Source organism: Microcebus murinus, chromosome 3, assembly GCF_040939455.1.
Source record: "Microcebus murinus isolate Inina chromosome 3, M.murinus_Inina_mat1.0, whole genome shotgun sequence".
NCBI classification, from domain to species: domain Eukaryota; kingdom Metazoa; phylum Chordata; class Mammalia; order Primates; family Cheirogaleidae; genus Microcebus; species Microcebus murinus.
The window spans coordinates 8,655,938-8,943,514 of record NC_134106.1 but is presented as its reverse complement, the minus strand read 5'-3'; the positions used below and the strand labels follow the sequence as shown (position 1 = coordinate 8,943,514).

General features: G+C 50.4%; 3 protein-coding genes, 1 long non-coding RNA gene and 1 pseudogene across 7 annotated transcripts; 3 read left to right on the top strand and 2 right to left on the bottom strand.

Moving 5' to 3' along the window:
* Positions 1-68,296: 68,296 nt before the first annotated feature.
* On the bottom strand, positions 68,297-191,842 carry LPIN1 (lipin 1). Of its 4 annotated transcripts, none has more exons than XM_076000555.1 (22): positions 191,743-191,842; positions 163,360-163,416; positions 123,747-123,947; positions 122,400-122,495; positions 118,449-118,756; positions 115,843-115,968; positions 113,519-113,626; positions 109,985-110,114; positions 107,407-107,713; positions 106,215-106,308; positions 105,446-105,636; positions 103,580-103,673; positions 102,753-102,822; positions 99,228-99,320; positions 95,979-96,058; positions 89,733-89,859; positions 88,199-88,347; positions 87,693-87,779; positions 81,669-81,821; positions 76,081-76,195; positions 75,117-75,220; positions 68,297-71,752 (listed from the first exon to the last, which is right to left on the bottom strand). In XM_076000555.1, the coding sequence occupies exons 1-22, from the start codon at positions 191,821-191,823 to the stop codon at positions 71,593-71,595; spliced, it is 2,931 nt and encodes a 976-aa protein (XP_075856670.1). In that variant the 5' UTR covers positions 191,824-191,842; the 3' UTR covers positions 68,297-71,592. The 4 variants fall into 4 exon arrangements, with proteins under 4 accessions (XP_075856670.1, XP_075856674.1, XP_075856671.1 ...); XM_076000559.1 differs by lacking the exons at positions 163,360-163,416; positions 191,743-191,842 and adding exons at positions 99,470-99,547; positions 142,491-142,579; XM_076000556.1 differs by lacking the exons at positions 163,360-163,416; positions 191,743-191,842 and adding exons at positions 99,470-99,547; positions 140,432-140,506.
* On the top strand, positions 150,728-156,903 carry LOC142870012 (uncharacterized). The gene is made up of 3 exons (XR_012918530.1): positions 150,728-151,775; positions 155,044-155,191; positions 156,773-156,903. It is a non-coding gene; the product is annotated as an uncharacterized LOC142870012 (long non-coding RNA).
* On the top strand, positions 151,266-151,378 carry LOC142870382 (uncharacterized; annotated as a pseudogene).
* Positions 191,843-195,644: 3,802 nt separating the features above from the next.
* NTSR2 (neurotensin receptor 2) lies at positions 195,645-206,151 on the top strand. Its single transcript, XM_012781061.3, is given in 5 exon segments — positions 195,645-196,302; positions 202,573-202,846; positions 204,572-204,662; positions 205,615-205,768; positions 205,770-206,151. Coding segments are annotated over 5 exon segments (1,365 nt in total). The 5' UTR covers positions 195,645-195,687; the 3' UTR covers positions 206,001-206,151.
* Positions 206,152-212,276: 6,125 nt separating this feature from the next.
* GREB1 (growth regulating estrogen receptor binding 1) lies at positions 212,277-282,615 on the bottom strand. Its single transcript, XM_076000554.1, has 32 exons — positions 282,312-282,615; positions 278,537-278,656; positions 275,250-275,426; positions 265,776-265,958; positions 264,294-264,434; positions 262,561-262,689; positions 258,931-259,044; positions 258,323-258,454; positions 255,675-255,860; positions 252,127-252,474; positions 250,549-250,677; positions 249,739-249,864; positions 248,484-248,681; positions 247,578-247,758; positions 245,753-245,948; positions 244,168-244,304; positions 235,364-235,703; positions 234,476-234,591; positions 232,481-232,680; positions 231,071-231,160; positions 229,035-229,666; positions 228,066-228,168; positions 226,284-226,442; positions 225,173-225,315; positions 222,361-222,522; positions 220,382-220,586; positions 219,824-219,998; positions 218,840-219,058; positions 217,885-218,020; positions 215,750-215,950; positions 215,182-215,320; positions 212,277-214,107 (listed from the first exon to the last, which is right to left on the bottom strand). The coding sequence occupies exons 1-32, from the start codon at positions 282,466-282,468 to the stop codon at positions 213,944-213,946; spliced, it is 5,838 nt and encodes a 1,945-aa protein (XP_075856669.1). The 5' UTR covers positions 282,469-282,615; the 3' UTR covers positions 212,277-213,943.
* Positions 282,616-287,577: the final 4,962 nt, after the last annotated feature.

Genomic DNA, 287,577 nt, shown 5'->3' with positions numbered 1-287,577 from the left:
AGCAAAGGGATGAAGCAGAGACTCCATAGGGTTTGCCGTCTTGGAGACTGCTGCCATGGTGCAAGGAACCCAGACTATCCTCCCACCGAGGGACCCACTGAGACCTCTTGGCTGACAGCCCTGGCTGCCAGAAATGAGGAGGAAGTCACCTTGAATCATCCATGCCAGGATAGCAGCTAAACGACACGAGTGACCCCAGACCACCCAGGCCAAATGACAGCATGTGAACAAGGAAATGGTTGTTACTCAAAACTACTCAGATAAAAGGATTTGTCAGGCAGCAATAGATAACTATGACATCACACTTCTAATTGAAAGAGCCTGCAACAATTCAGAGAAAATGAAACACATTATAAAATCCAACACTCATGCATATTTAAAACTCATCAAGAGGTAGGACTAAAGAATCTTCTTAATCTGATTGAGTATTTGGCAAATACCCACAGCAGGTAAAAATATAACAGTGGAATACCAGAGGCATCACCATTATAGTAGGAGCACATGCCTGCTATTGCCACCTCCATTGAACATTATATTAGAAGCCCTGGATAACCCAATAAGCAAAAAAAAAAAAAAAAAAGAGAGAGAGAGAGAGAAATAAAAAGTATGAGAATTAAAATTGAAGCAAAAAAGAAAAACCTAGTTACAATGTGATTGTCTGTGGTCGGCTGAAAAATGATCCCCCAAGACATCCGGGTCTTTATCCCCTAAACCTGCAGATGTTGCCTTTCATGGCAAAAGAGTTTTGCCAATATGATTAATTAAAGGGTTTTGAGTTGGGGACGTTATCCTGGATTATCTGGTTAGAAGCAATGTCATCATAGGGCACTTATGAGAGGTTGGCAGCAGATCAGAGAAAGAGGAAGAGATGTCACGCCAGAGGCAGGAGGGTAGAGTGGTGAGAGGAACAGACACGAGCCAAGGAATGCAGGCAGCGTCCAGAAGCCAGAAAAAGCAAGGAAAAGTTCTCACCCAGAGCACCAGGGAACGCCACCCCGGCTGACACTTTGACTTTAGCCCAGAAGAATTATTTCAAATGGCCACCAAAATGGTAAGACAATAAATTTGTATTGTTTTAAGCCACCAAGTTTGTAGTTTGTAATTTGTTATAGCCACCCTAGGAAACTAATACATTATCTAAATACAGAATCCAAAAATAATTTATAGAAAATGAAACTAAAAAGGAAGATTCCCAAGTGTGCTGGATCCAAGCTCAGCCTACAAAAATCAGCAGCACCCGATACCTCCAAATATCATCTAGGACATACAAACAACAGCAGCAAAAGAGCTCATGTGCAAAAGCAACCAATCCATGGAAGAGCTCAGAATAACCCCCAACAAAAGATGTACAAGACCTTTATTAAGAAAATTATAAAATATTTTGAAGGATATTAAAGAAAACCTTCATAAATGGAGAACTATCTCATGCTTACTATGAAGATCATGTTCATAAAGAAGGCATTTTTCCCTAAATTAATCTATGTTCAATGCCTAAATGCCAACAAGGTTTTTTGTGAAACTTGAGAAGCTGGTCCTGAAATCCAAAAGAAAGAGTGAGCAGGAAAGAGTTAATTCAGCTCAGACCCTGTATATTCCAAAGATAGTTCCTGTCTTCAGGAATGGCCTTTGACCAACTTTTGGGAGATAACTCCTAAGTCCTTGGAATATTCTCCTGAAGAGGAGTGTTTTTGTATGCCTGAGGCCTTGGGTCATGCTGCAGCAGTTTGACCAGATAAGTTTATCCAGATACTGTGATTTATGGTCCATGCCCCCATGCCTGCTTTTCCTTATTTGGTAGGGATGGGGAAAGGTCTAGAATCTGAGGAGCTGAGGTCAGTCACACCGGTTCTTCATGACTATGTAACTGAATGACTGTGTCCTGACCCCCAGTAAAAACCCTGGACGCCAGCTGAGCGTCCCTGGTTGGCCACATTCCATTCATGTGGCCACACACTGTGGCTGAGAAGTTAAATGTCCCCATGTAACCACACTGCAAGGGGACACCTGGATGCTGCTGCCTGGTCTCTCCTAGACTTTGCCCCATACCCCTTTTCCCTTTGCTGATTTTTATCTTTATCTGTGGTTTATTTCCTTGTAATAAATTATAACTGAATATAATAGCTCCTGAGTCCTGCAAGTCCTTCTGGCAAATCATCAAGCCTAGGTGTGGTCTTGGCAGCCCCTGACCCAAAGACCAAACAAGGTGGGAATAGTGGACCACTGCCCTTACCAGATTAAGGTTTATTATAAAACTACAATAGGTTAGTTTTATTGGAACAAATGAGCAAATGCAATGGAAAAGAGACATTGGAACAAATGAGCAAATCAATGGAAAAGAGACCATAAGATCACTCTTCTCCCATGTCGTATGCATTTTCAAGCCTCAACATTTCTTTCAGGTTGATCCTTCATTTTGCAATGCACTACTCCTGCTGGTGAGCTTCCACTAATGCCTTTTCAAGTAGCATTTGTTTTCTGAAACGTTCCCCAACATCCCAAGGAAAAGTAATTGCTCCCAGCTCAATGTTCTTGCCCCAGCCCTGATCACAATGCAACACTGTGTGGACCGTGTTCATCTCCCCGCCTCTCCCTCTAGTCTGAAGGGCACGGTCAGTACCCGACTGACTCAGACCTGCCTCCCCAGCACACCCTGCAAGACAGAGGTCCTCTGGAGATAGTAAATACATGTACAGTCAATGAATGAAATATTAATAATGATGAAAACCCAAGTGTCAGGAAGTAAACTGTAGTGTTCAATAGGGACTATGGGAAAAGATAATAAAACCCAAGATTTACACTTGGCATAAAACAATGTGCCATCTAATGAGTAACTTCAGGATCTGTAAGATACCACACACACACACACACACACACACAAAATAAAGGCATCATAAAGACCAGACTAATGACTAGAGTAGAAGGTGTGTGCAGAGTTTGCCAGCTGGACATATTTGTCGGAAGAGTGTCTCCAAATAAACACATTTTTGGGGGGTAGATGCTTCATGGTGAACTGCAAGCATGCCTTGAGACTTAAACTGTATAAAAATTCCGTGGTTTTATTGAGTCACGGTCTTATATGAGACTTCTCTGCATGATGGAATTTATCCCTCTGCCTCTAGAAACAGTCTTGTACTTAATAATTTCAAAAACTCCTGCATCAAATATAAGCATTCTAAAGCCACATCAGTTCGTGCACACTGATTAGAACAGTCTTTTAAAAGAAAGAGACTAAGGGAGAGTCTCTCCTTTGCAGTATTGCTAGATAATATATTTGCTGATCAAATTAATAGTGGTAATGCTATTAGAAGAACTTAAAATTTTCAAGTAATCTCCCAGTTTCTTTCTCAGGCTGAGTATATTCTGCTTACACTGTGCAATATGGTAGCGGCATATGGCTAGCAATTGCTTGACATGTGGATAGCACAACTAAGGGATTACGTTTTCAATTTCACTTAATTTTAATTAATTAAAAATTAAATTTAAATAGCCACCTTTAAATATAGCTAGTGGCTACCATGTTAGATAATACTGACATTAAAAATTCCTATCATCTCATGGAAGATACACTGGATAGTGCTGGCTTACACTCTAGGTGACCAAAACTCAATGAGCATCAGTGAAATTAACTGATGTGCATTGAATCTTATCAACATATAAACTCTGACACTGAGGTATAAAGAGATGAAGAGCCATCCTTGTCTTCAAGAAGACAGAGGTATAAATAGTTGGAACAGTGGCCATTCCTAATGCAGGTGGGCAGAGAAGTCACATGAAGGAGCAACGACCGATAACTAACTAGTATTATAGATGACAAAAATGCTTCAACAGAGAGGGGATATTTGAACGAATTCATATGGGAAATAAAATTGGAACAAGGAATGGGGTGGGGGTAAAGGACCCTTAAGGGGAAAATGATGGCCCATCGGGGAGGAACGACAGTCCCGTGAACATGTCAGGAAGCTTAGAACTGTCCTTGGGACAGCAGGGCATTGTATTGGGTTTCAAATAGAATGACATGGTGGGATCCGTGTTCTACAAAGGTCACTCTGGCTGCTGAGGGGGAAATGGCGCAGATATTAATAGATCAGAGTTGGGAGACCCAGGAGGAGAGCGAGGCCGAAGAGCAGAAGTGAGGTGACCACGCTGAGCCAGGACAGCGGAAGTGAGGCGTGAGAGGAAGCAGGTGATACCAGAGTTGTTTATTCAAAATGGATTAATATTTGTTTTTTAAAAGCCTCTTTTTTGAAAATATGGCAAGTGCGAGACATGTGATCATTCCAACACCCCGATAGCATATGTTGTGAGAGAGGTGTTGCTGCCGTTTCTATGGCGGGCGCTCGGAGATCTCTGGAAACCACTCGCAGACGCCGAGAGAGCGCGGCCACCTGAGAAAGCCGTTCCGCCCCCCGAAGTCGCCCAGGAAGTGCAGAGAAGTGAGACGCACCTGAACCGTGGCGTTTGCCCCTCTGCCGGCACTCCCGCTTGGGCGTCCCGAGGAGGATGCAGCCCACACTGAGGCTCTGAAACAAGCAGTGGCCACACTGCACTGGAGTTTGGCCCGATGATGCAGCCCAGGCTGAGAAATGGCACCAGGGGCCGGATCCACCCTCCCTTTATCCAAGGTGTGGCAGAGGAGTGCTGATAAGATGCTGATCTGTCCCACAAGGCAGAGAAAATACACTGAAAGGTTGAGATCACATTTTGCCAGAGCTTAGGGGCTACGTGTGACCAAACAGAGAGTGGCACGAATTTTTTTTGAGCCACTGGTTTATAGCCATGGCTTTCTCATCTTTAGGAAGTAGGTCCCACTGGGGTCCCTCTCTCAGCGCTACCCAGATACCCACCGTATGGTGGATACCATGTTTAACAGCTCACTGCCAAGAGTGAAGTGTTGGATTTCTTAATTCCTCAAGGTCCTTACTGGCATCCAGCTTGGGCCCACAGCTGCATTTCTGGTTTTCTGCACAAGGACCTGTCTCTTCCTCAAGCAACTGACACTCTTTAGAGGACATCTCTCATCTCCCTAGGGCAGTATAGCCTTGTCCAGATATCCTGCCACAATCCCAATTCCAGTCAATAAATATACCCCTACAGTAATCGAGGGAAGTCTATTCTTTGCTGGAAAACTTTGAAGGGTACAACTGAGATAAAGAGCATAATGGAAACTCCTCGCACCTACAGTCTAAACTGAACTTTTGCAAACTGTTCACATCTTATGTAAAGTTAATAAGGTCCTGTGGGGTTTTTATTAAAAAGAATTAAAATGCCTGTCGCTTTTTCTGGAGCAGTTTCTATGTGGTCCTTTTCAGGTAGCTAATCCTCACAATGCCCCATGTAGCAGGCTGTTAAGGACTGAATCGTGCCCCCCACTTGAAGTTCATATGCTGCAACCCCAGCCCCAAGCACAGCAGAATGTGATTGTATTTGGACATAAGGACTTCACAGAGATAATTAAATTAAAATGAGACCTTTAGAGTAGACCTTAATCCAGTCTGACTGGTAAGAAGAGAAGATTAGGGCACACAGAGAGACACCAGGGGCAACAGCCACATGAAAAGACAAGAGGACAGCCATCTCAAGAGATGGCCTCAGAGGACACCAACCCTTCCTACACTTGCATCTTGGGCTTCCAGCCTCCAGAACTGTAAAAAAATAAATGTCTGTTGTTTCAGCCACCCAGTCTGTGCTATTTTGTTATGGCAGTCCCAGCAAACTAATACACAGAGTCTCTGGAAAAAAAAAAAAAATCCCAATTTTTCAGATGAGAAAATGGCCTGAATTTATGCAGCTAACATTTGAATTTGAATATAGAATTGCTGTGGAAACTCATGTTCTTGACATTTCCCTGTACTATGGTTTGACTGTGTCCCCCAAATTTCATGTGTTGGAAACTTAATTCCTAAATTCATATGATAGTTGAAGGTGGGGCCTTTGGGAGGTGATGAAGATTAGATAAAGTCATGGGAGTTAGGCCTCCATGATGGCACTGGTAGCTTTATAAGAAGACAAGAGGAAGGGGCCGGCACGGTAGCTCAGGCCTGTAATCCTAACACTCTGGGAGGCTGAGGCAGGGGGATTGCTCGAGGTAAGGAGTTCGAAACCAGCCTGAGCAAGAGCGAGACCCCGTCTCTACTATAAATAGAAAGAAATTAATTGGCCAACTAATATATATAGAAAAGATTAGCCGGCCATGGTGGCGCATGCCTGTAGTCCCAGCTACTTGGGAGGCTGAGGCAGTAGGATTGCTTGAGCCTAGGAGTTTGAGGTTGCTGTGAGCTAGGCTGACGCCACGGCACTCACTCTCTAGCCTGGGCAGCAAAGTGAAACTATTTCTCAAAAAAAAAAAAAAAAAAAAGATTAAAAGAAGACAAGAGAGACCTGAACTGACACGCACACATGCATTAACCCCCTTGCCATATGATGCCTTCTACCATGCAAGAAAGCCCTCACCACGTGCCAGTGCCATGCCTTTGGACCGCCCAGCCTTCAGAGCCATGAGCTAAATAACTTCTTTCCTTTATAAGCTACACAGTCTCGGGTACTCAGTTATAGCAACAGAAAAGACACCCAGCATCATTTTGCAAAGCAAGTTAGGTTTTGCACATATTTTATGAAGGTATTTTTTTAAAGTAAGTTTGCATGAAGATATTATGTCTGAAGTCAGTTCCAGTTTCGTCTTCCATCTCCAAATGGTTCCCTAATTTCCACTCTAAATTGGTACTTGTTTCCAAACACAATAATCACCAGCCACACCATGACTAAACTGCAGCTGTAGTGGCAAAGCTACTAAATTTGCTCTCCTATGCCCAAGATACAGAAGAATAAAAAGTAAAGAAGACTTGAAACCCTTATACCTACCATCACCAATCTACTACATTAACAATAACTTTTTCCCATTTATCCAGAAGGAAATCTGAAGATTATGCGTAGGAAGAGATATTAAGGAAGTGGGTTGATGGAGGAAGGAACACAGAGTTGGATCAGGCCAAATTTGTATTGATAGAGAAATACTGAGCAGAGTTTCTGGCTTCAGTGTTGTAATGCAGGGGCTTAGAAAGGGCTCTAACTGTTTGGTTGGCTGAAACATGGACCAAATGTGGCCTATATTAAACGAAGCTGAAATGCCATGACTACTTTGGTATACTACTACTGAGGCTATCCAAAGGCTTAGAAATTGAAATATTAGAATAGATTTATCATGTACCTGCTCACCCACCCCAGAAGGGTCAAAATGACACACCTTTCACCAAGACTGAGAAGTAAACTTATGTAGGGACCCCCAGGCATCCTTGAAGCATTCTGTGGTTGCTCTTCTCTGTAACTCAAAAATGACAGCAGGCACTGTGGCCTCTGAACTAGGATCTTCAAATGCAATGGGGAAAATTGGATCCAAGGTGACAGGGGCATGGGGAGGCACATAATCACCAAAGACCAAGTAGACGTGGCTACTGTAGTGGACAGCAGGGTCCAAGCAGTAATCTGAATGGACTGACTCTCATGGGCAGTCTACAAAGTCCTTACTTGATCTGTGTAAGTGGAAGACTTCTAGGAGGAATGAAGAGAAATCTATCATGAATCGCCAAAAACAGAATCACATCCCTTAATCAAGTCCCAGACTTGAGCCAGTTTATAGACCTTGAATGCCCTGAATGAAGGGGAGGCCAGTTTCCTTGAGGAAGGGCCCTGCCAAGAATTTGCACTGTTCATCTTTCTCCCGGCCTTCCCCAAAGGGACCTGTGGCCTTTTGCCAGAGTGACTGTGCATTGGAGGAAAGGAAATAATCAGACTTTGGGGGGACTACTAGGCACTGAGTCTGAACTGGCACAAACTCCAAGCCACCTGAAATGTCACTGTGCTCCACCAGACAGAGCAGGGGCTATGGAGGTCAGGGCATTGATGGGGCTTTCCTCGGGTCCCTCTCACAGCAGGTTCAGTGGATCCCTGCCCCCACCCCACGGTTATTTCCCCAGTTCCCAAAGCAGAATCCCCACATGCCAATTTCAAATGTTTCCTCCAACCTGCCTACAAATTATTAATAATACAAATTTTGTCTCTTGCCTTAAGATCATTTGAATCTTTCTTTTTGTCCTTCTTTCTTTTTGAAACTATAGAGAATCTGTGATCTCAAAATTTTTAAAACACTAGGCTTAGGAAAAAACAACTTACATAGAATAGTTTTAAAATGATCACGAAAGTGAAGACTTACTGGTGCAGTTTGGTAAACTCTTTAAGAGAAGCTCCCTGCTCCCAACTGGTACTGATCAAGCCAGTCATTTTCCAGTTCTAACAAGTGCACTAATTTTATCAGGCAATTCCGGCTCTTCTGGGCACTCCCAGACGCATTAGACATCAGCAAAGTATCAGACAGAAATTATCCTCCATTTCCTTCCATTCCAGGTCCTGCCAAGTTCCTCCTCTTCTCTGAACTCTGCCTCATTTGAAAGGACCAAGACCATCCACTCGTGTCTCTGTCTTTCGTGCTCAAGTCCCCCTGCACTGCCCCTATGACCACAGCCAGCCGGGGGCCATCCACAATCACTGTGGCCATGTTGCTGCCATCGATCCCTGCCCGATCTTCAACATCTCCTGCACATTTGAGGCAGGGAACAAGTCTCCCCTGGGAACATCCTATTTTAACATCATGACTCAGTTTTCTCTCTTCTCTGCCTTGTTGCCCGTGGCTGTGTGGTGGCCACAGCCTGCTTGGAAACCAAGGACCAAACCTTGTGTTAGGCCCCACACATACCACTCCTCATGGTCCAGACCAAGCCTATGCATGGATGGATGAGGGGACAGAAGTTCCCGGAGGCTAGAGAGCTGCCAAGACCACCCCACTTCCAGCTGAAGAGCCCCCGCCCATCCTCCAAGGGGAAGCCCCAGGGAGCAGGGAGGCGGCGGTGCCATCCTCTGGGTTTCGTTCTTGGGACAAGAGCAGGGATGGGAGGGGAGGAAAGGACGTCTACTTCCAGGAAATGTGTTTTGAGACTGTCTTCTCTTCTCCCTGCTCTGTCCCAGGGCCCTTTCTAGGCCCTTGGTGCTTCTCACACCCTCAGTTTCTTCTCAGGCTTCGACACCACCCACAGCGTTCCCTGAGGAATGTCTCCTCCCAGGGGCCCACCCGGCCCAGCTGCAAAGCGGTGAAGGTCTTCCCAGGCACCTCATTGCCTCTGAAAAGCATCTTCCTTACCACTGCTGCCAGTGAGGATGCAGGCTAGGCAAGTCCCAGCCGGGACAGCCTGGGATCTCATGGCTCTCAGGGTTGCAGGCCTGGTGTCTCCGGGCCCCAGCTCCCTGCTGATACAGAAGGCCACGGGGCATAGCTTTAAGCACCATCTGTTTGCTCCTCTTCCTAGAAGGGGTTTACCAGCCCTCCTTTCGCCCTGCCACAGAGGACCTCAGAGGTAGCATGTGGCAGGACCAATCGAGGGGACCCCTGGAGTGCAGAGAGCAGGCAGCCCCCTGGAGTTCTGGGGGCATGAGGTGGACCCAGGTGGAGACACTGCATGCTGACAGCTTACCCAGGCAGAGACTCCAGCGCACGGGAGAGTTCAGAGACTCAGCCACCGGACAGGAAGCAGGAGGGGGCCTTAGTCACAGAGAATGAAGGCAGAGCCCTGGTGGCAGACACTCTTTGACTCACGCGCTCACTCAGCACACGTTCCCTGAGTGCCTTCTCTATGCTGGCTCAGTCTGAGGACCCAAAGAGGGACTGGATTTAGTCTTTGACTTCCAGGGACTGTCATTCCAGAGGGGCACACAACTTATCACAAAACAAAGTGTAGAGCAAAAGGCGCCCCACCCACACTAATCCCATCCCTCACTGTTGAAATGTTGGCACAGGCTCATTTAAAACTTTTTCTGTGACCACGACAGAAACCAAAAACCCAACCCTCAAACACTAGAAGCTCACTTGCACACTGCAATACACACATGGCGCGACGTGCACAGCAGTCACCACGTACCCTGGGACCAGCACCACGTGAGTCCCAGGGATGCAGTGGAGGGAGAACCCCACTCCGAGCGGGTGAGCGGGTGAGCGGGTGAGCGGGTGGTCAGGAGTGCTGACACAGGGGCTTTTCTCTGTGGCCGCCCAGCCCCAGCCTAGAAGGTGGTCTGTGGCAGGATTCTGTCTGCAGGTGGGCCCTGGCTGGAAACAGGGGACAGGACAGTAGGACACGATGCACATCCTGTGTTCTGAGTCCAGGGCAAACCTGTAGGGAAGGCAGTGAAGATGCAAACCCCATTACAGACAACGGGACATGGCTATAGACATGGGGCTCTGGGTCCCAGAGGAGCCAGGGGCTGCGTGGATGGGAGCTCTGTGCAGGACTCTTTCCTCCAGGGACGGACACTCTGCAATTCACACCGCCCCCCACACACTTCCTCCGAGGCCTCCTATAGAGGGAGACAGGACGGATCAGCTGATGGAAAGCAGCCTCCTGAGCAGGGCCTTGCAGAGCCAATGCCACCACGGGCCACCAGTCCACCCAGGGCAGAGAGAAGGAGAACCAGCTGGGACCACAGGGAGGTGGCCTGGGGCACAAGGCTGGCCTCTGGACTTTGTCCTGTTTACTCACCACTTTTGTAGCTGGGTGGTCTGGAGTATTATCTCCTCCACCCTCGATTTCCTCTTCAATAAAACAGAGATAATATGCTCTCTCTCCTGCGCTTTTGTGAGAATGAAGAAAAATCATGCATTTGAAATGCTTAGTCCAGGGCCTGCCACCTGAGGACAATGACAATAATAATGGTAGTATTTACGAGCACTGCGTATGGGTCACTCACTGCTTTAAGCACCTAGGTGTCCGTCACCTGATTCAATCCTCACAGCAGCTCAATGAGATAGATGTTATTATTGTCCCATTTTATATACAAGGAAATTAAAGGACAGAGAGGTGAAGTATACCGTCTCTGTCGCCCAAGGTCACAAACAGTAGAGGGTGTGCAGTAGAGATTTGCCCTAGGCTGACCTGACTCCAGTGTGTGAGCCCACACCCACTGGCAGATACAGCTCGATAAGTATTAATAGCAAAAATGGGAGTGATCATTGTCGTTTTGCCAACCTTGGAAGCTTATTGTGAGTATTAGAAATGAAACATGGAAAGTGCCTAAATGGTGCCTGGTGCAGTCTGCAGGTATTCAATAAATAGTAATTAATGATTAGCATTACTAGCACTCTCACTGGGGCCGATAGAAGGAATGTATATAAACATGGAAGCTTCCCATACTGGTTCTCTGTTGCCGCAATAATGCTGTGTGCTGTGTGACAAATACCCACTGAACTTCAGGACATGCAGTGACAAGTGTGTGTTTAGCTCACAAGTCAAAGGGATTTGAGGACTCAGGCTGGGCTCGAAAATGCCCCCTGGCCTCTCTCACGTGTCAGGGGTGGCCAGCTGTCAGCTGACCTAGGATGGCTTCTGTTGGAACATCTGAGGCAGCTCAGCTCTACTTATTTGTGGTCCTTAGTAAACTAGCCCAGGCACGTTGCTCTTGGTGACAACTGAGCACAAGGGCAGTAAGACAGCTGAGCAAGGACTTTTCACGTCCCTATTTGCATCCTGTTTGCTAATTTCCCATTGTCCAAAGCCAGCCACGTGGCCAAGCCAAAAGCCAGAGTGGGAAGACCCCACACAGTTACACGGAAAAGAGTTCAGATGGGGCAAGGTGAGAAATCTATCACAATTACACCAGTAGCTTGTCTCCTAGTGGCCACCAGTGCAATTATCAGAACACTACACAGTCCTCCTGCAGGGGAACTTCCCTTATTCACTTTTATGTCAAGCTTCCTGAACTCTGTGTACTTGGTCAGCACCATTAGCCCCTCTGAAGTTGGCTTGTTTGGTCAGTACATGCTAGAAACCATAGTGGGAGCTGGGAACAGACCTGTGAACAACACAAACAAGGTCCCTGCCCTACAGAATCCAAAGTTCTAGTGGAGAAAGCATGCACATAAATACATAATACAATTTCAGATAATGAAAACTTCTATGAAAAAAATTAACCAGAATTATTTGAAAGAGAGCCTGGGGGTAGTTCTAGAGGACACTGATCTTTGAGATTCATGTCTAAAGCTTCAGCCCTAAGTTTAATGCCTAACACTGAATAGGCTTCAATAAAAGCTGAAAGGAAGATGGTTGGATGGATGCATGGATGGACAGGTATATGGATAGATAGATAGATGGATGGATTGATGGATGGACAGGTAGATAAATGGATGGATGAATGGATGGACAGGATATGGACAAATGGATGAATGGATGGATGGATGGATGGATGGATGGATGGATGGATGGATGGATGGATGGATGGACAGGTATGTGGATGGATGAACAGGTAGATGAATGGATAGATGGATGGATAGGATAGGATATGGATAAATGGATAGATGGATGGATGGACAATTGGGCACTGGGACCTACCTGGCAGCTCCAGCCCTTGTCTCCTCACCACCTTTCATCTCTGTGGCCCACAGGGGCCAGGAAATATCCCAGAGAGCAGGGCCAGCCCCTCTCCACATGTGGAGAACCAGCCCAGGGGCTGAGCCATCTCAGCTCCCCAGGATTAGCAAAAGGCTTGCCTTCCCTTTGACCCTTCCTCTCAGTGTTGGAAAAGTGTCCTCAGAGCGAAAGCTGTCCCCATCCCTTTGGGGCAGTCCAGACCTGCCCTTCACCCTCCTGTGATGCTCTGGTGTTGGATGTAAGGGACATGAAAAGCAGAGGGAGGTGCCAGCCTGGATCCTGCCCCTCCCAGAGCTCCCTGATCATCCCAACGTTTTGGCCTCTCACCACCATTTACCAGCTGTGACTTGATGCTATATGTGTATTTATTCTTCACAACAATCCACTGATGCTGGTTTTATTGTCCCACTTTACTGAGAAGTTGAGTGACTTGCATACAGTCACTGCGACAGAATGGCAGAGCTGTCACTCAGAGCCAAGTTTTCTGAAGCAACGTGGTGAAATGGAAACAAAAAGTTCTTCTAGTCCACCAAACATGGATTTCAATCCACATTCAGCCACTTGCTTAGCCTGCAACCAGGGCATGCCCAAGCAGAGCCGAGTGTGACAGAAACAGCAGGGACGGTGATACCCACAGCTTTTCCAGCACGTTCCGGCAGAGCATGGCTCATGAAAGCGCAGATATTGGTTGCTTATATTTTTCTTTTTAAAAATGCTTATAGAAGTGACTGACAGAGCAGACTTTAAATCTGAACAAAGTAATAAAAATGACCAATCTTCCCAACTATATGTGCCTACAAATAAAATGTCATCTTAAATGACATCTTCTCCATGGCAGCATGTCCACAAAGCCTCCAGATGTGGGTCCAGGTGTTTCTAGGGGACACTGTTCACTGGAGTGTCTCAGACTGGGGGTGCTGAAGTCTGAGGCAGCCGTGGAGAAGTGCGAGGGCGTAGACAGGAGGAAGGGTCCCTGAGCTGTTCTTGGGGCAGTTCAGACTGTGGAAAGTTATTTTTAATTTGTTCCATATGAATCATGAAAAACACGAAACATTCAGGGGTTTATCATAATTTTCAATGAGATAAATACCGTGTGCTCGGGCAACTTTTAAAAAATGGAAAATATGTATTTAGTCCAAAAACTGCATTTAAAAAAAGTTAACATAAGGAAATCATTTCCTAAAGGGCCTTGCTGTCTGAGACGGAAGATCGACTCAGCCATCTGAAGGATACAGATCAGATTATCCCTTTAATTATGTCCCTTCACTAGGAAAAGGCTTAAGCATGAGTTACCCAAGCAGGAGATTAAACTCTACGGAACCCAAGCGTGTGCTCTACTGTGCCGTGTCCTTCAGGCTGTGCTCAGTACGGGTCCTGCAGTCCCACCTATGCTGCTTCAACTGCCCAGCTGTGCAACCCTGGGCAAGTTGCTGAGCCTCTCTGAACTTCTCCCATCACCACAATCACTAACTTCCCAGGGAGAGTGAGAAGATCAAATAAAATAATAGACCCTGTTTGGTAAACTATGACCTGTTCACAGATGTTAAGCATCATTGCTTTTGCAGAGCGAGAAGCAAACATAAACTATGTCCAGGACCCAGCCTGAGCTCAGCAATGTGCAAAATACTAAGAAAAGAAACACAGGAAAAGCAGAAGACATAGATCCTACCTCAAAGGAGCTTGTAAGCAAGTTTTCAGACATAAAGAGGAAACAAAGAGGGAATCATAAGATATTTGTAAGATAACAGATAAGCAAATTAGCATTTTTATGGGACAGGTTACAAACGGCTAGAAGGTTCTAGCGTGAGTCAGCCACACGCGTGTGGCTAGAGGAAAACACAGCGGGAGCGAGGACAGGTCCCCAGGAGACATGAGCAAGGCCAAGAAGACTCCTGTCTCGGACATCAATTTGACAAAGTCAACCAGCTCTAATTTAAGATTTGGTCCTGGTCACCTCCTTGTCACCACACACCTCTGCAATCGTGGCCCCGATCCAGGTGGGAAAGAAATGAAAAGGAAGACTTGAAGAAAGCCCAGTCTCCCAGACTTGGATAACTCGTGGTCTGGGGGAGTCGCCTCTGTGCACCCCGGTTCATTGCTTGCAGCACAGGCCACCGATGGCCCTTGCCCCACCCTGCACATGGGCCTCCACGGGAGAGGGGTCACGCACACGTCGGGAAGGGAACTAAGCGCCACCTCCAGGGAGGACAACTGGCGCAACAGTGGCGTCATAGACAAAATGAGATGGAAGGGAGACGGGGAAGGAGAGGCACATGGACTGGAGCCTGCTATGTACCAGGCACTGAGCCGGGTCAGCCCGATTCCAACTAACTCTCTCAACTGGAGTTGAAATTAATATTCCCATTTTACCAATGAGGAAACTGAGGCTCAGGGCAGTTGTAAGGCCGGCACAAGATCCTCTACCTAATAAGTGGAGGTAAAATTTGAACTTGGGTTCAGACACCTAAGCCCGAGTTCTTTGCGGTTCGCAGAGGAGAACGCTAAGCTGGGACAGCCGTGGCCGGGAGCTCTGGCCTCTGCCTTTTCCTCAGCTGGGAGAGAAAGTGGCTGGAGCTAGAGACACTCTTTAGCCCTTTCAAACGGTCTTGGGGACTCGAAGAAAAGGAGCCAGAGGACAGCAGCTTCAGGGGGGTTCCCCCAAGACCATCTCAGGGGTCCAGTGACAGTGACCTCAGTGGGGAAGGACTCTGCCCAGGGATGAAGAGGGGCGTCTGACAGGATGCTTCTTGGGGGTGTGTCTGGCGCTGCCTCAGTGGCCAGGACAAGGGAGACTGAGGGACTAACCTTGGGACCACTGAGGCAGAGGGGGACCAGGAGCTGGGGGGCCGGAAGGGCACTGCCTGTGAACGTGCCCAGCCACACCAAAAACGGGAAGAGAACCAAAGTCACAAGCCACCAACTACAAAGAGGAGAAAGTGCAGACACTCAGCTGCTCAAGCTCAGGCGTGCGTGGGCCTGGCAGGGGCACGGTGACCACAGGATAAGCAGGCCCCGTCTCCCTGCAAGATCAATGCTAAGTGGTTTCGAATAATATTTTTACATTAGCCCAAACTTGGAAAAATGGAATAGAGTTCAAAAATCTGCATGGATTTTTAAAATCCAACAAGAGACTTCAAAGAAATTTCTCACTTTAGACAACCACTGGAACCTTCCCCCCAAAATCCAGCCATTATTAGGCTTTGCAACGGGAATTTTCCGAAGTGAAATCCAAGGAGACTAAGACAGCGGCACAAAGGGAGGGCAGCCAGGCCGGACCTCAGGGGAGGACGGGGCTGTGGAGTTAGATCCCAGTGGATATGGGAGAGGATCCAGGAAGCCAAACCAACGAGCTCAGAACCGGGCCCTGAGGGTCCATTTACACAAATTTGGAAGGTGTCACCATGCAAAAAGATATCTCCTGCCCATCCAGGGCTTTAATACCAAAAGAAAGTGTCAACTTGGGACAGCGTGAACTGTAAATGGCTCCAAGACAGAAGGAACCGATGTCATCTTTGACGGATAGCAGTAACCTGGGTGGCCCTGTCTGTGCCCTGATTGGTCCGCTCCTCCCCGACCACGCCCACTTAGAGTAGCTCCACCCCACTGTCGCCCAAGGCCCCCAGCCCCGTGTCTCAGCTCTGCCCCTGGGTTCCCTCTCCCACGGCTCCTTGTGCGCGGGTCACAGATGAGAGCTTTGCTGATACTGGCTCCCTGCGCCCTGTTTCTTGGGCCGTGGTTGGCCCCACGGCCCAGACACGTGGACAGCTCCTCCCCACTCTTTGTTCTGGCTGAACAGAAGGAGCCCCGGGGTAGGGGGAGGAGGGAGGGTATCTGTTATGGGCTGAATTGTGTCCTTCCAAAATATATATGTTCAAATCCTAAACCACCCCCCTCTGAACCTCAGCACATGCCCTGGTTTAGAAATCGGGTGGTACGTGGTTGAGAGGAGGGTCCCTCACCCGGCATGACTGGTGTCCTTCTAAAAGGGCAAGTTTGGAAACAGGGACATGGCACGCCGGGAGAAGCCATGTGAAGGCGAGAGCAGAGATTAGAGCGATGTCTCTACAAGCCAAGGAACACCAACGATCAATTCGAAACCACCAGAAGCTGGGAGAAGGGCCTGGAAGAGCCTCCCTCGCAGCCCCCAGAAGGAGCCAGCCCTGCCAGCACCTGGAAGTCTGCCTCCCGCCTTCCAGGGCCGGGAGATGTCCGATTTCTGCTGTGTAAGTGCCCCGGTGTCTGGCACTTTGTCACTGCTGCCCCACAGACTAATACAGAATCCGCCCTCTCACCCCAGGGTCAAAGACGGCTCCTGAAAGTAACAAGGTGGCCTTAGCCAAGTCTTACAGAAGGAAAAAGGATCCCAGCTGGGGGAGGGCGAGAAAGTTGCTCCAGGCGGAGAAGAGAAGCTGCAGGGATGGTTTTCCCAATTAACCGCTTCCTGCTGCGAAAGTCCCCGACTACCAGAGAGAAAGTGGGAGCTGGCAGTTCCGGCTGGTACCTGGCAGGAGCTCGAGTTGGAGAGGGCCTCGGAGACAGAGTCCAAATCTTTCACTTTACAAATAGGAGCTGGAGGGAAGGGAGGGAAATTCAGCCGCCCAGGATCACGCGGAGGTCACAGCCGGGAGAACCAGAATCAGCTCTCCGGGTCCGCGGGGCTGCTGCCCCCACGCCGACTTCTGCTTGGGACAGGACTCGTGTAAAATGAACGATGATTGAAAGCAGATTTCTGCTTTGAACAAAAAAAAAAAAATTTTTTTTTAAACAAGCCTCATTTACCCCCATTGCTTTTGTTGGTATCTGTACAAAATATTTTGTTTTCCGATGTAATCAGCGTAACATAAACTTGGCCCGCGTCAAGGTCCACGTGGAGACGCTGCTGCCCTGGTGCAGGCTTCAGTCTGAGGACGTTGTCACCTGAGTGAAGCGGTGGTTTCTCTATCAGGGTTCTCACCAGCAAAGCCGTTCTTGCCTTTCCAGGACATTCTGTCCCGGCCCAGGCGAGGAGCGTTCAGCACTCCCAGCCCACGTGCCTAATGACTTTAACACGTTCGCTCTTCTGCTCAGACGGAGGCTGCCCGAGTGACTCACTCTTCCCTTAGTCAGAAACTCTAACCAGACTGAAGGAGAAATTTAGCTGTAAAAGTCATCACTGTGGTTAGAACCCACTGTGGGTTCACTGGGCTCCCTCGTTGGGAGGTTATATCATGAAATTCAGCTTACCTCCCTCGCTTGGGTGAAGACAGAGCAGGGGCAGATGAACTTGAGATATCTGCCACCCTAAAATGCTGTGCTCAATTAGAAATGCAAATATCAGGATTAGCAATCTAAATGGGCTTGAGTTTGGAAGCCACTGGCGTAAACTCCCTTGATCCCCTCCTCTCTGCCCCTCTCCTTTGTGACCCTCCCTCTCTCTTCCTTTGCTTCAAAACCACCCCCCCTTCAGAAAAGGGAGGAGGACAGACCAATGTCCCGCCTTCCCTGGCCCTGGCCTTGGCCCTGGCCCTGGCTCATGGCTCTAGCCTAACCCCTCTTTGCAATGTACACCACCTCGTTTAACCTCAGAACTCTGGGAGGGGCTGTGATTGTACCCATTTCACATATTTGGCAACCAAAGCTCATAGAGGTGATTTGGGCCCTGTGTCTTGATCCCCAAACATGCCCATCTTCTTCCTATTTGATACCACATAGTAGCACCAAGCTGTACCTCAGGCTCCCAAATAAATCTATGCACTCTGCTTCCCAACGGTCAGGCTCCAGCCTCCATCCCTGCTCTCTTCCCCTTCAGCTCCTTTCCCCCACCTCCTGTGGCCTCCATTCCCCAGCACTCATGTCCTCCTCGACACTGGCCCTCCAACCTCCCTGCCCCTGCCAGCCCCCGGCGTCCTGATGTCCCGAGGCATTGCTTACCCAATGCTTTTTCCCCTGCCCTTCCGATCACTCCTCCTCTGCCTCTTTTATTCTGCAATATAATGGGTAGTAAGGGGGAGACAGGACTTCAGGGTTCTAGGCTTATCCCCCAATCAGCTACTTCCAAATCTCACTAATTATTTTTTTCTCTTAATTTCTCTGCTTCTGCCTATTCCCTGCCAGAACAGTTCATATTTTCCCACAAGCTGCCGTCCCATTGGAAATAACAGCACTGTGTAAGCCATGCACCAGACGTGGGGGGGGGGCACAATTATTTTGCGGATTCATCACAACATGCTTACAAGGAAAAATAAAAACCAGGTCATCTCGCTTTCTTAAGAATGCTGATCTGAACACAAAATTCAGATGCCACAAAATCATACTGTTTATTCAGATAGATGCCAAAGGAAAAGCTTAACCCTTCCTAATTCGGGTTAAATTTCCCTTGGCTAGAAACGGTTCTCTTTTCAGTGGTCTGGAATCTTTACGGTATTTTACAATGGGTAAGTTAGCATCTTGGAATAGGAGAGATATGAGGGGGGAATTTGGGCTTTTGATTTTAAATGTGGTGTTAGCACAATAGCCTGACATTTTGAAAAGAAAAGATTCTCTATTCTAAAGTGTTAAGAATAGGATAAGATCCACCTTCTGGTTCTGGCTGCTCCAGACTTTAAAAATACCCACTCTTCCTTCTCAAGTCCTCCTAAATAAACTAATTTTTTAAAAACTTAGCCAGGAATACTATTTGAACTTAGAGTGTGTCACAGCCAGAGTCCAAATAGCTAATAATAAAGAAGAGGGAAGGAGAGAGGCCACAGGATGGTGCTCATCTTCTATCACAATGGAAGGACAAACCAAAGGGTTATGTCCGGAAAAATCTGAGTCCAATTAACAAAGGGAGAAATAACTCCTAATGAAAATTCACAGTCCTGAATATTACCTCTAAAGATACACTTTTCACACAGTGTCACAAAAGTGTTGTCCACAATGTGAAGAGCTCCAACCATTTCCTTAGCACGTGTTTCACTGTGTCTAATATGAGATTGATAAGGGTGTCCCCGGGTTGTTGAAAGAACTAAAAGATGTGGTGTTTATACAAGGTCTGCCGTAGTGCTTGGAGCCTAGTTAGCACCGCATCGTCTCGTCCTTATTGTTCATCTGATTGAGGGAGCAGAGCTGTTCATTGAGGGCCCTTGTGCATCCAGTGCCATACAAGGTGCCGCATAAATGAGGGTGGGTGTGTGCAACCCATGCCGATATTCCACATGAAATGGTTGAAAAGCAATACCCCTCCTAACCCCCAACTGTCACAGCCAGGGCTGACTTTTAATAGTGTGATACAGAAAATGTCATAGTGTCTACATTTCTACTGATAGTGGAATGTGTTTGCAGCTCCGACGCCATTAAAGAAGTGAGTCTCCTTGCTGAAAGGCACAACGACACCCCTCTTTCTCCACAGAGCAGTAGGATTCGACACTGAAAAAGAAGAGGTGGAAGCTAAGAACAGAAAGAGAAACTATGCAGATTTGCAAGAAGAGCCAGTAGCTGGTGCTGCCAAGAGAGTGTTGAAGGCAGCAGCCCTGCTCAGTGACACAGTAGAACCGCTGCACTTAAAGACGGTGGAGCAGGTGCACACACTGACAAGAAAGACGTGGGTTCCGATACAGAAAGACTCCCCACTAGCCAGGGCAGCTGGGGTGGCATTTGCAGATGATGGGCAGGGGGGCTGGCTCACTAGGTCACACTGGTCAACAGCAATTCCTTAGCAGGGAGGCTTCCAGCCCTGGGTGCACTGCACCATCATCTGTGAAAGATGTTCTTATTTTTAAATCATATTCTTGGTTGCACCCCAGCCCTACCTAAGTAGGATCTCTGGGGACTGTGCCCTGCCATTTCATAAATATTAAACTCCATTATCCTGCCTTTTGACTACTGCCACCATACCTTTCCTGCCCTCATTCATCCTTGTTCAGGTTTTGACTTTGAAGAGACCTCCAAGTTCTGGAACCTTCCACTTTTCCACAGCCTTAGTGAGGGTTCTCTAGAGAAACAGAACCAACAACATACACACACACACACACACACACATATATAGGATATATATATCTCATATATTAATATATATCCTATATGTAGGATATATGTGAGAGAGACATACATATAAGATATATATTAATATATGAGATATATATAAGAGGTATATATGGGAGATATATATAGGAGAAATAGGATGTATATATAGGAGATACATATTAATATATAGGAGATATATGTATATGAGTATGAGATAGATATATATAGGAGATAAATATATCCTAAGACATATATATCTCCAATAGATAGATAGATTAGATGATAGATAGACACATATATATATAAAAAAATTTATTATGAGGAACTGGCTCACACAATTATGGAGCCTGGGAAGTCCCAATATGGGCAGTCAGCAAGCTGGAAACCCAGAGAAGCCAGTGGCATCGTTCCAGTCCAAGCCCAAAGACCTAAGAACCAGGAGAGCTGACAGTGTAGGTTCCAGTCCAAAGGCAGGGAAAAGCCAGTGTCCCAGCTGGAGCAGTCAGGGAGGTGAAGTTCCCTCCTGCACAGCCTTTTTTGTTCCATCCAGGACTCCAGTGGCTCGGGTGAGGCCCACTCACGTTAGGGGACCATCTGCTTTGCTGTAGATTCAGATGTGGTCTCACCCAGAACTCCCTCACAGACACGCCCAGAATAGAGTCTGGGCACCCTGCAGCCCGGTCAAGTTGAAACATAAAATTAGCCATCACGGACCATGTGGCTGATCCTCTGAACCACAATGATGGCTTCTGCCATCCCCTTTCCCAAAGAGCCCAGCACCTTCCACATCTCTGCACTCAAGTGCTCACACTCGAAGACATAGATACACTTGAGCTGAACAACTACAAACTCATCTCCCCAATCCAGCTTCAAAATCCTTCACTTACCCTTCCTCGCCTCCACCCCAGGTGCCAATTATCCCACACCTTTACCGCTTTTCTCAAGATTGGACTGAACTCTCTCATGGCCCTGTGCCCTCATGTCTCCGTAACTGTGAGTCCAACATGATCCTCCAATCACTCTTGTCCCATTTCTAACCCTTCCTCCACCTGTGCCCTTCATAGCACTATCATCATTTCTTCCCTCTTCCTCACTCTCCCGCCCACCTCCACCCTCAAACTTCAAACGTGACATGCTCAACCCTCTCCCCTCCTGGGCCGGACAGAATAATGCCCCCACCACAGATGGCCATGCCCTAATTCCCAGAGCACGTGCATCTGCTACCTCACCTGGATAAGGGACTTTGCAGATGGGACTGAGTTAAGGGCCTGGAGATGGGGAGGTTTACTGGGATTATCCGGGTGGGCCCAGCACGACCACAGCACCCTCACAAGAGGGGAGCAGGAGGGTCAGAGTCACAGAAGACGTGAGGACAAAAGCAAAGGTCAGAGGGACGCAAGGAAGGGACCACGAGCTGAGAAATGCAGGTGTGCTCTGGAAGCTCCTGAGATTCTTCCCTGAGAGCTTCCACAAGGAAGGCAGCTGTGCCAACGCCTTGATTTTAGGGTCTGTCCCCTCCATGTGTAGGAGAATAGATGTGTGTTGTTTCAGGTCACTAGGTTTGTTTGTAATTTGTTAAAGCAGCCGTAGGAAATTAACATCTTAAGATCATTTCCAGATTCCTCTCTAGCCCACCATCTTCTTATTTAAATTCCAAAAATTAATTGTCTGATCTTATTTACAATTCCCCCACCTGCCATTTACTCACCCGACTGCTTCCTGTCCCAGCCCCACTGACACGGATTTTATGAGCCTGAGTTAGGCTCCGGCCTCCAGGCTCCCAGAATGCTTTGCCAGCACTTGGCACAGTGCCCAGTGCATAGTAGGCAGTCCCACTGCGGTTTGTTGAGTGAATAAATGAGCACACAGACTGTCAATTATAGCTGATGGGGCAATAACAGAGTTGGGCAAAGGATGCCACAGGAGCACAGTGGACGGGCACCTCGCCCTCCTGGCGAGCCGCAGAAGGCTCTGGGAGAAAGAGGCAGAAGAGCCAAGCATGGGAAGTGACCCGGAGAGAGGGTAGAAGTTGAGTGGCAGGCACACAAGCACAGTCAGCTTTGTGACTGTGTCACCTGTGAGTCACACAGGGCCCCTTGGCTACTTTAGGGTTTTGCCGTCACCATCTTGAAATTGTTCGTTCTGAACAGGAGACCTGCATTGTCACTTTGCACTAGCGTCCCCAGCTTAGGTAGCCCCTCTGCAGTTAGGGCCAGCTCGCCCAGAGCGGCAGGGACATGGAGAACAGCTCGGTGGGAGACCTGAAAGTAGCTCCAGGCTGGCTCTGTCCCCCAGCCAGACTCCTAACCACAGTGAGAATGCTTGTCTTCATTCCCCCCAGGCATCTTGATCTATTTATAAATGTTTAGAGTTTAGGAGGAAAACACCAAATCCACATTTCCAAGCCTTTTTCTGCTCAATACTTACACATGCGTATCACAGGGCAAATCAAACCCATCTGCTCCAGCTTCATTTACACTTTGTTCATCAGAATGGCCTCCTCCTCCCTGTCCACGAGAGTCCTCCCAGCTCTCTTGGAGATTCGGGGTTTAAAGAAAAGCGTTTTGCAAAATTTTCATTTGACTCAAGAAAACTGTATTTAAACCTCAAAAAGTCCGATTATATTTTGCAACTCTAAACCCCCAGCTTCAGGTGGGAGCTCAGCTTGGCTCAGTCACACGCCACCCCAGTACCCTCGTGTGGCAGGCACAGTCCCCCAACGAGGGACACTCCTCCCAAGGAGGAGACAGGGCCTTGGTTGTGCATTCAGAACTGGAAGCTGTGAGGAAACCTATCTGCCGCTTGAAGAAAGAAAAAAAAAAAACATGGGGTTGGGGGAGCTCACACTACTGTTTTTAGAATCACAAATCTTTAGGACTGAGAGGGATAATTGAGATCATCTACAATAATAACTACCATCTGCACAGCACTTTACACTTGATAAATCACTTTCACACTCATTTTCTTATCTAATCCCTGCAGCTATGTTGGAAGAGAGGTACTGTTATCGCGCCCGCCCTAGCTGAAGCAGGAGGCTCAGGAAAGCTCTGCGCATTGCCCACGCTCACCCCGCCCTGGCCGCGATGCCAGGACTCGGCTGGGGGCCTGGATGCCCCCCTGGGAGTCTGACCGCACTCACCCTTCCCCAGGAGCAGCCAGGCCGGCGACGCCCAAGCCCTCGCTGGCCTGACCAATGGTCACATACAGGACAGGGTGGCAGCCTCACGCCCCCCGCCCTGCCTGGCATCCTTTCTACTCCGCCCCCTGCCCCTTGTCTCCCTTTATCGGAAGACATCAGGGAAGAGGATTATCTCTTCTCATCCTATTCTCAAAGAAATGATTTCATTGTTTCCGACATGGCATCACCCACCGCTTTGAAGCAGACCAAGAACAGAGCTACCCGCTTTAATGTACGCTATTCTTGGAATTCTTACAGAACTTTGGTAACGTAGATATTAGGCAACCCATTTTCCTCAGAGGGGAAACTGAGGCTCTGGGAAGATAAATCATAGGTCCCTGTGACATAGGTCCCTGTGACAAGCTAACAGTGTCAAGACTTCAAACTAAGCTTTTTGGCACCAAAAAGATCCTTCCACTAATTCACACCGATGGCATCTGGCTCTGGTCCCATGAGGACAAACAGTGGCAGAAAATGGGACTAATATGGGGAAACGGGAGAGAGAAAAGATATCTCCAAAGGCCTGCACTGGGACAGATTACTATGCCACTTGCCTAAATGGTCAAGATCACTAAAAACTGCAGGAAAATCTTATGCATGAGAAACAAGACAGCCTGGGACAAGAGCTACGGCTGGCTTAGAGTGAAATCTGGGGAGTATGTATATATATACACGTATGCATACAGAATACACACAGTTTCATCTCCTTCAAGTATGTGCAAACTAAGCTATAAATTAGTACTAATCAGTACCCGTGAGGTGAATTAATTAAAAAGTTACAATTCACAAGAGGCCTACATTGCTTGATAAAGTATCACCAAAGCTTATGAATATGAGAATTAATTGCTTGGCCCAGATGTTGAAGGAACACTTAATTTCTTGAGCTCTTGGTTTGAAGCACCCACAGATTTTATACAGCATTGAAATGAAGCTAGCATTGTTGTGCGTTTGCTAAATTACTATTTTAACAAACAACGACCATTTATTCAATATTCAGTGCTTTTATGGGCTAGGCATTTTATACACATCATTTCATTGAACCCTCACAACAACTATTTAAGACAGACATAATTATCATCATTTCATATGTGCTAAAAAAAAAGAAAAAGTAGGCTCAGTAATCTAAAAAGCCAAGGACACAAAAATTAACTGAAGAATCGAATATGCAAACTGTGTCTCCCTCATTCTGCCCATAGCAATGACTCTTATGTCAAATGAAGCCTTTAGTAATTCTGATTTACTAAAATCTCAACAACTGAGAATTCGTTTCATTCGTAAACCATTTAGCTTTGCCTGTTTTTTATTGAAAGCTAGGGGATATACTTGAATCTTGAGTCTGCAGGCACATAGCCCATTCTGTTCCTTGCTATGTATTTATTCCTAACTTGCTTCTCAATTCTATTTTAACCAAAACCAAAATCAAATGTTTCTGCCTCGTGGGTAGTACAAATATAGAGCCAAATTCCAGTCATTGCTTTTAGGTTGGGGGAGCAGAGTGACATAAATCCACACACTCCCTAAACCTCACAATAGGCAGCTGCAGGAAAAAGGAAGCACTGGAGAAATTAGAATTTTAAAAATCTGGGTTCCATGGATTTTCAATTTTTAAGATGTTTTAAATTTTTAACAGCATGCTTTTATTTCTTACAATAAACATGTTTTTCTTTTGTAGTCATTATCAAAATTATAAAGGACAGTTTGGCTGGGTATAAATTTTTGAATGACAACCCTTCTTCTCCCAAACTTTATGTTGTTCTGTTGACTGCCTTTATCCAATGTTATAGAAAGAAGTCTGAGGCCTCCGTGATTTGTTTCCACTATACCTGATTTTGTTTTGGTTTTTTCTAAGTATTTAAGGATTCATTTTCTATCTTTGGAATTCAATCTTTTTATCAGAGAATGTCAAGATAAGTTTGTCAGTTTTAATTAAATTTTTCTGATGAGGTTCACATGATAGGTTCACAACTTATTTCAGTTTCAGAAAATTTTATTCTGTACTATTTTGAATATCATTTCTGATTTGCACTTTAGATCCAGTGATTATTTATTTTCTAGTCCATGTTTATATCATCTTTTCTTTTATCTTTTATCTCTTTTTCATTCTTTTCTCCATCCAAGTTTCACTTACTGATTCAGTTCTCTATCATTCAGTATGATTCTGAATTTCTACTCTGCTGTTATTTGTTTCCTTATATTATTTTCTATAGCCTCCTTTATCCCATTAAAGGTAAAGCAATTTCAATCAAAATATAATGGAAGATCTTGGGAGACTTAAAAAAAAACTAAAGTTTACCTATAGAAATAAATCTACAAGACCAAAATGGGACTTCATGGGAGCAAGGGACAGTGGAAATAAAAGGAGCAGAGTCATGCAATAAACAAAATAAAACAAAGAGTGTTAGTTGTTGCCAAGATAGGCAGGCAAATCAATGAAGCAGTGTAATTTTGTCTATTCTTCAGAAATTATTTCAACTAGGATGGAAAAGGATTCTACCAATGGCAATGAAACTCCTAACCATTTAGGGAAAAAGTGCCACACTGGAACCCTGACTTACATTTAATAAACTAAACTCTAGATGATTTAAAGATTTAATTTTTTAAAAAACATAAAAATATTCAAGTAGAAATGATGAATATTTACATAATGTTCATAAATAAGAGGTGCTCCCTTTCCCCAAAGTAGTTCACCAAAGACAGAAAGCATAAAGCAAAAATTTGAGGAATTTAACTTTACGTAACTCAATTAGAAAAATAAGTACCCTAGACAATGGGAAAAGATACAAATAAAAAATTCATCAAAAAAAAAAAAACCATACACAAGTAAAATAAAAAGGAATACAGTGGCCAACTAATTTATGGAAAACATTTAACCTCATTATAATCAAAGATATAAATTGAATGAAACTCTTAACACGTTCTCAACTTTTATGTCTTGCTTTATGGTCTCGATTTTGACACATTTGTGAGATGAAAAGGAGGTTTCATGGAGAGACTTGCAAGACTGAAGTTAGCAGAACTTGCTAGAGGTAGGAGCAAGGAGAAAGGACATAGTATGAACTAGAATAACATAACTGTACCCAGCAATAAAGGCCCAGCAGGAAAACCAGACCCTTGAACATGACCTTGAGAAAAGGGAAAACCAGTACAATAGACCCAGACACACTCCAATCTTGGCAAACTGCCTCAAGATGGCTGACCAAGATGGCTAGGAATTCACAAAAGGTTACTGGGCAGAAAGAAATTAACTCAGTCTAGATTGCAGGAGAGTGTAATTGTGTGTCATGCTTTATAATTCAAAAAAGTTGTTTTGTACATTATGTTCACATTACTTTCCAATAACTGTTAGTTTAGGCAACAAAAAAGGTCATTATCCTCATTTTAAAAAGAGTAAACTGAGGCCTAGAGAGGTGGAATAATCTACCTGTGGTGGTACTACTATATTTTCTTGGAAGAGATACTCTGAGATCCACCTTATAGGGGAACCCTGCCTTCTTCACCAGCCGTTGCCATGTGGAATAAAAATAACCAGCTCCATGCTTCACAGTTGAACTGCATTCAAAGAGTGGATTCTCATCCAAATTTCAAGTGGTTGTGCTAAGGAACAACAACTGTTGTTGGGTATAAAACGTTACCAGACAAGAATTTTCTAGAAGAATCCAGATGCTCTTATAAGCCCCCCACCACCACCCAATAAAAACCCTTTGCTGCAATCTGGATCCTTTTCTAGTGGGAGTAGAAACACTGTAATGAAAGTATAAAAGTTGCTGCTGCCAAAAGAGCATCAGAGCTGTGGCCACGTATCAGGACACGCTTCCTGGAGGACATGCCCTGGACTACGCGGGACTCGTTGTGTCAATATTCCGCGCATTGGGCCTCGGTGTCCCCAGGCAGAAAAACTACACCAAAGGAGTAGGTAGGATAGTCTCTAAATTCCCTTCCGGTTCTGATCTCCGTGGGCAGCAGTTCAAGAAGGAAGGAGACACGGTCGGAAAAGAACAAACAGGGTGAGGCGGCTGAAACCCACACAACAGTAAGGAGTGGCCAGAGGAGCCAGGACACTGCAGGACATGAGTGACGTCTGCTTTCAGTCTGCAGGGCTGTCTCAAGGAAGACGAACGCAGTCCAGCCCATGTGGCCACAGAAAGGGACACTGAGACCAATGGGTGAAAGCCCCAGGGAGCCAGAACTTGCTAAAAAATGGAGCCACCCAAAGACAAAACGAGCAGCTTCTGGGGGGAGGAAAGGGAAAGAAGCGAAAAGAAAATACGTTTACTAAGCTCCTGTCTCGAGGCAGGTAGGACAGCTGGGCCCCGACACCCGTGACTGCCAACTCCCACCACAATCCTGCCACTGCACATCAACTCCATTTTCCAGGTTACAAAACTGTAGCCCAGAGAGAAACCATTGGATCAACACCAGAGGTAGTGAGTTAGTGAATGCTCCATCGGGAGGAGGGTGAAGCAAAGGCTGAAATGCCGATTTAAATGTATTGGAGCAGCACCTGCACAAGGCTGAACAAAAGGCTTCTCATGATCCCTTCCAGCCGGGAAATCGCGCGATGCTCTTGTGTTTGGGTGCTGCTTCCCAATCACAGGGAGGAAGCACAGGCCTCAAAATGCGGAACGGAAAGAAAAAGTCCCATTGATACTATAGCCCCCGTTGCCATGGTGACCATCATTATCATGACACCACCACCATTGTCGCTGGGCACTAGCACAGCTATTTTATACTTAGAGATACTGAGTGCCATTAAATACAATAGCCCTCAAGGCAAACGTCTTTGTCATCATTTCGCAGGTGAGGAAACTGAGGCTCAGTGAAGGAAACTATTTGTAGAAGGGCATCCAGCAAGTACATGGCAGAGCTCTGGCTCGAACCCAGTCTATCTGACCCTTTAGAACAACCCCCACCACCCCCCCCCATTCTCCCTGCATACTGCTGTGCCAATGTTGCACCTGAGCATAGAACATTCCACATTAGGAGCAGGTGTTGGAGCAGTGTCTGCTCTCATGGTTAAAAAAAAAAGTGCTCTCTTGCATGACGAATCCCAAGTATTATTTCAGTGGCTACTGCCCTCCTTGAGGACATAAAGGACTTGATGGCATGATGAGAATCCACCTGGCTCCTCAGCTCACGGTGGCCCTGGCATTTGGCCCCAGGACACGGGCCCTGCCATCTGACAGCCCTGCCCACAGAACCTCAGGAAGGCAGGACGCGACCTTGCAGACACAGTGCAGCTCATTTGGAAGATCCATTCCCCCAGGGCCACGCCCCCGAGTCTGGGACACTGACTTGGCTCGTCTTCCTTGCAAGGCACGAAGACCATCAGTAACTTTCCCCGCGCGCTCAGCACTTTCTCCGACCCTCCGGCTCTTTCAGCTGAGGCTGCAGTGTTAAACGTGTAGTTTTGTAAATTAATTCTCTGAAGATTCACTCTTGTCAGCTAACTTTTCGCACTGCAAGAAGCCAAGGAAGTCACTTACTAGCAACTGAATTTTCCGTTTTCATGTACTCCCGAGCCTTTTTAATTTAAGACAGTGTTCCGAAACCTCTATTCAGCAAAACTCACCAGTTAGGTACGAGGAATCTCAAAAATGTTCACTTCAAATTAATGCTGAAAGTGATAATCCCCGTGTTGGCCCTGGGTAAGAACAGTGTCTGGGTGTGTCATCCGAGGGAGAAAGGAGGCAGAAGATAAATAAGCCTCCAGCTAGCATTTGACCACAGCCCACCCCGGTTTCATTCTTCTTCCCAGCTCCAGTTTTGCAGTCATTTCTGTCACGACCACACTTGCACCAGGCTCGGGATAGGATTGCTACAGGGGAGAACTTAGAAAAGGGAGACACAGCCTCTGCCCTCCAAGAGCTCACAGTTTAACAGAGAAAGAACATGCAGGCCACCGCGGGACGGGGTAGCCCATCGTCAGAGATGCAAGGACATCCCAGCAGCCCGCCCAGAGGCTGGGAGGGCTGAGTGCTTACGCTGGGTTCTGACTGTATCCCTATTTGCTCAGTAAATTTGGACAAGTTACTTCCCCTCTCTAAAATTCAAATTACTTGTCTATTTAAAAAAAAATTTTTTTAAGTAGAACCAGATTTTAACTAAGATGCCTTCTACCTCCAGCTTTCTAAGAGTTGAGAGTAGCAAAATGTTCCAGGAGAAAAACAAATGCTCCAGCAGGAACGAGGAGAGCGGTTCTCACGGGGCGGACCGGGAGGGGCTGGGAGGGTGGCGATCGTGACGAGGTGGGGGGCGGGGGCGGGGGTCAGGGGCGAAGTTGGGAAGCAAATCGCCACCACGCTGCCAGAGGAGGGGGGAATGGATGGGTAGAGAGGCAGTAGGAGGGAAAGAAAAGGGGAGAAAAAGCAAGAAGAAGAAAAACAGGAAACCAGAAGAAGAAGAATAGGGGAGCAAACCCAACACGACCTCAGAATAATAATAATGGATATCCACGGAGCCCTCTGCGGCTTGCAGAGCAGTTCCACACACAGCATGTAACTCTCAGAACCAAACTCGAGCGGGGTCAACGTTTTTCCAGACGCAGAGCCGACGGCACACTTAGGCCTGGGCGCAGCCAGGACGGGAGTGGAGGTCTGGCTGGCGGCGAGCCTCACGCCACACAGCCGTGACCAGGCTCAGTGCTCCGGCTCTGCTCTGACCACCCGCCCCCCACAAAGCGTCTCCCCTGACCCACGTCCAGCACGGCACCTAGAGCCCTTTCTCCATGAGGCCTCAGCCTGGGCCTCTAGAGACTGGAACAAACACAAATTTAGTTTCTAAAGACCCAAAGCCACATGGTTAGGATGGCTCTAGCCCTGTTAAAACCATCAAGGCTGAGAGAACTCTAGGCCACCAAAAGAGTTTGCAGTTTGTCCTAGCCTACACCTGAGCATAGGGCCCCGCCTCCCAGCCACAGCCGAACCCAGGACAGCGCCAGTTAGCACGCCCAGAGGGGCCTCACTAGGACAGACCAAAGCCCCTTGATGTTCTTCCTAATTTTCACTTCCCTGACTCCGCTGGGCTCATCCACCACCTCCAGCCACGGCCGCCTCCCTCTCTTTAGAGCGCCCAGTCACCTCTGCACAAAGCAAAAGTGAGTTCAGCTCCTGCTAGACTCTCTGCTGCAATGGGACATTGCTGATCAAAATCTGTCCCTACCACTTTAGCAGGCGTCCTGCTTTGTGCATCTCTGCCACACCTGAGGACCGCTGCTGTTAGTTCTTCTGGGTCCCGCACTTCATGAGGGAAATGGCCTAACGGGAGCACTTCAGAGGACAACAAGCGTTCTTAGAGCCACGTCGTACTGAGCACAACTGAGTAATCCTGGGTCATTCTCGTGGCAAAGGGAGGCTGGCCTGGGTGCACAGAGCTGTTCCGGAATTATCTAAAGAGCTACTGTATCAGCCAGGGTCCCAACTGGAAACAGGTGGCTTTAGAGAATTGGGTTAATTAGAGGAAGGTTTGTTCACAAAGGGACTATGTGCAATGGTTCAGGGGTAAGGAGCCAACAGGATAAGGTGGAAGCCTGGAACTGGGAGCACAGAAGGATGGAAAGGAAGTAGTTACAAAATCAGAAGACAGTCATGTAGTCTCCTTGAAAGACACAGTGGTAATCAGTGGAAGGACAAAGCCACCCAGGGCACACGTACACAGGTGGACTCGCTCTCCTCCCTCCCTCCAATCTCCTGCTGGGACAGCCCCTTTGGCCAAGTCCGGCTGGAAGTCAGGGCACGCGGGACCCCAGGGATGAAGAATTCCACACAGGTCAGCTTCCCAGGGCAGACAGCAGAGTGACGAGGGGGAAGGAGAGCAGGGGGGACAAAGGGAAGTGATCAGATACAGCTGTCACATGGAAGGATGAGACATCGACGTGAGACCCGTGGGGAGAATGGGAGGGGACCAGTCAGGACCAAGGAGAACGTATAGGAAAGGAAAGGAGGGAGGTGAGAGAGAAAGACAAGGACAGAGACAGCTGAGCTGGGAAGGATGGGTTTCCATACAGAGTACTGCTCCCACCACTGAACTTGACGAGTCAGGAATGCTCTAGAGGAAGCCCAAGGTTAGGGAGCATTAAATGGCTTATAAAGTTGCTTCTAACTGTGCCCTCCCAACATTTTCTAAAAAGGAGATTAAAAAGTAAAATACCAGAAGAAGGGCTTGTCATCTTTTCCTTAATTAATGGTGATTTCCTCCAATCTTCCTTCTCAATCTCTTCCCAAATTAAGTATCTGTACTCAGCATGCCTGGAAGAGAATAGAAAATGCTTATTGATTAAGGATGGTACCAGAGTTAAACTTCTGATTAGGCAGAATTTTGAAGTCACTTGAGTGTTTTTTTTTTGTGTTTTTTTTTTTAACAAATTTTTGCCTTGTTTATTGTGACAATAGAATGATGTTAACAAGGAAAGAGGATGTTATTTTCTAGCCCAGACAATGTCAGAAGACAACATTCTTCTTCACCTCAAGAAGTATCACATTTGCTCACAAAATTTGGATTCATAATTTCCCCACAATCTCTCTAAAATGGAGTCGCAAATTACAAATAAGGGAGCATCTAAGAGCTAACTGCAAACTTGGTTAACTTTTAAGGTTTTTTTCCTCCTTTTTACCAAATAATAATAATGTTTTCCCTCTCCTATTTACCAAAAGAAGTTACAGTCAAGGTTAATTAAAATCTAAGTTTGCTGATGCTTTCATTTCCTGAATTTCCAAACAAATGCCTCAGAGAAGTTTAGCAATTGCATAACTATCCATAGTGTATTTTATATACCGGAGGCATCTCATGTGGGCTTTGTATTAAGTGAATAATAGCAATGTTGTTTTGAGTGAATAATACTTCAGTTAACTCCATTGTTCCTAAGTAATTTACATTAGTTGGAAAACCAAGAAGATCATTTGGAAATGTGTGCATTGAAATATGACATACCTTGGTTACACAATATGCTTTTCATTATTGCACAATGTCTTTAAGAATGGAACTAATAAAGCTGATATTTCATGGGGTAGGGTGCAGACTAGCAGTTTGATGTAATGTTTCAGCTCGCAGTTTCTTGTGTACAAGGAACAGATTAATCTATTCAACTAGAGAAAAGGACCACCCAAGGTTTCACTGTGCAGGTGAGGTGCAAAAAAAAAAAAAAAAAAACTGGCTCGTAACATTTTCTCCCAGAATGAATGGAAAGAATTGACATATCTCCAAAACAAGCATGATGAAGCCATAAATTGATGGATTCAATTCCTGTTCTGGGAAAATCATGAATTAATTCAGTTATGTTCGGCAAGCCAAAATGTTGTAGTCATTAGGGAATTTTTCTAAGAGCAATGGTTTTGATTTCTTTGTTCCTACATTGTCAGTGGTTAAGTGGAAGGCTTGGACTTGCGATAGGTCCAGGGTGCATTAGCAGAGAGCTGAGCGTGCACAGGCATGCCCCATGAGACGGGCAAAATGAACCCTGTGTGCCCAGCATAATCATCAAAATGTGACTCTTGATGCCAGGATATCACCTGATCACCAAGAAATCCTTGCCACCTATGTAACCTGTCCTACCCAGCGTGAGCCTAGGGTGTGCTTTTAAAGTCCTAAACTGAATGGAGACCGTCTGCCTCTTCTCTGCACCCATTCAGCAAAACCCACCTTCATTCGGACATTTGTTCAGAAATCATTTACACACCATGCAGGAGGTTTCACAGACCAAATCCCATCTCATTCGCACATGCATGGCTGTCATTCCTGCTTTTATGATTATGCATCTTATTTTCACTCCCAGCACGTTGGTCTGTGTGCTCGCTAATGCACACAGCACATCTTTCAGAGGAGGCAAGCAAACGCCAAGCAAGAGGCTTGCCCGGATCACCTGCTTAATGAGTCCCCACTCAGGGACCCAGGCTGAGGGAAGCTCCAGTGCCTCTCCTCATGATGGCTGAAGCAAAATGGCACATCAAACGCCAGCTCTGGTGGCTTCTGCTCAGACATGACACATATGACTTCTGCCCACATGCTAAAGTCCCTAACACGTCACATGGCCACACCTAATTTCAAGGGGGTGGGGAAATGCAACCTCGTCGAGTGCCTAGGACAGGGGTCCTCAAACTTTTTAAACAGGGGGCCAGTTCACTGTCCCTCAGACCATTGGAGAGTGCGCACTGTGGTCCCAGGATGAGTCGACTGCTAAGCAGGACAGGCAGCGGCTGCAAAAACACCCAGTGGGCTGGATAAATGTCCTAGGCAGGTGGCATGTGGCCCGCAGGCCATAGTTTGAGGACACCTGGCCTAGAAAAACAAGAAATGATCTGAAAACAGCACCAGCGACTACACAAGGAATCTATAAAGACGCAGTGAGCTACAGACATGGTGCCTGAGCTAAAGACATCGTGCCCGTGCTGAGCTAGCAAGGAGAGATCCCGCTCAGGGAGGAGACTGCCCTCTGAGCCATGTCGTGCAGCTGCCCGGTGGCTTCTCTCTCCACTTTGGGGAAGGTCCTCACGTTACCCAGAGCTTCTCAAAATTTCCCCCAAAGTAGCACTAGCAGTAAAGAGCGTAGAACTCAGACCTCTGGGCATTTCAGCTTCAATGAGACCGTCCACGGGGTGCAAAAGCCTATGTGTTGCCCTATATGTTCATGTGGATTTTGCCTTCTACTCTGTCGTGTATCAAGTGTGTTTTAATGTCAATGCTGATAGAAGGTGTGCGAGCTTATCTCGTGTTTTTCCCTCACCACTAACCCATCACTTCACGTTCCTCGAAAAGCTCAGTAACAGATTCCTTACGTGCCAAAATGCTATTCCTGAAATTTTCACAAATTGTCACCATCTCTAATACCATCACTTTCTTACTTAGATCACTTTTCTTTTTCTAGATAAAAATGCTATCGATATCTACCATTCACTGAGAACCGAGTCCGGGTCAACCAGGTGGCCTGCACTGTCTCGTTCCGAACTCGCCACCGTTCCCCGGGAGAGGGACACCATCACCGCGGTCTCGCCTAATGGTTAGGAAGTGGCAGCTCAGGGAGGTTAAACGACTTGTCTAAAGCCACACGGAAAGTGGCAGAGAAGGATGTGAACCCAGTTCTGAATGGCTCCGAATTCCGCCGTGGTCCTGTTCTCTCTTCGCTTCGGCTACGAATCAAACTCAGATCCCCATCGGCGCAGAGGGGAAGCCCGACACCGGCTGTGGCGCCGTCCTCAGTGCGAGACAGTGGTGCCTTTCAGGGGCAAGCTTCATCGTGGAGCAAAGCCCTGTTGCCCCACCAGGAGTGTCACAAACACTGCTTCAGTGCAGGGGCCGCACGGTGATGCCACGAAGCGGCTCACTGTCACACGCCAGCCTCACACGTTGGGAAGGCGCAGACCACTACACGGCATGGGCCTTTCAGGTGCCTGGTGATGGATCAAACCAGATTGCAAAATACACAAAAATGAGCTCAGGGTCAGAATGGTGAGAGGAAAGGGCCCACAGTGAGAAGTCACGGGCACAAATGTGGCGCAGTTTTCCTGATGGGCTCACGGCGACGCCACCAGGCTCCCCGGCGGGGCCTTTGCTGATCACCCTTGTGCCAGTTAAACAGGGACCCGTGGGCAGTGTACCCAGGCTCAGCTGGGGGGGAAAGCCTCACACAGCAGAATCTGCTCCACCTGTCAGTCCTGCTTCCAAAGACAGACAGCCTTTCCCAGCATCATCCTGCTAAGTGGCAACGCCACTACATTTTATATATATATATTTTTTTTTTTTAAGGGATGGATCAAGAATGACATTGTAAGTATAGAAGCAATGGATGTTACCAAAAAAAAGAAAAGAAAAATAAACTTCATAATGGAAAATTTTAAATGTCAAAGAAATCCTAAAACAAAATTATAAGACTAGTGAAAACCTAACAGGGAAAATATTTGTAATTTATATGATAAGGTGTCAATGACATTAACACAGTGATACATACAAATTGGTTTAAAATGCCTCTCTTTTCTCTAAGGAAAAAGACATTCACAGAAGAAGTATAGGTGGTCAAGAAGCATTTCTAAAATGTTTATCCTTACTGGTAACCAGGAACACAAATTAAATAAAGATACCACTTTTTACCTAATTGTTTCTTTTTTTATATGATAATACTTAGCGCCCCAGGGAGCTCCATAATGCAGGCCCTTTCTCTCAGTGCTCTGAGAGAGTAAATTCCAGGAAAGCAATTTAGCAATATGTATCAAAAGCCCTACTCATGTTATCTCCTTTGATCCTGTAATTCACTTATGGGAATCTGTCCTAAGAAAAATCATCAGAAATGTAGAGAAAGATTTTTATTCCAGAATATTCACTATAATTTTACTTATAATAACCAAATGAAAGGGAAAAAAAAAAGAAATGGAACCAACCTAAACAGTAAAGAAATAAATTAAAAGGGAGGGTAGGGTTAAATAAAATATAGTGGAGAGATATGATTGAGTGCTAAAAAGTATCATATTTCCAAGAATTATTTGACGATGTGGGGATATTACATCAATCAAAAAAAGTTGGCTCTGATACCACTCTTTTTAAAAATAGTATTACTCAAACATATATATGCACACAGTTATTCATTCACTCATATTCTTTAAGACATATAAGGAGGAAATAAACTAAAATGTTAACAGTGATGATCTCTGAATGGTGCATAACAGGTGATTTTTTTCCTCCTTTAGATTTTTCTGTATTTTCCAAATTTTCTAAACATAGATACATATTGTTTATAACCAAGAAAATATATTTTTGAAAATAGAATATGGTAACCTGAAAAATTTGCCACAGATTATTTCCCTCTCCTTATCCACACCTCTTTGGGTGCTTGGGTGTTGATGAACCACAGTGCTTCTGATCTTGGCCTCTTGATCTGTTTTGGCCAGTGGGATGTGACCAATTGTGATACAAACAGAGGCTTGATGGCTCTTACACATGGAAGCTTGTCTTGACTTACCGCTCTTGGAAACCTGTGACAGCTCTCATATGAAAGAGCCTGGGTTAGTCTGTTGAATGACAGGAGACACATGGCCCAGTTATCCTCCTTTGTCCCAGCCCTAAGCCAGCTGACAGAGCTGCCTCACCAACCAGTGGCTGACCACAGATGCACAGATAAGCCCAGCCACAGTTGGCAAAAAACCACCCAGCTGAGCCCAGCCCAAACTGCCAACCCACAGAATCCTAAAATGAATAAATAAATTCCTGTTGCTTTAATCTACTAGGTTTTGGGGTGGTTTGTTATGCAAGAAAAACTAAATGATAGGGGGGGAAATGAACTGTAGTGGTATAGTGGAAAAACCCTGGATTTCTCCATTATTGAACCTTTCTGTGACTTCATTTTCTTATCTGTAAAATGGGAATACCAGAGGCTTCACTGGGTAGTTGTGAAAATCGAATGACCTACCATATATGAAAGCAGCTGGTACATAATAATGCCAAATAAGTAAATATGAGATGAATCTGAAATACTATTAATTGTCAGTAACTCTTAGGAAGAAAGAAGCATTTGGGAACAAGGGGAATTAAACCATTTATGAAGAGATGAATCAGGACACATCTATTTCTACAGCTTAGGAGTTAAAAATATTTAATATTATTTTAGTATTCAAAGAATTTTATTATTATGAACAATGGATAAAGGATAAAGCCTTGGTGTAGAATTTGGGGGCTTGACTTTTATACGCAGTTATGGACTAAGTGTTGTGTCTCCCCTTCAAATTCATATGTTGAAATCTAATCCCTAATGTGATAGTATTTGGGGTGTAGCCTTTGGGAGGTAATTAGGTCATGAGGGTGGAGCCTTCGTGAACAGGATTTGTGCCCTCATAGGAAGAGGACAGAGAGCTAACTCACTCTCTTCTCACCACATAAGGATACAACAAGAAGTTAGAAGTCTACAGCCCAAAATAGGGCCCTCACCAGAACCCTACCATGCTGGCACCTTGATTTCAGACTTCCATCCTCTAGAACTGTGAGGAATAAATTTCTGTTGTTTAGAAGTTGATGGTGCTTTGTTATAGCAGCCTAACTCTGCCATTGATTTGGAATATGACATAGGATACTTTTCACATCCTAACCTATGCCTAACTGGTGGCCCCTCGGTTCTGAGCTAACTGCAGCAGAACCAGAGAAGAGCTCGAGGCAGGGTTATTTTAGACTTAAGCTTAATGTCCAGTCTCCTCACCTGGACCTTCACAAACTGGTGCTGACCTACTTCTTCTGCCACTCATAGCCCACCCCAGCCCCATATGCTTAGCACTCCAGCCAAATAAAAGGGCTTGCTGTTGCTAAGGCAGGTTACATGACAGTTGTACCTTGTTTATGCTGTTTTCTCTGCTGGAAATGTCCTTTCCCACAGTTAAATTGCCATTCAAAGCTTCAATATGTACCCCGGAAGACTCCTGAGCCATAGACAAAATAAGTATCTCTCCACCCCACCCCACCTCCCACTTCCCCACCCCCCACCTCCCCTAACCCCCCCCATACCAAGCCATGGACAAATTGTCTTCCATGAAACCAGTCCCTGGTGCCAAAAAAGTTGGGGACTGCTACTCTAGAGGCTAAGACTAATACAGGGATTCTTGTGCAAGTGAGTCACTGAGGCAGTGCTCCCAGGAGGACTCGTAAGGAGGAGAGGGAAGCAGGCGGGGTAGTGGGAAAAGCCAAGCAAAGACGTGGGCTCAGAGAGGTCTCTGTGGAGCGTGAACTAAACCATAGAGCTGGCTCACCTGAGTCACCCACAGATGGAAGCCGCCCCCCACCCAGGAGGAAGACAAAACCTTCCAAGCGCTTCCAAAGCAGCACCTGTTACCCCAGACAATTCTAAGGGGAGGGAGCAGCTGAGCCAAGAATGAGCCATCAGGTGAGGGGAGCCCAGGGCGCCCTGACGCTGTCCACTACAGCCCGCCCCGTCCACCACTGCAGCGCCTGATTCTCCCATTAAATCCACGACATTTAAGCACAGCTTCTTCAGGATTCTGGATTCTGGTTGCCCACAGTTTCTGGAGAAATGTAAGAGAGGAGAGTAGGATGGACTGCGGGCATCTGGAACTCACCATCCCCCTCTCCCACCACCCAGGCTAAATTCCCCTCCCTGCAGCCGCCTGGTCTGCTGTTCTCCACGGATGTTCCAGAGGGGGACTCAGATCTCCACCTGAGGGGTCTGAGTCCCTGGTTCCCAGCCATGGCTGTGGATCCGGCCCATTCTGGTAGACTTGAGTGTGGGACTGCCAAGGGATCACCTTGATGCTGCACACATTCCTCCCTGCCCTGTTGTGGGGTTTTATGAAGCGCAGCGCCCTCTCTCTTCACGCGGAGCAGGATTAATCACTCCCTCCCGCGGTAACGTCCTTCTCTGCCTGGTGACCTACTGGCACCGCAGCCCAAAATGAACTGGCTGCAGCTGCAGCTTTGAGTTGAGCGAGCTCTTGCTGGGTCCCCTGATGGTGACAACTCCCCTCCAGGAGCCAAGAACTCCAGGTCCTCAGAGCCTGAAGTCTCCGGGACAGGCACAAATCCCCAGGTGCCCACCAGGGGTGACGGGAAGAGGAGCCCCCGTTACTTCCCAGTGCCTGGGCCCAGGCCATTCCACATCAGGGGCACTCCAGGGACTGCACCTGTGTCTGTCACCTGTGTCTCTCGTCTCACCCCCAGCCCCTGCCAGGGACTCCCTGAGGGCAGGGTCCATTTTTATTGATCTCTGTGCATTAAATAACTCTCCTTGCTCCACCCACAGTGAGGATGACAGGCATAGGACAAAGATGCTTCCTCACAGCACCTGTATCCATCGTACCTCTGGATGGCTGGACTCACATTCCTCAAACGGAATTTTAAATACCTAATAATACCTAATACCGGGACAAAGAGGCAGAATGTTAAATTGCAACTGTCTCAGGAGACCTGCAAAAACAAAATGGCTACCCAATTTGGGTCCTTAAAGAGCTGGCGACGTTAACGATACCAAGAGCAATATGCATGTGGGCAGAAGAGGGAGAGGGTGCCGGAGACCAGGATTTGCAAAGCCCCTGACCCTGGGGAAACCCAGCTCTGAAGATAAGCCCAGTTTCCCTGCCAGGCAAGGCTCTCCCTCTCTGGAAATCAGGGCAGAGAGACGGTCCCCTGGGGGTCACAGCAGTGCACCAGGTCTCTGCCCCACCATCTGTTCGGGCTCTGGGAGTCGGGGAGAGGGTGGGCAGAGGGAGTGTCTACGGAGCGTGCTGGACAGCGGCCAGCACCCTGGCCGCAGCTAACCCTGAATATCCTGTCTTGGCCAGAAAGGGCCTGGAGAGGAAGCAGACACAGAACAATTGGGAAAGGTCGAAAAACCACAGGAGTCTGATGAATAAAGCCAAGAGGCTGCCCAGTGATGCAATTCATGGGAGACAAAAAAAAAGGAAAAAAAGAAAAGAAGGAAATAAAAAAAAAAGAAAATAGAAAAAAGAACCCTCCAATCCTACCCAGGAGCATTCATCATTCAGCGTGACCTTCCAGGAATCTGCTGACAGACACAAAGTGTTTGTGTGACTTTCTGCCTGGGACCTGGGATGACTGCCGCCTCCCAGAGCAGGGAGGAAGGCGGCTGGGGCGGGGAGCCGGGCGCGGGCGGCCTCGGCCCCCGGCAGGGGTGTTGCTTGCCGCCATCTGCTGGTGGCACGGGGAACCACACCCCTCTCGGACCCAGCAGAATTAGACAGTGTGTCTGTGAGAAGTCTGTGCAGAAGAGGAACACAAACGTATTTCTCACCTTCTATGAGCCAGGTGCTTCCACGTACCTTTCGTCTCGTTTGAACGTTACATTCCCAAGTAAGAATTGCTATGCATGTTTTACAGATGGGAAACTGAGGTTCAGGGCGATGATTCATTTCACCAACGACAAGAATGGACGGATTTGTTGTCATTGAATAACCATCCCTTGTTCCGAACTCCTAGGGGCTGGAACAGTTCCTGGAACATAAACGCTTGCTGAGTGAATGGCTGAATACGGCTTGAGTAGTGACTTGTCTTTCTGTAAATATGTGCTCAACAGAATAGGAAAAAGTAAACGCCAGAATGAGAACGGTAGCTGTGACTGCAGATGGCTCCCGGGAACTGCCCAGTGCACGACACCCTCCCAGCCTCCCTTTTCATCCTGCAAGATTACAAACTACTTCAAAGCCTGGGGCCGGTTTTACTCCTTGTCGACCTCAACCCAGCACTTAGCTGTCCTGGAGGGGCCACATAAGGAAGAAAGAGGAGATCAAGCTGCCTAGGCAGTCACTGGATTTCAAAGAGACTCAAAGCAGTCCAAGGTGACAGGTGACAGGCGACCACTGAGGTTCTGAAGAACCCTTTGCTATTGTGACAGCTTCACGCAGCCAGCCGTTGTTTCCTGTCTCAGACTAGGACCCTGTCCTCTCACAGGTCCAGAGACATTCAGATACATCCAGCCCTTTCATGCTGGACTCTACCTCCTCCTCCAGGCATCCCCTCCTGGCCCCAGCCCCCTCATGTACCCCTGTCCCCAAAACACAGAAACACACCTACATATGAATACTCCCACACACAGGCAAAATTGCACTGGTCATTTACTTTATCACAGTAAACATTAATATCCCTAAACACTGAGAACAGTTACATCTTTGAATCTTTGCAACGCATTTATTCCCCCCTTCTCTCTGGCTGGAATGACTATCCCCCTTGGGCAAACTCCTATTCAACCTTCAAGGACCATCTCCCTTATCACCCCCTCTTTGAAACCTTGCCCTACCCCATCATCATTTAGTTGTTGCCTTCTCTAACTACCCAGGGCCTGTGTTCAAATTTTACAATAACACATAAAGCATTGTTTTCATGTGTGCATGCTCTCGATATAAGTAGAAAGAATTCATGAATGAGTGAGAGAGAATGAATGAACACAGCTTATAAAGTCCTCTAAGGAAAAGAAAAGAAGTCAACGCCAACTGGAAAAGGAACCTGAATATCACCAGCACTACCATCCCAGATTCAGACATGGGCAGCTCTCAACCCATGGGTCTGGTCTGGCACCTTTCAACAGGTGTGACTGCCCTTGTGGCTGTAGAATTGAAGTGGGAGGCCCCTAACTAACAGGGAAATGCACAGCTAGTCAGAGAGAAAAGCAACGTTCACACGACAGCAGGTCAGAAGTTGTTAGATCTGGAAGCTTCCACCTCCAGCAAAGCTCCCCAGATGTTTTGGGGGTACCCATTTCTTGTGCTCAGGCTCTGACCTCTCTTAGTATTTACCTGGAAAAGGTGACTTCCAGACTGCCTGGGAGTGATGCACCATAAGAGTTTATTAAGTGACTTAAAAATGAGAGGATAAAAATGACCAAAACCAGCAGTAAATCCACTCACCCGAGATCTTTATCCCTGTCCCAAGACCCTAAATCCTGGCTTGCAGTGACCCCTCCAAGAAGGGAGGAGGATGGCAACATTTACTGAGCATCTGCTATGCACCTGCCACTTTGCCTGCAAAGCTTGGCCGCAGGGTAGATGTTATCCTTTTGTGACAGATGAAGACAGAGGCACAGAGAGGTGAAGTACTTTGCCCAAGGACAACCTATCAGTGGCACAGCAGGGCTCCCTCCAAGGGCAATTGACTCTGGCGCCTGCCCCTGCCTCTGTCCCAGACAGGCCCCCAATGCACACCGGGGGGCCGGAGACCTGGTCGCAGAGACTGCACAGTTCCTTGGGTTCTTGTTCTCTAAATGACCCCTTTCAACTCCTTATCCCACGTGCAGTATCAACACTAAAAAGGGTTTGAGGGAAAGCACCGTCTACTGAGAGGGAAACAGCATAGAAGGCAGCGGCACTTGAACCCATTGTTATTCACTCAGCAAGCACGTGCACCGTGAGGCCACCGCTGCCCGACTGTGGCTGGCCGAAGCATGCCAGGCCTGCCGGTGATGGGCTCTGCCTGTGCCATCCTTGGCGCAGCGCAGGACAACTGCTGCCCACATCTTCCCTGAAGGGCAATCCCTGAGGCCCTGGGAAATATAATGCTAAGGTCACAAACAGGTGTGCTGCTGGTTTCAACTAGAATTTTCCGGCTAGCAAACCCTCGATCAGCCTTTCTGAACAGTATTGCCATGGAGCTTTTAGAAATGCTCATCATATAAGCTCCAAACCACCCAATTTTGGGGAATACAGAAGCAAGCAAAACACGGAGGTGTGGGCCTTACACAGACAATAAATGGCATGTCCAATTGCAGGACATTCCTTCTAGGCCAGCACAATTCCCAGCAGTGGCAGCGATATTTGCACCATTATTTCTCATTTATCTATTCATTAACAAAAATGCATAGCATGACTACTGGCTCCCAGGCCTGTCCCAGACACTGGACATGCCACAGGGACAAAATGGACCAAATTGCCCAGCCACACGCAGCTGACACACAGGCGGTAAAACAGCCAAAGCCAGCAAGTAAATCATAATATAAGAAGATGGTGAGTCCCGCAGGAAAGACCTAGCACACCCGGCAAAGGGATGAGACATGCAGGCAGCGCTGGGCAAAGCTCGGAGGACACGATGTGAATGAAACGCGTTTCTGGTCCCCTCTGAGGAGCTGCTGAACAGTGCTCAGAGCCATTTACAAAGGCAGCAGATGAGAGGCATCTTCAGAGAAGCCTGCTCAAGGGTGGGGGCCGGAGAAGGGGGTCCTGTGTTCTTCCTGGGTGGACAACGGCCAGCTTCCCGAGGGGGTGGCCCTTGAGCCAGTGTTGGTGGCAGACCAGATGGGCCAGGTCATTTGCACCAGCAGTCAAAGGCACAGGTGCACCTGAGCGGACGCCAGTCCTCAGGGGTGTTGACTAGCCTGCTGTATTAGTTTTCTGGGGCTTCTGTAACAAAATACCCCCATCTGGGTGGCTTCAACAACAGAGATTCATTTTCTCAGTTCATGTCTAATGAACATCAAGGGGTCGGCAGGGTCGGTTTCCTCTGAGGCCTCTCGCCGTGGCTTGCGGACGGCCGCCTTCCCGCCGGTCCTCGTGTGGTCTCCCTCTCGCTCCCAGCCCTGGTCTCTCGGTGTGTCCAAGTTTCCTCTCCTTTTAAGGTCGCCAGTCAGGTTACATTAGGACCCACCCTGAGACGTCCTGTGAATTTAATTACCTTTGTAAAGGCCCCAACCCCAAAGACATGCACATCCTGAGATACTGGGGTTTAGGGCTTCAACATGTATTTTTTGAGGGGACACAGCCCAGCCTGTAATAGCTCACTCACCAGGAGATAACTGCCACCGTGGATCCCCGGCTCCCCGCAGAGAGGTGCACGAGTGCGAATCCCCCATGTCCCACAGCCAAGCTTCTCCGTGGTCACCTTCCTCTCTGCACGGACAGCCACCCCCACCCCACAGTCTTGGCCCAAAAGGGATGCAGGGAAAGGGGATGCCCACCAGCCTGCTCCTCTCTGTCTTTCCCTTCCCGAGGCCTCTGGACCACAGGGCGGGGCGTTCAGCTCCCTCCCGCCTCTGGGATGAACATCCTCTGAGCATGTCCTCCTCCTGCCCAGGGCGTGACACCGCCCCTCTGCGCTGTGCAGACCCTGTCTGAGCTGGCCACGGAGACCTTTGTCACAGCACCATGGGACGGCTGGATCTGGGGTTACCAAGGATGAAAGCAGGATGGAGTAACATCCCAAAAATGTTATTCCTTTTATAAAAATAATAGCTACTATCTAGCGATCACTTATATGCGCCAGGCAGAGGGCACAGAGCTTTTCCATCTGAACTCCTTTAATCAAAACCACTTCAAGGTGAGGAAATCCAGCCACTGGGAGGCAACGAGCCGGGCCCAGGACCACACGTCTAACAAGTGGCAGAGAAACTGGCACGCTGCGGCTGCAGTGCCCGCGGCGTGTGGCTCACACGTTCTCTGCGGTGAGACACGGCACAATAGTCTGCACTGACCGTACTCACTCCTCTCAGAAGCTGCAAGGAGGAAGAATGTCACACGCACATCATGGAAGTCCCCGCCTCCCAGGCCAGCCCTCGCTCCGGAGCCCCCCGGGTGCGCACACGCTCTAGGTGGATCCGAGCTCCTCACCAGCCTCCACGGTCTCACCGTCACCTTCTAGCCTCCAGTCCCGCACCCTGGCCCCCTGGAGCAGCTGGGTCCTGGCCCACTGCACTCCTGTCCAACTCTGTGATGATGACGTCAACGTCCCCAGGGATGACCCGCCCATAGTGCCCTCTATGCCAGCGTCCATCCTGCTCACCGTGAACCCTCTGCCCCGCCGACCTCGGCCACCCCCACCCGTGCCCCAGGCCCTGCATGTGACGAGGACGGCGCCAGCTCTGAACCCTCAACTTCAAATGGCCCTAACTGTCCGCCACTTCCTCTTCCCCCACATCCCGCCCCGGCGTCCCTCACCCTGCAGTGCGCCAGGCCTGGGGCCTCCCGGGCTCCCAGAGCCATCGCCTCCTGTCCTTCTGCGCCTGGAAGCCCACCTCTGCTTCGCTGGGCCTTCGCACGGTCACCCACAGCCCTGCCTCTATCGTCCTGTCCTGGACGAACCCCAATCCTAGCTCAACACGGCCATTCACCCCCTCCCCGCCTACCCACGTCACCCGATATTACTGAAGAAAATCCACACAGCAAAGCGTATCAGTTCGTTCCAACGTCGTGACCAAAACTCTCAAATGGGAGTTGGCGCTGCCCAGGGTCCTGCCGCATCGGACCCCCAATACAACCGGCCGATCCTCTTCCTCTCGCCTCGAACGTCCCGCAACCTGCAACTGTCATCCGGAAGCTGCAGACAGAAATGCTTCCATCTTCCCTTGTCTTCCCTGCGCACGGCCAAGTGTCCCTGTCCTTACCCAAGGTGGCCCCTCACCTTTGTCCTGAAAATTATCCCCCATTCTTCTCAGGGACGCCCCCTTCCTCCTGGCCCTTACCTCCCCCAAACCACAAGCCGTGGCGCCCCCTGTCTGCGGAGAGGGGCAGCGCGGGGGAATCTGGGCAGAGATGCTCAGGCTGCACCTGCGTGATTCTGCCAACTGTTCTACGACCTTCAATTTTTCAAAATAGGAAGGGGAAACAAATAACAACAATGGAAAGAATGTTGTGAAATTTTGTTGTTGGTTTCAGACTGGATCCTCTTTGACATGTAGGAGCAACCCCGGTCAAAAATGAAAATGCTTTACTCAAAAACTCCCTTCATCTCCTGTGTGCATCTTTACTCTTCTCGTGGTGGAATCCCTCACACGGCCGGCCGCATCGCCTGCATCCTGCGGGACTGTCCTCCCGGAGACCCTAACGACCCCCACACTCCAAGCCTAATAGACTCATCCCCCCAGCTGCCCACCGGATACCTTCAACATCACCCTCCCAAAACGGGGTTCGACCGGCTCTCCTCTTGGTCTCCCCTAATTCTGCTTCTCTTCTGCCACCATCTGGCTAGTTCAGCCCAAAGATGCAGGAGACATCCCTGATTTCTCCTTTTCCTTTATACCTCACATAGAAACAATCAAAAACTCTTCTCTTCCCGGTCGTACCACCACGATATTTTTTAAATCCACCCATTGATCACAGTCTCCACCAGAGTACTCCTGGGGCAAGGAGCCACCCTCTTTCCTGGACTTTGCAACAGCCGTCCAGCCGGCCTGCCCGCTCCTGCCACCACCCTCTGCCGTCCATCCTTCCTGCATCTCCCCCTCCTTAAAACACGTCGGTGGCTTCCCTGTGCTCTTAAAATAAAATCCACCTGTGCTGGTCACCATGGCAGACCCTGGGAGAGCTGCGCCATGCCTCCTTCTTCACCTGGGGCCACACACCCTCCTGCCACTGGCCCGCTAGCCGCCCTCCACCACTCCGGACACACCCGGCCCTGTCCATCTCCCAGGGCTCATCCCCGATGCCCAGCTCAGGTGCAGACCATCCCCATCACCTGTCTACACCTACAGCCACCCTCCTCCCCCGCCTAGGCCCTCAGTAACTCTGCCTCTCGCCCCCGTTCGCTTCTTCCAGAGCAGTCACCCGCTGGCGTTGTCACTGCCTGTACTTCCAGCCGCAAGGGAAGCGCCCAGGTGACAGAGACAGGGAGACGGACAAATGAGCCGCAGCCGAGCAGAGGCCAAGGAAGCTGGGCCTGAGCGCTTACCGGGCGGTGTCAGGGCCAACGCACCGGCCAGCCCTTGGAAGGCTTCACCTGGGAACAGCTGCGGCCATTCCGAGCAGGGGGCGGGGGAGGGAGAAGGGCTTCTCTGTCCTGTCCCAACTGCAGCTACCTGAGGTGTGTCCCCAACTGAGCACTGCCCCCTGCCCAGGAAGCACTTCCGTCTTGGCATTCAGGTCAGATGGTGAGATAAAGGCCTCTGTCTCGAGGTGTGCCCCCACCCCCACAAACAGGACAAGGATTTTCTTCATTTGTTTGGTTTTGTTTTCCTTAAAACCCTCTGGTAAACCCGACCACTAGCAGGGGCTCCAGGACCTGCACTTGACCCCGTCGCCCGCTCTGGCTTCTTCTCCCACCATCGCTGGCACCTGCTCTGTAGGCCCACAAACCCGGGGCACCTGTGTGCCACAACGTCAGCCTTGCACATAGATTCATCCCCAACCAGGGTCATCACCCTTGTCTCTCCCGCCACTCTAGCACTAAGCCCGTCCTCCGCAGAGCCAAGGCTACACCTTCCTGTTTCCCTTCAAGCCCCCTAGAGTCCAGCTTACCCCACGGGTGGTTTTGTAGGAGCCTAACACTGAAGCTGACGTGTGTTAGCAGCGCATCACTTGCTCTGTGTCACTGCATGGAAAGGCCGTGGCCAGGGACAGGACGGCTGGGTCAAATGCCACAGGAAGATGGTATGTGGAAGTGGGGAGAGAATAGAGTTTGGAGTCAGGCAGACCCGAGCTCACACCGCCCCGCTGCTTCCTAACGAGGCAGCCTGGAGCAAGCCCCCTCCCTCACCCCAAAGCACGATCAGGATCCCGTGTTACAGTTCATGTGAGTAAAGTGAGATCATGTGTGTAAAGTACTTGGCACACAGTCCAGGTTCCATAATGGTTCATTTCCTCTTCCTCTCCCCCTCCCTGGCCTCCCTAAGACTGTGCCGTGAGATGGCCCTGCCCGGGTCCCTCCCTGAAATCCCTGTTCTCCTGTCCCTCCCCTAAATACAGCTTTGAAAGCCACTCGTTCCAGTTGAGAAGATCCTTTGTCAGCTTTCCTGCCTCTGTCTCCTGCTTTCAGCTCTGATCTGCAGCTCAAACTGCCGGGGTCGCCTTTTGGAATAAGATCACCCCAGCCTCCCCGGACTATGCCCTCGCACCTGTCAGGATAAATGGCTGTCCCTGTTCCTGCTCTGGCCTAGCTCACCTCACTCGCCAGAACCACCGGAGATACCTGGGTTCGAGTCCAGCTCTGCCAGGCACAGGCTGTGTGATCTCAGACACACCTGTGAAATGCACCTTCACAGGTAGCGTTCATCCATTCGCTGAACTCGGACTCAAAGGCTGATGGGTAAATGTGCTTTACAACCTGCAGACCAACCACATGGTAACTCTGTTCTGAAAACAGGAAGGTGTTTTCTCCATGGGTTTTCTTATTTCTATGAAAATTAGAGTTCTTGGCCAAAATCACAGACCTCGTCCTATTGCATTATGCCCTGTGGTTTATCTACATGGTGGTGTGTCTTTGCCACTCGACTGTGGGTTTCTAGAGGGCAGAGATGGATTCCATCTCTATCTTCCCTGGTGTAAGCACAGTCCCTGGCACAGAGAAGGTGCTCAGAATCCACCTGTCGTTGGAGTCAGTGGCTGACTGAACGGATGACTCCAGCGTGACCCAATCACTCGCCCGCCCCCTCCGGGCCCCATTGTTCATCTGCGCTATGGACCATAGCACACAACCTCATGAGCTGAGTGGGGTTCTCTTCATCGGCCTCCACTACACTTTCTTTCTGGAATCCTCCCCCAGTTAGCTGCCCCACCTCCTGCCCAAGGCCCAGTGGATTTCATAATGCATAAGGCACCTCTATCCCAGGTATAGTCCATACGATGAACTCTAGTCTCAGGCATGCACCTGTCATCATGTCAAAGCCCAACCAGGTGTTTCGTCATGTAAATTCATGTGATTGCCCAGTGGCTCACCTGTCCAGGAATGGCCACACTCCGAGAAAACTCATCACTTGGGAGTGGGGTGCCAAGGGGGGCAGGATGCTAAAAATTGGGGGTGGTGACAGTGCAGACACTATGACCCCTGGCAGGTGCAGGGTTCTTCCAAGCCACCCTCAAATCTTCCCCTGGCCCCTCCAGAGAAAGTGATGGAGAACAGGCTTTGGTGTCACCGATCCACCCAACATCCAAGTCCCACCCTTGTCTTGCCACCGAGTGACAGCATGAAAGTTAATTTACCCCCTTGGGCCTCGGTTTCCTCTTCTGTATAATGGTGACAATAATTCCCATCTTAAGGCATTACTGTAAGGATTCGAATAATTAGATGAATTAGAACAATTAGGTGGAACAACTGGATAAATAGAATAGTTAGAAATAGAAACCCATCATACCATGAGTGTGTCATTTAGCTGCATGGCTAAGTACTCAGTAAATGAGACTAAGCTCGGAAGCCTGACACGACAGCACCCGGTGTCATTGTGGTCAGGGGATCTATTTTCTGGGCCCTGGACCTTTCATCTGGAGTTAGAATCGGCTCCTCCTAGCAACCCTGCCGTGCGTGTGATTCAGAACCACAGATGTGAGGCCGTCTCACTGGCCACCTGGCACTCCCCGGCCCCATGGCGTTTCCTGCTGCCTCACGCCACGAGTCAGGAGCTGGGAGGGCCGGAGTCCATGCCCCTCCTGGCAGCACGTGGGAGCCAAGGGGCCACCCAGAACTGACGCTGGGATTCCACAGGAGCCCCAAAGTGATTTTAAGAAATGACCCAACAAACCTCAAGTTGCCATCGGCTGGTGTTGACCGCACCTACTGTGCGCTGCGTGCTGGGCCTGCGATACGCGTTTCCTGGCCCCGTCGTGGGCCGGCCCCGGAAAGCAGCCCTTCCCATGGGTGAGGTGCAAACCTGTCAACAGGGGCCGGCACGCCTCCCACGGAAACAGAGCGCCCCTTCTCGGGCTGCAGGCACGCTTCCAGGGAGAGCTGGGCACGCAGCCGCAGCTGGAGGCCCGCCGGGCCGCGCACACTGCCCGATTGTGTGCGGAACCGGGAGAAACAGTGCCCGCTCTGAGGCGCAAAGCCGCCGTCAGCCTCCCTCCCCAGGTGCCGCGGCAGGGCGCCTTTCCAGGGGCCTTTCGGGGACAGCCGGGAACTGTTCCTAACCAGCCACCGCAGGGGCCATCGGGACCTTCCCACGGGTCTCCTTTCACTTTCCCTGAAATAAATTAGCAAATGGAACCCGGGTAACATGATAATAGGTGATGCTTGAAAGGAGCTTCTATAACCCTGTATCTGAGTTTCATTCTCCTTGTGGGAACCCCCTCACGCATTGTCATCCCAGATGTCATCAGTAATAGGCACAATCTGTCCTCCTCCTAGATCAGAGCAGAGAATCACAGACTTAAAATTCACTTTAACCAGTGGTTCTCAAACTTTAGGTGCCATTGGGACACCGTCCCCTCCCTCCTCAGCTGGGTAAAACACGTTTGCTGTTCCCACGTCCTGAATGTCCCACCCCATAGGTGTGAGCGGGGCCTGAGAAACACAGGTCTAAAGAGTTCCCAGGGGGTGGCCCAGAGAGCATCTGGGAGAACCACTGACCAGTCCAGTCTTTTGCGTAATGGCGAGAAATAGCAGCCCAGAGAGGGGAAAGGACTTCCCGCGGTGACACTGGGCGTGAGAGGCTGGTCTCCTGACACTCAAGGTGGTCTCAGCCCATCGAGCCGGAGATCTTCCAGCTTGTCTGCACTGTGACCCCACCAGGGTGGTGCTGGTGTCTCTGCACACTCCCCGAGGAAACAGTAACCGAAGCCAAGTGAACGAGCCCCGAAGCAGGGCAGGGTCACCTGGAGCCTGTGCCGGTGCTCTCAGAAACGGTTCCTGAATGCCTAGGTGCAGAGAGCAGAGCCGCACGGACCGAGCCTGGGAGTCAGGGGGGCCTCGTGGCTCAGTGTGGCTGCCAGGGAGGAACCCACGGGGCCTGGGGCAAGACACAGTTTGAGACCCGTGCGTTACCGTGTGGAAAACAGGGAATGACCAACGGGGAGGGAGAGCGTGAGGAAGACCACCTCAAGGGCACTGGGGAGAAGACTGCAGGGCCGGGGACTGGAAGCCCAGAGCCAAGGAAGGGGCTGTTCTACTGACCCAGCAGGAGACACTCCGAGCCAGAGCAGGGGGAACAGGGCAGGCTACAGGGAGGGGCTAGATACATAAGCACCTGTCACGTGATAGCGCCCGACAAGTGCGTTATAGATGCTCCGCAAACCCCAAATCAGGACTTGCCAAAGCCCTCACACCGCCCTCATCACACCCGGTATGGAAACCGCTTCCATGCTGTCTGCAGAGTGCTTCTGGCTGTGAGAGGGAGGCCACCCTGCTCACATGTGGCTCTTCCCAGTGAGTTCACATTGTCATCTCAGAAACGTGGGCACCTGCTCCAGCGGCTGCAGCACTTGCCATGGCATCACTAGCACCCTGGTCAGTTACACCCACGGCCTTTTAAGTGATAATAAATAACATAGCGTAAAGCACCTGTCACCATGCCTGACACAGAATAGATGCTCCATAAACCGTATCAAAACAGCGGTCATTCCCCCAGCCTGGTCCAAGGATGGCACTTCTCCCCTGCAGTTGTAATCCTGGGCCAGATGCATTTGGCATCTTTTATTGTATATTGCAGAGCATGGCGCAAACAAAAAGCCAGCAGCAACTTCTGTAATCAGATGAAGACTCCTGAAAATGCCTTCTGAGCTTCTTCTATACACCTGATAGGGGCAGAGGTGTTCAGGTAGAGGACAGGTTGTAGTTGGCACTTAACTCTTCCTCCACGCAGCTGAGTGTTTGCAGGAGCCTTTTAAATGAAGTCAAACCTGGAGGGTCGTGTATCTGCTGCATTCAGACCTGGCCACCACTGAGCCCCCGAGGCTCGTTCTGCCCTCACAGTTACCGTCAGGATGAAGGAACCTGTATAGGTGTTGGGGCCCCCACTGGGTACAAAAGAGTTTAAAATGTCTAAAATGAGAGTAAAAGAAATTTCTCTCTGAAAACACAGGGGTTAATGAATGGGATTCAACCTTCATCTTAAGGGCCATTTCCTAACAGTGAGAAGGTAGTGAACAGGTAAGACCAGGAGAAACTTAGTAGACAAGACAGGTAGACAGTTAGCTCCTAAAATGTCTCCGGGTGGGCTAGCCTGGGGAAGAGACATCTCTGAGCTGAGAATGTGCTGAGATAACCCGTTGGAGAGGACACAATAGCACGGTAAAATCAAGTTCATGTATAAGCATAGTCTGTAGTAAAAACTATTCCTTGTTCAATTTATGCACATTATATTCATTAAATAATAATGGCATATACTTAGATGGTACTTAGTAGGTGCCAGGTACTTTTCCAAGTGTTCGTAAATAGTAAATCATTTAATCTACACCACAGTCCACCAGTATCCTCTCCATTCTAAAGATGAAGGACCTGAGACACAAAGAGGTTAGGTCACTTGCCCAAGGACACAGGTAATTGGCCCAGGCAGTCTGGCTCCTGAGTCTTCTTGCTCTCAACCCTCCTTACACTCCCTGGGGCTTCCCTCCTGGGACTCAAGCCATGGCAGCCACACTAAAGCATCATGACTGATTGACTACTGGCCTGCCTCCTCCACTACCCCCACTACCTACTGGTCTACAAGCTCCTTGAAGTCTATGACTTGCTCACTGTGTGGTCATTAGCTGTGCGTTAGCTTAGCACACTAGCTTAACAGGCTTTCAGCAAATATCGAATAGACAAATGCATGAATGAAGAGACTTGTTGGGAACAAGTCCACATAAAAGTTTAAAAAAATACAAAGGAAGGAGATCCACTATCGATAGAATATGTACTCTGTGTCAGGAAGTGTATATATACAGTCAAGCATCACTTAACAACAGGGATAGGCTCTAACAAATGCATCATTATGTCATTTTGTCATAGTGCAAACATCATATAGTGTACTTACACAGACCTAGATGGTATAGCCTACTACACCCTCGGCTGTACGGTGTAGCCTATTGCTCCCAGGCTACAAACTTGTGCACTAGGTTACTATACTCAATACTGTAGGCAACTGTAACACAATGGTAAGTATTTGTGTATCTAAACATACCTAAACATAGAAAAGATACAGTAAAAACACCTTTTTGTAATCTTATGGGAGCACCATCGTACATGCAGTCCGTCATTGATCAAGATGTCATTATGTGGCGCATAACTACATTATAATTTTTAATCTGCAAAACAGCCAAGTGAAAAAAAATATCAGCCCTAGGAAACTAACTCAGACAGGTTGAATAATATGCCTAAAGCCATTATCCAGTATGCAGCAATGTCAGAAAAAAATAGTGAAAGACTTTGAAATGGGAAAAAATAGATTAGTGGGTATTTTTCTAGAGCATCTTTCCAGGCTATCTGCACTTTCTGAACAACTTTGTGCTATTTTACTATTATATACGTTATAGAAAACCGATAGTAATGCAAATAATTCTTGCCCATGGAAATGCAAATGAATTTTTGTCCTAGGAGATACAGTTGATTATTGCCTTGTGGACAACAATTTGATTTGCAGTTCTTTGCCAATTCATTTCTAACACCTGATTGCCTGCATTTGTGTGTTCTTTGAATTCTCCATTGAACCTGTTTTTACATTTTACTCGTCTCCTCATTAATTAATGAGTTAAACAATATCCTTGGCATGTATTCATTATATAGTTTCACGAAGTCATTATTTTACCTTTATTTTAATTTTAACACCAATTAGAATTCAAACCCAAGTTTGTTGGTTCTTTCCAATTAATTAAACACACACACAGACATCCCACTGCTGATCCTAAGTTCTCTTATCATTAAGCTCTCTGTCAAAAGCAAAATAACCTTGTTTAAAACTTAAAAGTTACCCAAACTTAAATAGGTCATTTAAAAATTGTATTTTTCAATATTGTCTAATAAGGACTGAATGAGTAAGGCTCGACTTGAGGAGCATGGGTCAGCCACCAGGGACTCCCTGGATTCTATGACAGCATGTACCCTGGTCTTCTTTGTTCGGAATGTCCTCTGTGCTTGCCTGCCTCCATCTCCACCAGATGCGACGGGCATGAGCCACGTCTTTCCATCTGTTTCTCCAAAACTACACTGCGGCCCAGAGCAAACTGACACATGGTCAGGGCTACGTAATGTAGGTTAGACTGAATTGAGATGAACTGAATTGAACCTGCGCTCAGCCTCCTACATCTAGCCAGAAATACTTGCCTTCCCACACTGCCAGGCCCCCGTGAATGGTCTTCCAGAGATACTATACTGAGAAATCTGGAGAAATCCCAGAGATTTTTCCCTATAAGGTGAACAGAAGCTGTTTAAAGTGGGAAGAACGGCTGCTGCAGTCAGTAGGCCTTGGGCTAACACCACACTCACACGTATACACACGTACACATAAACTAAATTCCGTGCTATGGCTTACTGGGACAAGCTCTAAAGTCAGATCCCAACTTAAGTCCTAGCTACATCATTCAATACCGTTCTGAGTTTCAGCTTTATCGCCTGTGATGATTAATTTTATGCATCAACTTGGCAAGACTGTGGCGCCCAGAGGTTTGGTTGAAAGTCTAGATGTTGCTGCAAAGGTATTTTTTAGATGTGATTAACAAGTAAATTGGGAGATTTGGAGAAAAGCAGTCACCCTCTGTAATGCCAGTGAGCCTCATTCAGTGAGTTGAAGGCCTTAAGAGGACCCTTGAGGGAGAAGGAATTCTGCCTCCAGGCCATCTTTGGACTTGGGCTGCAACACCAGCTCCCGGGCCTCCACCTGCCTCCTGCCTGGATGTCTCAGCCTTGCCCCCCACAACTGCATGAACCAATTCCTTAAAACCTCTCTCCCTCTCCAGATACAAGAGTATTAAATGAGAGTCCAGAGACAGTGAACTGTACAGAACTGGGCTCTCTGGGATGTTGTGAAGCAAAAAGAAATTTACTTTCTTAGACCCAGTGAGAACTACCTTGCCTGGCTAGTGCCCTGTGAACAAATGAAGGGCCAGAAGACACCATAATGAAACATGAGGTGCCTTTACCTGCTCTCTGCTCTGTGTAACCATCTCACTTCCAAAAGGTGTCTACATCTTTGGTTAAATAAATAGGAAACTTAAAGCTTCGAGTGGTTATTTGTCTGAGATGACAGGGAGTACATCTATAATTCATCTGGAATGTTGTTCAGTAAAAAAAAAAAAAATTAAAGATGACTTACTAAATTTCATATCTTTTGAAGACTACTTTAGCAACCCAGAAAGGTCAGCTTAGTTAAGTCGGTTGTTGGAACAGCATTTGGATGTTTAATGTCACCCATAGGCATGTCCCCAGACTATTCTATTGGATCAAATGCAGACCCAAACCAACAGGGTGGCTGCTAGCCCCACCATCTAGAATGCACTGCCTGGACTTTATTTAATTGCATCAGTGTGTCTATGAATTTAGCTGTCCCCTGAGGGTGGGGATACCAGCTGTGAAACCACTCCCTCAACTTCTACTGCTATTTCATGTGTATCCCCAAAGGCTCTGAATTGAGCAAGAATGGGATATTTAATTAAATTAACTCTAAGGTCACAGTGCCCCCTATTCTGAAAACTCACCCCTATTCTATTTCACACTGCAATAAGTTCAGCCACATGATTTAATATAGCCCGGGAGAGATCATGCAGTGCACCCAAATACATTAATACATTGAAGAAAGATCCCAAATACAGACGCTGTAAATTCTTTCCCATTTCTTAATTTCCACATAGGAATTAAACTTCAAATAAATTGGAGCCTAAAATAATTCTCTTTCCCAGTTTCTCATTCTGCTTGGTGTTAGTTCCCTGGTGGAAGTAGACTTCAGGCGGATTTCTTGTGAAGCTCTGCTTCCCAAGCTACTTTCCAATAGAAGGGATGTAAGTCTTTTTTAGCACCTGGGAAGGATCAGAAATCTAATCCCAAGTCTCTCATGGGATCCCTTTTTCCAAAAAGCCAGTAAGAACCACAAGGTCTCTCACTACCACCCCGTCGCCCACAAAAGTGAGAAAACCTAAGCCAATCCCAAGCCCCTAGAAAAGTTCCCACAAAGGAAAATTATGGCTGCAGGACCAATAGTACAGTTCAGATACCGTAACAGACATTTTGGGGATTTGGGGGAAAAGGAAAATAAGTGGAAAATATATGAAAAAGTGAAATGTTTATGATCTCAAACTCACCAAAATACCAGCACATCTGACCAGCTGCTTGGTGCATTCTTCCTATAAATAGAAATTTAACAGACAGACTTCGTCTTCAAGGTTTATGGCAATAGCTGTAAATTGACAAGACAGCCCTCCAGACACTGGCTGCAAACTTGAGAAATCTGAAGTCTCTGCATCTTATTAGAAGCTTCCTTCTGCCTCTTAAAATCTCCTCATTTCTGGTTTCCCAGGTGTTCCTGGCAGCCCAGTCCTGAATCCAGTCAGGGAACCGTCTCCACTCCCTCCTGCCCGTGGAGCACACGCCACGTTTATTTTTAGCTTTCTGTTTCCTGATAATTCCGTTTCGGTTTTTCCTCTCCATGACTCAAGAAGATGGAATATCCCTTGTAAAACAACCTCTTCCCTCAGGCCCACAAAGGTCTTTATCTTTTTATAGATAAAATCCACCATTACGCTGCTGTGGTTGAAGCCACAATGACAATCAAGCGTCATTATAAACACTTCCGAGCCAAGCTGACCCCCACGTGGAGGGTGTAGATTTAGGCTCAGATTCAGCTCATCTGGGTTGGCACTCAGGCACCAGTAATTTTTGAAATCCACCCTCCTTCCCCAATTAATCTAACATGCCAAGGTGGAGAATCCCTGCTGTGAGACCCAGAAGGTTCTCTGTTCTTAACAGCTCGCTCCCAGGTCAGCCGCAGCGGTTGTTCTGATGGGGGACACAAGTGCCGCACCCCACACGGGGTGCGTGAGACTCGCCGACCCCCAGAGAGGGGTCCATTAAGGCTCCGCCCCCACCCCAAGATTCTCCTTCCCTTCATGTAAAACTCACAAGGTGTATTCCCAAAGATTCCCAGCCAGAATGTGCCAGAAATAACAATGACTCCTCCATTCCTCAGTTGTGAACCGTACAAACATAAAGAACCAACAGCCATGGATGCATGATGCATACACTGCAGAAGGATCGGATCAAGTTCATTAACACACCCTTCACCACACATACCAGTTTTTGTGGTGAGCACATTTAAAACCTACTCTCTTGGCAATTTTGCAGTATACAATACGTTATGACATTCCGCAAAGTGTACAGATATCAAAGCGTCATGTGGTACAAAGTAAATATATACAATTTTTCATGTGTTAACTAAAAATAAGTAAATAAATGTTTAAAAACAACTAGCAGGGATATGAGAACCAAATATCAGTTTTATTCATCTGGACAAGTTGTCCACAGCCCCTGCCCTCCCTGGAAAAACACAAGCAGAGCCGGGCTAGAGACCATGCTTGGTGCTGAGGCCGAACCAGGCTCGGCGCCTACTTCTCCGAGGGTGTGAAGACGACCAGGTGGCCCCTCTGCGCTCAGCCAGGCGTGGGCTGGGACGCCAGGAGAGGGTAAGGTCCGAAACCCACCGGGCCCCCACGTGCGTTGAGAGCTGCGCTTGGGGGCCCCGGGGGGCCGGAGACTTGCTCCTCAGCAGCTGGCACGGGTGGGGCCGTGGTGACCCTGGAGCGTCCCACCAAGTGGATGCGCCCCTCCTCTCCCCGCGGCCACTGACCGACCACTGTACAAAGGCAGCAAAGGCCGGGCCACCAGGGAAGGGGCAGGGCGGGAAGCAGCCTGGAGGGACTGCTGCCATTCTGGAACTCTCCGGAGTGGGGCTCCTCCAGCAGCATCTCTAGCTGGGTCTGAACCTCGCCAGTCCCCCTTGTTTGTGACAATAAAGCACGTCCAAACTGGACACATACCCACCGCTCGCTGGCCATCGGGGTGCTCCTCAGGGCCAACCGCTCCACCCGTCTCAGGCTGAGTCCTGGTCTTCCCACCACGCCCTTGGCCGGCGCTGCTTCTCGGCTCCGCAGTGTGTCCTCTGTGCATGTGACTGTGTCGTAGACACGGATGTGACCCCGGACTCCTCCTGCAGCCTCCTCAGTTCCCCTCCTTCACACCCACGTGGCTGCCTCAGTTTGGACCTTCAGCCTCTCCAGTCTCAGCCACCGGCCCACCCCCCGAGACCCACCCACTGCGTCCGGAGGGATCCCTCCAACACGCCGCCCAGTGCTCAGTTCCCCTCCTCCCTCTTTCCAGGCCACCAAGTGTGAGGAGATGGCGCTAGACCACGTGGCTGGCCCGCGCTGCGGTGTGGCCCTGCCCCTCTCCACAGGGTCCTGCTCACTTCACAGCCCATCCTGCGCCCACATCGCTGCTCCCCTGTCACCCCCTGTGCCCACGCCCCCGAGGAGGCCTTCCCCACCCTGACAACACCCACCGCCTGACCCCCCAACCCCTGCTGCCCCCGCTCTGTGCACAATCTAACGTCTGCCTCCTACAGGACACTAGCGCCCAGGTCCCCAGGACATGGCATTGCACTGGCCACACAGGAGCCTCCGGTGTGTTTTTTCCTCCAAATGCTTTCCTTATTGTCAGGTGCAACTCCAGGGTACAGAACGCCCTTCAGACAGACACATGGTGATTGCGTCATCTACACTTACTCCAGGCACTCTCCAAATGGGCCACCAGATGCAATACAAGGGACTGTCCTGGGAGAACTGGATGAGTGAGGAACACACACCCGTCTGAAGAGGTTAGAGTGGAACAGAGAACAGGCAGGACCGTGTCCATTCCTCTTCCTCCTGTCCCTCTTCTTCTCCACCCCCACCCCCAGATTTTTTTGCTCCTTTTCCCCCTTTTCCCTTGATTTTGGGGGCTTGCCTTTTACAGTTTTTAATCTATTGGTTTTTGGAAACCAAAATAATATATTCGCACAACCCTAAAAGCTCAGGAGACACGGAACAAGTCCACACGGTCCAGCCCTGCCTTGCCCTCCACACACAGCCCTGCTCCCTGGAGACAACCTTTTGTCTGTTTATTCTGATATTTACTTTTATATTTCTAAATAATATGAACAGACTGTAGTATTTTGATTAACTAAATTTAGACTTCACTTATTGACTTCTTATGCAGATGAAATTTTATCTTTCATATACACTCTTTTCCCATCCCCGAGCTCGCTGGTATAGAAATATAACAGTTTTTCTTTCTATAACTTTTGGCTTTTCCTGGAGTTAAAATGCTCCATGTTTTTATGGCTCATTATTTTTCTCAAATTACTTCTAACTCCTCTCGTGTCCCCCCAACAAAAAAATGCCATGGGAGAAAAAAATCTTCTCCGTAGACTTTTCCACATTGCTACTTAGTATGTCTCTCCTGTTTTTCCCCTGGAAATCCTTCTACTGAAGTTCTCTCTCCTCGTGTCCCCGTCTGCATGGAGCCTGCTCTGACCCCCTGACAAGCCGTCATTCTGGAAGTTTTCTCCTTGATTGGAGGCTCCATGTCCCAGACCCCAATGGGTGCAATATTCTGCCCTTCTGAAGATGATAGTTGTGGTATCTGTGAAATTTTCTTCTTTTTTCTGAATTATCTCGATAATAACAATAATAATCCCCCTGATACTGCTTGTTTGCTTTGGTTTCTATTGGGAACTTCCCTCAAATGTCTGGTAATGCTTCCTGTTTATGTGTAAGAGAGCCGCACTGAAAGTTTGTGTGGGGGGCAGTGGGGGGGGGGCATGAGTATATGGGTGTGCGTCTGTGTCTCAGTGTGTATGGGGTGGGGGAGGGTGGGGGGCAGGCGTGTGCAGCAGCGTGTGCACCAGTGGGCTTGGCTGCAGGCCGTCTGCATGCTCTGCAAACACCAGCTCCTGCGGTCTCCTCTCCGGGTAGCTCCATCTCCACAGGGAGGGCTGGTGGGGGGCCTGGCTGCTGCCATCCTGCATGTAGACAAAGGAAGATGTCAAGGATCCCCCCTGTCCTCGTGCAGGTGTCTCCAACACCTAGCCTGACTCTGGCACCTCACCCTGTCTCTCCTCTCCCACTCGAGGACAATGCTCCTGTACTCAGCCACTCCACCTGCCTCTCAATTTACAAATATGCCCCATCAAAGTAAAGCCAGCCTCAACCCATAACCCTCTCCATCAAAACCCATTTCTCTGCTTCCCTTTTGGCCAAACTCCTTGGTGGAGGTGCCCATGCAGTGCACCCTCCATATCTGCGGGTCCTGAATCCATGGATTCAACCAACCACTGGTGGAGGATATTGAAAAAAAAAAAATAATGCATGTGTACTGAACATGTATAGACAATTTTTCCTGTCATTATTCCATAAACAATACATTATAACAACTTTACAGAGCTTTGGACATTGTATTAGGTATTATAAGTAATCTAGAGGTGAGTTAAAGTATGCAGGAGGTGTGCACAGGTCATGTGCAAATACCGCACCACTTCGCACCAGGGACTTGAGCATGAATGCATTTTGGTACCTCGGGAGGTCCAGGAATGAATCCCCCTCTGACACCGAGGGACCACCAGACTTGCCTTCCCTTCTGCTTCCCTTTCCTTCCCTCTTGCACCCACCCCACGCAGACCTCGGCCCCCGCTCCCGTGCACCCCATCAATGAGGCAGTGCCTTCAGTGACCTGCAGGTGACAGAGCCAAGGAGCTTAGTCTCCATCTCACTTAATCCGACAGTCGGGGAAGGACTTGTGTGACTACCGCTGGTCCCTCCCTCACTTCAGACATCTGCTTCACTCTCCTTGGGGTCTCCCCTCCCTCGGGTTCCCAAGCCCCGTCAGAGTCACTCTGCTACCCAGAACAGCTTGAGAACCACTGGGCTCAGTCCTCAGTCCTCAGACCCAAGCTCCTTCCTCTCCTTTTCACTCTCTCCCTGGACTCATCCAGCCACCTGGCTTTACTCACCATCTACATATGATGACCCCCAAATGTTACCTTCAGTCCTCACTTCTCCCTGAAATTTAGATTTGTATATCTAATCACCCACTCGACGTCTGTTCTTGGATGTCTAATAATTCTCCAAATGTAACATGTCCAAAGACAACTCTTGATTTTCTCCCTGAATCCTGCTCCTCTCACAGTTTTCCCATTGCAGTGGTCTCTAAGGCCCTGCATAGTCGGCCCCTGCTGCCTCTGCCACATCCTGGCCACACCCGCCCCTCCCCCCACCCCCACTCCCAGCTCAAATGTCACCTAGCAGAGGTCGACCCTGTCACTCTATGGAAAATGGTGCCCTTCCTTCTCCACTCTCCTCTTTCTCCTGCTTGCTTCATACGTGCAGCCCCTGTGACCACTTCCATGTTATGTATTTACTGCCTGTGTCCCTCATGTAGAATACAAGCACCTCAAGGACAGGGATTCTATTTGTTTCATTGACTGCTTCATTCACGAATCCCCAGCACCCCAGAACTGTTCTTAGCATGCAGAAAGTACCTGAAGATAATTGTCGAATAAGTGAATGAAAGTCATACAAGATGTTTGTTGGATTCGTGACTTTTTACACCTAAAGTAAGGCTTACCAAGTGCAAATGGCAAGGGAATTATGCTTTGCACCTTTTTGTATGCCCAGGTTCCAGCAAAAACACACGCACACATACGCACAGTCAACGAGTTATTATCCGTTAATGGCAGAGGGAAAAGTGATTTCTGATGATTAAATATATTCCAAAGGAAGACATAAGACCCCACCTCCCATAGCTCATGGCTGTGCCTCTCTTAAGACACAGACTTCTGTCCATCCCAGACGGCAGTTGTGCCTGCCTGACCTCACCCCAGCTTGGGCTATGAGCTCCAGGGCAACAGAAACACTCTTCGGTTTGTTCCATTGCCTCATCAGTGCCTTGTATGGAGCTACTGCAGAGCAAACACTCCACAAGTACCATCAACTGAAAGCCTACACGCCAATTAACACAACTCCAGCCAACTGAGAAACAGAATTCTACCGAGTGCCGTGGTGAGACAGGTGTCTCAGACAGAAAACAAAGCTTGTGCCTGAGAGTGGAAGAGCAAAGAGGTAGAGGAGGGGGGTGGAGGGGCTGGGACCTGGCAGCTCCCTGCTCACACCCTGTGCTCCGTCAACCCCCTGCCCCAGCACCTGGAAGGGAAAGATGTGAAGTAAGTAATTAAAAATTCTTCCGAATCCAAACAACTAGCAAACCCAATTAAGAGATGATTTCTGGAGCCCCATAGAGTAACTAAAAAATCAGTGTAATTGAATCAAAGGAAATAAAAACTCTTAATCAGTGTTCTTTTGTATAAATCCCAACTGTATGAAAATAACAATCTATGTATAATCTGTGTGCTGCCATAAGTCTCCAACCTGCTGGGAACACCCTTCCCTCGAATCCAAGACACCATTATCTACACCCCTGTCACATGAAGTCAGGAGTTTCCGTTTCCTCCCTATTATTTATAGTGTTCTAGGATGGTGGTGGCATGTCCCAGTGAATGTGTCCCCTCCAGATCTGGCCTGCTGCCCAGACCAATCCTGTTGGCCATCTCCAGCCACCACGTCACCACTCCTGAAGCTGGCTGTCCTCACCACATGCCCACCCTCCTCACCTCAACCAGGGTCAGCTTCTCCCTCTGTGCCCCCAAAACTCTAACACAACTCCAACTCTAACTGAATATGGAACACAGTTGTTAACAAACTTTACTAATGATTTTAGAATATAGTAAAGAAACAGAAAAATATAAAACTTGGAATGAATAGTACCTCTCCTAAAGCACACTGGCTGCAGACATCACAGAAGGCCTGGGTGGCTGCCTCATGAACTCTCCAATCTCGATCTCCTTCCTCCTCTGTCCTCCCACTCCCTGTATCAGTTAGGTAACGCTAGCCGTTGTCACAAATAAACCTCTAGATCTCGGAGGTTCACCGCCCTGGAAGTCTATTTCTCACCCACACCAAGTGCATTCTGGTCTTTGGCAGGCTCCCTTCCACACAGTGATGCAGGGACCCAGGTTCCTTCCATCTTGTGGCTCTGCCCTTAGAGACCTTTGCTTCCAGTTGGTGCAGGGGTCCCCGACCTATGGTGAGTTGTATAATTATTTCATTATGTATTACAATGGAATAATAATAATAGAAATTAGAGTGCACAATAAATGTAAGGTGCTTGAATCACCCCAAAACCATCCCCCTCTCACTGGTCTGTGGAAAAAATTGTCTTCAATGATAATAGTCCCTGGTGCCAAAAAGGGTGGGGACCACTGAGTTTATGGATAGAGATGAGGAATGTGAAAAAGGTACACCTGCTTTTTAACTATTTTGGCCCAGAAGTGATACAGGTCACTGCTGCTCATATTCCCATTGGCAAGAGTTAGTGTCACGGCCCCACTTAATACGGGATAGGGGCTGGGAAACACAGTCCCGGTGGGAAGCTGCTCTTCAGCAACTACTCTACAATGGAGAAGGAAAGCAGAGCTCTTTAGAGGTCAATCAGCCACCTCTGCCACACACCCTGAGGCTCAGGGTCTCCCAACTCCTCCCTGTCCCCCACATACACTAAAAGCCCCGAACCAATGAACACCTCCACCACGACGTCATGCATCAGGAATTCAGCGGCTGGAGGTGAGTGGCACTCCTTTGTTGTAACACATCAGTGAAGAAGGTGAGTTACTCGGTCCTGTGCCCCAGATGCTCGCAGTCTGGTGGGCCCAGTCTCATGGTGCCCTGGCAAATCTTCCGGTTCAACCAGGAGATGGGGTATTCTGTGGGAACTTCAGTTGCACGCGCTGCATTTCCCCAGCCCGAGCACAGCTGCGTCCTTGCAGATATTTCCGAATCGAGAGGGCAAGCTCTGCATGCTGAGAGGAGCAGGGTCTGGTTTGCATTTGTTCTTGGTCAAAACAGGAAGTGCTCACCCCATTTTTCGAAATGTGTTAGCTTTTTAAAAAAGCAAATGCACTGTGGTGCACACAGTGATTCAACCCTGAGGAACACGTGGAAGCTGCTTCATGTCTTTGTCTCGGCTTCTCCCCGGCTCCGTGTCCTCTTCGCTGGGCTGGATGTCGGCGCCTCTCTGGTGAGCCTTGTCCTGCAGGCTGGCGTGCGCGGTGGGCACGCGAGGCGGCCTTCGCTCCAGAACTTCCCCACGTGACCCAGTCATCCCACTGCATGGCTGCCGCTCTCGGGGGTGCAGGACTCCATTGCAGGGAACCAGATGGAGCCTGGCGACCCCCACATCAGGCTGGGTTTGGAGACCTGAGTCCTAACTCCACCTTTTACTACTTGAAGGACCTCAGACAAACCTCTCTGAATTTCAGTTTACTTCTCAATAAAATGAAGTTAATGACTATAAAAAGTGACTTGAAAAACAACACAACATACGATTGTGTTGTACAGTTTCCAGAGCACAGAGGGCTTCACATGGGCCCATTTGAGAGAGACCACAGGCGAGGGGAGGCTGAAGCTGGGCCCCGAGACACGCACGAGGCTTGTACCAGGGCGACCAGGGCGACCAGTGAGCGGGAGAGCGTGAGAACGCTGTAAGCTGAGGGGACGTCCACAGGTGCATTACTGGGAAGGCAGGTGCGCCCGTGGGGAGACGCTTTAATGCACCTATGAACAGGCATGTCAACTAGTTCCAAGTGCCTCGGAAAAGCCATGGTTGATCCACAAGCAGGGTGAGATGCTCCCATGGGCTCAGGACATCCTCGGTTTTAATGTTTGCCCACTTCATAGCTCCCATTTTCATACATCAACACGCCCGAACTGTACTGTGTGTCTGAATTTCAGTTCTTATCCATTGCTGAAGGTTTCATGCTGCTGTGCAATGATGCTGGCAGGCAGCTGCCACAGGAAAAAGCAGCCAAGGCCCCCTCGGATAAAGGCCATTGTCCACCGTGGGTATCAAGGGTGTCTCAAAAGCCCCCAAGGTCTGGAGCTTTCCCATCTGCCTGCTGTCACAGGGGTGGGGAGGGAGGTGCCCAGGGGAGACAGAGGCCACCCCGGGTCCCACCCATCTCAAGGCGTCATGCTAAGATCCCCTCTCCTATCTTTTCCCCAGGCATTTAGTGACTTGGGACAGACATTAAGGATTTTGAGGCTGCTCAGATGCACCACCCCCTACCTCTGGCTCCTGGGAATGAGAGACACCCAGGCCAGTGTCCCCCATCCCAAGAGAAAGCTGCCTGCCATCCCAGGGCACCTCAAAACCAAGCAAAGATTCTCACCTGAACATTGACCAGCCTGCTCCTAAGGAAAACAGAACCACAGTGAGACGTTTTAAAACAGCTGTGGCTCTCTGGAGATAGAAATGCCCACCCACCTCCTTTAGACCCTGGGACCCTCCACATGGTGTCGGAGGGTGACGGCGCGTGGGCAGGCTTGGCAGCCACTCCCTGCAGCAGGTCTTTCCGGCAGTTTCTCTCGCCTCCCCACGGAAGGGGCAGCTTTCTCCTCGGTGGGACCACCGAGCCTTTGCCCCAGTGCAGCGCCGCTACAGCGCCGGCTGCTTTTGTTCCAGCGTGGCGTCCACCTGGGAAGCCCCCACCTTCATGGAGTTGCAGAGGGGAGGAATTCTCCAGCTTTGGACGTGAAAGGAGATATTAAGAAGCTCTAACCAGGCTTCAGGCGAAAGCTGCATCCTGCGAATTTGCCAGGGAGCCCGCTCCTTGGGGTGCTAGGTCTGAGTGAGCTCTAAGGACCCACGAGTGCCCGTCTGACTCAGGCGACGCTCCATCAGTCAGAGTCCTGGAGGAGAGGCAGGTGACAGCATCCCGACCCCTGTCCCGGGATGTATTGCAGCTCCTGGCAAGCTAAATGATCACGTAACATCCAAACCCAGGTTTCACGACACTTCAGAAAGAGAAAATCAGGACGATGAAGTGCACGGGCCCTGGCTGCACTCCAAAGTCCCGCTGTCCAAGTCGGTGGCACATTCGTCCTCTGGGACGACTGACTGAGGGGACCCCAACCTTGGTGCAAAACTGTGCAACAGTTCGTCAGCCGTCAGTGTAGACGTAAACATGGAATAAGAACTTTTTCACTGCTGTATTTCATAGAAGTCAGTGTTCATGATGATGACTTAAATGGTGGTCCACTGTGCTCAAAAATCAAAAGAATCAAGTTGACAAATGAAGCAAAACATGACTACATCTATTATAAACCCAAATCCAACATCATCCCACTAGCTTCAAAACATCAATGTTTTCTTACCACATATCATTAATGCTAGTATGAATTCTGTTAGCCCTATAGTTTTAGCTGCACTTAACTTTAAATGCATTTTGATTTTATGATTGTTTTAAAAGCTATGGTTTAATATTTGTACGTACGCAAATAAATTATATAAAAGTAAATTAGGTCACCACTATAACGTTCTGAAGACGATGATGCCCTAGATTATTTAAATTTGAGGGGAAAAAATGGTCTATAATATTTTTCCACTTTACACAAACTCGCTAATCCTGAGAAATTCATCTGTTCAGGTACCAGAAACTGCTTTCTGTGGAAGGTACAGATGAAAAACATTTTATTGTACAAGAAATTATCCCTGTCACCATCAGCCTTTGTGAGCCATGTGAAGGCAAGGACACAACTTTGGTCCAGAACCAAGTCTCTTTCAATAAATCAGAGGTTAGCCCGCCTCCCTCGACCAGCAAACTCCGATTATTTTTTAGGATCTCCCTGAAATATGAATCAAGACAAAGAACAAAAGCAAAAACCATCGAGCCACGTTGGAAGGAAAAATATGAGGTTCCCAAATGAACGTGTTACTTGGAAATACAAACCATTTCTTCTTAGCTTGGCTCTGTCAACCATCTCGGAAAAGGATGTTTTTACAATCAGAGCAGAAATATGACTGGCGGGCTCCTACATTTACATTTCTTTGTTGCAAAATGAATGCGACTTGTTCAGATTCCAGCAGAGGAGAAAGCAGCAGCAGTAGTGGTTACTTTCCAAAGTGAAACTTAAAACCACAATCTCCGGTGCACAAAAGGCAGAATGAGTCACAGGAAGAGGCCACTTGCTTGCAAAACTCATTAAAAGCAATGCAGGGCTAAATGGACTTCCTGCACCAATGAAAAGAGGCCTGGCACCGGGACAGGCACCTCGAGGCTCTGATGATTTGGGGGAGGAAGGGAGCCATTAGCAATCTGAGCACAGCCCAGGTCTGCTCCCTCACATGCACCCCACCCCCAAACACACACACCCCAGACTGCGGGGCCTGGAATCCCCTCCCCGCCTGGACCGGCTCACATCGGAGATCCCTGGGAAGGTGGCCCAGGCCCGCAGCTGTGTACTAAAGGATCACAACGACACCTTGTGACTGAAGTGAGCACCTGGATTTGGGTTTCCAGGCTCCTTTTCAGCAGAGTGGCTGAAGCAACAGGATCTTTCCAGGGGCTTCCCTCCTGCGGCAGGTCTGCGTGAGCTCTAAGGCCAGATGAAGGTCAGCCGTGAGCTGCAGCCACACAGAAGAGGCTACCAGGGAGCAGGATCGGGGGCTCCTTCTATCATCTAAAACGTGCTCCTGGGACTCAAGCGTGCATCAGAATCCAGACTGCTGGGCCCCACGCCCGGTGTGGCTCCGAGGGCCCAGGGGCTGCAAGGCCGGGAGGCCACACTTTGAGAACCACAGATCCATATGTTTTTCAGATCTGGACAAATAGCCACACACTGCTCCCTCTTCCAAGCCAGTCATTGGTGTTTGACCTCGGGCTGTGCCAGCTGGAAGCACTTTGGTACCAAAACTGTGGCCCCTTAAGGAACTCCCCCCTCGACCCACAAGTCCACTCCACAACCTGGCTGGCCTCCAGGCCCTGCACTGCAGGGACGGGGAACCTTTGTCAAAGCAGAGGCTTTTTTATTAAAGGCTGTGCTGCCAAACCCAAACCGATTGTGCCCCCAGGTGGCCATTTGGGCCTGTTGACATCCAGGGTCAGCTTCTGTCTGCTCAGAGGCTGGTTTCTTTCGGGCACCAAGCCCCCCGCCTGGCTTGCAAAAGAAGTGACACTGATCAACTCCTTTGATGCAGCAGGAGTTGAAAAAGGGGTCAGAGACAGAAAGGCGGAAAACCTACTGGCATTTTAACCACCTTCTCTTAGATTAAGGCAGGGGCGGGCACAGCGTGGCTCCCCGGGTCTGAAGATGTGCAGAGGGAGGCGGAGAGGTGAGGGGCGGGTCTGCTGAGCCTCCTGCTAGCAAGCACTCACTGGTCCTGCTAGGATGAGGAAATTGAGATTCAGGCAGCTTGCTTTGAACTCTTTAAATGGGGCCAACTTAGCTCTCCTCCTCGGCAGTTCTCCTGTTCTTGGACTGTACTAGGGCCACGTGCATTACCTTGTCTTGGAAAGGGCACTTGGAGGCCCAAAGCTGATGGCCCATGGCCCCGTCGTCAACGTTCCTCAGCCTCCAATGCAATAGTTTTGGGTGGCAGTGTTTGAAAACCAAGCTACAAAGCATTTTAAATAGTCAAGTGATTGAAGCCGTGACACTGGGGAGATCCCAGCCACCGAACTCGCCTCCCCTGCACACTCAAGGGCCACGACAGCAGGTGGGAGTCAACAGGCCACAGATCAGACGAATTTTTATTTTACAGATTAAAAAAGCCAACGCACTCAAGTCAGAGTTGGAACAAATCGACACAATGAAAGGGTTTGTTTTGTTAAGATGCACAAGCATTAATTCTGCAGGCGCCCAGAGATGGACTGTTTGGATTTGGGCTTCGTGAGGAACTCAGGTGGGTATCTTTGACAGCTATGTTTTAAGGATTTAGGAACCAACACTCTTCCATTTATTCCAGAAACACTTAGGCTGCACCTGTCGACAGTGTGCAAAATCAGTAGGAATTATGACAGTTTTCAGCTTACGTGATTGAGCTAGTCAAGGATTTTGATTGATTTGCTCAAAATAAAAAACAAATCTGGGGTAACCACAGAGGAGAAGTTGAGGGTCCAAAAAATGAGGACAGCAGATGTGAGGCAAGAATCGTTCAACCTGGATTCCTTCAGGGCCAGGCCCTGGGAGGCAGTTTCTGGACACCCTCGGACTGAAACCTCCCCGCTCAGAGATCACCCCTGCCAGGGCAGGGAAGAGCCCAGCGCACCCTTCTCCTCTCTTTGTCCATCTTTCCCTTCCCTTCCAAGTGCGTAGAGAGGGGTGGTATCTACCCACTCGAATCTAAAACATCAGAAAAGATGTTTTCTCAAAAGAGTGAACAGTTTATAGCTAGAAGGATTTTTTTTTGAGAACATGCTTGATAACACACACGAGAAAATCAACAACTTAATAACTTATCAAAAACTACTTAAAATTCACATGCCTGATTTTCACAGAAGTCTTTCATCAGTCTCATTTATTATGGTATTTTCTAGCTTTGCTTCCACTACAACATAATGAAGCAGTACAGTGATTTTTATCATTGCACCAGCATATGCAAATACAGATCAAACATTGTAAATAAAATATACTCAAAGTGGTGATCCAAACCTAAAACTGAAAAGGGAATTCACTTTGAAGGTGTAATCATTTTTCTCCAATGTACCAGGTATATTATTTTTCTCTATGCCAAGAATATATATTTTTCTTTACCACATATGATGAACGTCTGATGACTTGTCACTATGGTGTGATTCATTTCCAAAGGGCAACTGTGAAACATGTGGTCCAAATACAGCATTCTAGCAGGTGAACTCAGCATCACTGGGGTATAGCTGTGTACACGCAGGTAAACCAACTCACATATGCAGCAGCCCACATACAAATCTCATTTTCAGATGCCAAAAGGCAGGTTAGTCAACATTATAGCCTTGCCATGACTCACTCGGAATCCGACCCAGATCTGAGAGCACGACTTTCTGGAAGGCAAGCTTCTGTTTCAGGGTGCAGTGATGTAGAAGTTTAAGATACATCAAAATGAGGGGTCCAAAACTGCATGCTCTCTCCCCTCCACCCGGAGAGCATGAGGCTCGTCCCGATGACAGGCGAATGGCACGAAGGAAGCGCCACCAACTCCCGCGGCCAAAGTTCCTCCCGGGTGCAAGGAAGAAACTGCGTGAACCTTTGTAGGCCCATGAGCTTACACTTAGTTCACAATAGCTAAGATTCATTCAAAAATACCCTCATGAAAGACAGAATTAATGTAGCCTCCAATGATTCTAGTGAACAAGCCCAGAGGAGTTATTACTAGTTAAGGCAGGGCTATTTTTATAATTATTTCTAATACTTCTGAAAGGGAATCTGCACAGCCATGTCTGTGATTCTATGTAAATCTGTGATCCAAGACACGTATGTTTGCCTTTCTCTGTGCGCCCACAGGAAGCGGTCGGCAAGGGCATCGCTGCCAGCAGAGGCCACCAACTACAACGAAGGCAACAGCTCTGTGGATTTTCTTTCACAGAAAGAGTAAAATCTCATTCAACTGTTTCGGTTTTTTTGCCTCCTAGGACTCTAACAACGAACTTTAAATAGGAAAGTGCTTCAATCACCGGAGTAGAACATTCTTTAAAAAAATAAGACGTCAAGAAGTAAAGCAAAATCTTTTACCAAAATAATTCTTTCACTTTTCAAATCGTTTTCTCCACAAGCCAGTTCAATAAGCAAGTAAAAGAATCTTCCTCTATTGGCTTAAAAGACTGTCACACTCAAATCACTGCTTTTTTTTTCACTTGCCCTTAATTCGAAGTGGAAAAAGTCAAGGAAAATAAATTGCTTAGAAATGCCGAAGGAAGGTCAGTCTATGACATACACAGAATAAGGCTCTTTGGATAGTCTAACATATAATCCTTTTAATATATTAATGACAGCTGTATAGAAAGAATACGACTAAAATGTTTATAACAGTAATCTATTCAGAGTAAAGCAATAAATAATATCTACAAATAATATAATTTAACTTCTCGAAACTATTTTCTTAAAACCAAGGAGTTTCTTTTGAGACCTCGCAATAAAAGTGACATCATTGTCATTTGGCATAAGCTCGTTCAAGTCCCCGTCACCAGCACCACCTTGCTGGAGGAGAGGGAGCTGGCCGAGTGTTGAACTCATTCAAAATACTGCCTTAGGAATAGTCACTATCGGTTTAATTTTAAGGCATTGCAAAAGTTACCAAGAGCTAGACACAGCGCATTCTAAATAAAATGTCTGCCGCAGATGCATTAAGGCATAAAGATTCCAGCCTCGAGCCACAAAAAAAAAAAAAAAAAAATGGGGAAAATATGCCACGTATATAGGCTACCTTTAGCCAAAGGAGTTAAAGAAGAATTTATCACCTAAAAATGAGACTAGTCAGCAAATACTGCAAGGGACCATCACAAGGCCAAGGCCAAGGGACCAAACCCAGTGAGGTTTGGAATTCCCTTCTGAAACCTCGGATTCAGGTCTCGTGACCCTTGACGGCCCTCCCCGCCGCGTGCAGAAGCCGGCGGGGCGCACACTGCTACGGTGGGAACGTGCCCCCCACGCTGCCAAGAACCGTGCGCCCCTCCACTGACGCTGCCACCTGCAGGGACGGCCCCCCAACCCCAGCTCCTCTGCTCGGGTTCTGCAGGCCTGGATTGCACGTGAACCGACAGCTAGTTGCCGGGGCGGGCCGGCGGTGTGACTGGCGTGGAGCCACAAGCGAGGACCGCCATCCACGCCGCGAACCGGCGACTCCTGGCCTAGCAAGCACACCCTTCGCAGTTCCCTTAGCAGTGTCGCCCCCCGGTCGGGGCGGGGGAGAGATGCGCCTCAATGCCTTCTGCTCGGAAGCAAATGACCGCACGTCGGGCCGGCTGCGGCCACGCGGCGCCCAGAACCTGTCCTTCCCCGGCGACGCCCGCGCCAGGGCCGCGCCGCTGTCGAGAGGCTGCGCTGCCCGGCCGCTCTACGTGGAGGCGGAATGGGCGTCCGGGTTCTCAAAGGGCGGCAGCGGCTCTCTCCAAAAGGTGAAATTACTGAAGGTGTCCGCACAGGGGAAGTCTGAAGAATGGCTTCTTTTCAGCAGCGGGAAAACGTGGTCAACCACCTCACAGAGCCGCACGTACCTGCAAGGGAAACAGGCACGTCACTGTCACTGAACGCCGGCCTGCTTAACTCGGCGGAGGCAGCCCTAGGTAGTGTCTTAATTCATCGGAAATCAGGGCCGGGAGTGAAGAGCGTGCAAAGGAGGGCCGGAGGGGGCTGCGTGCAAGGGGAAGGCGGGGCTCGACCTCACTTGGAGGGCAGGGGAAGGGGGCAGAGGACGGACAGCAGGAGGAAGTCAGCGTGGCCAAGGGACAGCGCCTGCTGCAGGCGTCACTTATGGGGCCTCGGGGAGGGGAGAGTGGCAGACAGGGCACATCTCTGGGGCACCAGACAGAGACCACTTCATTGTACGCCGAGAGACGCTGGGCCCCGGGGTTAAGGAGACACAGATTTGACCGTCAGCTCTACCATTTAATAGCTGTGTGACTTAACCTCTCTAAGCCACAATTTCCTCCACTGCAAAGGTAGGAAAATGAAAACTGTGCCACAAGGTTAATACGAGAATTAAATAAAATAATGCACACAACCATAAAATAATGTATACTGAATACTCAATACATGTATTTGACAACAAATTATTAACATGTCTTAGAAAAAAAAAAAAAAAAAGCCCTGGTTGTAATGAGGGTCCAGAGACGTAGAATCTACTCCTGTCTTACTTGCTGTGCAAACTTGGGCAAGTGTGTTGCCCTCTCTGGGCTCAGGTCCTTCATCGTTATAGTGTGTGGTGATGGACTAGAGCAGGGTTTCTCAATTCTCCCTACAACATTCTCCCACTCTATTATCTACACACTCCTGAGAATATGTTGCGTGATAGTTTCTGTGGCCTGTACTCTAAAAGCTAAGCTGCTATATTGAATATGCATGTTCAGACTTCCAGGCACCTCCAAACGGAGACCCTGGCACACGCAGCTTTCTCTAGATTCCTTCTTGACCGTCCCTGGGTCCCTCTCCAGTTCCAATTTGCTAAGAACTTAAAGGGGCTTTCAAAACCCAAACTCCAGGAATTAGCATGTTCTGAGGCATAAAATAACTCACTAAATAAGGACGAGTGTGTGTATTTAATCAGGGACCTCCAAAGGACTTATGAGAAACAGCGTGCTTGCACAAAATGAGAAAAATGTCTTTTAATATAAAACCAAGAATTATGTCTTTCCTGGGGATTAAAACAAACAAACCAATTTTTAAAATACCTCCCGGCTTTAAGGCCTATTTATCTGCGGTTTGTGGCCGTGGCGGGAGGCAGCCGGCAGTTCCCTGCCAGGCCGCGGTGGCTGCTAGAACCAAACCCGCTCCCACGTGCCGTGAGCGGCGGGCCAGGCTCCATCCGCACGGCTCCCTCGGAGTGGGCAGAGCTTGGCACGGACGCGCACGAACTCCAGGGACAGAGCTCTGAGCGCCTCCCCCTGCCTGCACAGCCCCTCCATCTGAAGACATTTCAGACAACTGTCCTGGGTTCCGAGTGACAAGCACCTACTGGGCTTAGAAATAGTTGTACCAGCCGGGCACGGTGGCTCACGCCTGTCATCCTAGCACTCTGGGAGGCCGAGGCGGGCAGATCCCTCAAGGTCAGGAGTTTGAAACCAGCCTGAGCAAGAGCGACACCCCGTCTCTACTAGAAATAGAAAGAAATTAGCCGGACAACTAAAAATATATAGAAAAAATTAGCCGGACATGGTGGCGTATGCCTGTAGACCCAGCTACTCGGGAGGCTGAGGCAGGAGGATCGCTTGAGCCCAGGAGTTGGAGGTTGCTGGGAGCTAGGCTGATGCCACGGCACTCTAGCCCAGGCGACAGAGTGAGACTCTGTCTCAAAAAAAAAAAAAGAAAAGAAATAGTTGTACCAAGTTCAGAGTCAGAGCAATGTGTGCTTCCCAGGGGAGGAGAGTTTCTCTCTCGCAGGAACAAACCCAGCCCCAGTCCAGGTGTAAGGTGACAATATTCTTTGGCAACATGCAGATGTGCTGCCAGGCGGAGGTCTGCCCTGGAACCCCGGGGCCTCTGCAAACAGTGACCTAGAGGCCTCTTAGGCAAGGCCTCTTAGGTGCTGGAACCCTCTTTCCACCTAAGTCGTGGCAAGACCTCCCACTTCGCCACTTCTGAGCAGTGTCCCATTGGTTGAAAGGCCTTTTTGACCCTAAAAAGAAATCCACTGGATGCTCTTCAGAGTAAGGACAGCCTTGCACATGGGAACGCACCGCACGGAAACGAGGGAGGCGGGAGAACGAGGACAGCGTCGGGCGGCCGTGCAGAACAAGGGAGGAGGCAGAAACTGCAAGGAAAGGGCCAGAGAGGGAAGGGAGTCCTGCTGCTTTCCTGCCGGTCAGGACCCGGCCTGACCCTGACTCGCCTCCCGCAGGACGGCGGGATGGTCCCCGTCTCTCCCCACACACCTTGAGGACCACTGGGCCGCTGGCAGGGCTGTGGGGTGAGGAGGCTTGTGGGGCAGCCCCGGGCTCCCATCAGCCCACAGCTGCCCTACGCATGCTGGCTGAGAATCTCACTGGATAAGCCTCATCTTGAAAATGAAAATATTCCCCGGAGGAACTTAGATCTCTAATCTGTCTAAAACCACAGGAGGTTCCTGGAAGAGACCAAGCCTCAGGAACCCACTAGATCCAAACTCCCCCAGGCTAACTCCTCCAGCTAAACAGGATCCCAGCAGGCTCCCTGGGGTCACTCAGGCCCAGCGACTCGTTCCAGGCCTTCACAGACCAGGCCGGAAGAACTGCAGCCCCCGAAATGGATGAGGCAAAGAGACAACGGTCCGCCTGGGCTGACGTCGTCACCCAGTGCCAAGCCACCCAGCACGTGGAACAAGGAAGTGCTCTCTATGCTAGGACGTTGAGCACCCAAAAAGTAGGACGTGATGAAGAGTGGATCTACAGCAACCCAGGATGCCTCGTTAAAAAGCAATAAATCCAGTGTTGCCACTGACTCAGGAACACTGGGCTCTGACCAAAAAAAATGAGGGGGAATTCGTAACAATTACACAGCAACGTTTCTGGTAAGAAACACTCAGTATGTGAAGAGATATATATTCCTCATCTTTAAATATAGCTTCGCAAGTTTCAACTTGGTTACATTTCTAATTCACATTCTAGGCTTTCAAACCTAACTTGGCAAATCTAAACTACGAGTTTTCGAATTCATTCCATTCCATTCTGTAGCAGCATCTAACCACTAGTTTAAATTTTAAACCCAGCGGGGATCTGATTTAATTCCAATTCTCTAAAAATTAAGTTCTGGACAAAATACAAGGCGTTAAAATATATTTTTCCTTATAGGAATCAAAGATTCAACAGCAGAAGATTAAAAAAATGGTATATTGTAAACTGTAAAGCACCATTTCAAGGTAGCACATAAAATGTGCACAATACTCACGATGAGATGTTGGTCTTAGCATGTTCTTGCACTAGTTCTCCTTTAGGGTTGACGGTAAATATTCTATTCAAAGACACTCCTACTTGCTTGTATGAATACACATCCTGTATTTGGTAAAGATGATTTAAAGTTTTAATTAGAAAGAAGAGTTAATTGTAAAAACAAGTACATGATATTTCTGATTCGATGTAATATTATCAAATTTTCATGAACCAGAGCTACACCCCAAAGTAGCATAGCGAAAGAGTATCCTTGGCTGGGAACTACTCAATGAGCTTTCCTCTCCGGGCCTCAGTTCCCTCATCTGTTCAGGGACTGGGTTAAGGAGTAGGCAACCTACCCAGTCCCCTGCAATTCTAACTTTCATTAAGGTTATTCTCGGACCTATTTTCCCATATAATGAAAATCTGCCATGACTTTCAAAAGCAGGAGGATTTTCTGAGTGAGCAGTTAGTACCCAACTATATTCTCTGGGATACCGAACTTTCCAGTAAATTTGGGTAGTGCCTGCAAAATCTCAAAGCATTTCTTCCACCATACGAGACAATGTTGTAATCTTAAAACTTGAGAGGCAATATTTCTACCCCCATAATATGATGAAATAAAAGGAGGGGAAAAAAAAACCTGAGAGGCTAAATTCCCTGCCGTGGTTAGGACTGGCTTTGTGGTTCCCTTCTGGTAGCAAGGATCCAATCCTATGAAGTGTTCTTGTTTTACTCATTTAATAAGTCATGTGGAGTTTGGAGTTTCAATTCCCACATTTCAAGCTTCCTCCCACTGGCCAACCCTCAAAGGACAGCAGAGGCTACAAAATAACTTTCAGTCTCCTTGTCTTTAGCTGTGAGCAAGTGGCCATTTACCAGACTACTCCTCGCAGGACAAGCATCTGGCTTTCCATGCAGTTCTAGGCCAGGGCTTTCAGAAAAGGCAGCGACTTCACCTATATTCCCAACCTACTACTTACAGCTGGTCGGTTTCCAAAAGCAGCATAAAAGGGCTCCGTATTTGGGAAAAACAGGTTCTTGATGTCTGTCAAACACTGGACTTTAAACTTTTCCGGTTTCTTTTCAATCACTTCTCTGTTAAAACAAATAAATTACAGATTAGCACGATAAGCTTCATTAGCACCAGATTATTTTTAACTGTCAAAGCTGCGTGACACCAAGAACACTTCCATATCTTCAAAAGTTAAATACGCTGAGGTCAGGTGAGCCCTCCCAGAAAAGCTCTAGACACAGAGAGTCTGTACTTGCAGGTTTCCCCACAAAGACAGCACACTAAGGACAAATCATTTCACCAGAGTTCTGCCAGTCCCCCACGGAGCCAAGAGGGAACATCTCCAAACTCACTTTATGAGGTTAGCGTAACCTCAAAAATAGAACCTAAAGAAGAAAAGTAGGAGCCAAGTGTGGCCAATCTCATTTGTGAATATAAGTGCAAAAATTCTAAATATATACACATATGCAAACTGCAGCAATGTGTAAAAGCTGGGTTTTTATTCCAGGAATGCAAGAGTAACTTCATATTTTAAGTCAATTAATGTAATATAACACATTATCAGTTTAAAAGAAAAAAAAAAGACCAAGATCATCTCAATAGATACAAAAAGGGTATTTGATACAATTCAACATCCAATCAGGATGAAAACTCTTACAGCATGAATAGAAGTGAACACTCAAAAACCCAGAGTGAACATCCTATGAACAGTGAAACAACAGTGGTTTTTCTCATTGTTTCAATTCCACACTGCACTTGCTGGTCCAAGCCAATGAAATCAAGTAAGAAAAACATATAAAAGTTGTAAGGATTAGAAAAAAAGGATTATGGGAGAAATCGTCATTATTCACACACACAAAAAAAACTATCCACATTAAAAAAAAAAGAACCTGTAGATAAGTTATCAGAATTAATAAGAATTTAATAAGGTTAATAAGTCAATGTATAAAAAAATATATCAATGTACAAGAATCAATTGCATTTTCATGTATCAAAAACAGAAAAGGTAATGGTGTTAATACTATTTTTAAATAGAATTTTACAGTAACAAATGTCTAGGAATAAACCCAACAGAAGATGTGACAGACCGTTATGGCTAAAATTATATAACTTTATTGAAATATATTAGGGAAGACCTAGATAAATGAAGAAAAAGAATATTCTTGAATTGGAAGATTTGTTATTATCTTGAGATGTTTATTCTCCCTAAATGGATCTGCAAATTTAAGCAAACTCACAACAGATTTTTGCACGTTTTTGGGGAAGCTGACTCTAGCCGGGACACTCCTGACGGGAAGGCAAGGAGCCTGAAGCTCGGGTAGCTGAGCCACCACGGTGCTGGCCACTTTGTCTAGCCCTTTGCCCGGGGAACAAAACAGCCCAGAAATAGAACCACACGCTTGATTTACAACCATCATGAGGTCTCAAAGCAGCAAGACAAGGACCGTCTTTTCAGTCAATGGTGCTAGGACACATAATGTCCATGTAGGAAAAACACAGAATTAATGTGGAGCCCGACTTCACTCTACCTGAATGCATCGATTCCTGGTAGGTTATATAATAGACCTAGATGTGAATGGCAACACCTTCAGATAAAATACAGGACACTGTCTTTACGCCCACAGGTCAGGGAAGACTTTGTTAAGGCACAAAAAGCACAAACTACAGAGGAAATGATTTGTTCAACTACATGAAACTAAATTTATGGTCATCAAAAGCTATAAGCTTAGAAAAAGTATTTACAGCACTCATAACAAAGGCTAAGTATACAGAATATACGACACGCTCTTCCAGATCTAAAAGAAAATGGGGGGAAAGACTTGAACAGGCAATAATGGCCAATAAACATATGGAAAGAGGCATTTCACACCCATTGGACTAGCAAAAATGTGAAACTCTCACATGTTGGGAAAAAAGTAAACGGAACACTTATAAACTGTGGCTGGGTGCACAAACCGGTTCAACGACTGGAAAACAGTTTGGAGCGGCCTATTAATAATGAAGCTGAGCATGTGCATACCCCACTACCCAGCAATTCCACTCCCAAGGAATCGCCTTAGAGCAACTGCTGCACTTGTGCCCTAGACAACACCAGCAGGAAGTGCTGCCTTTAAGAGCAACACACTGTGAATGGCTCGAGCATTCATTAACAGTAGAATGGATAAACTGTGGTAGAGTCACACAGCCAGATACTGCCCCAAAACAAAGATGAGTGAATTACAGCCACACCCAACAATCTGGGCAACTTCCAGAGTGAGCGGAAAAAGCAAGCCCCAGAAGAAAACAAGATCCCATCTTACACAAAGTTCACAAGTGCGCACAATTAAACATACGGGCTGAGACTGCAAAGGTGTGATGAAACTATTAAGAAAAGCAAGGAAGGAAGGGAATACCTCTAACCCTTCTTAGGGAGAGGCAAAGATATACAATGTAACCAAAAGGTCAAAACAAACAAACAAACAAAAAAACCACCTGGGGGTTGGACCCGCTTGATGTTTTGGCACAGCAGGGGGGCGGGGGGGGGGAGGAATGGCAGGGGCAATATATGGAACCCTAACAGTATTTGTACCCCCATAATATGACAAATAAAAGGAAAAGCAACGAACGATTAACACGGAATTCAGGAACTCAGGGACGGTGGTCACTCCGGGGGGTGGGGAGTGAGCACAGCAGGGACTTCAGATGTGACAGTGAGTCCGTGTTGCTCTAACCGGGTGGCAGGAACCCTGGTGCCCACTGCTGCATTAGCCTGTATACCCTGCATAGACTTCACAGATACTCTTCTGTACCTACTCAGAAGTATCATTTAGATGATGATGATGACGATGGAGCACCAAACTGAGTGTCAGACCCAAGGGTTGGTCCTGGCTCTGCACTGCCTTCTGTGGGTTCCAGGGTCCCCACTGACACTAACTGACGGCCTTGCATTCTACGTCTCAGTACTTTATAGACGGATACGTGAATGACTGCATGATGTGTCTCACACTTCCGTCCACTGGGGGAAACCACCCCAATTCAACTTCCACCTTCAATCTTTCAATCTCTTTCTTCTCTCTGTCTCTCTTTCTCTCTCACACAGTCTTTGAAGGATGTCCACATGTATATTTACGGGGGTAAGAAATGATCTCCTTGCCCAATGCCACCCAACGCTCTGAAGGTGCGTGCCTCCTTGCTGGGAAGTGTGGGCAGCCAGAGAGCAAGTAGTGAGGGCTGCTGAGAACTGCTCTGGTGACCTGTATACACTGTGCCTGTGCGAATCCTCTCTCTCTCTCTCTCATGATCTGAATTTGCAAACAGTTACTAGTCACTCACCTCACCTAGAAGTAATTTTACTCCAGCAAACAAGTGTCATTTGTCCAATTTTCACAGCAGCTCAGAAACCCCAAAGAACACGGCAAGGTTACTTGTAGAATAATTCCTTCTTTCCCAGAGCGAGAGGCAGCCTCCGTCGTTGCCTACCTCACTCCGGCAGTCCAACTCTGCCCAGCAACCCGGAGGCAAGGGAATTAGCAAAGGCTGTGTGTCCGGCCTCACCCCCCAGCCCAGCTCACCAGCAGGGCACCCCGCAGCAGACTGGAGCCGGACTTATTAAGAAAGCACATCGTACTGAGAGAGGGTTCATGACAACGATCTGAGTAGCTCTGTCTCCACAGCCAAACAGGGTGGGGAATACAAGAATCACATGACTCAACTCCAATTTCTACCTGAACAGGAGCAGCCGGCTCCTCCTGAACCGGGAGCAGGTGTGTGAAACGGATCCCCTCAACTCCTCCTTTCAGACGTATTTCCTAGAATCACGGCACTGCGGAGCTGAAAAGGACCCTCGAGACCATCGGATCCATCCTCCTCGTTTGGCAGTCGAGGACAGAGCCTCAGAGAGGAGGGGCACCGACTCTCTGGTCACGAGCGGGCTCGGTAGCCGCCAGACAGCACCAGAGCTCAGGCGCCCGTTCCCACTTCAGGGCTCCCTGCCCTCCCATGCTGAGAGCTTATTTTTGCCGACTGTGCGACATGCACATACCCACCCACTCTACCTCCCTTTTCCTTCGTTTTAATTTAAACCCAGGCAGCATAGCCAGACCTGCACCCAGTTAAAGAGTCTTGCTAGGGAAGGTCATCCGTGCTCACGGCCCGCTTAGCCATTAATTCTAGAGAGTCCGCAGGGCCGCCCACACACGGATGGCCTTGCCTTGGCGGTAGCTGTGGAAAGGGCCGGGCTGGTGGCTACATGCCACAGAAGCACCTCCATCTCCCAAGAGGACACACAAATTATGAGGTTTCGTTTTTTTAAAAAAAATTCCTCATAGTGAAAAAGTAACATATCTTGGACAATGATCTTTAAAGAAGGAAATGAAAAAGATCGCTTTAAGCTTATTTTTAGTGGTAGGATGTCAGAGTAATGACATCAACTTTTTACTTAGCCTAGGCAAGGCCTTAGTACCTACTGAGTAGCCTATTGCAGATCGTCACTATGGCTTACAGTCACAGTTCCATTAAACTATCAGGACTTCTACTGCGATCTATGTTGCCATGAAAGCTCTTAGGACTTGAAATACACTAGGTTTTGCCTGAATTTTCTCCCTAGAATGTGCAAGTTTCAATTCAAGATCTTTTACTACAGGAATAAAAGTACTGCTCACTCAAAACAGAGCTGTGATCGGAAAGGTATCCATACAGCTAAAGAGAAACACTCAAGAATCAACATGGCATCTGGGGTTCCTCTAGATTTTTCCACTGTTTGCACGGTTAGCAGCCGCAAGCAGCTAATCTGGTCCCCAGATGCAGGCAAAATGATGCCACAGCCTCTCCTCAGGTCTCAAAGGACCAAGCATGGGACAGTTAGTTGCCACCAGCATTTAGCAGGGACCAGCGTCCTGTGTCTGACCGCAATGGATCACGCTTTGAGAGAAGTCTGGCAAACTGCCCTCCGCAAACTACAGAAGTCCAGAGTTTTCCTTCCCCGATACCATGGGGCCAGAGTTAGTCTGGCTTAGCTGCCTTAAATACAGTCCAGAAGGTGAAAGAAAGGAGGGTGAGCAGAAACTGGCCAGTGGGCTGTGAGAGGGCCCTTAAAGAGAGACAGAAAACCACACGTGTGACAGGTGGACGGTGGAGGTTAGCCGAGGGGCCACTTAGCCCAGATTAGTTTCCCCAATGAGAGGAGATATAAGCTGCTTCTCCAAAGGCCGCTGAGACTCGGCCACACCACCCAGGGAGAGGGGAGCAGGAGAGCCACCCCAACACAGGGGAACAGCATGTGCAAAGGCTCCAGGTAGAGAACAGCACCTGGGCGGCGGAGACTGAGCTGTAGGAACTGGGGAGAGACAGGACTAGAGACAGGGAGGGGCAGGGCTTGGGGAGCCTGCAAGTGCCCCGAGTGCCCCTCATGAATCTGGACTTCATCCCCGGGGTGCAAGAGCCAGTGGAGGGTCCTGCCGGGGTAACAGATGAGGCCTGCACCTTGGCATGACTGTTCTGGTGCCGGCTACAGGCGTGGGTGATGGGTGGAGAAGGCCATCAAGGTGGCCCTTTGGGCCTGAGCGGCAGGGGCGGTACCTGTGCAGGGCGGAGAACAGGCTGCTGGGGCTGAGCAGCAGCGGGCCCTGCGGCAGCACCGTGCCCCGCTCGTTGACCCAGTGCAGGTAGCCCCGCGTCATGTCCGCCATGCCGATGGCGCGGGCAGAGCAGTAGAGAAACTTGTAGCCGTTTCTGGAAAAGAGACAAAACGTCCACGGTTAGTGGCGCCACAAGACAGAAGCGTTTTGCATTCGCAAACCCCGACCCCCAACTGTTCCATGCAGAATGGCAGCGTGGCAAGTTCCCCCACGTGTGAAAGTCCGCAGGCCACAAAATTTAATTTGCAATTGAGAAACGAGCCCAAGTGCATTTCACTGTGGTTCACGAAGTGCTTTCGCACTTTAATCCTCGCGAGGACATGGTTGGGGGGGTGCTTTCCCCTGGTTTTGCTGCTAGAGAAACTGAGGCTGAGAAGCATCAAACTGGCAACTCCGTTCCTGCTCCCAGGTAGGGCCACCCACCCCCTGTGACAGGTCCACAGCTGCCTGCAATTCATACCCTGCTCCAGCGCTGAGCCCATCCTCCCCTCAAACTCCCTCCCCCACCTCTCCCCCCACCAAATCCCCTCTCTTCTGGATAATTCCCACCAGCACATAAATATGCCATAATCTTGCTCATCTCATCCTATCAACAAACCAAACAAAAACAACCACAAAAAACACCCTCAATCTCCCTCCAAGCCCCCCTTCCCTGGCACCTTGTGCAGGGAAGTTCCTCCGCAGAGCTGTGCACGGGCACTGGCCCCACTGCTCACCCCCTTCCTCCCGGCCCTCCCCGTGAAGGTCACCCGGATGCCCATCTTGCCAAATCCTGGCACCACCTCTCTCAATCCTTGCAGGAAAAGACTTGCCAGTGGCATTGGCCTCGGGGCTCATTCCTCCCTCCAGAGTGACCTTTGTCACTCAGCACCCAGGCGCCCAGGTGCCCCGTCTCCAGGCTGGCTCCCCTTGGCGGCCATCCCCGGGCAGACGCGTCGTCACCTTGGCCGCTTCCGTCTGCTCCACCCAGTCTCAAAACACACAAGCACCCCGGGGTCTCGGCCCTCATTCCTTCCCACCTCACTGCCCAGGCCGTCCCCCGGCGCCACCCACCCTACTACCCTGCCCGCACCGCCACAGCCTCTTGGCCTCCACGGGGCAATAGCCTTAAATCATCTCCCTGCTTCTATCCCATCTCCACACGGCACCCTAAGAAAACAAAACTCAATCTGTTCACGCTCAACGCCCCACAAGGTTTGCCATCTCTTGCAGGCGTAATCCACACCCTCCTTTGCCACGGCCTGCAAGGCCAAGAGCACATGGCCCTGCCCCTGCCTCCCTCTGCAACCCCACCTGCCAGGGATGTCCAACCCCTCATTCCCGGCAGGCCGCCGAGACGCCCCAGCTTGCCTGCACCCTCCACGCTCACCCCTGCGCTGGCACCTGCCGGGGCTGTTCCCCCTGCTGGAACACCGTTCCCCTCGTCTGCAGGGCCCGCTGGCTCACCTCATCTAGGTCTCTGCTCAGAGCCCCCCTCCCCAGAGGTGGCCCCACCCATGTCACGAAACACCCACCCTCACTCCTCGGCCCGGCCTTCTTTCTCCTCGTGGCACTTATCACCGATACCTCGTCACGGTCCCTGTGTCCGTGTGGCTCGTTCATCCATCAACCCCACGAGAAAGGAACTCTGCTGCACGCCTTGCTCTGACCCCAGTGCCAAAACAGTGCGGGGCACACAGTGGACACTTAGCAACCGCCTGCTGGGTGAGCAAACAACCACCCACTCCTTAGCCGACTTACTGTTCTACCATGGATATTTTATGGTGGCCAAAGGACTTGTGTCTAGAATTGCTTAATAATATGGTCTTCAAAACCAAGAAACAGGAAAGTTTTAAGAAAAAAGGCATCTGGAAATGTCAGCTTGTTTGGAACACAAGAATCTACCTTTGTATTTCAGCTGTCTAATTAATGCAATCTTTAAAAAAAAAAAAAACTCTATTTCTATGTATAGCTCTTCACATCAAAGTCCTAAATGCTATCACCTGCAGGGGTCTGAGAGGCTAAATTTACTCGAAACTTGATTTTCAAATACATCGCGTAGCTTGATCATGACACTGGGCGGCTGTCAGCGTGTGAGCATTCCGCTGCAAGGGCTGTTGCTAGACTTAGCTGGAAAACCAGCTTGAGGATGTCCTAATGGGAGAAGTGCTTGTTGGTGGCAGCAGGAATTACCCCTCCCGCCTGCGATGAAAGCTGTCTGAAATGCCAACAAGTGTCCCACCAAAGGCTCAGGTGGCACCAAGTCTCGATGGTGCCCTTGCGGGTAGTACCCCTCACTCAGAAGGGCAACCAGTGGCAGGACACGCCCTACAGGCCAAGTCGCTACTCAGTCTGTAGGTTCCCGCCATCATCCTTTCGGTGCTCGCTCGCTGAGCACTCCCGTGCCAGGCCGCACTCGGGGCTGGGGGTGCCCATGGGCACAGCACGGCCCTGCCCTGCAGGGACAGACAGTACTGTGGGGAAAGCCCACAATCACCAAGCAGGACAGGTGACAGAGCAGAGGTGGGACTCGGGTAGGAAGGGCAGGTGAACAGAGGTGTGATACACACACGGGGATGGCCCTGTTCCTGCGACATTCCCGCCAACTGCAGCAGCGCTCTGGGGACAAAGCAGAGCAAGACAGAAAGAGCCAGCCATGCCCAGACTCCACGAACGCAGTTTTCTCCCCCGCTCCCTCCCAGTCTCCACATCTCTCCCAAAACACTGACCTAGGGAGATTTAGATAGTTCAGAAAGATCGCCTTTGGGATCATTTTGCAGCATAAGTTTCTAGACTGGAGTTTCTCAACACCAACATCTTAGAACAGACAAGGGTTTGTTGGGGAAAGAGGTCCCTATGACGCTGCATTGTAGGAGATAAGCAATGTCCCTGCCTCCACGCGCTAAGTGCCAACAGCATGCCCTGTCATCACAGAACTGTCCTCAGACTGGCACATGCTCCATGGGGACAAAATCACTTTCCGTTGAGAGCCACTGTTGTAGAGAAAAGAGACTCTGTGGTCCCACTTGCAAGTCCTCAGAGGAAAGATGGTCACCAGCCACCTTAAGGAGGGAAGGCTCTGTGCCAAACCCGCGTCTCAGCCTGGCCTCCAGGGCCCTCTGCAACCGGCTCCTGCCGACTGTCTCTTTCCCCACCCCACCCTGGGCACCGGGGCCTCCCCGCTCCCTGAGCTCTCCACACACGTGCCCACCTCCGGCCTCTCCTCTCCTTCCAAACCCAATCACCCACTGAGACCTAGCTCAACAGCCAGCTCGACAGACCTAGCTTGTGAGAGGTTCCAGGACAGTCAGCCACAACAACAGCCTGCCATCGAGTCCAGCTTGGCCCTCCACGATGGGGACCGAGGCCAGAAGGCCAGGCCCGGCCCTTGGGTGCCCACACAGAGCCCGGCAAGTCCAGGGAGGGGAGGTGGCGAGAGCTGACCGGGTCGCGGATCCCGGCCTGGAGAGGCTTCCTGAGCTGGGCAACAAAGGCGGAACACACGCTGAGACACAAATCAGAGGTAAAGGCGGGTGGGGCAGAGGCCGACACGGGAGCGAAGGCAGGAAGAGGGGAACGAGCATGGGTGGGCACGTGGTCGGCGCCATTACAGCAGGCCTGGGAAGCAGCAGTGGAAAATAAGAAGCCGGCAGAGGCTGGAACCGAAACTGCTGGGCTTCGAATGCCACACAGAGGAACTGGCACTTGGCACTCTGAGTCCCGAGCGGCAAGGCCCCAGGGCAGTGGCCAAGCTGCGTTGGAGATGGCGCTTCCGCAGCCCTGGCCATCCCCGCCAGGTGCACTGGCCTGACTGGGTGCCGCCACCGCCGACACATGTCAACAAGCACACATGTGTCATGTGTCCAGGTCACGCACTGCCCCCACCTCCCAACCACAATGATAATACAGAAACAATTCTGTCACAGTCTCAGAGCCCAACTGACAGGTCTCACTCATTCTAGACCAATCAATCAAAGAAAAGAATGATCAGGTGCTCTGGGGTAAGCTACGCAAGTTCATTTCTCAAGAAAATCTCTCTTCTGGGAAAATCCGAGAGAGACACAAATCGAGACCAAAAAAATAAAAATGAGAAAAAAATAAAAAGCAACTGTGCTTTCTAAATGTTACAGTAAGGACAGGAATAGATTTATGTTCCAAAAACCAAATGAATCAGGCTGTGAACTACTCAATATCCTGACCCATGAGGGCTCCTTTCCTTCAACTAAAAATAGACGCAATTTTCAGTGTCATGCAAGTCAGGCCAGCTCATGAGCAGATTAATCCTGCTAAGTGTGAGGTCTGCCCGTGGCGCGGCGGCGGGGGAAGGGGCGTGCGCGTGCACTGCCCACGGGAGCCCAGACTGGGAGAGCCTTTTTAGAAGGCAACTCGGTAATATTGATCAAATCTTTAATGTGTTCGTCCTTTGACTCGGCAATTCTTCTTCTGGGAATCTACTTTACGGCAGCACTTCCCTAAGTGTGTGTATTTCATTATTTATTCATGTGTAGTTACATATTATAAATATTCTATGTAACTGCTTATTGCACCACTGTTGGAAACAGTGAAAAAACTGGAAACTACCTACAGGTGCATCAGTAGAGGACTAGTTAAATAAAGTGTATATATATATATATCCATAGAACAGAATTCCATGCAGGAGCTGCAAAGAATAAGGTAACCCTGCATGTAACAGGACAGACATGGTATCAAATTAAATAATCTGAGTACATGTCAGAGGGAAGGGTACGTACACAAACTTCTAAATACAGCAAGACAGACCCAAACTGTTCATGGTATTTCCGCTTCAAGGGATGGATCGGCTTCAGGCTGGGCACTAAGAGGTGCTCGGTGAATGAGGGAGGGAGGGAGGGAGGGAGGGAGGGAGGGAGGGAGGGAGGGAGGGAGGGAGGGAGGGAGGGATGGATGGATGGATGGATGGATGAGGACAGAGAAGTGTATTTCATTCATCTGTGTTCACAGAGTTCCAGAAACAGCCCTGGCTGGTTGTCCGTTTCCTATCATCACCAAGGCGGCCAGAGGAGACATGTGTTGGGAATGGCGGCCCTCAGTTTCCACCCTGATGCTCACCAAGCGTGTGACTTCCTCGCCACCCTTGCCCACGGGAAGATGGGGCTGTCCTGATTCAGGCAGAGCCACCTTCCAGCTCCCGGAATGCACTGGGGGAGCGGTTTCACACGCATACGGGAGACTCCAGCCCACAGAAAGCTGGACAAGCGTGACTAAGCGGGTCAGAGACTTGGACTAGGACGGGGGTGTGTGGTGGGGAGGCTGGGTGTGGAGAATCCCTGCCGGGTTCGGAATGCCAGAGGCAGACTAGGACTATGGGAATTTGGACAAATAACTCTGACTCTCTGAGTTAATTTCACTTGTCTAAACACAGAAATGACGTTGCAAGCCTTTTAAAGTTACCGTAAGATTTAAGCGAAGGAATACCAGTGCCTGACCCAGGCCGGCAGTTTGAGGACCCCTCTCCCACCCGACGGTGGTCCCAAGAGGGGACGCTGTTCTGTCTTGGCCGCCCACGGGAAGCAGGGACCAAGTGGACAAGACGCGCGCTGCCGGCTTGGCTCTGGAGACCTGAACCGCAGCCAAAGCTTGCTCGGAATCTGCAAGGTTTCAGCCCACAGGAAATGGCTTGGCATATACAAGCCTGCCGCTTCTTCATCTGGTTATTTTTGACATTGCTCGGTAAGAACCGAACCTCGATCCCGCCCCTAACACTGCCACCCTCTGCTTCCTCTGAGCAATTTCTGATTCACCTGTATGTCTCTCCTCGTTTCTTGGTACCGAATTCAGTCTGAAGTTGCCTGAAGTTCACAGCGTACACTGGACTCCTCACCGCCATGTCGCCCTCCCCCCAGCCCCTGCCTGGCCCGCGTGCAGCCCACTCCACTCTGCAAGTCACCCAGCGCCCTGGCAGGAAAGACTCCGCATGCACAGATACGGGAACACACTCTGTACTTACTGGCTCACTTTATGGTACAGTTTAGCAATGCCCTGGTGGGTCCAATCCTTCCCAAGGGTGGGCAAAATGTGGCCGAGTGTATCTGATCTACACAAAGATAGAAAAGAAAAAAAGAAAAGAAAAATCCCATTCAGGTTCGTTGCACCATTCAGGACTCGCAAAAAATGCTAACGAGCCCCATGACTTCCTTCCTGGATAGAAACTCAAGGCCCACGTGATCACGTGAGAGCGCTCAGGGTGGACCGTGCTAATCCACCTCCTGTCTAATCACATGCCGGGGCCAAGGCTTGTCAAATCAAAGTGAAATGAAAAGGCCGCTCGGAAGAGGCAGAGTGGAGGCACCCACCAGAGCAGCAGTCGGGGACATGGTACCCAGGAAACAACTACACCCTGAACACAGCTGTCGGATGCAAGGAACTGAAACTACAGAGGCAGCTCCAACTGCACGAGAAGTTGCACCACACGAGTCCCACGAGGTTCCCGAGGGCCCCGTCAGCCACACCTACCTGGTGATGGTTCCGTCGATGTCAGAAATGATGACCTTATCGTCCCAGTTCCACAGATAGATGGTGCCTTCGCAGCGGCAGGTGCCTTGGTACTGCGTGGTGACGCTGAAAACCACGTCGTTGGGGCCATTCTTCAACTTCAAGCTTTTCTGAAAAACATGAACCACTCATCTGCTTGCCCAGACTGAGGGGTGTTTGGCTTCTGTTCCGTAAGAAGCAGGATTTAGCTTTAAGAAAATGAACCATGACCCTGAGCCATTGTACGATCTTTCTTTCCCCCCTTCCTTGTTCTAGCTCTTCCCGGGGCTGGCCGGGCAACCCTGCACCTCGGTCCCGGGCCCACCGCACTGCCCGCCGTCTGCCCACCTCCTCCACGGGGCTCCCCTGCCGAGCGCAGTGCCAACTCCAGCCAGCACTTGCGGATGACAATCATTAGACGGGGTTTAAACAAGAGGCTGTACGGCTCAGCAGAAGAACTCGCCATTTCTGAATAGGACGGACTTACCACTCCATGACTAAACAGGAAGGGCTATGATTTGAGGAGACAAATTCAAGCCAAGTGTGAAAGTATGTTTCCCTAAATAACCATGCTACAATTATTATTAGACTGACAAAAACTGGGGAAAAAAGAAGTCTCAGGTTATCAGTCATGCCTCAAATCCAGAAGAATATAGTCTAGGCCCGAGGAAACTGCACCAAGTTCAGAAAGCAAATTTACCTTTTGGCAGTTCCGGGCCTCTCTGCCAGGCCCCTGTGACGCGGGCCAGCTCACTGCACAGCCCGCAGGCCGCTGACGCCCGGGTCCCCCGAGTCACTGGCAGGAGCCATGTGTCACACAGACTCCCAGGGTGCAGGGTCCCGCACGTCGCCTAAGTGGGTGCCTGGGCCTGTTCCTTACCTTTTCCCGTTAAACACCATCACAACTGAGTCAGGCTCCTCACTGACTTTTAGAATACGATGCAAAAGACTTTATTCACCAAAAAAAAAGCAAGGATATTTGCTCACTGACTGGTCGTGGAAACTGTGGAAAATAGTTCCACGGGAAGGAAGGGGCTTTTGATTCAAACTGGTCTTGTACACACACACACAAAGGACACTGTAACCAGACCGATGCCCCTTGCTACCTGAAATTCTCTAAATTCCACCGCAACTGCTTGATTTCCACCAACCTAAAGAGATGCGTTTGAGTTAGCAAACACTCCTCTTAAAGCGAAATCCCCCTTGAGTGATTTTAGAGTCCGTGGGTCATTGACAGCTCAGGATCAAGGCGCTCAATCGGGCTCCCTTGCTCCCCACACTTGAGAACAGCGGCCTCCAGGGCTGGGTTAGAAAAGGGGGAAGACAGGAGAGAAAGTGGTACTGCCAGGCAGGGTGCTGGAGACAGCTAGAAACACGGGGCAGGCTGCGGGGCCGCGGGCAGGCTGGGACGAAAGTGCCGGGAACGCCCAGCCCACAACGTGCGCCCCCGGGGCTCCGCAGGGCCCCCGAATGCCGAGGACTGACAAGCGCAGCCGCGTAAGAACGCGAGGCTCACCAGCTGCTCCGAGGTGAGCCGCAGAGTCTTTTTGTAGCTGACGTTAGACAAAAGAGAGAGGTGGCTTGCGCTGGACGGCTTGGCAGCTACCCGCTCCTCGTCGCTGGAGGATGACTCATGCTTTATCCTGGAACACAGCGATGTCACCGCCAATTAGGACACGCATCTGCGCGGCCATTAAACATGCATTAGCCCTGAATCAACGGCTGAGTCGATCAGGCATCTCCTGGGCGCTGTCTCCTGGGTGGTCACTTACCATACGGCCTTAGATTTATCAGTGAACTCCCGCTGCAACCCCCTCCATGCGCCTCCTGCGTTATTCACGCGGGGCTGCCTCTCCTCATCCACCCGCCCAGTTACCAGCCACCGTCGCTCTGCTTTAAGCCCCCGTAGGTCCCCATTCATGACAATTAGAGTTAAACTCCCTCCTGGCCTAGGAAGATGCTAATGCTCTCTTCTCTGCTTCTCTTCTCTGCCCCTCTGAGACTGCAGGCCACGCTCATCGGCCCGCCCCCCCGCACACATCTCCAGATACACAGCTCCCGGCCATGAGGGCACTGGAGGACCTGAACAGGTACGAGTGACAACAAGGAAGACTCACCACTTCCCTGCTCCGGAATCCCTACTAAGGTTATCACACGAGCAATGAAAACATCTTATTTGCCCGTGCAGAATCCATAGGCCCATGCCCCTAACTCTTCTAGATTTTTCTGTTTGGTGTGGTGGGGCTGGGAGGGCAGAGGGTGGGAACCAGGCTCCTTTTCCTTAAAAGGCTCATAGAAAGCATCCCAGTAATTAGCAGTTCCCTGGAGGAAAATCCTGCCATCCCCACCCTGATAGTATTAGCTCTGCTTTCTGCAATCATCACCTTTGGAGATGCCTTAATGCTACAGGAAGTGCTTAATACCCGTCTCTGACTCAGCGGAAAGGCCAAGTGGCCCCCAAAGCAGGTGCGCCCCAAGCCCTCAGGGGCTTCACCTTCCTGTGAAGCCTCAGGCTCAGCACATCCTGCTCAGCAACATTAGCACATAACGGAGCTCCATCTCATCTTTTTTTTTTAACTATCTTTTCAAAAATGCTTATTGCTACAGACTCTGGTAACCACAATTCTAATCTCTGCCTCCATCAGATCAACTTCTTTAGCTCCTACCTAAGAGTGAGAACATGCAGTGTTTGTCTTTCTGTGCCTGGCTTGTTTCACTGAACATAATGGCCTCCAGTTCCATCCATGCTGCTACAAACGACAGGATTTCATTTGTTTTTATGGCTAAATAATATTCCATTGTGTATATGTGCCCCACATTTTCTTTATCCATTCATCCACCGATGGACACTTAGCCACATCTTGGCTACTGTGAACAGTGCCGCGACAAACACAGGAGTGCAGGCATCGCTTTCATACACTGATTTCCTTTCCTTTGGACAAATACCCAGTAGTGGGATTGCTGGGCTGTATGGTAGTTCTATATTTAGCTCTTTGAGAAATCACCATACTGATTTCCACTGTTGCTGTAGTATTCCCACCAAGAGTGTGTAAGAGTTCCCTTTTCTCCGCATCCTTGCCAGCATTTGTTATTTTTTGTCTTTTTGGTAGTAGCCGTTCTAACTGGAGTGAGACAATATCTCACTGTAGTTTCGATTTGCATTTCCCTGATGATTAGTGATGTTCAGCAAAAGAAACTATAGCAAACTAAAAAGCTTCTGCACAGCAAAGGAAACAATCGACAGAGTGAAGAGACAACCTGTTGGATGGGAGAATATATCTGCAAAGTATTCATCCGACAAGCCACTCATAATCCAGAATGCACAAGGAACTCAAACAACTCAACAGCAGAAAAACAAGCAACCCCATTAAAGGTAGGCAAAGGATCCAAATAGACATTTCTCCAGAGAAGCCGCAGCAATGTGCGTCTCATCTCAGAGAGCTCTCGCCTCTCAGTGCTGATGTCCTCTCCTCCTCCCGCCTCCTGCTGCCCCCCTTCCCCTAAGAGCTCCTGTGCAACCTGCTGCCTTTTTGACCCCATACACGTTCATTCAAGAAGTGATCCCTACACCACTAACACGTTACTGCCAAGCACTGGGGAGGACACCGTCACATGCACCCCCACGTCCGTGTCATTTCTACTACATCTCGTGTGGAGACCTGGCCCCTTCCAGTCCGGAAAGGTCAGCCCTCCCCTAAGCACCTGCTCCCCGGGCCCCAGGAGAAGGGCTTCGGGCTAATGGCCTGGGGCTCATTCAACCAACACTGCCGTTCAGTGCCAGGCACTGATGACATAGCAAACAACCTGGTCCCTACCCTCACGGGGCTTTGGTCTAAACCATCACAACACAGCAACCTGGGCTGGAGACGCGGAGGTGGAGACGCCAGGACACAGCCCTGGTGAACAAGCCACGGGAACAGGAGACTGTGTTGAAGGAGAAGGGCAGGTGGTAGGGCTAAGCTAGGCACAGATGGAACAAAAGCACGATGTGAGGGGCTCGTTCTACCTAGAGTGGAGATGGCACAGCGGGTAGAATCTAAAAAATCCAGGTTTCAGGCCCGTAGTGACTTTACGCCGTATTACCTTGGACAAATCACTTCTTTGTCTTCCAGCCCTGGCTTCCTCATCAGAAAACGCAAAGGAACAAATTGCTTCCTGCCCACCAGAAACTCCAGGCTGCAGGCAGGTAACCATCTGGAAAGACCTGGATCAGGCGTGGGGCATGAATCTCAGGAAAGGCCCCAAACCAGGTAATTCCTCTCTCGACCTCTGGCAGCTCATCTGTAAAATTTTGACACGTTCCAAGAGAAGGCCCTTCCGGTTCCAACACCTGCAGATTCCATGAACAATGCTGGTTCTTCTGAACCAACGACACAGAGGTTTCCAGACAGAGCAGACGCGGTCCTGGAGCTGCCAGAGCCGGGGTTGGGGGGTGGGGGGGCGGGATCTCCTTGTCGGGCAGAAGGAGAACGAGGGTACGGGCCCCCCATTGCACAGGAAAATGTTTACATTCCAACCAAACGGTTTGGAGCGAAATGAGAGCCAAATGTGAACCCAAGCTCTTGGTGACAACAGATTGATGTGTACCTCTGCCGGCAGGATAAGGACGCAAGGCAGAATAGCTGTTATTTCCATCTGTTGCTTTAAGGGGAAAAAAAAAAAACAACTAAATTCGTGCAGCATGCAACGTTTGAAGGAACACAGAAAGGAAAACACAGAGACCAAGGCTGAAACGGGAGTTGTGCAGGTGGCTGTCGGTGGTTTCACTTAGGGCCAGTAAATGGTCATCTGCGGCTGCCACCTCCCAGATCTTGCCACCCTGCGTGGGACAGAGTGCCTCCCACTCTCAGGCCCCGCCTGCCCCACCATGGCTCATTGCATGTGCTTGCTTTACAGTGTCTGCAAGAAGCAGCAAAACAAAGGGCGCGTGTCATTTGAAAATCTGCGTTCCAACGAGTAGCTGTGAACAACACTGAAGTCAGCACTTGTCACAGTGTGCATTTTTCAAAGGGTATTTTAATTATTTGTATGGTGACAAGCTGTTTGCTCAATTATGGGACTTTCGGGGACTGTGCTGCCAATCAAGTCTGTCAATTAGCAAAAACATTCTGACACCTTGTTTTCAAGTCAACTGCATGACTCTAATAAAGAGACTAAAAGTCTGAGATGCCAGCCTAAATTAAAAGATCTACATTTTTCAAGAGGACTTTATTATAGTTCTTTCGAAATCTCAATACCTTTTCACAAAGAATTGGGCCTTTTCACAATTCTTAATTTTTGGGGTTTGATAAGGAAGCGTGGTATGACTAATTCAGAACGGCCAATAGTCCAGCTGTTTCTATGTAACTGGGAAAAGCATTTTTTGTCCATATTGGAATATGACAGTATCAGACAGTAGGAAGAAGGTCCATAACGCTTCAAGTAAGCGGCAGGGGCTGATGATCCAACTGGGGAAGAGCTCACAGCAGTTCTCCCTCCACTCTCCCGGGCCCTCCCAGCCACCACTCGGGGGGGTAAGAATAAAGTCACGGGACGCCAGTGACGGCACCAGGCCTGCACGTGCGACCCTCTCCAGTGCTGTCGTCCTGCACCCCTCGTGAGCCTGGCTCTCTGGCCCATCTCCCCTGGGTCAAAGACTGGCACATGGCAAGATGGATTTGGCAGACACCCTGCAGTTAGCCCATGGAGCATATTTTAAAATTTCTAAAACTGCATGGCTTAGGACTAAACGCGCCCTCCAGGTGGCTACCTTGACAGGCCACCCTCCTGACTGTTCCCCTACAGCCGCCTGCGGGCACTGATCTCCAGCGTGGCTGGGTGGGTCTTCGCACTCTGAATCGCCTTGCTCGTGAAGCTGCCCTGAGGATTAAACGAGATGCAATCTACGGTGTCGGTGTTGCTCTCGCCCCCACTGCACAGATGGGGACACTGACAGCTGGACTAATTTGCCAAAGATCACACATAGGGCTGTCTGACAGAGTGCCTGCTCTTAAGTCCTGCACTGTGCTACCTCGTGTGTTTAGAAATTACTGCTAAAACAGGGAAATTTCTGAAAATGCATTCAGGAAATCAGGGCGTTCCTAATGCAGCTTAAATTGGTTGAAATTGCTTAGGCCGCAGGGTTTTGCGGCTTTGCTCTCGTGCCCTGCCTTGGGCCGAGCACCTCCTGCACGGCCTCCGGGAACAGCCCTCCTGGCCTGTCTGGGCATTCACCTCGCGCTGGGACTTTGCTCAGATGTGTCAGGCGGTTTGCCCGAGGCCGAATGATTACCAAGTGGCAGAGCAGGGATTCCAAACCAGACCTGCCTGACTCCGGTGTCTGCTGTTTCCGCTACAGCTCGCTGCCTCCCGCCAACGGGAGTGAAGAGCCGCTCATTCAGAAACCACCGGCTTCTGTGCTGGCTGCTTCGTACATCCCTTCAAACGCTCCCAGCCCGTGCCCCCTCGGAACACACCTGCCTCCTCCCCTCCAAGCTCACTCGCAGCCAAGCTCTAAATTCCCTGCTGGGAAAGTAGCCAAGTCACCGTGCCCGAGTGCCCGTCCCGGAGAAGGAAGCAGAGACGGGCGAGGAACGGAATGGGAACACGGCGCCTGCAGCACCGGCGCCTGCCCGTCCTGGCGCGGCTGTGAGCTCAGAGAGCAAACGCAGCCCCGGGAAGCCAGCAGCACCGCCTACAGTGTCGCCGAGGACAAGAGCAAGGTTTCCCTTCCGGAACCTCCCAGCCGGGAACGACCTAGTCCACTCAGGGTCACTTTCAAAAACCATCACAGCAAGGCCTGCACACTCGTCCCCAGAGAAGAGCAGAGAAAGCAGACTGTTTCCTGCTTGGCACCTACGTGTCTATTCCCAACAAAGAATTCTAGAAACAAAATAATTTAGGACGCAGAGCCATGGCCAGGAGTCAGAGGTCTGGAAGTCTACCCCTGCCCCGCCTATAAATCAACAACAGATGAGGGCCATCTCAGCAGTTCAGCAATAGTTCAGCAACATTCATGAGACGCCTACTCTGGGTTGGGCACTGGCCCGGCCTCCAAGGAACAAAAATGACTAAGATGTGGGTCTGGCCCTCAGTGAATCTGCTGGCATTTTCTATCTGCTAAGTAAGAAATGCAATCCTGGGTTTCTTAAGCACAGGAACACTGGAAAAGTGAGGTTACGTGTGAAAGATGTTTCCGGCACACGAATTGTTCAGTGCCGACGTGTAGTGTAATAATCAGTGGGGAATGGTACTATCCTCAGAGCAGAGTCCCCCGCTAATCCCGTACAAAGAGATTAACCTGAAGACAAATACTGACCAGTGTTATCAAACCTAACCTCTCCAGCGCCAAGTTCCATGAATCCATGTCAGCATTTAGAAAAGTACCAACGTAAAGCCCTGCCCAGTATTTGAACTGTAGAGAAAGGCAAGTTTCTTGAGAATGAAACTTATTTTCAAGTTATTGTTAATGCTGTTGTTTATTATGATGATCTTCATCCTCATCATCCTCCTCTGTGCATGGAGGGCTGGCATAGGCCAGGCCCAGGAGACCTGCTCTAGGTACAGCACCTTACTTAAGGCTCACGTTTACCTTGCACGTTAGCTACAGAAGAGAGCGACTCCTTCCACTTTGCTGATGGGAAAACCAAGCTAAATAAATTGCTCCAGGTCACCGAGTGAACCCCAGGGCCAGAGCTGGAACCCTGCCAGCATCCAACCGGCAGGTGCCACGACCCTGGACGCGGAGAGGGGCTGCAGCATCCCGAGAAGACTCCTGCCGTACCTGGTGGCCATGCCTAGCTGGGACGGCTGCTCTCCAGTGCTGAGGCCCTTGCCCGCCAAGCACTGGTCCGGCTTGCTTTCCTGGAGAGGGAGAAAAGAAGAGAGTCGAGGACGCACCCCAGAGAAGGGGCTGGCACCACAGCTCCCGTGCTCCCGTGGGCTCCCCTAAACCCAGGCCAGGTGCCCCGAAGGTGGACCCTTCCCCGGTGACACGCAACCCGAGAGCGCCTGGGAGGCCCTGGGTGTGTCTGTCTCATCAGGTCCTGGATGTTCCTTCCCTTAGGGACACACAATTAAGCCAGGAAAGACACTTGACAGCGACGAGTCTGTGATCCACAAGCGTCTGTGGCACCAAAGCAAATGCCATCACCACCCCAGCGTATGTTGACGCTTTATCAGGGGCTGCCCGCACTCCTGGGGGCTTTCAAAATATTTTCTAGTAATTGCTGATACAGACGCTGGACAATATCTTCACACCGTATTTTTTTTGGCTTGGGGAAAATGTGGACGCATTTTTTCTCTTTTTCGATACCGCGTACTCTTAGTAGAAGACGCGTCTCTGACGTACTGCAGAGAGTCTTGCACCTCTAAGAGAAGACCTGGGCCCGGTCCCACTTCGCGCGAGTCGTTTATGTGTTTGGAATTTCACGTCCTCGCCGGTGAGGTGGGTCGGGGTGGGGGGACGTTCTCCACCTCCCGATGCCGCTGTGGGGACCGAAGGCGACGCTGTGTCCGGAAGGCAGAGCCCGCACACGGCGGGCCAGGCGAGGAGACGGGCACTGACCCCACAGACGCAGGGAGGACGCGGGAGGACAGACAGATGCCAAGGGCACAAGGTGGACAACAAACTCTCTCATCTGTGGTCACCTGGTCATTGCCCTAATGCGGCGCTCACCGGCCGCGACGCCTCGCCCACAGCCGGCGCCCACAGTGGGCACGGCGGCCTGCGCCGCGCGCGGACGGGGAGGCTTTGAAGCGCTGAGAGCTTGTTTTCCTGTACAGCCGGCTTTACTCGTAATGTGAATCAGAATAGGCAACGTATACATGTATGTTTTCATGACGTTATTTTTAAACGTTCACGTTTTTATTTTGATAAATGAAAAATTAGAAAAGTCACATCGGGGCCGTCTGCTAACGTCGCTGTGCGTTCACCTGTGGCTGTCGACTACAGTCGACGCTCGCACCGAAGCGGTTAATAAAGAAAATGAACAACATGCTCGACGTAACAGGGCGACTGTCTTAACGCGGGAGTAGCACAAACTGGCTTCAAATAGTGTTTTCATGAGCACATACGCGTTTGATATGACACCCAGTTATTTTTAATCTACTTATTGAGTCACATGGCTGAGCCACCGCTGCTAGCAAATTCTAATTTGGCTAGTTCAAAAATGTGCATCTATCTGAAATAAATATGTTTTAGATTTTTTGAGAAATATTTAACTTCATAAATGTTCCTTACTTTATACTGGCATTCCCTTTAATTTGAACTGATGAGAATTTGAATACTCTACAAGGAAGTCTTTGAAGTATATTTCTACCTTAAATTCTACAACATTCTGCTCTTTATTAAGAAAACTAGAAAGATCCTTTACGCTTTAAGCTCCCTAAAAGTAGAGCATATATATTTGCTTTAACTTATTTATACCCCTTAAAGATCAATAAAACAGATTAATAAAACTCAGATATGCTAACAGAAAATGACAAAGAACAATTACACCTTGATTAAAATCTTCCAAGCAAACTTTTCCCCATAACTGGGGTTTCTTTTACTATTAAAATAACCAACTTGACTTTTTTCCTTGTGGTTTCTTCATACTATATTCCAAAAATAATCACTGTTCCCTCAACAGATATTTGCCAAACCCCAACTCTGGGTCCGATATGGGCAACAAGAACATCAAAAGAATCCAAGCCATATATGGCCTCTGCCTTCATAGAGTTTAAGGTCTGGAGGGGAAGAGCGTTGTTAATCATATAGTCACACTAATAAGTATATAATCATAAACTCTGACAAGACTTATGAAGGAAAAGTTTACAAGCAGAGAACAGCAGACCAGGCTAATCTGCGGTGAAAGGGCTGAGCTGCTAGTTAACTAAGTGAAGGCAGGAAGAGGAGTCCTAAGAACACAAGGCAAAGAAATAGCATGTGCAAAGGCCCTGGGGCAGAATGTGCTTATAGCCAGCCAAGCAAAAGCATAGAGGACAGGAGGAGGGTGGCAAAGATGAGGTTAAAGAGGCAGGCAGGGGTGAGAACACACGAGTGCCGTAGACCATGGTAAGGGCACTCCCTGGTCTTCGCTGTAAGAGGTGGCACCCTAAAGAGACCATCCAACAACAGTGCATCGAATGCGCAAGACAAGGCAAGGATGGGCACGCACAGACCATGTGGGAGCAGCTCTGGCAGAGATGACCGTAGCTTAGAGCTGTGGAGCGGAGCTGGAGAGAAACGGATACATGTGAGAAACATTTAGGTGGGAAACAGGACTCGGAGTGAGAGTGAGGAGGAAGGAAGTATGTGCGCTATGGACGGCCAGGGATGCCACTTTCCGACTATGGGTCCGGTGATGGAAGAGCTCTCAGGAACACCGTGCGTCCGGTTTTAGAAACGAGGAGTTTGGGACGCTTGAAGCAGCCACAAGGAGACGTCCACTTAGTTGGCTATTTAGAAAGGGTGTGGAGCAGAAAGGAATGTCTGGTTTGGAAATGAAAACGGACTCATCCTCCGGGCCGAAGGGAAGAGCAAGGAGTAAACGCAGAAGAGAAGCCCCGCCTTGAGGACGCCCTGACAGGGGCTAGGCCAGGGGGCAGCCAGCGCGGAGCAGGGAGGGGGGAGCCGGGCAGACGCAGCGACCCGACGGCAGGCGGAGGGGTCACCTGACATCTGAGCTGGAAGGTGCAGCCACGCACACTGAGGCTCGCGTCTCCGTAAAGGACACCTCGCTAGCACTGCCCTCACAAGCAGAAGGAAGGTATTTCATGTTTAAATGACCGGGTTGAACCCCATCTTTTTACAGAGGAAGATATGCAACGGAGCGGGGTGACCTGACCAAGAGGGGTGCCCCCGGCTCCGCACACGCCTCTGCTCTCCTCTCTGCCCACCCCGCGTCCCGCGAGGGCGCGCCCCGCTTTGCGGCAGAGCTGATTCGCAGGAACTCGTGCCTGCTTCTCGGACACAAATGCACGGAAGTTAGCTTCACTACTCGATACCCAGCCCGCCGAGCCGAGCGCAGGCTTCGTTTCCCGTGCTTACCTCTTTGATCGTGGTGTTTCTTCCCCTCCACGAAAACCACCATCTTCCTCCCTTTTTGGGCATCTTATCCCTCATGATAGATTCCACAGTGGCCTGTTTTAAATGGATGGTAACATAAATAATGGAACCAAAAAAAGATCAACTTAGCACATTCAAACCAAAAGAAACATACATGCAAATTAAAGTAACATTAACATAAAAAAAAAACAAAAAGAAAAAAAATCAGAGAAAACAGAACATACTATTTGTGGATTAAAAATTTTAGAGAAGCAAAACCTAATGGCGTCCAAAATTACATTAAGGTAACTTAAGCACGAAGACTTGAGAAGGTGTTAAAGGAATAAACAAACAACAAATAAAATACAACACAATGACAACAACAAAAAAAAAGAAAGCATTAAAAATCATTAGTGATTAGTAAGACCAGAAGTTTCCAAATTAAAGTGGCTTACTGGTTAAGATATACTGTTATCCTCAGTATGATGATTATAAAATAAAATATGAAATGATTAATATGAGGCATAGGATACAACAGTTGTCAACAAAAGGTAAAATACACAGAAATTTTTAGTAAGTGTAAATTCCAAATTTTGACATTAATAGATGCATTTCACTTAAAATCTCAAGTATTATAAAGAAAATTCATGCTTTTATCCTAGATGAATGAAAGTTTGATGGGGGAGATTAAATATGAATTAATTTGCTAAGTATTTCCAAAGAATAAAATGTCTACCTTGAGGCTAATTCTAGGACCAAGGTAAATGTTACCTAATGTCCCTTTATCAGTTTACAGAACTTTCAAGTAGCTGACACCCCAGCTACTAATGAAAGAAAGAGTTAAGTCCTTTAACTCAGCAAGGTACAGGTAAGTGGATAGATGAATAATTCACTATCTAGCTTAAGAGACCCCTCTCTGACAGAAAAGAACCTGAGTACACTAAAATGCAAGCCACTCATGCCCTGTTCATGAATAGGACAATTCACAAAGACATCCATTACCCTATTTCCCCTAAATCCACTTATAAATGCAATAAAACCCTGATTTAAAGAGAAAAGAGAGAAAAGGAAGAAAGGAAAAAAACTAAGAAGATTATTTTCAGACCTGGACAAACTCTAAAGTTCATTTGAATAACAAACAAACAAAAATCGCCAAGAAAATTCTCGGGCAGAATAGTAGTTAAGTCCCCACAAGCTCTGCCAGATATTAAAATAGACGTAAAAGCTACAGTAACTAAACGAAAGCAGTCCTGGTACACGTGAGTAAACGTGCGCAGGAACAGAAGACAAAAGTTCAGACATAATAAACCTAAATTCACAGAGAAATTTAACAGAGGCCAAAGTTGTAATTGGCCACCCGTAGGAAAAGGGTTCTTTAATAAATGGTGTTGGGATAATTAAGCAGCGAAGCCGATCCTGTTAAGTTGCCCACCTGCCACCGTCTTTCTTGCCAACAGATTCCAACTCTGCTCGAGAATCAGGCTGCAGTACGTTCGAGAAAGACAGGTGCAACTCCAGAGGGTGAACCTCGACTGGTCTGAGCCATTCACAGTCACTGTTTTGCCAACAGTGAGTTCAGAGGTGATCACGTGACCAGCTTTCCACCAACGACATACGGGGAATCTGCCCCCACCCCTTCCTGCGTTGGATGTGGTCGTACAAGGAAATGATGGGCAGGCACCTTGTGACCATAAAGAGAAAGCCACAAAATTCACAGAGAAGGTAGCCCTAATTAATCACCAACCTCTACGGTTATTGTCAGCTGAGACCATACACCCTGTATTATTCAAGCTATTTTCAGTCATTTTTTTGTTTCCTAAAACCAAAAGCATCCTAACAAACTCAATAACTAGCTGCGAAAAAAAAAGCTATGTTTCCTGACACCTCCCTTATTACTGCCAAAGTAAAATCTAGACAGACCAAATGTTTAAAACGAAAGAAAGCACAAGAAGAAAACGCAGGACGTATTTTCACAAGTTTTGAAAACAGAGAAGCAGGGCCACCCAAAGTGTGATACAAAACCCAGCAGTCATAAAAGAAAAGACTGACAAATTCTACATATAAAAATTATTTCTTTATTAGAGAAATGCCAGAGTCAAAAATGACTGACTAAACCTGGGAAAAGATTTGGCATGCATATCACGAGAACTAGTTTCTTCTAAGTTTCACAGCTTTGTGTATTTCTTTTTCTGCAATTAAAACCTTTAACTCTATTGCTACTGCATTGGTCTTTTTTTTTTAACCGATGTGTAAAAGGTGAAAAATATAACCCAAAAATTTGTCCTGAGCCACGGATACCAGGGCAGGGACAGAATAAAAACCACTCTGGAGAACACGCCCTCAGCCCAGTTCACAAAGAATACCAGCAGACATGAGATCACAGCCCCCAAATCACAACACACACACACACACACACACACACACACAACCAAGAAGGAGCAAGTGGAGACTCAACAAAGTGAGATTAAACCTTCAAGAATCTCAGACACTAGGCCGGGCCCGGTGGCTCCCACCTGTCATCCTAGCACTCTGGGAGGCCAAGGTGGGCAGATCGTTTGAGCTCAGGAGTTGGAGACCAGCCTGAGCAAGAACAAGACCCCATCTCTACTAAAAATAAAAGAATCAGCTGCACACGGCAGTGGGTCCCTGTAATCCCAGCCACTTGGGAAACTGAGGCAGGAGGATCACTTGAGCCTAGGAGTTAGACGTTGCAGTGAGCTACGATGACGCCACTGCACTCTAGCTGGGGTGACAGAGCGAGACTCTGTCTCCAACAAAAAAGAATCCCAGACGTTAGAACTGTCTGAGCAACAACAACAACACACTGAGCAGTATAAAGCACTTGCTAAGTGTGCAAAGGAAACTAACGAGTCTAAGACAGGGTCTCTGCAGCAAAAAGAATATATAATCCGGTAGGAAGATACAACAGTAAAACAATTAACAATTCCTGGCCGACTGTCCCGTGAACTGTTCGGGAGAAGATGACACACTGTGGGCTGGCAGGTTGCCCACCTGCCCTCCTAACTCTTCCCTGCAGCCACTCACCTACTCTCCCCTGCAGACAACGCTGCCCAGGCCCTGTCGTGGCTCCTGCCTCAGAGGATCAGGCACGGGGCCGGCTTCTTGGCTGAGCAGTGCCCGACGCTGGCACCTGGTGTGTGCCGCGCCTCCCTGCACCCAGCCCCAGCGCCTGCTCCAGCCCTTCAACGGCAATGCTCTCCCCTTCATCCTCTGACACCCTGGCACCCATCTGCTCTGTCCCCACCTGTGTCCCTAGCACAGCAGGTGCTGGGAAGGGGATCCTTGATCTGCGCTGCCGAGATTTTGCCTCGATACGGAGGAGAGGGAAGGCTGTTCGAGGTGTGAGAGAGACAGATCTCACACTCCTAGCATGTCTCCCCATGAACTTCAAAAGAGTATGATGCAATTGACTCTGCAGTTTCTAAAATCAAAGTTAAATTCCAACCACCCAGCTTAACCTACCCATCATGCCTAGGGTCCCCTCTGCTTCCTCATGTTAAAGCTCACCTTTGGCAGAGGTTTCTGGAAGGCCTGCATTGCCAGGAGCAGAGGTGCTGCAGTTGTCCAGTTATAATATCTTAACACAAAACAATGAAACAGATGTCAGAAGACCAAATCTCGGACCAAAAACCTTTGTAATATCATACAAAACAGTCATGGAAAGCTCTGGAACCCCAGCAAGGTCCTTAAAGAGCTCAGTACTATTGCTACACGCCCCCCACCGACCTCCACCTACGCCCAGTGGCCACAGTGAGGGGCCCAGCAGCAGCCGTGCCAGTAGGACGGACAGCTGGACATGCCGGGAGACTCCGGCCGCCAGCTTTGCACAAACCACAGCGTGCTTGTGGCATGTCCCGCCACATTTCGAGGACAAGGCAACCCGAGTTAATACGTAAAGCATCCACAACTCCCACTTAGGGAGAAAAGCTTGTTAACAGTCTGCAAGGAGACCTGACACATCTCTTGACCTCAGATAATAAAGTTTTTTAAAGGGGTGGAAAGGTAGGTTACGCTGTCACATCCACGCACTGTGCAGGGTGTAAGCCTCACAGACCAAGCACTGCGGCCTCACACGTTCAGTTATCGAATCTAGAGCCGATGAAATATTCAAACCCCACAAGACTGACGGTTGCACCCCAGCCTGCCAGCCGTGCTGCCATTCTACTGGCACAGGATTCTGCCAGCAGTTTCACCACTGGACGAAGTAACGAAGTTTTAGCAAAGATTTTACTTTATACATTTCTAAAGCCTGATGTCTGGGTCTCTACATTTAAAAAAAATGAAACTGAAACAGTACGGTGCTACTGCCAAATTGACTTTCGAGACGTACTTACTTATTCCCAATCTTCACCACGAGATTGGGGTCATCGATGATAGCGGGGTTGTCCACAAACTGTTGATAAGACACGGCCTGCTCCAGAAACGCGTCTGTGATGGCAATCGCAGGGAACAAGGGAAAAAGATAAAGAAAATTCAGTTCACGATTAGGCCTATTTTTCTTTTCTTTTTTTTCCTTTTTTTGTCATTTATTTTATTTTTTTATCTCAATAGATTTAGGGGGTATGAGTGGTTTCTGTTACATGGGTGTACTGTATAGGCCTATTTTTCATTCAGTCACTCACAAGTGTTTTCTGAGAGCTCGTGCATTCCAGCTGTGTGGACAATCCTACCAAAAGTGCGAAATGCATTCATACAGGGAGCCTCATTTTGCTTGGAGGGCAGCGTCTGTGCAGAAATGGAGGGAGGCTGCGGGGGAGACTGCGGCCCAGGGAGGGGTGCACCTTCGGTGGGGAGGGGGCATTGGGGGCAGGGTGTGCAAAACACAGCGCACGCCCCTCTGCGGAGGCACAGCAATGGTTATGGGGCTCAGAAGCCAGGCCACCTCGGGTTAAGTCGCAGTTATCAACGTGACCGTGGTCAAGTGATTTATCTCCCCCAGTCTCAGCCCCTCCTCCCCCGTAGCACGGGGACAAATAACCGCATCCACCTCCCAGGGTGGCCGTTAGGACTGACCGGTCATGAATTGAAATGATCAGGGTCAGCCGGACCCAGGGAGCGCCCTGTTCCAGCCCACGATGGAGGGAAGGTCGGGCTGGTGCAGGCGCCAGAAAACAGAGGCCCCAGCCTTACGTGGGAAAAAACGTCACAAAGCCCTGAAGGGACTGCAGGACGGAGACAGGAGTGTAGCGTGGCAACCCTGGCTGGGAAGGGGACATGGAGGAGAAGCCCCTCACAGGCAGAGGGGAGAAGCACACGGCCTTGGCCCTGTTCCCTGCCGAGCACACAGACCATGGGGGACGGAAAAGAGAAAGTGGTGGGAGACAAAGGTGGGGCCGGGCAGCTAGGTCCGTCCCCGAGTTCAGCAGCTGATCACGTCTGATGCGTCAACTGGGGTCTTGGGCACACCTCACCACGGAACTGTCCTGAGACACTGGAAACGCTCTGAATGAATCACCTGCACCACCCTGACAGCAGCCTTCCGATCCGGGGAAGCCTTCCCGGAATTCCTCGGACAAACTCAGCCCCGCCCCCTCCCCCCAGACCGGAGCAGCCCCCCACACCTCTGCACACTCTGCTCTAACCACTTCAGTACGAGTGTCGACTATAGCCGACAGCCACAGATGAACGTGCACAGCGACTTTAGCCGACAGCTGTGATACGACTTTTCTAATTTTTTATTTATCAAAATAAAATTGTGAACATTTAAAAATAACGTAATGAAAACATACATGTATATGTTACCTATTCTGATTCACATTACAAGTAAAGCTGCCTGTGAAGCTCTCAGTTCTTTAAAGCTTCCCTCATCACGCAAGAGCAAAACAGATTTGTGGTCAATGCCCAGCACAGACTACCGTGCGGACTGTGGGTGCCGGCTGTGGGCGAGGTTTTGCGGCCAGTGAGGCCGCTCCGAAGTGGTTAACAAGACTGACATGCCCGCTAGACCACAGGCTCCTGGAGGTCACCTCCGCAGTGCTGGCCTGGGGCACAGGAGACACACAGGGTGCTCTGCAAACACGCCTGGCCAACGGCCACGTGCACCCCACAGAGCCCTGAGCTCAGCTAAGCGCAGGCCAGCAAGTCCTGAGTGCTACCGGGAACCACGCCCGGGAAAAGCCACAAACACGGGACCTCATCTCAGAGCCTGGGCCCTGCGCCTTCCCACGGCGGCCACCAGGGGGCGTGCGCGGCCGCGGTACCTTTCGTGATCTCCCGGTTGTCGTTGAGGCCCCCGCACAGAGAGATGGCGATGGAGGGCAGGTCCCGCAGGCCGTCCGACGTGCTCTCCACGCCGCTGTCAATGCCCGAGCTGCCCACCGACTGCGGGGACTGGTTGGCCGACCGGGCCCCGTTGTCGCTGCCGTGTTTTGTGAGCCCGGGGGGGTCTCCGCTGCCAGGGGGGAAAGAGAAGGTGTTCCCACGGGCATGCCGGGCGGCGGCCACCCCGCAGCCAGTTTCATCTCGGGCAGGTTCGTCACGCAGACAGCACGACAAAGAAAGAAGTGCACTGACTTGCCTTAGGGGAGGAAACCACTAGGCTTTGGCCCCTTCCGTCTCCCTGTCTCCCCTCCCTGCATCCCCCCACATAAACTCAAGAGGAAGGACATGCCCCCCGGGCCTCGCCCCTGCCACTGCCCCCCACGGTGCTAACACCCAGTGTGGTCCCCAGGGACCACGGGAGACTCTCCCGGGGTTGGGGAGGGCAGCGCAGCCGTGGCCACTCGTGCGGGCTGTCGGGCCACCGAGGCTCGTGCCTGCGTCCTGCCTGCAAGGGGGAGCACAGGCAGGGCCCGCACACGCGTGGCTACGCAGAGAGCCCGGAGTGCCTGGCTGCTTCCCACAGTGGACGGGAGCCTCCCGCTGCCCTTTTCTCGCACACTCCCCAGTCAGACACACGTGACAACCGGGCTCACGCACATTAACGTGCAGACCATAGAACACGGGATGAGGGATTAAAAGAAAGGTTACTTTTTGGGAAAATACAGGGCTGCCACTTCAGGATCCATATCCGTGAGGTCGTCCAAGTAGACGCCGTCGGCCCCGAGATGCCTGCTTCGTTTATCTAAAAACGGAAACGGCTCGAGTCAGAAAACCGCTCTTCGGTCAGAAACGGCCGCGTGGGCTTGTGTCTACAGACACGGCACTTAAGCACCACGTGCGCATCTGCTCCCAAGCGCCCCAACCGGCCCAGAAGCTCCGGTGAGAAGCGGGCGGTGCGGCGTTGCCGCGGGGCCAGGCTGCCCGGGTCTGCGGGCCGGCGGGCTCTGCCCTTCACCACCTTCACCACCGTGTGGCCGGATCAAGGGCTGTGGCTTCACTGAGCCTTGGTTCCATGTCTGTAAAGTGACTGAAGTGTCCTAAACACTCAAAACACTGGCACTATTACCATTATTATTATTGTTAAGTGATATTAATAAAAGCTTTCATTAAGCACTTCCCCATCAATACACCAAGGCACGACATCCTCAACTGTGCACAGTCAGACACTGCACACCACGATTTCAAACTTCCCCTCTGCTGCGGGCAGAGAATGGTGTAATTGGTTTGCACAGCTCTGGAAAACTGCACAAAGCTGCCCGGCTAAGAGATTGGCACATCACTACTGACTGCAGCCAGGCGCGCATTCAGCTAGCACTCTCGGAGCACCTACTATGTGCCAACCACTACTTTAAGCACTGAGGATCAGAAGGAAAACCAGACAAAAAACACTCTTCATCTCAGAGAGCATATATTCTAGTAGGGGGAGTTGGACAAAAAACTAATGATAATGTGAAATAGTGGTCAATGGTATTTAAATGGGGTTATGGGCAAGAGAGAAACTTGGGCCAAGGGGAGAGGCAGACACGTTTAGCCTGATAATCAACCTTATAACAGTCACACTCGTGGGGTGCCACGCTATCTCCTGGACCTGGCATCCCCCGTCTGTAAGATGAGGTTCGGCACGTGATCCCCGAGGCCTCCTTTTACGTCTGATTTTCCGACTGAACTCTGACGACTGACACATTCAGCGAAAGAGCACAGACCGAACGCTGACAGTCCTCATGGTTCTGTCTCTGCCTTGATTTTCCTGGATGCTGTCTGTGTAAGAAGGACGTGTAATTTGCAGAGCGAGGGCCAAGTCTGAACAGAAAGAAGAGCCGGGAAGCGCCAGCCTTCGTACCTTTTTTCCTAGAAGGAGAATCCATCTTGCTGGCCGCCTGGACCACGCCGGCGCAGGGGGGTTTGAGCTCCTCGGCCACAGGGCAGAGCGGCGCTGCCGCGCCCAAGGCCCCGATGTCTTCCTCGCTCACAAACTGCATCTCGGTCGGAGGCTGGCTCTGCCCCAGAAGGGGCCCTTTGCCCAGTGTCGGCGACTGGTCGCTGTAAGTGTCTGAGGATTCGCTGTGAATGGCCTGAAAGTGACTTTTGTCACAGATTTTCCTACTGCTCAACGGGCTGGATTCTTTCATCTTGTGTGGAGAAGACGACTAGACCAAAGGCAGAGGGGGGAGAGAGAGAGAGAGAGAGAGAGAGAGAGGGTCAGAGCACAGGCAACAGAAAGCCTGGGTGAACAGAGGAGAATGAGCAGGCAGTTAACAGTCTGTGGCAGAGACTTTCAAACCTCAAGAATCATCCGGTGGTTTCCACACCTGCCGAAGGGTCCAGAAACCAAGAATAGTAGTTCCAAAGCAAATGAACTTTCACACGAAACATCAACTGGCAAGCAGAAGGGAGTGACTCTAGCAATGCGACAGTGGGATCTCCAGATCCCCCCTCCGTCCGTCAGGACCCCCCCCCCGTCCGTCAGGAGGACGGAAAGCACGCTCCACAGTGAGACACTCTACAGTGACAAGAAGAAGTGAATTACAACGGCACGCAACAACATGGGTGAGTCTTGCAGAACTCATCTCTGCTGTTACAGGAGTCAAGGTCATTTTTATTAGTGACTGGCCAAGCATGGGAGCTTCCAAGTTGCCGGTCGTGTTCTGCTTCTCGATCTGGGCGCAAGGTGCCTGGGTCTGTTCGCGCTGCGGGAATGTACTGAGCTATGCACTTACGATCTGTGTATTTCTCTGTATATGTGTTACATTTCAATAAAGTTTACACCCAAATGGAGAGTGTGTTAAGTAAAGATTTGATGGTGGCTGGTTCACATTGAGTGGGAAATTAACATTCCTGATTCTGCCCCCAGAGGGATTTCCAGTTATGGAACGGATGTATTCAAACAAAAACCTAAATACAACCTATGGCCTAGAAAGGGGGCACAGAGTATTTATGCTCTTTTCCATCTGACCTCACAGCTTCTATCACAAATGAAAATAATGCTACAGCAGATCTGTGGTTAGAACTGTTTTGCCACAAGAAGTGATGGGTTTGCACTTTCACACCGTTTCTCCAGCAACGAATGACGTGAATTTGTAAAGATAGTTGGCTGGGTCAGCACTACAGCTGTGGGCAGAGAAATCAGCATTTTCCACGAAAGCTAACTATAACCTAGAGAGGAAATGGATCCACGACTTGAGCCTCAACAGACCAACTCTCCAAAAAGTTGCCCATCTTGACTCTTAACAGTAATGCTTTCGATCTTCACTCACTCACTCATTCATTCATTCATTCATTCATATCACATTTATTGGGCATGTAAGAAGCTGTAGCATCTTCTTTGGACCTTACAATGTTAAAAAAGAAAGTCTGCAAGATAATAATTCAAGATACTTGTAGCACATTGGAATGTGAAATAAAATTTCTTGAAAGAATAAGATTTCACATTTTCAAAAAGCTGTGTGTTATACCGACTATGTACCTGCACGTGAACTTGCTGCACTTTGGAGATGGACAAACCAAGGTTCAGTGTGTATGTGGGGTAGCCAAGGAGAAAGGACACAAATATTTAGAGGGCTGGATGTGCCACACACGTTATCTCTTTCAACCTCCCAACCACTCTGAGCAGTATCAACTGTTTTCTCACATTGTATAGATGAAGATACTGAGGTTCAAGGAGGTCCACTGACTGGCCCAAGGTCACTCTGCTAGCAAGTGGTGGAATGGGGATTCAATCCCAGAACGGTCTTGCCTCCCAGGCCCTCATTCTCTCCGCTATGCTCAGCTGCTTCTCTGTTCTTCTGGAGATCCCACAGGGTCAAATTCAGGGTCTCACCAATAATGACGGTCCCAAAGATATTAATACTTGCTACTTGATTAAGCGAAGCCTTAAAATTTCCTGACTTTATCTATTAGGCTCACATCTTCCATTCTTGCTCTACTAGCCTTTCCCTCTGCCAGAAGTTTCTCTCTGTAAGGGACACCCCAAAGGGGGATTCCAGCTGTCACAACTCCCTCGGCCCCTCATTCCACAGACCCAGCTTCCAAGTCTCCGTCCCCATGACTTCTCTGCAGTCACCTCTGACCTCCAAGAAGAAGTAAGCACTGGGAAGTACTTTTGTTTACAGCTTGAAGGCAGCAGGATTCGTGTATAAGTTGTACTTTTTAAAATCTGTTTTGCATTTAGTTGTGATAGAAAATTAGATCCTGAGAATAGTCCTGTATGTTTAAAATACATAAATGCAATGAGATCTCTTTATAATGTTGGTAATGTGGGAAAATGCGATTCTGGTGTTCAGGTTAATCCTCAACACTGTTTCATTTACCTCCAGCTCCTGGTAGCTATGCTTCTTGGCTGTGACAGAACACTAATTCCATATAATTTAAGCTAAGTTAGAAATCTTCAGTATGTGGCAGAACTAAGAAAAAGGGCCTACCTTTGCAGCTTGTGGCAGTTCTCCCCAAAGCCAGAGCATTTCTAGGTTGCTCTTCTGCACCGTCCTGTCCACAGACTTACTAACCAACTCGGAATCACTTTTAGGTGTCGAAGGCCGGGAAGCTGAAGGACTGAAGAAAACACAAAGCCACGATTAAAGTGGGAAAAGAAACTGTTTCAAATGTTGCTGGCCCGGATCCATGCTCAAATAACCCAGAAAATGCACCCAAGCTGTCACTGCCTTATGAGCAGGGCTCTGTGACATATCCCTCCTTTGGCCACCAGGGGGTCCAGGCAACCTGCGACCAGGTGGAAGGTGCTCCCACTCCGGGTAACCTGCCCCAGCATGCGGCCAAACCCTAAGTAGAGAAGAAGAGAAAAAGAAGTAGCCTAGGAAAGAAAGTAGCCTAGGAAAGAATATCAAAAAGGAAAAGAGAGAAAGATAAATAGAGAAAGGAAAAAGAGAGTTAGTTCTTACTTCAAAACCACCATCCTTCCACCCCACCCTGAGCTCACCTCTCCTGCACTCTCGATTTCCAAATCAAGTGTTTCAACTCTCAACCGCCTGCAAAAGGGCCCTGGCCAGCCCTGACATGCACCCGTTATATTCTACACTTAAAGATATTTATACATCTGCACTAGCTTTGAAAACAGGAAGATCGTCTCACATGCAGAATGCCACAAATGAACTCCAAGTCAAGATTTTATAAGACCTTATAAAGGAATACTTCAAAGGACCCACCACCAATTTGCTCAGGCTCGTTCCCTAACAATCAATGTATCATGGCGTTCAATTCTCAGGCCAGCTCCTAAGCGGCTGTAACATGCTCTCTCACCCCCACGTTTTCTCTGTTTTAACTCTTAAGACCCAAGCAAAGCCTTACTTCGGGCCAAAGGCACCATCCAGAAGTCATCAAACTTATCCACGAGATTCTTGGTATTCTAAGTATTAATTATTTACAGCAGTAATCATTGTACTTATTTATTACAATATACCAACATTTAATTACTGCTTGTCTTCATTCTCCCGCACCATTTCCTCTAGAGGAAGATAGCAGAGTTTTCAAACAGAGCAGGAAACAGAGCTACCACAATTTCACTTGACATCCTCTTTCACAGACCTTATCTACGTCTGTGACCCATCACAGACCTATCTATGTGGCTCTTCGGGGACCTCTCACTGATGTGCTTGGTCTCTTTTATCTGTTAAGAGTTATATTTTTACTCCAGCTGAATACACCTCTCCGGTCAGTACAAGGTGAGCTCACGATGACACGGCACTTGCATGCTACAGACAGGTGCCCCTGCTGGGCAGACTGCTCCTAAATCTCTCTTGCCAAGCTGTGTGGCACAAACAGACCAAGCACTGTCCCTCCCCCATTTCACACCGAGGTGCACGCAGGCTGGTCCCTTCTCCCCTGGCGCCCGCCCGGCGCCGATGCCCCCACGGCAGCCCTCACGCTCCAGTTCACCTGTCTATAGAGAGGAGGCTCCCCAAGTCCCGGGCTGTGAGAGCGTGTACACCAGGACACCCCGCAACCAACACACACACGTACATTTTTCTGCCCTGTAGGAAGCAGTCCTGTGACAAGGGACACTGGTCCCACACACGTCTGCATGGGAAAGCACTCGTTGCCTTTCAACAACCCTTCCTTGCGAGAGTTCTACAATCAGACTGTTCTCCAAAGGAGCAATGCTTTTCTGGCACTGAAGCTTCCACGATCTCGTGTTCGATGTCAGAGTAATGGGTGACCCAAGCGCTGTGACCTCCGGTGAGGGGCCCTTGTGCATAAGCTGCGACCCAAATCCACTCTTTCTCCAGAGGCACCACGGAAGAAGTCCACCCTACCTCCCCTTGATGGTGCTGCCCCCGAACCTCAAAGCATCTGTTTAGAAAGTTCTTGCCATTATATTCTATCACATAAAATATAACTTACATTTTGTTGTAAGTTCTTTGGAACAACAAATTATCTTACCCACTAAAGCCCTTTAGACTGAGCAGGGGCCTGCAAACTTTTTCTGTAAAAGGCCCAGTGGCGTGTATCTTGGGCTTTGTGGGTTATATGATCTCCGCTGCAGTTACTCAACTCTGCTTGGTGGTGTGGAACCCGCCACGGGCCAATATGTAAACCAACTGGCTGTGCTCCCGCAGAGCTTGACAAAAGCAGGTGGTAGGCGGGATGTGGCCCACAGCCCCGAAAGAATGGAAGTGCTGAGCAGGGTTCTCCTGCAGCACCTCCCAGCTCCAGGATTCCTAACATTCTGGTCCTTTCCTAAAAGCCACAAGCCACCAGGGTTCTGTAGAGGCATTCATGTTTGCAAGCTCACGTTATTAAAGAGGCAAGTCCCGCACCAAACTCATAAGCTAGAGGTCCCACCTCCCACGTTAACTATGCCACCATAAATGCCGCCCACTAAGGCCCCAGCAGCCTCTCCCAGAAGGATTCTGCACATAGACACACATGTACTTTCCGCCACTGGTCACTGGGGGAATTCAGAAAGACTGAAGATGACCTAAGAAAAGGGAGTCCCAATGCTGACTGTCCCTTATCAGAAAGTTGGTTCCAAAATGCCCTATTATCAAATATGACACTTTTAAAATCAAGGGTTGTTCAGAGAGTAAGCTTATACAAGATCACTGACTAATTTTCATAAATAAGGCAATTATTAGCCTCATAACAGTTTTCAGTATTTTTTTTCCAGTCCCTTAATAAGGAAAACTAGCTATAACTGTTCATCACTTTGTTTTCCTCATTTTAAAATGAACTTTCTTCTGCTTATATAACATCTGAATGAAGTAAAAGCTGAGGTTTGGTTCTCTAATCAAAAGGAAAACAGTTTTCCATGTACAAATTAATCACAGCTTCATGTGCTAAGGTTTTATAGAGTAAGCCATTTAAGTCTACAATGTAAGGAGGTCAAAATCTAAGGCAGAAACCTAAGACAACTGCACCAGGTGAAAATATAAACCTGTGATCCTAAACCTGAGATCCAACCTACTATTCTCCAAAATTCTGTTCTGTAAATTCTGTGGAAAATGTCTGACTCCATTATTCAGACAGCCTCATAAGCTATTTAAATATCCATAATAAATGACTTCTACTGAAGTGGCATCCCAAAAATATCTTGCAAACTTATTTGTCAAACAACCCTAGACACAAAAGGTCATATTCCCAATCCATATTTCATCATTCTATTTTTCAAAGCACTCCACAAAATTAGGTAGAATGATATACCTAACCATAATTTCCAGAGAGTCAAATTCAGGACTTAAAAAAAAAAAACAAAAAACTAATCATCTACAAATGCTTAAAAATGAAAGGAAAATAATACTCTGTATGTACTGTCTTCATAAGTAATTTGGTTAGTTGGTGAAGCAGATTGTAAGAGAGTTAGATCAAAATTTTCACTCTATAAAATCTATAGGTATTTTCTCCATAAGTAATTTGGTTAATGATAAAAATAGACTTAGAAGAGTTAGATCAAAACGTTCACTACTGAATATATATTCAGGTGGGGAAAATAACCGCTCTACCTTTCCGAAGGGCGGAAGTGGGAGGAATGTGGAGGGCAAGAGCTGGACAGGCCTCCCTCGGCGGCGACTGCAAGATGAGGGGGTGCCCTCGTGCAATCTACCGGGTGACTGGACACCACCACGTGATACATTAAAGGAAAGAAAAAAAATCACAGGTCAATTAAATTAAATGGAATTTCATATAAATTATTTGACGACTCTCAACAATGGCATCTGTAAGAAAATGAAACTACTTAGGCGTCTGACAACAGCGGAGAACTGTATGTTGAAATCACTTAAGAAACCAACGTGAATTTTCTGAACCACAAAAATAGGAAACTGCCAGAGAAGACCTCTATTTCACTTTCTGTTTCACCCATGTGTCCATAAACCATTGTCTGTCTTTGGTCACACTTTAGTGCTTATTCAAACTACATGATCCGAGGATTTGAGGATCCGTGCTACCAACTCTCTTTAAAGAAAATACATGATTCCAAGTATGGAGATGTGTCTATTTATCCTAATTTGTAATTCCATTTGACAGTAGTCAGATCTAAATAATCTAACTCAGTTATTGTTCTGGATTCATAAAGAAAAACATTAAAGACAGACAAACACGCTCAGGGTTGTGTTTAAAATGTTTCTTTTAAATTCTTAAAATTAATATATAGCATTTGTACAGATTTTTCAACCTATTCATAGTTTCTAAATATTCTACATTGTTTTGTTCCTAAATTACTGCTTTTCCCCTTAGGATTTTATCTCCACAGACCTAGGGAAAGAATATATGAGGTTCTAGAAAGGTTATTTTATCTTCACTGTCTAATATAATAAGCCACTAGCTACATGTGGCTATTGAGCACTTGAAATGTGGCCGGTACAAATGGAGATGTTCCATACATACAAAATACACAACAGATCTCAAAGATTTGCTATGAAAACGGGAATGTGAAACACCTCATTGACAATTTTTTTAAAATCGATTACTTGTTGAAATGATAATATTTTGGATAAAATGGGTCAAATGAAATATATTTTTAAAATTAATTTCTTCTGCTTTTTTTTTTACTTTTTTAAATAGGACTACTAGAAAACTTAAAATGACATACATAGCTAAATCATTATGTTTCTACCGGACAGGGCTGGTTTCTGACACAGACAGAGTCGGCCGAGGGGGCTTCAGAACCGGCCCGGCCTCGCCCTGCGGACTCACATTCGATATCAGTCTTGGCTGGAAACCCGGCTCAGGACAGAGCTACTCTTTCTCCAGCCTCAGCTTAAAAGAGCCCTCCGATCAGACTGGCCCCAGCAGCAGTGTTTTGATGAGACTGGCTTTAGGTAGGAACCCACTGCAGCACCCGCCAGAGCTTCTAGGGACACATATACTTCCATTTTGCACCGGAAGTAAATCTAAGGTCTCAGGTGTAAGAACAATCCAAGGATGTCACTGTCATTCAGATCCGTGTTTCCCTTTCCCCATTAGCACCACACACTGTGAGATACTAACAGCCCAGCCTGCACCACCATGACATTTTAATGCTATGGCCCTTTAGGGACCACAAATCATTACGCTGTCTAAGGTTTTGCTACCACCCAAGAACCAGTTTTCACGCCAATTTTATCACCAGTGCTGAGAATTCACTATTTTTCCTTTGGGAAACGACTCAGAGGGGCTCACATGTTCTCAGAGGTTTCATTTATTTACAGGCCTCTGGAGTCTTGAGGCTGGCGGCAACGAGCACGCTGAGCAGCGCTAGGTCCTCAAGTTCATACGGGACCTCTAAGGCAACTCGCAAGTGCATCCCGGGGAGATAAATTCAGAGGAACGAACTAAGCATGTGGGAGGCAGCATTCTAACAGCCCTGAATGACCCCACTGGCCACTACAGCAACACACCTCGGTCTCTGAATCTCACTTTAGGGCTCAGTATCGAGAAGAGCTCTGCCCCTGTGTTCTCCCATTAACGACTAGCATTGTGGAATTTACGTGCTTTTCCTTTCGGTTTCACATCCGGGCAGCTGCCAGCCATGTCTGCAGATGTCCGCAGGCACCGCCTCCGTCTGGCCCGCCCACAGCTGCGGTGTCCGGGGAGGACCCGGCGCAGGTGGATTCTGACATTAGACACAAGTTTGTGATCTGCTCACGTTCTGTTTTTAATCCTAATCTGTATGTCCCACTCCATACAGCATTTTTATCTGGTCCTAATTATTTTCATTTTTTACTTCTATTTCACTGTTTTCTTAGATGTGCTTCCTACAAGCGACTTTGGATCCTCTGGACTGGGACAATTGAACACACTTAGACACATACATACACACACGTGTGTACGCAAACATGTGACTTACCTGGGGTTGGGCGACCACTCTCTGTCTGAATTAGGGTATGAAGCTGACTGAGGGTAAGTCGAGACCGGGGAAAGGTTCTCCTTAGAAATATCATCTTGGAATGGAGGTATATCGCTAGCCAGAGTTCTGGAGGAAAAAAAATTAAAGTCAAAAAATTAATTAGTGATACATTCATAATAAAGTCGACTTCCAATTTTTTTCTTGATTACCTCTAAGTGCTTTGTGTATTAACATGGCCTCTTTTTTTTTTTGAAACAGAGTCTCACTCTGTTGCCCGGGCTAGAGTGCCGTGGCGTCAGCCTAGCTCACAGCAATCTCAAACTCCTGGGCTCAAGTGATCCTGCTGCCTCAGCCTGGAGTAGCTGGGACTACAGGCATGCGCCACCATGCCCGGCTAATTTTTTCTATGTATTTTTAGTTGGCCAATTAATTTCTTTCTATTTTTAGTAGAGACGGGGGTCTCACTCTTGCGCAGGCGGGTTTCAAACTCCTGACCTTGAGCGCTCTGCCTGCCTCGGCCTCCCAGAGTGCTAGGATTACAGGCATGAGCCCAGACAACATGGCCTCTTTTTGAACTTCCAGGCATATTCCAGGCAATGAGGAGGGGAAAACTGAGAAACAGGCAAATATAAATGTGTTCGTGTGCTTATGCTTGGGCTGAATTATAATTTGAAATGATTTGGTTTCGGCAGTGGTCTTAGACGCGCACACAGCGCTTGCACTGCTGGCCACGCCCCTGGCAGCACCTCACCGTTGCCCTGCGGATTTCATATTCCAAAAGTCTGGGAGGTAGATCCGCCCAGAACTGAACCCAGGGTGGCATAAAACTCTCACCAGGCCAAATAACTCAATGACCACCATACACATATCATCTAGTAAAGCAATCAATGACGACATCAACCAAAGTACCTTCTGACCACAAAATGATCACAAAGCTACCTTGTTTCAGGTATGTGCAGACTCACTACAAATATGGTGCACTATTTCACTCACGCAGAGGTCACCTGTCTCTCTGTATTTTTGATGTTACCTGAAATACCTATCACTAAATTCTAGAATTAAAAGACATGCAGGAAAGGCAATTATAAGAAATACCCAAATACCCAGTTTCAGAGCCTACAGCAGATCAGAGGCTGCAGTTAGGGAAAACAACGTTGCCAACTAACCTTTATTTTTAGCCAGAAAAAATATATACATATATTCTATTCTGAAAAGTGAAGCAAGAGATACTCCTGATGTTCCTTATACCTTATGTTAAAAAGATGTTAAAAAAAAAAGACTTATCAAAAATTAGTGAATTAGGCCGGGCGCCGTGGCTCACGCCTGTAATCCTAGCACTTGGGAGGCCCAGGCGGGCGGATTGCTCGAGGTCAGGAGTTCAAAACCAGCCTGAGCAAGAGCAAGACCCCGTCTCTACTACAAATAGAAAGAAAATTAATTGGCCAACTAATATATATAGAAAAAATTAGCCGGGCATGGTGGCGCATGCCTGTAGTCCCAGCTACTTGGGAGGCTGAGGCAGAAGGATTGCTTTAGCCCAGGTGTTTGAGGTTGCTGTGAGCTAGGCTGACGCCACGGCACTCACTTTAGCCTGGGCAACAAAGCGAGACTCTGTCTCAAAGAAAGAAAAAAAATTTAGTGAATTACATGAAAATCTGAAATATCAACTATCCTTTAAAAATTAGTTTTATTTTTTAAAACTGGCATTTCTCCACCAAAATAGTCATACATAACAAACAGAATTTCACTATACTGTTAAAAGTAAAGGAGAACAGAACAAAATGTCCATTAAACTTTGGGCCTAATCAAAATTAAAAAGGAAAAAGTTAGCTTGCAGAGAAAATTGAGCACGTTCTACATTCCTTTTTTTCCCCCAGCATACTGTTGGGGTAAAATTTTTAAGGTTACGTATATTGCCCTTGCCTGCCCCCCTTGAGTCAGAGCTTCAAGCGTGTCCATCCCGCAGTTGGTGCACATTGCACTCATTATGTACGTATATACCCATCCCCTCCCCCCACCTGCCCGACACCTGATAAATGTTACTCCTATGTGTCCACTTAGGTGTTGATCCATTAATACCAATTTGCTAGTGAGTACATGCGGCGCTTGTTTTTCCATTCTTGGGAGACTTCACTTAGTAGAATGGGTTCCAGCGCTAGCCAGGAAAATATAAGAGGTGCTATATCACCGTTGTTTCTTACAGCTGAATAGTACACTCCATGGTATCCTTTTTAACCCTAAGTCTATCAGCCCCTCTGTCAAAATAAGCCCAATTTCTATGTTCATAGTTGGTACTTGAATAAGAATAAAGACATTCTAAGAAAAATGGTTTCGGTCATGAACTATTAATTTGCTCCTTTCTTGTTCCTGACTGTTTCCCAGACTTCCGGATGGACCAGCCAGGGAGGTCTGGCCTCACCAACTGTCCCTTGGCAGTAACCCTGCACCAAATCTTTACACTACTGCAAGACTGGGTCCACGTGATCCCAAAATTCAGTCCAAAAATGCATGACTGAAGACTAAGAAATTCAGGAAAAAATAAGAGTTTACAAAAATCACCCTGGAAGATGCACTCATCCAGGCGGCCTCCTGCCCTCGACAGTTACCTACTGCTGTCCGGCAGCTCCGTGTCCTCATCGGAGCTCATCTCGATGGGGAACATGTCTTCGTCTTCAGACGTGTTGATGCTGTCGTCTCTTTTCAGGCTGTCCAGCTGGGACTTCCTCCTCCTCTTTCTTCTCTTCTTCACTAAGGAGCCGCTCGAGGGGCTCTCGCCGGGAGGGGTGGCCTGGGCTGGCGCGCTGGGGTCCAGGCCTCTGGCTCTGTCCACAGAGTTCCTTTTCAGCTGGCATTCCATCCGCGAAGCCCCTTCGGACAGGATGGGGGAGGTGGCCAGGTACATGGGGATCACTTCCTGGTGGAGAGAACACACTGTCAGAACAGAGCCTCGTTCGTTTTCGTGTAAGGAGCAGGACGGTGCCAAAGGCCCTCCCGGGTTAGTTTCCGAGGCCGAGCGCCCCCCGGAGACGGCCGCGGCAGGGCGGCCCGACCGGACGTCACAGCCACAGTGACCTGGAGACGTGGCCGCCCAATGGAATCCCATTTTGTACTGGATCCTGCGTTTACATAATCATAACAAAGTGAGGTGACTGTCAGTGATTTCAGCCACCCTAATTCAACTGTGTCTGAAATATCCAGAGCAAAGAGGGGGGGAAAAATGGGTTTTGAGTCATCAGATCATGCAGAGAACTGGACTCAATTTTGTACTTCGGAGTGAGTGTGGGAGGGTGAGAAAGAGAGAATGGGTATGTGTGTAATTCTTTTGGTCTCAAACTGTGTATTTTTTTTAATATGCACTGAATGAAGATGGTAACCTAAAACACAAACAAAAACCAGCTGACAGTCCTGCCCACGTGCCTGCCCATACCAGGTACCTGAACATCAAGGAATTAGATATCGACCTTCTTCTTAGAGACAAAAAGAAAAAAATGCACAACCCGCCAAGGTACTGGTTGTTTGATAACGATCTGGCAGTTTTCTGACAACTTTAGCAATCATTTTATTAATGAATGACTCATTATGAGAAACTTGGTAACAAGCAGTAAAGAACATACACACAAGAGAGGGGACACACAGCAATACGCTGCGGGTAGAGCAAACAGGTTTAAAGAGCATCCCACGTGCTAAAGAGCATCCCACTTGCAACGTCTAAATCACCCCCGCAACACAGCCTTAGGCTGGAAGTCACCCGGATGTTCGGCCGGACCAAATGAGTGAGCAACACAGACCCGGGTCGAGAACAGAGAGGGGCCTTGGCCATGCACCGGCTGGAAAGGGAAGGGGCAGGAGCACGTGTGAGACGGGCAGACCCACCGAGGCAGAGTGCAGCTGCTGTGTGACAAGAGGTGCTGAAGGACACAGGCTCCCAGAGATGCTACGAGGCACCTACACGGGACAGAACATACTCTGGCCTGCGAGGCCCCCCCCTACAGTATGCTGGCCCCGAATGCTTCCTCTGACGGCCTAACATCTGTCTAAAGCAGTGCACACCAAGTTAAAAATGCAGGTGTCCGTTTGAGGTGGGAAGAGTTTCTCTCTATACACCATTAGGAGCCAATAATTCTAAGAGCCTTTGCATTTAAAAAAGAGAGAAAGAGTGATACGGAAAATGTCAGGTGCCAGGACACGGCCGCTTGCCACCTCTCGTCACTCCGCATCTCCGCGGGCCAGCGCTGCGCGTGGCCAGTTGGAGGGCACGCTGCTGGGGCTAGGCTGCTCAGCAGAGAGCCACCAGGGGCCCATGTGCCACCAGAATGTCCCCAAGCCGTTGCCTGTTTCAAGCCACACTGCTTGCGTGATCCTGATTGGGTAATTTTTGAATCCCACTGTTTTTGATTGGATGTTAAAGGTTGTTGTTGATTGGATGTTAAAGCTTGGTGTTGATTGGATGTTAAAGCTTGTAGTTGATTGGACGCTTTTTGAGCCCTACCAAGGGTATAAAAGCGGGAGGAGAACAAGCAAGGGAGGCAGAAGGGGCAGAAGGGAAGAAGTCCAGAAGATGGGAAGAGAGCTGTAACACTAGGTGTGCTGATCCTGCTGTGGAAGAATAAAAGGCTGTTCTCCGACTCTTCGAATGCCACTCTGTTCTTTCCCCGGTCTAAACGAACAAGAGCTGCAACAAGAGCTGTAATGCTAGCTGTAACACACTGCCACAAGAGCAGACAGCCAGAGATCCCTGATGCCAGGGGGTCATTCAGAAAACGGAAGGTGCAGCACGGGGCGCTGGGTCCTCCCCAGACACCACAGCGCCGGGCAGGCCAGAGGGAGGCAGTGCCTGGGACCGCCTTGCCCTGACGCTGGAATTACGAACATTCTGTCGAGAGCTTGGAGCTATACAGAGCTGCTACTTTTTTGTCATGCTCTCTTCCCAGAAAGGAACTAGTTCAAGTGGATTTCATGAGCAATCACTACATCAGACCCCTTCGAAGAGGCTTCACCAGTGAATAAAAGATTTTTAAAAATGGTTTGTCTTGCAAGAGAACATAATCCTCACGATCTTGGATGTGGCAAAGAATTCTTACGTGTATATGACACCAAAAGCACATGCAAGGAATGAAAAAAACAGAATAAAAGTTAAACACAAACTTTTTAAAAAGAAAAAAACACAGATAAATTAGACATCATTAAAACAAAAAACTTTTGTGCCCCAAAAGACGTCATCAAGAAAGTGAAGACAATCCACACAATGGGACAAACTAATTACAAAGTATGTATCTAACAGGGGACATGTGCCTGGAATATATAATGAATGCATAAAACTCGATAATAAAAAAGACAAATAACCTATAAAAAATGAGCAAAGGATCTGAATAGACAGTCCTCCGAAGAAGACATACAAACAGTCAATAAGCACATAAAAAGACACTCGAAATCACTAGTTATTAGGAAAATGCAAATCAAAACCACAAAGAGACACCACTACGCACCCAGGGGAAGGACTAGAATCACAACATCAGATAACAAGTCCTGGCAAGGACATGGGCTGGTCAGAACGCTGGTGGGAACATCAAATGGTGCAGCCACTTCACACAGCAGTCTGAAAGTTCCTCAAGTTAATCATAAAGTTACAAGTTAGCACATAACCCAGGAATTCCCCTCCTAGGTATATACCCAAGAAAAATCAAAATGTATCTCCACACAAAAGTTTGTATGTGAATGTTCACAGCAGCCTTATTTAAAATAGCTAAATAGTGAAAACAACCCAAGTGTCCATCAACAGATGAGGGGTAAACAAAACATGGAATACAGATACAATGGAATACTATGTGGCCATAAAAAGGAAGAAAGTATTGATAACGTTCTATAACCTGGATGAGCCTTGAAACAAGAGTGAAAGAAGCCAGGCACAAAAGAACACATGATATATGATTCCATTCAAAAGCTCAGAAGAGGGAAATCTATAGAGACAGAAAGACATTAGTGGTTGTCTAGGGGTTGGGGGTTGGGCAGGTTGCAGATAGGGAAGGTGACAGCTAAAGCGTATGGAGTTTCTTTTTAGGGTGATGAAAACACTCTGAAATTGACTGTGGTGGTAGCTGTGCTTATCTGTGCAAAAACCACCGAACTGGGTGGAATGGGTAAATTGTACGGTATGTGAAGTATATCCCAATAAAGCTGCTAAACCAATAAAAAATACAAGTGACTTGGCCACTCACTACATAAAAAGCAGAACATTCAGCCATTTGAGACTTGACGCACCCCTGTAATTTGTGTGCTCTGGACGACGGTTCAAGCCCATGTGTCAAGTCCCTGCCTCTGTCTCCCCGGAAACAGTGAGCAATGGAAGCGAGCTGTGTAGACCCAGCACGCTCAGCCTGTCTGGCTCAGATCCCCAGTACCAGCAAACGGCCACTCTTCTCGGCCACCCTCGTCCGCACGGCCGGGCGCCAGGGTTGCTTCCTCACACAGACTTCTGCCCGTCCCCAGATAAGCACTGCTCAGAGCTCAAAACCAGGAAGTCGCCCCGACCCTAACCCTGACCCCCCCAGCCTCCTTACCTGATCATTATCAGTTTCCTGAACAAAAAATGCTTCTCCGTTATCTCCCAATTTCATGTGCAAATCCACCGATTCCCCATTGATTTCTATGTCAACCTGAAAGGAAAACGCGGTGAAGGATGAGCCGGCTTCCCCGCAGCAGGAAACTTCCTGGGGAACGGCTGGTCTCTGCAAACGCACTTGAATCACATACGCCCCGAGAGCAGCTCGCAGCTCCGACCCACCGCGGCTGCACCCGAGCCCTGGGAGCTCTGGGCTCGGGAGAGCAGGCCCCTGAGCATGGAGGATGGAACCCAGAAGGGGAAGACCCCTCCGAGACCACCTGGCCCAGCCCCTGCTTCTCCAGCTCCGGGGCTGAGACCAGACAAGGGGAGTGACCGGCCCAGGGTCAAAACACTGGTTAGTGGCAGAGCCCAACATGCAACCAACCTCGCCCCAGCCCCGGTCTTTAGAAATTACTCCCTGGAACATTCATGGGAGATTGGCTGGGATTTTGGAAATACCCTCAACAAAGAGCTTCTTCCACTTGGACTGAACTCAAAGGACCAGTCATGAGACCGCATTCCAAATCCCATATTAGTAGGGGCATGAAATGTATAAATAACTTTTTAAGAATTTTTTTTCTTTAATTTGTGTGGCAGATTGTCTTTTCCAAATATGGCCACACCAAGATCTCTTTTTCCTGCGTGTTCTCCCAAAGCCTGGTGGTCACTCTCCATCAAGAAAGGCTTACTTCTCCCTCCCCTTGAGCCCGGGCAGGCTTGGGATTGCCCAACTGGTAAAGCGCAGCAGAAGTGAGGCCGAGTGGTTTCCGAGGCCGGGCCACAGAGAGACTCGGCGTCCACCTGGCTCCCACTCCCCGGAGATGCTCGCCCTGGACACCACCGCCATGTTGTGGGGGAGCTCAGGCCACACGGGGAGGCCACGTGTGGTGGTGCAGCAAACAGCCTCGGCAGAGAGCCCAGCCAAGGGCCAGGATCAACCAGCAGGCTCGGGAGAAAGCGGGGACCCTGATGGCGCCAGCCCCCTACCTTTGAGAGTCCTCCCGCTGGGGCCCCAGACAGCAGAGCCGAGCCATCCCAGCTGTGCTCTGCCTGAATCCCTGACCCTCAGGACACAGGAGCGTGATAAACAGTTGGTGTGTGCCGCATTTTAGAGTAATGTATACGGCCCTGCTAACTAGGACAACTGGAATTAGTGACTGTCAATTGGAGGAACGGCCATTTCCGACGAAGATTCGGAACTCTTGGGTCTGAGAAAGTAGACAGGTGGCAACACAGGAACCTAATGATTTTCTCTAGGGACTAGACAGCCTGTGCACCAGGTCACTGGGTCCCGCGCTCTTACCACTTTCTCCCGGGAGCGCAGGACCCCCATCTTCCCAAAGCGGACGTGGAAGGGGGAGCACTGGAGGCTCCCATTGGGCTGGCGAACGACGATGATGTCGATGCACCCGGACAGCGTGGCGGGATTCAGCCCCTTGTAGAGCTCCTTCACGGTCACGAACACCTGGCCGGCCAGCTGCCCCACGTAATTCATGGTCTGAGCCTAGAACACGGAAACAGACAAAACACACACACACACAGAAACGATTAACTCTGGGAAAGCCATCAAGGGCCAATCGAAAAGAACTCGTCACCCTTGCAAAAAACGTAGATCACACACTCGACTTCCACACTTTAATCATTTTGTTTCCGAACGCCCTCCACAATACCCACCCCAATCAACGAGCCCACCGATCTCTGCCCTCCTGCGGTCCAGCAGACAGCGCAGACCCCACGATGTCCAATCTCAGCTGTCACTGGGCTCTGTCTGCTCTCAAGTCTTCTCTCAAGTTTATTTTGTCCTCAGGACTGCTGCTGCCTGCGCCTTATTCTGTCGTCACAAGCGAGTTTTGCACACTAACTCTTACAACTTGAGAAAAGAGACCATTTCATCCAACTTAGCTTCCCTCACCATGCCAAATAAAGTAGCTACTTAACACTGGAGGAAAAAATGAATTTTTGCACGAGATGGGAGAAGATGATCTTTTTCAGTAAGGATGTCCACCCTGGCCTCTGCCTGCCCTCGGGCTGCTCCTCCCCCAGAACACTGTGTTTGCATTTTGCTGCTGTGTTTGCATTAAGTAAAGGCTGAGGGAGCTGTGACCAAGGAGAAGGAAGGCTACAGGGCACTGCTGGTGACAGTGCAGACGAGAAATGATGCCCTCGAAAAGGAGGTGGTAACAAGAAGCGGACAAGGGACGAGCTAAGCCGTCACCGTGCTCTGGCCTATGCACAGCTCTGGCCCCCTGGCGAGCACCAGGGGGGCCGCTGCTGGCCCATCCCCATGCCTGTCACGTGCTGTCACCATGCAAGTCCCACCTGAGCATGAAGGGTGTGCACAGTGCAACTTCCAACTGCTCCCCAAACCTCACCCTGTCTCCTGGTCCACACTGCTCTCATGCTTCAAGGCAACGATCCCAGGGGGCAATGACCCCAGGGGGCAACAACCCCAGGGGGGTCACCTGCAGTGATTCCAGGAACTACCTCAGCCCCTGTGCACCTGTGGCTGACGAACCTGCTGTGTAGACTGATAGGTTCTGGGAACTTTCCTGCCCTGCTGCTGTTCCCATACGGCTTTCCTGTCATTCAGCAAAGCTGCGACATTATGACATAATAAGAAATGTCTATTTTGGTCTTCATCCCTGGGTCCCAGCGGGAGCTCCTGAACCCCTAGTCATTTCCTAAGAGATAAGAATACCTTTTATTGTATTTGGGTTTTGTCTCCTGCACCTGAAACATTTGAGCTCCTTAATAGCAGCAGGGAAGGTGAAAGAAGCATCTTTTGTCATTCATAATAGGCCCCTTTCAACCATACCAGAGTTTATGGTAATGAGGTAACTCTTGGAGGATGGGGGCTGGTGGCCAGAGGAACAAACCTGTGATTGAAGAGTTGGTACTTTCAGCTCATCCCGCCTCCCCCCTTCCAGGGAAGACAGAAGGAGGGGGAGAGTAAGCCTAACCACCAGTGGCCAAGGATTCAATCCATCTTGCCATATAATGGCGCCTCCATAAGCTAAAGGAAGGGGCTTCAGAGGTTGCAGGAGGTGCTGGGAGGGGGAGCGCCCAGAGGCGGCTGCCCCTGCCCTCGGCCCCTACCCCTTCCCCATGACCTTGCCCTAGGCATCCTTCCGAGCTGTTCCTAAGTTGTATCTTTTACAGTAAACCAGTAATAGTAAGTAAACCATTTCCTGAGTTCGGTGAGCCATTCTACACAAATGATTGAACCCAACAAACGGGTTCTGGGAATGCCCGGTTTACAGCTGGTGAGTAGGAACTACAGCATCCCAGGCGGGGGACAGTCTTGTAGGACTGAGCCCTTGACCTGTGGGATCGGACACTAACTCCAGGCAGATGGTGCCAGTCGGAATTGAACTGAATTACTCGGCACCCAGTTGGTGTCCACAGGGAATTGGAGAATTGCTTGGTGTAGAAGAGGCTCACACACTTGGTGTCAAAAGTAGTGAACGAGAGCAGAGGAAACCGTATGTTTGCTTTTTCTTTTATGAGCTATGTTCTCCAGGAGGCCAAGGATCAGGCCTCGTCCTTTTCAAGTTAAACACACAAAATACATCTTTTGGAAGCCTCACCTCAACCCTTGTGAAATGAGCAGAGGCGAGTGGCATTTCCGTTTGCAAGTGAGGAAGGCAAGGCTCCTCGCAGGGGCAAGCAAGAGCTGGTTTAATTCTACTTGAGAACAGGCCAGAGAGCTAAAAGCAAAGCATGACACCCATCAAGAAAAGAGTATGGAAACCCAAACGGGCTCATTTCACAATCGTAAATGAAGCTCCCTGGATAGACACATTTCCTCTTTAGTAAACACGTCCAGAGGCCGGCTCAGCCCTGCCCTCCTTTTCAAATGGAAGAAAAACCAGAGCTGTCCAGCTCCGCCTTCATCTGCCCTGTGAACACAAGGCAGATATATATATATATATATATATATATATATATATATATATCTCAAAACATATATATATATACATATATCAAAACACACATTTTTCTGAGTTTGCTAGTGGCGCAGGTTTAAATAACTTCACCCCAAAAAGCTGGGGTGGGATGGTTCTTGCAAAGATGTATGATATAAAAAAATGATTCTCTGTAACCCTGGTACTTCTCACAGTGAATCCTTTTATATAAGACATCATCACCCCAATGATAAATTTAGATCTTTTAACATACATGTTTGTCAAGAGGGGTAAACCCCTAACCCTAGCACCTCTGTTCAATTTCCTTCACATGTATCATCATCTCACGTTGACTCTCCAACAGCCCTGGAGGTACGCAGCCCTTCAGACCAGAAAACCGCAGTGAAGCAAATACCCAGACCACAGGGCCGGTGAGTCGCGCCACCAGACCAGGCACTGGGTCTTCAGCAGTGACTTCTATTTTGGTTTTGTCAAGCCGCCTCTCCCACCCCCCATGGCTTCCTGTAACTTCACACTCTCCTATACGAGCTGTGCTTGTCACTGAATGATGAGACCACCCTGAGCCCAGGCCAGTGCAGCGGAGAACTGCTGTTAATATTTTTTACTCACATGAAACAGAAAGCTCCTAACGGGACAGTATCACCACACCCCTGCCTCCTAGCCTCTCCTCTGCAAAACCAGCATGGCAGCCTAGATGACACGCAAGGTCCGATTCCTGCTCTAACTGCTCTGTGACAAAGGCTGTGTTCCTTTAGTCCTTAGTGACATCTCATTAAAAGAAACCGATTGTTGTCCTGCTCTCTCGTCATCAACAACAAAGCGTCCCTCCCCCTTTTCAGGGAGCAAAGTCAAGGTCATTGCACAGAATCCAAGAATTTTGAAGCTGGAAGGATCCTGAGTGAGTTGTTCTTCCAACAACCTTATTTTTAAAAAGCCCAGTTATGGGACGTGACTCCGGCAAAGACAGACCCAAGACTCAGGTGTCCTGTGTGATCTTCTTGGTGTGGTGTGTTTTCCTACTACACAAGATGAGAAGGTGTCCTGATACCTACAGCTGTGTGTTTAGCTGAGGTGAGTGGTGCTTTGATGTCATGAGCTACCCCCTGTGAGGAGCAACTTCTTTGCAAATCTGCAAATACCACTCTTTGAAAGCAGGAAATCTTCTCAATAACTCTTAACAAGTGGTGAGGTCCTGGGCCCCACTAGCAATGTGCTCCCAGGAACCCTCCTCAGCATCCGTGTACTCTGGGGCCACGTTGACAACTGAGTGCTGTAAATTTTTAAAAAGGGAGAATACTACCACCTCTCACCCGTTAGGATGGCTGCTATCGAGAAAACAGAAAATAACAAGCGTTGGTGAGGACTGGTGAGGACGTAGAGAAACTGGAACCCTTGTGCACTGTTGGTGGGAATGTAAAATGGTGCAACCACTGTTTGGAAAACAGCCTAGCAATTCCTCAAAAAATTGAAAACAGAATTACTGTATGATCTAGCAATTCTGCTCTTGAGTATATATTCAAAAGAAGAGACAGCCAGGTCTCAAAAAGAGATTTGCACACCGGTGTTCATGGCGGCATTATTCACAACAGCCAAGAAGAGGAGGCAGCCCAAACCAGGTGTCTGCTTTTCCAGATGGATGGAAAAGCACCATGCGGTCTACACGCACAGCCAAATACTACTGAGTCTAACAAAGGAAGGAGATTCTGGCACATGCTACTACATGGATGAAATGATGTACGCCTCTACTTACACGAGTTCCCTAGCGTAGAAACAGAGAAGAGTGACGACCAGGAGCTGGGAGAAGTGAGAAAACGGGGAGTCGGTGTTTAATGAGTACAGGGTTTCGGTTTTGCAAGACGAAAAGAGTTCTTTCTGGAGGCAGATAGTGGTGAGAGCTGCACAGCAATGTGAAATACTTGATGCCACTTAAAAATGGTTAAAGTGGTAAATTTTATGTTGTGTGTAGTTTACCACAATTAAAATGTTTATAATAAGTGGGGAGGGGGACTACTCTATTAACCAGAACTAATTTCAGAAAGATGGATATTATCTGGTTAAAAATTCCTTTGCAAGAGAGCTTGGGGTGGAGGGGACCACCTCTGCCGCAGGAGGAGAGACAGTGTCCTTTAAGGCACCTGCTGGCCAAGGGGCACAGGCAAGTTGGGCGGGGGGGAGACTCTTCTTTCTCTGCCTCTCCTCCAAGCTCTCTTCCGAATAAAAGAATAAACGCTGAGCAAATGCTTAAAGAATACAAGAATAAACCAGCTGGCTGTAAACTCCCAAATTTCACTTCCTTCAGTTACCTCTGAAGTAAAAGGCTCAAGGAAGAAGCTAATCTGATTTGCCTGAAGATAAGACACCCCACAAAACCAGTTGCTCAGCTCCCCTCCCCGGACAGGCTGATCTCATTACTGTCTTTGTCTTCGGTTTCCTGGTGTATGCTAAGACATGTGACCAGGCAGTGAGGGGAATTTGGTTTTAAAAGAAAAAAGTTATCTTAATTGCCTCAAGAACAAAAAAGATAAGTAAAACTTACGGAGAACAAAACAGAATGCTCCGATTTCCAGCTGAGCAGCTTTAAGCCACCTGCAATCTGTTCACCTCAGACCAAATTACTTTCAAACCTATTGATTTCATTCTCAGAATCTGGCAAGAAATAGCTGCTTCACCTGACAGGGTTTTATTTACCTCCTGAAACAGGATTCCACAACCTCTAGTTCAAAAGTTTTTGAAGAAGAACCTAGCCAAATCTCACAAAACCCTTTGGCCAGACTTAAATTATGCTGTGGATTTTCAGAGAAACTCTGAGGTCAAGAAATAGTAAAAAAAAAAAATTTTTTAATGTGGCATCTTCTAGCTTGACCTTGTAAAATAATACAAATTTCAGATTATTACATTCTACTGGAATACCATCTTTCTAAATGTTCTTTCCTAGGTGAGAAACTACTACAGTGCTGATATTAGACTCAAATTGGTAGAGAAACATAAAAATCCAAAAGCATATTCCACTTGGAATTCTATTTACATTAACAATAAATAGCTTCAACTTGACTAGCAGCAATTATTAAATATACATATGTGGATATGAATTATTTTAGGCTCAACTCCTTAGTGGACAATTCAGGAATCCATTGTTCTGCTCACTTTTTATGCAAGTGAGTAAAAGTGATTTTAATTTTCTTTCTAGTTCTCTCAACTAAAAGATAAGCTAAGACACATTATCTAGGAAATACTAATAACAGTTTCTCCACTTCAATACTCTGGGTTTGCTCTTTGCAAACGAAATGATACACGGCAGACAACATACACATGCAAGACTGGCAGAGCAAAGGAATGCAAAAACCGTCCCAAAAAACACTCTTCCAATCCTCAATTTTGTGAAATCCTTCTCACTTGTCTTCCTACTATCCTTTCTTCTCTTTAAGAATTAGGTGTCCCTCGAGAGTTCCTCAATTACTCCTCCAGCTGTTATTCCCAACTGCCGCCTCAGTTTCCTTCCCCAAATGTCCCGGATGCAACCTCCTTCACAGACAGGCTCATCATCCTTCACAGTGAACGCACGCCTCAGCCCTCCAGCCGGGTCAAAGGCATCGCCTCCCACCCAGAGCAGTTGCTTGACAGATACTGGCTGTCATTCGTCGGGTGGCTGAACAGACGTCCGTCCACCCAGCTGGGCTGGGTCTCCTTGAGGACAGGGACGAGGCTTTGCTCGTGTCTGACATGGTGGCTGGGCCCCATCACAGGGTCCCGGGAAATGTCCCCAAGTCCTCTATGGCCACGTTTTCTTTAACAACTTCCCGTTGACTGCCTTCTGCAACATTTGCCAGGAATCTAACCTTACATATTTACCTATCTCTCATGCCAGGTACTTCAGGAATGATTTAATTGCATTAGGTCTATATGGTGACTGATTTCAAAAAGCAAAAGCACTTCTTGGTTTAGAGCCCCTTTCTCTTGGTGCAACGGAAACAGAAGACACAGAATCAAAGCTGTTATGTGACAGATGCCCCGGAGCGAAGGACTAGGGCTTAAGTGAGCTTTATTTACTTTTTGTGACCATTTTGGCAAAAAAAAAAAAAAAAAAGAAAAGAAAAGAAAAAAACAAGGACAGGAGCAGAGGTAGGCAGGTGGAAGGGTAAGTCTCCCTTCGTCTAGATAAGTTTCTTTTTCATTTCCCTTTTATTGCATCTCTCTTTCCGACTCTGCTCTCGAGACTTTCTTTCGGAATTAAAGGACACAAACTCACTCCACCCGTCTAACTACGGCTCCCCTGGTAATGGGGTGGCAGGTTCAAGTAGTTGACAGACGCTGGGTGGCTGCAGCCCTGGGGGCTGGTGGGGACTTGTTCTACGCCAAGCCGGAGTCCGACTGTCTCCTTTTGTCTTTCTTCTTCCATCTCTCCTGCATCTGCGTTTATGTTTTCTGCTTCAGCAATTTGGGCAACTGTTTCCATTCTTTATAAAGTGGGTCATTTCCCTGTTTATTTTGAAATTCTTTTTGTTTGTTGTTGTCATATAGAGGTCACTGATTCTGGTGGCTCTGGGGACACCAGAGCCAGGTTGTTTCAGTGACCCCAAGTCACATGCTTCCTCCCACATGTCCCAGGGATTTTAGTTAGCAACTGGGAAGGGATTCTCTTTTTGCTGACCCCAAGTGTAGAGGACTGAAATAGGCTCCTTGGGAACGAGGAGTATTGGGTATTTCCCCATGTTAAAGGGCTGAAACAGGGCCCTTGGGGACAATCAGATAGTCCCAAGTGAAAGGGCTGAACTAGGGCCCTTGGGGACATTTAGGTATTCCTGGATTTGCTTTCTTTTTCTATAAACCAAACCATCCTGTGCCCTCTGCCAGTGTTCTTTTTTATCACCTTGTTTACACTTGTTAGCTCTGACAACCTGTCTTTGCTTGCCCTAATACTGAGACCCATCATTGTCCCAGCAGTTGGCTGGCTGTCACTCCTTAGGTTGTTAGCTTCCAAGACTCAAACCTCAAGCCTTATCTTTGGCATCTTAAGTGAGCTGGATTTATAGTGTGTCTAGGCTGCTTGAGAACACGAAATCTATTCTGCCTGAGGTCTCTTCTTGCTGGCATTCCAGCTGCTGCTCTTGCTGTTGCCTTTTTTCCCCTTTGCCCAAACCCTAAGGAGTTTCTTGGAGTCAGATTATGTTACATTTATTCTCAAACTGAAGCCCTTCTGTACTCTGTGTGTTGTTCCAACACTGGTTTTGCCGTGTTCCCACCCTCCTCCAGCCTTTGTGCTCGCGCAGCTGCGCCAACCTGGACTTCCCAAGGTTTGGCCGCGACAGCCTTGTTGACTGGGAATCTGAGAAACGAGACATCTTTGACGACCGTCACTGTCAAACACTGTTAACAAGCCCTTGTGCTACTGAGTCACAGGACCTTGACTCACGGGTATCTGAACACCAAACTCAGGTTAACTGAAGTCCTGTTTTCAGACCCAGGGAAAGACAACAATCAAAATAAACCGCTCTCAAGAAACCAAGGCCTGCTTTAAGACTCATTTAATAATTTCGCTTCTATCTAAATTAATATAAATTTACGACTAGGTAACTTAAATGGTTAGCTACCTACAAACTTCTTTTTCCTGTCATTATCAGAGCTACCTAGTTGGGAACATCTGTCTAGGATTAAACCGGTTTCTCATGAGGCCCCACAGGTTGGCACAGAGGAGCTGGCACACTCCTGGGAGCCCACAGGGGACCTCAGATACCTGTCACAAGGCTGCCTCCCAAAGACAGCAAGAAAGCTAAGGAACACCCTCATTCAAATGGCTGATAAGCATGTGCTTGCTCTCCTTTTCTTAATCATCGTTAGCATTTTCCTAATAACCTGCTGGGTTAGCGTTGCTTTGCTTGCTTCCTAGTGACTGCAATCTAGTCACTTGCACAGCTATTAAGCAAACTTGCATTTTGCCTTAGTTGTCCACCACGTTCACATTATACTCCCTCCTCCCCCTGGAAAAGACCTTTTCTGTCCATCTTGGATACAGGAAAATGACCGTGCTGCATTTTGGCTGAACAGGGAGTGGTTAAGTGCCGTTGCAAACACGTCTTGTTGCATCTACATTAATAATTCGGGGGAGGCAGAACACAGGACATTTTCCTTCAACAAGCTACATGGCTACATGACGTCAATAACCCCACTGCCCAGAGCATCTGGGATTCTATTTAGGCAGCGGCCCTCAACCTTTTTGGCACCGGGGACCGGTTCCATGGAAGACAATTTGTCCACAGACAGAGGCAGGGGCGGAGCTCAGGCGGTGATGCCAGTGACGGGGAGCGGATGAAGCTTCCCTTGCTCACCCGCTGCTCACCTCCTGCAGTGCAGCCCTGGTTCCTGAGTTTTATGATAGACAATTTTTCCACGGGGATGCGGGGGAGTTCAGGTGGTAATGCGCAGTCTGTTCTTAACAGGACGAGGCCCGGGGGTTGGGGACCACAGTATTCAGGGACATTTGCCCAGTATCATTTGGTTCCTTCTCTTCTTGGGGCCCTTATCAGCTGTCCTTCTTCTTTCAATCTTTGGACCATGTTTGCTTAACCCTGCGGTAAAATTTCTATCTTCCAGGCTACAGTAATTGCAATTCAAGATGACGCTAACGCAAGGCTTGGTTCCAACCCACCTCACCAGCTGACCCAGGACATGGAAGCATCCAGCCACTGGGCCCCTCAGACTGGGTGTTCCAGAGATTCTTACTCCTCCAATGCTAGGCAGGGCCTGTGCCCGAAAGACCAGCAGAAAGAAGAAACAAAATACAAACCTTTGTCCTTCTTCAACCCTTTAGGATTAAGGGGGAGTGCTTTCTCCAAAAGGGGACCGAGCCAGGGACAACTGGCAGGTACTGCTTTGGGCACTGCCTGAGCCAGGAAGTCTCAAGACAAAGTTTCAACTTACCCTGATCAAAACAGGATGGAGGCAGAGCAAGTTCCAACTGGCTAGAACCAAGATGGTGAAACACCCATGAATATTCTACGAATCCCCTTCCATGCATAACCCTCCATTATTTAGCCTATAATGAAGCCGGTGCTTAAACACAAAGGCAGCGGGAGCCAGGGGGGCCGGTTGTCTTCTGCAGGGAGACCTTGCTCTGCTCTGTCTGGGGGGTAGACTTTCTATAGTTTCTGAATAAATCTCTCTTTCACTTCGTACCCTCCACTCGCTGCTGAATTCCTTCTTTCGGGAAGCCAAGGACCCACTTGGACTTCAAGAGGCTCCCAGCACCGGAGCACCGGGAGTCACTTTCCTGGGTCGGGTTTAAGGCATATCCGGGGAGCTTCCGGATTCAGAGCCAACCCACCATCAGTCTGGGACGGGCCTCCCCGATTGTGTCCCTGTTAGCAGCAGCAGGGTAACAGTGCCACACAAGGAGCCGGCTGCTGCTGGTGGGGCCACCACGTGAGGACAGCCACCCAGCGGCCCGTGGCGCCCTTCCTGTAGGGAAGGTGGGGTCAGCTCCCCAGTCGGGCAGCACAGGGTCCGTGTCTCCGCAGCGTGCTCCTGGTGCTCCCCAAGATCACACTCACCTCAGCGGTTTACAAGAAAAATGTCGGTTTTCATCCAAAGCATTCAAAAAAAAGGCAACTTCTAAAAATGGCATAATGACCAATAAGAATTACATGAAATTGATTTATAAAAAGTGTAACTTCCTCCTGTAATTTAGATTAAAGGCAAAGAGGAGTCTTTTTCCAGAGCACTGTGGACTGACATTTATCGCAGTCGGTAAGGATGATAAATTACCTATAAATGACAAAAACAGGACGTCTTGCTCAGACGCAGCATGATGCAGGGAAAAGCACGCAGACCCGTCAGTCAAGCCACCTGGGCGGCAGCCCTCACTCTGCTGTACCTGTCACCACTGGTGGCAGCCCCCGCGGTTAGACTGTCCTCAACTGAGCACCGTGAGGAGCTTCTTATACGGAAAACTGTCGACACCCTTGGGGATTCAGGGGCCATGGCCGTGTCTGGGTTCTTTAGGAGACACTCCTATCCAAAATATGAAAACTCACTAGAAAAGCTAAGAGGAGCTTTAAAAAGCCTGCACATCAGAACAATGCCTGACAAAAGTGAGGAGCACCAAAAAAAGCCAGCGCTAGGGCCCCGCCACCAAAGCCACCAAAGCCCTGGCTGCGTGTGAGACAAATACAGAGGTAAAGGAGACAAATAAGCAGGTGAGACAAATACGGAGCTCCTATAGGGAGCTTGTGGGGTGGCGTGGGGAGATTTCTCCTCCAAGGCCGCCCTCCCAGGAGGGAGCACCCAGAATTAAGCTCGTCCGTACAACTCCAGCACACAGCAGATGCTCACGAGCATTTATTGCTCCACCCTCGTACGGTCTCAGCAAGGGCTGCACTGCTAATGCTCTGTGAAGGCGAAGTGAATCGAGGTCTCACGATTGTGTGCCTAGTTGTTACCTTAGAAACTTCTGCACTGAGTCCCAAACTTTCACAAATTGCCAAGAAATACATCTGTCTTGGAACTGCCAAAATTCAAAACCCCTGTCATAGCTTTCATAACCCCATACCTTTTGCCAACAACATCTACCTCTAGAAGATAAAGGTCAAGTTTAAAATGGCCTCAGACCAACCCAACAGAAAAAAATGGGCAAAACATTTACTGGCCAATGATAATAGAGAAGATATTCAACCCCATTCATAATTAAAGATACTCAAGTCCAAGGAGGCCTTTCAGATGGTCCAAAAAATCAAAGCATCTGGTAAAACCCCCAGGGTTGGTGACAGTCGGAAAAACAGGCACTCATCCCTCTCTGCTCACCAGCGTCACAAGCTGGGGTAAGCGCCATGGGGTGCCTATCCTCTCTGGGCACATGTCAGCAAACTCCAGCAACTCTACTGCTGGGACTGATCCTACAACACAGTAAGATCCATGCACAGAGACAGTAATTGATGCATCGATTGTAACAGATAAAATTAGAAACAACTTGAGTATCTACACAACTCTGGTTTAATAAATTATGGACTATTCATACCATGTAATGGAATATCATGAGGCTGTTAATAAAATGGAGAAAGGGAGAGGTACTTATACAAATATTAACATAAAAATGAATATACTGAATGAAAAAAGGCACAAAAATATAATTTGAACTATTTCTTTTCATTACTTTTTAAATTTTTTTTAATTTTTTATTTCTATTTCTATTTTGACAGAGTCCCACTCAGGCTGGAGTACAGTAGCATGATCATAGCTCACTGTAACCTCAAACTCCTGGGCTTAAACCATGCTCCTGCCTCAGCTTCCCAACTAGCTGAGACTACAGGTGTGCATCACCATACCTGCCTAATTTTTATTTTTAAGAGACAGGATCTCACTGTGTTGCCCAGGTTGGTCTCAAACTCCTGGCCTCAACTGATTCTCCTGCCTCAGTCTCCCAAAGTGCTACACTTGCAGGCGTGAGTTACCACCACTGGCCTATGAATCCATTTTGTAATAATTACATTTATATATTTTTGATATGCACAAAAAAAATCTGGAATGAGCTACACACCAAACAGGGCTCAGCCCTGAGGACCAGGCCTTGGGAAAGGGAGGAAGAGACCTTTACTTTTCTTCATCAATACCTCCCATAGTGTTGGTTTCTCACTTTTGTTTATCATGTGTGCGTGTATTACTTTAACATCAAGTTGTAATAACCTCAGAGAAGTAGGAGGGAGGGACAGAAAACTCTGATCCACTCAGTCTCAGGTCTCCCCATGACTAAGACAAAACAGAGTGCTGGGGGAGATTCCTGCTTTGGTGGAAGGTCAGATGGGTGACCGCTCAGCTCCTCGAGCGTTAGGATTTCGCAATGCTGATATTATAATCCCAGGTAATGAGTGTTCTCAGGTTCCTGCCAAAAACACGAACGGCCTGAACAGCAGTGGGTGCAGACGTCTATGATACAGCGAGACCACTGTGCTCAGCAAAACAACCTAAGGCTTAGGCTCCAATCCAGTGGCTCTTAATTATTTAGCTTGTTAATTGAGGACTGGACTTCTTTTTCCTTAGAAGACCCAATGGCATGTGCTCTCCGCACACCTGCAAGAGCCCTCTGTCCACACCTGTGTCTTGGTCAAAAAGAATGCTCTGCTCCGGTGACTTTTCCTTCCATGTGATCCCTACACCCCACCCCAGCAATGAATGAGTAGAGGGCCAAACAGGAGCTGGATGCTCGAGAGTGCTGCCTGTTAGGAGATGGTACGGCTCGGCAGGTAAGAGTGCAGGCTCTGGGGACAGTCAAATCCCAGCCCTACCTCTCACTAACCCCGTGACCATGGGCAGGTTACTAACCTCTCTGCATTTCACTTTCACATCCATAAAATGGGATGACATCAGCAGAACCTACCCACAGGGCTGTAATGAGGTAGCACGTGTACAGTGCTCTTCAATGTGCACGCACCAAACGAAAGCAGGTGCTCGTCCTGCGGCCCCAGACAAAACCGGACTTTGAATGCGGTCTCCCGCCTGAGAGTGCTTTGTATGTATCACCCGTTTAAATTGTACACAGGCAAAGAACATCATTGGTTAAAATTAATACAGAAATACCAGAAGGCTGTATTTACAATCCACTAGGGAGGTAACACAGTTGCCCAAAATCTGAGCCCAAAGGAGCCACCCCAAGATTGGGTAGCATTCCCAGATGGCAGAGTCCACTGACAGGACATTCTTTTGCCAAAACAGTTGTCTGGGCACGTGCCCTGTTGGGCTGTGGTGCCCGGTCACCCTACAGTCGTTGTTGCTCGTCTCCTGTCTTTTGTAAACGAAAGACCTGCAGCCCGGTAGGTAAGACCCTTGAATGCGGAGGGTGACTTTGCCAAGAAGACAGCGCACATGTGTACGGGGAGACTGGAGGAAAAGGGCCAGCAAAGGCTCCCAGGCAACAAGGCCAAGGTGCACGAGAGCTGTCGGCAGCAAACAGGTGTGTGGGTGTGTGTCGGGTCTGTGGTCAGCTTTGTGAACCAGTGCAAATCACCTCACACTCAGGAGCAAACAGGCAGCCCACACACAGCAAAGCGTCTGTTCTAATGGCCTGTAGCTTTCTTTTCTGGAAAGCCCCAGCATTCTGAGTTGCCACAAGAAAGACAGAATTTGGTCGGTGGGCTGAGAGATGCATTAGGGAGTGTAGTCACAACCACTGGTGTGTAGACGCTGTTGGTGCCTCTCAGCTGGGAGTGGACACAGCACAACCTGCCCTGACACAGCCCTCTGTGGTGACTTTAAGTCTCCTGGGTCACAAGCCCCACAGTGAAAGACGCTGGCCTACACCTGGCCCCAGAGCTCTCTGGGCAGAAACTCGACCCGTTCCTCAAAATATTCCAGTCTGCACATACCGCACTCCAACCCTTGCCCCAGCTGCCGCTCAAGCCTGGTCCACTGAACAAGGTGGGGAAGCAGGAAAGAGGAAGAGGAAGGGAGGCCACAGGAAGAAGGAGCGCGTGCTCCGGCCCCAGGAACCCCAAGGCCAAGTGTGGCCTCCTGGGGGCAGAGACTCCTGCAGGGTGCCGGAGCATCCTCTGAGGAAGGAGCCAGGGCTGCTCCGGCCACAAAAGCAGGCGTGGGCCCCTCGCTCTCCAGACGCAGCTTAGAAAGCAAACATTTCAGGCACAGCCAACCAGCAGGCATCTGGGGCCTTTTATAAACTAAGAAACTGCAAAATCATCCAAGGGCTTGTTTGGGATTTGTCTGACTTCTGTTAGTCCCACAAACCCCATTCTGATTTTAAGTGAGTGGGCTTACTCTATAATCCACTGGACCAGGGTTCACTCAGTGTAAACATCGTGACTTCGCCCTTCCCGGAACCCGCTCCAACGCTGGCAGCGGGCAGTTCCAGGGTCTTCCTGTCGATACCTCTTAACACTGCCAAGTTCCCACGCCCGGGTTACCACTGAGGAAGTCCAAGTGCTAACAGGGCAAACCACCATCCTCAGCATACTGGCTGGATCACCACCTGCTGGGTGTCTCTCAATATACTCCAAAAGCTGCCATCATTGGGGCCTTCCTGAGCAAGCCACCTGTACCCCTCAACCATTCCCATCTGCACACTTGCCGGATCAATTCATCTCACCACTTGGATACCCTTTAGACCTCCAACCCTGAAGGCAGAGGGTCCAGTAAAGGCCACTGACAGTCGGAGAAGGGTGGCAGAAAGGGGATGGGATGCCCACAGTGATGACTTCCGGACCAGAGGCCAGTGTCAGCCAGGACTGTCCCAACCCCACAGGCAGCCCCCCTCCCTGGCACTCTGTGGTTCTCACTTAAAATAATAACCACCATGATCAGTCACTGACCCCATATGATGTTCCAGGTGCTCTTTGTACATCTCAGTTTTTATTGTTTTTATTAACAATCCTGTGAATGGGTATAATTATCCCTTCGTTTTATAGATGAGGACAGTGAAGCTCAGTTGCAGTCTTTGGCCCAAGTTACACAGCGGCAAGTGGTCAATGTGACCACACAGCCCCAGTGCTCTGCGCTGGCCTCAGCGCCTCTCAGGGGACCTTCTGACCTTTCCATCTCACTGGCCTCCCCTGCCCTCTGGCCAGGCCAGCCATCCCCACCCCGTCCAGGGCGGACTCCTCGGCCACTGCCAAGGTCTCCCCTGCAACCAGGAATCCCGCAGTCTCCCACCTGAGCCCGCAGGTGCTGCCCTGTGCCTCGCAGCCCTGCTCTTTTCTCAAGTGCAGAGACTGTGATAACCCAGGGAGAAAGAACTTGCACAGGGCCCCACAGCGGCTCAGGCAGCACCCACGAGAGCCCAGAGAGCCCAGCCTCCCCACCCGTGAGTCCAGGCCTGGCTCCCTAACGCCACACGGTCCCACATATAAACAGGGATAGAAGCCTAAAACACACACCCACACACAAAAACGTGTGATAAAACAAAAGTCAGCACACGTGAAGGACTATCAGAAAACTGAACCAAAAGTCAAACTCTTAGATCTCTCAACATTTCTGGGGGAAGGGGGGAGTGCTCCTGTGGGGATGTACCTATTTCTCAATTACCACACATTCTTCAACTGCTTACTTACAATCATCAAACCCAAATTATGGACCAAAGCATACATACTTAAACTCACAACACCACCACTATTCCACTATACAAACCCTCCCCATTAAAAAATTATTACAAGCTCATCTTTCCCAAAACACTTCTATTAACACTACCATACAAGAAACTACCGAGTTCAAAACACTCTCCAAATTAACTGCCAGTTGTTTTAGTTCAAATTTCCTGCTTGCTGGTCAAAAACAAGGTTGACATCTGCTTTCTCCAGCCACTACTCACCGCACAAACTACCAGTTACCTATTCTAGCTCCGTGGCACTTAAAGTTACTTCCAAAACATGACTTTTTCAGCCTGTATTTTCCCGGCCTTCTCCATAATAAAATTAATTTGCAGGAGCAGCTCATGGAACCGACTAGGCCCAGCACCCATGGGCTGCTGCAGGAGAGGTGCAGAGGCCCTGCAGAGACGTTTTGTAATGTGAGAACCGGATTCCAACCTGGGCTCGGCCAGCCCTGCCGCCCAGCAGCTGTGTGACCTTGGGCAGGTGGGTCGACCTCCCTGAGCCTCGGTTTCCTCTACTGCGACGCTGGAATCCCAACTCTCCCCGCCCCCGCCCCGCCCGGAGGAAAGATTTTCGTCCAAGTCCTCCACGCACAGCTAGAACCCACCCGCGTCTCCCGGCTGGAGCTCGTCCCCGCTGTCCTGGGGGCTCCGAGGCCGGACGCCGGGACCCCGGACCCCCGACGCAGCGCAAGGCCCGCCCGGCCGGGCCCACACCGAGCCTGCGGGCGCGCAACGATGGCCGGCGCAGGGATGCTCGAGTGGCCCGCCCGGCCCCGGCCCGCTCCTCCGCCTGCCTCCCCAACCCCTCCCGCCAAGGGCGGCGGGGCCCGAGCTCGGCAGTCGGTCCGCGGCCCCGGCCCAGCCCGGCCTCGCCACGCGCCCCAGCGCCCCGCCCGCCCACCCGCTGGAGGCCGCGGCCCGCGCTCGGCGGCGACCCAGGCCCGGCGCGCCGGGCTCGTGCGGGCGCCGGCCACTCACCGTGCGGCGCCGCGCGTGGCCGCCTTTGTATGCAAACACCCCGCCGGCCGCCCGCGCCGCGCCGGGCCTCCGGGGGCGGGGCCGGGGCGGGGCCTCCGGGGGGCCGGGGCGGGGCCTCCGGGTGGGCGGGACCGGGGCGGGGCGAGCGGGGCCGCGCGAGGGAGCCTCGCGGGGTGCGGGCGACCCGGCCGCTTTCAGGGCCGGCCGGCCGGATCCGCCGGCTCATGCCTAAGCGCCTACCTTGCCTTTCCCGTGGGTGGGGACCCTCGGGCCGTGCTGCTCATTTTGTTTCCCCGAGCCAAAGCCATATATGTCCCTCAACAAAACAGACCCACATAGACCCATGCCTCGGAGCGGCGTGGGCCGCAGGACGGCGGGGAGAGCGCGCCCTTCTCCGGCCGCGCAGCCCGAGCCCGCCCTTGACTTTCTGACCCTGGTGCTTCGTTTCCTCAACCCTAGGTGGCCGCCGTGCTGACCGCAGCTTCTCAGGGCTGGGCCGCCACTGTCCCTTACTCGGACATCGGGGCGCGCACTCCTGCTTGCTCCAGGCGCGTTCCAGACGCGGGAAGGGGGCTCTGGGCAGGAGGGACAGCCCCCGCCCCCTCGGAGCCCAGCGGGGAGCCAAGGGACAAATAAATACATCTGATGGTGCAATGATTTGGATCAGAGGATGTCACATGTGAACTGAAACACCCTAAAAGACAAGCACCCGAGTCAGACAAAGATGGGGGGTAGAGCTTTGCGGAGAGCAGAAACAGCGAGTGCGCAGGTCCTGAGGCAGGCCCTGCGGTAGCTGGAGGGCTGGCCCAGGCCAGATATGTAGGGTCTTGTGGGCCAAGGCAAGGAGTTTAGAGATCATTCCAAGACTATGCCAACCTGGGAATGTTATGATCTAATTTACGTTTTTAAAAAATCACTTCTTTGCTATATGGAAGATGGACTGCAGGAGAAGAAACAAGCCAACAGGCCGGGCGGGACCCCAGGAAACTCGGGGAGATGATAAAGGGGGTGCTCAGCGAGAAACGGAAAGACTTTGGGTAGATTTGGGAGGTATATGATCACCACAGCCCTCCAGCCTGGGCAACAGACAGCAATATTACCCCATCTCTAAAATAAAAGATTTTGGAGGCGAAACCAAAAGTCTTGCTGACAAGTGGAGCGAGAGAGGGTGCGCGATGAGAGAAGGAATCAAGGGTGAGTGTCCATTTGGAGGGTGAACCGCTGAGGACCATGATGCTCCTTACAGATATGCAGAGGGTGAGAGAGTTAGTTGCAGGTTTGGTTTGTTCCGGGCTGAGCTTGCAAAGCTTTGCAGCCCCCAAGAGGGGGAGTCAGGAAGGCAGGCTCAGTGGACTGGAGGCTGAGCTCCGGGGATTCTAGACAAGATGTTTAGGGACAGCTGCTTGGAGAGTTTTGCCCAGGTGATGCGGCTCTGTCCACCAGCCGTGTGTGGACGCACTCTAGCTGGGCTTGGAGCTACTCCCATCAAGGCAGCCTATCCCCAGGAGAGCTGGCCCCCACTCCCATGCTGACATTGCCCAGGTGTCTTGCACCTGGGTGTACAAGGGGTGTCTTGCCATATACATGTGAGTTACTTCCACAGGGTTTGTTCAGAGACCGGAGTTGCCATCCCTGCTGCTTGCAAATGACTGAGGTTGCAGGACCCAAAAGGAAGTCTTCCCCCTCCCCCGCCCACCTCCAGGGAGGGGGGACCTCAGCAGCAAATCTGCCCCCAGTGGACAGGCTTCCCAGGAAGCCAAGTCCTATTTCAAGCTCTTTGAGTTTAGTCTTTATTTAAAATAACTCAAATTCTTCACATTTGGAGATGAGGGCTACAAATATTTTTTTAAAAGTCCAGCTCGAAGCCCTCATGCTAAACATGGTGAACCTGCAGACAGAGCAGGGCTGGGCTGGGCTCTGCTGAGCAGGGGCCGGCTGGATTCAGAGCCAGTTAGGTCCTGCGGGTGTCCCTCGCTGCCTGCCACCTTTGAGGGGGAGGCGGGCAGATACACAGAGAGAATTTTTTCCCCCAAACATTCAATAAGAAGAAAACACTCACTAGATCACATTTGACTCCCAGGAGGTAAAATGAACGGGATTCTTCAAAGCCCTGGCGCTTTTGATCTGGCGCTGTCTGGAGTCCCCCTGGGAGGGCTCTCGGCTGTGTTGTCAGCAACCAGGCTGTGACTGAGCTCTGAGCTGGTGACTGAGCAGTGACTCAGCCAGGAGAGCTGAGGTGATCCCCCTGGCCAATCCCAGGATCTGCTGTGTTCAGCCCAGCTGGGAAGAGAAGGAGCCCCAGGGATGAGTAAGCTTGCTCAGTGGGCTGGAGGAGGAAGCAGAGGCTGCGTGATGCCCGGGCAAAGCAACGTTATCAGCCTCCATCTGGAGGCTGTTTCGCAGCCTGGGGAACAGGGTGCAGACGCTGCCGCTTCGAGGATGAAAAGGGTCATCCTGTGAAACACTCGGCACCGTTGCCAAGTTGGAAGATTTTTCGATTCTAAACTCCTGGACATTGAGGAGTGGCCATTCCCAGAGGGATCCGCTCACTGTTCAGCCCAGCCGTGGTTCAGAGGGAGCGCCCAGACAGCTCCTGCACCCCAGCTGTCCACCCGCCAGTGACATCCGCCTCTGGCTTGCTGAGAACCAGTCTCTGTAGGCTGAACAGTGAAAATTCCACCATGGCTCTACAACTCCAGAAACTTTTCTCTGCATATGAAAGCGATGAGAATGAAATCAACCACCCTCTTCCAACTGAAACCTCCCTCCTTTCAGCTGGCGACAGATAACTGTAGGACCCTGGGGATTCTGAGGTTTCCCAGATCAATCACCTGCACAATTACTGGGCTCTGCCTCTGGCCCCAATGCCTGAGGCAAGGTGGGCAGGAGGAGTGAATGGCCCTCTTCCCGGGAGCCCTGTAAGCCACTGTAGGTAGGAGAACAATTGACTGATCCCCCCACACCTAAGTGCCTTGGCAGAAAGGATCCCAAAGAAAGGACAATGAATTCTTAGCCTCTGGGAAAAGAAGAGACCTGATGAGGTGACTTTGTCATGGGCCCTCCTTTACTGGGCACCTTGAAAACCAGGTGGGCACCAGGGCCCATCTGGGGCCACTTTGCCACCTTGGGGGCAGGGAACAGAGTAGCCTGCAAACCCACCTGACAGTGAATGGGGCCCCTGAGCGCATTGACTGGGTGAGTTTCCGGGGGGAAGAGGCAGGTAGAAGCCCTGGGCTCCATGGGGACAAGAGGAGGAGGAGGGTGGTCCAGGGAGAGCAGACATCTGGAACCAAAGCACAGAGGCTTGGGACAGTCATCCCGAGGGCTGTCCAAAGGCCCAGCCCACAATTCGGGAGGGCCTTACAGATGAGAGCCGAGGTGTCCGGGAGGGAGATGGATAAGCGGAAGAGGCTGACAGGTGGCCACAAGTGGGGATCGTGGAGGTCACACCACTCCAGTCTCTCCCTGCAGATGCATCAATTCTACAGTGTTGTGGGTTTATATTTATTAATTGAATGCTGCTGTGGAATAAGGAATTTCAAACCGTTTGCAGACATAACCTATTTGATCCTCATTACTTCGTTAGGTAAAAGTACTATTGTCGTTTCTACTTACTAGTGAGAAACATATGTTACGCAGGACAGCCAGGAATAAGTCCTGGGTCTCTCCGTTCCTGACTTCAAGAATATTGTCATCAAGACTAGACAGCTCTCTGTTAGGAGGCCAGAGGGGCATTAGATAGAAAGCAACAGTCCATAAACTTGAACATGGAAAATTTGCATTTTACCAACATCTAACTAAAATTCTGTAGAATGTCTTTCAATTATGAATGTAGGCAATGGCAATAGTATTAACAGTACCTGTGATTACCAACAAAAAGAACAGAAATTACAGATCTTTTCATGCCATATCAAAGTTGTTGCAGACATTGCAAAATATCACATACACTCATCACTATTTAAAAACAGCGGCTGCTATTAAACTTGCTGATAAGGGACAGAGCAACTGAGGAAGTCAGACATCTGAGAATGAAGGACAGGTGGCTGCCTACCACTGAGCCTTAATCAGAACAACAGAGCATCTCTGCACATCATCACCACACAGTGACAAGCCAACCAGAACAAGAACAAGAACATCAGAACAGACAAAGGAAAGAGATGTGCAGAAAGACACTCTCTAAGGCGGAAGGCAGAGGGCAGGTCTGCTGCTGAGAGTCAAGCAGATATTTCTCTGACAGACAAACCCCTGTCCTAAAGCGCAAGGTATTTCCACAAGAATCTGAAGGCTAAGGTGCACTGAGGGCAGCCATAGCAACAATGAACCTCAAACCCAGCCCAGCTGCTACCTAGATCAACTCAACCACCCATCTCTGCCACAAGACACACCAGAAGAAAAAGCAGGTCTATTTCCAGAGGGGGAAAAATGGTCTAAATTTCTACAGTTCTACACAAGATGTCCAGCTTTAAAGAAAAAAATTATGAAGCAAATGAAAAGGCAGGAAGGGCACACTTCCAAGAAACAGTAATAGTAAGAACTAAACTCAGGTATGATACAGATTTGGACCTATCTGACATGGCTTTTTTTAAACTATGATTAATAGGTTGAAGTCTCTAATGCACAGGGTATACAATGTAGCAGATCAGATGAGGTATACAATATGCAAGATGAGATTAATATTTTCATCCGAGACATAGGAACTATAAGAATCAAATTAAAATGTTAAAAATGAAAAACATTCTAACAAAGATGAACAATATCTTCAATGGGCTGATTCGTAGACGCGGCACAGTGATAAAAGGATCACTGAAGGCGAAGATAGGTAGTATTAGAAATTACCCCAACTGAAACACAAAGAGGGAAAAAAAAGTGAGAACAGAAACAAAAGTAGCATGGTATCTAAGCTACCCTGTGGTCAATATCAAATGGTCAATATCAAAAATGGAATGGAATCCCAAAAGGAGAAGAGAAAGAGAGAGAGCAGAGCAGAAGAAATATTTAAAAAATAATGGCCTAGAATTTTCCAAAATTAATGCCAGACACCAAACTATAGATCCAAGAAGCTCAGAGAGCAGCAAGCAACCGAGTAGGGTAGCACACATACACACATGTGCACTTGCGCATGCACACACACACACACACACACACACACACACAGTGGCATATCATATTTGAATTACTGAAAATAAAAGTAAAGAGAAAATTTTGAAGGCATCCAGAGAAAAGACAAATTGCATAGAGTAACACGGTAAGAATTACAGTGGACTTCTCACAAGAGAGCTAGAAAGTACATACTGTAGATTTTGCAGGTCGCGTGGTCTCTGATGCAACCACTCAACTCTGCCATTATAGCACAAAAGCAGCCACACACAATATCTAAACAAAGGGAAATGAATTCATTCCAATAAAACTTTATCGACAAAATAGGTGGCAGACCAGATATGGCCCAGGTGTCATAGTTTATCAACCCCCAATCTAAAGCAAAAATGTAGCAGTGCTTTGTACATTAACAGCATATGCAGAAGTAAAAGCACAAAGGATGGAAGGGAAGACTTGGGAATATAGTGTTGAAAGTCCTTACTGTTACATAAAGTGCTATAACATTATTTTAAGGTAAATTATAATTAAACATGTAAATATAATTATTTGGGCAATCACTAAAAGTGCTTAAGAAATATAAATAATTCAATACAAAGATAAAATGGAATTATAAAAAAAGTTCATGAACAGAAACTTCTCAAAAGAAGACAGAATAATGGCCAACAAACATATGAAAAAATGTTCAACATCTCTAATCATCAGGGAAATGCAAATCAAAACCACAATGAGATATCACTTAACTCCAGTGAGAATGGCCTTTATCAAAAAGTCCCCAAACAACAAATGCTGGCGTGGGTGCGAAGAGAGAGGAACACTCCTACACTGCTGATGGGACTGCAAACTAGTTCAACCTCTGTGGAAAGCAATATGGAGATACTTCAAAGTGATACAAGTAGATCTACCATTTGATCCAGCAATTCCACTACTGGGCATCTACCCAAAAGATCAAAAGTCACTTTATGAAAAAGACACCTGCACTCGAATGTTTATGGCAGCACAATTCACAATTGCAAAGCTGTGGAAACAACCCAAGTGCCCATCAATTCATGAGTGGATTAATAAAATGTGGTATATGTATACCATGGAGCACTACTCAGCTTTAAGAAACAACAGTGATATAGCGCCTCTTGTATATTCCTGGATACAGCTGGAGCCCGTTCTACTAAGTGAAGTATCTCAAGAATAGAAAAACAAGCACCACATGTACTCACCAGCAAATTGGTATTAACGGATCAACACCTAAGTGGACATATAGGAGTAGCATTTATCAGGTGTTAGGAGGGTGGGAGGGGGAGGAGGGCATGGGTATGTACAACCACAATGAGTAAGATGTGCAACAAACGTTTGGGGGATGGACACACTTGGAGCTCTTACTCGAGGGCGGAGGGGGACATGGGCAATATATGTAACCTTAACACTTGTACCCCCATAATACACTAAAATAAAAAAAATTTTTTAAAAAGTTCAGTTAGCCCAAGTGAAGGCAGAAAAATGAAAAACACAGGACAGATGGCACAAACAGAAAACAGCTAGTAAGATGGTGGATTTAAATCCACCTATATCAAAAATCACATCAAATACATCAGTTAAAAGAGAGAGATTGTCAGATTGGATAACAAAAGAAGACCCAGCTATACAATTATCTCCAGGAAACCTGTGACCTGTGAAGGATTAAATATAAAGGCACAGAATTGTGGTGTGGATACACGATTCTACGCATTGGTCCAGACTCATAGAACTATACACCACAAAGACTATTACTGTATGTAAATTTTTAAAAATCAGTCAGGATGTGGGAGTAAAGACAGAATGCAGACTGACACATGAATCTGTGTTACAAAAGAATCGCATAACTACTGCGACCTAAGTAACTTTGGCCAAAAGTGTTCTAGCTGAATACCATGAAAGAACCATACACAAACCTGCAAAATGCACGGATATGGAAAGTCAGTGCTCTGTACCCCATGGCTTCTGCACCTGGTGAATATATCAATGTGCGGTTGGCTGAATTCTCAGATGTGGAGCCCATGGATACAGAGGGCCGACTGTACTTGAGTTGGGTACTAGGGTTGAAAAAAATAAGTAAATAAATTGTAGATAATAGGAGTGATGTTTCTTGCTGTTGGAGAAAGAAGTTACAAATAAGGAAAAGGGGAAGGCTAGATTGTACCTTGTGGTCTGAATTGGTGTCACATATGGACTCATTTTTTAAAATATAGATAGATGAGCCCGGGCGCGGTGGCTCACGCCCGTAATCCTAACCCTCTGGGAGGCCGAGGCGGGTGGATTGCTCGAGGTCAGCAGTTCAAAACCAGCCTGAGCAAGAGCGAGACCCCGTCTCTACTATAAATAGAAAGAAATTAATTGGCCAACTGATATATATATATAAAAAATTAGCCGGGCATGGTGGCGCATGCCTGTAGTCCCAGCTACTCGGGAGGCTGAGGCAGGAGGATCACTTGAGCCCAGGAGTTTGAGGTTGCTGTGAGCTAGGCTGACGCCACGGCACTCACTCTAGCCTGGACAACAAAGCAAGACTCTGTCTCAAAAAAATAGATAGATAGATAGATAGATAGATAGATAGATAGATAGATAGATAGATAGATAGATAGATAGATGAGATAGACAGATAAATACATGGATAAATGGATGATGGATAAAGTAGAGGTGTGTGTATGCAGGGTTATTATACATACATATATTCTCTCTCTCTCTCTCTCTCTCTCAGCAGTGACACCCAGTAGCAATGAGCACATGAGCACCCAGCTCTTGGTTTATAAATACTATTTTCCAATGAAAAGAATTAGGGTTCGTTGGAGAACTGATTGATTCCAGGGTCAGAACAGAGAAAATGCTACGTGACCCTGGAGGACCTTATGGTACCAGAAAGTGTCAAAAAATTAAAAATATGAGCAAAGATTCTGAAAGAGCACAGGAGCCAACATGAAGTCCCCATCAATGACCAAAGTTGAAACTTGTCCGACAAAATAAATAACGATACTATTGGATTATAACCCCAATGATTTTTAAAACCCACAAATCCATACTGATATAAATAATAACTGCATAAAGAAAAGAATGGTGAAGACACAACTCTTCTTTAAAGAAGAATTCCACTTAACACATTTAGAAAGAATGAGAGAAGAAGAAAACCACCATTAGAATCTAGCTGCCATAATATTAATAATTGCTATAGGCAGGATCCGCTGATGAAAGCTAAGGTTCTCTGGCAAAGGTAAAAGGAGAAACAGGATATTTACATGGTCTCAAATACTTCCTTCAAAATATTTAGTAATTACAAAGGGAAATTACTTTACAGTGGAGAATCTGGCAGACACCACCTTAACCCAGCAACCAGGGTCAATATCTCCAATAAGGCATGTTCACACCCTGCCCCCGTAGGACGCCCTGGAAAGGTGACATCACACCTCCATAGCTTTCCTCCCAATAGTACCAACAGCTGCAGCCTGACTGTGACAAAACATCAGCCAAACCTAAACCGAGGGGCCTTCTAACGAGGTAACTGACGAGTGCTCTTCAACAGTGACAAGGTCATGGAAGACAAGGAGGAGGAGGAGGAGGAGGAGGATGGTCCCGGCCTTGGGGAGACAGAGGAGGCACAGTAGTGGAATAGAGCTGAGGATCCGGGTTCCATGCTGGAGCAGAAAGCCTGCACCAGTGGAAAAACTGGTAAAGTCTGAGTAAATTCTGCAGCTTAGTTAAAAAAATAGAGAGAGAGAGAGAGAGAGAGAGAGAGAGAGAGAGAGAGAGAGAGAGAGAGAGAGAGAGAGAGAGAAAGAAAACATAATACATTGCCACAGATGGTTACTGTCAAATGTTTGGTAGAGGCGCGAAGGCCCAAGGGCTTTGGGAGCAGGGGGAGTGCTGAGACGGTGCTGGGGTGGGAAGGGAGATAAATACATGGATATGTAGCAGTTCTCCTCGGCTGTGTGTAAGCAGGCGGCGTCTGCCCCAGACCCGGAGAGCGCCGTGGCAGCCAGTGGAGATGAGCAGAGAGGAGTGAACCAGGAACTGTGTCCGTGTGCGTCCCTGCCAGGGGCCCTCGTGTAGGTATCAGACCACGCAGCCTGGCTGTTTTGAAAGGTCCCTGACACCTGCCCTTTCCCAACTCAGAAACAAAACAGTACAAACAAAACAGCGCACTGCCTTAAGCTCCCAATGCTAGTACACTTCCCGCAGACAGTTCTTGCTGGTGTCTGCTGGCTGTCCGCACTGCACAGACCTCAGCCGGCGGGATGTGGGCAGGGAATGGAGACGGAGTCAGGAAAGGGGGAGGAGGAGCCCGGGGCAAACGTCACCCACTTCACACAGGTGCCGGGGGTCCTCCTGGGGTCCTGGTTGGGGAATTGAAGCTCCTGTCCCTACTGCCTCTTGTCCTTCTAACGGGAATTAGACCCTGGAGGTTCCTGTTAGGCCCCAACTTGGAGAGCTCCCTGAAAATACGCTCAACATACAGGCTGGTCCTCACATCTAAATGTCATTTCCTTTGCGTTCCCCATGTCAATAAGATATTAGAAGAGATATTGTGTAAAGTAAGATTTTATAAATGTGGACCATAGTGTATCATTCTTAAAATAATTCCTTGAGAAGACGTCCAGGGACACTTAAAAGTACGAGACACTTGTCTGAAAGCTCAGAGCAAGCCGGCGAACAGAGAGGACAGAAGGGAAACTCCGAGCCTTGCTACAGGGCCCTCGTTCCCCCAAGTCCCAGTGCCCGAGAAGCTGCCCCGGGAGACGCTGACACACCCCTCGGGGAAGCTGCCCCTTACCTTCGCTGCCCGGAAAAAGTCTCGCCTCCCCCATTTACAGGACGCACTGTGAGGACCCCATTCAGCTTCCATTAACTTCCTAGGGAGGTCTCTGCTTTCGGGATCGTTGGCCTCCTGGTCGGGTTCCCTCTTTCTCTTAATGGTTTAGGTCTCAGCAGGCTGGGCCACCGCTTGGTGGCTGCTGGTGGCCAGGACCGGCATGGCTGGCTGCCCCGGTCTGCCCTGCATTCTCTCCTTCCTCCTGCTCCTACCCCTAGGGCCCCCCATCCCCTCCCATCTTGTCCCCCTGTCCCCCCTGCTGTGCTCTCTGCTTGCTTTCCTCCGCGCCTCCTGTGTGTGGGCACCAGGAAACGCGCATTGTTGGGTGGCAGCATTATGACATCACCCGGGCTATGAGCATCGGTGGTGCTCGGAGGAGAGAAAGATCCGACGAGGTCAACGGGGACCAAGCAAGGCTGCGCAGGGAGCTGCTTTGGGACCTTCCCCGGGTTCGGGACAGAGCCTGGGCCACACCAGGGGCCGACAGAAAGCTTGGGGCCCAGCGTGACCAGACCCTTTCAGCCTGAACTCTTGAATTCACAGCACGCTAACCGGAAGAGACTTTCCATCGAGAACGCTGCGCTCCAGCAAACCGAGAAAACGTGGAGGGAGGAAACCACCTTGCCCGTTTTTTACAAAGCCTCAAAATTTGGTGTTGCCTGCTGAGCCTGATGACGAGATTTCTACAATAGATGTTGTTGAGTAGAAAAAGCATCAAGGCCAAGAAATTTAAGCTATGGATGAGCTCCTTGAAATGCCTAAATCAGGTGGGAGAAATGATGGATAATTATAGGATACAATTGTTGAGTTATTGTCCATCCACCTAAAAACAGAAGGTTTTAATCGGTGCCAAAATGGGACGTGATTAAGCAGTCAGAATGGAATCCTTTAAAACAGGACGGTTCCGCACTGCACGAAAGGAGGGAGGTGGGCACTCCCCCTGACGAGGCTCTGGGCTGCACAGCACGCATACGGTGAAGGCATCGCCCCTACTTCGTGGCATCCGACCATCGTTTTTAATTTGGAGATATCTCCAAGAGCCGAAAGTGGAACTACCGTTTGATCCAGCAATCCCACCACTAGGCATCTCCCCAAAGGAAAAAAAAAAAGGCGCTCTAGAAAAAAGACATCTGCACTCAAATGTTTAATGGCAGCACCGTTCACAATGGCAAAGAGGTGGACACAACCCACGTGCCCATCAATACACGAGCGGATTAATAAAAGGCGGTGTACGTAGACCATGCAGTTCTACCTAGCCACAAAACACAACGGTGATCCAGCACCTCTTAGATGATCCTGGACAGAGCCCGAGCCCGTTCTTCGAGGTGAGGCATCACAAAGATGGAAAAACACGCACCACATGTACTCGCCATCAAATTGGTACTAACTCGTCAACAGCAATAAGGTGCTCACAAGGTAGTAATGTTCACTGGGTGCCGGTCAGGTGGGAGGGGGGTGGCGGGGGTGGGTAAACTCACAACTAGCGAGTGAGGAGTGCACTGTTGGGGGAAGGGCACGCTGTTAGCCCTGGCTTGGGCGAGGCAGAGGCATTATATGTGACCAAAATGTCTGTACCTCCATAATACTCTGAAATTAAAAAAAAAAAAACAAAAAAAAAAACTGAGGGTATTCATCACCAGCAGATCTGCCTTGTACATAATGTCAAAAGAAGTTTTTCAGGCAGAAGGGAAATAATACAGGTTAGAAACTTGAATTTCCATAAAGAAAGGAAGAGCATGGGAAATGAATAAATGAAGATAAACTAACGAAAAAAAGTGACAGTCGCACCACACAAGTGTCGAGGTCTGCTCACACATGACTCTGGGAGCCCAGACTTTTCACGGAGTGTTGTGCCCAGCTCCGTATGCAGGAAGACATTTCTATGGTCTCTCTTTGGCAATTCTCTTACGTTTCAAGTTGCTAGGCCAGTAAGATTTGCTGACCAGAACTTTGTAACTTCCTGCCGCCGCGCTCATGCGTTCCCTTCTGAGTTTCTTCCCCAGCAACGGTGGAGCCTCCTGGCAGCCAGGAGGCCACTGCAAAGCCCCACACCCCACCTGTTTGTCCCGAGAAGACAGGACAGGCCATGCCCCACCACAGATGGTGCCCAGATGGGACCCACTGAGGCTGCACACAGGCTGAAAAAATGACCACTAGGAACCCCTAGCTCATTGTGATACTAAAATCCCTGCCGGGAGGGACTTACTCACCATTTTTGATCATGGGATGTATGCCCTAGCATGATTCCTCACTGCGCTCGCGTGCCCCGGACTCCACCCAGACACGTAATGATGCTCACTGCCTCCTGCATTTATTCATTTCACCTCCCCAATCAACCCTGACCCTGATGATCGGGGAGGCGGCTTTGAGGCAGTCCATCCCTCCCCCTCCCAGCAGACTTGCCACTGTGATAGTAACAAATCCTTTCTTTCTCCACAGTCCTCTTCTCCGTAATTGGCTTTCTGCCAGGCGAGCAACAGAGAACCCCCGCCATGGGTTTGTTAACAGTACCGAGAGCATCCCTGTGGCCCTCTCATCCTGGCCTTTACACAGATGCTTAGGGTTAGATGGGTTTTCTTCTCCCAAGCAATTTCCGTGGGCGTGATCTCAATGCCCGGTACCAAATGTCCTGTGTCAGAGTAGAAGATGCACCTTGGAAACATCGCTTTGTGAACCAGGGGCCTGTGCAGGGGAAAGTGCGGAGTCAGGGCCCGCTCTCTTGGTCTTCGGGGCACGCTGAGCCTGCTGCCCCTTCCCAGGTCTTTGGATGGTGCCTTTGAAGCTTGATGGAAAAGCAGCATTTGGAAGACAAGTGTTTACAGGGAAGAGATTTTTCTCTTTTTGTGTCTAGTTCATGGTGTCTTTGGCAGATGTGTGGTCACTGCAGCATCCTACAGAGCATGTCCTAATGTTCAAAGGCAGGGCAGTAGCTTCTAGTAACAGCGTGGGATTTGTACATTGCTTTGTTGACTTGTCATTACACAACAGCGCCTTTCAGAAGGTCATGTGCAAATCTAGCACATTCAGTTGTCCTGTATAAGAGAATGCAATTGCACCCAAAATATTTACAAATTGTTTCTTCTGAATGCTGGGCTCTTCTATAGTATCTCCAGATCATGTCAACCCTTCGTTACCAAAATTTGGGGGCTAAAAAACATTCACTTGTTTCTGAAATCTTGATTCTCATCTTCAAAAGTGTACAACAGCCTACTGAGACGGGAAGGGGTGTTACTTAAGCCGGCATGATCAGTGGGCCACGAGATTCCAGCTCATGGAACACTCTGCCAGACTCAGCGGGATGAGATCACATAGCTTTGCATTGTCCCAACCCTGGATCCCGGCTCACCTGTTTGGAAGAGAATGTCCCAGCATGAAAGGGGAAGCCAAACCTTGCTTCCTAAGTACAGTAGCTGAAGCTGTTTAACCCATGGAAAAAAAAACTCAGTGTGGGGAATAGGAGATGAAGCTGGGTGGATTTGTGATCATGATTTTAAAAAGGACCTATGAGTAAGTCAGGCCTGGGCAGAGATGACCTGGGAGCTCCCAGCTAGACCTCCAACTAAAAAGGACCCGGGGGGGGGGGGGCATTGAACATGAGCAAACTGAACTACATTCCTTTAATGCTCTGTCCAGCCCTAAAATTCAATGAATTAGCTCTGTCCTCCTTTCTGTGTCTTCTAAAGTGAACTACTGTATCTTCTGCAAAGCCAAGTTGAGAATTCTGGATTAAGCTTTACTCTTCCCCTCCCCAAGCAACTGGCAGTCGAATGGTGGCCTGCGCAGAGACGGGCAGGCAGGCTTCCGAGAGCGGCCGCTTAGCTCTGCGGCGCCAAGGCGGCCTCAGCTGCCCCCCGCCCTGCTCCCCTCGGCGGGAGCTCACGTTAGTGTCTGTGGGTGGAAGAGACTTGTGCCCCACAAGGAGAGACGAGACAGGAGAACTCTGTCTAAAGGACGTGTTTTTTTCCCTACTAGAACACTAAGGCTATAGGCCCAGTAAAATAAATAAATATAAAAATGAAAATAAAAGTCCCTCGGGTCTTTCTAGAGACCGGGGTGTCCTGGATAGGGTCTGGCTCTGAGGAACTGGGGACCTGGGTTCTGATTAGTTCTCTGGAACTTACCACGAGATCCTGCACGAGTCGCCTGGGGACCTCAGTCCCCGAGTTAGAAATTGACCACGGTGGGGACCAGAGGACCATCATGACACCTTCCCACTCTGACCTTTAAGGTACGTGTCTGTGATGTGACTTCAGGGGCACAGATGGTCTTGCACCCTCACCCCCCCACACACACACACACGTAGCATGGCACCTGCGGATCTCGGTCCGTGATACCCCGGAGCTTCTCTCATGGCCTGAAGCAATATCGATATAGTTTCAGAAGAAGCAATTAATGTGAATCCACCCTAATTTTAAATTAGGTAACATTCCACCCAGTGCTTTCTCCTCTCCCTCCCCTGGGGATGTGTGAGTGAGCATCTCGACATCTCTAACCTAATTGGAGGAAGTTCTGGGCAGAGCACACACAGTCAAGACAGAGAATCAGCGAGGAGACTCTTGAATTTCCAGTGGGAGGGAGGGGTGGAGGCACGGAGGGAGGGCTGGGCAGGCAAGGCCTCATCCCCATCCTCACACTGTGCATTTTGAATTCTCTTCTCTCGCGCCTTGCTTGGTAATGGCTACAGCGCGGCCTGCTCCGTCAGTGCTCAACGCAACGGCAGCAACCTCGGGAAACCTGGAGACAGGTGGAGCAGCTAGAGAGTCAGGATGACAGGATCACTCTGACGGACACACCCCACTGCTCCAGTACCAGCATTTGACATCTGATGACAGGTCAGAAGCCACCACTGCCCTGGCCCCACCATTTCTCCTCACGGTGTAGATTAACCCACATAGGATCATTCCCATTTCTTTATGCTTGCCCTGTTCCCTTCTACCACAGGGCCTTTGTACATGCTGCAGCCGCAACCTAGAGTCCTCTTCCCTCTTTACCTGGTTAACTGCCACTCATTCTTCAACCTTACTTTAAGCATCTCCAAACTCCCCAGCCACATCAGTTCTCCCTGTTAGATATTCTCACTGTTCCTCATATCTGTTATTCAGAGTATTTACATAGTAGAGTTAAAATGTTCCATTTGTGTGTGCAATTACTGTAAAATCACTTCCTAGCAGCCAAATACTGCAGGAGGAAAAAGACCACTTCTATGTAAGCATCTAGCACAGTGTCTGACAGTAGACACTTAACAAATTTTTTTAATAAATGCTTAAATATCTTTTCATGGGTCATAATGTCTGGTTGCAAAAAATCTGTTCATCATAATAAACTATAATAAAAATATATTTACCGGCCGGGCGCTGTGGCTCACGCCTGTAATCCTAGCTCTTGGGAGGCCGAGGCGGGCAGATTGCTCAAGGTCAGGAGTTCAAAACCAGCCTGAGCAAGAGTGAGACCCCGTCTCTACTATAAATAGAAAGAAATTAATTGGCCAACTGATATATATATATAAAAAATTAGCCGGGCATGGTGGCGCATGCCTGTAGTCCCAGCTACCCGGGAGGCTGAGGCAGAAGGATCACTCGAGCCCAGGAGTTTGAGGTTGCTGTGAGCTAGGCTGACACCATGGCACTCACTCTAGCCTGGGCAACAAAGCGAGACTCTGTCTCAAAAAAAAAAAAATATATTTACCATTATAAAAATAAATGAGCCGGGCATGAACTGGTGTTGAAGGTGTCCCGGCCCTTACCGTGGGCCATTTTTGAGTGCTTACATGTGCAAGGCACAGTGGGGGTGAACGATTGATTACGCCTCTGTGCTCAGGGAGCTCAGGATCTAGCAGACGTGCAGTGTCCCCAGCAGGAGAAACAACACCAGCGAGTCAGAACACGGTGCCCACTGGGGCGGAAGCAGGGATTGGTAAAGGCAGGATTGGAAATGTACACCAAAGTGAGACGTTAATACACACATGAGGCCGGGCACGGTGGCTCACGCCTGTAATCCTAGCACTCTGGGAGGCAGAGGCGGGCGGATTGCTCAAGGTCAGGAGTTCGAAACCAGCCTGAGCAAGAGCGAGACCCCGTCTCTACTATAAATAGAAAGAAATTAATTGGCCAACTAATATATATAGAAAAAATTAGCCGAGCATGGTGGCGCATGCCTGTAGTCCCAGCTACTTAGGAGGCTGAGGCAGGAGGATTGCTTGAGCCCATGAGTTTGAGGTTGCTGTGAGCTAGGCTGACCCCACGGCACTCACTCTAGCCTGGGCAACAAAGTGAGACTCTGTCACCAAAAAAAAAAAAAAAATACACACATGAGACAGCGACCCTGGGGTAACCTAAGATTTCACTGAACAAAAAAATGACCATTCTGTATAAGATTCTAATTAAATGCATCATTGTCGTGTCTGATCGTGCTAGTGTCTGTCGCTAATCCATGCTACAATGATTCATGCTGGGAAAAAAAAAGGAGTTGGCTGTAAGAGCCACCGCAGTGCACTTCTAGATAAGAACACAGTGACTGTCACCGGACACCTGCATAACAGCTCCATTCACGATGTCGGGCAAGGAAGAAAACCCAGGGCAGATGCCAGACGGAGCAAAACAGACAACTATGCATTCATTTTCCCTTTACTTCAGATAGCTCATTAAAGTTCAAGGAAACATCAGAACTTAAAACTCCCAATATGGGGAATAGGCAGGTCATCTTCAGTGGAAAAGATATTTAATCAAATCTGCAAGGTGAAAGCGAAGGGGAAGTTTGACTAAAGACACAGCGTGGAGCAAGCTACACCCCGGACCTCTGCAAAGGGGGCTGCAGCCAAGGGAGGGGCCCCAGCCCAGCAGAACTTCGGGTGGCCACTGCCTCGGGAACGACACGGGTCCCCAGATATCAGCCGGCTCCTTGACTTTTACTCTGGAGTGAACTCTACCAGTTGGAGCTTCCAGCAAAACTCCTGTTCCATCCATCCATCCATGCTAAATAAAAACAGACTACCTACCACAAAGTGCTAGACATTGGAGGAAATCCTGCAACATGAGAGAGAAAAAAGATAACAAACAGGAGGAAACACGATTCCAGAAGAAATAAAAATAATCGAGAGAACAAACTCCAAAAATAAAAATAAAGACAAGGGAATAGGAAGGAATCCCCAAATAAGAATCTCAGATTTGGGAAGACATTCATAAAACAAAAGCAGAATAATGCTGTGAAAGAGTGATAACTAGAGAACAAGAGAACTTTGAAAAGTATAAATTTCCATTGAGAAAAATAACAGTAATAGAAGAGGAAGTTAATGAAATCTGCCAAATTATAGATCACAAAGCTGGTCAATAGGAGATAAAAGAGATAGAGAAAAAACTCCATGGGTCCTCAGTCACCGCCCTTTCCCTTGTTTTCCATGTTCTTTAATCCGTTGCAGTATCTTATCTGGCGATGTGGACTAGAGTGAAGTGAATTGTCCTCCAGACTGAGTTCTGAGCAGATGAATAAAAAACGACCACTGCAAGGCACAGCAAATATGAAGTCTGGGGACACAAAGGGATAACAGAAGATCCAACAAGCTTCCAGATAAGGTAAAATAAAATGAATGGTCACCTACAAAGGAGCCGAAGTCACGCTGGCATATATAAGGAACTGGGGCTGTCAGCCAGTTCTGCAACGATGTGTTCAAAATTCTGCGGAAACTGAATACCAACCTCAAGTTCCAAATTCGACTGAACTATCAAACGTGAAGCCAAATTAAAGAAGAAATTCAGACATGCAAGGGATTCAATAAAATACCTCCTCTCTCCCTTCTTGGGGAGGTTGCCTGCAAATGCATTCCAGTTTTTGCTTATTTTTAAAAAAGGAAACTAAGAAAAAAGAAAACGATAATCCAGTAGCAATGGTTTGACTGAGGGCCTCCAGAGGGGACGGCTCTGCTGGAGGACTTGAGAGCAAGGCAGGGAGAGAGGGGCCCCTGGAGAGAGGTCTGGGGAGAGAGGGGCCCCTGGAGAGAGGTCTGGGGAGAGAGGGGCCCCTGGAGAGGGGTCTGGGGAGAGAGGGGCCCCTGGAGAGAGGTCTGGGGAGAGAGGGGCCCCTGGAGAGGGGTCTGGGGAGAGAGGGGCCCCTGGAGAGGGGTCTGGGGAGAGAGGGGCCCCTGGAGAGAGGTCTGGGGAGAGAGGGGCCCCTGGAGAGGGGTCTGGGGAGAGAGGGGCCCCTGGAGAGAGGTCTGGGGAGAGAGGGGCCCCTGGAGAGAGGTCTGGGGAGAGAGGGGCCCCTGGAGAGAGGTCCGGGGAGAGAGGGGCCCCTGGAGAGGGGTCTGGGGAGAGAGGGGCCCCTGGAGAGGGGTCTGGGGAGAGAGGGGCACCTGCACAGAGAACTGAGTCTGGAAAAGCCAGGGAACACCGCGATAAAGGTATTAAACGCAAGGAATAAATGAAAAGAATTAGACAGCTATTGAAGGGGACACTTCTTGGAGAGGCAGCATACTGCAGTGCTTAAGAACAAGGTCTCTGGATCTCTGTGGGTTTGAATTTTAACCTTTACCACTTACCAGCTGTGTGACCTTGAGCAAGTGACTCGGCCCCTCTGAGCTCAGTTTTCCATCTCTCAAACACAGATAATAATAGGACCAACTTATGAGGCGAGAAATTAAGTGAGTTAATATTTGCAATGCTCTTAGAAAAACAGAACCCATCTCAATGGCTGGTGCTCTGTAAGTTCTGTTAAATAAACAATAAATGATCCTGAAAGCTGTAGTAAAATTATAGTCATCCAAATAGACGAGCCAGGTCCTAATGAAAACAAGTTAATTGGCTTGAAAGTAAAGAATGTGATGGTTTACAAATAATAGACTGAAGTTTAAGGACAAGGTGTGTTTGGTCGGGGGTAGGGGGTTGCAGGGAGTGGGAAGCATGTATTTCTCCTCTTAACAATGAAAAAAAGAAGAGTAAGTATAAATTCCAGGGAAAATACCCCCTCAACCCCTCCAAACCCCTAAAAGAAAGGCAGAGTCTGAATATACAACAGACTAAAACATAATGAAATCACGCATACATGATAGAGTCTAAGAAAGAAGATTCATGTACACACGATGCTCTGTGAAAATCAGCTAGCTCCCCTCTGAGATCAGAGTCAAGTCCACAGCACGGCGGACAAAGGAGATTCACAAATCCACAGAAGGATCAGGAGACTGTGGCTGTAATTGTGAGCCAGAATTTCCTAGCTGACTTTGTAGGAACCAGACACACGAATCACTTTGATAAAATTTTTCAAAAATAAGTGTAAATCTAGACAAAGTTTCCCAAAATATACTCCTTCCAAGAAAACTAAAACGGAAGTCCAGACTTTTTTCAAACCTAAAGAAAACAAGACCTTTAAAAAATAAACAAAACACAGTTTTTCAAGTAACTGGACCCGGATAACTTAGAATTCCGGGAATTGTTGCTCTTATTAGAAATGTTGCAATCAAAGTCCTCGTCAGCCAGGACCTGGCGTTTGGTTTGCAAGCGTGCTCAGCACAGCACCACATGAACCCAGTTGCTACTTTTAGTGTAACAAGTCGTGCTGATGTTTCAGTGCTTGAGCAAGACCTTGAAGCTTGCTGAATAGTTCATTGTCCAGCTGTCCCTCCACAGTTCAAGACCTTTTGCTGTCATGAATCTGGGGGTGTGTTTGGGGGCGGAGAGGGGGAGGGGGTGGGTTGGCGAGTGTGTAAGTCTTTGGGTTTCTCCATCCACAGCCAGATTCTTCAACCCGAGAGCAAGACTTCCTCGAAAAACCTTCCCTCAAACATTCCCCAGGTCCATGGAGAATTCATCCCTGGCTCCCCTGGACTAATGGAGCCACCTGTAGCTCCATCATAGCACATTTCACACAATGGAGACACTGTGTCCCTGCTACAGCCTCTACTGCTTAGTGAGCCCTGGGAGGAAAAGAACAACCACGACCCAGTCCTCACTGTGTCCCCAGTGCCTGCTACCCTGTTTCCCCGAAAGTAAGACCTGCCCATAAAATAAGCCCCAACAGAATTTCTAAGCATTTGCGAAATAGAAGCCCTATCCCGAAAATAAGACGTAGTGACGGGCGTGGCTACGCAGCGCATCTGCACAACCCGTGCATTTCATCGCAGAGCGGGAAAGAAGACGAGCAGCCCTTCTCATCTGCCCCACGAGAGCTCTGTTGCTCGGTATGGGAGATTGGGGCCGATGGTTCTAAAGGAAATAGAGTCGCAAGAAATTCAGGATGGAATTCGGGGTTTAAAGAGTTATGATGTTCCAGAAGAAGATGACTTAACTATATTTGAATAAATGTAGATTGTTGTACCGTACTTAAAAAAAAAATAACACATCCCCTGAAAATAAGCCCTAGGGTGTCTTCTTGAGGAAAAATAAATATGAGACCCTGTCTTATTTTCGGGGAAACACAGTAGTTAGGAGGCAGAGAGGGAAGAGGAAAGAGAAAGAGAGACTTTGAGTCCTGCTTATTGTACTTCCCCTTTGTTTTTGGTTTTCTTGTTGCTATACATTTTTGGAGTTTATGAACCTACCTTCTAAAGATTACAGAACATGACAATGATCAAATGCTAGGACAGAAGGAGCGGTCTGGGTTGGAAGCCTGCCTGCCTGCTCTCAGCCACCTCCCCACACCTCCCAGGTGCACCCTCCCAGGTGATTTTGTCCCCCTTGCAGACCTCAACAGCACTGTGACACTGTCAACATGTGGTTCAGTATTTTCAGTAGACACCTGGACCCTCAGCTCCAGCCCATACAACCAGCTACCTGCTGGCCGCGCCCTTGGGGATGCTTCACAAGTACTCCACGCTCAGCCAGGCTAACAAGGGCCCCTCACTGGTCTCCCTGCCTCCAGGCCCACCCTACAACTGCACTCGGCTCTCGCAGGGCTACAGACCTGAAACGACACGGCCTGCTTAAGACCCGTCAATGCACTACAGCCCCCAATACCATTACCTGTAGGATAAAGTCCAAGGTCTCAGAAAAGCAGGCAAGGCCTCCTGGTCATCGGCACCCAGCCTCCACCCTCTCCTCCTCCTCCTCTTCCTCCTCTAATTTCATCTCTCACTGTCCCCCTCTTCCCAGCGTATCCCCTGAATCGCAGATAGATGGGCTGCACTTCCTTACCTCCACGCCTGGCCACCTGTCGTGGCTCCTTCAGTACCCTGCATAGCCTCACCTTGTCTCGGAAGCTTTTTCTGAAATTTCTTCTAAACCCCCCACCCCGCAACTCAAGCTGAGTCACAAACCTACTTCTCTCCTGCCACAAGGCCTTGTGGTAAACAGCAAGCACTTTATGATGGAATGAAGCCCTGCCGAGCTCAGAGAAATTAGGTAACTTGCTCACTGTCACACAGACTGCAGGCGGGTGGCAGAGCTGGGACCAGGGTGCTGGGCCCCTCCTCCAATTCCCCTGTGCAGGGGGTAAAGTCTGCCTGTGGTTTCCCCTTGGGTCAGGACCTTCCAGCTTCGCATGTCCCCTCTGGCACTTCCCGTCCTGCCAGTAGACGGAGCCTGGAGTTCCTCTCCTCCCCTGCCTCTCTGCACCAGGGCCGGTGCCCTGCACGCAGGGCTGGAGGCTGGGGGGACGGGGGCGCGGCCATGACTACCAGCGGGGCCTGTACTTCCCCCACGGGAGGAGGGGTCACTTACCGGGACTTCCTGTCCCCCTCACAGAGGGTGGCTTCTCTCTCTCCAGGCTCAACTGCCACCAACTGCCCCCTGTCGGGATTCCTGGCCTCTGATTGGGCCCCATCGCTTCCCATCCCCTTGGAGACAGAACTGCTGCTCCGCACGGAGTACCCGGCCAGGCCTCCTCCTCGCAGCCTTCTTCCTCCCTCTCCCTGGGGCCTCTGGGTTCATCTCAAGGACGAGTCTCTCGCTCTGCCTGCCACCGCGCAAGGCCTCGGGTGTCCTCTGCAGGTCCTCCGTCCACTCTGTCCCAGTGTCCCTCTCTAGCTGTGAGCTCCTCGCGGGTGGAGACTGTCACTTTTCTTCTACATCTTTCTTCTTCTACATCTACATTTCTTTCTACATCTGTGAGGCGTAGGCCAGGCCACAGTAGGGACAAACAGGCGCTGAAGCCGCGTCCCCTCCTCCCGAGGAGACCGTCCCAGCAGTTCCCTCTCAAGCCCCCGCCCCACACCCCCTGCCTGCAGACACTCTCCGTAGCGGGGACCTCGGCTTGAAGACCCACGGGCCAGCGCAAGTTGACATGCTGCTGAAGCTCAAAGTACAGCAGCGCAGGGCGGGTGAGCGCACTACGGGAAAGGACTGGAGAGGTGGCAGGAGAGGTGGCAGGGGCGGGTGTTTAGCAAAATCTCTCCTCCCCCATACAAGACAGGCTCAGAAAGCCAGATGGAGGAAGAGAGCCCAGGAACCTGGAAAGGGTGAGAGGACTGAGGCCCGGTGCTGGCCCTCCGGCTGCAGAACTCGGGTCTGTGGAGAGGCAATAGGGCAGCTCCCATGGGCAGATGGGGAGCAAAGCACCAACGGCCACCCCAGAGGCCACCCGCAGCGGCTGGACCTGAGGCTTGGAACCAGGTGCAAGGCGATGGGGCTGCGGCAGGAGAACGCAGGAACCAGGTGCACGGGATGGAGAGGCAGAATCGGGAGCCTCTTATGAGACCTGAGTGACCGCACTCACATCAAGGGCAGCCCCTGAAGGGCAACCGATGGCACGAGTACTAATGGGGACCTCTTGGCACTGGGGAGCCACCGCGTGCTTTTTAATCAGGGAAGTGACAAAATGGTGTCTATATCCAGAGGAGGATGGATCTTGCAAGACGAAGAGATTAGACACTGGCCAAAATGTCCTTGGCTCCCTGGGGAGCTTATCAAACATTCAGAAAGTGCTTTGGGCAAATTCTGAAAGCATCAGTTGGATGGCTCCATCCTGCTTTGGAGACTGCAGATATCTAAGGCAATAAACTGCCGTTTGACAAGGAGTAGTTTCTCTAATCTTGAAATGTAAAAGCATGATGAGAGCATTTTACAGCAACTTCACTCACGTTAATGTTGGAAGACCAGACATTTCGAATCCACCCGGGGTCTCTCATTATGGGAATCTGAAAAACAAAAACATTAGAAGTTAATTAATGGAAATGTTCTTGAATTAAATTTTGTAATGGCTGCACAACCTTGTAAGTATATGGAGAACCACTGAACTGTACTCTTTAACATGGTGAACTGTGTGGTATGTAAATTATGGCCGTCCCTCCAGGTATGCACAGGGAATTGGCTCCAGGACCCCCACATACACCCAAATCCACACGAGCACCAGTCTCAAAGTCGCTCGCATGGAACCTGCTTAGAGAAAAATCACCCCTCCTCACGCGTGGGTTTCGCATCTCCCACGTACCAGCTTTTCCATCTGCATTCGATTGAAAACAATATCTGAGGATAAGAGGACCCATGCAATTCAAACCTGTGCTATTCAAGGGTCAACTGTATATCTCAATTTTTTTAAAAGGAATTAACAATAAAAACCATGTGATGCCTTTTCTCTGAGCACACTCAGCGTGTGAAGTGTCAGTTACACGGGGTGCATCGCAAGTGGTAAACCCCGCCACTGCTTCGGTCCTTCTCCGCCTTCTCGTCCTTCCCAAAGCACCTGTAACCTACAGGTGAGGCTGTGGGCGGCTGGGCGGTGTGGAAAACGAGGGGATTGGGAGTCAGAAGCCAGGCATTCAAGTGCTACCTCTGCTGTTTATTCCCAGCGTGGCTGCCCGGGGCATGTTTTCTTAATGGTGAAAGGAAGGCAACAACAGCCCCTACCCTGCAAAGCTGAGGGCGCTGCTTTGGGCCTCAGCTGAGTCTACTCAGGTGAAAGAGCAGGGCCTGATTCCAGTGGGAGCTGTCAGGACTATGGGTGCGGCAGTCCGCGAGCAAGCAGGGCCCATGCAGCCCGCCTGTCCTGCAGGCACCCGGGTTGGAGCTGCCACCATGCGGGTCAGGCCTGGCCTTTCTACGGGATGTGTTGGTTGTCCTAGGCCTAAAATTAAACTTAAATTATACTCAAAAACATATGTGCTTTGAGTTCAACTACAGCAGCCCAGAATAAACAGCCCCCTTCGTCCTCCGTCCCGTCACTCCCTGGCCCTACACCCCCATCACACTCATCTGCCCCAGCTGGCTTTTCCAGCCCACATTTGTTGATTGACTGGTAGTTAATGGTGTCGTGCTGTTTTACATCACGATGTACTGAGTAGCTCTCGGGGGCCATGAACTGTGCTAGGGACCGGGGACAGAGACACAAACGAGACCTGAACTTGTCTGCGAGACACTCACAATCTAGTGGAGGCGGGAAGACAACTAACGAAGTTTGCTATGGCCGTGTCCACCATCGAGATATGCCCCTCGAGGAGTGCAAAAGGCTTATTGAAAAGAGAAAAAAAACAACCTATGCCCAGGGTCGGGTGGGAGCAGAGGAGGAGGACAACCGTCTACCTGCAGGGAAGGTTCTGTGCCGTCCGCAGGAGTGGACGTGCAAGCTGCTTCTGCAGCACGAGTAGGGGCCCTGGGAGGGAAGAGCGCCTCTCGACTGCAGAACAGTCGCAGCACGTGCAGTGGGCAGGAAGGGCACTGGGAGGGGACCGTGGGACAGGAGGCATGCTACTACAACCTCCGGCCCGCCGGAGGTCGAACTCAGGCCTGGTGCTCTGAGCCAGTCGGTTTCGTTTTTCAAAGCATGCCCTCCTCGGTCAGACTGCATCTCCTGCAGGAGCCCATTGTGTAGCTAGACGGGAGGGGAATCCAAGGGTCAGAGCAGGAAGGGCCTGGAGTGTCGGCTGCAGAAACCCTGAGGCTTCGCAGAGCAGTTTGAGAGCAATGGCTGTGCGGCTCAAAGGGGAGCCCGAGGCGTGGAGAGAGCAGGTGTGTGTCCCACGGGATCAGGTCACCTCTGTGTGCAGGGTGCACGGGAGGCAGGGAAGCCAATCGGAAGGTTATTCCAGCAAAGGATGGCCAGGGCATGGGCCAAGGTGGTGACAGGGGACAAGGAGGAAGGGCAGCTCTGAACACATCTGGATGGGAAGAGTCACCCGGATGTCATATGTGACTTGGAGTGGGGGTGACAAACAGGTTTCAGGGACGATTGAAATTTCTGGCCTGGGTGACTAGGTAGATGATGGTATTAACTAAATCAGGAAAACAGGAGGGATAAACTTGGGGAGGGATATTCTAGGCTCCTGGGACCATATCTGAAATAAAAAGGATCGTTTTCCTATAAGACAGATCCAGGGAAAGAAGGCAGACGGGAGTTACGGGATTCTACCCAGTCTGGATCCTGGCTGGGAAATGGGGACAAGGCAATTGATTTCTTCATCTCTAACTTGCTTAACGTGGCCATTACATCCTGGTTCCAACCGAGCAATGCACTTGACACACTTCTTGGAATCCGGTGGCTACGTCCATTTAGGCTCCTGCAGAAGATTTCATCACGCTGCGAAGAGTCATGCAACTTGGGCACAGATGTTCCAGACCATTGAACTCAGATTTTTCAGGGGCCACAAACACAGCCCCACAGGCACCAGCGTTCTTTGTGCATAATAGTTGGATTGGTTTCACACTCACAAGGCAGGCTGGGAAGGTTGCCAGCAGCTTAAATTCACACGCTTGGATTTGGTCCCGATTCCAAATGAAGTTTTTAAATCAAGTATGAAATGTATCCTTTTATTGCCAGAGGAGCGACGTCTCTGACCCCAAAGAGTTTGGTTCGAATTCAGAGATTGAACAGAAACACAAGGACACAAAAAATGGTGACCCAGTATATTTTGACAATAATTTCTTTCACTGCTAAGAAGAAAATAGTTTCATTCTGCCCCACAACTATTTGTCCGTTATTCAAAATTCTAGCATAAAATGTGATGCTCAGCCTTTGGGCTCTGGGCACCAAGCGGTTAGCGGTCATGATAGAAGCCGCAAACGAACTTGGGTTTGGACCCCAGTTCTCCTGCTAAGAGCTGCGTGGCCTTTGGCAAGGAATTTGACCTTTCTCAGCCTCGACCTTCTCATTTGTAAGAAAGGCTAACAGTAAAATAGTTACCTTATAGAACTGACGTGAGAATCAAGAGATAACGTGGTGTGAGACAGGAATGCCCCAGAAAGAGGTAGCTGCCCCTCCTGGATCATGCCCATGAAGTGGGAGGCTCGAGGTCAGGAGGGTGAGCGTCTTCCGGTTTGCTCTTCCCTTATTCATGCCATGAGCGGTTCCATTGCTCGGGGCCTTCTTTCGTCATTGGCCATCAGAGCCGCACTCCTGTCTTCCTGTGAGTGAGTAGACGCTCAAACACAGCTTGTGTTGGCCTCATTCTCGGCTCTGTTTTCTGTCTTCTTTTTGTTATATTTCTCGCTTAATTTAAATCTATGTAACTGTTATGAATTGAGTGTTTGTGTTTCCCAAAATTCACATATTAAAGCCCCGAGGCAATGGTATTTGGGGGTAAGGCCTTCGGGAGGTGATGAGGTGATGAGATGGAGCCCTCATAAATCAGATTAGTGCCCTTATAGGAAGACATATGAGAAAAATAATCTCCCCCTCCCTGCCACGTGAGGACACGGCAAGAAGGCGGCTCTCCACAAACCCTGGGAAGAGAGCCCTCACCAGAACCTGACCACACTGGTACCTGCCTGGACTTCCAGCCTCCAGATCTATGAGAAATAAATTTATTTAAGCCAGACAGTCTATGGTATTTTTGTTATACTAGCCCAAGCCGACTGAGACGGAAATCCTGTTGCGTTTTTAACCATCTTTTCCCCATGGATATATACAGCAGAAGACAGATGACGGATGGATGGATGGATGGATGGATGGATGGATGATAAATAGAAAAATGGAAAGGTGCTTAGAGAATGAGCAGAGTGGATGTAGACAGAGGAGCAGGGAGAAGATGGATACTTCTCGCTGTGATATTTGCTTGTTCCCTTGACTATGCCAACGGTGACGGCGCAAAGAGCACTTGAAATAGAACCACCAAGACTGGGCCTCGCCAGGACCTCTGCCACTTAGGAGAGGAACGGTCCTGTTCCATCCTCTCACCCTCTCTGAGCTTCAGTGTTTTCTAAAGGACTCGTGCGACGCTTCCTGCCTCCTGTCCCGTGTGCTGTGAGAGTCACGTGACAGACGTGCAGGAAGGCGACCTGCTCCTGGCAGACACTCAGTGAGGCTGAAAGTGAATCTCAGTTGCAGCCTCCTGAAGATGGAGCCCCAGGTCTTAGTGTCCCACGTCCCTCAGGGGCCTTGCCCGCTGCTATGGTTCTTGATGCGATTTGCCGGAGGTCACTATCCAGGGCCCGACTCCAAATTCGCGTTCGGGTCTGTGGGACTGCAAAGCTCTTGCTGCCGTCTGACTGATGGTGACACATTTGAACAGCAGAAATCCCCCAGACACAGAAGAAAGAGAGACTCAGAGAGAAGTGCTCCCAGATGATCAGGCCCGGGGTCCAAGGTTATAGCCCAGGCTGCTCCCAATTTCCAACTGGGGCATCTAAAGTTCATGTGCAAATTTTCCTAAATGTGGGGTAACATTTTCTCATAGGAAGAGTACTATATACTAAGACAGCTTTTCCGAGGGAGGAAAGACAGAGGAAACCATACAGAGCTGAACAAAGAGCAACGTCGCACAACTGGGGAACTAGTGGCACTGTGGCTCGTTTGCACAGCCTGCTTTTCTGGGGACGGTCACCCACAGTCTAATCGAGGACCCAGGAACACGTGGGAATTGTGTGGAAAGGAAGCGAGGAAGCGCCGGTCTGGGGACTGTTACCAACTTGCCACAGGGCCTTGCCAAGCTACTGCCCTTCTGCCAAAGGAAGGAGTTACAGGGGATGCCTAGGGGCTTTGCTCTCCAGAATCCTGTAATTCTAAGTGCATGCGCCCTCTGACGTCACCATCGCAGCCACCAGATGCCCGTTCTCCACAGCCCAGTCCCCTCCGTCAGCAGGACCTGAGATTCGGGAAGAGGATTAGGAAGGGTTTGCTCTGGTTGGGGAAGAGACGGGTGAAGGGGATGACACTGGGTGTCAGGATTCTGTCTGGGACAGTTTCAGCAAATCCCATGAGAGAACCACGTGTGGACCATGGTGTGGGTTTTGGAGTCAACCATTATGGGTGGTCTAGGACTCCACCACTCACATTTCCGAGCCTCCACTTCCTCTCTGTAAAAGAGGAATGATAATAGCTTCGTCATAGGGCCTCTGTGACGATCAGGCGTGATACTGAATGACAAGTGCCCGGTATTATTAGTTGTTTTCATTGTCATTGTCATCATCATCATCCTCGTCTTCCCTTCCTTCTGCTGAGAGGCAGATAACTGGGTTTGAGCCTAACTCTGGTCTGCTGGGTCACTTGGGCAAGTTCCTCCACCTCTCTGGGTTGGCTTTCCTATTTATGCAATGCACGGGTTAGATAGAAGCAAGGGGACCCAACTGGTCACCTGTGACATAACTAGTCTCCACCTTTGGTATCTCCTGGCCTGTATCAGCCCACATCCTGCCCTGCCTAAAACTCTCACTGGCTCCTCATTGCTGACGCTCACTCCTGCCCGGCCCCTCACCCTGGCTCCCCTCCCCAGCCTGCTCTCGGCCCCTGGGACCCCACGCTGCTCCGGTCCCAGACCTGGGCTCCCCGGCTCCTCCCAGTCAAAGGTTCACCTTCCACCCTAATTTGTCTTTGACGCCAGACCCATGACACGAAAGCCAGCTCTCCCTGGGGCCTTCTCAGATTTCCTCCTCCTGGACAATGATGGCCCTGCTACTCTCTGCTCAGCCAGCATTGCAGAGGAGAGAAGGAAGCTGGGGGGGCCAAAGAGGACCCAGGAGTCAGGCGGTGGCTTCTCACTGCGGTCCGGCCACTAGCCAGTGCTACCCACTCCGGGGCTGCAGTCACTGCTCCTGCTGGTACCTGGTTTCCTTCCGCGTCCTGCCAGCCGGGAAGGACGACCTCCAAGAGTCCAGGTCAAGGTTCCTCCCCCCCTTACGCGAAACAGCAGGTCTCAGATGGCACCCGGTGGGTGACTGTGACCCTCACTGACACCCACGTTGCTTCCCTTCTCCAGGAGTTCCTCAGACTAAGCCCCGCCGCCCCGCCAGCCTCTCGGGGCGTTCACCTCCGCTGTAAGTAATGGCGACCCCTCGCGCGTCGGGGAGACGTGTGAGAAGAGCCATTGCTCATTTGGCAGCAGAGGCAGACGGAAGTCACACCTGGGCTGGCGCCAGGGTCCCCACAGACAGGCCGGCGCCCAGGGATGCTTCCGGGACAAAGCTGGGAGGGGAGCAAGAGCTCTTTTTGGTCCTTTTGATATTTTGATGAAAGTCATTAATCCTCACTTCAAAAAAAAAAAATCACATGTACCCAGAAACCTGCACACATTTTAGGGGACTCCCAGACCTGTCAGGCCATCTAGAAGCACCTTTTGGTCAGTGAGCCCCAGATCTAGACCACCTCCTCACTCCGGGCTCCGAGAGGGCACGTGATTGCGGAGGTCACACTGAGAGGTGACGGCGGCAGGGCTGGAATCAGACACAGGCAGAGCTCTAACCCGGGGTCCCGGGGGGGGCTCCCCAGATAGCACAGACATGGAAAGAGAGCCCCTGGCCAAGGGGATCGGATCCAAGCCCTGGTTATGATTCTCAATGGTGCTCCGTCTTGAGTAGGGCCCTTTATGCCTCAGAAATCCCATCTCTTCATGCACAAAACGATGTTAATAGTGTTAACACTTCCTCCCTCTGCAAGGCGAGCAAGGGCAGCCGAGGGCGTCTAACGTCCCCCTCTGTGACCCCATCTCTGAGTTCATCTGACGACACTGGGTCCACCTGATTATCCGGGATAATCCCCCTATTTTAAGGCCCGTGGTGCATAATCTTAATCCCGTCGGCAGCCCTCGTTTCCCCATATGACACAACCTACTCACAGGTTCCAAGGGTGGGGACGGGGGAGTCTCTGGGGGACACTATTTTCCCTGCCACGGCCTCCTAACGGCATCGCCCACACCTCCTTTGGCCATCCTGCAGTTCCTTCTCCTTGCTGCAGCCAAAGTCATCTTTTTGCAACACAATCTAATTATGCCATCCCCACGATTAAAACTGTTATAGAATGTCCCACTGCTTTTAGAGGTAAATATATAAAACGTATGCAATTTTTAAGACCCCCTCTTTAACTTGGTGAACAAAGGTCCCACCCACGCTTGCAGTTTCATCTCCCGCTTGCTCCCTTTGATCTCTCTGACCGAGTGAAATTGGCCTTTCAGCCCCTCCTCTTCAACTTCCTCCATCAGCCACAGGGCCTTTGCACATGCTATTCCTTCTACCCCCCCCCACGCACTTCAGCTGGGTAGCTACTACTCATCCCCCAGACCACAACCGAGTGTCACTTCCTCAGAGAGACTGTCCCTGGCATCCCTGACTCGATCACGTGGTGAATGTACCCTTTCTAAGTGCACCCTTAGTGCTCCCTCAGGGCACTTAGCACGGCTTGCAAATTTACATTTCTTTGTGTATCTGTTCAGCTAATGCCAGCCTCCTTCACAAGGGACAGTGCCTGTTGTTCTCATCAGTGTACCCCCAGCAGGGTCTGGCACATGGCGATTTCAATAAATACTTGTTGAAAGGAAAAATACACGTATGATTTTCTCAATCTATAGTTGAAGGCAGTGGCGCTCAGAAGGACTTGGCCAAGGTCACGCAGCCTGCAGGTGGGGGTAGGTGAGCTGGAATTTGACCCAGGTTTGACCAAATTCAAAGCCACTACACCACACCATCTGCATCTCAGGCTATCGGTTGTGGGAGGGAGCTGGGGATGGCCTTATTTCTCTACTTTTCCTAATGGAAAAGACGAAGGTGATGTTGGTTTCTACAGCTTGCCAGTGGCCTTATGTCCTGGGCCTTTGTCTGACCAACACTGTGACCAGGAACCGCTTAGAGGAAGTTTCCGCCTGTTCCTGGTCATGTCCTCCTGGCCACGTATATGAGCGGCGAGCACCTGCCTGGTCCCCAGGGCCAGCATATCTGGCCCAGACATCTGGCGTGTGTGCGCGTCTGGCATCTGGAGGGCGCTCAGCCGGCAGGAGCCCCGGCAGCGGAAACCCCACGGAACAGAGCCCTGCAGCGGGGGTCGGGGGAGGCAGAGGACACAGGACTGGGGGATCCCAGCTGTGGACAGTGAGCATTCTACCCCCTTGTCTTGGCCTCAGTGTCCCCAAGTGTACAATGAGGAGCTGGATGTGACAGTATGTGTGGTGCTTCCTGCTTGGGCATTCTATGATTTTAATGGGTATTCACAGCACGAGCTTCGATGCCAGACTTTATGGGCACCTTGCAAAGAAGGGGCCCTGATACAACGAATCAATAAATACTTGCGCAGCCACTGAACAGTCAACTGCAGAGGGCACAAACTAGCCGGCTCTGCCTTAGGGGAGGGCCCTCACAGTTGCCGCTGCTTGGACCCAGATGCAACCACAAAAGTGTGCTCAAAAGGGAAGGCTTAAGCTTCACGTGAGATGTGTGTATATGCGTATTACATTAAAGATGGCCTCAAATTCCTCCCATTGAGAAGTGGAGTCTAATAACTCTCCCCTTACATCTGAGCTAGTCCAAGTGACTTGCTTGATCAATAACATGACATCTTCATCTTCTGGGGCTAGATCATAAGAAGCCTAGAGTGTCTTCCTCTTTCTGGAGGTGCCAGCTGCCAGGTAAGAGGTTTGAGTACCACGGAATGCAAGCCCAAGAGGCCTTGTGTGTTGACTCCTGTCAGCAGTCCCAGCTGAGCTAGGCTGTCCCGCTACCCCCACTGAGGCAGCAGGCACGTGAGGGAAGCCATCCTGGGCCCTCCGGTCCAGCCCACCCACTACTCAGGTGCCACAGAGTCATCCCTGCCAAAGCCATCATGAACAGAAGAATCACCCAGCTGAGCCCCACCCAAACTCCTGACTCTAAAATCGTGATATATAATGAGATAATTATTGTTTTAAGCCACTAAGCTTTGAATCCAGTTTGATTCAGAGCTAGAACAGAACATGTATGTGCAAGGAGGTGGTGGGAAGGTAGGTCTGAATTGTATGTTTCTTTGTGTAATTGCATCTGTTTGTCTGTATCACCACGGGGAGGGAGTGATTGTGTCTATTTTTGTAAGTATGTTTATGAGCTTGCCTGTTTCTATGCAGTCTGTGTTTCTGTGTGTTTGATTCCTGTCTGTCTGTATGAGTATTTATGGCAAAATGATGAGGCAGGCTCTCCCGTGTGAAATCTAATCCCATTGCTTAAGTACCTCCTTGCCTGTTTATGAAAAGGGCCCACACAGACCACAGATGTATGCCTATGTGTGTGTGTCTGTATAAAGACAAGGTTTGATTAAAAAACAAGCCAAGATCAGACCCTAGGGTTCTCAGGACAATTATAACAGGCTCCTTGGGCACCCTGAGCCCCTGGGCTCCAAGCCTGAAGACTGGTCACTACCAGCCAGTCAGCGGGAGGCTCAGAGCCACGCCACCCGCCCGGCAGTCCCCTGAGCAGGGCAGCAGTTCCCTGGGGATTTCTCATGGGATGGTGTGTGTTATGCAAAAACCAGTTCCACAGTGGGTCAAAGATACAGATTTTTTTTTCCTGCACAACTTCTAAGTGCCTTTCCTATACATCATTGTATGTTGTCAATCTCCAAGAGAGAATACAGAATGCAGCATTTCCCCAAACCATACGCCCCTGAAGCCCCCTTCTCACTGAGCACATGGTGGGATTTGTGTGCCAGGTAACTCATTTTGGGGAAATTCTGGTGCAGAACTATCCAAACCTGGGGGTCAGTCACCCACACTTCCCGAGTCCATCCATCCCCCAGGGGAATATAAGGTGGTAGTTTCGAGAAACTCAGGCCTCTCTGGGGAGACCCATAGAAGGACCCATGTGAGGGTTGGGAGAGGAGAAAGGGTAATAAATACAAGTGGCAGATAAGAGCAGGTGTTTGTGCCGCAGTGACGAGAGGCAGAGACAGAGAGACAGACAGACAGAGACACAGAGAGAGACAGAGTGGGAGACAGAGAAATAGAGGCAGCCAGACACACAGAGGGAAAGATAGAGCAACAGAGACAGAAAGATAAAGAGACATAGAGGTAGAGAAAAAGAGAAACAGCGATAGATACAGAGAGACAGAGACAGAGAGTGAGCGAGGCCAGGGCAAGCAGAGGTGACAGGGCCTGCTCCGCCGACATGCCGCACGCTCCCTGTGCAGTGCTCATTGCACAAAGACCCTGGGCACACACGCTCTCCTTTGCCAGGCCGGGCCAAGTCAGCCAAGGGTTCTCTTTCTCAAGCATGCAAGTTACTTCATAGATGAACCATGCCTTCTCATTCTCTGCATTTTGATGCTTTGCTACCTCGGGCCCTGCTGCCCCTGGAGGACCTCTGAGGCTGTCCTCCCCGGGCCGGGCCTCGTCTGTGAGTGGCCTCCCGTGTGCAAACCAACAACCCAGGACCCCAAGCCCTTCCTTTATCGCGCTCTCGCGCTCCGGGCCACCCCCGCTTGCCCCGCCCTCCCACAGGCCGGGGTCAGACACCTAGGGACAGCCCCTGTGCCCAGAACCCACTGAGACTGTTCAAACCCGCCAGTGCTGAGCTGTCTACCTTGTCTCGCCTGCTCCTTCCCACTGAAACCGCAAGGCGTCCGCATGTCCCCTCACTCTCTGCCTCCTGGCAAAGGCCCGCGGGGTGCCACGCCTCCTGGTTCTGGGGACCTGTGATTTGAACAAGCTACCCCTCATGACCAGCATTCCCGTGTCTGCGTGTCTTTCCACTCCCAGTTACAACATATCCCGAAAACAGTTGGCGTCCTGGAGCCACAGGACCAGGAGGTGGAGCCCAGCAGAGACAATTGCAAGAACATCTGGGAGTTGATACATCCGGGGGGATTACACAAAATAGTCCAGAGGAGTTTTTTTTTGTATTTATTTTTTTTTTTAGTCAGAGTCTCACTGTGCTGCCCGGGCTAGAGTGCCATGGCATCAGCCTAGCTCACAGCAACCTCAAACTCTTGGGCTCAAGCCATCCTCCTGCCTCAGCCTCCCGAGTAGCTGGGACTACAGGCATGCGCCACCATGCCCGGCTAATTTTTTCTACATATTTTTAGTTAGCCAATTAATTTCTTTCTATTTATAGTAGAGACGGGGGTCTCGCTCTTGCTCAGGCTGGTCTCGAACTCCTGAGCTCAAAGGATCTGCCCACCTCGGCCTCCCAGCGTGCTAGGATTACAGGCGTGAGCCACCGCGCCCGGCCCAGTCCAGAAGAGTTTTAGCACAGGCACCCACCAGCCCAAACAGCTACCAGTTGGAAAGGACACATCACCTGGACACACTGACAAGTGGTACGAGCAGCTTCCTGTACGCACACACAGACCCTGGAATCTGGCCTGCCAAGCCCGAGTCCTGTCTGTGTGACGGATCTGGCCATTTCACTTTTCCTCCCTTCAAATTTTTCACGAATGGGGATGATGAGACACTGCTGACAACCCGAAATAAGAGGCAAAGATCTCAACCAGTGGAGGCTTGTGAAGCCAAAATTTAAGGACATACCTTGGAAATACACAAACCACAGTGTTCTGCACCTGGGCAGGTAAACTTGTGACCAACATTGCTGGTGTGGAATCGAACAGACTTTAGTTTCAGGAGCTAGACTTAGCCTACAGGCCCAAAGTTGGAATTTGCACGTCCTAGTTTATGGGAAAGCAGCAGAGAATGTCCTTATGAATGGTCTGTGGGCGCAGTCCTCTGTGGGGGCCGATCTGGCTGATGCAATGTCAATAGCAGCTGCGCTGTGGAAGGGGGTGTTGCACAAGGTCAGCCTCTAGGCCTGACCCTCCCTTTGCATAAGGAGTCGGAGGTGGGGGAGTCCTGAGATTTTAATTTTCCTTTACACTGTTATTATGAGGATTAAATGAGAATGAAGTTGAAGCACTTAGTACAGAAACTAGTATATAGTATGCATTCAATAAATGTCATATTCCATTGTTATTATTACTACAGCTACTAAAGCATATAGCTAAATGGCAGCAGTGTGATGCAGTCACTCATCTGTATCGAGAGCCCACTGCACACACCGCCCGGGCCAGTGCTGTGCACAAACGCGAGTGTTCGTTGCAGTTCAGAGCAGAGAGATCGGCACGCGCTGGCCTGGGCAAGTACCAGTCACATGGTCACTGAGCACCTGCTACGTGCCCTGTGCTCAGTGCTGAGCTCATCAATGGGGCAATTGCAAAAGTGCCCAAGACATGGTGACTTGGGTTACTCAGAGTCAAGCAGGAAAAACAGAAGCAGAAGCTAATGTCTGTAATCCAGCATGACACCTGTGCTATCAGGGAGGCACGAAGAAAGCACCAGGTGGCCCAGGAGAGAAATCTCCCAGAGAAACATGGGAGGGGAGGGGGAGACCACCGGGAAGAGCTCAGCAGGAGCTGAGCAGGTGAGCAGGGGGCACACGGCAAGCAGAGGCAGAGGCCTGGAGGAGACACAGCAACCTTGGCCTTGCAAGCCAGCGAGGACACAGAGGGGAGCGCCGGGCTATGGAGGAGAGGGACCCTGCAGTCCAGGAAGAGGAGCTGAGAACTGAGACAGAAAGAATCACAGCGCCTCTGAGGCGCTTTGTCCAGGACAGCAACAACATGACCCAAGCGACGGTCACTGCCGGGGAGCCCGGTGTCCACGTGGCTCTGGGAAGGCGGAGAAAGGTTTTGGCTAACAGGGGCCACTGAGCGAGGTCCGACCGCGGCCACGTGCTGTGCTGGGCACTCGCACAGCTGGCTTCTCCCTGCCGGGTAGTTCTATCGGCGTCAACTCGGAATTGCAGCCACGCTTAGAGCAGCTTCACGCAGCCTGCCCGGGCTCACGCTGTGGAGAGGCAGCCAAATGGGGACTGAACCCACCGGACACGTGACACGGGCACGCGGCCCACATGCCACCGTGGCAGCTGCTATACCTCATCTAGCCTCTTAGGTTTCACGACTAACCTTCTGTTCATGTCATGTGCGAGCCTTGACCTAGCCCAAAGTACCAGAGACTCCGAAATGAGGAAGATCCTGGTAAACAAGGTCGATCCTGTTTAAACAAGAAGCGCCGGCGCCGAGCGTCCGCTAGAGGGCGCCACGGGCCTGCGTCCGCAGGTGGGAGAAAGGAATTCGGTCGTGTCCCCGGCAATCTAGAAGCTGAGCTTCCAGCGACCTGGCCCTGAGCCGTCAGCTCCAAAGCGGGCAGGTTCCCTGCAGGAACAGCAGACAGAACATGGAGAACCTGCAGTGTCTGAGGACGCCGGCTCACGCGAGGTCCCGCTGCTGTGCTGCTGTTCCTGCGTTTCTCAGAACGGGCGGGTGATGCGGGAGCCACGATTCCGGGGAGGACTTTTACAGAAAGAACTCGCGGAGAAGCCCTGACCTCGGGTACGTGCAGTGCCTTCCCTGAGAGCACCCGGCCTCCCGAGACCGCCCGCCGCAGTGTCGCTGTTGGCAGTGAGGGGAGGAGCCCCGTGCAGAAACAGTGTCGCCTGCTTGAAGAAGTGACAACACAGCCAGCGCTGGGCACCGTGAAACTCGACGGCCAGAACTGGCTCCGCGGGGACTGTAACAAAGCCGGGCACTTCTGGGCTGGCTCGTCACCCAGACCCGAGGGCGGATGGCAAGGTGGCCTGTGACCCAGGCTTGCCCCCCAGGAGGACCTGCGTGTCTGAGTGTACTCGCCTGGTATAGGGTGGGGCAGGGCTTGCTCCCTGGCCTGGCGGTGAGACGGGGAGGAGGAAGCTATAAATGGGAGGGACTCGTGAAGGGGACACTCGGCACTCGGGCCCTGGCAGCGCCCACACACCAGCAAGGCTGACAGGCTAATTCAGGGTGATTCAGGCTTTCAGTGGCTGCAAAACCAGCTTACCACGCACTTGCCTTTCCCTGTCCCCAGGTCACTACCACTAGCAAGTAGGGGATGGAGTCACTGGTTTCGGCAAGCACAGAGCACCCAGTGCTAGGAGGCAGGGACGCATTCCCGAGTCGTGAAGCACGAATCCAGGCGGGCTTCCCGCTGTCAGACCCAGTGGGGAGAAGCAGGAGACAAGCCCCACCCCTGTCTCAGCCACTGGGCCCAAGGGGGTCCTCCCTGCCCCCCCCCCAGGGCAGACAGAGCTCAGGGCTGCCAGGCGTCTGGAATGCGCTGCTCTGTCCAGAAGCAGCGGGGAGGGGCCGGAGCACACGGCCCGGGTGCAGCCTGCTGTGTGACTGGCAGCTGCTCTTGCAACACTGCAGAGACGAGGCCGGAGCCCCACAGATACAGGCGCTGTCACTCTCAGAACTTGCTACGGGTCTACGCGCCTGTTCCCACCAGAGGCAGCTCTGGGTCTGGAACAAACACCCTTCTCTGGCCCAGAGCCTGGGGACCCTGGGACAGGGTGGGGATCCCCATTCTGAAGGGTCCCAGGCCCACACCACGGATCCCCGCTGGGCTGGAGAGCCACAGCAAAGAGGAACAAAGTAGATCAGCTTAGACTGCTGACCACACCGTTCACCAGAGCACCTGGGCCACATTCGAAAATTCTGGGATCTCTAGATGAGTGCTTTGCCTCGCAGCAGAATCACACGGACAACTTGTTACACATGCCAGAGGATCAAAGCCAGAAGCTTTGATTCCATAGGGATTGGAAGTGGGATTCCATAGTCTTTTTCCCTTTAACCACTCCGGTGCGGCGCTCACCGGCCGCGACACCTGCCCACAGCCGGCGCTCACAGTGCGCACGGTGGCTTGTGCTGCGCGTGGACGACGAATCCGTCTTGCTCTTGTGTGATGAGGAAAGCTTTAAAGCACCGAAAACTTATTTTACTTTACAGGCAGCTTTACTTGTAATGTAAATCAGAATAGGTAACATATACATATATGTTTTTATTACATTATTTTTAAGTGTTCACAATTTTATTTTGATAAATGAAAAATTAGAAAAGTCATATCACAGCTAAAGTTGCTGTTCATCCGCTGCTGTCGATTATAGTAGACGCTGGTACCGAAGTGGTTAAACAAGTTGCTGATAGCCCTTCTGGATAATGAGGGCTCCCCCTGGCATTCCCAGACCCCAGGGCGTGCGCTCCGCCTTCGCTCTGCCTTCCCGACTCTCTGGCTCCATCTACCGTACCCGCCTCTGTCTGCCAGGATGACCTCAAAGCTCCCTTCCACTCAAAACTGGACACCAATCCTCTGGGGTAGGATTTGGCCAGTTCCTGCTCCAAAATAATATTTCTCCCCGACTTTGGCTGGTCTCACTGCCTTACATTTCCCAGGCTGTGTTATATTCCCAAGATCTCGGGCAGGACCTAAATCCTATTTCCATATAATGGGGCTTAACAAAGGGGTGTAGGCCCGGTAAATGGGGTGGAATTTAAACGATAACTTTGAGATAAGCATTGCCTTTTTTCCTGACTCTTTTTATCAAAGGAAAACACGTGGAGAAGAGCGATTTAAATTAACTGTACCCTATGGTTCTTCTCTGGGACACAAACTGGGCAGCCCCAGAGCACCGTGTCCCCAGTAGGGAGGCAGAGAGGGAGACAGCAGGGAAAGCTGCGTGGTGGGGGCGTGTGCAGGGCACGCACTGCACGCCCAGCACTGTGTGCTAAGTGCTTGAGGAACATTGCTCTCACCCAAGGGCTTATCAGAATCAGCTGTAGAATTCACTAGCTTTACCTATTCCAAGGCTCCAGTCTAACCTGCTGAATTGAAATCCCCAGGTGCTTCTGGTCTTTGGGAGCCACTGCACTGCCTCGTTTAATCCTCCCAGCAACCCATTTTACAGATACGTCCACTCACGCGCAAAGTGACGTACTGAAGCCACGCAGCCGGGACGTGCCAGAGCCGGAGCAAGGAGGAAACGGAGCCAAACTTTCTAGTGGCGCATACACAGACAGCAAAAATATTCAAAACCGGGGGGGGGGTGTAATAATGATGCATCTTTGCATTGAATATGCCAGCATTTTGAAATTCAGGATCCACAGTGAGGTGCGTCCAGTGTGTGGACTTTGTCCTAAGTGGCTCCCAGTGAGTCATTCTTTGTGCTGGAAAGCAAGGGACGTTAACAGCCTGTAAGAAAGTGGCAGCCCCCGGGATTCACAGGGAACAACTCTGCTAATGAAAACGCTCCTTTTTTTCACAGACTCTTTAGACTGGCAACCCAGGGGAATAACACACAAACTCACACTGCATGGAATGGTTTCAGAGAGGCATTTGATAGAATCTGTCATGATGCCCTATGGGATGGGTTGGATAACTAGGGTTGGGTAATGTTATATCAAGTGTAGTACATAATTATAATGTCAGTCCTAGGAATGAGGAAGTCGGCTTGGACGAAGATGCCACATGCCATGCCACGGGTCCTATTCTTGCCCTTTCCTTCCTAGACAGTCTATCAATTTCGACCTGGGTAGAAAGCATGCTTGTGGCTCCTGGTGAAGGCGATGTAGTGAATTCGTACTTCCACTCACCCCCTCTGAACCCAGCCCACAGTACAGCAATGGATAGAGCAAAGGCGACACAACGAGGCTCCAACACAGGCCCGGGTGTGCATGGACCAGAGACAGATTAGAAATGTCAAGGGAGAAGGGGCTGAAGCCACGGGCGCAGCGGACTCCGGTTCTGACACAGGTTGTGGCTGCAGCCCAGCCCTGCGGAGCCACAGGTGGCAGGCACCGCAGCCAGGCTCGCACTGAAGGGGTCTCCGCTGCTGGTGAAAGAAACCTGAAGATCCCTGCAGCCCTGCTGCTCAGGGCCCAGGCCCACAGGGGCTCGAGATTCCGTTACAAGGTCGGCTCTGGGCTGCGGGGCCTGGAGGGGCAACCGTAACCCACTGGGCTGAGGGTGTGACCCTCCGTCATCCAGCCTTGCTCCCGGAGAACAAAGGACATGGAGGATATTAAAGCAGAGGAAAAAACAACAGCAATTTTTAAAACAATCCACTCAACATGAGCCCTCAAGCAAACCTCCCTACATTTATGAAGAAATCTAATGCTGAGAAAGACAGCACGCAAATACGTATGGGGAATACGGGCTCACTCCAACGTCATTTTATGGAACAACCTGATAATGGCTCTCAGGTAAAAATAGTGAAGATACATAAAGACATAGGTTAAGTAATAACGTCTCATTAAAAAAGAAATTATGGGCCAGGCTCACGCCTGTAATCCTAGCACTCTGGGAGGCAGAGGCAGGAGGATTACTTGAGGTCAGGAGTTTGAGACCAGCCTGAGCAAGAGTGAGAACCCAATCTCTATTTAAAAAAATACAAAGAAATTATTGGCCAACTAAAAACATACCAAAAAAATTAGCCAGCTTGGTGGCACATGCTGTAGTCCCAGCTACTTGGGAGGATGAGGCAGGAGGATCGCTTGAGCCCAGGAGTTTGAGGTTGCTGTGAGCTAGGCTGACACCATGGCACTCTAGCGTCGGCAACAGAGTGAGACTCTGTCTCAAAAAAAGAAAAGAAAGAAAAGAAAAGATATTATGGGGCCAGGCACAGTGGCTCATGCCTGTAGTCCTAGCACATTGGGAGGCCAAGGCTGGAGGATTGCTTGAAGCCAGGATTTGAGCAAGAGCAAGAGTGAGACCCCAACTCTACTAAAAATAGAAACATCAGCTGGGCATGGTGGTGTGCGCCTATAGTCCCAGCTATTCTGGAGGTTGAGGTAGGAGGATGGCTTGAGCCTAGGAGTTTGAGGTTGTAGTGAGCTAAGATGATGCCACTGTACTCTAGCCTGGGTGACAGAGAGAGACCCTCTCTCAAAAAACAAACAAACAAAAAATATGAAAGAGAAAAATAATAAAAATTAAACAATGAAATAGCCAGTAGCCAGGGCAAAGAACCAATTAGAAATCATGGAAATGAAAAGATATGGAAATTCAAAAATAAACATCAATATAACAAAAAAGAGAGAATTAATGAAGTGAAATACAGCAAGAATGCATTCAATCAACACAGCAAGGCAAAGTGACAAAGAAGTAAAACAGCAGCTAGGAGACCTGGAGGGTAAAGTGAGAAGCTCAAATTTGTGTCTAATAAGTGTTTCAAGAAAGTGAATTAACAAGATTACAGTGAAGAAGCTTTTGAAGAGATGTTTGAGAATTTTCCAAAATTGATGAAAGACATGAGTGGTGAGTGAAAGTAGACTGAACACAGAGAAGGGTAAATAAAAATAAGTCTACACCCACACACATGGCAGAGAAACAGCGAGTACAAGGCAAAGGACATTTGAAAGTCTCACAGGAAACTAGCACTTTTTCCAATACTGAGGGAGAACAACTATAGACCTAGACTTTTATGCTCAGCTAAACTAGCATTCAAAGAAAAAGAAAGACGTTTTTAAATACACAGAGACTAAAGGAATTCATCTCCCATATACTCTTGCTAGAAGAATTATCAAATGATGTATACCAGCGAGCTAAAAACATGAACCCAGACAGATGTGGCGTGTAAGAAACAGCAGTAAGTACAGAGACAGGTACGAGAGGTTGGAATTTTTTTAAAATTATTCAACGTTTCATTGAAAAATAATTGAAGTTTTTAGGTTTCCTTAAAAAGTAAAACTCTGGACAAGACACACAAGACGGAAGTATATTCAATGTTGTTAAAGTGAGCTAAGGCCGAGGCTTGTTTGGCAGGAGTATAGAAATAAATCATTTTGAACTGAGTTAGATAATATTTGTTCTATAGGTATGTTTTTTTAAAGTTAAAAGAGAACCAGTAAAAGAATAGAAGTTCAATCTATATTATGGAATTTGCTGAGCAAAAACAGAAAAGTGGATGGGAAAAATACATTTTTCAATTACCAATTCAACAGAAGTCAGAAAAAGAAAGCAAATAAGTCCGATTTTTAGACGTATGAAAGGAACGTGTCATGTCTAAAACCAACAAGTGACAATTAACACAGACATGCTAAGGCTCAAAAAGTCAATTGTGGAAGTCTAGGTGGGGAAGTCCTTAGCCATCAGCAGTTCACATGGAAGATTCAGAGCGCTTTGAAAAGCCCAGCCCAGTTAATTCATCTCCCTAAGCTCCTCCGCATGTCCACTGGGGCTAAGAATCACGTGCACGGTTCTTCCGGGATTGAAAGGAGAAAGTATGGAAAATGCCTCACCGGGTGGCTGGCATAATAAGGACATCACTCAGCAAACAAAACCAGTAATGAACCAGAACATTGGTCATTTCGATAGTACTTTGAATTATCCATAAATTGGGAAAAACTCATGTTTGCAAAATATTGTCCAAGTGAGCTGTTCAGACTCACGTTCAGTGCGTAAGACTTACTGTTCTTTTTCCTTCCATCTGGAGACCTGTCACCCACTGGGCATTTGTAATTGGCTGCGAACTAGAAATGTGACCCCTCTTGCTTCACCTTTACTGCGAAGTGTCTGTCAAATGGCTATTAATAAACTCAGTTTCTGCCTGGGTCACATCGGGTAAAGACGCCAACTAGCCAAGTCCCTTGCTCCTTTATTTTGAACTGCTTCGAAATGCAAACCAGAGAATCCACTCAAGAATTTTCAACAAAACCCTCTTATTGTCGGCTGACAATGTTTTATGCATTAACTCGTTTTCCATTTGTCAGCGCTCTCCTCCCCCCCTCGCTCGGGACAGGGGCCGTAATCCCGCCCAAGCGCGCCCTGTCCTGGGCCTCGGCGCGACAGTGCCCTCTAGAGGGCATTTCTGGGAAGGACATCAGGGCCCAAGTGACAGCAATTAGATGCTCCTAGATCATTCCTATGAAGGCCTACATTTTTTTTGAGCAGCTGCAGGGCCTGAAGAGTACAACGGCGCGGCGCGTGGAAACGGGAACTCCGGGCCGCTGCCGTGCAGAAAGGCTCCATCCTCCAATGTGAGGTCTGGAGATGTCGCTCCTCGCTGCTGCTCCAAAGAGAGTCCCAGCCTGGGACTCCAGACAGCTGGGGAAGGCCCCAGGTGTCTGGGAGAGAGAGGGGGGAGTCGGCAAGCAGGTGGCAGGGTCGACGTGGGGAAGGGGAGGGAGTGTGAGAAGGGCAGATGCCAAGCTCACCACCCTTTTGTCTTCAAGAGTTGCTCTCTCCGTTTTTATTCCATTTGTAGAGAGAGGCCCACAGGCATTTTCTCATTTATAATAAGCTGTCCATGTGGGGAGTGCAGGTGCCAAGAATCATGCTCAGTCTCAACTCCCTGGGCCACCGCTGGCGCTTGGGGCCCCTCTGAGCAGAGTTAACGAAGAGCTGCAGGAGGGCGCCCTTTCCTCCCGGCTGTCCCAGGTCTGGAGCCCAGCAGGCTTGATGAGTCAAGCTCACGTCCCAGCTGTCCCCTTGGCCAACACTCTGGGCAGGCCACAAACTGCAGCATCTTAGTGGCAGCCCTGTCGTGACGTCATTTTATAAAAGTGTATGTCACAGCCATCCCTTGATAGGACTGGTCTCAGATGCTGCCTCCCCCATGAGTCACAATGCGCTCAGCTATCTCCGAGGGGCACCCCTGTGCCGGCAGTGCCCGCGCAGGTCTCGTGCCATCCACAGGAGCGCCGTGGGGAAGGGGTCGGTGCCCCAAAGCTGTAACCCGCCTGCTCCAAGCCACCCTGTGAGGGCTAGAGCCCAGATCTCCGGACTGTTCAAATTCCCTGTATTCCCCTCGTCCTAGACACGATACTCCCCTCTAAAAGGTCTTACTGTCTTCATCCTACTAGCAAAAACTCTTCCCAAGTTCAGAGACAGAGCCTTCCTGTCCCTGCTGTCGGAGACATGACATCTCTCTGTCCCCACAGAGCCCCGGCCACAGACCAGCCCACGAGGACCCTCAGCAGTCAGGGGCCCGATGTCCAAGAGCACCCTGCTTCCTTGTCAGTACTGAATCTAGAAAGAAATTAGGTGCATTTATTTCAAACTTCTGGTTATTATTTGCTTATGTGCTTTATCAAACCCTAAAGAGATTCCAAGCAGCTTAGAAAGAGAAATAAACCAAGTAATACAATTATTTAAAACTGATCCAAAGCCATGAAACGGAGCAGGAATTAGAATTAAGGGAGGCAGTGGAGAGCATTATTCCTGAAATCTAGACCCCGGATAATCCTGCCACTGAGCACCCAGCAAAACCCTGCCTGGCAGCCGGGCACAGGAGGAGGGCTGAGTGCCAGGGCCCTGTTTATCTAACAAGGGGACCCGTATTGCTTTGTCACCACGGTCACATATTCCAGCCACAAACACTGTGAGGAATATAGTCATGGGTCCTCCCCGACAGAGGATGTAGTGACAGAGGGACAGCGTCTGACCCCCTTGGAGCACAGCCACAAGCACTTCCCAGCTCGGTCGCAAGTGATGGGGTGTGCTACGCTCACAATGCCAGCCCGCAGCCGTCCACCCGTCCCTGTGCCATTAAGCCAGGACAACCCACTCACAAGACAGACCACACAGCATCTGTCCAGAGGCCAGGATACCCCAGCCTCATGCATTCCAGAACAATCCATCTGGGCCCGGCCCTCCAGCACCACTGTCCTACCAGCCTTCATCTTCCCCGGCATCTGTCTGTCCCAGCATGCTAGTCTTCCTCTCACGCTCTGGTCTAACCACAGAGCGACCTCTCCACTGCTCCTGGGCCATTCACACCCTGGGTCCTCCCTCCGCAGGCGCCTCCCGCCCACACTGGGCAGTGCTTCCCAAAGGGACAGCCCAGGGCCTGTCGGTGCCACAGGGTAAGTGCCATGTGCGGGCTCGGGGGAGCCGGTGCGTCAGCGAAGCCCAGAGCAGGGAAAAGCTCACGGTCAGAGGATGAAGACCTGGTGTGCTCACCTGGCGTTTTATTCCTGCCTCTGTCCCTTCAGCAAGTTCCAGGCATTTGCTATGGGCCAGCGACCCGTCCGGAAATAGCCACAATGGCAGGGAGGGGCCAAGCCCCCAAAGGGTGTTGAGAAGGGAGCACCCGCCCGGCTTGGGTTCCCAGGCGGCGGCCAAGCAGAAGGCCTGGAGGAGCAGTAGACTGGACGGCGGCAGTCTCTCCCCACCCCCGGGGGGGCCGGGAGCGCTATCGATTGAGTGCAGACCCCAAAGGAGAAGTGGAGTTGGATATGAAGAGGCACAGGGAGAAAGCCAAGGGGTGAGAGAAGAGAAGCAGAGGGAAAATTCTGGAAAGAGCAAAGGACCAAATGGATCCCAGATCCAAACACAAAGGAAGTTCAAAGTGGTGTCTGAGCTCACACATGTTTCCTGCATGGGAAGTCAGGAAACTGGACTTTTAGTCTTAGCTCTCTAGTGCCTGGACGTGCCTGGACATGCCTGGACCCTCTGGGGACTCAGTCTCCCCATCTGTAAAGCAAAGGGGTGCACCAGATCCAGAGTTCTTAAGCTCTGTATTTCAGTAATTGAAGTCGTATTTCCAGCCTAGACCTCTTCCCTGAATTCTGTTAAAAGATGAACCAAGGCACAATAAAATTTTAAAGAGTTTATTTGAGCAAACGATTAAAAATTCTCCGCTGCCATGGCCCTGGTCCAAACCACATTCCCTTCCACCTGGGTCACCGCAACAGCCCCCCCATGGGTCTGCCCTGCCGCCGGGGGCCCAGGAGATCGGCCTCCTGGACAGGGCACTTCCAAGTGGCGTAAACACCAGTGCCCTAGACGCTCGGCCACCTTCCACCCCGGTCACGTCTCTCTCTCACCACATCCCTGCGCCCTCCCGCGTCCTCCCAGCTCCAGCCACACCGACCTCTTTGCTTTCCCTCGACCTGCCACGACGCTCCAATCTCCAGGCCTTGATGCCTCCTGCTAAACTGGTGAAGCAGATTTATTTATTTACCCTGATTGTAAGACGATGAACCCAGGGCTCAGAGAGGCTCCAAGCTACTGGGTCAGGACCACTAGCTCGGTTTGTACGCAGCAGAGCTGGGGCTCCAACCAGGGCGCCTGGCTGTGAAGGCTGGCCCTGACCACCCTGTGTCCCTTGCTCAGGAGCTGCAGGACACTCACATCAATACCAGCCCCCCCTGGAGGCAGGGGCGGCAGGTCCTGCAGGCGCAGGGCATATCTGGTCACCTGGTGGCCACGGCACGTGGGGGCAGCCACACTCTGTCTTCTCTCCTCTGCACAGGAGCCCAGGAGGAGGCCAGAGTCAGGGACAAAGAAGTGTGGACCTGTTACTTTCCTGAGCAAAAGCCATCTTAGATCTTGTCCGTCCTCTTCCTCTCAGCCCTGTTCACACCCACTGCACTCAGCTGCAGGCCACCGGCAGAGCCACCGCCTTTTGACGAGCATCTCCCGGATGTCCGGACCTCGCCGTTCCAAGTACACCCAGCCCGGCCCATTCTCTCCCGCTCTCACCACACAGCTTAGCATTTTCAAATACCAGAAGACAAAGTTATACATGATGCATTGTGTACAGTCTACGTGGTTTCACGTGGCTCTTCACTTGTTGGCTGTTGCTTAGATTGCAGCTCACGTGCTCTTCTGTAGCCCCTGCAGTGTCTGGGGGGATGCAGATCGGGTATCAGCTAAGCTGCACTAGTGGGGAACCCCACCGCTTGCAGGGTATGCCGGGTCACATAACTCATTTGAGCCTCACGATCACAGGCAGGGAAACTGAGTCTCTCAGAGAACAGATTTGGTTGAAGGCCTTGCCTTAGCTCAGACACTCACCCCACACTGGCCTTGACTAGGTGGGAAAGACACTAGGTCCCCACCTGGCCGGTGAGAAAGGACCTTTGGCAACAGGTCATGGGTGAGAGGAAGGCTCCAAAGTCAGGTGCTTTGGCTTCATAGGTCTGTGCTAAGTAGGGTGACCATCCCATTCTGGACCCCTCTGAGAGCAGAGGGGCCACCATATATAATCACAGGACGATCGGCACAAACCCAGCTGGCAAACGAGGATGCATGCTCTAATGGTAAGGGTGTGCCCGGGGCCAGGGAGTCTGGGAAGCTGTGCTGGGTGCTGCAGGGACACTGAGACGGAGACACCCTCGCCACCCTTGGGCTGGCGGTTTGCTGGGAGGCGGAGACAGAGAAACGCATACTGGAGGTGACCAGTGGGGAAGGAGGGGCCAGCTCAGTCACTTAAAAGCAGCGTCTGAGGGTTTGTCCCCTTGCACTTCAGTTCCACAAAGGAAAATAAAATCTGTTTACATCGGAAACATGAGAAATCAAAGCACACCTAGAACACTAGGTTTCCCCCAAGAAAACCTAGTAAGTTTCCTAACAGGAGGATGGGAGCGCCCAGCCCCAGCCACTGGCCGGGACTTTATGGAGATGGTGGCATTTGAACTGGGCCTCGAAGGGTGCGTAGAACCATGGCCGACCGCAGAGAAGAAGGGACGGAAAGCCTGTGTCTGTCCAAGACGCAGGATGTGTCATTCTGCGAGGGGCTCAGTCACACATGTAACGGAGGGGGTCACACAGGACTGGCCTGGCTGCTGCCCTGATCACGGGCTGCACCGTCGAGTCACTGTGTTCATCCTGACTTCTTGTCACTAGGAGAAGTGACATCAACGGCTGGCTGGGTTATAAGGAGGAAGGTGGTTTTCCTGTGTGTTGTGGCGGAGTGCCACCACCTGCAGGGGCGCCCAGGGTGGGCCCAAAGCTCCAGTCCCACGTTGCTTCCTACAGCTCCCCCTTCCCACGACACACACCCAAGGGGCCGTGCTTTCAGCTGCCCAGAGGTGGCAACCCCTTGAGAGCCCTCTCAGGACCCGGGGGCAGCTGACACCGGTGTTTCAGGTCTGCTCAGGCCCTGGGGAGCGGAGCCTTTCCCTGACTTTGTCTTCCCGAGCCTGGCACCACCAGGGCTGGGGGCCCCAGAGGCTCCGGTAGACAGGGGCCCGAGAAGGCGTCGTCCACCCTCCGTCCAGGCCTCTGGTCGGTGAAGCCAAAGGAGTCCAGGTGGCAAAAAAAAAAAAGCTCTGGGTAGCTGAGGCCCAAGTTCCAGCCCCCAAGCCTACGAAGACTGGAGGTGACAGGATGGGTCTGGGGTCCTGAATGGTCACCTCCCAGGAGATCCAGCTGGCATAACTGGCCCAGCACCTCTGCAGAAAGGCTCATTGCAGGAGCAGCAGGTGGTCATGGTGCAAAGAGGGAACAGAGCCTAGAGGAGTGAGAGGGGGCCAGCCTCGGAGAGGCCTCGAATGCCAAGCTCAATGCCAGGGCACAGACTAACTGGAAGTTCTCTTTCCTGCTGGGAGACAATGGGCTCTGGCTTCGTGCATCACCCTCCCCACCCACCCCCGGTGCTCTTAAGGTCCACGGGGCTGGAGTAAATGGGTCTGACGTCTTGTCACCATCGTATGTACAGCCCGACATTACCACAGACCGTGTTCATGATGGCCACCGTTATCAAGTAGCGCGAGTAGTGTGTTATTAGCTGTCATGAGCCTCATTTTACAGATGGGAAAACTAAGGCTTCTGCAGCCCAAACCTTGTCGGGGGCACAGCTGGAGTGTGAGCCCAGGCCACTTGTCCTCTGTGCTGTGGCCTTCAGTCTGCGTCCTCTGCCCATGGGTGCTTGCTGTCTTTCACAGGCCGGTGCCCGACCAAGACGAATGTCACCGTGCACACTCCAGCTAAGGAGAAATGAGCACCCAGAGGGCCTAAGAGATGAGACGTGCAGACTCAGCCTGGGGAACGCCCTGTACTCTCCTCCCGCAGCCTGGAGGCGCCACCCCTTTGCTCTGTTGAAATCCTATTCCTCCTTCAAGACCGGCTCAAATGCCAGCTTCTCTGAAACTGGCCCTGCCGGGCAGAATCGCTCCTGATCTGGGCCCCATGAACTTTGAACTTTGCAGCTGACCAGCCGGCTGCACCCCACTCACTCACATTCAGCCTTGACCTCCTGCGGGGTAGGGGGGCGTCTTACCCACCTCCCCACCCCCACAGGGTTCTGCACACACTCAGGCCCACAAATGCTTGTGGTCCAGAGACCAAGCCCAGAGTCCCTGGGAATGGCTGTGGCCAAGCCCACAGGTGGACAGAGCCAAATTAGCAGGTGCCTCCAAGGGCTCACAGGGCCTCCAGATGCCCTTTCCCAGCCCCAGAAACGAAAACAGCCCTGTGGCAGCTGAGCTACTTTTACCCTTCCCAGAAGCCAGCCAGCCCTGCCTGGGCTCCCAGCCAAGGCAGCTGCAGCTCCCACCTCTCCCACCCTGCCTGGCCAGCTCCCTGCCGCTTCCCCCAGCTCCCCTGCGCCACCTTGGCCCACTGGGGCTCCTGCCTTATTTGCGCCCCGTTCCTCTGCGTTGCTGCAGCCCTGACTCTGGGCCTGGCCCTCCCCTGTGCTCCAAGGGCTGGTCGCAGATGCAGCCCCCTCCCAGCAGCAGAAGGAGGCCAGCCCAAGGACCCCAGACCCAGCTCCTTGCCGGCGCCAGCTTTGCAGCTCCAGCAGAAGCAGGCCAGACTCCCGGAGCCCCCTCACCCTAGTGTGCTATGGAGGCCTGTCCCCCAGCCCCCAGGGCAGAAGGTCACAGGCCCCACACAGAGGTGGCAGTGGGGGCGGGGAGTGCATCCAGGCCACAGTGGCACAGCAAGGGGCATCCCCTCAGTTGACAAGCAATTATCACACACATGGGAGAGGACGTGGGGGGTGGGTTGGAAGAGTTATGGAACAAAAGGGGACAAGAGGTGGCTTCGAAAACCTTTCTGCAGCTTAACTATAAGGAGCCTGTAGGGAGTGAAGTGCAGCCTCTGTTTACAACGTTCCCAGGTTCTTATTTTATTGACACTTCCTATGTGTGCTAGATATTCTGTCGTGAACATGTTTTTATAATCAGGAAAAACAACTAATATTCAGGAAATATAAGCAGAAAACTGACACAGTGTTAGATCAGAGCTTCCACAGGCCACAGCGTTGGCAGGGATGCCCAGGAGGAGAGAACGAGGGCCGTGCAGGGTCCCGGGACACCTGCGTTCCTGTCCCCGTCTTCCACCAACCCGCAGAGCTGCTGTGCGCAAGTCCCAACTTCATAGCCTCAGTTTTCCCAGCTGTCAAATGGGAGTAGCAGTGTCAGTGCTACCCACCTGCCTGGGTTGTACGGGAGATACCGTGATAACGAGACTCTCGTTCAGGGCCGTCGAGAGTGTCAGCCCCATGGGGCACGTGGGAGAGGCTTATAGGAGCCCGGCCTGCCCACGTGGGAGAAGGGAGTGCAGCTCTCGCCGGCACGGGCAACGCTGTAAGAGATGCTCCAGGGATGGAAACAAGACAACGGCATTTGAATCCCCGACTAACCACAGAAACCGCCTATACAATCACAGTGTGGGTGTCACTCATCTGCACAGTGCTCCCGAGGGGAGGTCCTGCTCCAGTCCCGGCATGCAGAGAAAGGCCGTGGACCAGCCTAAGGCAGCTCTCGCGAGCGTGCAGTCTATTCGGGAAATACCCAAAGGGCCAGGTGGCAAATGGGGCAGGGAAAGGAGCAGGCTCCACGGCCCCTTCCTTCCCCAGCACCCCCCACTGCACCGCAGCCTGGGCACCCCCAGCAGCCCCCAGCAAGGCCTCTTATCCCTGCTGGGAAGGCACTGCCCTGGGGCTGCAGCTGCCCAGAGTGGCAACGGGCGTTTGGGGACCAGCAGAGGGAGGTCCGCCTGCCTGGCGCTGGCCACACCCTCGCTCTATGTCCCCAGGAGGCAGAAATCCCTCAGCGCTCCCTGTCCCCAAGCATGCTGAACCCTCCCTCCTGTGCCAGCCCAGCCTCTGCAGCTAAGGACCAGAGCAGAGTGCCACCAGGTGTCCCCAACGTGCCATTTGGGGCGGTGGCTTGCCACCGTGTCCTCACTGCAGCCCAACCCCTGGCCTTCGGAAGAAACTGCAAGGCCCTGAATTCTAGCCCAGGCCTTACGCTCTGTGCTCACCCTCCACTCCTGCCTGGGGGTTTTCAGTGAAAATGACCACCTTTAAACAACTCCCCCCACCTCCCTGCAGAAAAAAAAGCCCTGGCGTCTAGGCTGAGATCTAAAATAGGCGGTAGGGACAGCCACTGTCCAGGAGCCCCACAGCACACACAGCGCGTCCCTGAGACAGGGCTGGCCGGGTCACTGAGTCGGGGCAAGGCCTGCAACACAAACACGAAAAGCCACAGGGTTCCAGTGCGGTGCTGATGGGCTGGAAACCCTCAGCACACCCTGGGGCCCTGTCTGAGAATCAAGGCGATCACTATTCATTTGCCATCCAAGACAAAGAAAGAAGCCTTTAGCTCTTGAATAAGTCCTAAATCCTCCTATATAAACTCAGCCTCGGAATGGCAGCTGCTGAGGAGGAAGCCAGGCCCATCCCTCGTCTGGGGACATGTGGATGCACGGACCGCCCCCAACGAGCCCCTGTGGGCACAGGTGACCCCCGTCCCGTCAGCACCAGGCACCTGGGAATGGGAGGTGGGAGAGCAGGGCCGTGTGTGCAGATGGCCACCTGGCGGCCCTTACCCACGACCACGCCGAGTCCGGGGAGGTCTTGCCCTCTGAGGACTCCCAGCTGGAGCTGCAGACGGGGTCCTGCTCCTCCATGGCCCAGCGTGGGGTGCTGGCTGCCTCCTCACCCGGCGTTGGGAGACAAATGTCCCTGGGGCGACACCAGCTCAGGAGCTGGGAGGCTGGGCCAGGCGACACCGGAGCCCAGGGCAGGCGGTGCTTCCCTTTCCACTGTCCGGGAGCCCGGGCCAAGTCACAAGGCTCAGCAGAAGAGTGGAGTGTTGAATTGCAAATCCTTGCCCACCTGGGGTCGGCTGACAGGCAGCACCGGGAGAGCAGCACCGGTATGCAGAGATTCCAGAAGACGCCGCTGGCTTCTGTCAACTTGGAAGGGGACCCCAGGGGTGGGCCCTGTGCTCGTCATGTTCACCATGTCCCCACTCCAGCTCTCTGAGGCAGGGGGACGTCCCCATGGTCTCCCTGGGGAACTGATGGAGGAAGTGTGGAGGCAAAGTCCACCTCGAGGGCTGAGGGCTGGGCCTGGTGCTTTCTAGATAATAGCCCCTCCACTTTGTACTCTGAAAGCCCTGGGGAGTCCCTCTCTGTCCCCTGCAGGGGGCCTGGGTGGGGAAGGGCCCAGGGTCACATGAGTGGCACTCAGCCCCGCCTGCCATTGCGACAGCACTCAGGGGTGAACACTCCCCACGTGCCAGGCCCCGCGCTGAGCACTGAAGGAGCAGAGCACACAGTCTTCGCAGCAGCCCTGTAAGGCTGTGGACAGAAACAGAAGATTCAAGAACTGACCATGTCTCCAAAGCCCAGAAGTGGCAAAGCAGGGCCAGGGTGACCACAGGGACAATGCTCTCGGTCTAATTCCAGCCCCTGCCATCTCGGAGTCTGTCCAGAGCAGGGCAGGGAGGGCTCAGGGGGCTGTGCTGGGGAAGCGAGCATGCAGTACTAGGGTGGTTTGCAGGGAGGCCGGGCAGCAGGTGCACCTTGAGAGTGGGCACCAGGCCACCATCTGCTTTGACAGCCACCGAGGGAGAGGACTCTGTGCCTGGAGCACGGCAGGCTGAGGGAAGGGACTTGCAGAGAGCGCCATGTGAGCACAGTTTGGGGTGAAGACGAGGCCGTGAAGGGGGAAGGCTCTGCGGGAGGCTTCCTGACTCAACCTCTCCCTACCACCACGAAGCACAGTCTCTAGTTCCTTCCTTCTCCCAGAGGGCCTTCCCTGAGTTCACTGGGGCTCCTCTTCCTCATTCCCTCCAGAGGGGCCCTGTTGAGATCTATCTGGGCTTGATGCGGGAACAAAATGAGAACATGCACGAAAGGTACCTGGCTTCTCCCGTCTCATGCAACAGGTGGCCTGCAACTGCTTCATTCGACAGCTCAGAGGATGCACCTGCTAAGGGCGTGGTGGGCTCAATCCCAGGCCTCTGCCATCCCAGGTCCCTGTGCCATGACCCTGGCCACCTGGACACGGATGCCCCTGGCCTGCTCTTCCCCAGGAGAGCTCAGGGAGTGGTGGTGAGGAACCACCGGCAATAGCTCCCATACTCCGATGCCCCGAAACGTCCTTAAGTGTAAGGGCGAAAATAACAACGCTTTGGGACACTTCTAGCGAGCTGGGTCACCAGCACTCTTACTATTTTTAATTCATCCTGTCAAGATATTTTAAGAACCTCATGACCCATGAGTGATAAGATTATGAGGAATTATACCTGGCCATGTTTAGCATTTGGCCAGAAATCTGATGGAAGCATACCACGCGCACAGGTGACAGTCGCTCTGATCGGAAGCACAGCGGGAGGCAGCACATCGATTAGACGGCGACAGGGGGCCTGCAGACAGCTGCACCTTGGCCCTGGGCCTCGGGGCTCTGGGCTGGGAGGAGTTATAACATTTCACACCCTTGCTGGCAGCAGGTGTTGGAGCAGGCGGTCACAGTGGCATGTGTCCCACTGCTATGTCAGGCTGCTGAGAGTGGCACTGCCTGGATGGTGAGCAAAGAAGTGGGTAAGTGACCATTGAAGGGGACCTGAGCCTGCTCCAGGGCCCCCCGGAAGGTCCGCATAGTGGTTGAATCCCACAGTCTGGACCAGACAGCCCTGGGCTCCTGGACTGACCCTGCCCATTGGACGCCGTTGTGACTCAGGGCAACCCACCCAAACTCTGGGAACCTTTGTTTCTTTGCCTGGGAAAGTCCAGGGAAAAAATAGACTCTCTCCCTCAGAAGGCCGTTGTGGGGATGCCTGAGGCCCTGCATGAAAGTCCTCGACGTCTCCGGTGAGTGGTGACAGCTGAGAACCCTCACAGGCCCTTCTCAAGGAGGCGCAGAGAGCACCGGCTCGCAGAGGAGGAAGCGGAGCCCGTTTCCTGCCCGACCGCCGTGGGCTGCCCGCCCTCCAACCTTTCCCGCCGCAGAGCTCCGCGTCCTCCGTCCCCTCTGGTGCCCATAGCCAGGACCACGCTGAATTTCCCCTGAGCCGCTTCCCTGGGAGCCCCCTGGCTGTCAGGAATCCACAGGACACCGTGGGACACCTGGCAGCAGGCGGGTCTGGGAGTCACCCATGAACCCCCAAGAGCTCTTTGTGTTTTCCTGTTTTTCAAAGCTTAGCTCTTGCGGTGACTCCTTCCTGGAGCTCGTCTCTCCTGCTTTCTTCCTTTTCAAACTGTCCACTTCCAAGGCCCAGGTCAAACCCCCTCCTCCAGGAGGCCTTCCCTGATCTCTCAACCCCATAATGACTTTGCTTTCCTTTGGCCTTTGAGGGAAAGGGTGAGATTTGGGATTGACATTTCTGAGTTCCTTCTGTGTGCTGAGTGCTTTCTTACATTGTTGGATTCAATTTGCTAACATTTTGTTGAGGATTTTTTGCACCTATGTTCATAAGAGATATTGATGCATAGTTTTCTTTCCTTGTAATGTCTTTTTCTGATTATGGTAGTAGGGTAATGCTAGCCTCATAGAATAAGTTAGGAATTATTCCCTCTGCTTCTAGCTTCTGAAAAGAGATTGTAGAGAATTGATATAATGTCTTCCTTAAATGTTCGGTAGAATTCATCAGTGAACCCTTCTGGGCCTGGTGCTTTCTGTTCAGGGAGGTTATTAATTATTGAGACCTGTCCCTTCTTCTGACTGCAAGCTCAGAGTCCTCTCTGCTATACCAGCCTAAGCCTTGGGAGACTAAGTACTTGCAGAATTCGTCCAGAGAGAAGCAGAAATCTTGCCTTTTCCCAGGTCCTATAGGCCTTATTGAACTATATGAAACCCATTAAAAAGTTAAAAATGTATTGGTACTGTTTATTTGCTTCAAAAAGTATGTGTTTAATATTCATCCCTATGGGATCCTTAAACTTAAGGGAAACTGAAATGACATTCTCAAAGGACTGGGAAAGTATGTATCTGTCAGTGACAAAGGAGTTCTTTGAGGCTTTTAGTGCGGCATTGAAACAGCACCTTAGCAAGACCCATAACATTCCAGAACGTTGCAGTGCTGGCAAAGTCTTTCCCAAGTCCCTCTGGGACTGCACACGCAGAAAACAGGCACACACAGGCCCAGGTGCAAGACAAAATCTCCACGTCTATTTGTGCGACAAGTAAAAACTCTCGCACAGATTCACTCATTCAATCTTCACAGAAATTCTGCAACGCAGACAATATTTTCAAGTTGCAAAACTAAGTTCAGAGAGGTTTAAAAGCCTTGCTCAAGGTCACAAAGCTGGTCAGTGGTGGAGTCTGGCCCGCTTTCCACCAGCACGCGCTCCCTGAATGGAACGGAACCAAGAAGTGCGACCCTCGCGAACAGGCTTGCACTGGCAGCCCATGTGGCTCAGAGACACCCTTTGGGGGCGTGTCCTCCCACTTCTGAAGTTTCCCCGGGAGGAGGCGGCGCTGGCTCACCAGGCACCTCGCCCAGTCTCTGGGCAGTGAGAGGGAGGGAGCGCAGCCCGGGCAGCGGCATGGAGACCAGCCGCCCGCGGCCCCCGCCGCCCAGCCCCACCGCGGGGCTGAGCCTGGACGCCCGGCTGGGCGTGGACACGCGCCTCTGGGCCAAGGTGCTGCTCACGGCGCTCTACGCGCTCATCTTCGCGCTGGCCGCGGCGGGCAATGCGCTGTCCGTGCACGTGGTGCTGAAGGCGCGGCCGGGGCACCTGCGCTACCACGTGCTCAGCCTGGCGCTCTCCGCGCTGCTGCTGCTGCTGGTCAGCGTGCCCATGGAGCTCTACAACTTCGTGTGGTTCCACTACCCCTGGGTCTTCGGCGACCTGGGCTGCCGGGGCTACTACTTCGTGCGCGAGCTGTGCGCCTACGCCACGGTGCTCAGCGTGGCCAGCCTGAGCGCAGAGCGCTGCCTGGCCGTGTGCCAGCCCCTGCGCGCCCGCCGCCTGCTGTCGCCGCGCCGCACCCGCCGCCTGCTGGCGCTCGTCTGGGCCGCCTCGCTCGGCCTCGCCCTGCCCATGGCCGTGATCATGGGGCAGAAACACGAGTTGGAGACGCCGGGCGGCGAGCCTGAGCCCGCCTCGCGCGTGTGCACCGTGCTGGTGAGCCGCGCCACGCTGCAGGTCTTCATCCAGGTAAGGGGGGCGGGGGAAGGAGGGAGCCGCCCCGCCCCGGAGCAGACATTTTCAACCCTGACGCTCGCCACCACCCAGGAAGTTGGGTCTCCTTGCCCCTTTTTACAAAAGACTTGGGGAGAGACTTGGCCAAGGCGAAGCATTGAGAGAAGTCGCCATTTGAATTCACAATCAACCAGGAAGTCCGTGCTCCTCCCACTCTTAGGAGAGTGGTGCTCAATTGTTAACGGGTATAAAATTGCCCGGAGAGCCTGTGAAAGTACAGATTTCATGACACCTCCCGCTATGGCTCTGGAGGGGACCTCCCTGGAGGCGGGGCGAGGATGGGGGAGGTGCTCTGGGCTTCTCTCCTGATCTCCTGATCAGTTCTAACTGCGCTTCCTATTACACCCCGCTGCTCCCCCATTCCCCACCCTGCGCCTGATCTCTGGCTTTTATAAAAGCTCTTTCTTCTGCTCTCTCCCCTCCAGCCCTTCTTGTCCCTCTAAGTGCTGCTGTTGTACTCTCACCACCTCCCTAGCACCTTCTCTCAACACCCCAACTCCTGGGGCGCTCTCCCCCTCTCTTCTGAATTCTTTCTGCATGTGACATTTGTATGGCACTCTGTAATGCATTTTCTGAAAGTGATACTCACCTTTCAGAGTGTTTGTCTCTGGTTCTGCATGGTTCTACAAGCCAAGAGCCCTCAGGTCCCTTTGCTCTGGTCACGTAGGACTGAGATCCTGTGTGTCCAGCACTTCGGGGAAAGTGGGAAAGGCGGAGGTGGCCCAGGCCTCTCCAAGCCCCCTTGGCTCTCCAGGAGACCTGACGGACCAAAGCCGGGACCCTTCTCTGCCCAGGAGCTCATGAGAGCGTGTGGAGGATGCCGCGTGAGCACGTCAAGGCGTGGGGGGCTGCGTAGGGGGCTCACATGCCACGTCCCTACATGGGGCTCCCCCTTCTCCTGATTCTAAGCTGCCTTCTGCAGCTGGAAGCCCAGCTGCCTACAGGGTCGCAAGCCCTCTCTGAAGTCCCCTGCTCCCTTTCCCTGAAGGTCCCTCCCTCATTTGTGTCCACCTGTCCACCTGCTGGGCAGGCACAGAGGACCGAAGGGCCACACGGAAGGTTTCCCTCACCGACCTGCTTTTCTCGCATGAGAAATCAGAAGTCCGAGGGCGTCAGCAATGTCTTAACATTTCACGGGCGTTCAGTTGGAGCCACTTTGTTCAACCCAAGTGTTCCTAGATGTGGGAGGGGAGGATTCTCCTCAGGGGTAAACATGGCCAGGCTCCTCCCAGGTCTTGAGCGTGTGGCTTCTCCAGTTGCCCAGGGTCCACTGAAGCCACGGGGTCATCCTCAGAAGTGTGCCTCTGTAGAGCGGCTTTCCAGGAAGCGGGGCCTTCTTTCCACTGAATTTGTCACCTCTCATTTCCTTAAATAACATCCCTTCCACCACTCAGCTCCTCCCTGACAGGCTCAGCCAGAGCCCCCTGGCTCCTCGCCCTGAACGGCCACGAGTGACTGTCTGCAGTGGCTTCCCCGGGGGCATGGGGGTCATGACGGGCACCAAGGAACCCCGAGGATGTGGGGGATCGAGGGCTGGGCCAGGCTTGGAGGGGAGGGGACAAGGGGGCCAAATGCCTGATAAAGGTTTATTTATTAGTTTATCTCTTTTTTTTTTTTTTTTTTTTTGAGACAGAGTCTCACTTTGTTGCCCAGGCTAGAGTGAGTGCCGTGGCATCAGCCTAGCTCACAGCAACCTCAAACTCCTGGGCTCAAGCAATCCTCCTGTCTCAGCCTCCCGAGTAGCTGGGACTACAGGCATGCGCCACCATGCCCGGCTAATTTTTTTTTGTATATATTTTTAGTTGGTCAATTAATTTATTTCTATTTTTTTAGTAGAGACGGGGTCTCGCTCAGGCTTTTTTTGAACTCCTGACCTTGAGCAATCCGCCCGCCTCGGCCTCCCAAAGTGCTAGGATTACAAGCGTGAGCCACCACGCCCGGCCAAGTTTATCTCTTTTAAAAGGAAATTAGCGTTTGTTTCTGAAACTAAAGAATTTAGCCATTGTAGAGGCTATAAACAGAGGCTGGTGAGGGTTTTAGTCAGAGCTCTTTATGTTGCAAGTGACAGAAACACAACTGGAAGTGGCATCAGCCAAAATGAAGACGAAGTCAGGAATGTTGGGGCTGCCCCTGGGACCCTGGGTCAGATCAGGGTCTCAGGGCTCCCAGGAGTCCCTGCGTCTGCTGTTCATCTTTGACTCAGAAAAGGGTGTCTAGGTGTCTGTGGGTAGGGCTCACACGCACAGGTTTGTCCACAGGGCAAGAGTGTGGCCAGTGGCATCCTCTGTGACAATTAAGTGAGCTCATGTGAAAGTGCTCAGGTGTAGCCTGTCCTCACTAAACGCTCACCTTCTTCTCTTTCCTGCCTTGTTTTTCCACCTGAGAGGACTCCACAGGTCCTCAAATGGTTTCCATTCATTGGACAGCTTCTCTTTAAAGCCACATTGTCACAGCCTCTGAGGCCAAGGAACCAGGTCAGGGGACTGCAGGAAGGCACTCAGGCAGCTGCAGCCTTTGAGATCACATCTATAAAACCAACAGGAAAGGTGATCTCTTCACAATCTTGAGTGTTCAAATGTCCTCTCTTTTCAGAAAGTGTTTCTGTCTCACGCTGATATGGCTTCTGTTCAACCTCTGGCCCTCTAGTGTCAACCTCTAGTGTCACAGAGCTTCTAACCCAAACAAGAAGCCACCTTGGGGGATAGTGAAGCCACTATTATGTCAGATCCTAGATGTGATTGCTGCCTGCATGCTAACTGGGTGTCTCACAGGGACATGGAAGCTGCCAATATTTTAATTATGGGTGAAGATCCTGAGCAAAGAAGAATCTAAGTTGCTGAGATGGGCTATACCCAATATTTTAGTTCACCTTTGAAGCCTTTAGCGGATTTGAATCTAGCTGTTGTAAGATTCTGGTTCTGAGTCCCAGAACTATTTATTGGAGCAAGACATTAACCCAAAGCTGCCGATATATGGGCTATGGGGCACGTATTTGCAGAACTACTAATGTCAGAACCAATATTTATGATCATCAAAACCAGTAATCTCTAGCCCCATTACAACCTAGGCGGAACCTCCAGCTTAATGGGATTTTTGTGCAGCTAGAATAAAGAGGCCTGAACATTCAACGTCAATGAAGGGTTTCAGAAGTGCACATGGCAACTGCAACCTCGGGAAGGACATGGGAGAACGTACAGCTAAACCCAGGGGAAAGCACAGTGCTTGCAGCAGAAGTTGCTCACTGTGGTCCCTCATAAAGACAGTTACGCAGGACTGGCTGGGCAGGATCCCAAATTTTCAGAAGATCCATTTCCTATATCAGACGTTTTTGCAGGTATTCAAATTCCTTACCCAAGTCCTTACCTGATGATAAAGGAGACAAAAGCAAACACACCCTGAAAAAACAACCAGCTGCAGAACAGTAAGCAGACAAATAGAACCGGCCACCGAGGGATCAGGACAGCGGACTGCCACTAAGTCAGGAGGATTGATCCTGCCCTCACATCTCAGCAGTGCAGTCCCGGTGTTGCCTGTCCCATTGCTGGCCCAAGTACATGACATCAAGGCCACAGAGCAGCAGGGGACACTCATCTGCCTCCCAGCGGCCTCCATGCAGCTCTGAGCCTCAGTGGAAGTCAGTGCGTTGCTGCTCAGGCCTGACTCTGCAGCAACCTGCTGGCCCCTGGTGCGGCTGTGACAATGAATCCGACAGCCACATGCCCCAAACGCCTGGGCGCCAAGGCCCACCACTTGTCACAGACTGGAGTAGGGACTTCCAGACTGTACCTATTTTGGAGTTGGGCTTGGGGGAAAACAAAAGTGCCAAGCAGGGTTTGTGTTGTGAATATGCTACCTGCATAGTTTCCTTGACATGGTTTAAGCTGGCCAAAGCAAGGAAGCTGCGAAATGAACCAGGGTGAGCTTTTGATGTTACATGTCACGAATTCTTTTAATTCTTTCGGTGTAGCAGTGTTATTGGACAAATAGTACAGACAATAATGTTTCACTCGAAACAAAATATTTGTTAACACAACAAAATAACCAGACTCAAATTAGGATTATTTCCATCCTAATTTCTTCTTAATGCCATAGCGAGTTGATTCGTTGTTCACATTAATCAGTATTTTTTGTCCAAAAAATTGCTAATAGTTTTTGAAAGTACAAAAATCTGCGTAGTGTTCCCACAAAGATGTCAAAACTCCCAAAGGTTAATTACTAACTTATGAATATGTTTTTACTTTCCACCTTTGTCTTGACTGGTATTAAAGCTACAATTTGATAGTAATTAAGTGTGTTGTCATTTTATAAACCTGCTTGGTTCCTCAACAGACTGAAATGATTGTCATGTGCAGTGTGTTAAACGTCTTTCCCTTGGCGTTGCTGATTTGTGAGCATGCGTGAGCTGAAAAAGCATGAATGATAACTCCTGAAAAACATATAGCGCCCAACTCAGATATTTTATACTGATTTTAAAGTGACATTAAAATATTGTTCAGTTTTTTTTAAATGTTTACAAAGGGAAAGGAGTAAGAGAGCCTTAGAACTGATGAAGAAAAACCCTATAACACACATATTTTGAATTTTTAATATTAAACATTTAGTCCAGATACAGTGGCTCATGCCTGTAACCTCAGTAATTTGGGAGGTGAAGCCCGAGGTGGGAGGATCATTTGAGCCCAGGAGTTCGAGACCAGCCTGGGCAACATAGTGAGACCACATCTCCACAAAAAATAAAAAAATTATCCAGGTTTGGTGGCACACACCTACAGTCCCAGCTGCTCGGGAGGCTGAGACGGGAAGATGGCTTGAGCCCAGGAGTTCAAGGTTGCAGTGAGCTATGACTGCACCACTGCACTCCAGCCTGGGTGACAGAGTAAAGACCTGTCTCATAAATAAATAAGATAAATTAACATTTAAAACACAGGGTATTATATAATAAACTCATTTTTCCTAAGTCAAATAGTATCAAATCATAATAATACAAGGCTAAGCAGCACCCCCCCCCACCTCTCCATACTCTGATTCATATTCTCTGGTGGGGAGCAAAGCCACCCACCCTTACACTCTCTGCTCTTTGCCTGCATGTTCCTAAAGAACACGCTTGCTCTAGTTCCCAGTTTTAAATTTTATCCACTGTCTTCTACCTGCCGAAAATGAGCACTTCCCTCTATTCCTACTCCTGCCCCCCCCATCCTTCAGGTTCAATCATTTCACTGTGTTTGGTTAAATTTATGTTCAGTCTTTACATAATTGTGACTACGTAAACATTCTTCACGGATGAGCCATGTCGTATATTTTCATTGTATTTTTTTTCCAATACAACTTCTGTTTGTTTTCCTTGCAGTTAATAATGCATAGTCTTTCATTTGCTGAGTTTTCTATTACCTACTCCTAATTCATTTTCCACTTCTCCACCAGAAGTGTAAATACTGTCGCCATATGTTCAGACCTACCAGTTTCATCCTTTCTTTTCCATTCCTCCTGAGAGCCCTCCGGCCTCCTGATGCAATCCTACTGGTTGCTCTCCGTGCACAAGGGGACCCCTGGAAACTCTCCCATCTGCGCGGGGGGCCCCCTAAAAATCCCCGCCATCGCTCCTGGCTCCTCTGTTGGGTACCCTATTTTTGAACCCTAGGTGTTCTTCTTTATTGGTTTATAACCTTATTTTGATGGAACATTATGTTCTTGTAACCTCTTGAGACCCGAGAAAAAGTCCACAGAAGGTAAAAAGTTTGAGAATTTGCATGTCAGAAATTGTTTCTGAAATTTATTTCTATGTGACCTGTTTTATGTCCTCGGAAGCTGTCAGGATCGTCTCTTTATCCCCAGGGTGCTAAATATAAGAAGGAGACATGATGTGAATCCATTTCCAGCCATTGTCCCGGGCGCCCGGGCAGCCTTTCAGTCCAGAAGCTCAGCTCCCTCCATTTTGGGAAAACCTTCCTGGATGCGTTTTGTTTTTTCATATTTCCTCCCCTCTGTTTTCTCTTTTTCTTTCTGGAACCCCTGCTATTTAGATGATGAGTGTCCTAAACTAATCCCAAATTTTCTTCTCTCTCCCATTTTCTTTGCTCGCTTCCCACTTTCTGAGACTTTTCTCTCCCTTACCTTCCAGCCCTTCTGTCGCTCCCTCGGCTGGTGCACGTTCCGGGCCTGGGGCACAGCCTATGACCGGAGTCACAGGCCCCCGGAGCCGCCCCTCAGCCCTGGGAATTACCTCCACAGGTGAATGTGCTGGTGTCCTTCGTGCTCCCCTTGGCACTCACCACCTTCCTGAACGGGGTCACGGTGAGCCACCTGCTGGCCCTCTGCTCCCAGGGGCCGTCCACCTCTGCCCCCGGCAGCTCTGCCCCCAGCCGCCTGGAGCTGCTGAGTGAGGAGGGTCTCCTTGGCCTCATCGCGTGGAGGAAGACCCTCTCCCCGAGAGGCCTGGCCGGCCTGGGGAGACATAAGGACGCGAGTCGGATCCGCAGCCTCCAGCGCAGCGTCCAGGTTCTCAGTTAAGTCCTCTGTGACCTGGCCCCGAGAGGAAGGAGCCCGTTGCAGGGCCACCTCCGCTAATCCCTAGCCAGTCCCCACCTCTCTCTAGGCTTCCTGCATCCTATGCCCCGGGGGGAACTGTATAGTCCACAGGCTTCTTGTAGGGCGTGCTGGGCTAACTGCAGGAAGGAATGGGAGTTCTGCACCTGAAACCCCTGAGCTGGCCCAGGAAGCCACACAGACGGGCACGCGGACACCTGGCCACTCTTCAATAGGCCCAGCCCTGTGGATGAACACAAGGAGAAATTATAGTTAAGAACTGCAGTTGAAGGCCGGGCGCGGTGGCTCACGCCTGTAATCCTAGCTCTCTGGGAGGCCGAGGCCGGCGGATTGCTCGAGGTCAGGAGTTCGAGCAAGAGCGAGACCCCGTCTCTACTATAAAATAGAAAGAAATTAATTGGCCAACTAATATATATACAAAAAATTAGCCGGGCATGGTGGCGCATGCCTGTAGTCCCAGCTACTCGGGAGGCTGAGGCAGGAGGATTGCTTGAGCCAGGAGTCTGAGGTTGCTGTGAGCTAGACTGATGCCATGGCACTCACTCTAGCCTGGGCAACAAAGCGAGACTCTGTCTCAAAAAAAAAAAAAAAAAAAAAGAACTGCAGTTGGGAATTGTGGGCTCTCAGACTGGCTGGGTCTCCAAATCCAGTTCCCTTCTAACTCTCCACTTCCCCTACTATAATATGGCTACGTTTGTTTGCTTGCTTGTTTTTGTAAGTATCTGGGAAAATATGGCCTTGCAAGAGAAACAAGAAAACAGAGGTCTCTTCAAGCACCTGCTTTAACCCAGGCACTGAATGAGGTCTGGGAGGATTGGGTACAAGACAGGTCTCTGCTCTCATCACCACCACGGTCCTGTGCACGGACAGAGATGGGTAATGCACTGTGGAAGTAACACAAAGTCAGCACATGAAGGTGTGGGGCTTCCTTTTATAGACAATGGGTGGTCATTCCAAGAGTCAGTGTCCAGGAGTGACAGGGGAGATTTGCTTTTGAGATCTGTTGCACTCATGAGCTCTTTGGAGAACGGGCTAAATGGTGCTCCTCAAGCTGATGTAAGAATGGTCTGGAGAGTTGTAAACAGACTGCAGGGCCCCATACTGTGCACTTCTCCCAGGCTCCTGCTGCCACAGGGGCCATGCTGGGCTAGACAGTGGGTTTGCCGGTTGGGCAGAGTGGGAGCAGGAGGGTGGAAGATTGGGAGCCTGCCATCTAGTTGGTAGGAAGGAGGTAAGAGCCTCTTGCCTCTTAGGGCAGTAGCGGTGGGGACAGGGAAGGAATGGGGAGGAGAGATGCTAAGGAGGAGCTCTTTCATAGAGTGGATGCAGGGGGAACAGAGGCTTCCTAAGGCAGGAAAAACACAAGTTCTGCTGCATATGTGGCTAGACAACCAGGTGGCAATATCTAGCCCTGAGTTGGGAGTATATTCTAAGGGCCAGGAGGAGGGTCTAGAAGCATGCCATGTCCAGCTCATGGCCAAAGTGGACAGTCACTTGCAAGGTTTGAGAACAGATTCAGATAGGGATATATCAAATAACTTTCGAGTTCCCTTCCAACCCTTTGACTCCAGGAACAAGTTAGAGGGGAATGTGTTGTCACCTTGGCATCTTTCTCCCCGGGAGACGGCATACCTGAGAATGTGTTTGATTTCTGTCACTGTCTCTCTCTTCGATTGTTCTGCAGGGGCCATCGTGGCTGTGTACGTCATCTGCTGGCTGCCGTACCATGCCCGCAGGCTCATGTACTGCTACGTCCCAGATGACAAGTGGACTGAGTGAGTGTGGCGGAAGGGCTCTAGCACACAGGGAGGGCCCTGGGCTGGGCCTGGGGTCTCCATGGCTCTCCAGGGGGACCCTCAGCTGCTGGCTCCTGGGGAACTCTGGCCTGCATTCCAGCCACCCTGCCCCATCTGTGCCCTCTCAACATTTCCCAGCTGGGTATGGAGAACAAGGCATTATCTAGAAGCCTCTCTGAGCTGGCTGGGCCCTGTGGGTGGTGGTCAGGACTGCAGGCTGGGAAGAAGCCGACAGGCTAGGAAGAGGGGCGCACAGGCCATGTTGTTACAAAGAGAGAGGGCGGAAGGCTCAGAGCTGGATTCCTGAGCTAACACAAAGGCCCCTTAGACAGAGACCAGCACGTGTACCCCATGTTGTGACAGGGTGGGAGCAGAGACGAGAATTCATTGTCTGCCTTTTGGACATCACTGTGCCCCTGATCACAGTGAGGGTCACACATCCAGGAGAATAGAGAGCCCACGTGGACCCCTGCTTCTCGGGAGCTGCCAGCAGCCCCTACACACACACACACACACACACACACACACACACACACACACACACACACACACACGTGTGCAGCACGAGCCACCAGGCCCATGTTCCCCATCTCAGAGATCTCTGTGATGGGGAGCACGGCTTCCCAGCAAGACTTGGAGCTCCGCGTGTAGCCACGTCTCCTTGACCACACCTGGCAGCACAGGGCTCCTGGCGTCGCAGTGGGCTGGACCAGGAGCCACAGCCGGGGATGGCAAGTCACAGAGGCTGGGTGGAGGGCGCAGCCCAGGGCAGCTGGTGGTGATGGAACTCTGTCGAATTCACACTGTGCTTCCTGACAGCAGAAGACAGGCTTCCTCACCTGCCCATTGGAGGAGAGGACCCTCCAGCAGGAAGGGGACACTGTGGGGAAGCGGCAGGTCCTCTAACCTGGCCCTCTGGTTTCCCCTGCAGCACACTCTATGATTTCTATCACTACTTCTACATGGTGACCAACACGCTCTTCTACGTTAGCTCGGCTCTGACACCTGTCCTCTACAACACCACGTCCTCCTCCTTCAGAACACTCTTCCTGGAGGCCCTGGGATCCCTGTGTCGCCGGCACCGCTCCGTGGAGCCGTTACCCTCGGAAGCTGCAGAGTCCCGCCCTAACAGCTTCAGGCTCGAGGGAGCCCCCAGAACCCCTGACCTGGGTGAAATACAAGAATGAGGGAGCACACAGAATGACCTCCTGCTCAGTCACCCGGCAGACCAGACAAGCAACATTATCACTAATCACTCAAGCCCTGCGGTCAGGAGGACTTCCGTCTGCCCCAGCCCTGCGCCTGCTCGCCTGTTAGCTGCAGGCAAGTCACATGACCCCTCCTGGCCTCAGTTTCCTTCATCTGTATAGTGGAGATAAAGAACAGTGCCCATCTCTTAGTGCTGCCTGAGATTAACGTGCTTAGCACAGTGCCTGGTGCATAATAAATGCTCAATAACTTTTGCTGGTATTATTTTCATTGTCATTATTGCATGATTATAATTGCTGTTTTCCTGCTGTCCTGGAAGTCTACCACATTCTTCCGTAGTTTCACGCCCACCCATCCTATGGATTGCCTCTAATGACTCAGATGTCCTACACATTTCCTCAAATGACAAATCCACTGCCCCAGAAGCTGGCCAAATTGTCACATCACATGAGCTGTAGTAGATTCTCTGGTCTCTCCCAGTAAGAGGGCAGCTGTCCACACCGACAGTAGCTGCTGCAGGCTCAGAAACCAGTGGGCCACCAGCTCCCCCGCCACCTCTGTCTTGGCCTGCATGACGCGAGTGCCAGTGGAGTCCCACGAGCCAGAGCACGGAGCGATGCCCCTGAGAGGTCTGGGTGCCTGAGCCAGCTGGTATGGCCCTGGGCTTCAGCGCTTGGGAGCAGGCGACCCTTGGGCAGCTCAGTCTCCCCAGGTCTGTTTCTTCATCTAAAAACTGGTGGGGGCAAAAAGCTATTAAGTCATTTAAAAAAAAATAATTCTGGTCAGCAAAAATGGACCTGAATTTGAAGCAACTTATAATATGTATCTCTCTTCATGTAAAGGTCCATTTGTATATGGTATAGAAATGCTAATGTGCTTGGTTATGAGGATTCTCTCAAAACCCTGCCAAGGGTTACCTACTATGTGCTATATGTCCCATGTCATTCTTCTAAAATATGGAAAACCCTGAGTTGAAAAACACAACTAGTCCTAAGGGTTTCGGATAAGGGACTGTGGATCTGCTGTAGCTAATAATAAATTTATAATGATTAAATGAAATAAACAGTGTAAAGTTCCTACCACAGTGCTTGGCACATAGTAAATGCTCAATAAATACCAGCTGTCATTATTGTCATCATTACCCTAGACCCAAATGGGGCAAAACCTGATAAAGTATCCCTTACCAGAGCTATAGGAATGAGGCACACCTCTGCTGCATGTTACCAAAGCACAGTGAAAACCGATAGAACCAAAACTTAAAAAAATAGCAGATTGAGAACATGGTAGATAAGCTACTTTATGTATTATCCAAAAATTTCATGCAAATCATCAAGCAAAACAACAGGACCCCAAAGGCCAAAAAAGGCACAAGAGGAAATATGTTTAGCCTCAATAGTTGCTAAAGAAATGACAATTCAAACAATGATGCAACATTTTATGGCTAACACGTCAACAAAAATGTCAATGACAAGAGCAAAGATTGCTGCCAGTAACTGGGTGACATCAATGTGCTCCTGGCTTAGAGGGAGAGGAAACTGAGTAACCTTCTTTGAATGCAAATTGGCAATATATTTTGAAAGCCATAAAATGTTCAGAAACTTAGACCCTGTAATTCAACTTCTAGAATTTTACTTTAAGGCAATTTGCTAAAGAAATAAAGGCCTCCCTGTGCGTGCACAACAGGTTTATTGCAGCGTTCGTCATTCGGACATTTACGAGCAGGCACCGGACCCAGGACATCAATAGCATGCCCTGTCCAGTCCTCACCAGAGCCGCCAACTGTACACACCGTTATCACCATCACCCTTTCACACGTGGGCAGTGGAAGCAAAGAGAAGTTAAGTAAGGCTCTTCTCCTACCGCTTGGTACCTCGGGGATTGGAACCCAGGCATGGGACTTGGGAGCCGGGTGCTGAGTATTTGAATAATGCCCCACCCAGGAGCTTGATGGCAAAAGATGATAAGAGATTAAAAGGTCCGTGTTATGGAACTGAGCAATCGTACATTTGATCAAACTGTCTGTTAGGCCATCCATAACAAATACGAAGTATAAAATTTATTTAGCAACATAAACATACTGTGATGATGATACTATTAACCAGAAAACAGAAGACAAAATCACATTACATTATACACAAATCATATAGATACCGAAAAGAGGTCAGAATGAAGGATGTGAAAATGAAAGTGGGTTTGCTAAGGGGGCACGAGTGACCCCATAACGGGGCTGTCCTACTCACCGCACCACCCGAGCACAGGGTGCCCGGCATGCAGCAGCTCCTCGGACACACCGGGAGAAAGAGGAAACGTGAATCTGGTTTTCTCTAATTTGTTGATATAATCCTGTTTGTATAATCTCGAGGTAACTGGTAGAAATTCAAGCCCCCTTGCTGTTGTCCCAGGAGGGGACACCGAGCATGGCTTAGAGAGCCAGGAGACTGCCTCTGTCACTTACTAGCTGGGCGAGTTAGGCAAGGTCGTCCACCTGCTCAGGCCCCACCTCCACAGACACCATAGCAACTGCCCCTGGGTTTGAAGAATTAAATGACATTATGAACACAGAAAGGATGCTTAGTGTAGTACCCAGCACCCCAAAGAGCTCAATAAATAGTAGCTGTCAAAATTACAGAAACGCAGAAGACACCGAGACTGCCCAGGCTCCGGGATGTGGGGACAGCAGGGAACGGCTGTGGTTACAAATGTGCGACACGAGGGACCCTCGCAGCAGCAGAATTGTATCTTACACCCGTCAACATCTACGTGCTAGTAAAGGTGCACAGACTCTTTTGGTATGCTTTCTTACAACTGCACGTAAATCTGTAATTATCTCAAAAAGAGAAAAAGGAAAAGAAAAAGAGCACTGGCAGTCCTGGTACACAGGTAACCACTACACATTTTTGGTAGATGTCTTCTGGGGGAAAAAAAAATAGTAGCTGTCATTATTATAAAGGGATGCTCTAGGCTCCTAAAGGCAGATCGTTTTTACAATTCTACATTTAAAAATGTGAAGCCATGTATTTGCATGTGCGGTTGGTTGGCTGGACTGCACGTGTGCTTGCTTGCTTGCCAAGAGCAGGAGAGAGCCCCCCGAAGAGTTAATTTCACGAGGCTTAGTCTCCCAGCCATGACTTCATCAGCGACAGAATCTCAGGAAGCTGTTGCTAAACTTTGAAGGATGAAGTAGGCATTGCCCACCCGGGCTAGTTTCTTGTGGCTGCTGTAACAAAGTGACACAAATTGTGCTTAAAACAACAGACATTCTCTCGCCATTCTGGGGGCTACATGTCTGAGATCGAGGTGTCGGCAGGGCCGTGCCAGAGCCCGGAGACTCCAGGTGTGTGTGTTGGGGGGTCGTCCTTCCTGCTTCTCCCAGCTTCTGACGGTTCTCTTGGCAAGGCTTGGCGTTCCTCAGCTTGCAAGTTCATCCCTCCCATCTGTCTTGTTGTCACAGGAAAGTCTGCTTGTGTCTCTCTCCTCACTGATAAAGGACACCAGTCACAGTGCATTAGGGGCCCCCTTCACTCCCCTGTAACCTCAACTAATCACATCAGTAATGACCCTATTTCCAAATAACGTCCGTTCTGAGGTACTGGAGCTTAGGATTTCAGCCCCTACCACCGCCCAAACGCCCTCTTCTTAGCGAGCCGGGGAAAGACCCTTACGGAGCGACAAGTAGAGTCAGAGCGGCCTGCAATCCCAAACGAGAAAAATGAGTGCGCGCCCAAGTTTTAGATAAAAAGGAGAGAGAAAACTGGGACAGTATATTCGGCGAATGACAAATGCAGTCACAGAATTCTTGTTTCTTCTCTAGACGGGAAGGCCTTTAAAAATTTGCACTGGCCTTTCCAACTGTTTTGTTCATTAAAATGCTAATTCCCTCTGAGCTGGGAAACCTGCCTAAGCTAGCAGACTAAAAAAAAAAAAAAAAGAAAAAAGAAAATATGAAAGCTGTCCACATTGGACGCACCCTTGGTTCACGGTCTTCCCTTCAACAAAAGCTGTCTGCAGACTGAAGCCAGATCTAGCAGGTTTAATACAAATTTGTTAAAAGTGACTTCTAGACTTTAATCCTGGGATTGCCCGCACTCAGGATGGCAGGTAACAGCATATTCCATATGTGCTCACATCCAGGCCCACCTCCTCCAGGCGAGCTGGAAACAGTTGGGTTTCCCAGTGGGAAAATATCGGATCTGTGCTTTTGTCATGGGCAAAGCCGTGGGAGCCAACAGCACCTTCTGACATACGGGCGCTCAGTGGAAGCCAATTGCCTAAGAACCAGCTGTGATGTGTGCGGCAATATTATTACACCTGCAGGCAAGCGTTATGTTGCTTAATAGCTGTGTAATTGAGACAAGTTGTTTACCCTCTCTGGGCCCCACTTTATTTCTCTGTAAGATGGTCCCAATAATACCTACTTCAGAGCACTGGTGTGCTGATTAAATGAAATAATGGCTATTTAGTCATCTAGTAAAATGCCTGACATGTAGTAGGTGCCCAAAAATGTTTGCTACTCACTGATGGTCATTTTGTAGCTAGCAGTCTCTGGGGAGCTGGGTGACTTGGCCAAGGAATGGAAGCATGAACCAAAGTCTCCTGGTTTCATATTCCATGCTCTTCCTGATGCCCCGTCCTGCCTTGGGAACTCCAACACCTGCATAATAAATGTTGCTTCTTGCAGCTTTACTTCTCCTCTTTCACTGTAACGGCCTTTAAATTGCTGAAAGTATTCAGGGGATTTCTTCCTCCTCTGACCCTGTTAGGCTACTAGGCACATCAGAAAAGCCCCTCTTTAAAGCTAGGCATAGTAAGTACTGTTAATACTAAAAACCGTGCATGTTCATTTCACATAGCCATGAAGACCCGTCAAACATAAACGTACAGTCCCAGCCCACTGTGGACTCTTGTAGTTAGGTTGAGTTTGTTTGGTTTGGATCACCACTCCTAGGGGTTGAGGACTTTCCGGTTGGTTAGACTTGAGGACTACGAGGCAGAGACCTGGGGTAAGTAAAGGTCTTGATTCTCTGAGTATTCTGCAAAGGATTCTCGTAGGCCTTGGAGTGCATCCTACATGAAGAAATAGGAGGTTTAATATTTGGGTGTGTGTGGGCTTTCAGAGATGCATGAATGGAGCTTCCTGTTCACAACGGCATCCGGCTAAGACGTGACACAGCCACTTCCATGAGAACAGCTACAAAGACATAGCAGGGAAGAGCTTAAGATGTCATGGAAAGCAAAGGATGGAAACCAAAAATCTGAGCACTCCCATTTACTATAGACAGACCTGCTGAAAATTGTCAACTGATGGCTAACAAATGCTCCATCATCCCAAACGGCAAATCTTCTGCCTCAAAATGAGTTGGGATCTGCTTGGTTTCCTATTGCTGGAAGTGTAGACAGGGGCTAAGTGGTTGGAGACGTACACCCCCATGTTAGACACCCCATCAGTTCCCCCTTCTATGTTGGCTTAGGAAGAGCTGGTCAGAACACTGACGTCAACCCAGAGTACAGAGCTTGGTCACGTCTAGAAACGGGCCCAGAAGCAGTGCATACACATCAGCCCTGACCCACGGCATGGAGAGAGGGCAGGCTCTGCCCTTTCCTCCAAGGCTCGAGGGATACAGCAGAGAACGTGTCTTACAAAATTCGCACTTTCACTGGGGGAGACAAAAAACCCCAAACTGTGTCCTCTGTTAGTAGTTACCCAATCTGGTTGACCGCCTTTCTTTCACAGCTTTGTGTTTCCTTCGCTTTTTATGGATCTTTACTTGTGTTTATTTCTGTGCCAGGAGCTCCTGCTTGCTTATTCTGTTTACCATAAGTGACCTGAAATGATTACGGGGGACAGGACGTGCTGGTCAGAGAGGAGTGCCAACAGCTCGTTTCACTAAGGCTTGGTGCCCTCCTCCTGCTCGGGGCCCCACACTCGCTTTTAGCCTTGGCCGTGGCTAAGGCTTGGCACAGGTGGGTGGAACACGAGGAGGTGACAGGAAGAGCTGCAGGGAACCACACAGCTTTGCTGCTCCAAACCGCTTCCCCTGTTAAGCATCCGGACAAACGCCCTAGGCCTCCTCCTGTAGGCTCTCTGAGGCTCAGTGTCCCCAAACCGTCCTTGCTTTGTGGCAGGCTTGTCTGCACATTTTGAGTTGTTTCCCCCATACTTGCTTTTCAGCACATCCAATTCTGTCTGCCCTTTCTCCTTCAGGAAGTCCTCACTATGTTAAGGTAGCTCACGCTCACGGTGTTATTCTAATTTCTTTTCCCAAACTCCCTTTTGTCATGCCATGAGATTTTAAAAGCAGGTAGACCCCAAAGATCTCTGGCCACACTACTTTCTCTCAAAACAATGCAATTAATACCCACCAAAGAACCAATACGTGTACTATAAGTTTTATTTATAAGACTGGAACAGACAAGAATATTAGTTAGGGTTTTTTCTTCCAAGTTTAAATTAACTAACAAAATGGGGAGAATGACACAGAAGGTGCTATTTACAAAAGACAAATACAACTAAAGGAGGTCAGTTTTTATTCCAAAATAGGAATAATGACTTATACAAAGTGATCATTTTACAAACATTGATCTAAATCTTTAGTATTTGTGGCCTTTTTTTCTTAGGGGGAAAAAAAAAAAGATTGACATGAACTCTTTGGTATTATCTTTTAAAATCATTTATTCTTGGATTGTTATCCATTAGAGTGCTTATAAATATCTAAGATAGATGTATAAGAATGCATTCTGGTTAACTTTTTAATATCTTTAAAACTTCTCCTTCAAGCTATGGGCCACTTCAAAAGCAGAGTGGTTTTGGGGGTGGGGGACGCTGGACTGCAGGATCCAGGACCCAGGAGTCTGAACCGTGCCTCTTAGCTCTTCCAGCTGCGTGACCTGGGTGAGGTGCACTCTGCGTCTCAACCCTCTTGTCCTTCAAATGAGAATGGCTATCCCCCCTATCACACGTGGAAAGGATGAAACAAGACCTCGCCATGGAAGCGCCCGGCCCAGTGTCTGGGCCATAGGTGGTCGTCTAGACCGCTGGCCTGCAGCCCGTTCTGCCAGGCTGTGCAGGGGTGAGTGCTGTGGGACTCATCCCTGCAGCCTTCTCTTCTGCTCCCTCTGCTTTTCTAGTCAGGTGAGATCCTCTTGGAAGGAACCAACCTTTGGTAAGAGAAAACAAGCTATTCGAGGAACTGAAAACCGAGCGTCAATAAATTATAATCATATATCTAGTTCTTATCAACTATTTTATATCACTTTGGTGTGTTTATCATTGGTTTCAAGTAAGCAATTTGGTTCTCTTTCCTTTGTAAGGCAAATTTTAGGTCAACCTCTGTAAGCCTCATTTTCTCCCTAATAAAAGAACCCTTTTAAAGAAAGCTTCTTTGCATTTTTGCCCTTTCTAAGAGGTAGGGTATTGACCCTATGCTATTTTAATAGAATCATATTTGCTCTGAAGTAAAACAATTTGTTTTACTTTATTAAATTTGATGCCTTTGGGCTAGCTTCTAAAAAAAAAAAAAACTTGTAGGCAATTAAATAATTCTTGTTAAAAATGATCTGCTTATTTTTTTGTCTCCAGCCTTTACAGTTGAAATGTTCCTTTGGAATATTGCTTTGTAGGTGGTTATAGGGAAACCTACTTAACTGAAATCCCATCCACTGCCTGAAATACTGGCACCTCTACAAAATAATCCAAGATTCTTTAGAACTAAGAAAAGTCTAGTTTGTCCATGGAAGCACGTGAGTGACATGACAGGAAGCAAAACTTTGTTCTTCATGAAATGGACTTCAAAACAGCCCGGGGCCATCTGGCCCTTCAGAACTCGGGAGTCTGGGCTTTGTCCTGCCCTCCCCAGAGGCATCTTCCTCCTCTTCCTCCTGGCTCCGGGGACCAGGGCCTCTGGGCCTCGGCACGCTGTGAGGGGCTGTGCAGCACAGGGTGCCTGGGGTCTGCTCCAGTCAAACATCCCGTGGTTCTAGAACTTTCTTTAGCCTCAACAGCACCAAGGTGCTGAGTGCTCCGCTCTTCCAGGAAACCTGCTCCAGTGTCTTCTTCAGATGTGTCGTCCGGTCAGAAAAAAGAGCGGCCGGTCTTCCCTGGCATTGGCCGTCTGGAACTCGTCACGCAGCCGGAACTGCCACTCGTCCTCGAGCTCCAGGCGGACGACCGTCTGGCGGAGCGAGCTCCGGTCCTGGCAGATCACGCACAGGGTGGCACCTGCGCGGGCGGGGCAGAGGCGTGGGGAGCAAGAGGGTGAGTTTACTCAGGTGAAAGTCACCGCCTGGATTCTACTGGCAGTAACGAGATCGGGCACCGCTCGGAAGGGCAAGTCCCTTGCTTCTTCCGGGCCGATGTATGATCTTAGCAAGACAGACAGTACGCCGGCGTGCGGCGGTGGGTTGGCGGGGAGACTCCACGGAGGCAGGGGAAAGCCGAGCATCGCGAACCGAGCATCCTCAGTTCCAGCCCTCCGCTCACATCCCTGCACACCCCACCCACCCTCACCCCCTTCTTCACCAGGCCAGAGCCTGCCCACCCGTCCAGCTGGGGGCAGCTCCCACTGTCCCCTTGTCCCCAGCCTTGGCAACTCTCCCTCCTCTCCCTTCTGACATTCAGCGATACATCAACCAGGTCTCCTTCACCTCGTCTCTCTCCTCCCTCTCTGCACGTCCAGTCCTCCCTTTGAAGGAAACGTTTCCTGACACAGAGATGCTCTAGAAACCTCTCAGTATTCCCTGAGGCCTTGTGCACTGTTGGTGCCCATTAACTACCTGCTAGACAGGAAGGTCAGAGTGAAGAACCGCCAAAGAAAGCGAAGGTCAGTGAGGGACCGATTGAGATTGGAAACACAGAGTCACACAGAACAAATGCTTGCCATTCTCGGCTGCCCCAGCATGGAAAGGAGAAAGATTAGAGTAAGAGCAGAGTTGCACACGGTGCCAACCAAGGTGAGGAGGAAGGGCCCCCCTTCTTTCAGCAGGAAGCGGCATCTAAGGGGACCGGGGTGCAACGTGAAGGATTTAGGACGAAAAGGAACGCAGAAGCTGAAAATATCTGCAATGCACCTTAAAGAAAGGGGGGCGTGTCTTGTCTCTACCTGGACAGGAACACAGGAGAGAGCCCCCTAGAATCCAGCCCCAGACTTCTTGGTGGCCGGGGCAGTCGCCTGCCCTCTCTGAGCCTCAGTTACCCACTGGCAGCAGGACTAGCCCCAGAGGACACCTCCTTGGAGGCCCCAGGCAGTGACAGCCACTCAAGTCAGGGTTCAGGATTGGAGTTGGCGTAAGTTACCTTTCAGAAAATGAAACTTTTTCAAAAAGCCAGCCCCCACAAACGAGTCACAGAGGTACAGCAGGAGCCCACTAAAGATCAAGTCGGAGCAGCTGATGTTTAAAGAGTGGGGCCTGGAGCTCACGTAGCAAACGGAAATCTGAAAAAGAAGGAATCCAAGAGAAAACACCATTTTCCACAAAAAGACTCAATAACGTCACACCCCGGGGGTTTGCACCTAACAAATGCTAACTACTTGGTCAGGCTCAAGATTTCTGGGGGGCCAGAGATATTTTCATGTTATTTCCTAATCTATACCCTAAAAGTCAGTTCCAGGAGATTCATGCAGATCTATCTACACATGGGCTCATTTGGGAATGGAAATGCTTTGGCATCAGAATGGGATTGGACTCCCAACTTCCTGCATCTGGGCGGCCGTCCCAGCTCTCTCGCCTGTTACCAGCTGTAAAGCGGGGAAGCCACCTGGGACACGGTAGCTGACCAGTGAGGACCCAGAGCCCCGGATCCTAGCTCGTATGCCCCAGGATTCTCTGATTTACACTTTCCACGGTGCCCCGCTGAAGGTCACCTGAGATCCCAGGTTAAGGTAACAGTCGACGGACAGCACGGGGTGGCCGTGGTTCTTCAGGGACAGCGGGAAGAGGCGGTGGCTGTGGTGCTGGAGGAACTTCTCCAGCAGGAGCTGGGCGGGAGCCGCGAGGAGCGTGTGCTTGCTGTCGGGGGCGCAGATGTACTGGGCCGGCACGACGGCAGTGGAATTCTCGGACACCTGCACGGGACGAGGGGCGTCAGGCCACTTCCGGCTGCCCGGAGGGGAGCGGGCCCTCCCAGGGCTTCTAGGCTGGACTCAGGGGCTGGGGTGGCCCCAGCAGGGAAGGTTGTGTTGCTCGGGGGGATGCAGAGAACAAACAGGGAACAGCTACTCCAAGAACGAAATCCTCCGTTGAGAAAAACGAGGTTTTACCGAAGTGGGATACGTGCAAACTAACCAACGCGATCAGTAAGAATTAGAGACGTTGATCATTCCATGGAGGAATCTGGCTGTCTGGTCTAGAGCAAATGAGAGAACCGTGGACCTTGGGAACTTTCCCCGCACCCAGCAACGCCTGCCTCGGGGAGGGCCAGTGGTGGGGGCCTGAATACAGCCCATATATCCACGGCCCCCCACTCCAGGGTGGACACCAGGCCGTGGGCGCTCACTCCATCACTGGCACGTTTTCCATGCTGTGGCCAGAGACACTACATTTAATATACATAATTAAAACTAACCAGACCCTCTGCCGAACACCCTGCAGTTACTCCTAGAGAAAAGTCTAGAACTCTCCCCTGGCTGATAAGGCCGACCTACTCCCCCAGCTCCTCTCGGCCACTCTCCTCGTCGGCCTCCTAGGTGGCTTCACCCACGTTCTGCCCCTGCCTGGACGCACAGCGCTTGCCCTCCCGCCACCCTCTAGCCTCTGCGGAGTCACTTTCTTGGTGACACTTCCACAGACTCCCCGTGACACACGCTCCACCTTTGGGGTGCTTCTCGCTACAGTGTCTCAGCTGCTGGGTACAGACTCTGAGCAAAGGGGTCGGGTGCTCAGTAAATATTTAATGAATAAAGAAATGAAAGCAATTAAGTGATTTCATTTATACGTAAGACCACAAGTCGTTACTAGCTGTCCTATATATAATCGATATGCACTTAAACCTAATGGAAAAATAAGATTATGTCCAAAATAGGAATAAAGATGAAATACCTGAGAGTTTTTAAGTGGCACCAAAGGACATAAGAAAAAAAATGAGCTTTAAAGGCACCTGCAGCTCTTTGGTAGAAAAGCCTTAATACCGTAAAGATCTCAATTCTCCCCCCAAATTAAACTACAAATCTAGCACAGTTTTAATTTAAAAATCTCAACGGTGGTAGCAGGTGGGGGGCTTAACTCCGACTCCCAGGTTTTTCTGAAAGTACAGGCCTTTTGCTGAAAGGTCTTGCTACTTCGCAAGAGAAATGAGGATGGGCTTCCACGGGCAGAGAAGGCCTCGGTCCCCGCCTCTGAACTGCACGAGGAGTCAGCAGAAAACCAGGAAGGACAGAGGCTGGAAAAGGCAGCTGGTACTGAAAGGCTGACGGTGTCAGGGCAGGATTCAAGGCGGGCAGGAGGTGACAGAGAAAGGGCCTCTGGCCCACAGGACTGGGGAGACCCTCCGGCAGAGATACCCCAGCCTGCACAGTTTCCCAGAAGACACACAACTCTCTCGGGTCTCGCTGTGATTTGGCATCTTAAATTCCCCAGGCCTGCTCGGCTAGAACGCACACAGCGGGAGCACGTCCCTCCCCACGCCGAGGCTGGCCTGTGGGCAGACAGCAGGGCCATCGAGCCAGCCTGCGGGGCCATCCAGCCATGTGGCCAGGCACCAGCCCAGGGCCCAGGGAAGAGCGTGGCCCTGGGCCTCAGCCGGCACAGGACGCCGTGGTGGTGGTCTCGCACTGAGCAGAGGCCGACGGGACAGAGTTACAATCAGAGAGCAGAAGAGCAGCCCGACAGAGCCTCCCTTCCCGGTTGATTACAAACCCCTGCGCACCCTCCCCCGGGGTGAAGCCCCGCCCCACTTCCGAGAAAGAGACGACCTGTCCTCCCCGAAGGCTCCCACCATTTCGGCACCGTAGCAGCCCACGCGGCAGGTGCACAGACCCGCCCGGCAGCGAGCCAGGCTCACCTTGGACGTGATGTGGAAGGACCTGTGCCCGCCCACCGCGATCTGCTTCTTCATCACGCTGAAGCGGTTGAACCGGCAGAGCAGGAGGCCGGCGCTGTGCACCCGCAGGTTGAAGTCCACGTCGTCGCACGTGAACCTGCTCGGGACAGAGGAGCAGCAGGTGTGACGGGATGCAGCTCACGCCCCCGTCACAGCCCCCAGACCCCCAGAGTGCGGCCCCGCCCCAGGGAGCTGCGAGGTGGGCGGCTTCCATCCTGCCTCCAGACCTTGCTCTAGAAGGGGTTGCAAGGAGAACAAACGAGGCACAGGGCAACGCGAGTGTACCAGGAGGGCAGCGGCACCTACGGCTTAAACCACACAAGCACGGATGCTCGGTGCCCGCTCGAAACAACAACAAACCCCCCAGGGCAAAATACCAGCCACGTTTCATAGCCGAGGAAGACCCGTGGCTCAGAGACGAGCCATGTGCCTGAGCCGCGAAGCCGCCCGGTGGCAGAGCCCCGACCCCAGCAGACCCGGCAGCCTGGCTGCGCAAGTCCCCGCAGGCCCTGTCGGCCGCGCCGCCCGGCACACCTGGGTGCTCAGCGAGCACCTGGCGATTGAATTATCTCGTGAGCACGTCTGTGGCGAGAGGTGTAGGGAACAAACTACGGAAGTTACTTCATCCCGGTGTTCAGTGCTAGAGCCCCTAAAAGGCAACGTGCCGAGACAAACACATCGCACAGTGTGACTCACTAAAGTGAAGTCTCACGAGGATCGATGAAGCCGAGTGATCTTACGTGAACACCAAAAATACAACGGCACTAGAAAACTGGGGACCAGAAGCAGGGCCGGGCCAGCGCCGCGGGGCAGCAGCTCTGGCCCAGGCAGGCCCTCGGGACAAAGGGGAGGGACCTGCCCGAGGCCACCGCCCACCCAGGGCTCCGTCCTCGGGGCCGTGGGTGCAGGGACTCACCGGTTCTGGTTGTACTGCACGTTCTGGGTCAGGTCCACGTTGAGGATGACAAAGTCGTGCACGTGGCAGCGGGAGAAGGGCTCTCGCACCTCGCTGCGCCGGGTCTTGCCGGACCACTTGCGCAGGCCGATCAGGGCGTAGTGCGTGATGTTGGGGGAGGCCTCGATGTGCTGCATGATGTACTTCAAGGAGACGTTCCTTTCCGACCAGGAAAACTCCCTGCTCGAAGGAGGGAGAGTGACGTCCCGAGGTTGCCAGGCAAGCGGCCGCGAGGGGCTTTGTGCGGGCCAGCCGGGACCCCGCCTTGCAACCGCACCCCCCGGGCACTGGATGGCCAGTGTGGCTAGAACCCAGAGCGACCCCCCACGGGGCCAGGCACCCTGCTGAGCACGTCACATTTGGGACGCTTCTTCCACGAGCTGAACACACTTGCGGACCGTAATTTTAGTTAATCCTCACAACAGCCCTCTGGCGCAGGTGTTAACAGCCCCCTCAGAGATGAGGAGGCTGGAACCCCAAAAGATTCGGTCGTTTGCCCAGAGTCGCACAGCAAACAAACGTCAAGCTGGGAGCCAGCAGTGAAGCTGGCGGGCAGGGCGGGGCTGCAAGTGGCGGGACAGGGACTTCCGGGAGGAAGGTGTCCCTTTCTCCATTCGGAGTTGGTTAAATGGGTGTGCTCGGTTTATGTAAATTTCTGTATATACATTGTTATACTTCCTTTTCTGTATGCATATATTACACTTAATATAAAATATGTGATTTTCTGTGTGATTATACTTCAAGAACAATTTTTTTTTAATTAAAGGCAAGCCAGGGTTGGAGTGTGAGTGAGTCCACTCGTGCTGCACCCAGGGCTGGGGCCACCGCGGGCCACGCCTTCCGATGGAGGTGCCCTCTGGTCCCGGGGGTGGGGGACAGCATTCCCCTGCCAGCTCGCCTGTCACTGTCTGCAGCCTGGGGGGGCAAAGCTCTCGGGCTCCTCACCTGCTTCTCTCCCCAGCACCGTCGATGTCCACCACGTTCCACATCACGCAGGAGTCGTCCGAAATCACGATGAAGGGCCAGATGTCCTGCGGCTTGATGCCCAGCTCCTCCTGCCGGTTGCGCTCGAGCTCCAGGTTGTGGTAGGACAGCTCCTTGATGAGGAAGTGGGCGGCGCCTGCCACGGGCGGAACGAGCCAGCTCAGGCCTGCGCCGCCCTCCGGACAGGCCGGCTCCGGCTGTCCTACCGTGTCCCCTGCCACCGACATCAGCCATAGACTCAGGAGAGAAACCAGAGAGGAAAGTGCCACTCCCCAAGCTGTACCCACACTTGCCTTCCGTATCCTTTCTTTTCTAACCACTGCAAATACGAACCGATAACAGAACACCGGGAGACAGGAACATTCTCATAAGAAAGCCAAACAAATCAAAATAGCTCTAAAAGTCCCAAAACGAAAGGCTTGATGTCAAACGCTTAACTCTTCCATCTCTGGAACATTCCTTCTCTCGGGTCTCCGTGCACAGAAACCGCGGCGTGGGGCGGGCGTCAGGGACACCTACCCACGCCGGCACTGTTGAACACGCTGGGCAGCACCAGCATGATGTGGTTGGGCCAGTACTTCTTGTAGATGGCCATCTCGTACTCCTTCACCACCAGCACGTGCAGGTGGCTGGCGCCGTCCATCGCGTGGTACAGGTTGAAGAGCCCGTGCTCGTGGCGGCCAGTTGTGGGAGTGAACGTGGGGCTTTTGATGTACTCGTGTCCCTGCAAAGTACAGGTACGGTGAGGCATGTTTGTAGACGTGGTCACAGTCACACCCCGCCCGTGATGTGTGATTCCGCAGCATCTTCCATCACGTGACGGACAGGACCGCCAAACTCCTAGAATCCGAGCTGGCCTCGTGACCCGCTTTTACCAACAGAGTGCGGGAAAAACGGCACTGCGCCAGTTCCGCGTCTGCCTCCAGAGGACTTGCACGTGAACGGTCGGGGCCAGCCCACGGGAGGATGGGACACTGCATGGAGCAGAGACGAACGTCCCTGCTGAGGCCACTCTAACCAGCCAGCCCCAGTGACCTGACAGCTCACCGCAGACCCCGAGCGAGCACGACCGAGCCAGAGCCGCCGTCCATCTGGCTGAACCAAGCCGAACTGCCGGCCCACAGAATCAGAACCTAAATAAATGCGTGTTCAGAAGTGGTTTGTTGGGCGACAGAAACTAACTGGCACACATCAAGCAACCAAATCCATTACCCTCTTTTACCCATTACCCATTATTTACCCACCAGTACCCATTATGCTCAGACTACACGTTGACCCTGTGTATCTTCAAAAATCCTCTACACACGTGAGCACATGACACCCCCCCATCACTTTCCCATGTAGCTAGATAGTCATACACTCAGGCTACGATATCTTTCACGTAAATAACTAGGTTTTCTTCAGCTCCTTCCTCAGCAGTAAGTTATCTGGCCAAGCCAGGGTTTCTGCTCCCTCTGAATTGTCCAGGCACCTGCAACAAAGCTGTGCATGCAGCTGGTGCTTGTGGCCGGTTCTGATGGGAAAGCTGGGATACAGGCGGAGAAATGGGGAAATCCCGGCTCTTACGCCATTATATATCCGGGGAGTGTCACTGCAACACCCCCAACCCCAGCCCCCGGGGAAGGAGACACCTTACGATGAAAGCCCCTTTGGCACTTTACAAATGTTTTCATTGCTCAGTAATAGACTGCTGGGTCTGAAAGGCCAGGCTCAACTGCACAGGGGCCTGGCACTCTGGAGACGGAAAGGCAGCCTTCCACGCACGGCCTGCTACTGGGGCTGGTTCAAGAGCAGCCGGTGGACTCTGACCTGTGCGGCTGGAATACAAGAGCCAAGAGCCCTGCAAGGAGCATCTCTGTAAGAAGAATGGTGGCCACAGAGACGATGGATTATTAAGAGTAATCTTTGCAAAAGATAAATGGAACGCATCTTTCAGAGATTTACCCTGACATATTTCAGAGATGAAACATACGACATCTGGGATTTACTTCCAAACAACACAGGAAGGGAGATGAGGACAGAAGGACAAACGAAACAAGGCTGAAGTTTGGGGATGGCCCTCAGGGATTCACTGTGCTGTTCCGTCTGCCCAAGACTGTTCACAGCGCTCCATGGCAGAGAGCGTTCAAGAGAAGTCAGGGGTAGGGGGAGACGGACAGACATCTCTCCAGCACCTGTTACCTTCCAGGCACGGTCTGGTGCCTTCCTTATGCTGGTTATTCAAATAATTTTCACCACAAGCTTTTCCAAGAGTTATTATTGCCTCACTTTACAGGTGAGGAAACTGAGGCTCAGGGATATTAAGTGACAAGTCCAAGTAACGCAACTAGTAAATGGTCGAACGAGACTCACGCTGGAATCTGAGTGCCTCCATGCGCTAGACCAGCCTGGTCCACGTTCAGTCACCGTGGCGGCGTCTCTGCTCTGCTCCACGTGCCCTGACTCATCAGGGGCCACATGAAGCCACTTAGATCTGCCCCCCACGGCTTGGCCAGTACCTTGTCTGTGACGAGGGGCAGCCGCATGCTCTCCAGCTGGCCGCCGGGCTGGCTGAAGACGAAGTGGTGCTCCTTGGACTTGGGGATGATGAAGTGGAGCTGGACCTCCTCTCCTAGCATGGAGTAAGAGAAGGCAAAGGCGTGCAGGCTGGACTCATAGAGCTGCGGTGCGAGGGGAGAGGACAGAGCTTGTCATCAGGGTCCGCCTTGCTTCCCAGAAGGTCCCAGGCCCGTCCTGCCATGACACCACAGCCACCTCCATCCCACAGCACGAGAAACCCACGGCGTGGCTCCAGGGCAAAGCACAGACGCCCAGGTCTGGCGACGGGGCCAGCATGCCCAAGGCCACGCACCCAGCAGAGCCTGCTCCGTCCCCAACCCCGATGGTGTGGCCCCCAGCCGTGCCATGCAGGCACCAAGCCCTCTGGATCTGACCCGGCCCCGCTGTGGGTCACCAACTGAAGCATTCGCACTTTAATTCTCACAGACGTATTTTTCTATCATAGTTATCACGCGCAGCAGCACAGGAGTAAGATGACGACTACGCCTGCTTGCACCCTTTGTAACACTGCGCGCCAGGCCCTGCTCTGTCCCTTTCGTGTTGCGATTAACAGTCCTGGGAGTGGGTACTGTCCCCATCCCCACTGTGTAGGGGCGGAAACTGACACTCAGAAGTCTTAGGCTCACTCAGTCTTAGTCTCCTGTCCCCAAGTCTAACAGCACTTTAGTTACTTCCTCCAGTCTCCACTTACCAGCCATCCCCCACTGTGGTCTGTGCACAGGCTGCTCTCGCGTGTGGCCTGCAGCCCGGCCTTGCACGCCCATGGGTGTTCTTTCGGGGCCCTCCCCACTGACAGCCCTCCCAGCACGTGCTCTGGGCTGCAGAAAGGCAGACCTGCACACAGTGGCCTTGAACCCCCGCTGTGGCTACAGCCACACAGCCCTTTGCAGCAGAGATGAGGGAGAGAGAGCTTTCGCTTGGGGAGGGAGCAAAGGAGGATGCAACTAAGAAGTTTCGTAGAAAAGGTCAGGGGAGCCCTGGGAGATGAAGGCAACGGGAGCAGCATGAGCAGAAGCACAGAGGTGTGGACAAGGCAGCCAGGATGTCACGCACCCTCCATGTCCCTCGACGGCTGGTTCCAAGCCCCTGTACCCCCCAGGTGTGCTCCCTCTCTGACTACGGTCCCCCAGACCTGAGCACCCCCTGAACACAGGCCAGGTGTGGCCCAGCTGCCCAGGGCACAGGCTCCCGGTCCCTCCTGCCCTGCACTCTGCCATCAGTTAATGCAGCCCGAGGGCACGATGCCACGAGTCACTGCTGATGCTTATTGAGATGACGAGGACTCACACCCTCCAAAAAGAAAGTTAGAGTTTGTCTGGGACAAATGGGATTATTGATTATTTTAGTTCTTTAAAAAATTACTCCTATGTCCTTAGTGATTTCATCAACAATAAAACTGCAAACTTAAAAAGAAACTTAATATGGAGGAAGACAGGTGTTACTTCCTTGGCAGCCCAGCTAAAGGCCGGGCAGACTTGGAGAATTTGAAGCCTCCGGCTCTGTTTCCCTCTGCAAAAAGGTTGGAGACAGAGGCCAGTGCTCAGGCCTTTTTGGAAGCAGCCAGAACATCGGCTGTCCCACCCGCCTCGCTCCCCGGCCAGGTGTCTGACTGGCTCCCACCGGCTCCGGCTCTCTCCCTCCTCCCCTTTTCCCCTGAGTCTGAAAGGAAGCACTAAGTGTAAGACGATGCCTTCCGTTTATCAACAAGCAGCCTCGCAGGCCCCTGCACGCCTCCACGTGGCTGTTAAGACGCTAGTCAAAACGGCAGCTTTGCCCGAGCCTGGCTCTTCATGCTCACTGCAAAAGTCCCCATCCCTCCTCACGGTGCCGGGCCTTGGTCGGGTCTGTGCTGGCCCTTCCAGCCTCGTGGCCTGAGTCTAGCCGCCCCGCACTCGGCTCCAGCGACACCCAGCACAGGTCACTCCCCATCCCCAAGACCCGGCCTCCCGCCTCTGCACAGGCCTTCAGCAAATTCTTACCGATGCTTCCACATCCTCTCCTCTGCTCCCCGCCCAGACAGGATTTCGGTTATAAAACGGGGACGACGAGGCTTTAGTGTGAAATGAGAAGCTGGACGGGACAGTTCCTAACCCGTGCACCCTGAGTGGATCATAGGTGTGGCTTCCAGTGACCAGCCAGGGCTGAGGACTGCCGGGGCCTGAGTAGGTAGCCCTGTGCATTTCTGTGTGTCCAGGAAAAATATATTCTGCCTCGCAAAAAGGCTGGGAGGGACTGATCTGTAAAACGTGCCTGGGCACCCTGCCTGGCATGCAGTAGGTGCTCAATGAATGCAGAGTCCTCCCCTATCCGTACAGTTCCTACGCTCTTTTTGCCTCCTCCACGTACGTGGTTCTGAAGTTCTGCTGCCCTGCACATCTCCCTCCCAGACTAGTCTTGAGGACGGGGACAAAGCGCACCCATCTCTTTCGTCTCTGCGGTCCCTGCGCCTGGCACGACGTACGAGGCACTCAGCGAGCGTCTGCCGCTCCGACTGGCTTCCGAAATCGCCAGGACCGAGAGACGACGACGACCTCCACAGCCAGGAAACCCAGCTACTGATAAGCCCGCAACCCCAGGACAACCCCTGTTCTCTGGTGCCAGCAATAATTTCAGACTATTGAAGGGGACCGAGGATGCAAGCAGAGCAGAAGCAAGGGCTTCCAGAACTCTCCATCCCCCACACTCTGGAATGAAAACACGAAAGAAGAGGGGAGCAAGCGTGAGCCGGCAAGGCCTGGCCCCGGGGCCTACCTGGTAGCGAGGGTGGAAGCCCATGTACTGGTGGCACTGCTCGCAGTGGTGGTACGTGTTATACGCCGCGTACTTGGACAGCCTCATCCGCGCCGTCTGACGCCGCACGTAAAGGTCCTCCGGCTTCCGGGACGGCCCTCCGTCTGCACAGATACCCCAGCGTCAACGAGCAGCAGGAGGCAAAGCAGATATTCCACCCCTGCCTGCTCACACCCACCAAAACTAAAGGGAATGCCCCAAATAACCAGGCAATGGCAGGACTCTGTGTGGTCACCAAGGGTGGCCTCTCACCGACCCGGGCCCTGGGGGGAGACGGCTGGGCAAAGGAAACACAAACTCTCAGTGGGATAAACCGATGGACTGTTCACACGGTGTCTGCTTGCAGACCTAAAAACGTTCTATCAACACCTATTTAAGGAGCCACCACATGACAATTTAAATCAATTGTCGGTGCCATCAATTGCAATACTTAACATGCAAACACCATATTGCAGGTGACTTGCCCCTGTGTTTCAAATGGCGTGGCAGGATTAAGGTCAGCACTAAGCCAACGAGGAGGAGCCCAGGGAAAGGGTCTGCTCTGAAAGCAACGAAGATAAAGCTGTTGGTCTAAACTGCGGACTGGTGAGTCTCCCCTTGTGTTTGCCAGACTTTTCTAGCACACGTTATCATCACGGCGGCCCCTGCCACGCCACGGAGCACCGCACAGACACAGCCCCGTGGACGTCCGGGGTCTGGGAGGCAGGGAGAAAGCGGGAAGCCGAGCAAGGAGAGGGAACACGTGTACCCACTCTGTCACGACAACTCCAAACTCGTAAGGAAACATACACGTCTCCTATCCTCTATTAACCAGAGCCTGCGGGAGACTCCGACCGTGACAAATGGGCAGGTGTGTTGTCGCTACCATGCGTGCCTCCCGAGCAGCATGTCTTTCATGGGTCCGTGGCGGTCCCTTGCTCGTGCAGGGAGGGGTGGTCTCGGTTCTGCACCAGGTCTCGAGGGTCGATTCCCCACGACCAGACTTCATTCCTAACACGACTCAGCGCCCCCCTTTAGAGGCTTTGCCCGAGCACTCTGGAAGGAGGCGGAACAAGACACGCGGAAGTCTGACCTTCGCTCTTCACACGCTGATGGTGGGAACAAATCAGGCTGGCGTCGTCGTACTTGGGGTCGTGAATGATGTAGTCGAAGGGCAGCTTCTTGAACAGCTCCAGGTCTGGCCAGGAGTCGCTGAGCTGCACATAGTGCCAGTCCGCGTCTTCTCTGAGGTCTACAAGGTCGGTAGAGACACAAATATGTGACAAAATAGGAGGTAAAAATGATTTACTGTCATGTGTCCCTTAACAGGACACGTCCTGAGAAAATGCAACGTTAAATGATTTTGTCATTGTGCAAACCTCACAGATTGTACATACACAAACCTAGGTGGACAGCCTACTACACACCCAGGCTGCTCACCTGCACAGCACGTGACTGTACTGAGTGCTGTTGGCCACCGTGACACAATGGTAAGGATTCGTCTATCTAAACATGGATAGTAACAATGCGATAAAAGGGCACTTACCATGAATGGAGGTTACAGGAACGGAAGATGCCCTGGGTGAGTGGTGAGTGAATGTGACAGCCCAGGACATTACTGTACAGTACTATGGACTTTATAAACACTGCACGCTTAGGCTACGCTAAATTTATAAAAAAAAATCCTTTCTTTAATAATAAACTATCTTAAGTTTGCTGTAATTTATTTACTTTATAAACTATTTTTTTTTTTTTTTTTGAGACAGAGTCTCGCTTTGTTGCCCAGGCTAGAGTGAGTGCTGTGGCGTCAGCCTAGCTCACAGCAACCTCAAACTCCTGGGCTCGAGTGATCCTTCTGCCTCAGCCTCCCGGGTAGCTGGGACTACAGGCATGCGCCACCATGCCCGGCTAATTTTTTATATATATATCAGTTGGCCAATTAATTTCTTTCTATTTATAGTAGAGACGGGGTCTCGCTCTTGCTCAGGCTGGTTTTGAACTCCTGACCTTGAGCAATCCGCCCGCCTCGGCCTCCCAAGAGCTAGGATTACAGGTGTGAGCCACAGCGCCCGGCCTATAAACTATTTTTTAACTACTTGACTCATTTGCAATTACACTTAGCTTAAAACAGCAACACACTGTACAGCTGTATAGAAATTGTTTTCTTTATTTACATCCTCATTGTATAAGCTTTTTTATATGAAAAACATTTTTTTTAACTTTTTAAACTTTTTGTTAAAACCTAAGACACACACACGCATTAGCCTAGGCCTACACAGGGTCGGGATCATCAATATCACTGTCTTCCACCTCCACATCTCGTCCCACTGGAAGGTCTTCGGGGGCAGTGACATGCATGGAGCTGTCATCTCCTGTTTTGCCCCAAGATGTGGACCTCTGTGCTCAGTTGCCCACGTAGGAAACCTACTGAGGGGTGAGTCTGCTTTCTAGAGCCGACAGTCACAGCTAGTTCAATTCCAGCTGTGCCACGCCCCAGCCTGGCTCCCGAGCACATGGCCTCCCAGCAAAGGGGAATAACAATGTCAGTCTCACGGCATGGCACAGGGGACTTATGCAAAGTCTCCAGCTTTACATTTTATGTAATTTTTGCAAAGTAGCTAGCTCAGTGCCTGATGCACGGAAGCCACTCAGTAGCCATTACTCCCGTAATCTTATCCCCACAGAGGCCCCTGGGCACTACGCTGGTGCTGAGCAAGACGACTGCAAGGAAAGGATAAATAGCAGCCCTCCCAGGCCCCGAGACGGGTCTGATCGTGAATCCGAGGATTCCGTCTAGAAAGTGTGACGCAATGAAAGTCGCTTGAGAAAGTGACAAAGGCTCGGACGCCTGAGTGTCGCCAAGCAGATAACTCACCGATGTTGATCTCTTCCTCGTCGTAAACATCCACTTCCGTCAGCCGGATGAGCATCCTGGACAGGATGCTGAGGAACTGCAGGTAGGCGCCCGTCTTCCCGATCTGCGGGCACGCGGACGTCAGAGCCCGCGGTTAGGAATCCCGTCCGCGGCCAGGTGCGGGCCGAGCACCTGACGCCTGGCGCATCCGCCTCACCTACACATCCCGCCGTTAAAACAAGAGCCCGTGGACGCGCAGACAGCGGAGGGGAAGCGTGGCCTCCAGGAGCCTGGCGGGCGGACAGGTGGACTCCCGAGAGCAGGAGGCCTGCCTGCTTATACGCCCTTGCAGATGCACCTGATTTTAACCAGATTTCAGCCACCCATGGGCGTTAAGCTGTTACAAATAGGACTTTATCCCAAGCTGAAGAAAGCTTTCTTAAAAAAAAAATGCACTGACATGTAAAGCATGATGTCTTAACCTTTTGCACTCAGATGTCGAGTGTGAGACCCGACATTAAAATTACTCTTTGAATGTATCAATGATTTGAAATATAAAAAAATCCAAATAAATAAGTTTATATAAAAAGAAACTCCAGTTTTTTATTCTACTGCTGGGGAGGGCTGAGAAGGGGAAGCAGAGCCCCACCTCCCTGTTAACAGGACACCAGACCTTCCAGGGCAGAACCGGGAGTCGAGTTTCTGACCGTCAGAGAGCGTGCACAGCACACGGGGGCCACGTGATATAACACGGGAAGGCGGAATTGCAGCCTGAAGGTATGAGCAGCAGCCAGAGATGTCTCCCTGCCCCAACCCACCCACACAAAGGAGAAATGGAAGTCACTCAAGCTCCCGCCCGCCCTGGGCCATCAGAGAAAATCCCGCCACAGGAATGGCAAAATGAGAAGTGGGTACCGCCCGCCCCAAGCCTGCCTCCAGGTTTGAGCACGAGGCTGGCGCGGGGATGGGGGGCCATGGGAGGACACACACCTGCGGGGGCCCGCTGAGCAGCAGCCTGCGGGGGTGGAAGCCGTCCACGCGGCCCTCGGCCCGGTTGCCGTAGTCCATGTGGCTGGGCCGGGGCACCGTCCACTGCCGGTAGTAGAGGGACTGCTCCGTGGAAGTCATGGTCTTGCTGAGCAGGGGCCGGAAGGAGCTGGCCCACATGACCGAGTGGGAGGGCAGGAGTGAGGCGGCCTTGGGCAGGCCGCTGCCGTCGGTGGACATGACCATGTCGTACACGAGCTTGGGCAGGAAGACGACAGGTGGCTGCTGGCAGGCCTTGGTCATGGAGCACTGGGAGGCCTGCAGGACGAGCATGCCCGCGGCCGGCGCCACCGAGGAGGACGAAGAGCCCGAGGAGGACAGCTGGGAGGACGACGAGGTGGCCGACGCCTGGACGCCCCTCTGGGAGCCGGGCCTTAGGCCACAGTCAGGCTGAGGCGCCAGCCCGGGACTGTGTCTGCTGAGCACTGGTGCTGGCCCCTGTCCCGCCCGCGGCCTCAGTTTCTCGCCTGGGGCCCTGCCCTCTTCTGAAGGGCCGCAGGGCTGGGGCGACCTGGCCTGCTCCATCTGGGGGGGCCTCGTGGGCTGGGCCGAGGCCTCGCCGAGGAGCGCTGAGCCTGAGGAGAGACGGACCTGGTCAGGCATGTCCCAGGGATGACCTGGCCAGAACACACCGGCCCCACCTGTTTCTGCCACTCCCGTCTCTGCCCCAGGTTCCCTGTGCTGTTTTGGGCAACAGATACCGGTGGCCACAGTTTTCTGAGTGTCCCTGAGCCTATGCCTCGGAGCTTCTTTCCGTCAGAGCTCCAGGCCAGGCTGAGGAGGCCCGTGCTGACCCATCGGGGGTGCCTGTGGGGGAGGCCCCACCGCTGGCTCACTGCCCTTCACGGGCTGCCCCAGATGCCCCCAGGCCAAATCTCCTGGGGGGCTCTGACCTCCCCTGGCCCCAATCCAAACAGCATGGACTCTCAGCCGCCCCCAGCCCCAGCCAGGCCCCCACCTGCAGGCTGGACGGCCACCTAGACCACGCCCTGCGTCCACGCCCTGCGTCCAGGCCCTGCGTCCAGGCCCTGCGTCCAGGCCCTGCGTCCACGCCCTGCGTCCACGCCCTGCGTCCACGCCCTGCGTCCAGGCCCTGCATCCAGGCCCTGCGTCCACGCCCTGCACGCACTCATGCCCCAGCCTCTCTCTGCCCGTGAGGATTCCTCCGCCTGGAACTCCTCTTGCCAGGCCCGGGCCAGGTCAGCCGCTCTCTGAAACCTGGGGTGACCACACCTGTCCCGGAGTCCGCCCTCCACTTGGGGCAAAATTAATTACGTCTTCACATGTGGAACCGTGATGCTTCATGTGTGTGAAAAACTCCTGAGAATCATAAATTCCTTGAGGCAGGGTCTGTGTCTCATTCATCTTTCGATGCCCTGACTCAGATATAAAGTAGGCTCTCGATACATGCTTTTGGCAGGAGGAGGGGACGTTGTTTCAAGGACACGCGTCCTAACTGTTCTCCAGACCAAGGGACCCCGCAGGGCAGAAGCCGCGCGAGGCCTTTTACCCACACTGCCCACTGCCGCCGCCAAAGCGGGTCCCGGGCAAGGTTCATGTGCTCTCGCTGCCTTTTGTTGCTTCTCCCCGACGAAGTCTTTCGTGTCTAATTCTCTCAACGAAAACACCCTGTCCTCACACCCCTCCCCAGGGCAGAGTGACTTCCCGACCCAGCAGCTTCGGGGAGAGGCCCGAGGGGGTCCCCCAGCACGGCCAGGACTCTGCTGTGGCCCAGCCACGAGAGGGGCAGCGTCCACAGCTGTCCCCTGAGAACGGGGCGGCCGAGCCCTTCCACCCTGCCCAGAGGCCCCAAGGTCCTAGAGCCCAGGTTCCCCGAAACATTGACCCTCGGGTGAGTCTGGGTCTTCACAGATTCCTTCTTTCCAGCTCTGACGGAAAAACAAAGGGTCAGCAAACAGCCCCACACAGGTTTCCCTTCGTTCTCTGAACCCTCAGAGAACAGTCTTGGGGAGACTCACCGGACGCCTTGGAGGAGAGGGACGAGGACGCGGAGTCGTGGGAACAGGATCGCTCCCTTTTCACGGGGCTTCTCTTCTCCGAGGTGGAGCCTGCTTCAAAACACACACACTGTCCCTTACATTTGCCGGGAACTTTACAGTTTGCATTCACACGAATCATCTCTCTCCACCCACTCGTTCATTCGTCTGCCGTTTCCCGGGCACCTGGCACTGCGCAGACAGGCCCAGCGAGGCGCGGCCGCAGACGGTGGACGAGGTGGGGGACAGGGCCGGGCAGCCCGGAGGCAGGAGCGGGGAGAACAGCTGCAAGCGCTGCCGTCGGCCTGGGTCCTGACGGGAACAGGGGCTCCCAGGTGACACAGAGAAGGGAGAAGCCGACGCAGCGGGAAGAGCAGCCTCACGGCCCACAGGTGAGGGCGGCCCGGCCACCATTGCCGGTTTAGTGTGGGCAAGTGCGTCGGGCTGGGGGCTGACAGGTGTGGACAGGGAATCTAAAAGGAGGGTCGTGAGATGCCAGGGAGTCGTGCCTCGGCCCCAGGGAAATGGCAGCGTCTCGTGTCAGGCTTGTGGTGGCGTCTCTGAAAGATGGCCGTGGGCGGGCAGATCCCTCCAAGCCCCATTTTACAGACAAATAAGCTGAGGCTAGGAGAGTTCCCATGGTTGGGAGACAGAGGAGGGCGACTATAGGCCTGGGCTGTGACCACGTCCATCTCTTTCAGCCCTGCCACACTCCACAACTGCTTTGTACTTATTGTACAAAGTACTTATTTGTACTTTTTATTTTTTCTTGCCACACTGTTGACTACAGCCAAATGCCTTACAATGTTCTCATGCATGTGTCCCATTAAAAATATGGTATCAGATTTTAAGAGCCTGCAAACGAAACCAGCCTGTTCTCATACATCTCAGTAATGGACAGCACACTGTCACAGGGAAATAAGCAAATCTTACACCAGGTAGGATTCCATCAACAATATGAATAAAGCATGCATGCACTTGAACTCTAAGAAATTTCGATTTTTCTTCCTATTCTTTAAGAATTTTAGAACGAAGAAGAACCTACAGGGATTTCCATCTTCTCACGCCACCAGACAGGAAGGGGGAGGGAGCCAGACCTGAGCTCAGTGAGGGCTCTGCCGTCTCCCTCATCAAAGACCAGAGAACTCCCGCCCCGAGCGGCTGCCCAGCAGACAGGCCCAGGACCTAGCAAGAACTGAGACCGCACGCCCCGGAACCTCCCTTGCCTGGCCCGAGGGCACGCAGCACGCACAGAGCCGCTGGCCTAAGTGTGGTGTGGCCCGGTGGAAGAGCCTGACAGCTGTCGACACAAGTCCAGGCGGCTTCGGAGAGCAGAAGCCGAGGAAGATGTGCCGGCAGGGACTCCTGGCGGGTGGCCAGGCCACCGCTCACCTTCCGTCCCCAGCTCCTCGTCCTCGTTGTCGGTGCTGCTCAGCTTCTCCGCGTCACTCTCCAAGGCCTCGTTCCCAGCCCCCTTCTCCAGGGGGACCTCGCTGCTCACAAAGTACGCGGCCAGGCCCAGCTCCTGCTCCAAGGCTGTTCTCACCAGGCACGAGGAGTTTATCAAACGCAGGTCACAGTAGCGCAGAGACCTAGCCGGACACAGAGGAAGGCATTTATCGCGTGCCTTCCACAGGTGCTGAAGGCAGTGGTGACCAGGGCCGCACCCTGCCTTCCGCACTAGGACCCTGGGACTCCTGTGAACGGAAAGGCCAGCAGCTCTGGGGGCACCTGCCGTGCACTTAGTCCTGTGCTGCAATGACCTCCGGGTCAGACAAAAGCAGGGCTTGGAGCCCAGCTCTGCCGCTTCCTAGTGATGGGACTCTCGACAAGCCGCACAGCTTCTCTGAAGCTCTGATTTTTTCCATCATATGGGAATGTATAATGGCTATCTAAGTGCATTGCTGTGAAGATTAAATGGCAGTAAGTGGACATTTAATTAGTCAATCAACATTTAACATGTGCCGGGGTAGTAGATGCTGGGATGTGATGGCAATCGAGGTGACACCAACAAGGAATGACATCTGTGAGCAGCAGAGAAAGGAACCCCCTGGGGTCCTGCAGTAGAAACACAACAAAAGCTCAGGGCTTGGAGGAAGCAGATGTGGGTTCCAATCGGGCTCTGCAACTTACTGCTCATGTAACCTTAGCAGGTGACCTTTCGCTTACTCAACTATAAAACAGGAGGGTGACACCACTGCTGCACGGAACAAGTCCTATGTTAAAAGACTAGCACAGACCACAGCAATTGGTACAAAGAAGGCACTCAGTAAATGCTAAGACTTGAAATAGATTAAGACATTATCTTAAGTCCTTTAAGGAGTTGAGGAATAGAAGAATTAATCCATGTAGAACAACAACCACCAAGATCAAATGTTCCAGAGCCTCCCTTAACTGGCCCGTGAGCACGCAGCACACACAGAGCCACTTGCTTGAGTGTGGTGTGGCCCGGTGGAAAGAAGTCACCGCTAGCTTCTCTCAGTAAGCCTGTTTCTTTATCAGTAAGATGGGACTGCTGAAATGCTACCTTTCCCCAGGGTTAAGGTGAGAATGAAATGAAACAAAGCATATAAGAAGAACCTAGAACGGTGCTCAGCACCTAACAGGAACTCAATCAACGTCAGCTCTTAACGTCCTGTTACACGGGACAGATGTGCGAAGGCCCCGCTGCCTGTCCTCCCCCACGGGTAAGTATTTGAAAGCCATCCTGTCACTACTAATCCAAGCGACTGCCTTCCAGGAGGCCCAGGGACTCCTGCCCTGAGTGGCTGTCTGTGTGGAGGCCTAGAGGCCACCGGGACACCCTGAGCGACGTGTGGCTGAGATCTCCAGGGCTGTGAGGGCGTCAGAGGAATGCAGGCTTTGAGACAGTCCCCTCTTTGTGCTGGAAGAACCAGCTCTTCCCAAGCAGCCGCTGCTGTCCCCCTTCCCAGCACACCTCGTAAGCCGGGTGGGACCCCCTCGCAGCAGCCTAGGTGGCAGCAGGAACTGCAGCTCTGAGCCCTGGAGACGGTGCGACCCTGTCCTAAATGCCGCCAGCCTTCCCTGACACACAGCCAGCTCCTCCTGGGGACACTGAGCTCAGGAGGCGTGAAATCCTAACCCCGCTGCAGGGCCTCCACCCAGGCAGCCAACAGCAGCCCCTCTATGAGCCCAAACATGGAGACTCCATGAGTCAGGAAAAGCTGCCTGTGGCTCAGATGCATTTCACCGCCCTCTGCTGGGAAACTGTCGCAATGAACACACAGCCCAGGATGCCTATGAGTGCGAATAGCACCACCTGCAGTCAGTCAGCGGTCGCCCAGCCTGGCACACTAGCCGCAGCTGGGGCCCAAGCAGCTGGCCCCTGGAAGACCGCCAGGGGCGTAAGCCCCTCCGTCCACTCACCTGGGCAAGGACTCCCCGTGCGGGTCCATCCCACTGAAGATGAGGATGCAGGGCAGGCCCTCCAGCTCCAAGTACGTCTGAGGTCTCCACTCCGCGTCCTCGATCTTCTGCCACATCTGCAGATAATTAAAAAGAAACAAAGCCATGAGACTGCTTACTTCCCAACCGGCCCAGCCCAGGGGACCTTGGCGTCCTCCCACTGATCTGAAGCCCTCACAGTCAGTCCTCTGACAAAAGGGGAAGCTCTTCATGCTGCACAGCAGCTCACTGTCCACTTCGCCGCTGTCCTTCCAGCCGCCCAGAACACATCCTGGTGCTCAGGGGTGTGTGACTGGCTGATGCTTTGGGAGAAAGTACATGTCCTCAATTGATCCTAATCTCTTCTACTTTGTCCTCTCAGGATGGTGTTACGCCTTTCATACTTTCCCCTTCGTTTATTCTCTATTCCTTCCCTAACACTTTTGCATTTTCTGTCACCTGCAGGCTCAGTAAGAACCCACTGTGGGCCAGGCACTGTGCTAGGCTTTGCAGGGCTGAGATCGGTTGGGGTGGCCCTGTCCCCCAGGGGGAAGCAGTGGGGTGACAGGCGGGGACCACCACCAGCCATGGTGGGCGTTGGAGAGGGAGCCGAGTTCCGCAGCCAAAGCTGTCAGCTAGACAAAGACAAGCAGAAACGTACCCTCAGAAAGCAAGAAAGCCATGCCGCAACCCAGAGGACCGAGGTGGCAGGGTAGTGTCGCAGGCAGGGGTACTGCCGGGCTGCAAGGGTGCCCAGGATGGCTGGCCCTGTTAAGGAGCGTGTTGCCCCTCCCTTCGCCTCATGGTCCCCTGGGCGGGTCCCCAGGCGTCCCGAGGCCCTCCCGCCCCTGCGCACAGCGCCCCCCCGACCTTGAGCTGCTTCACGAAGTGCTTGCCCACGGTGATGCCGGAGCTGGGGGAGCCCAGGATGATCTCGAAATGCTCCTCCAGCGCCAGGCGCGCGCGCACGTGGGCCAGCCGCTCGTAGGCCACGGCGGCCAGCGGCGAGCAGGGCACGCGCAGCAGCACCATCAGCCCGTGGCCGCAGGGGCACTGCTTCGGGGAGCTGAGCAGGTTCTGCGTGATCTCCAGCGTCTCCACCGACGTGTAGTTCTTCATCTGCGGGAGGCCGCTCACGGCCATCAGCGCGGCGGCGTAGTGCTGCACGAGAACAAAGGTCCTGATCACCGCGCTGTGCAGGCGGGGGAACCTGCAAGGAACACAGAGACACGGCGCCGTGACCGCCTCGCTCCCACCCAGCGCCCCGCACCGCGCCCCGCGCCGCCAGCGCGCCAAGGTGCCTCGCTGTGCTGTGCGCAGGCTGCTCCGCAATAGGAACGAACGAACGGCGGGGCTGCCCTCAGAAGCTGGTTGGTTGTTGGAACCCCAGTTAGAGGCCTCCCTTAGAAACCAAATGTTTTTTCCAGCTGGGAAACAAATGTGTTGTTGTTGCTGTTGTTTCTTCTGCGTTTTCTACTTGGCACTTAGGAGCTGCTCAATAAATGTTTGTTCAAAGAGCAAACAGATGAATGAACGACATAAAGCCTGTTCAGTCCATACCAGCTTCAGGTACAGTTGCCCTGAGGCGGCAGTTAACTTGCCCCAGGTTCCCCCTGGGTACAGGAGAACCCCCAGCATCCACTATCCCCCAGGTTTGGGGAGACAGTTCCAAAGGTGCCCCGCTCTGTTCATTTCCCTTACAGTGAGTTGTTAGAAATATGACTAAACGTAACTTGACAGATGAATTACAAATCAGATCACATCCAGCCAAACCAGGAATCCTAGTTTTTGCTTCAAAATCTATGGTCACCAGGTGTGTCCCCACGCAAAGGTGGTGGCCGCCCCTACAACCAATGTACCGCTAGAGTGGCTCTGAGCCAGGCGTCAGAAACAGACCCCAGGGCACCAGTGGAAAAACCCAGGTCGCTGTTTATCACTGCATTTCTCAGCAGGAATAAATAAATTGACAGCCAGTTTATAAACAATGCTCTTTTGAATTTACTTAGCTGGAATGAGTCCCCCTGACTCAGTGGCTTCTTGGAGCAGACATAGTTTCTTGACCTACAAAGAGCCATACCATGACCATGCCACTCTGTGCAGTCTCTCAGGGCAGCCAGCTCACCTTCCAGCAGCATCTCTGATAGCACCAGGACATTGCCCACGCCTTCCCACCCACCCTCCTGCTTTGCTTCCTGCCTCCCCGAGCGCTGCAACTGCTCGGTGGGTTATTTCAACTAGAGGCTGCCTGGCAACTTGCCATTACCAGTGCTGTCGCAGGAAGGTCTAACTGGTCCACAGATTCCAACATGAAGGGCTCAGTGGCCCAGGGAGTGCTTTGCCTATCCCTGGTACACTAGCCAAATAATGCCCAGCAAGGAAAGAGAGATGAGTTCTACTCAAAGGACAAGCAAGACAGAGTAACAGGGATCAGATACATCCTCTCACCTGAAACAAACGAAAATCTGGACAAACACAGCAAACAACAGCGTTTCAAGACATGGGATACGAGGCAGTGAAAGGCAGGGATCCTGAACTGTGTGAAACTAATTAGGCAAGCTCCCAGCTCGTGCCTGGAAGAAGTTTCTGGGATGCACTCTGAACTGGGGAACGTGGGCAAAGGTTAATGGTCTCCCTGAGTTGGGGAGAGGTATTGGAGTCCAGGGAAACCACGGCAGGTAAGACCACAGGGCAAAGTGCCAAAGAGGAGAAAGCTGCATAGACACAGAACTCCAGAGACCTGCAGAGGGTCCCACTCAAGTAGTGATCAGTGCGTGTATGTAAGGAGACAACCCAAGGCCAAACAGAGAATCTCTGGGTTGCAAAAGGTTTGAAGGGAACACTGTCTCAAGCTCATGTGGGGCCGAGAATAGTTCTTGTTCCCACAATCAGTGAGAGGGCCTCAGAGCCATGAAACACTGAGTATTTACACGGAGTGTTTTGCTTCAGTAATGAGCAAAGTTACACCAGATTAAATACTGCTCTGGTCCTGCCTAACAAAGGACCTGGAAGGATTAAACTGTTTCCAAGTAACTTAATTGCATCCCAGAATAAAACTCAAGATTTAGAGGGATTTATAGGAATACAAATCTATCCAGCACCAAACAAGGTAAAATTCACCACGTCTGATATCCTCTCAAAGATTACCAGGTATGTAAAGGAGCAGGAACATATGACCCATAATAAAGGGGGTGGAGGGAATCAATCAATAGAAATTGGCCCAGAATGACACAGATGACAGAATTAGTAGATAGGAACATTAACATGATTATTGTAACTATATTCTGTGTGTTTAAAAAGCTAGAGGAAGGGTTGAACATGTTAAATGGAGATATAAGAAACACACAAATTCTAAAGATAGAAACTATAATGTCTTGGGAAATACACGAGACCCTGAATTCTCATGGGAGCTACTATTGTTTCAGCAAGGTGTACACAGCTAGTGTTACAACTCTTATTGCAGTGCTTGACCAGAGAAAGAACCCAGCGCCAACGGAGAACAGTCTTTATTCCTCCAGCAGGCTCAGCCAACTTCTGCCTTCTGACCCCCCTTCCTTGTTCTCCTCCTGTTTTTATACCCTTGGTAGGACTCAAATCCAATTTAAGTTGCATCCAATCAGCAACAAGCTTTAACATCCAATCAGCAACAGTGGGATTCAAAAAGTGTCCAATCAAGATTGCGCAGTTGGTGCGGGCCGGAGGATAGGAGCAGGCGACTGAGCACCTAGCGAGGCCTGGACAGTTGGCCTCGGCACATGGGTCCGGTGGCATGAGAGGCCGGGCCCAAGCAGCGCACCTGCCGCGTCAACTGGCCTGGGGAGGCGGCGAGGAGCAGCGGAGTCCTGGCGCCCAGCGGTTTTCTATGTCACTATATTTATATATGCCCTTGCCCTGCCAGCCACAACAGATAGGTTCAACTATGGAAACCCAACCCCGGATTTTTCAAACTATGAAAAAAGAATCAATCCCTTTCTGGAAGCTACAGATCGTGAGGCTCAGCATCCACCAAGGGGTGCTGCTTTTCAAAAAGCACATGGAGGAAAACAACATAGTCTCAACAGTGTTTTAATAACTAAGCTTTCCTGAAACCAGCTCTCTCTCTCTCTGCTATTCTGTGGTTTATCTATTCAACCTTTCCTTTTATTTCATGAGTCAATACATCCCTCTTTTCTCTCAGAGAGTTCAGGTTGGGTTTTACTTGCAGCAGAGTCCTGATTAATAAATACACACAGTAACTATGTATCACCAATTCATCCCATCACTGCGTTTCTCAGCAGGAATAAATAAATACAGGTGTATGTACACTGATGCATATGCTATCTGAAACTGTTTTATTTCTCTTAGGAATCTTATCATAAAACTACTGTGCTTCTATAAAAAAATAAACTAGGTGAGATTGACAACAGATTAGACATTGCATGAAAAAGGTTAATAAACTTGAAAACAGCAAAATTAAACAGAAAAAATAATGAATCAGGAAGCTATAGAACAACTTCAAGAAGCTATATATATATATGTATGTATGTGTGTGTGTGTGTATAGATAGATAGATTACTCTAAAGGGAGGGTGGAAAAAATATTTGAAGAAATAATGGCTAAAATATTTTTATATATGAAAACCCAATTAACTCAAGCACAGACATGAAGGACACTGCAATAAGTCATCTCTTAATCAAATTGCCTATAATCAGTGATACATTTTTTAAATTTTAAAAGCAGCCAGTTGTGGGGCATTGATTACATAGAGAGAAAAAAAGAGTGTAGATGATAGCAGGTTTCTTGTCTGAAATAATGCAAGTCAAAAGACAGTGATGCAACATCTTTAATATCCTAAAAAGAAAAAGAAAAAAAAAATCAACCTAGAATTTTATAACCATGGAAAATATCTTTCAAAAATGAGGCAAAATAAAGACTTCTTTTAGACACACAAAAGCTGAAAGATTCACCCAGCAGACCTGCTCTACAAGAACTGTTAAAGGAAGTTTTTCAGATATAATGAAAATGATACCAGATGGAAATCTAGATCTATGCAAAGGAATAAAGAACACTGGAAATAGTAACCATGTGGGTAAATGTAAAAGGTATTTTTCTTATTATTTAAATAGCTTTAAAAGGTGATTGTCTAAGCAAAAATAACATTGTGGAGTTTATAACATGTATAAGTAAAATGTATCCAACAATGTACAAAGCCTAGGTGGAGAGAAATAGAAATATACTATTGTAAGACTCTTACATATTAAGTGGTGTGATATTACCTGAAAGTAGACTATAAGTTAAAGATACATACTGTAAACTGTAAAGTAGCCACTAAAGATTACGACAAAGAGTTATAGCTGAGAGAGATAAAAAAAAAAATAAAAAACAGATGAGACAAACTGCAAGATGGTAGATTTAAACCCAACCATATCAATAACCACATTAAATGTGAACGGTCTAAACACCCCCATTAAAAGGCAGAGATTACCAGACTGAATAAAAAAGCAAGACTCAACTATAAGCTGCCTACAAGAAACTAACTTTAAATACAAAGACACAAAGAGGCTAGGTGCAGTGGCTCATGCCTGTAATCCTAGCATTTTGGGGGATTGAAGCAGGAGGATCACTTGAGGCCAGGAGTTTGAGACCAGCCTGAGCAACATAGCCGAGACCCTACCTCTACAAAAAAAAAAAAATTGAAAAATTAGCCAGGCATGATGGCACACACCTGTAGTTGCAGCTACTTGGGAGAGTGAGGCAAGAGGATTGCTTGAGCCCAGAAATCTGAGATTGCAGTGACTTATGATGACACTACTGCATTCAAGCCCAGGCAATAGAGACGCTATCTCAAAAAATTAAATAATAGGCTAAAAGTAAAAGGATGGAAAATTATAATCAATGCTAACACTAACCAAAAGAAAGCTGGAATAACAATATTAGTATCATATAAAATGGATTTTAAAACAAAGAATAATATTCTTTGGGTCATTCCATAATGATAAAGAAGTTCATTTATCAAGAGACACTTCATTAAAGGTGATATACAAATGGCAAGTAAACACATGTAAAGATACTCAATGTCATTAGTCATTGGAGAAATTCAAATTAAAACTACAATGAGATACAACTTCACAAATATCAGAATGGCTAAAATTAAAAATACTGACCCTACCAAGTGCTGGCAAAGATGTAGAGCAACTGAAACTGGTGGGACTGTATGAACTACTTTGGAAAACAATTTAGCAGTTTGTTAAAAAGTTAAACATACATCTACCACATAACCCAGCCATTCCATGCCTAGGTATTCACCCAAGAGAAATGAAAGCATATCCCTGCACCAAGACTTGTAATGAATGTTCAGAGCAGCTTTATCTGTAATAGCCAAGACTGAAAAACAACCTAAATGTCTCTTAACCAGAAAAAACGAATATGGCCATACAGTAGTATTCTATTCTAGAATACTAGCTCCCAAAACACACACACTATTGATACATGCAACAATATGAATGAATCTCCGTATAATTATGCTGAGAGAGCTGACAAAGAGTACATAGTGTACAAATAATTTCATTTATATAAAACTCTAGAAAATGCAAACTAATCTATAGTGTGAAAAAGACAGGAGGAAAGACAAAGGGGCAGGAGGAAATTTTTCTTCATTATCTTGGTGAAGATTTACCAGTGTCTACATGTGTCAAAATCCAAACTGAAGATCAGACATGGTGGGTCACACCTCTAATCCTGGCACTCTGGGAGGCCGAGGCAGGAGGATCACTTGAACTCAGGAGTTGGAAACCAGCCTGAGCAAGAGCGAGACCCCCATCTTTACAAGAAATAGAAAAATTATTCCATCCCTCTGTACTACAAAAAAAAAAAAAAGAAGAAATAGAAAAATTAGCCAGGCATGTGGTATGTGCCCTATAGTCCCAGCTACTCAGGAGGCTGAGGCAGGAGGCTCTTCTGAGCCCAGGAGTTTGAGGTTGCTGTGAGCTATGATGCCACTGCACTCCAGCCCAGGGTGACAGAGTGAGTATCTGTCTTAAAAAAAAAAAAAATTGAATAATTTAAGTGTGTGCATTCTACTGTGTGTCAGTTCTTCCTCACTAGAGCTGTTGTGTTTAAAAAAAAAAAGAGAGAGAGTATTTGGAGGCAGAACTAGAGTCCAGCTCCAGACAGCACCCAGCAGTCAGGCACAGAACGGTGCCCAGCTGTGGCTCCGCAGAGACCTAGGCCCACCCTTCAGCCTTTATGGCAAGGCCCTAAAGGATGGCAGCTTCAGAGACAACATACCGGAATGAAAATTAGGATTGTTAAGTGTCTAGATCTTTTATTTTAAGTCGCAGTAGGTCTGTGTCAGGTCTGTAGCCCTACAAGCAGACTCCCCGGCTGTGCGCCGGCGTGTGTGCACACGGTGAACCAGCAGGCTGCCCGCACACGCGGTAGCAAGAGGAGGCGAGCTGCGCTCTTACCTGTATTATCTCCTTCCACTCAAATTACCAGTTTCAAGAGAGTTTCCCAGACACGTGATTCCTAGGAAAGGCAGCAGGGTATGGCAGAAAGAACAGCACGCCTGGCGATAGTGCAGCGTGCCACAAATGGGCTGTGTGAACTTGGGCAAATCTCTCTCCCTCTCTGGGCTTCAGTTCCCACAATTCTAAAGTGAGGTGTTTGGGCTAAATTTCTCCATATCTCACCAACCTAGGGCTTGATATTCTCTTCTCACTTGGCAGAATGCATAAATGTAATCTCTATGCAATATTTCTAGTTCAGTAGAGGGGAAGGGAGGAGAGAGAGGATCGTGACAATGGCGGTGGAGGTGGCAGCAGCCAGCAGGGGCCTGCGATGCGTGCCAGGCACTGCTTCTAGTGGTTACAGGTATTCACTTCATCCTCAGAACACCCCTGTGCGGTAGATATGATCCTCCTCTTACGGAACTGAGCAGCTGTCTGCAAGTCTCACTGCTGGTTAGTGGTCGATCCAGGACTCAACCCCAAGAGGGATGATTCTGGAGCCCTAGCTCTCAGCGTGCAACCGTTACTGAGCATGCACGTGTACTCCATCTCATGAAACGTTCGTAAGCTGCCACTAGGAAAGTGGATTTGTTCTGCAGGTGAGGGTACAGAAGTTTAGACAGGTTAAATGATTTTCCAAGACCAAGACTTATCAGCACAGTGGTCGAGCCTGGCCTTCTTGAATTTGTATTCGGGACCTTGTATGGCTTGGTGGTTATGCAGTTTTGGAGCCAAGTGACAAAGGTTTGGGTCCAGCTTTGCTATAAACTCCCCATGTGGCCTTGGGTAAAGTGACCTAAACTAAGTCTCAGTTTCTTCATCTGCAAAATGGGAACAGCAGAATGTGCTACCTCACTATGCAACTGTGAGGATGGTTTTAGGCAATAACCACAGAGCACCAAGCCCAGTGTCTACAGCACCCTAAGCACCCCCGTGTGCTTGCTGCCTGAGGGGAAGGCGGGAAGCTGGCAGAGCAAGGACAAAGGCTGGTTCTCAGGGCCTCGATGTAAAATCTCAGAGGGCTTCCTCGCTCAGCAAGTTGATGAGAACTCAAGCTACCACTCCATGAGTTGGAAAACCAGCCTGATTAATCTCTTACCAGAATCACGGATTTGAAAGGTATCTAAGAGCCTTAGTTTCTCAAAGGGTGTTCTGGGGCACACTGATCCCGTGAGATACCTGCTATCTCTAGCTGTCCGGAGACTTACAGCACGCATGGGCATGCTAAAGGCTCTGAGAACTCTCACAGCAAAAGAATCCTTTTCTTAAATGTAATGTTTCTCAAACACATTTGACTATGGAAACCTTTTTGGCTTAACAGCCATTAATATCCAGCCAAAGCAGTATACCTTGGAACACAGCTTGAGAAATAGGTGTTTAGTTTAATCCTTTCATCTGCAAATGGGAAGAACGAAATACAATGAGGAGAGGTGGGCAGGGACCGGCTGGTGCCCACGGTCAATGCAGAGCAGCCCTTTTGCTTTGCACTAGACAGTCTGTAAAACTGGGCCTGGATTGACCACTTATGGACTGTATGCATGATGGTGATCACTTAGCCTCTCTAAGCCTCAGTTTCCTCATCTGTAAAGAGGTCCATTGTTAAAAGGGCTAGCTGTGTAATCAGATTGATCCTGGGTTGTCACCCAGTTCCATCACTTGCTAGATATGTGGCCTGAGAAAGTTATGGGGCCTCTGTGAGCCTCAGTTTCTCTACCTGCAAAACAAGTATAGTAGTAACAACTGGTCAGAGAGGGAGTGAGGACCAAGACAGTGAAAGTAAGATTCATGGAACAGTGAACGGCACAAAGTAAGCACTCAATGGATGATACGTATCAGAAATAAAAAGCCAACTATTACCATCACTCTTGTTTCCTTTAAACCTTTTGGTACCTTCCCCTCCCGCTTTCCTGCCTTCCATTGATTTGCAAACACAACTCCACATGCCAGCAGATTTCTACCCATTCTCATCTCTAAAATACTCTGGAGCGGCAACATGACAAAAATATCACTGACCCAAAGAGACTCAAACACAGAAGAAATAAACCAGGGTCACCTTAATGAAGAGACCGAGTCATCGAGGAAGAAAGGGAGGTGAACGTCCCTCTTGGAATTCCTGGGTTGGCTAAACACACCTCAACTTGCACGTAAAGCCACTGAGCACTTCCAGTACCTTCGAAGAGAGACACGTACCTTTTTCCTAAGGCAGTGACCATGGCCTCAAAGGAGCTGTCATATCTGAGCAGGGGAAGGCTGTGTCCTGAAAGGGTGGATTCAATAAACTCTGACAGCCCGAAGTACTTCTTGCTTTCGTGATATAAGTCCACTCCCTAAAACAGAGAAGAGTGCCGGTCACTCAAACACTGCACTCACAGGCACGGTCAGAGGCTCACGTGCCAGGCCTGCAGACAAGCTGCACTGGCATCTTGACCTAACTGTGCTGAAGATGCAGTCCCCTGAATGCATTTGATAAAATTTCTTCCACCTGCAGACCCAGAGCGGAGAGCATCCTGTGCTTTAAGGATGATATAGCCTCATCAGCCAAGAGTTTTCCATTCATTTGTTCCCATTTGTTTTCTATCCCATTTGTTCCCATTCATTTGTCTTTATCAAGAAGAAAATTAACCTTATCTTTTATTTTAATGTGCAACTTTCTTTGTTAAAATTGCTCCTTTCCACGACCTTACGTTAGCTTTAGGAGCAGGCGAATCAATTATATCCATTATCTTGCATTCAGTTGCTGCTAAAAATCAATGGAAAATAACATACTTATCTAAGCCAATTTTACTCACTTTTGCATAAAATTCCAAAGTTGGGTTAGGCTGTTAAAAATACAAAGGTGTGAACTCTACCCCCAAATAGTGCAGTGGCTAAGGGCCTGGGCCATGGACCCAGTGGCCTAGGGCACATGCTGGCTCCACCACTCTCTCACTGCCTGGCCTTCAGCAAGTGGCCCAAGCCTCCGTCTCATTTTCCCCATTTGTCAGTCAGAGCTCACCCTGGCACTTGGCTCTGCCCGAGTTCCCAGCCCAAGGCACTTCCGGCAGGGCCTCCCGGCTCACGGCAAGTGCCACATAGACACAGGCTACCATCGCCCCGATTCTGAGTCTGCAGGACTGAAGTCAAGCATCAGTTATTTTTAAAAGTTCCTCAGGTGATTGTGAGGCACTCCAAAGAAGTCTAGAATTTTACGTTTATTCCTTATGTAATTAGCTAGAATCCAACCGCCTAGAATTCTCAAATTACCAGAATTGTCTTTGTCTGTTTTGTTTTGATGAGAGGATGCCAGGTGATAAACTAACACTAAACTCACCAGGCTTTGAGGATGTATGTTCAGTTTGAAGGAGATTTTGAACCTTGCGAGAACGCAGAGACAGGAAAAACAGGAACATTCCTAAGGCTTCTAGATACACGTGGAGTCAACTCCATAGGGTGCCCAAATCCCCACATCCCTCAGGGGCTCTGTCTGCGACACATCCGATGCCGCGAGAGCAAAGATGTTCGGGCTGCTCAGAGAGCCGCAGCCACTGGAGAAAATGTGAAACCAACCGCACTGCTTTAAAGCGAATTCTGAGACGGGGAAGCCAACTGGGGTATTGCAGGAAGGTTTCCAAAACGACAAAGAAGGGTTTAAATCTAACCCTGGGTTGAATCAGAGATCCAAGGAGCTGGAACCCACCGATCCCCAACCACGCTGGTGAAGGTTTTTACTACACGTAGTTTCTCCGAACTCAGCCCCGCGCTGCGGAGGCCCCGCGCCCCGGGCACTCACACTCGCGTGGCCGTAGGAGGCGGGCCAGTGGATCTCGTTGTAGGGGCTGACGAGGGTGTGCTGCGTCTGCAGCGCGTACGGGAAGGACGTCACGTGCAGCGTCACGATGTTGGGGGCCTCCTTCACCTCCCTGCAGTTGAGCAGTCTGTCCACCCACCCCACGGACGGGTCGCCTTGAGAGTAGAGGTTGTGCACGGCGCTGCTGGGGGAGGAAGGAGAAGAAACGATAAGCGGAATTACTGTTTTATAATTTTACAAGGATAAAGCAGCGGAATAAATAATTCCCGACTTTGCCAACAACTGAAAATTTTGGCTGTATCCATGACTAGGAAAAGAAAGGAAAGAAAAGAAAAAGACTAGACTTCAGGCACCTGTCAGGGACTCCCTTGATACTCATTCCTTATGAAAAATTCACTGGGGGAACAGTATCTATAAAGGATTTCTTACGAGGTACAAATCCATCTACTCCTGCAAAATGGCGATTTGTACTCAGGAGAGTGGAATGAATTGCATTTTCACCTCTGGCCCAATCTGTGTATTTATCTCCTTATATTTTCTTCCCTAAAGGCCAAAGAGAATATAAAATGGTAACTTCTATACTAAATCTATTTATTTATTTATTTGAGACAGAGTCTCACTTTGTTGCCCTGCCTAGAGTGAGTGCCATGGCGTCAGCTGAGCTCACAGCAACCTCAAACTCCTGGGCTCAAGCAATCCTTCTGCCTCAGCCTCCTGAATAGCTGGGACTACAGGCATGCACCACCCACCATGCCCAGCTAATTTTTTCTATATATATTAGTTGGCCAATTATTTTGTATTTATAGTAGAGATGGGGTCTCGCTCCTGCTCAGGCTGGTTTCGAACTCCTGACCTCAAGCAATCCACCTGCCTCGGCCTCCCAGAGTGCTAGGATTACAGGTGTGAGCCACTGCGCCTGGCTTCTATACTAAATATAAAAGGCAGCATTAAAGGAATGGAAAGCAGTTTAGACAGACAGGGTGTCTAGAAGACGGGCCCAGCTCAGCCTTTCTCTGTGAGTCAATGGCCTCGGCATTCTCTGCCGTAAATCTAGGGATGGGAAAAAGCAAACCAGCACTTCACCTTCTGGTTGGCAGGCAGCCACTCTGAGCAACCTGCCCCCATGGTGAATGTTCACAATACAGCTCTTTCTGTCATTTCAGGATGTCAAACTTCCCCAAGCCCATACAAGGAGCCCAGGTGGTACACCCTTCACCTAGGTGACCCTTCAGGCCTGGCCAGCCCTACATGTCTTCGAGTTCTATGATAACCAAAGGCTCTCTCCAGGATCGGGCCCACGAGCCTCCTCCTTTTTCACCTACATCAGCGGCAGTGTTGGAACCCACAACCCCAGGGCCAGTCTCGCAGCGACGATCCTGGTGAGCTAGAAACCCTGCCAGGTGCCGGCAGTGACCACGGCACTAGGAGGGACTGGGCTGAGCCGCTCCGTCAGGACCCCACGCTCCCCCTCACCCCACACCCGCGTGGCTCCCCGTCACTGAGTGGGCTACGGAGAAAGTGCATCCGGCAGTGAGTCCTGGCCCTGGGCTCTAGCTTCTCACTGCCGCCAACAACCAGCCTCACCCCACCCAGTGACTCGAGCCTCCATGGTGGTAAGTTTCAGAGGCTGCACTAGATGATCCCCGAGATGACTTCCAGCACTAAGATCGTGGAAAACATCATGGCATTACAAGTACCAAGCCCTAACACCATCCAGCTTTTCAAGACGTGTACCCTCAGCCCCAAGTAGCATGCACACGTACCAGTTCAAAGAAGGGAAACGTCAACCCGCCATATAGCAAGCCGCTCTAACCTCACAAGGTCCCAGTGGGCATGGTCGTGGATCAGGACGAAAAGCGTGTGCGGATTCTGGAAGGAGTTTTGCAGAAAGGCCTTAAATTTTGTCTGTGCCTCTATGTCGAGCTTCAGAACGTGCTGTTCCACCCTCTGCCTGGTCATGTGCTCCTTGTCCAGGCCCAGCTCCAGCAAAACCCCTGCAACACCGTGGAGATACGTCAGCAGCCCCACAGACTCGCTCCCCGGCTTCCGCCCGCTCAGACGGGAGCGTTTATTTCCTACACAGCCGGTGCTGAGCTAGGCCCAAGGCTCCGGGGATGCAGGCAGCAGAGACAGGTAGGGAGGAGACTCCCGTGCAAGTGGCAGCCGTGTGACTGTCCCACGCAGGAGCCGGGCAGAGGCAGGCTGTGCTCAGCTTTGCTGTGTGCACAGCAGCCCACCCAGGGGCACCAACAAAGCCGGCTGTGTGGGGCAGCTGCCCCAGCCACGGGGAGGCCGGAGGGGACAGAAAGGGCCCACCACCAACAAAGCCCCCTCTAGTCTGCACGCCACAGGGCCCTACGTTACACCACTGCAGAGCGAGTCCTTTCGGTTAAGACGTTGACTCTCTGTGTATGTCACGTCTAAATAACAACATCCTTGAAAGAACAGGGAAAGCACATTCAGTAGAAGCCAAATAACAACACGTAGTTAGTGTTGGGATGTAGCAAAAGTTTAAGTCTTGGCTTTGCCTTCAACAGATTCTAAAGTCTCGGGCAAGTCGCTTTCTCTGACATCAGTTCCACAATCTATAAAATGGGAGCAATAACACTCGCCCTACCCACTCTATGGCAAAGAACGGCGATAACATCCAAACGTGAATTTAGGCAGATCAGAACTTCTCCGTGCAGGCCACACAGCTTGTCCCCGAAAGGCCCCGTACCTGAATGCCAGACATGGAAGAGAGTCTGCTGGTAGGTCACTTCTGAGGGTGGAATGCAGATTAGAAAGTCCACCTTCTCGAAGGACCCCAAGTCCAGATCTTGAGTGCTGGAGTCCGCGATGGAGCACACGTGGGAGAGGAGCTTCTGTGCCACGGCCGACTGGAACGGCCGGATGCCACGCGGCTCCAGGTGGCGACCTGGACAGACCCCAGAATGCCAGGTGAGCCCGCCAGCAGAGAGCTGCCTCCCAGCCCTCAGCGTGGGAACCAAACAGTGAGCCCCAGTCCCAGCAGGAGATGGGCCCATGTGCAAAGCAGTGAAGGAAAAGGAAAAAATTCATTATCAAGTGCCTGCTCTCAGCCAGGCACCAGTAGTCACTTTGCATGACTTTCTTCATTTGACAGTAAGAGTCCAAACCACACTCTTGGGGAACACAGAGGAGACAGAGACCTGATCTGCTTGGAGGGACAAGGAGCCCATCCCAGGGTAGGGGACGCTTAGATTCGAGTTTGGGGAAAAGGGCTGCAAGTTCTCCAGAAAAGAATAAACCATCACAGGGCTTCAGGAACTTGTTATGAATAAACAATTTGAGTAATTCATTTGTAGGCAGGAAATCGGCTTAGAGAAATGTACCATCTCAGGAACGGCGTAAAGATGCACATTTCAGGATAAAATAAGATTGTTGTCAACAAAGACTAAACATAAAATTAGCTATCAGGTCTACTTTGATATGAGGAAGATGCCCTAACTAGTGCACGTGCCTCTGACACTGCTACCCTAAACCCCCAACCTTGGATGCTGCCTCACCATGCCGGACCCAGGTGCATGGGCCCCTCCCACTCCTCAGTCCCTGAGCACACCTGTGCCCCGCCCCCCACTCCCTGAGCACACCTGTGCCCCGCCCCCCACTCCCTGAGCACACCTGTGCCCCGCCCCCCACTCCCTGAGCACACCTGTGCCCCGCCCCCCACTCCCTGAGCACACCTGTGCCCCGCCCCCCACTCCCTGAGCACACCTGTGCCCCGCCCCCCACTCCCTGAGCACACCTGTGCCCCGCCCCCACTCCCTGAGCACACCTGTGCCCCATCCCCACTCCCTGAGCACACCTGTGCCCCACCCCCACTCCCTGAGCACACCTGTGCCCTGCCCCCCAGCACACCTTTCCCCTCCTACTCATCACTCCCTGGGCACACCTGTGTCCCTGACCCCATCCCAGCACACCCAGCACCCTGGGCAGCTCCTCTTGTCACTCACTTGTGCACACCGGTGCCCCGCTGACATCCAGAGATGTTGCTTTAGTGACAGAGGCAGTGAGTGAGGAAGGAATATGGCCTTGATTTTCCTGATGAAATTTGTCCAGCAAAATGTCAATGTCACCCTCTGCCCAAAACATAGAAAATAACCAGAAATGGGTTTTCTATCTCAGTGAAACTCAGCAAACATCTACAGAACAGTTAGTACATGTCAGGTACTGTCCTGAGGCCCGGAGTAATGGAAATACAGGTGACATGGCCTGTCCTGTCTGTGAGGATGTGACACAGTAACGAAGTGAGTCACACCAGACGTGGCCGGTCCTCGGGCGGAAGGAAGAATGAGATACTAGAGGACAGAGAGGAAGGTTCCAAGCCCATCAGGGAGGCCAGGGTTCAGCCCACTTTCTAGGGGAGAAGAGAGGAGTCGCCAAAGAAGGGGGACAGGTACTTGCAGCACCCCAAGCACATGAAGAGCTCCCCCCAGGGGGCTCCGAGCAATTCAGAGGGCAAGGGAGGGAGTGGTGATTAATAGGGTTGAGAGGAACAGGCACAAGGGCCTTGTCTACCCTAAAAGGACAGAACCCACAAGGTCCCCCACCCGGAGAACTCTCCAGCCAGAGCAGGAAGAGACAGCCAGCCGGAAGCCACGGCTGGCGTGCAAGGAAGGGAAGGGACGCGAATGCCAGCACACAGGAGGCAGGGAGGCCCGCACACCGAGATCAGCCGCAGGTCACAGGCGGGGCGGGCAGAGACGAGTCCCCACCGCCCTGATCTGTCTCAGCCGCACCTGCGCCCGTCGGGACAAGCCTACCTGGACACAGGGTGCTAAAAAAGGCCCCCAACGAGTCCACCTTCCCCGTAACCAGCTCATAATTGACTTCTTTCTGGTACTCTGCCGGGGTGAGAAGGCTCTCGGAAAGAATCCGGGCTTGGTATTTTCCTGCAAAACAATAATCTTTACTGGGACCTTTTTTTACAATGAGCATGAACTCTTTGGTGACAAGATCCACACCTTTATCTCTCTAGCCCCCAAAGCCGGCACCACACCCGGCCAAGAGCAGGTGTTCATGTTTGCTAACTCAACCAATGGGGTACAACATCCTGTCCTAGGTTAACTGGATAAGAGGAACTAAAAGGCTGAGATCACCTACAGAGAATCCAGCGCGTTGGCCAAGAAAGCCGTCTCCGCCACCAGTCGTGCGAGCCTGGACTAGTCACCTAACCCTTCTAGACCCTCCTCTGTAGTACGTGGCTAGCAGCCTGCTGTAAGGTGGCACAAGACAGTGACACCTGGCACAGCAGAGGCTCCGGGTTTTACTTTACTTTACATTACATTACTGAATGTATTCAAAGTAAGGTAAAGAATTCATAAAAAACAGTGAGTTTAAGATCAAAGAATGGCAAAAGGCAACTGAGCCACTGCATGTAACAACGTGCACTTTTTATGGAGACGAGATATGAAAATTTCAGGTTGGAAACATGTGCCACCCGGGAAGTCTGGGCAGGCCAGACAAGCTACGTGTTTGGTGCCTGCTCCCCTGCCTGAAAGAACATTCCAGGAAAGCAGGGACTGCTGTGTTCACTCTCTGTAGCCCCCGCTGCTAGGCCTGTGGCTGTACACGTAAGGCGTCAATGAGTGTTTTTGAGCTGGGCGCAATTGCTCACGCCTGTAATCCTAGCACTCTGGGAGGCCAAGGTGGGAGGAACACTCAAGGTCAGGAGTTTGAGACCAGCCTGAGCAAGAGCGAGACCCCATCTCTACTGAAAATAGAAAGAAATTAATTGGCCAACTAAAAATACATAGAAAAAATTAGCCGGGCATGGTGGCGCATGCCTGTAGACCCAGCTACTCGGGAGGCTGAGGCAGGAGGATCGCCTGAGCCCAGGAGTTTGAGGTTGCTGTGAGCTAGGCTGACGCCACGGCACTCTAGCCCGGGCAACAGAGTGAGACTGTCTCAAAAAAAAAAAAAAAAAAAGAATGATTTCATAATCAGTAAACTGGCTCACGAACCCACATAACACGACAAGGTCACGGTTTTTATCTCCAGTAGATGGAGAAGGAACCAAGGGCCGCAGCCTTGGCAAGAGTGACCGACCACGGCGCCAGGTGCACGGTGGAGCCAGGTTTTCGGCCAGGCCTTTTCGGATTCCACAGCTGACCCCGTCTCTGGAGGGAAGGCACGGGAACTGTGAACCTCGCAGCTCAGGGCAGGAATGAAATGGGACTGAGCACAGCACTGGGGCACCGAGGCCACCTCGGAAGCCGGCTCCCGAGCACGGACTGCGGGTGCCACCCGCTACTGCAAGGCCGGGCGCCCGAGGCAAAGCGGGCGCCCACGGGGACGTGGCCGCGGCCAGCCTTCCGCCAGCCGAGGGCGGCAGCGCTCACCCGTGACGGCGATGCAGGAGTCGATGGCGGCGTTGCGGCAGGCGCAGATGATGACCACGTAGTTGGTCTTGGCCAGCTTGCCCTCGACGAGCAGCCGGAACATCTCGGAGAGGCCCTCGGCCAGGGAGTAGGCGCACTCGATGACGTGCACGCTGTCGTTGCAGGAGCTGGCGGCCAGGCTGGCCAGCCAGGGCAGCTGCGCCGGGGTCACGGGCGCCGCGGCGCTGGGCGCGGCCGGGAAAGGCTGGGGCGCCTGCTGGTACTGCCGGATCTCCGTCAGGTGCGACTCGCGCCAGGAGCGCAGGAAGATCTGCTCCAGGTCCTCCATCAGTGGCACCTGGTCGGCCGCTGCAACACAGCCCAGGCAGAGGCAGCGTGACACGCGCGCCGCCACCGGGGGCGCGTGCCAGGCCAAGAGTAACGCGGTCTAAACCACTGCTATTAGACAGCGTCACAGGCAGCGGGAGAACTTAGAGAGGGCATAAATCTACCGTCCTCTCACCACCCTAATAGACCCACACTATTTTTGTGTATTTCTCAGTCTTTTAAAATGTGTGTGTGTGTGTATGTGCAGGTTTTAAACAGCTGTAACCACTGGGGGCATACAGCTTTGGTCTTGGCTTCCTTTCTTAACCGTTACCCTATAGTCACGTTTCCCTGCTGTTTCTAGTCTTCATAAACAGCGCTGTGTGCTCATGACATCCCATCATTCGGAGGCACCATCATTTACTTAGCAAGATCTCTATTGTGCACTCTCTAATTTCGCCCAAATAATCGCCTCTATAAATACTTCTGTAATATACATCTTCATGTATAGAAAATTACTTCCTTTGCCTAAATCCTCCCAAGTGGGTTTACAGAGCCAGCTAATACATCTCATCAGCCTGCTTCCGATGGCCCAAATGTGTCGTTTACCTCATTGACAGCGCGTAACAGTACTGGTTTTGCTGTACCTAGCGCCACCAGATACCATTATCTGAACTGTTATTGAGAAAAATACTTGTTTATTAATTTGCATCACTTTGATGACAAGCGAGACTGAATACTTTGTTTCCTATGAGTATTTCCTCATTAGTAAACTGTCTGGTTTACACGCCCAAGTTTTCTATTTGACGAGCTGGAGGAGCGAAGGCGTGTTCCTGCCCCTCCGTGTGGCGGTGGGCGCTCTCACCACGCAGCTTCCTGACCTGCAAATCGGGGCTCATGCCACCTGCTCAGGGGGCTGTGCCAGGGTGTGGTTCGTTTATATCTCCATCTTTGATTGGGTTGATTTGATCAGAATTAGCTATTTGAATTAGCCAATCAGATTAGAATTTGATTGGAATAATTGTTCTCTCTCATCTTTAAAAACTTTCCCTCGAACCCACGTCTCCTTCCAGAATCCCAGAACCACCACCGCCCAGCAAAGCTCCTGAAGGGAGCTGTCTACACTCGCTGTACTTGCTTCCCCGCCCCTTTCTCTCTAACCCACTCCCAGGTGGCATTTGTCCTCAATGTCCTCGTACATCACTCCTCATGGCTGCCAACTGCTCCCAGAGAGCCAAACCCAGCGGTCCATGATCAGTCTTCCCTCCACTCAACTCGCAGCCACTCTGGCATGGCTGACTCGCTCCTTTCCTGGGAACGATTTGTTCGCTGGCTTCCGTATCAACACCCATCCACCCCCCAGCATCTGCCCGCCGGGCGTGCGCTTGAGCTGCAGATGCTGGTGGAGGTTCGTGCAGAAAGGAACTAGCTGACCGTTCCCGGCCTCTCGGAGCTCACATCCTACTTGTTACTTAAAGCAAACAAACATTCACGGACTATGATTTCTGGGAGTGGTGGTGCCCTAAGGGACAAGACAAAGGGAATAGGACAGACAGCCCCGGGGGCTGAGGGCGGGGAGTTGTCTTAGATACAATGGCATAAGGCTTCTCAGAGGACGTGACATGAATGACACAAAGAAGCAAGGTGTGCAAACGTCTTGGGCAGGAGCATGACACAGGGAAGGGATAGCAAGCACACGACACCCCTGTGGGACCCAGATTGCCGGGGGACAGCAGGCAGGAGCGGAGTGAGCAGATGGGAGCAGGCGGCAGGTGGTCACTGGGCCTGGAACAGGAGGAGAGCGAGCGTGGACGGGAAACAAAACCGCTGAGCAGCTCTGCGCAGGGAGGAGATGTGGTCAGACCCCAGTTTTGACAGGTGTGAAGAGCGGGTGGTGCCCGAGCGAGGGGGCAGCAGATAAGGAAGGTGAGGTGGATGCAGGAAGAAGCTGCACTTAATGACAGATGTGTGGACCATGAGAAAGAGGCAATGGTGAGTTTCCCAGATTCCTGACTGCCCTTTCCTTCCTCCCTGTTCCAGCTCAGTCTTGTCTTCCAGATCTCCAAACAATGGATCCTTGGCGCTTTCCTCTACCTGTGGCCACCCACAGGGGATCTCAGCTGGCCTTGTGGCTTTAATATACATCATCTCTAAGCCCGAGTTTCTCAGATTTACACCTACAGCCTTAACCGCTCCCAGGGCGCAAGACCTGCCCCTCCAAATGACACAGAGCACTTGGTTGTCTCAAGGGCATCCCAAACTTGAAATTTCCAAGACAGAACTTGGGCTTGCATCCACCTGGTTGCTTAGGGTGAAACCCGCCTCATCTTCCCCTCACCTCCCTCAAATGGATTTCTGACCATCCCCACATTCAGGATATACCCTGTGTCCCACTCCTGCCACCTATAGTGGCCCAAGTCACTGCCCACCTCACTGAGTGACAGCCCTGCTTCAGCCCCCGCCCCCACACCATCCAGCCCCACACAGCAGCCAAGGCGGCCTTTCTAAGATGAAAATCAGATCATATCCTCCTCCTGCCTAAAAATGTTCCAGCGGCTTCTCAATGCGTCTAAGATATAATCACATTCTGACTATAGCCTGAGGCCCTGTCTCCTCCCTGACCACACCTCTCACCCTCGCCCTGCTGCAGCCACGCTGGCCTCGCCACCAACCTGGACACTCCATGCCCCTTCCCACCTCTGGGCCTCTCACCTGTCCTTCCTTGCCTACCCCTCCCCCCTGGAGCCCTCACCTGCCCTCATCCCTCAGATCTTCACAAGGCTGGTTCTTTCTCATGGCTCAAGTCTCTACTCACAGAAGCCTTTCTTGATGACCCTAAATTGACCCCACACAGACATCTGTGCCCTACCTTTACCTGTCTACTTTCTGTTTATTGCCTCTCCCCGCCACTAGGATAGAATCTCCTTGAGGGCAGGGTCTTTGTTTTATTCCCTACTGTATCCCTTGCCCAGAATGGCAAGTAAATGGTCTTGGAATTGTCTCCATCAATTTCAACCTACCTTCAATCCCTCAGCGTGGTGACCACTGCAGGGACCCTATGATGTCCTCCCAGCGGGGCCACGAGCACATTCCCCGTATTTCATTTCCGACAGCCCAAGTCGGCCTCCCAAGGGCCCCAAGGGAGGCCTGTGCTCACGGCTGTGGCGTTTCCCTCCTTTGGTCACTGCCCCATCATGGACGCAGGGCGTGAGAGGGGACGCAGGGCGTGGGAGGGGACGCACCCAGCTGGACGAGATAGTAGACGGTCAGCAGCAGCTGCATCTCCTCGGAGATGGGCTGGATGGCAGAGGCGCCGTACTGCTCGTACGCCCTGGAGATGGACTGGGAATTCTGGTAGCACGTGTACAGCAGGGGGCTGACCACGACGTCGTTCAGGTTCCCACACAGGTACGGGAAGTTCCCGTGGCCTACGGAAGAAACAGCAGCTCGTTGGCAGCTGCCCTCGGGCACAGCTAATGGCCCTGCACGTGTGGGATGTTGGGCGTGAGGAGCTAAAGGAGACAGGTGGGCTGCACCTGGGCCACTCAAGCGCCCCTTTCCCGGAAGTCTCGGCCTTCCAGCCCTTGCTGACCTAGCACACCTGCTCCACCCTCCTGGGCCCCAGAGTGACAGAGGCGTAACCTTTTATAACTGACAGGGCTGCAGCATGTCTGCTCACTTCGCCAGGTCCCTTATTTACAGGTGCACATGCTAAAGCCCAGGGAGAAGGACCGCCCTCCGCCAGTCGGCCAGGCCTGTGTCCCTGCTTCGGCGCTGGCAGTGGAACGCCCCGTGTGCACGCCACGCCATGCCACCTTCCACTTCCTCGCATGTGCTGTGTGCCAGCTCACCGGGGCTCTCTGGCAAGCTGAAAAGAAAACGCTGTGCAGACTTGCAAAACTGACGGGCCTTGACAAACGCTTTAGCGAACGTTAGATGAATTCTGATGCCAACTCTCCGAGGCAGAATCACCCAGGCCCGGTTCCAGGCTCTTCCCCACCCTTCTTTAGCCACGTGGCCCTACCAAGCAGCTCAACGTCTCTCAGCCTCGGTCTCTGCATTTATAAGATGGAGTGAAGATGTCAAAGCCTCGCCGGGCTGCTGAGATATCACAGAAGGGTGTGCATGGTGTCTTGTACCCAGAAGGTACTCCCGTTTAGCCACCAGAGACACAATTTCTGAACCTGCCGCCTGCTGTGGTGCAGGCACCACGCTACACTCCAGGGCTGAGTGAGACACGGGTCACGTTCTAAGGAAATTGCACCTCCGGCTTGCACGTGCAAGAGGACCTCTTGACAGACCTGCTGAGACACTAGCTGGCCCCACCCCAGAGCGTGACTCAGAACTGGGGCCCGACTCTGGGACGGGCCTGTGGACTCACACCTCTAATGAGCCCCCAGGTGGTGCAGGTCCCACTGGACCAGGGACCGCGACTTGGGTAGCTCTGCTGGTAAACACTACGGTTTGTAAGAGGCAACGGGAAGAGTTACTAGACACAAAAGGACGTGATATTTGTCATCAAAGAGGGACAGAGAAGCTGTGATGGGAGCCACATGAAAGGGCTAAGACGGCTTCACGGACAAGGCACTGGGTCGGGTCTCAAAGCATCGGTGGGGTTTGGGCGTACGGTCGTGGGGACAGGAGGGAAGGAAGCAAGCACTTTGCAGAGAGGGGTGCGGCTTGACCAGAGGAAGTGTGGGAGACAGTGTGCTTGAGAACGGAGGGGACTGTCTACATTCTGAGGTCATTGGTGCGAGGTGCAGGGCTCCTTTTCTGAGGCTCCTGGCTCAGAGCAGGTGCGGGGGCAGCCCTGCCGCACCGCCTGGCCTTGCCCCATCCTAGCTCTGTCGCCTCAGCACTACGTTCCCTGGGTCTACCGCAGGCACACGCTGGCCAGGCAAAGGCCACGTGCAACAAGATTGAACATTGGCCTGTTTTAGATAGCCGGTAGGGCCCAACGGAACCAACCCAATCACAGGCCCTGCCCCGTGCCGAGGTCAAGACCCAGATTTGCTCCCTATTCCCTGAATGCCCTGCCCATTTTTTGTTTTTGAGAAAAGAGAAGTGTCCTTTATTTCTTAATTAACAGTAGGATGCCTCTCCCACTTTCCTACCACTCTCCCTCTACCCACAAGCATGATACCAAATGCAATATCAACTTATTTGAGATGGGAGTGAAAGTGTGCGTGTGTGTGCATGTGTGTGTGCCCACGTGTGCACATACGTGTGTATTATTACATGCCAGCACACTATACTGCTGAGCACAATCGTCAATCAAGTCCTCCCTCGGTTTCCCATTTCAAGATCTTTGGATTCATTGGAAAGAGGTTTCTTTAGTTGGGCCAAAAGTCTCCTCAGCGGGCCCACCAGCCCACTGCACAAAGCAGATCCAATCTAGTCTTGTTTTATGTGTTTACGGTGGTGACCACAGCTATCCTTGCCCAACCAAAGTCAGATGTCACGGTGCAAAAATACTAGTGGCTTTGGGTGACACCAGGACAGCCCACAGACCGGGCTCCCTGAAGCAAGGGCTTTGTTTGGCCTGATCCTCGGTGCAAAGCACCGGCCTGTCACCATGGCAGGAGCCGGGTGAAGCTGAGCGAGTGGATGAAGGAACGTGTGGACAAGCAAATGGGCTTCACGGAAGGGCATCGTTTCACTCGGGCTCACTGTGGAAAACTACGGCAAGACCTACAATTCTTGGCATCTGACCAGGCCCAAACCGGTGACTGGGTCTGCTTGGCTCTTTCATTGCCCCAGAAAGAGTTTGAGGTTTGTCTCAGAAGGACAGAGTCAGACCTGGAGTCAGGCCAGGACGAGGTCTCCACTTTGCCTGTTTCGTGTGTCTAGGTTCTCCTGCCCCCGAGACCCGGCTCGCTGCTCCACTTGCCTTTAAAGATCACCGGCTTGGCCTTGCATATCTTCAGCAAGTTGTCAGGAACAGACACTGGTTCTCCAGAGGCCACGGCTGACGCTGGGCCCACCAAGCCAACCTGGGGCACACATGACACACCCGCGCCTTCTAGGAACAAGCCGAGAGCGTTAGGAAAATACATCGGACCTGACGTCAGGCTGGCCAACAAATCTGCCACCAACCTGACCCACATCCCTGCTCACGGGAGCACTGACGCCTTGGATCACAGATCGCCAAGGTCAAAGGCACCTTTAAGTTCATTCGGTCCAACCCTCCCCACCCATGACTCAGTCTCCTCCTCTTCCATTTCCCTCCCAAGTGACATGCAAGCCCTTTTTAAATTTTGCTAGGATCAGGGAATTCGCTGTTGTACGGGGATCTTAGGCCTTGTAAAATAATCCTGGCATATAAGAAGTCAGTCCTTTTGTTGTATCAAAGTCTGCCTCCCTAGGACGTCCTCATTGACATGCACACACACACACGTACACACACAGGCACACACACAGGCGCACACACATGCACACACACCAGCAGCACTGCTAGTGCCCACGTCTGGGGTCTTGGGCAAGGCTGGGGTCACTTACCATACTTAGCTCTGCTCCCACCGCTCGGGGGGTAGCCACCATCTGTAGCTGATGGGGATTCTGGAGACCACCCTTTGTGGCGTTTTTTGGGGGGCCCGGAGTTTGACAGGATACCTGGACAACATTCAGAGTACAGGTTAGGCTATCCCTAGGAAACAGCGTCAATAAAACTTTCCCCTGGTTTGCAGAACACTTATCTGGCATTTTTCCTTTTAAATCACACTTTGACAATGGGTTTTAAGTATCTAGTGCAGTTCTGAGGCATAAGGAAACACCCTGTCAATTTCTGCAAATGCTTCATGCCAAAGTCAGCTGTGCATGCATCTAAGCTTTGTCTCTGAGCCCAAGTTCTTTCATTTTTAAAATGGGATAATAAAATCTCCTGGGAAAGGCGGCTCAACAAAGACTAAAGAGAACATACGCAGAGCGCTTTGCGCAGCACCTTGCAGAGAGTTTGGGCCCATTAAACGGCGGCCACCATTACCTACACCATCATCTCTGTCATCTACACATTCCAAGACAAGCAGCAGCAGCAGCAGCAGCAGCACTCAAGCCACCGACACCGTGTCACCACTTGGGGGCAGTACAGATCCACCTGCTCCCCTCCCCGCCCCGCCAAGCTCATTTCAGACTCACGAAATCAAGAACAGAGGCGGACACCCACGGCCGCCGCCGTGAGTCAGCCATGCCCACTCTAGGTAACAGCAGGCTGGTGACTCAAGCGATATCGTGAACAGCTCAAAAAATCAAGCCCTGGTTATGGTAGTTTCTTGACCAGTGTGACACAAAACGTCCCGTGTTTAGAGCTCCCTGTCACAGCCCTGGCTGCACGTTAAAGCTACTTGGGAGACTGAAGACGCAATGGTCTGGAGGCAGCCCCCCTCCCAGGAACCCAGAAGCCCAGCACGTGGTGGGGGCCGGGCGATTCCGCCAGGGTGGAGCAGCAGCAAGAAGAGCAACGGTCCTCTGCGCTCCCCGAGGAGCTGTGCAGAGCCAGCTGGGGCGTGCGGCACCTGTCCCTCCTGGGCCCCGCCGGACCAGAGCCTCCTATCTGGAAATGACGGGAAGCAAATGCCGTCCTCCACAAGCCACCCTGGCGGTTCTTAAGCACGCTGCGGTTGGAGAATTATTGCTTTAGAGTCTCTTGAAAGTAATTCAAAAAATATTTTCTACCTCCTCCTTTAGACTCACTGAAAGTGAATCGAAAATTAAAAGCACGAAGTACTTTTTTTGCAAAGAGGTCTCAAACCGGTGCGCCCCTCAGGCCCTCCCCCTGCAGCCCCAGGCAGCCGCTGTTTTCCTGTCCCTCCGCCCCTCGGGCCAGGCCCGTGACCCTCCAGTCAGTCCTCGCGTGCAGGAGGGCTCCCACTAGGCCAGACCACCACAGGGTGTAGAATCGGGTCTCAGACCTGAGGAAGGAAGATCTACAGACACTCTCACTCTGGGAAGCTAATCCTAAATGCCTCTAGTGGACTCTAAGCCCGTGAGCTCTCCCAAAACGATGTCCCCGGGAGCTGCCCCTGTGGTACAGTGTGGACCAACTCCCTCTTGAAGTGTCCCATGGGGGTGCTATGTGGCATTTTGGGGAAGATGATTCATCATGTAGCTGACTCACTGAAGAACATGTGGCATCCTGCCCACTCTGTCCCCAGCACTAAATGCCAGTTAAGACCCCCTCCCCCCGTCTGGGACAACAAATCCTTCCTTTATCTACACCCCTCCCACCCCCAGGGTCAGCACTTCTCCACTGAGAACCACCGAGTGACAGGCTTCAAGCCTTCATTAAATACTCCTTGCCCTTTTAGAAACGATTTTTAAAAAATTGATATTGGGCTCTTCCCAGAGCGGACCAGAGCGCTCAGGGGCTCCGACAGCTCGGCTGTGCTCAGGACAAGCTGGCCCCGCAAGGGTCTGTGGAGCCCCCAGCCAGGCCACTGCGGCCGGTGCTGGGGGCTCCGACACGTGTATGACCAGGGCCCTGACAGCCACACATAGCTGTGGGACTGAGCCCGGGGTGCCTGGGAGCCCCCCGCATGGAGGGCACCACCAGAGCTAAGCGCTGAAAGGCGGTTTGGCAGGTGGGTGGAGAGAGACGCCTGCGGAGGGCACAGAGGAGGAACAGGGTGGATTTGGGAGGACGGAGCGGTGACGGGGGAACGGGGACTGAACTGCCCAGTGTGGCCGGGATAGCAGCGAGCGAGAGTCAGCAGGTTGGTTGGGGCCAGACTCCAGCGGGCTTGAGTACCCGTAGGAAATTTGGGGGGGGGGTCCTCCATGTCCCACATCCCTCCACAGGGTATGGCAAGGAAAGTACGTTCAGTCCACCCCTGATGTCGTCCCAGAGCCACGGGCATTGGGTCCCAGGCTGAGGGGGGCCCTCATCTCCCTGCTGCTCGGGACCGAGGCTGGGTGTCCGGACCTCGGCTCGGGGAGGGAGGCCCCAACACAGCCTCCCCTCCCCAGAGGCCCAGCTCCCCGGGCGGGCGGCTGCCCCTACATTCAGCACCTGGAGGCTGACTTCCGGCTGCACGGTGGTTAGGGTCAGGAAGTCTCAGATTCAATTCAGAAAACATATTTGCTCCTTCAATGAGCGCTAGCCGATTCACAGGCTTTTCACCAGGGAAGGCCTCCACCAGCCCAGTGTCACGGGAGCAGAGACTGGATCCTAGGCCCGGCCCCGCCTCCCTGGACTCAGTCTCCTCCTCTGTCAGACAGTGCTGGCCTAGAGGATTTCTAAGGGCTCCTCCAGTTTGGTATCTTGGATCCTAAAATCCAGGTTAGCTGTGTGCATGAGGGACGGCGGGAGGAGAGAGAAAACTGGCTTATGAAGTGGCTCTAGATGGCAATGGGGAGAGCACTGGATTTGGAGTCCAAGAGCAGGTCTCCAGGTTGCCCACCCTGCCATCTTCCTCGCACCCCTCCTCTCACAGGTCTGAACCCCTCACTCACCTCTCATCTACATCCTCACTTCCTCGTCCCTCTGTGCTCACTTCCTCCCATATCATCTCTACTTAAGGCTTCTCCAACTTCTAAGCTGCAGCTCAGTTATCGCCTCCTCCAGGAAGCCTTCCCTGAACAGACCGGCCTCACAGATGATGCCGACACAGATGACAATGGCTGGTATCAACTAGTGAGCTGCCAGATGCACTCTGACCTCACACACAGCACCTTGTCCCTCGTAAGCACCCTCAGAGCAGAATTCTCATCTCCAGGTGAGGAAACGTTTATTGAGACTTAACCAAGGTCCCCTAACAAGAGACAAGAGCTGGGTTTATTTGTCTGATTCCAAGTGCATGTTATTCCCCTGACGACACACTGCCCCTATTGCTCCAAAACTCTCTGGCCATCCGGACGCGTGGCCCATGAGACGGGTCATTGGCCATCACCACGGGTGTCCCACTGCTTCTTGGCACACACGACATCTCCCAAGCGTGACTGCACCCTCCGTGGCGGAGCCCGGGCACAGACCCACGGGCTCAGGAGGCACCTGCTGGCCTGGCCCGACTCTCGGGGAAGCAACGCCAGGCTCCAGGAGGCGCGGCGGCCCCCGCCCAGCGGTTTCTGTGTCCCCCCTGGCCGCGGCCCAGAGGAGAGCAGGGCCCGCAGGACGGCCGGGACAGACAGCACTACCTAAGGCGGAGGGCCGCGGCAGGGCCGCCAGGGCATTCTTCGCCAGCTGTTGGTGCTTCGGGGAATCTTTGCCGTTGAGAACAGCTGGACCCACTGCTGCACTCAGTGAGGCGTGGTCAGAGGCCGGCCCTGAAAGCAAAGAGGAAGAAGGCGGAGAGGGCGTCAGTTTGCAAGAACGCCCTGGCCGGGAGGACGTGACTTTTCTTCCAAGGCCCGTCAGGTCGGAATTCCTGACAGAGACTCTGCCCCACCGAGAGGGCACAGACAGACACATGCATGCACACGTGCAGACCCGTGCACACACGCCCCCACATACACGCACATGCCTGTCCATAAACACACAGGAATATACACACGCACACACACTCCTCACGCCCCAGTGGCACAGCCTGGGAGAAAGGGGGACATGAGTGGCTGCGGAACGCGGGGAGGGGCTCTCAATTTCAGGACCACACCTAAAACTGCTCTCGCGCGGGCTCAGAATAGCGGCCAGGTGTGCAGCCACCTGGGCTCTCTAGGTCTGCAGCTAATTCCAGGTTCTGGTCTCCTGACCCCGATGCACTGCTTAAGGTGCCCAAGTCAGCCAGAATGATCTGGAAGGTGCTCGGGTCAGGAGCAGTACCAAATGAGGGGTTAAGAACGTGGCTCTAACACCAGACAGCCTTGTTTGAGCCCAGTTCCACCACTTCCCAGCTGTGTAACCCCGGACGCTTACATAACCTCCCTGCGCTCAATGTCCTCATCTATAAAATGGGGCGGCAGTCCTAACAACTCAGAGCCACCACGAGAACATGAGTTAGCACAAGAGCGTGCACAGAACAGCGTCTGGTGTGTAGCAAACACTAAGTGAGCATTGCTAGTGCTCTCGCCTTAATTCTCACAATTGCTCTGCAAATTAGACAGAGGAGATTGTCCCCAACTTTACAGATGAGGAAACAGAGGTTCAGAGGATCTAAGTGAGTTGCCCCAAGTCACTCAGCTAGAAGGTGGCAGCTGGAGCTCACCCCCAGGCGCTGTGAGGGCACCGACAGTGGCTCCCCAGGCCGTGGTGACAGAGGTGCCGGGGGCCGGGGCCTGGAGAGGCCGTGAGTGACAGGGGCACTGGCTCCCCGCTCAGGGCAGCAGGAATGAAAACAACCAGCCACCTTCCAGAGTCCCGGGAACGCTGTATCTGCTTAGCAGGTCTGTTCAGTGTGACTAGGCAACACTGATATCAACTCTCGCCTCCACCCCTCCTGCCCATGGGGTCCCAGGCAAGCACTCAGCCTCAGTGAGCCTCGGTTTCCCAGTCAATAAGACGCGGAAGGTAACGCCTGCCGACAGGGAGGTTGTTAGAACCAAGGATATCATGCACGGAGCTGGGGCAGCAATCGGGTCTTGCCCGCCCCCTGTAGCAACCGATCCAAACACTGACTCAGAAGCTGGTACATGGACAGCGCTGGGCTGCGAACTGGGGGATGCAGAGAGACCCTAAATATGACCCCACCGTCAAGGGGATCACATTACGTATCAAGCAGGGGTGCAGAAAAGCTTTCCAAATGGAAACCACAGCTTTCTTTGTTGAAAACGGTTATAAATTCAAGATGAAATGTAAAGGCGCTATAGAAGAAGGGAACATACAAAGTGTGCCCTTGATTTATTTTGAAGAATGCTCGACTACAAAGTCACCCAGCACGCTGGAGACGTGGCAGGTCTGTGGATTTGGCACCTTTGTTGCTTCCCTGTCGCCTCACCTGCCTGAGCTCCGGTCAGGACGCCGGGGTTGGTCCCGGGCACGGGCTCACCGGGGAAGGCAGCCAGAGGCCCCGAGCTGTCCAGCGGCGGGAAGAGGGAAGCGGAGCAGGTGGTGGCCGCGGGCTGCCGGCTTCGGAACTCTGAGGAGGCAAGACGCATGTGTGAAAGCCAATCCGGTCCCCTCCGCAGTCACAGAACGATTTCCTACGCTGGAATGGCCCTGTGGGGACTGGGGTACGTAGACGGCCACAAAAGGGGCCACCACGTCCTCGTCTTTGCGGCAGTGTGCAGCTGGGCCGGGTACAGCTCCACCTGTCCCCACGAGAGGGGTGGCTCTGTCAGGAGGGGGCACGGCGGCTGTGAGTATTCGGAAGAAAGACGAATTATACAGATTAGTCATCCCACGGCTGCCCCCAAAGTCCAAGGAGAGAATGGAGCGTCACCCAAAGGTAAAGGAAAAGCCATATGCGCCCCACCCCATGAGTCCTCCCTGTGGGAAAGGCTGGCCCCACAGCACAGCTGACCTGTCAGGTGCTCGGTCGTAGCAAGTGACCACAGGTGGTGAGTGGCCCCACGAGCTCAGGAAATACTGAATAAAGCAAATAAGGAGGGGAGGAGGAAGAGTGGCAGGGGAGGGGCGAACCCAGAGCAACTCCAACTCACCTCCAAACCCACCCCGAGTGCTGGGAGACCCCAGAAGGCCTGACGTGAACAGACGCAGCCGAGGGAGGGACAAAGTGATGAGACCACACCTCACTGGAGAGCCCCTCCCAGATGTGCACCTCCCCCCACCCCGAGGCTGGCCTCTGAAAACCCAGCACCCTTCCGTCTGCCCCTCAACACGGACCATGAGACACGGGGGAGGCACAGAGGGGCCTGAGGGACCTTCTCCTAATGCTCCAGGGAGCTGGAGCCACTCACTTCCTCAGGAGCCAGCAATGCGAAGGAGGTCCCTCTGGTCACGGTCAACAGGGTTCGGGGAGGGGTGGGGGGTGGTGGCACATTATTTGAGCCAAGCTTTCCCCGAGTCAGGTGTCTCAGCCTAGGCACCTCTGATGTTCTGCATGGGACCCCGTGTGCCGGGGACTGTCCTGTGCCTTGCAGGGTTGGTCCAGCAGCACTGCTGGTCCCTACCCCTAGATGCGCCCTCCAGTCGTGACAATCAAAAATGTCTCCAGGCATTGCCACATGTTCCCTGGGGGATGAAAGCCACCCCTGGTTAAGAACCACTGCCCCAAAAATACTTGCCACGGTGTGGCCCTCCGCCCACCTGCACATGTCCCATCCGATAGTGCGTCACTGTCAATCAGCCAAATGCCCGTCACACAAAGGAGCATTTTCGGTCTCACAGGCCTGGCCTTTGCCTGTGATCTGTGCCACTACAGAGTGGTCTGTCCCCAACATTACACACTGACTGGCACCACGGCCCACTGGGGACATTCCCAGCACCTCCACGCCCCTGCCACAGCCAAACTGCTCACCTGAGCCTTTCCAACAAATCAAAGGTCCCTTGGTTAGAGTCCCTTGTGCATTTCGGACCAGGTAATACTTCAAGTGTTTCTGCTTCTTGGGTTGGGTGGTCAGTTTCAGATTGATGTGGTTGGAGAACTCCGTGAAGTAACAGAAGCCTTTCTTCCCGCAGCCAACGCAGTTCCCAGAGAAACCTGGAGAAGGAAACAAACCACGAGCAACTCCAACTCACCTCCAAAGTCCTTTTCAAATAAAACACGGTTCGTGGAGACTCTGAAGGTTCATGTCCTGTACCGCCAACCAGCGAACCCCACAGGGCAAAGGTCCCCACTGTCTCAGACTGGCCCAGAGGTCGAGATGGCCTTGACGTGAATAAGAGGAGGACCAAGAAGACTCGGTCACAGCGATGGGCCCAGGCAAGCTTGGAAGACTTACCTTGGTTAGGAGCAGCTGTAAAACCTGTATAGACAGCAAACCATGCAGGACAAGACCGATCCGTCGGGCTGTCTACACTGACCAAGCACCTGTAATAACCTCATAGGACTCTTTCTTTTGGTACTGGCCACTTACAGAACCTCAAAGCAATTAGACCAGTGGGACCGGCTACATCGGGAGACTTTTTGAGAGTCTAAAATTCGATCCGGGAATCAAGTTGATCCCAGGAGTTGTAGAAAAAAAGTCAAGCAGCTCCAGAACACACGGTCAGCAGCCTCCCGCCCAGGCCAGAGGGAGCCTTGAGAGCTGATGCAGGTTCCCATCCAACGTGAGGCTCCAGGCAGGCCACCTACACAGTGGCAAGGACACAACCTCCTCATGTAAACTAGTAAAACCCAGGGAATATGCTTTATAAACTGTAAAACCCATTCAGACTGTGCTCACTAGAACCGTTGGTTAAGACAAGAGAAATGTGATGATCTGGCTCCTGTATCCGACGATCGCTCTTGTTTCAACTATCTCAAGCAGACCTTGCTTTGCCCACTGGTAGGTCTGGTTTCTCCGGGTCCAAGGGCCTTTGGCAGGAGAGTCCCTAAAGTGGAGACTAATTTATTTTATCACATTCTCTGGCTGGTAAGTCTACAAAGGTCATCTTGCATTGGGCCGTGAGGGCCACACAGCTCCGTGCACAAGCTCTGCTCTTAAACAGTATCCCTGAGGTCTCCGGCTAGGTCTTCAGAATAACTCTAGTTAGCAAAGGTTAAACGCATCTCCACAGAGAAATAAGATACCTACATTACAGAAACTTAACGGAGTCCATGATCTATTTTAAGCAAATTTAATACTCCTCAAAAAGCCTTAGAAATAAAGACAAATCTCTTGGCCCAGCCATAGGCCAGTTCAGGACAATTTCAGAACCAGAGAGGCCAAGCAACTGTCCACAGTCACAGGGACAGGAAGTGTAGGGCATCCGATGACAGCCAGAAGATGATGTCCTCACAAGAGGCCCGATATCCGAGGCTGCCCAGACCCCGCGCCCCCCCACAAGCCCCACCGCACGCGGCTGGCCTCACTCGCCGCCTGCTGCCCCGGAGCACCTGCCAGGAGCCCGGGGGCTGCCTGCACCCTCCTCCAACTGTGCTCCCTCCGTTGCTCAGGAGCACTTGATCAGCTCCCTCAGTGTCACTTACTGAAATTAACGTGTCTCCCCACCATCATCCCTACCCTTCAAAGGGCCAGGCTCATGGTGACTGCACACGTGTGGCTTGTGCACGTAAGTGTGTGTGTGTGCCAATCAACACCGCGCACTCGGCACTTGGTAAATATCAAGAGGGAAGGAAGGAGGGAGGACACAAGGTAACTATAAGAGGGAACACGTTAGGGTCTCTGCATGCACTTCTAATAGCCTAATGTCTTTACTTATTCATCTCCAACCTAGGAAGCCTGATACACACAGCTCAACTGCCACCTGAGCAGGAGGCCCCAAGAAACCTTCGGAGCTCCCCGGAAGGGATTCTACGCCTGAGTGTTGGAAAGATGAGCAGGAAACGGAACTGCAAGACCAAGAATGGTACGAGCCAACTTGCCAAGGCCAGTGCTGCCAGCCCTCTCCAGAAACTGCCAAATAGGTCCCAGGCTGTTGTCCCAAGGGACAGATGGGCTGGGGACCATGGCTCTGTTGCAGGAATGGCCACAGCAGGAACGACGAGCACAGGCAACAAGGGGCTCCTCTTCGTGGTCCAGAAATGAGAGCGGACACCCTGGGTCTTGCTGGTATGCAAATTATTTAGGGAGCTGGCAAGCAAACTGCTCTCTGGCTTTGGCAAAAACTTTCTGGTCAGGAGACGCAGCTGCTCTCCCAAGAGGTGGTCCTGGAGAGACGGCACCCGAAGCCAACCAGGAACCCCACACACAGCTTCCCAGCTGGCCTTGGAGACAGGGCCACGGTGCAGCCCACCTCAGTAAACGCAGAGGTAATCCTAACCCTTCAAGAAGTTATTTGAAAGGCAACAAAAGGTTTTATGAGAAAGAGTAATATAACAAGCCATTCTCTTGAGAAATCAACCTTAACACTTGGAAGTCTATAACGATTTCTCTAGAAAATAGGCCTAGAAAGCAGGGATCCAGCCTAAAACCTCAAATTCCTGCCAGGCACAAACATCCAGAGTGGAGAAATCACTCCTTCAGTGCCCCGCACCCCGGGAAAGTCCACAGACAGGAACCTCCCGTGACCACACACAGCCCCACTGTGCGCTTTTCCCATAGGTCTAGTTTGGCAGCTGCAGGTAACGTTTGAAGGGATGTCAGTACGTGCAGGCCACTGAGCAAGGCTCTCCCCTCCTCCTGGGAGGAAGACTACCATCCACTCCCTCCTGCTGTGCAGCAGAGTATGCACAAATCTGGATGTCAGAGGTCCCTGGGTTCAAACCTTGACTTGACAGTTAAGTGGCTTTGGGCAGGTAACTACCATCTCTGAGTTTGTTGCCTCATCTGTAAACTAGATGACATGCACAGCCCAGCGACCATGTGCCAGGCACTGTGCCAAGCTTTATATAATAAACATTCTCATTGAAACCTCCTGAAGCCCTACAAAACAATTCATAGCAATATCCCCAGTTCTCAGATGAGGGAATCAAGGCAGAGAGAGGGGAAGTAAAGTGTCCGCGGGTACAGCGTAGGAAGTGCTAAGAGCTGGGTTTTGTGCCACTCTGCTATGCCATTTCCTCCCAAAAGTCCCTCTCATAGAAGCACCACAAGGGCCAAGTGTCTATGACGTGTCTAACGCATTGCGGGCACTCGGCAGGGAGGCATCCCTCCTCCTCTCTCAGATTAAGCTGAGTCGGGAAGGAGAGCACAGTGGGGTCAGGGAACGCATGTCCCACCCTAGGGAGGCAACTACATACACAGCCCCTCCCAGGGCTGTGAGACGTGGGGAAGTGGCTCAGTTTCTCTGGACTTCTAGTTCCCAACCATAAAAAGAGAAGGCTAAGACTAAAGGGGCCCGATGCTTCCTTCCAAAACCAGCTATATGATTCTTGGAAGGATCCATGAGTGGCTTCCTTCAAACCCAGTGCTATCTAAGCACTCGGCTCCTAGGAGGCTGGAGGTGGCCCAGGTTTACTGCTGGGGCTACTCCCTCTGCAGAGAGGGGTCTGCCACCAAACCTCAGGGTGGGCCTGCAAGCCCACCAGCACCTGACCTTTCCTTTGTGACCCGAGGCCCGAGGCGGCCTGGCTGACAGGCAGCACACAGACCCGAGGGAACACGAACCAGTCCTCCAGGCCAGACACCTCCACCTGGTGCTTTCCTGGGAGAGTGGACACTCAGAAGGGCCTTGCTCTAGGCCACTGCCCCAGTGGAGATAGCCACTTGGCCCGAGCTGTCAACCCTCTATGAAAAAAAAATGCAAATCTGACAAATACTTCTAAGCACAAATATGTTCTGAGCAGTCATTCAAAGAAAATTTGCTAGAAATTAAAGCAGGTGCTCTGAGCAAGGCATAGATGAAAAAAAAAACACACGTTCCGTTAGGAAGAAGGGATAGACAGACAATCCCACTACGGAGGCAGGGATAAGTATGAACCAGGAGTGCTGGTGGTCACGACAGCAGTTCCTCAAATCTGGGCAGCATTTCAGTTTCTAGAGAATATCATATAAGAGCTCATTGCCCTCGCAGCAGTGGGCAGGTGGGGCATACGTCATCATGCCTCTTATAGATGGAAGACCTGTAGCTCCAAGAGGGGCGGCCCCTCTCTGCTGGGCTGCGACTTGCTCTCCAGCACAACGTGCGGAGGGAAGAGTGGGGAAAGCAACCAGGGTGATTCGGGAAAACGTCCCGGCAAGTGGGATTCCAGCTGGGCCTCGGAGAAAAGGTAGGTCCCTCGGCAGCACCTCCGTGCTCCTGACAAGGAGCCCTGAAAGCTCGTGAGCACAGGCCACACGAGCCACGCCTGGCAAGCCGCCTGGTCACCCTCCCGGTCCCTGGAAGTGATTTGGGTCACTGATGACTTGGGACAAACACAGGATCATCTTTGGCTCATTGCAGCATATTGATTGAAAAAAACAGAATCTAGTAGCATATCTATAATGCAATTGTCAACTTATAAAAATTATTTTAAATCCCCACCCTGGATGGTGAATGGAAAATGGACAAAATAAAATAGGATGTTTATTTTTAGGGAGTGGGATTTGGGCAATATTTCATTTTTGAGTTTTGAGATTTTTGTTATTCCTGTCACTATCCTGTCTGTGGCAGTAAATGTAGCCCAACAATAAATGAGAGGGGAAAATATATCCAGATCCCCTGCCTTGGTATTGTGGGCAAATCCTGAATAACGTATAGAAATGACCTACCTGTGTTGGGAAAGCAAAAGGTGCTGTATCAGATTCCAGATGTGACAGGAACTGGGGCGGGGACCCAGGTGTACGTGGGGAAGATGAGACACAGTCAGGGGTGCTAAATATTAACAGTATGGTGTTAGGTTTGAAACTTCTAACCATCAAACTACCATAGTTACCTGGAATCCTGCAATAAGTTTATAACTAGTTCCTCTGCCTCAGTTTCTCCCTTTCAATAAAAATAAATTTGGTGCGCGACCTGTAAGATCTTCCTAAAACACAAATTAAAACATAGTGATCACCTTATCTTAACGCTCCAATGATTCTTAAAAATATAAAATGGTAATGGGAAAACGAGGAAGGAAAAACCCATAGATTAAGAAAGACTTAAGAAAATATTTACTGCCCCATAATATCCTGGAAAAAAAAAAAAGACTTAAAAGAGACATATCAACCAAATGCTTTGGGAGAACCTTGTTTGGATCTTGCTTCAAAATAAACCAACTGCTAAAAAAATGTGTAAGATAAAATTTGGGCCGGGTGCTGTGGCTCACGCCTGTAATCCTAGCTCTTGGGAGGCCGAGGCGGGCGGATTGCTCAAGGTCAGGAGTTCAAAACCAGCCTGAGCAAGAGCGAGACCCCGTCTCTACTATAAATAGAAACAAATTAATTGGCCAACTGATATATATATAAAAAATTAGCCGGGCATGGTGGCGCATGCCTGTAGTCCCAGCTACTCGGGAGGCTGAGGCAGAAGGATCACTCGAGCCCAGGAGTTTGAGGTTGCTGTGAGCTAGGCTGACGCCATGGCACTCACTCTAGCCTGGGCAACAAAGCGAGACTCTGTCTCAAAAAAAATAAAATAAATAAAATAAAATTTGAACGCACTAGATATTTGATAATATTAAATAATTGTTAAATTTTTAGATATGATCACAGTATCGAATTTCTAACCAAAAAATTCCTCATGTTTCGGAGACACATGATGAAATGTTTATAGGTGAAATGACACCATGTCTGAGATTTGCTTCAAAATAATCCCCCAAAGGAAGAAAAGCAGGGAGTTATAAATGAAACAAGGTTGAACTGTGTTGGTAACTGTTAAAGAGGAAGGACAGATACATTATATCATGATATGCTCCTATTTCCACAGTTTGAAAATGCCTTCTTGGGTGCCACAGTGTTTCCCAAGCCCAACTGAACCCCGCAAGCCTCTGCTCCAGCCTCAGAGAGTTCTAGGTACCTCTCCAGCATGCCACGCTCTGGCATACATGTGGTTCCCACTGCAAAATGCCCTTCATCTTCTAGCATCTGAGCACCAGGCCAGATCACCTGGTCCAAATGGCTGGGTGCCCCTAAGCAAGTCAGTTAACCTCTCTGTGCCTTTGTTATTTTATATACTGTGTTTTCCCGAAAATAAACCTACCCATAAAATAAGCCCTGGCAAGATTTCTAAGCATCTGAGCAATATAAGCCCCACCCCTGAAAATAAGACCTAGTGACGGGCGTGGCTACGCAGCGCGTCTGCACAACCCGTGCATGTCCTCGCGGAGCGGGAAAGCAGCCGAGAAGCCCGTCTTATCCGCCCCATGAGAGCTCTATTGCTCGACATGAGAGATTGGGGCCAATGGTTCTAAAGGAAATAGAGTCACAAGAAATTCAGGATGGAATTCGGGGTTTGGAGAGTTATGATGTTCCAGAAGACGACGACTTAACTATATTTGAATAAATGTAGATTGTTGTACTGTACTTAAAAAAAATAATACATCCCTGAAAATAAGCCCTAGGATGTATTCTTGAGGAAAAATAAACATAAGACCCCATGGAAACACTGGCATGTAGGAACTCTAGATAACAATGCACCTAACTCACTGGTTATCCTGGCACATGATAAACGCTCAGTAAACACTGGCCACTATCAGTGTTTATGTTGTTAATCTCCAACTGGCAAAATTCCACTCATTTTTCAAGACCCAACTTAGACACCACATCCTCCTCCAAGACACCATTTCCATCACTGAGGGTCAACGTGTTCTTCCACATCCCCACAACCCTCTGCTACGGCACGTGGCACAAAGGCTTATTGTAAGATTATCAACAAGGTCGTTTGTTGTGGACGTCTGGGCTGGCGCTTGGTTTGCCTGCATTTCCCCACAAGGTAGGGCGCCCCAAGGGAAGGGCTGGTCCAACTTGGCTTTGGGGTTCCGGCATAGCTGAAGGGTTTCAGGTTATATAATCTATTCAACAAACGTGTCAAGTATTTGCCTGCCGAATGAACAAAGGACTGGTTTCACTTCCATCTAAGAAAGGAACAGTCTAGCAAAATGTTTTCTTCTCTTAGGTCTTAGCTATTAGCCAATTTAGGTAAATTACCAGCAAAACACTGAAATACACACCTAGATTTTAATCTTCCAGCTTTCTCAGATAAAATCCCTCAGTTGATTCAAAAATCACTAAAACAAGGCTTCTAAAGCCATTGTTGTCCTCAGGAGATTCCACACCCTCCGTTTTATAGGTCCCTAACCCGGCCACCTCGCCAGCTATAAGGAACCACCTTGTTCTGTGCAGCCATCGGGGTTAATTGCAGGAAACCTAAACAGCATTAAGTGTGCCAGCTGAGAGCATAAAGTTATTTTAAAAGAAGAAAGCGACAGTTATTACCAACCGGCCCTTGTTACCCATTTCAGATGGCTCTTTGGCAAGCAATTAACAAAGCCCCTACTTCCTCTACACTCCCCAAAGAGCTGGCGCTGTCCCGGGCTGGCTGGGAGGGAACTAAAGATTCTCATCTCCACAGGCCAAGAGGCAGCAGCTCCTTTACTACCCTGGCAATTCCTTTACAGTCGCAAAGTGCCGGAATTCAGACAAATCCCAGCCAGCGCCAGATCAAACGCTAGGCACAGGCTTCCCCACGCTTTCATCCTGAGCAGCCTTTGCAGGCAAATCCAACCTGAGACTGAGCAAGTCCTTCAGCTCCTTTGGGAGAGTGAATCTTCTGGGGTTCTCGTTTTAAAGAGCTCATTACAGTAAGTCCCTGGATCTGCCTAAAGCAGGCGTCCTCAAACTGCGGCCTGCTGAAGACATTTATCCGGCCCGCCAGGTGTTTTTGCTGTCACTGCCTGTCCTCAGTGGCCAACTCGTCCTGGGCCCACAGTGCACATGTGTGGAACGTGCGCCGCACTCTCCAACGGCCCTCCAATGGTCTGAGGGACAGTGAACTGGCCCCCCGTTTAAAAAGTTGGAGGACCCCTGGCCTCTCTTTAGGCCAGGGGTAAAGAGGCTGCAACCTCTTCTCCCCCTCGTCTTTGTCCCAGAGTGCCGCTGTCCCTCCCGAGAGCATTCACCTGCCTGTTCGGAGCTGGCACACAGGTGCTCGCCCCCACCCCCCACACGGCAGGAGCCACTTGGATTCTTCCTCTGGGGTAATCCCGTTCTCTCTCCGTCCTCTGCACAGTGCCTCGGCCGCAAAACGCACTCAGTAAATATCCGCCGGAGTGAGTTCGCCTACCCAGGTGTTAGGGCTATATCACGCACAAAGCTGGAGGCTTAAATGTTGATGCACATGGGAGACAGGGAAGAAATCATGGGGTTTAACCTAGAAGTTTTCCCCATAATTCTCACAATCAAACTCACCTCTGCAATGAAGTGTATTCCCAAGCCTACACCTGAAATAGATCATTACCAATCCTTCCACCTGCCCAGTTCTGTTCCAGAGAAAATGCCAGGCCAGGGGAAGGATGAGACCCAAAGTCACTAGACAGAAACAAACTGCTGGGCACAATGTGGAAATCACCTCCCCACCTCAAGAATGAGGACACAGCTGCCCAGGGAAGACATACACAGACCTGCGGTCAGATGCAGGGCTGGGACCCAGACCTCTGGGCTCTTCATCCAAACCCTGGTCTCCCCAGATTTTGCTCCATAATGGGGGGAGCGTGCTGAGTGGGGCCTGGCACACAGAAGCTCAATCATGTCACCTGCACTAATGGAAGCCAAGCTTGGCCTCAACTCTGTGCTGAAGTCCAGCCTCAGTGGGCCGTGGTGGTTTGAAAGGTCAAATGCTGGACGGGAACGGCTGGAAGGGAAAAGCCTCAGCTCCCCCATCCTGACGTCAACCATGAAATGGTCAAGACCACACGGCACAGTGAAGGGTAGATCTTAGAGCCAAGAGGGCTGGAGTGTGGCCCTGGCTCTGTCTTCTTCATTAGTGTGCCCTTGGGCAAGCTTGCAACTGGTCCCGGCCCACCTAGAAAACCGGGGTAATCACGAGCACCTCCTGCAAGGTGAGTGGTGAGCCACAGACAGCAGGCGCCCACGGTTATCCAGGACAGGAACGTTCTGGAGGCAGGAACACGGCCTTATTCTCCTATGCCTCATGTCAGCTGGTTTCTGAGTGTCTAGAACAGGGTTTGTAGCCCCTTCCTGACACAGGTGGGCACTTAGGAAGGTTTGAGGAGTAAATGCATGAAAAATTTAATACTAAATGATGGCCTTTGTACAGAGAGGCAGTCACATTTTAGAATAAATCTCATTTGCATCCCATTCCACAAAGAAACGGTCTACTAAAGGCAAACTGGGCTGCGCGTGCCGTGCTGACGGAGGGGACCCCAAGTGGCCTCTGTGCCGCCACCACCGGCGCAGCCAAGTCCTCCCTCGTCCCTACCCGCCCACCTGCAGACGGAGCCGCAGAGAAAGGCAAAAGAGGAACTTACCAAGAAGAGCGTTGTGGCCGTCGTCATCTGGCAGGAACCTCCTGTCCACGGCGCACACCAGGAGCTGGTCCGGCAGGCTGGGGGACTTGGCCCCCACGAGGAGGAAGCCGGCAGGGACGTCGATGGGCTCGTTGGAGATGGAGACCAGGCGCAGGTCCTTCCCGGCCTGGCAGAACCCTAGGGGGGCAGACAGGGCTCGCACGCCGCCCAGGACGTCCCAGAGCCCGGGGTCGCGGGGGCAGGGGCAGGAGCAGCCCTTACGTCTGGGTGCGGCTGGCCTCGAAATTAATTCAGAGAGCCAAAACTATAATCATAGTCACTCACAACCAGACCGCCCACACATCAATCATTTGTCTGTTGGTGCCACCCTGCAACACACATGGATGTGCAAATGAAGCTCAGCAGGAAAAAGGCTTAAGGCAAATGATGACAAATTATAATGTATAAAGATGAATCCAAGGCCGGGCGCTGTGGCTCACGCCTGTAATCCTAGCTCTTGGGAGGCCGAGGCGGGCGGATTGCTCAAGGTCAGGAGTTCAAAACCAGCCTGAGCAAGAGCGAGACCCCGTCTCTACTATAAATAGAAAGAAATTAATTGGCCAACTGATATATATATAAAAAATTAGCCGGGCATGGTGGCGCATGCCTGTAGTCCCAGCTACCCGGGAGGCTGAGGCAGAAGGATCACTCGAGCCCAGGAGTTTGAGGTTGCTGTGAGCTAGGCTGACGCCACGGCACTCACTCTAGCCTGGGCAACAAAGCGAGACTCTGTCTCAAAAAAAAAAAAAAAAAAAAAAAAGATGAATCCATAAGACATAGGGGGTAATTTGATATATATTTTTTTTTACACGCTGCATTTTACATGGATGAGAAAAAGGCCAGAGTCAAGAACAAGGGGTGAGAACCTGGTAACGCTGGTTTTCTTGGGGGGAGGGGGGCGGAGGGGAAAGCTGAGAGCACAGAGACTGTCACTCTACGCCTTTTTGAACCTTTCGTGCTTTTAAATATATTTCTTATTCAAAAAATAAGGTTCCGCCAGGCACGGTGGCTTACGCCTGTAATCCTAGCACTCTAGGAGGCCGAGACGGGCGGATTGCTCAAGGTCAGGAGTTCAAAACCAGCCTGAGCAAGAGTGAGACCCCGTCTCTACTATAAAATAGAAAGATTAATTGGCCAACTAATATATATAGAAAAAATTAGCCAGGCATGGTGGCGCATGCCTGTAGTCCCAGCTACTCAGGAGACTGAGGCAGAAGGATCGCTTGAGCCCAGGAATTTGAGGTTGCTGTGAGCTAGGCTGATGCCATGGGACTCACTCAAGCCTGGGTAACAAAGTGAGACTCTGTCTCAAAAAAAAAAAAAAAAAAAAAAAAAGAGATAAGGTTCTACAAGTATCTGGGGCCAAAGGAAGAAGAGGGAAACAGCTGAGATTCATTCACGTAATCCCTTTCCAGGGTCTCTCTCCAGGGGAGGGTGTCCCAGCCCCATCTCCTGGGCTCCCTCTGCTACAGACTGAGGCCGAGACAGCAGACGGAGCCCGAGGCGGCCCTGCAGAGCACCACACGTTTGCACGAGAGCCTTCGGAAGTTCAGGAGCCTGTCCTCCTGTGCCGGGCTCCACCGTTTGCTCCAGGGTTGCCCACACGCCCCTGGGCAGAGGCAGGAGAAGGCTGCAGAGAGCCTGGCAGGCACGAGGCCAGCGCCACCACGTGCCGGGCACTGGCCAAGGCAAGGCCTGCAGAGCTCTCCTTGCATCACCCGTGGGAAAGGGCCACTGTTCCCAGTTTGGAGAGGGGGAAACCAAGGCTCAGAGGTTAAATGATTTGCCCAAAGCTGCAGAGGAGGACCAGGAAGGGAGCCAGGCTGACTCCCAGGCCCGAGGTGTTCCTATCGACTTAGGGAAGGTAGGCCAGCTCCCCAAGGTCCAGGACAAGCACCCAGCAGCAGGTCCCGCAACTCCATGACCCAGGGCCCTCCCAGCCCGGCATGGCCCCGCCTTCTGAAAAGCTGGAGGAAGACAGGCCTGAGCAGTCATAGCATCTGCTGCCTCATTAGGAAATTCTGCGAAATTCACTGTAACGACCACTGGAGACTCCTATCATTTAATTCACCTCCTATCATTTAATTCACCTCCTATCATTTAATTCAGTGGCCTTTTTAACACTCAGACACTAGAAGTCCTACCCCACGGAGAGCCACTGCACTTCCCTTTGCCTGGAAGGGCAGCCCAGCAAGGGTCGAGTCCCTCCCCTACAGGCTACCAGGCTCAAGGTCAAGTCCAGGCCTCCAGGGAGGACACAATGGGCCACCATAAACCTCCAAGCCCAGCCCCACCACACCCAGGCCCTTACCTAAAGAAACTGCCAGTAGTTCCCCAGATGGCTGTGGTCTCCCCCTTCTAAGCCTTTGCCTAGGCTGTTCCCTCAGTCTGGGACTCCCCAACTTCCCCCAATGCCATCGCAGTCTCCTGGCTAACTCCTACCAATTCTCCAAAACCCAGATAGAGGACTGCCTCCTCCAGGAAGCCTTCGCACACTCTCCACCTGAGCTAGGAGCCTGTCCTCTGCTCCCGCGCACCCCTGCTTGCCCCGACCCCAGCTCTCTCCATGCTGTGTGCAAAGCATCCGCTTCCCTACTTAGCTCCCATCGAACCGGGAGCTCTCGTGTCATTTATTTCCAGAGCAAGGGCTCAATACTTAGTTACTGCTTTATAATAACTAGTTATTTTAAATGACTAACTAGTGCCACCCCTTGACTGGTACATCTGTCAGGACCAATGAACTTGCTAACAGTCAGAGAGGCTGTGGGCCAGTGGGTGGCAGAAGCAGGGGCCACACCAGCCTGAGTGCAGAGCACGGGGCTGAGCTGCCACCCACCCAGCTTCTCAACAGGAATAACATGACATTTTGCAGGGCTCCCGGGACAAGGGGTATCTGCTTGTTCAACAGTAAACCACTGACAAATGTGAGAACTATTCCTCCTAGTCAATTCTGAGTTAAGCGTGCTGTGCAAGCAGGCCTGAGTAGGGAAAGCACATTCCAGTTTTCAAACAGCCAACCCAGAAAGATGGATTTTCGTCTCCTCAGCCACTGGTGAGTGAGGCTGTCCCAGGAGTGACCCTGCCTCAGCATCCAGGGCACGGTGTCTCCAGAGCGACCGGTTCGGGTGGGCAGGACGCAGCCCACAGGCACCGCTCACGCCCCAGGGACAGCCTGGGAATGGGAAAAGGACGGGCAAAGAGGACCCCAGCAGCACACAGCCACGGGCCCAGCTGCAGCTCAGTCTCACCATCTGTGGTGCAGCATCCTTCCGGGGGAGGGTGCAGCTGGTAAGGATTTGGGAGACTGTTCGGCTCCAGCCCTCCTTCTCCCTCTTCTTCCTCTTCCTCATTGTCCACTCGGCTACCACCTAGGCGTGGGGAGGGAGAGCGATGAGCAAGGCCGAGCCGTCCAGCCCCGGAGCTCCTGTGGGGGCCTTTCCTCCCACCCGGGTCCTCGGGCTCAGCCAGGCACGGGACTACGGGACTATCGCAGAACGAGCCCCCCTCCGTTAACACACTCAACAAGTCCTAGCTAGTAAGCAACAAGTCTGTACAAACGTACCATCAGCCAGGCATTATCATCCTTCCCGACTAGACAGAAAAGCTGAGGCTCGCTCAGGAGGGGTGGCTCTCCCGAGGTCACATGGCAAACAGACTCGGCCTGAGCCTGGCCTCCTGACTTCAAATTCGTGGTCACTTCTCTTCTACCCACTACAGCTGCACACATGCTACGGGTTTAATAAGTGGTTTATATAAGTCATATAAGGGTTTTTTATATAAGTGGTTGATAACGACTAAGCACAGTGCCTATGCATAATAGGCATTCCAAAAGTATTTGTGTGGGAGGTCTCATGGTGTAACACAGAGACCATTTTACAAATAAGGAAACTGAGGCTCAGAGAGCTCCAGTGACTGGCCCACAGCTCTTCAGCTATCTGCTAAGTAGCACAGCCTGCATGTTCCCAGTTGTGTCTGATGCCCAAGCTGATGCTCTCACCACTAAACTTCACTGCTTCATTTAGGAGACAAAAAGTAAGAGGTGACCCCAGGCACGAGCGACAGGACCGGGCCCGCCTGGGTGGCACAGAAGACGGTGAGATCTACACTCTCTCCTCTCTGAGCCAGGACTCCAGAGACTCAGAGGGGAGGGCAGACACACCAACGATCAGAGTGGGAAAAGGAGAGAAAATGCCGGATAAATAAAACACACAACCCCCAAAGCCCGGGCCTTCAGAGCTGAGGGTGCACGCAGGAATGTCTGCACATTATTCTGCCAAAGCAGCAAGAACAGGAATTCAGACTCTCAGAAAGAATGAAAGAGGAGGGTCTTAGGCCTCAGAAAGTCAAAGAAAGGGCCGGGGGTCCAGTCAGTGAGAAATCGGGATTAAAGGTCAAAGGTCTGCATCAGCCGTCCCAGGGCCTTTGATGGGGCTCGGGCCAGAGCAGACTAAACCAGCATGTTTACCCAGCCCTCCTGGCAGGATGAGAGCTGTAAAATGGCATTAGACAAAACCAACTGGATTGGAAGCGCAGAGCCGTAATAATAAAACTCAGGAACTCAGAGCCACTCGACTCCGTGTGGCATGAGGCTATGCATTTTAATGCTCACATTCAATTTTGTTTTCTTTCCTGGAGAAGAAACTCCATGACATTCTGAGTGGGTGGGATTACAGGAATTTACCTGTGTCCTAATTGATAAACACTTATCCCCAAATGCTGGGGTAGTGTTTGTTTTGTTGGTCTTTCTTTAAAGAAAAAAAAAAAAAAATCAACAATGCATAAAAGGTTTTTCCCCTACAAGGAGGTGGCAGGTAGGAACTCTAATTCCAAGAACAAAGGAAAAGACCCCTGCTAAATCACCCTCACAAATGCATAAAATGTTAATAGATCCAGGGGTGTTTAGTATACTAGTGCCCGGGTCGTAAAAATCATCTTTCATGTTATTGTCTGAGGAAGGCAAGACAGAAGATAAGAGACCCTGACAGACAGACGAAACGAGATACGGCCTAGACAAGCCCGTCTGCATCAAGTTTTACGATACAAAAACAGGGGCTCAAGCTGAGTGCTTAGTTTATGGTGACATTTAGCAAACCAAAAAGAGTCACTCCGTTCCCACTAATCCCTTAAGCCTCCTTGTTTGCCTGCACTAGAAAACCAAAATCTCAGGGGGTTTCCGTTTGCTGGACAAATGGGGAAAAAAAAAAAAAAAAAATCACAGAGCGGGCTCATTCGGTTTTCAGACCAATGTGAAGGCTGAACAAGCCTGCTGGCGGCTGGCAGGGAACCTTCCACACTCAACACCAAAGGAATGAAGAGCCTAAGCCTAAAAGCTGTCCCTGGAAGGTGCCACCACGTCCAGCAGCCGGTAAGAGCACCCTGAGCATTCGGAAGGCTAGAGACAGCCTCCCTAGGGGAGGAGAGCCGGAGGAAGCCTATCAAATCTTCAAACAGGACAAGCTGATTAGGCGTCAATCCACACAGGTTTTTCTACTTGTCTCTCTCCCCAGGTGGGCAGCCCGAGTCCACTCGACCCCTGGCGTCTGCCTCCTTTTCGTCTCAGAGCTGCCAAAGCTCGGAGGCAACTGCTGCTCAGCCACTCCTGCTACACTCCCGGCAATCCACTCTTGCATCTTCCCAAATCATGGGACTCAATCAATTACTTTGGCTTGTGGAGGTGAAAAAGCACTTTGCAGATTTTAAGGTGCCATTCAAAGGCACTAAATGATCATTATTACTATTATTAATTTATCATTAGCAACAAAGCTTTTCAACACTATAAGAAGTTAAGGATGACCACGAAATACATATTCCACGAAAGTCTCTCAACTGTCCAAAAACACAAGTCTATAAAAGGCTCTCCAGTTATTTCTCAACTCCCCACAATGTCACAGTAGTGTGTTCTATGCCAGAAAACGTTGGCACTTTCGACGTGAATACCAGAGACTTATTGGTTTTCCTAAGTCATGGTTTTGCCCACAATCTAGTTTCTCCCAGACTCAGATACAGGTCTTTAGAGGAGACATTTGCAAGGTTAATTTCGTAAGGACATTTTAAACCGTTACACAGGGAGGCCTCCCTGCTAGAATAAGGAACTATCAGACATCACACAAGCTCAACACAAAGCCCTTGAAGACAAGCACCTCCGTGACTTGTTTTTCTTTGTTCTTCTACTCACTCCAGCCTCCCATCCCCACACACACTCATTTGCACTCACACATGCGCGCACACACACGCAAGAGCATCCCAGCACGAGCCCTGCCACACTGAATGCTTTCCTGTTTAATTTTAGTTGACTAATTTTTGTTTTAAGCCACGGCCTCTTTTCAGTTCAGTAGCTAAGTGAAGTCTGCCGATAACTTCAATTAAAAGACATAAACTTACAAAATGAACTTCCATAACAGTAGTTTTCTCATGTTATGGATTGCTGAGGGGTAACTTTTGACATGACAATACATAGCTATAAAAAAAATACAACCATTTTATTCTCTGGATAATTAACTAAACCCTGAAGTGAGTCCCCATGCCTGAAGATAATTTGTTTAATCTTGGCACATGTGCATTTCATAAGGGTTTGCTCTTGGTTTTCAAAAGTTCCAGGAGGGCTCTTGTACCTGCTATTACAAAGAGAAACTGCCTTGACTACTTGGCAAAGATACGGCTGCAACTCACAGAACAGAGAGAAAGTGTATATAGCTGAGGGCCAAAAGCATGTTAAAATTTCTTGCTTATCCAAGTGAAAATGTCAAAACTTTCTAATAAGAGTACATGTAACAACCAGTTCAGAACAATTTGCCCTCTTGCTTTCTCCTGCGAATGTTATTCCTTGCAACTTTATGGCTGAACCGTATTTTAGTTCTAGCCAAGCAAGCACCTATGTGCAACTTTCTTTTTCTAAGAGTTCTTTGCTGCTGCTAGACTTGGTTTCTACACAAAGCAGAAGAACAGAGTTTCAAGTTCTGCTGCTCACGTTAAACCGCACACAATAAAAGAAATACATAGAGGGAAGAAACGCGCATCTCTTACCTTCCAGAGAGGAGAGGTGCTGCTCCGCTTCCAGGTACAGCTGGGAGAAGATGGGCCTGGGCACCAGGTTGTTGGAGCGCAGGGAGGCCTCGATGGAGTTGTGCAAGACCTCTTCAAACCGCGTCGTCTTCAGCTGTCCGGCGTAAGAATTGCCCATCTTCAAGAAAGAGGATGGAGTCTTCCTTTTAAAATGGCATTTCAGTTTAAGTGGAAAAGTGACTTCACGCACGAAGCTCAGAGTAGAAGCAGAAACAGCTGCAAGGAGGCAGCTCAGCAGAGACGGGGAGAGGCGCTGTCCTCAGCTGCAGCCACTGCAGGGCAATCACAGGAAGTCATATAAGTAACAGCTTTCTCCAATTTAGCACTCAGCTAAACACCTTTCAGGATATTCCACTAGAAACTGCCTCTCAGCCTTCCCCAGGTTTCTCTCTCCCCAGAGAGATGTCCCTGCCCCTGAGGGATCCCAGACAAATGACCTGCAGACCAATGGCCCTAGAACACTTTATGTATCTGGTAAAAGGCTATTAGCATTACATCCAGAACACCTGGAAATGTGGAAATTACAGAAGAGGATGGGAAAGCAAGAGGATGATCACCAATACTATTATCCCCTAAGATAACCACTGTGATTTTTTTTTTTTTACCAGAGCAGCTTAGTTGGTACATAATTCACATACCACACCACTGGCAGTGTACAACTCAGCGGTCTTTAGTACGTTCACAGTGTTGTGCAATCTTCATACAATCAATTTTGGAAACTTTCAGCACCCCAAAAAGAAGCCCATGCCCATCACTCCCCACAGCTGGAAGCAAGTACTACTTTGTAGTACTCCATCACCCAGGTAGAGGGCCATGGCGTCAGCCTAGCTCACTGCAGCCGCAAACTCCTGGGCTCGAGGGATCCTCCTGCCTCAGCCTCCCAGTAGCTGGGACTACAGGCAGATGCCACCTCACCCAGCTAATTTTTCTATTTTTAGTGGAGACAGGCTCTCGCTCTTGCTCAGGGTGGTTGATTCTCTCTTTGATCCAATAATTACCTTGGAGTTTTGTGTTTCATTCTGAATAGTCAAGACTTGGTCAAGGGATGGGGTCAGCCTCAGAGCGTTTATTTCTAGCTTTTATGGGCTTATAATCAAGGCTGTGGTCTTTGGAAGCTCTACGTTTTAAACTTCTTAAGGGTTTCTCTTTGCAATACACCTGCTGGATTTTTATAGATATGAGAAAAGAGGATCTCTTCAAGGGATGAAAAGAGATAGGGCATTCAATTATTCTCTATCCTTGTGTATCTCTTTTCTATTGTAATGGTAATTTTTAAAGTAGCATTTAACTCACAAAATAGTGCAAGCTGCCCACACTGCAGTGCCCACAGGACAGCAGTGTCCTGCCTTCATCTGCAGCGACTGCACACGCTGGGGATGCCGCCAGCCTCACCGCCAGGCGAACCCTCGCTCAGTATCTGGCTCAAGCCAAATGTAATAAGTTCTCCTCGGCCCTGCTCTGTTGGTGGCAGGGCACTTCCAAGACGTTACCCTTGGCGCCCTCAGGAGCTCTGGTTTCCCTCCCGAAGCTGTGACGAACTGCTGTGGCCATGCTGCTTTTCCTGCCCCTATTGTAAGGAAGTGGTTCAGCCTTTCCTCTTCCAACTAAAAGTAAGTGGAAACCATGAAGCACCTCCTGCTTGTGGCAGTAACTCCTGACCACGGCCCCTCGCTCAGCCTCTGCTTACAGCCCAGGGGAAAAGAGCTGTCGGGAGGATTGCCCCAGGAATTAGCCCCAACAGAAGGAAAGTGCTCCTGAAAGAGAGAGGCCAGCGCAGAGTGGGAGAGGCCTCGGGTCCTCTCGCCTGCCTTTCCCCTCCCCGACCTGTTGCACACTTCCACCCGGCCGAGGCGTTAGCGGCCACATCGGGGCACACGTGCGTCACTCTCAGGCGGCGTGTTTACAGCCACTGCCGATTAATAACGTCACATCCGCCTCCCATCTCCACAGCACCTCTGTCTGAAGCGCTTCAGGCTCACAAGAAGCAGCTTTAAGGCGGCCCGTTTTGCACAGAGCCCTGCAGAATCCTGCCCTGTGACCGAAAGAACATGGCGGGGGCATCCAGACCCTTCCCACGGCCCCGTGCAGCTCACCTGACGGCTGATCGGCGCCCAGAGGTCCCCACCGGTGAAGGCGCATCAACGCCCAATGCCGCCGGCGCAATAAAGAGGAAGAAGCAAGACGCACATCCACTGTCCCGCCACTGCGCAAGGGTGCTGGGCGTGTGCCCTGCCAACGTGTGCGGCAGCCGCGGAGCTGCGTAATGAAGCCCATTTTATAGACGATGAATTCAAATCTTAGAGAGTCATAACCTAGAGGAATTCTTGTTGAAAGAAAAACATATAGAATAGGGCGAGGGGAGGAAGGCGGAGTGGGGCAGAAGCAAAAACGACCACGGCAAAGAAGAGATTCCACACTCAGAAAGATGGAAATTTCATTGTATAGCCTAAGCGAACATCAAAGTTTTAATTCCGTAAGTGAATAGTGCCAGAGAAAACAGATACAATTCCGTATCGAACGAGGCACGCGAAATCACACCAGTAAGTATACGAGGTCTATCCAGAAAGTGCCCAGCCATGTAATATGAACATGTATATTAACAATGGCTGGATACTTTCCGGACAGACCTAATATACTGATAAATAAGAAGGAGGAAGATGCACTAAAAACAGTATTAAAAGCTGCGGCCCTTTTGGTTATTCCCTATTGGGCCACATCCAAATAGTGTAGGGACTTTCTAGACACCATGGCAGTGCTCTATCTTAGAAGCAGGGCCTGGCCTCAAAGCCACACCTGCTAGGCGAGGAAGGTTCGGGACAGGAGGGCCACGGCAGGCCTGCAGGGGAGGGACACCTGGAGCTCTCTCGGCTCTGGGCGGTGAGAAACCAGCACTTGACCAGTGGGGAACTAAAGACCCAGACAGAGAAGAGCCTCGTTCGGGGTCAAACATCAAAGCTCAAATCCTCCCAAATGCCTCCTGGAACAAACACGGCCAACGCCCAGGAAAAGCCTCCGCGCACTGGTCCTTCTTTCCCTGCCCTGGCCCTGACCACTCGCTCCCTGCCCGTGGCCTTCTGCTGGAGCCCTGCTGCAGCTGTGCAAGTGCGCAAGCCGCCGCCAGGACTCCTTCCATACCCCGACGCGCGTGTCCTCCGCCTGCACTGCAAGGCCCGAACGAGCTCCCCCCAACGCCGAGGCATGATGAGCTTCAACTGTGGAAGCTGAGCAGAGCCCATCAGAGCAGAGAACCGCAAACCACAGCCTTCTCCTTCATGCACAAAAGCCTGGCTGTAGCAGACTGGAAAGAGCCTGTGTGACCCCGAGCAAAGTGCTTTCTGCTAGGTCTCAGTGTTCTCATCTATGAAATGGGCGGCTTAGAAGAGCTGATTGGTCTTTACAGACAGTAAAAGAGACAGTGTATGGAAGTGCCTAGCATGTACCCAATAGTCAGTGCGCGATCATTAATTTCTGGCTAAATACGAACACTCACATGAAAAGACAAGAATTTCACATCGTAAATGACAAGTGACAAGAAGAAGCACTGTCGTCCATAAGTGCTACAACTTAAGAAGGCGGAAAACTCACTGAGAACTTGGGTGGCCAATGGGGCTGGTACTTGAAATGGGCCAGTAGGATATTTGGGGCAAAAATTTGAGAACATCATTGGAGAAAAAAGGCACAGGAGAGTGCAAATGCATGAAAACTCCAGGGGAACAGACATACTCTAGAAAAAGAAGTTCATTTGTAAATGGTTTACAAGATGATACAGCGATAGAATAGCAAAAACAAACCTAAGGGTAAAAATTAGACTTTTTATTATTTTTTTTTTCTGAGACACAATCTCACTCTGTTGCCCCAACTAGAGTGCTGTGGCATCAGCCTAGCTCACAGCAACCTCAAACTCCTGGGCTCAGGCAATCCTTCTGCCTCAGCCTCCTGAGTAGCTGGGACTACAGGCATGTGCCACCATGCCCAGCTAAGTTTTTCTATATATTTTTAGTTGGCCAATTAATTTTTTTCTATTTTTAGCAGAGACGGGGCTCATTCTTGCTCAGGCTGGTTTTGAACTCCTGACCTTGAGCGGTCCACCCACTTCAGCCTCCCAGAGTGCTAGGATTACAGGCGTGAGCCACCCTTCCGGCCCTTGACCGTTGTTTTTAATAGGCGAGAGACAGTCCCCGGAGCTGCAGAGTTAGAGATTCACAATGATAAAGGTAATGTTTCAGGCAGGTCAATCGGACAGAGCAGTCTGGGATAAAAACTGGAGGGAAGACCTGAAGGCAGGAGGCCCAGTGGATGCCGTTTCAATTGTACCTTTGATATCTGCTTGTTGTCAAGAGCGAGGCACAAAAGGTTGCTCAGACATTCTGTACACAGGGATGCAGCTGGCTCACTGCTGGGCTTCACAGGAGGCAATCAGATGTGGGTCTATTTCACCAAATACAGCCCTGTGTCGGCACAAATCCCAGAAAAGGCTTGGGAAGCCAGGCAACAAGGTGAAAGACGGGACAAAAGAATGGGAAGGCTCCCTCACCTCCCCCAGCAGCCCCCTCCCCATCTCCGTGGAAGCCTGGAGATTTACTCAGGACAAATTGCAGAGTCTGGATTCTGTGACACAGCTGACGACAGTACTCAACTACCTCTGGTCCGTGTGACCCCAGAGGCACCTGCACACTTGACCAGTGGGAGCAGACAGACCCAGGTGAGTTTGGAGTCCCACAGGTGAGCTATCTCAACACGCTTTGGATGGCCGAGACATCGGACCCGTCTTCCTCCCCATCTCTGCCAAAGCCTGGAAATTTACTCAGGACAAACTAAGCCACAAAGAATCTGGATTCTGGAACACAGCTGACAACAGGTGTGAGATGCATGTCTGAAAACAAGAGAACTGACTCAAAGTCTACACGCTGGATGATAAAATGCCCCCTCTCCATTCCGCTTCTCCCATTTGGCTCCCCCAAGATGCAGTCAGCCTTAAGGAAGGGAAGATACTGAAAACTGGGGGTGCTCGCAATATAACAGATCCACATCTGATCACCTGTGAGACCCGCCGTCACCCAGCTGCACCCATGTGTATAGCACTTTCCCGCAACTTTCTGTGCTTGACTTAAAAACAAGCAGAGGTCCAAAGATCATCAGCATCACAAAGGCTTTTGAGAAAATCCTCTAACCTAAAAGTTAGAGACTAAAAGAAACAAAGAGATAAAGAGAGCAAACAAAAACCACA

Excerpts from the sequence above, each read along its gene's own strand:
- LPIN1 (XM_076000555.1), bottom strand. The coding sequence starts at position 191,823 with ATGGAGGAGCAGGACCCCGTCTGCAGCTCCAGCTGGGAGTCCTCAGAG. Across the intron at positions 115,969-118,448 it reads GAGCTGCCGGACAGCAGTAG|AACTCTGGCTAGCGATATAC; the intron begins GTAACTGTCGAG and ends TTTTTCCTCCAG. Across the intron at positions 103,674-105,445 it reads CAACCGGGAGATCACGAAAG|ACGCGTTTCTGGAGCAGGCC; the intron begins GTACCGCGGCCG and ends TTGCCATCACAG.
- GREB1 (XM_076000554.1), bottom strand. The coding sequence starts at position 282,468 with ATGGGCAATTCTTACGCCGGACAGCTGAAGACGACGCGGTTTGAAGAG. Across the intron at positions 278,657-282,311 it reads GCACCTCTCCTCTCTGGAAG|GTGGTAGCCGAGTGGACAAT; the intron begins GTAAGAGATGCG and ends CCCCACGCCTAG. Across the intron at positions 265,959-275,249 it reads CGGCCACAACGCTCTTCTTG|GTTTCTCTGGGAACTGCGTT; the intron begins GTAAGTTCCTCT and ends TTCCTTCTCCAG.